Below are 288,358 nucleotides of genomic sequence, written 5' to 3' on the forward strand. Positions count from 1 at the left end.
ATTAATAAAGCCAAGTTTCTCCTATGCAAGTATTCCCTATGTCAGAGAGAGAAACACAAATTATAAAATGATGTGAGGGGCATATATACAATGTGTGGGATACAAAGAAGAATTTGATTTTGCCTGAAGGGGAGAGGGAATCTATAAAAGCTAAAGAAAAAAAAAGGATTGCCACAGTTTGATCTGGTGCATGCACCAAAAATAGAAGCAGAATCTCTCTTTATTCACCTGTTACCACTGGCCTGACATAAAGGGATCAATGAGAAGCCAAAAACCCTACTGGATTTAAGTATTTTCCAAAACTCTTTTTCAATTGTGTATACGGTTATCTTGTCTTCTATGGAAAATAAGCACCATGGATCAAGGATGATCTATCTTTAAGAAATGATGACCAGGTTATGTAGAAAGCTACATCCATTCAGAATTCTGAGTTGGCATGACAATAGAAATAGATTTTAGAGACCAAATTTTGTGCAATTGAAACATACATCTAATGAAAGATCAAAGCATCCGAATTAGTTTCTCCTGTATATCCTAAAGCTTTTGTTAAATTTGGTTAGAAATTCTCAGTTGTTAAACTCCTTTTCAGGACACCTTGGAGGTAGGCTACAACCAGGCTCCACATAAAAGGAAGACGTTCCTATGCTGTTTGTGGATTTAGTTTCCTAAACAATCTCACTTTGCCTGTTGCAAACCTTAATCTCCATGTCCTTCTTCCACTACCCTCGTTATTAACCTTGGTGTTTGTACTTTCTGCTCAGTTTAGGTTCCCATCCCCTTCAGGTGACCTCTTAGCTATATTTTTTTCTCAGATCCCAATATCCAGATTCCTGGGACCTTCTGCCTATTTGCTGTCCACATAGGTAGCCCCCAGCTAGTCTATACCAGCCTTGCCAAAAGGACTTCAGCAATTTGAGATTATAACAGGCTTCTTCTCTTTTCACTATTTCATCTGGCTCAGGTATTCCAACAAGATATAACAATGAAAAAGGAGTATATGAAACAGTAAGCCCAGGATACCTGCACTGCTCCAAAATACAAAGGTTCTCTCGTGTTTTAGAACTGATAGCCTAATATCACTATCATCTACGAAGAAAGAGTTTCTCCACTTTAGGAGAGCCTCAGTGGTGCAGTTGGTTAAGCTTTGGACTCTTGGTTTCTGTTCAGGTCGTGATCTCTGGTGGTGAGATGGAGCCCCACACTCAGCAGGGAGTCTGCTTCAGATTCTCTCTCCTCTCCTTCTGCCCCTCCCCCCCACTTATGCTCTCTCCCTAAAATAAATAAATCAATCTCTAAAATAATAAATAAATAAACAGTTTCTCCACTTTAAAGTCCTATATAACCCATATGAAGTCCAAGCCACTTTGTGGCCCTGTCTTAGCACACTGTCATTTTAAGGAAACATCAGTCTAGCAGCCAAAATAATTGAAAAGCAATTTAAAGTTTTAGTGAAGCACTCAAAAAATATCTTCTTTAGGAAGTAAGGAATTATATATAGTAAAATTTTGTTAAAGTTTTTTTCTCTTTTCTCTCTCTCTCATGTGTATTTGTGTTTATTTACATACACACACATGCGCGCGCACACACACACACAAGGCCTAGGTGATAACTGCCTGAAAAGATACCGACTCTTGGGCGTCTGGGTGGCTCAGATGGTTAAGTGTCTGCCTTCAGCTCAGGTCATGATCCTAGGGTCCTGGGATCGAGTTCTGCATCAGGCTCCCTGCTCCTTGGGAGCCTGCTTCTCCCTCTGCTTCTCTCTCTCTCTATATATATATCTCATGAATAAATAAATAAAATCTTAAAAAAAAAAAGATACAGACTCTTTTCTCTTAAGAAAATGTGGGAATTGAAGAGGCTATAAAAATGCATCATTGTTAGTATTGCCTCTCCTTCATGAATTTTCCAGTTTGGCATCTGGTACTTTTCCCATGCAATCATGTCAGTAAAATATACTCCATGGAGGGCGCCTGGGTGGCTCAGTTGGTTAAGCGACTGCCTTCGGCTCGGGTCGTGATCCTGGAGTCCCTGGATCGAGTCCCGCATCGGGCTCCCTGCTCGGCAGGGAGTCTGCTTCTCCCTCTGACCCTCCCCCCGTCTCATGTGCTCTCTCTCTCTCTCTCAAATAAATAAATAAAATCTTAAAAAAAAAAAAAAAAAAAATATACTCCATGGACATCTTAAAAGCTAAACCACCCATGAGAGAAGAAATCATAAAGAAGTAAACATGAAGAAGTAATTTAACAGGACACCATGTCCCTGATGAGTTAAACTGTTGCAACACCAGTAACCAGATTCTTAGTAAACTTTAGTCTGAGATTAACTAGGCCACTCTTTCACCTCTAAATCCAAAGTAGTCAACCCCTCCTTGATGATCCCAGATCCACCTGTTGATTTCAGATCATAACCGGATCTCTCCAGCTATCTAAATTCAAACTCAGTACTGGATTCTCTGGGATTCTGCCTATCACCCAGTATCAGTTCTTCTTTGACCAAGATCCTCCCTGAACTTTCCTGAGCTACTCTTTGTCTTCTGCTCTCTGGCTTTTAAGTCTTTACACCAGTCGATTTGCCTGTGGAGAATTACTGTTGGTTGCCCAGCTGCACTATAACCTCTTCCATTTCATGCTTGCAGGTTCCACTTCCCTTTTTCCTATATTTTGCTCCCATTTCCCTAAACTATTTCTAAATGTCATGCTGTTCTCCACTTTCCCCACTTTTTTTTTAAGATTTTATTTATTTATCTGACAGAGAAAGAGAGAGCACAAGTAGGCAGAGTGGCAGGCAGAAGGAGAGGGAGAAGCAGACTCCCCGCCAAGCAGGGAGCCCAACATAGGGCTTGATCTCAGGACCCTGGGATCATAACCTGAGCTGAAGGCAGATGCTTAACTGACTGAGCCACCCAGGCACCCCACTTTCCCCACTCTTTGTGGCTTTTTGTCTACCAATACTCCTAAGAGCTCCCGATTGATCTATCCCAAATAGCTACGTGGCTAAAGCTCCATTCGAACCAGGATGGCTCCTCTCTCATGCAGTCAAGAGAATGCTAAAAACCACAGATATTTAAGGAAATTAGTTTTCACCAGAGTATATTGAAAAAGAAACTAAAGCTGTACAAGGACTTTATGATGGATATCAACTCACCATTGATAAGTTGAAGGGAGTCAGGATCTGGATTCAAAGAGGAGTTCCCCAACAAAAAATTCTGATGCAGTATCTCCGCAATATAATCTCTGAAGTTACTAATTGCATAAACAGCAGTGGGTTTATCATCCAGTTCCACAAGACCATGGTTTTCCACCTTGTTGGAATGAAGGCTAATTAGGTCCCAGGTGGTATTGCTGATGGCCTCACCATTGAAGGTAACTGCATAATGAACATCTATGCCACTATGGATGAAAACAGAGAACAAATTAGACCCTGCTAAGGAAACACAAAGAAAGGAGCTTTGAACCCATGGAGCACAAACACTACACCTGGGGGAGGGGGGTAAAGATGGGGGGTCTCAAAAAGCATGGATTCCACCACCATTCTCTGCTGACTCTGGACAACCTTTTGCCATCCCCTCCTGCTTCCTAGAGAACAGAGGTTCATAGCTCTAAGAACATGGAAAACGTTCTAAGGAGGCCAGAGAGGCAACTCTGCAGAATATGTGAGCACGCTCTTCCCCACCATTCTCACCCCTTCTTTCCTCCATCAGAGCCAACAGCTCCTCTCCACTATCTGCCAGCTTCCTTCTTTCCCTATTAGCATTTCTCCTCCCTGATTTTAAAAAAAAAAAAAAAAAACAAAACCTTCTAACTCCACCCAACAGTGGGTAATTCTCTCATCTCTCTTTCTTACTGTTATTGGACAGATTATGTACTCCACAATGGAAGGGGGGTAGTGAAGCAATAAAGAAGCTTAATTACTATGAACTAAAGCATAGTTATTGGGAACGGAAAATATGAAATACTTGAAAATAAAGCAAATTGATGACTTGTGTTTTTTTTAATATCATGCTAGAATATTTTCTGATATGACAGTTATCTAAGTCTCTCAGGAAATGTAATTTTGTTTGATAGTCCAGACAATTTACAGTCCTATAAAGTTTGAAACTAAACTGTAATAAAACTATTAAAATGTGATCAGGGTTTTTTTTTTTTTGGCCTGGTAGCAATGATGACTCCAAAGTTTATGATTTTACTACCCTAAACCTTTCCCAAATTGACTATATAAATTTCTGTTTTTCAAATGCTCTACAAACTAGCTTTCATTTTTGAACTGGCTCCTTCATTAATGAGTTGAATAAAACCTTAATGAGCTAACAAAGAACTGTCTGAGATTGGGCTTTTTTACTATCTACCTTTCCATAAGCAAACAAAGAGAAGATTTCTTAGAATAAAGGGTAGAGTAAAAATACATAAATAGTAGTTGACATGTCATTTGATATTTTCTTAAATAATCATTTTGGAGAAATAACACCAGATTATAAAATTTTGAAGCCAATAAAAATACCCCTTCTAGACTCTAACTCATATTTCTCTAACAACTAAAAGCTAACATTTTAAAAGTGCTTATGATGTGACAGTTATTTCATATGCTTTATCTCATATAATTTTCATAATAACCCCGTGAAGGTTTTATTATCTTCAGATTATTATTGAAGAAACTGAGCTTTAAAGAAGTTAGAAGACTTGCCTACAATTTTGAAACATGTACGTGGTAGAGTCAAGATTCAAACACAGATCTGCTTGACTCCAGCATCTGAATTCTGAACTACTATGCTATACTCTCAGTAGCTTTAATTAAACTACTACCCAAAAAAGTCATTATGAGACAGCTTTGCTCTCGTCATCACTCTGGCTTCCCCCAGTCTAGGAGACACAGCCATCAGAAGCAGGACCCAGCAAGTCACACCAAGATCCTTCCAGAGGAAAGGAGAACGCTATCTTCCCAAAGATAAAACACTCAAGAGAGACAGGCAATGGAAACAATTTGCCTCCTTCTGACATTCTGTAGGACCAAAATGACTCCCAAATCAAAGCATACAAATAATTTAAGCACTTCCCCCTCTGAACTTACTTATATATCATTATATATTCTTTGATTACAGCTTTTGTGGTTTTGTAAAAAGATTTTGTTTAAAGTGACTGCCTTTCAGTCTCTCCTTGAGTTTCTATCCCCAGTGTTCAGCATGGTCCCTGGCACTGAGGGCCCCCCAGTGCCTACTAAATAAATAGAAATCTAAACTTGTCTGAATATAAAAAAAAAAAACAAACTACAGTCTAATCAAGGTATTCACATATCTAAACAAAAAGTATCAACATAATGAGAATGATCTCATGGAGTCTAGAAAAAGGGATTAGTCAACTAATTTATTTCACTATTGTGGCTTCCTTGTAAAAATAGATCCCTAAATTGGAGACAGCCACAACATAGCTAGCATGGCTTGATGATACTGGTCATTAAAATCACCCAACTTTCAGGTGCCTGGGTGACTTAGTTAAGCGGTTAAGCTTCTGCCTTCAGCTCAGGTCATGATCCCAGGGATCCTGGGATCGAGCCCCTGCTCAGTGGGGAGCCTGCTTCTCTCTCAAAAATGGGTAAATAAAATCTTTAAAAAAAAAAAAAAAAAGTCATCCAGCTTCCTTTCTCTTCTTTCAAGCTTGCAAAGGGATCTTTTGATTACAACTCCCTACAGATTTTCCTATGGGGAAAGAATGCATGAGCCAGACAATGCAATAATTGGTCAGTTGGCAGATCTCTTGCTTTAAATAAATCAATTGGCATCCTAGACAATGCATCATATCTTATGATTTAGTAAGCATGAATTGGTCTTAAGAGACCTGTCCTTCCTGGTAGTACAGGCAGTTCTGGACCTGTCCTGAGCCTGCTTCCCACAGATTCATACCCTGAACTATAGGGGACACCATGAAAGTGACATCCCTCACCTGCCATACAAGTTGCCAGGCCTCTTTGATGTTTTTGTTCTAATCTGAGTAACTTCCATAAGGTTTTTGTCCCAGATCTGATAAGCTTCCACTTCTAATGGGGTGGTTTAGGGTGTTTTAATTAGTAACTGAGTATTTTGACATCCTGATGCTCTACAAAATGGTAAGGCATCAGCTTGTTGTCTAGAACTTCTTTCAGTCTCTTTTTTTTTCATGTCAGACTATATTGATTCATGGGTAATTCCTGATATTCTTTTGTAAAGAAATAAATTCAGTAAAATATGCTAAAATAACCAAATGATGGCCCTGAGGTAGAATAAAACAGTAAGAGGGACACCTACTGGTCAGAACTCACCACACCGTATGTGTCCCAGGGATTTAGCACAATGCTTGGCTCATAGTAGTTCAATAAATACTTTTGAAAATAATAAAAGAGCAAATGGTCAATTTTATTGACTAATGCAGGCATATAAGACAACTAAATTTGTGTTACTTAAATGACAGAATGATACTCCCTATTTAATCTGAAGAATTTTGTCTCTAAATATGAAAGTCTCTAAAGTTTTCACCCTAAAATTATCTTCATACATTTGTGTCTTCTGAGCAATCATTTTTAAAAATACTTTATTTATTTATTTATTTGAGAGAGGGAGAGAGAGAATGAGCAGAGGGAGGGACAAAGGGAGAGGGAGAAGAAGACTCCCTCCTAAGTAGGGAGCCTGGTCGGGGGGCTGGATCCCAGGACCTGAGATCATGACTTGAGCCAAAGGAAGTTGCTTAACCAACTGAGTCACTCTGGCGCCCCATGAGTAATCATTTTAGAGATATTACTTCACCTCCACAACCCAACCCTGAGGAAATGCATGCTCTTTCCAAACTCAATGGGATAGACCATGACTACATCTCCTGAAAGGTGAGCTTCTTTGGGTCTTTGCACAACCTATTTCATATTAAGACAGAAAGCAGTGATAATGAAAAATGGAGGAAAAAAGACTGTACCTATTAGCACTTGAGTTCATTCCTATGCTATGCAGAAAATCAGACAAGAAGAATCAAAGCTTCACTGAGAGTCTACCATGTGCCTTGCATGACTTTTAAATATCATAGAGAGATGATCAAGAGAAATGTTCCTGGATCAAGAAATTTGTGCAAATCAAGCAGTCTGGGGCAGATTACTGGCCTTATTCTTTGTTGACAAAATATAATTTGTCTCCCAACATTTCCCTTGGACATATAAAAATAACACTTCTATTAAAGTCTACCTTGTCTAGCGAGGATAAATTCATTAAAGAAGATAAAATGCCTCAGAGATATGCTGCAATTCATTACCATGTTTTTGTCCTGGAAAGAGAACTCAAAGAAATGCTTAAGGTATCAGGAAACCATCTATTCTCGGAGCCAAGAATGTCACTATGACCCAAAACAGACTGAGTTCTGGCATGGTAAATGTAGCAGAGAGACGTCTCAGGATGAGGGACAGAATAAAAGAAAGCCAAGAGGCCAAGGAAGTACATAAGCAGCAGAACGCACACTGGAAGACAAAACATGATCTGATTGAAGAAAGCTGTGCTGGCTCTCCGCACTTAGCACCTCCGAGTTAACCAGCCACCCCTGTATTACCATCTTTCATCTTCTAAGCTAGACTAATACAGCTGCTATATAAAGGAAAGTTTCTCTTTCTGACAGCTATTTCCAGAAACATCAATCATGTGGAGGTGAAATTTATCCTTTCTTATTCTCTTACTTCAAATGCCCTGATTGGCTGTTTGACATGTGCAGATTTTCAACATAAGAAATAATAGTATCATTTCTCATTAAGATCAACCAAAATAAAGATATTTCAGAGAAATTCAGACATCCTGTAAAATTTCTTCCATTAGAAAGAAGGCACACACTTATGAAGCCTGGAGCTGAAGTTTTGAAGTATACCAGGCAGATATATTATTGACTCACTTCAAGTGGGTAATCTACTAACTTAAAACAATGTGTGTACCTGGACAGATACAAAGCAAATAGAAAATTTCATATGGATATAAATGTTTATGGAGAGAGACAAAGAAAGAGAATGGTTATATATTATATAAACAGACTATTTCTGTGCCACACATTTATTCATCCATGGTTCAGAATACAAGTATACCAAAAAGTTATGAATCAATTCCATCAACGGGCTAATACCTGACAATACTGAACAATTTTGGAAATTGTACCTAGGTTAACAATTCTATCATAAAATCTAATGGCTTCATATTGGTTTCTGTGTCCATATAGAGGACTTAGCACTCAGTAACTGGATATCATTCTTTTGGTCATAGGGTTAACATGGTAACATTAGAATTTGGGTTGTTTTAATATTTTAATCATGCCAAGAGGGCAACAACTAAACAATCAGGCCTTTTGGTTGAGAACTGATCATCAAAACATATACCTGTAATATATACACACAGGACTGTTCACATCTACTTAGAGTACAGAAACCAAAATTCTGATTACCTTGGTCAAAATATCTGATACCTCCTACTTATATAACTTACAGCAAATCAGTTTGTCTGTCTCAGGCAAAATATCCTCACTTCCAGAAGGAGAATGAATGTTAATCCTCATTTTCACTATCTCAAAGGAATATTAAGAAAATAAAATGAAAAAATAAAAAAGAACCAGTAATTTGACATATCTCTAAAAGCACTTTTCATTAGATTGTGTGTTCCTAAAAGAAATAAACCAAGAGTTATTAATTTTTGTAGGCACAGGGTTTGTCCAATTAGTAGGCACTTAGTAAACACCTGCTTAAATAATATAAATGAAAATGGAGTCAGAAAGCTCTTTTCAAATATAAAATATTACAAGAAAGTAGTATTACTGTATGTCTAAACATCCATAATTAACACATGAATTTGCTTCATAAATTCTATTTATACTTATCAATCTTGCAAGAGAAAATGAATTTTAAATAAATTTGAATCCAAAAGCAAAAAATGACAAGCAACCTCCACAAAGGGTATTGACTATGTTTTTATATTATGCTTCTTCTAAGAAATTCCAAAGAGCAGCTCTTTTTGCAAATGAACTATTATAGAGATTGGCTTTCTCCTCTTCATTTACAACTTAAAGTGACACTTGATTATATTACTGAATGACATAGTATACTTGAAACTGTTTACATTAATGGCGGGTTTTATTCTCATTTTAAATGAAGTGTAACTCAACATTTAAAAGTACTTGACAGTCAACAGTCTATGACAGGGGTCTGTAAAGCTAAATCCAGCTCAGTATCTATGAGTTAATAGATTTTACATTTTTAAGTAGTTGAAAAAAATCAAAACAAGAACAATATTTTGTGACATGTGAAAATCACATGAATTTCAGATTTCAGTTTCCATAAATTAAGTTTTATTAGAATATAGCCATGCTTATTCATTTTCAGTGTATTATCTATATCTACATTCATCTGATGGCTGAGTTAAGTAGTTGCAACAGAGAAAGTACAGCCTGAAAAGCTTAAAATATTTACTAACTGACCCTTAGGTAAAAAAGTTTGCCAATCCCCAATCTGTAAGGAGATGGACACTAATATTAGAAGTTATAAAAGAATTGAGCCATGCTACCTTGGACCTAGGGCTACCAAATTTTCTAAACTACCTTTTCAATCAGTGGACTGTATAAAAAGTGCCAAAAAGTACTCTACCTGCCATTTTCCTTGGGGGACCTGAAAATAAAAATTGAAAGTGTTAAGTAGAGTTTAAGACAGTTATAATTGTCACATCATTCATTAAAGTTGCAAGTTCTTAATATATTTCCTCTAAAATATTTCCTTAAATCAAAATGTTTGCATAGTATTAGATGTGGACAAACTCATGTAGATTGAAGGAAGCAAACAAAGGGTGAGAAAAGATTCTGTTTTAAAACTGACAATATTGGGGCACCTGGGTGGCTCAGTCGTTAAGCGTCTGCCTTCGGCTCAGGTTATGATCCCAGAGTCCTGGGATCAATTCCCGCATCGGGCTCCCTGCTCAGCCAGGAGCCTGCTTCTCCCTCTCCCACTCCCCCTGCTTGTGATCCCTCTCTCACTGTGTCTCTCTCTGTCAAATAAATAAAATCTTTAAAAAAAAAAAACTGACAATATTTACTATCTTTAGACTGTATTTAAAATACTTTTTAAACCATTCATATAAGGTTTTCTCTTTATAAATAAGCTTTTTTCAGTATATCAGCAGAGGACTCCAGTTGCTGGCATTTAGCAAAATTGGGAAACATTTTTTTGGTACACAACGTGTTATGTAATTTAAAATAAATGAAAAGAAAATCGGATGTTATACAGAAAGATGCTAAGGGATTGGGAAAGGTCAGGATGGACCCACAGGATATTGCATGGCCTTTAATATTTATTTATTTTATGTAACAGACACTTAATAGATAGTCCCATGTGCCAGAAAACTGTGCTGAGTGTTTTACAAAAATCAATTCATTTAATCCTCATTAAGATGATTAAGGACTATTAGAATCCCCATTTTACAGGTAAAGAAACTGAGGAACAAGGAAGCTACATAATTTACCCAAAGTATTTCAAAAGTATTTTTAATAAAGCAGAATTAATAGTAAATTCTCTTTTTTATACAAATAGGACATTAAAACTGGATAATTTATCTAAAATCAGCCAGCCAGAAGTGCCAAACGCAGATTTGAACCCAGGGAAGTTGGTTCCAAAGGCCATGTTGCTTTTTGTGTGCTGCCAAATGAGAGAGGTCTTCAAAGGCCTCACATTCCTAGGTTCTCATATGAGCTTTAGTCACAGCTGGAGGCGGTATTCTATGAGAAGTGCTAAGGTTGAACTGGGGAGACTGGTTATGGTGTGAGAGTAGGTGGTGGGTCAATTTACCATGCTTGCCCTCTCCCCTGCACAGATAACTAGCTGAGTGTCTTTGGGTAAATTATTGAAATTCCCTGTGCCTTATCAGAAAGGTGTCCTTATTAGAAAAAAAAAAAATGAGGAAATTAACTATCTCATAGCATGGCTGTTGGGAATAAATGAGTTATATAGATATGAAGCCTGGCACACTGTAAATGCTATGTAAATGCTTGCTATTATTTCTGGTAAACCCAGAAGTTGTGATAAGAGAATATGCCAAAGTTAAGATGCTGGTCCTATTGATTATGTTGTGAAGTTACATATACCCCTACTCATGCTCCCCTGCATCAAACAGCTGGGCCACAACTATCGTCCAAATGCTCCAAACCTTCAGAAAGTACTAAGTCTAGCATGGGATTTAAGTGTAAGAGCTGTAAAGTCAGCCACCCGGTTTCAAAATCCCTCTTCCACTGCTAATTTACAAGCTCTCTGACTTTGGGCTAATACTTCATCCTTCTAAACCTGTTTGCTCTCTGCAAAATGAGTATTAATAATATTTATTCTGATTAAGTTAGCTCAGGAAAATCAAGTCCCCAATATAAAGTATTCACTCAGTAAATACTCTTTTTTTTTTTTTTTGACAGAGAGAGACACAGCGAGAGAGGGAACATAAGCAGGGGGGAGTGGGAGAGGGAGAAGCAGGCCTCCCGCAGAGCAGGGAGCCCGATGTGGGACTCTATCCCAGGACCCTGGGATTATGACCTGAGCCGAAAGCAGCCGCTTAATTGACTGAGCCACCCAGGCGCCCCCAGTAAATATTCTTTTTAAGAAGAAATGTTTTAAAAAGAGGTCAGTGATTTACTTAGAACTGTTATGTTTGAAATGAAGACAAATGCATCCCCTCCAGAATGGCCTTACAGTAAGATGTCAAAGTCACCTTGGTAGAACATTGACAAGATTTAGTGGGAAGCCAAGATCATATCTAATGTGACTTCAGGCTCCCCTCAGTGCCAAGTAAAAGCAGTGCAACTTATCAGCAGCAAGCTGGGGACATGAATTCCTAAGTTCTTATCTGCCTAACTACAGATCTAGTATGTCTCCTTGAATATATTCTTTTGCCTTTTTCTAACTCAGTCTCCTCTCCTGAAAAACTATCATTAAGAATACATATTTACCAGAAGTAGTACTGAATTACAGCACTCAAATCATTTGTTTTTAGAGCATACATAATAAACACAAAAAGATATTACACTGAAATAAAGAGTGCTACTGAACATGTACATTTTTAGAGTCTATTTACCTAAAATCAAGTACACGAATGTCCTTATAGCCTGGTAACCCAGTAAATGCATTCTCAACCTGTCAAAAATAAAAATAAAATTTATAGCTATGTAGAAATGTGAAAAAGTACATAGAAAATACTGCTTTTAAGAGTTGAATATAAAGTGCAATGTTTATAACTAGTAGAAGCTTATACATGTATACAGATACATAGTGGTCAGAAAGTTACATAAGAAAATTATAATAGTTAATAATGTTAGAAAATAGTTTTAACACAACGCTGTCACATTTTTCTTTTTAAATTTTGTCTTTTTAGGTTTTAATATATTTTAATATTAATTTTTTTCCAAATTATGAAAAGCAACTTCTTACTGACAAAGCACTGTTTTTTCCCCTTATAGGATAAAATGTAGAAAAAAGCATTAGTTTCAAAAAATAAAGCTATAATAACATTTTTAAGTGTAATTATTTGGATTAGAAATCTGGCTGCAGCATACACACTGACAAACAGTCAAGCATTCGTTTTCTGTAAGTGTGTAGTGTCTGATGGCATGTTTCCTGTTCCTACGATACAAGGGAACTGTGAACAAAGTCAACATTAGAAACTAGTCACAAGCTGAAGCTCAGCCCCCTGGAGACAGGCCCTTTTGACCGGGTGTCATGAAGGGGGTTATGAAGCAGTGACCAGGTAACTTAACTGGTCTAAAGATCAATTTATGAAACATCTACAATCTTTAAAATCCAGCCATGTAAATCAAGATGAGTTTAGTGACTAGAGGGAGGGAAAGAATGCTAACTGGACTAAAAATCTAAAAATAGTCAGGTGATGTATAAATACATATTTTAACATTGAACATTTAACCCACATTTCAGAAGGTACCAGTCTCAGTAGATAAGTCACTATGGAGCCAACACCAGAATAAGCCAACACCAGAATAAGCCAACACCAGAATTGTTAGTGGACTTTGGAGACATCTCTGGGAATCTACTTTTAAAACTAAGTCTTAGTACAATCAAGAGAGTAGAATTTTTAAAAAATCATGGTTCATGAAGATCTCAATGCCTTAAGGATAAAGAATCCAAACCCAAGTAACTCTATACCAATGATAATTTGCCTTGTTTTATTCTCTTAGCGAAAAGACAGAAATGCCATAATTCTTGTAGGATAAAAGTGGAGATGGAATCTTGCAGGATAGGAATCCAAAAATGAGTTCATCTCAGCTGTTTCTGCTGGCAAAGTAACTGTATACAAGCCTTATTTTATAGAACTCATACTGCCCTGCCCATCAACCATATTGGCTTTCATAAGATTAAAATGAATGTACCTAAAAGTATTCCATTAATTGCAAAATGTTATACAACTGTATGTAATTGCTATTGCTAGACCCATCTCATTTTGAGTTTTGTCATCTCTTGAGTCTAACCACGTACAAGTATTCTAATTCATCACATCTAGTTAGCTACTGTACAGGTTTGAAAGAATCATTCCACTTTATTAACATCAAGATTAATAATAGGTGTAATTTATTGAAAGAATCATTCCACTTTATTAACATCGAGATTAATAATAGGTGTAATTTATTGAATGACTTCTATGTGCCTGATGCTTTACAATATTACTTCTAATCTTTGCAACAATGTCAAGAGTTACATATTTTCCCGATTTTATATATTGGAAAATTGAGATATCAACTAACTTACCCAGGGTCATGCATTTGGTAAGTGACTAAATTAGAATTTATTTAACCTTAAATCTTTCCAATACCAAAGCCCATATTCTTCCCAATGAATTACATGCCTTTTCTTCCCCCCTGCCTCATGGTAAAAATGTTATAGAATTGAGACCAGGACTGGGAAAACTGTGAAGCTCACTTTAACTTTTCATCTGAACTAAAATTAAGGTGATTCTATATGGTATAAAGGAAGGAACACTTTGAAGGGAAGGAGGAGACTTGATTTTCCCTTCTACCCCTAAAAGCTGAAATGACTATGAACAATTTACTTGGCCGCCTGGGCCTCAGCTGTAAAATAGCGATGCTTATCCACTTGGTTGCTGTGAACTAACAGACTTAAAGCAGCCTGCAGAACATAAGGCACTGTGCAAGGACAGTGTTGATACTGTAGCTATCTTCAGGTATCGATGCTCCCAATGCTATTATGCTTACCTTTCTCTCTCTGATACTTGATGTTGTCCCAAGCTTATCTTACTCTTCTCATAAAAAAAAGAATTCCTCCTGAACCTCAATCCTCTCCAATCAGGCTTTCTTTTTCCTTAAATATCTTCCCATATTATTACCTAGGAAATAATATCAAAGGAACAATCCCTGCGACTGTGCCCTGAAGGGAGAGAGCTAGAGGGGCCCCCTTCAATGTGCATTAAACACAGTGACAGAACCTTTCAGAGACACAACCTCTAACTCTGCTGCTTCACACAAGGAAGTGGCTGTTGGTAGACATTTCAGTGCAGGTAAGGGGACGGGACTGAAGAGATCTTCCAGAGAATAAACCATTTCATGGTAGGTCCAGACCCTTCCTCACCCCCAAATCACCTCAAGCCAAGAGCCATCTACCCATAATGTTGGAGATGTTTTTCAGAATGTTTATTAGACTTCTAGACTTTCTAAATATGCAATCATTTAGTGCAATTGTTTATCTAAACACTCAGGCCTACCAAGTTTCCTCACTCCAAGAGCAGAGAGAACCAGACAGCTGATCCAAGACACTATCTGATGCCAGGTGGCCACTGGCCTGGCTGACATTTCTTCTACATACCATACAGCCTTGCAACTTGGCCACACAGATAGGAAAAATAATTGTCTGGCTTACACTCCCCACGTCGGATGGCTACAATGATGCTGTTTGGCTGAGAGATGCACATTTCTTTTTCTCCTCTACACATAGTGTCTAGGGAAGGAAATGAGTCCAACATAATGGAATTGAAAAACTTGGGCAAGGAGAACCCCATCAAGAGGGATGGAAAAGAAATAAACAGGAAGGAATGATGTGCCCTGACACTGGACAGGAAGGGGAGATGGGCACTCACTGCCTTACCACACAAGAGGAAAGGCACACAAGAAGGGGGCCACCTATGGATCATTTTTGACTGAAAGAATCTTGAGTTCAAGTCCTATATAGAATTCTTCTGCAAATTAAAGTTGCAGGAGAGTCTAATGCATGATTCTTTAAAAAAAAAAAGAAAGAAAGAAAGAAAAACCACCTTTTAAAAAATACCTCCAACCAAGGAACAGAGATAGGAGGGAAATTTACTTTTCACTGGACACCCTTTTGTCCTTTTGAACTTGGTACTGTGTACTACTTATATGTTAACTACCCCAAATTTTTCAGTTTAGAAAAAGAATATTAAATAGGAAATTAAAAGAAATTAAGTTTAATGTTCCTCCAAGAAAAACAATACACTGTATGTAGTTTCTTAAAGATACTCATTTCTCCAAATACTGTCAAGTTAAAACCATTCCATTGAATACATTCTTCTTTGGCTGTGCAGCAAAAGTTTGGAAATAGTATTTATTTGTTAGCAGATGGTAAAGGTGTGTCAGATTTTGCTTCAATTAAATAAACTCATCTTTCTGTGATCTTTTTACAGAGTTTTCTGAAGAAGTGGCTAAGTCACAGCCCTCTGAACCAAAGAGAAGAAGAGCCTGATTCCTTAACCTACCTCTAACCAGTTTTGTGAATATGGGAAATTTACAACCCAAGGAAAATGTCTTGTTAGTTAAAAAAGAAAGAAAGAAAGAAAGAGAGAGAGAGAGAGAAGGAAGGAAGGAAGGAAGGAAGAAAAAAGAAAGAAAGAAAGAAAGAGGAAGAGGAAGGGAAAGGGAAAGAAAAGAAAGATGAAAAACAAACCAAAAAATCACCCACCTCTGAAATAAACTCTTCTACAAGGTGCTGGTGGTGGAAGTTGGAGGGATCCTGTAGTTCTTCCCTATATTGTTCTCCCAAAAGGTGGATACTGAATTCTGCAATCTGCTCAGTTGCTGGTTTTGTGGATTCTTCTATCACATTCTCAATTTCATTGCTAATCTGGATTTTTAGAGAAAAAAACAATAAATGTCAATGTTTACTCATACAACCAACAAGTATCTCCTGATTGGTACATATCAGACACTATGTCAAAAGAAACTTCTAATGATGACCTTTTATACAGTATCTGACTTTGGAACTAATTGGGTGGACTTTAAGACACAGGCTAACATTAAAATTACTATGCATTTGTACATTCCTTTGAGCACACAATGACTGCTTCAGGGAAAGACAGAAAATTTTCCACAGATAACCATCAAAGTTGACCATCTTCTATCACATCATCCGTGAGTTTAAAAAGAGTTGACTATGCTAATAGTATCATCTAAAAATAGCCTAGAAGTGTTGTTCTCAAACTTTTTGGTTTTAGGGCCCATTTAAACTCTTAAAAATCATTGGGCACCTGGGTGGCTCAGTTGGTTAAGCGACTGCCTTCAGCTCAGGTCATGATCCTGGAGTCCCGGGATCAAGTCCCACATCGGGCTCCCTGCTCAGCAGGGAGTCTGCTTCTCCCTCCAACCCTCCTCCCTCTCGTGCTCCCTCTCATTCTCTCTCTCGCAAAAAAAAAAAAAAAAAAAAAATCATTAAGAAACACAAAGAAATTTGGTTTTTATGGGTTGTATCTATAGATATTTACCAGACAAAAAATTAAAGGGGAAATTTTTAAGAATATTTCCTAATTCATTTAAAAATAATAAACTCTTTATGCTGTAAAAAGGAATAACATTTTGCAAAATAAAAAATGAATGAAAAGAGTAACATTGTTTATATTTTTATAAATTCTTTAATTTGGTTGGCTTCAGACGAAGATAGTGGATTCTCATATCTGTTTCTGCATTCAATCAGTAATATGTTGCTTTAGTTGAAATATATGAATAAAAGTATTAGGGAAGGGAGAATTATATTAACAGCCTTTTCAGATAATTGTGGAGATTCTTTTTGTATACTATAACAAACTCAACAAGGGGTAGTTTCTTGAAGATTAGTGACTACATGGAATCTGAAACTGTATCAATGAACTTTTTGTACTCTGTAACAGTAAAATCCAGGTCTTCCAGTCCAAAGCTGCAACAATTTGAAAAACAAAATAAATAATGGATTATAATCCAAAGAATAAAATAAATATCCATGAGTCCATATTGATGGAAATAAATGATTTAATAAATAAATGAGAAGTGACAATAGTGTCTTACAGAAGAATTCCAATAGTAAATGTAGAATGAGGGAAAGAAAGTATCACTACTACAATGCTACGGTAAAAAGTGCTACACGGAAGATACCCTTGAGCTCATCCATCTAAGTCCCTCCATTGTGATACACAAGAGAAGGGGTTGGAATAGAAGAATGGCTAGCCTAAGGGCTCCCAGCAAGCCAATGGCAGAGTCAGGAAGAGACTACAGAGGCTTTCCTTCAGTGTACCATTTTTCATCCGTGATAGATCACATAATCAGAGACCTTCAAAATCTCAGAATAGGAAAGTACCTCAAAGATCCCACTATCCCTTTGGATGCCTGAATTCTCTCTACAATATCCCTGACAAATGGTTGCTCATCCTCAGTTTAAATGGCCTGATGAGAAAGAGTCATGATTTTCAAAGGCAGACCATTACATTTCAAAAAAAAAAAATGCTCTCGGGGCACCTGGGTGGCTCAGCCGGTTAAGCATCTGCGTTGGCTCAGGTCATGGTCCTGGGGTCCTGGGATGGAGCCCCACATCAGACTCCCTGCTCAGTGGGAATTCTGTTTCTCCCTCTCCCTCTGCCTCTGTCACCTCCTTGTGCTCTCTCTCTCTCTCTCAAATAAATAAATAAATAAATCTTAAAAAAAAAAAAAAGCTCTCATGTTTGGGAAGTTCTTTAATTTTTTTTTCTTTCTTCTTTGCCCTCCACAACTTGGTTCCTGCTTCGCTTTTCCAGCCCCATCTCCCTTTCCCCCACCTTTCACTATCCACTCCAGCCATGCTAAATTCCTATTTGCAGACCTAGGAATATGCTAATTCTCTCTGGCCTAAGCAGTGCTACTCCCTTTGTTTTGAGACCTCAGGCCAAGACCTTTCCCCTGTCTCTTCTTCTGGTAACTTATATTCATCCTCAATTCAGACCTCACCCCCACCAGAAAATTTCTCAGAACTGCCCCTCAAAACTGACCCAATGCTCCTAATGCTCTCCTATTTCATTCTGCATTTACCCTATCATAGCACATACCACAAGGTAATTACACTGTATGTTTACTTCTCAGTATGCCTCCTGAAACAGTAACTGGCACATATCAGGCGCTCATATTTTTTGGCATTTTTTATTAAGGTATAATAGACATAAAACACATATTAGTTTCAGGTGTACAATGTAATGATTCCATATTTGTATGTATTGCAAGATGATCATCACAGTAAGTCCAGTTAACATCCATCACCATACACAGTTACAAATTTCTTTTTCTTGTGATGAGAACTTTCAAGATCCACTCTCCTAAATACTTTCAAATATGCAACACAGTACTATTAACTATAGTCACCATCATGTACATTACATTCCCATGACTTACTCATTTCTTAACTAGAAATTTATACCTTTTGACTCTCTTTACCCGTTTCATCCACTTCTACCCAAAGCTCTTAATATTAAGCCCAAATATATTTCCCTGTAAGCTCCACCACTGATCTCAGTTCTGTAATCCAGGACATATATAAAAACTGTAGTCACCAGAGAGCCCTTCAAATGAGTACAAACAGCTATCATGACACCCCTGACTTCCCTAGATTTTCTCCTCCAGACATTTCTCAGGCTCTTAATACCTTCCTTAGAGTATGGTATACACAAATCAGATCTGATCAATTAAAATATGATAGGATACCACCACCTCTCTTATAATAGATTCTGTATTTCTACAAATACAACCTAAAATTACACTAGCTTTTACTAGTTTCACCCCAGTAACTGCATCATACTACTGATTCATACAGAGACTAACATCAACAAAAACTCTTAGTCTTAAGGAATTTTATATAAAACTTTGCATTTTTGATATTAAATCTTATCTTGCTAAATTTGGACAGAGACTTCCATTTCCAGTACTATTATAAAAGAAATATCCTTAGTAATCTTGCTGCTACAGAATGCCTTAAGTGATGAATAAATATTTTTAAAAGTTTTAATGCATAGCTGGTTTGCAAGAAAGTAAAGAAAATGCCAAGGGGTCAGGAAAAACAGGTTAAAAAAATCCAGAGAGGTGAATCAGTGTTGTGTGAGTACATGGTTATATCCTCTGATACTTTGTAACCTAGGCTTGAGTTTTAAATACCACAAAGGGATAGGATAAAAAGTAAAAAGGTGTGTACATGTTGAAAGGTCAGATCAAAGACTCCCATACACTAGTAAAGATGATAGCTGCACTTGTAGTGAGGATAGTATAAGGACATTCTTGTCAAATCACTATGCCATACACCTGAAGCTAATGTGACATTGTGTGTCAACTATACTTCAATTAAAAAAAAAAAAAAAGACTGCCACATAAAGCAAGGATTCTAAAAACTCAACAGACAATTTGAACAACCAATTAAACTAAGCTGAAGGAAGAATTAGTAAACTGGAACACATACCTAATTCTAACCCAGAGAGACAAAGAAATGGAAATTATTAAAGAGTGGTTAACAAACATGAAGGATAAAAGGAGGAGGTCAGAGGTTCAGTCACACAAGATAATAGCTGAGAATTTCTCCTATATCCATATTTGTTAAACTGCAGAATGCCAAATACCATATAGTATACTACTATATGTATTTATAGTATATATATATATATATATATATATATACTTACAGTATATATACTATAGTATACTTATGTATATAAAAGTGTATATATATATATATATATGTGTGTGTGTATATAGTAGTATACTATATAGTATTTCACAAAAAATGGGTATAGGAGTATATTTATTTATTTTGCTTTGGATTTGTTGTACTTCCTTAATGTAAAGCCTTATCGATATCATGAATTCTGAGAAATTTTCAGCTGTTATGTCTTATGATTAGATGTGTATGGATAGATAGAGATATATAGAGAGGAGACAGAGATATATCTTAAAAGTAGACAAAGAAAACAGCCAGAGGAATACAACTGAACTGATACACAAGTGAAAAACAACTGAACTGACAGTTCTCAGTATTAACAACAAAAGTTAGAATATAGTGAAATAAAACCTTGACCAGAAAAAAAAAAAAAAACCCTCAGTCTAGAATTTAGTACAGATTTAAATTTTTTCTATAATAAGGAGATAATAAAGAAATTTTCAGATGATCAAAAACTCGAACAAATGAGAGACTCTTACTAAAGTAATATCAGGAGCATATATTTCAAAAAGAAAATTATCCTAGAAGAGAGATCTAAAATGCAATAAAGAATTTTAAGAAAATAAAATAATAAACTTCCAGGTAGATGTAAAACAAACTTTATCAAAAACAAATATAATACAGTCTAAAAAAAAAGAAGAACAAATATAGGGGTGCCGGGTGGCTCAGTTGGTTGAGCATCCGACTCTTGATTTCGGTTCAGGTCATGACGTCAGGGTCTTGGGATCTGTCCCCATGTTGGGCTCTGGGCTCAGTGAAGAGTCTGCTTGTCCCTCTCCCTCTGTTCCTCTCCCCCTTCTCTCTCTCTCTCAAATAAATAAAATATTTTTTTAAATTTCTTAAAAAAGAACAAATATAATACAGTCTAATTTGTGGGATTGAAAAGAGAGAACTAAAAGAGAGAAAGAAAAAACAAAAATATCAAAAAATAGAATATAAATCAGTAGGGTGATTATTTGAATTACAATGTTCTAATATTCCTGCATTGCTTAAGACAAGGATCAAGATTCTGAAAAACTTAAATTTTGCTAGATTATACATTATAACTTAGGAGGTAACTTATAGGGTTTATATATTTTATACATATAATATAAATATTATAAATGCTAAACATAATAATATATATTATGTAACTTATAGGAAAACTACTGACAAAACAGAAATAAAGTATACAATTTCTATAACAGTAGATGGAAAATGTATTAGGAAAAAAATTGAACTGTAAAAGTGAAACTTCAGGCTTCATTTTGAACTAGAAGTACAAGCAATCTAATTCTTATTAGGTATGTCTATACTGCTTTGTTTTCTTACTCTATAAATTGGCTTCAAATAGTCTTTTTTTTTTGGATATTAATGTTCCAATTGATTATACATAAATCCTTCATTTCTTAATTATAGAGAATTCTATCTCATTCTATGAATGTTTCTAGACCTAAACCCACAACTATTCTGCTTCAAGTTCAGAACCACAGTATCACTTTTTATTCATTCATTCACAAATATTTATTTAATGACAATATTTCCCAGCACCACCTACTCTGGACAAAGTTGTACGGAGGGTGAATGTATTGATTCCAGCTTCCACTCACGGATCCCACATTACTACCAGCCTTGTTCAGTGACAGGGAAAGTGGTGGGGCAGAGTAGGGTGACTTAACCTGATTTCATATAAATTAAAATGTCCAAGCTGGGAAGAAAAGGTACAAGGTAACTAAATTACACCTTTCTAGTGAATATGTTCAGTCAGAGTTTACACTATATTAAGTAATCTAGGATTTATGAACCCTCAAATTTTAAAAATTCATATTTAACAAAATTTCTAACAAAATATTTCTATCTTCCTGGGCAGTCTATGTACTTTTTTTTTTAACCTGAATGTTATTGAAAGTAAACTTAATATTGTTTGGTGGACAGGTTACTGTTAATAATGATGCATTTAAAAACCACAGTATTTCTTGATTTTTTAACTACGTAAAATCTACATCCTTTACCTCTGAAGAAGAGAAGACTAAGTCCTGATCTATTATGAGATAGAATTACATAGGCAAAACCCCCACAGTAAATTATTTCACATAGCCCACAAGAGACCATGAGTTTACCATGATGACAATTACCCAGGCTCCAAGTCATTTCATTTACAACTTGAAGCTCTCTCTTGCAAAAGCAGATTGACTCAGCTCTCCAAGGAATCTTAGATTCTTTTTAATACACTGGTTTTAAAATCCACAATACCTCCATAAAGGAAACCACATGAAGTCTTGTGTAGTTTGGCAATGGAATATAAGTCTCTCTTAACCCCTGTTCTACATGTTAGAAACTAAATAACAAAACACAGCATCACTCACACTCTCCTCAGGCCTCTCCTTGATGTTCTCTGAGGTACCTTCATAGGAGGTCACCCCTGGATATGGAACACTGAGAATAGCACCTAAGTAGAAAAACAAAATCATGTATGTGAATTCAGAATCATATCAGGAAATAACAAACTGACTTCAAAACAATTCCTGTAAGTCATTTGTTTTTCCATCCTGGAAATTCAGTATATTCTAACCTTAAGACACATTTGCTTAGATCTTCCTAGAACAGAAAGTAATTATAACTCATTCATTCATTCATTCAACAGCATTTAATGAGCATCTACTTATGCCAGCCACTATGCAAGATGCTAAGGATACAGACAAAATTTTTATCCTTAAGGAGCTATCTAGTAAAGAGGACAGATACTGAGAAAAGTAATACCACCAGACAGGAAAAGTGGGTGAAGGTTGGAGACTGGCTATGAACTGATCATTGTTGAAGCTGGGCCTCATTGTGCAATTCTTATTTTTTGTATATGTTTGAAATTTCCAATAAACAAAAGCTTTTTTAAAAAAATTAAAAATAAATAAAGCAACACCAATTCATAGGAGACACAGAGATCAAAGGAACATCTTAAAGTATACCACAAGGCAATCAGAAAATCCTTACTCTGAGAAACTCTTGCAAGGCAAATGACAAATGGTGGAACTAGAAAGGTTCTACCTGTTGACATAAGTAGTGGTTACAGAGTGTTTGCCTTAAAGTAATTCTTTAGGTTGTACTTTTTTTTAAGTAGCTTTCTGATTTTTATTAGACTTAATAATTAAAGATCTTTAAGTACCCACAACATAATGCCATACAATTAATGAAAACACAATCACTTCTTCTTGAGACTCTTGAACAACACATAAGGAAAGAGAAACCTGATATTTTTTAAATGTGAGCTGAAATGTGTGCTTGCTCACAAGATCATCTTAAGGCATAAATAATTTAAAAAGAAAAGTGAGTAAGTGCACAAGAGCATACCTCCTGATGTTGAGGTATCACCAACAGGAAACGGAGATGACAATTCAGGGCTAAGGTTAAAAAAGATGTTTAAAGTTAATAAAGGTGATAGAAATATGTGCATATATTTTGAGGTTTGTTTTCCAAAAAGGAATTCACTAGATCTTCAAACAGGGCTCCCAAACCCAAGGAAGTACTGATTTAACAAAGTTTAAAAAATAATAGTCTTCATAATTCATTTTACATTTGTTAGTTTTTGCTCAAGTAGAATCACACTAAAGTACTCCTCTACTTACTATTCCATCAGGCTGTGTTGATTTCTTCTCAGTTTTATTAGTATGTGAAATTATTTGTTGATTTATTTATCTCCTTCTTTATCTCTGTCTCCAATCTCTTAATCCTCTAGAATGGCATTGTCATGGTAGTCACTGGATATATGTGCTAATTTAAATTAACTAAAATTAAATAAAGTTTAAAATTCTGATCCTCATTCACACTAGCCACATTTCAAAAGCTCCATAGTCACATGTGCCTAATGGCTACCATATTGGACAGCACAGTAAAGAACATTTCCATCATCACAGAAAGTTTTATTGAACAGGACTGCCATAACAATATAAATTCTATGAGATTAGGAACCTTGCCTGCCATATTCTTACTCTATCTCCAGCCTAAAATAGTACCTGCCATTTAGTAGGCACTAAATAGTTATTTTTAGAATAAAAGAATAAACAAATATTATTAGCCAGGGAGTGAACAAGACATCTGGCATATAGCTGTGGATAAACACACATGATCTATTACAGTTACAGTCTTACAGAAAATAGATGGCAAATAAATGATTACAAATGTAACATGTAGTACAGGTAGGAGAATACTTGCTGCTAAGGAAAAAAATATAAGCACAGATCTCATCTCATTGGACAGATCATAGAAATCATAAAATTTTTTTATATAAAGAAAGTCAAGCTTAGAGAAATGACTTGCTGTAGGCCACACTGCTAACAGGCTGCAAGTCACCCAGCTATCCTTTAACCATGCCACTTTGCAACGAGAGAAGATCAAAAGGTAATCTGAGTGGCACCTGGGTGGTTCAGTCAGTTAAGTGTCTGCCTTTGGCTCAGGTCATGATCCCAGAGTACTGGGGTCAAATCCTGGGATGGAGTCCCAAGTCAGGCTCCCTGCTCAGTGGGGAGTCTGCTTCTCCCCCCCCCCTGCCCCTCCCCCTCAAATAAATAAATAAATATAAAATCTTTATTAAAAAAAGATAGTCTGAGAAGTCCCTCCTCTAAAGGAAAGAAAGTGGGTTTCTGCAAGTCCAAGTTTCCACATACCCCAAAAATATAAAATTTAAAGTACTACTATACTTTTAGAAAGTCTCATTTATTTGTTTTAAAGTTTTATTTATTTAAGTAATCTCTGCACTCAATGTGGGGCTCAAACTCATGACCCCAAGATCAAGAGTCACATGCTCTTCTGACTAAGCCAGGCAGGCACCCCTTAGGAAGTTTTAGAACTTTAAAGTTTGTATATGGATATGTCCTAAGGGAAAAGGGATGTTACGTTAACCTTTTACAAAGGAGTTCAAAGGTGATTACACCTGTTGGATGGTGATTACATTACTGTTAAGGGTTGAAAACTGTGTTCAACTTTATACAAGTGAGCTTCCTAAGGTGATTCAATTATAGTCAAAAATGTCTCCCTCACAGACTTGCCAATGTGCCAGTGAGTCTCATCTTCAGACAACTCCTTTAGATTGCCCTATTGCTCTAAATTAGGTCATGGTGGTGGGACAGGGGGTTACTCAAAGCCAACAGATAAACATGGCAGACATCTTGAACCATCAATATTACTTGAAGCATAGGCAGGTGGGGAACTAAGTAAGAATTGATGTGTAATTCAAAATATTTTAATATTAAAACAAATATGGCTACATTGTGAAATTGAATATAAAGTTAAAATTAAAATTAAGATATTAAATATGATAATTCAAAGATATTTCATGACTGGAACTCCAGTGGGGGAGTCAACTAGGGCCATGTTCCCTAAACTCCCAGGCTTTGGTAGAAAATTTGAGAAACTGGGGCACCCGGCTGGCTCAGTTGGTGGAGCATGCAACTCTTGATCTCAGGGCTGTAAGTTCAAGCCACACAGTGGGTATAGAGATTACTTAAAAAATTAAAACATCTTTAAAAAAAAAAAGAAAGAAAATTTGAGAAACTGAGTTTTTAAAAATCTCATAAAGATTTTTCTGCTTTTTAAAAATACCATCTAGAAAGAATAACATTTTAAACCATTACACCAAACCCATCACTTTTGGTTATTTAGAAGCATTTGCAGGAAATTGCTTCTCAGTGAGCTGTCTGTCATCTAGAAGAACCTAAAGAATACAACATCTGGATAAGTCATTATGATGAATGATGAGTGGAGAAAGGGCCTAGGTGATGAGAAAGCATCAAGAGGCTTCTCGGGTTGCAGGGAGTAGAGCTAAAACAAATAAGATTCAAATGATTTGGGGACAGATATTAACATAATCAGGCTTGAATAGGGTCTATCAGTTGTCCACAAGGCAGAACACCATGCCAATACCTTCATTTTATAGAGGAAAAAACGAAGTCCAAATGAATAAAGCAATTTTTCCTGGGTGACACAATGACTTACATGGCCCAAGGTCATACCTAAAATTCCTAACCATATCTAGTTCCCTTTTCAATAATAACAGCAAGAATGAGTACCACTAAGTTTATCATGTGTCAAGTACTGTGTTAAGTGTTTCATCTTGCTTAACTCATTTAATTCTGGCAACAGTCTTAAAAGGAAGATACTATTATCCCCATTTATACATATGAGGAGACTAATACTAGAGGAGGTTAAGAATTTGCTCAGAGTCACACAGCTAGACAATGGAGGAACTCTGATGTAAAACAGGCCCACCTGATTCCAGAAACCTCTCTCTCACTCATCTTAATTCCTCACAACATGGCCTTTCTGCGAGCCATATTGACTAGAAGGGCAACCAAGATGGTTTCACTTGGTTGTAATAATGGCCTACATAAATTTAACAACCTAAAAGTCAAGGTGTATAAGGTCCCATAAAAAGGAAGGGAAACCCAATCAAAGTTGGAGAGCTATGGAGAGCAACCAGGCATGAAGAACAAAGAGGTCAAAGTAAGACAGAGGGGGCCAAAGCACAACACAAGTAACTAGAACAGGAAGTTGGAATGACATGGCAAAGTAACCAGACCTCACCTGGTTTCAGTCAAATTATCCCCCACATCAAGATCCCCCACATTTGATAAATAAGTCACAGGGATAAAGATGATTAATAGGAAATATAGTCAATAATATAACAATAACTTTGTATGGTAACAGATGGTAATTACACTTATAGTGGTAAGCATTTTGTAATGTATATAGTTGTTGAATAACTATGTTGCTCACCTGAAACTAACATAATATTGTATGTCAACTATACTTCAATTAAAAATAAAATTTTTTTTAAATTTAAAAAGAGAAGTATTGGAACTAAAAAATAAGTAAATAAATTAAATCTAATCTAATTCTCTAGGGAAGTATTCACAACAGAGAAGTTTGTTTACTTCAGTAGAACTAGATTTCACTTACTGAATTCAAAATAACATTTTAAAGATGGTAAGTAGGCAATGCTCAGTAATTCAAATCTCTTGTCCAACAGTCCAAAGTTTAATCCCTCATTTTCCCACTCTCCTTTCAAAAAAGAGGAAAAAAAACCACTTAACAACAAGAATCCTTTCAACATGTTCTCATTAGGTATGCCTCCTGCAGGGATCCCCTAAAATGTCACAACAGAATAGAACACAGAGTTGTATTGAGTTTGGAGACAGAAATACTACTTTCATTTCTAGGCCAAACCACAAATGTGAAATCGTTCAGCTAAGACCTTTAGCTTAATACCAGCAGTGAACAACCTCCTACTTTCTCATTTCCTCAGCTCATCCAGCACATAATTTATTACTCACCTCTACTGCCTCATCCTATCAGAATTCAGGTGAGATTGTACCAAAAGATATCAGAGACACATGGAGTATAAGTTTAAAAACAAGCCAAGCATAATTTCCTATCTAGATTACTACTCCCCTCGACAATTTTCTATACTTTGCTTTGCTCTTGAATCTGTTAACTATGATCAGCACAGGACAACAAAAGAACTCAAGGCACAGGGCCAGGAATCCTGGGTGCTAGTCCCAGAAGTATCATTAACTTTGTTATGCCTTAGAGAAATATCTCAGTTGCTCTGAGCCACAAGAACTTAATCTCCAAAACAGGAATACCTCCTTCTACTATCTATTTCCCAAAGGTATAATAAAAGCTAAATAAGATATTATATATGCAGAAGCATTATAAAAATAGGAGATGCTTAACAAATATAAAACAGAGGGTAATGGAAGAGGGACACGTGTCCCAAACAGAATAAAATATTTGCTAAAAAAAAATGTGTATTTGTCTTTGTGATCTATGATAGGCATACTCAATGACAAATATAAGTTAATTGAGGTACAAAAAAAAAAAAATGCCAAAGAACAGTCCTTACACCAAGAATATTACCAGAGACCTGATAATAAACTTGAGTAATTGAGCAGAAACTCAGTTATTCATTTAACAACTATTTGGTGAGCACATATTCCAGGTGGGGTTTTGTACTGGTTATTGAGACTTCACAGTAAGTCCAGAAGGCAGGTGGTTAAGCATTGAGTGGAGCTAAGTGGAGATGCTTTCAAGATACCCAGCTATAATGGGTATAAAGGGCTGGAGGAAGGCCTTTTGGTAACATGGGAGAGATTTGAGTATGTTCAAATGCTAATAAGGAGTTAGTAATGGGAGAAGCTGAAGACTCAGGAGAGACAAAGAAACAATGGTAGGGGGCGCCTGGGTGGCTCAGTTGGTTAAGCGACTGCCTTCGGCTCAGGTCATGATCCTGGGGTTCCGGGATCGAGTCCCACATCGGGCTCCCTGCTCAGCAGGGAGTCTGCTTCTCCCTCTGACCCTCCTCCCTCTCCTGCTCTCTGTCTCTCATTCTCTCTCTCTCAAATAAATAAATAAAATCTTTAAAAAAAAAAAAAAAAGAAAGAAACAATGGTAGGAAGATGTGTGTAAGAGTTAAGATGGGATGTGAGATCCTAAGTAAAGCAGAAAAAAATTTTTTTAAAGACACAGAGCAAATGATTGTAGGGGAAGCTTAAAGTGATACAGAACAGAGTATTTGGTGCAAGTCATATGTCAGCACGTTAGGTTTGAGTTCACATAGAAGCAGCAATTTAAGTCACAGAAAAGAAGTTTGATAAGTAGAATAGTGGCCCCTCAAAGTCATCCACATCCTACTCCCCTGAATCTGTGAATATGTTAAGTTACATACAAAGGGGAATTAAGGTTGCTAATCAGCTGGCCTTAAAATAGGGAGTATAACCAGGTTCATCCAGGTGGATCCAGCATAATCATTAGGATCCTTAAATGTGGAAGAAGGAGGCAGAAGAGTGTCAGAGTGATAAAATGTGAGAAAGGCTTGACCGGCCATGACTAGCTTTGAAGATGGAAGGGGGTCATGAGCCAAGCAATCTGGGTAGTTTCTAGAAGCTGGAAAAGGTAAGAAAACAGTTTCTCCCTTAGATCTTCCAGAAAGGAATGTAAACCTGGCAACACCTTAAGACCCATGTCAGATTTCTGAATGACATAACTGTAGGACAAATTTGTGTTGTTTTAAACTACCAAAGTTTGTGGTAATTTGCTACAGCAGCAATAAAACCTAACACAAGAATCTCAACACAGAGAATACAAGACTAACCTCAAAAAAAAATCATAAAAATAAATTTGAATATAGAAAAATGGTGGGCAAATTAAGGGTTTCAGTGGGTCACTATAGTACTCAAGTGGGAGAAAGATGGCTTAGAGAATTCTTAGGCCCCTCCCAGGGTTTCGCTCCCAGGTTACCTAACCCCAGGTCACCACTTTCAGCAACTACCACAGTTGGCGTTCTCACCCCACCCCAACCTGGTCTGTCCAGTTATATGGGAAAGAAGCTTTAAACTTTAAAATTCTCAAAATTCACTTATATTTTCATATGTGTTTTTATTTTTATACATACATTATTTTCTAAGAATGGTAAATAATATTTTGAGTCCCTTATTATACCTACTACAGACAGTGCCTTAGCAATAAAAATATATAATCCAGTCAGTCCTGCTATGATGCTTATTTGTGAATTTGTTCCAATGTGACTAATACAGTAGGAGACAACTGACCACAGTGCAAAATTTCTTCTTTACTTATACATAATCTCATTCTAAGAAATGCTAGGTAGCTGTGGAAAACTGCACCCAGTTGAAGTGAGTCCCACAGAAAGACTTAAAACATACACACACTACACCTTAAACATCTTCCAGCTACCTACTGTGTGATGAGCCACAACCAGCCTCATATGGTGTTACAACTGTCCATCCTACTTCAGATAACCCTCCTTCCACCACTTTATAATAACCCACAAGCTATACACTTGCTTACGTCCACTTCCCAAGTAAACTTCAGAGCTTCTTCCAGGTTAAATGCCATGAGTACGGTATTTACAAGCTTCTTAACCATATAAGATGTGGAAAAGGTGCTATCGTTTTCATTAGGTACAACCATGAACATTACTAGGACTGGTGGGACTTAGCAGAGTATTTAGTTCACTGCCTGTGTGTTGAATAGCAATCACAAGGAACTTCCAAGCTCTGTTCTAGGTGGTGAAGAGCCCACACCCAAGAAACCACGTGGCCCAACATTTAAATGGGTGCTCAATCCCAGTCCCAAGCAGAGACTCAGTGGTAACATTAGCTGTATGAGTAAGTGAGACCACACAAAGTCCCCTTCCCTCCTGTTTACTCATGTTTGATTTGAAACCTACACATACCCCACTAGCACTCACATGTGTACTCCAACTCTGCTTTTGCCTGGACTCTGCTGCCCAGTTTGGATCTCTAGACACTGACTCACTTAACTGGTTTTTCAGCCTGTCTTTTTTTCTAATTTGAAGCAAAACTCTGGACTCTGACCTGGATTTTATGCCCTAATGGTGTTTTTCTATATAATTACCCACATACTGGCATAATCTAGATACTCTGAGTATGGACAGAATTGAAATCTTTAATCCTTACACACTCAAAATCCCTCACCTTCCATGAGCAGCTTTGTACTGCTATTGCTCAGGAGCCAGAAATGACCTTAATCCTAAGACTAAAGGCCAGTAGAGCCAAGAATCCTAATATTGGAGGATTCATCAAGGTTGTGTTATTCCTATATTTCAAGCTCATAATCATCTCAGTAAAGTGATCCATACCACCAACCATCATTTAATAAACTGCCACTAAGATGTACCATTTCATAACATTTTTACTCTTAGCCCATAAGCCTCAACAAAAGTAGATCATTCCATATTCCATTTCCAGAAATCTATTTTCTCACCCAAGAGAAAGGAACAAGTCTGCCTCCTGGCAAGGTTAGAAAGTAAACAAGCGGGGCGCCTGGGTGGCTCAGTTGGTTAAGCGACTGCCTTCGGCTCAGGTCATGATCCTGGAATCCCGGGATCGAGTCCCGCATCGGGCTCCCTGCTCAGCGGGGGGTCTGCTTCTCCCTCTGACCCTCTTCCCTCTCGTGCTCTCTGTCTCTCATTCTCTCTCTCTCAAATAAATAAAATCTTTAAAAAAAAAAAAAAAAAGTAAACAAGCACAGTGGCTGGGATGGTAGTCTTGAAAGGGAAGTGGCCTCAACAGGAGGAAAAGCATTTGGGACCAACCCACAGCCCTGGTCATTGCCGGAACCAGCAAGAAAATAGAAAGGGATCATTAAATTTGGTGTGAGTCTTGGAATAGGTATTACACGTCTCTGTTGCCAAAATAAAATTAGGGGGGAAAAAGACACTCACCTGCTTACAGTTTCCTTTGTATATGTCAGTTTCTAAGGAAAACAAAGATAAAAATGACTCTGTGAGTTAATTACAGTTATTAAGCAGTAAATGAAATTTATTGCATAGAAAACACTAATGCCCTAACATTATATTGTTCTTTTATAAATCTATGCTGTTATTTTCTATGGTTAGACAAATAGTTAAAGCAAGGTACTAACAATGCCAAGTTTGTTTGGGGACCGTGGGAATGTCCTGGCACTCAGTCTCTGTTTATGTTTCCAAAAGTTCTTGAGCTTTTTTTTAATGGGCACAGATTAACAGACTTTACTTGTTAATGATTTCAAAAAGATCTACAAATTGGAGATTGGTAGAGTTCTACTTTAACCTTCCATGGACTGAGAATCAAAGTTTTTTGTGATCTAACATATTTATAGAAACTCTTATACTAGAATAATATAAACATGTGGATAAAATAAATGCTAAATCCATTTCTCCAGAATTCAGGCAAAAAAGATACACTGTACCAATAATTGGATTATTCCTCTGGGGCATTCCAAAGCAAATTGTTCCTAAGTTTCCTCTAAATTAGTGGTTTTATTTTGAGACCAATATAATAAAAAGAACACTAACTTAGAAGACCTAGTTTCAAGTCCTATTTTCTCTTGCTTGGTAATGGAGGCAAAACCCAAAATCCTTCACTTTCTCATCTGTAAAACGGAGAAACTATTATTCTGAATAACTCTCATGATATTTATAAATAACTCACTGCTCTTACAAACTCTCCTAGAATAATCTCAGCCACTCTAAATGCTTTCAATTACTACCTCAAGCCTGGTGACTCCTACAAGCTATACTTATAACTCAGACCACTCTCCTTGGATTCATACCTAAATTCCAGGCAATTCACATTTCACAGGTGGCTCAAAACACATTCAAAAGTGAACTCAATCTCCCGCCGACATATACAAAACTGCTTCTCTGCCTGAGTTCTTGTTCTTAGTCATCCAAACTAGAAACAGGGAGGTTTCCCAGGCCATTTCCTCAACCTCTCACGCTCCCATTCAACCTATCACAGAGTCCTGCTAATCTTTTTCCCTACTTGTATCCCTCGTGCTTCCTTTCTGTATCTCATGTCTAGTTAGGACCCTCAGTTCCTCAGGCATGGAGTAGTAGCCAGTCTCCCTGATCCCTCTAATCCACCCCATAGTGTATAGAAGCCATAATGACCCTTTTAAAATTCAAAACTGTCCCATCAGTCTGTGACTCACCTACTTACAACCCCTCGATGATTTCCTATCATCCACAGAGTTATCTACTCTTACAGTCTGATCTCCTGTCACTTCTAATCTACCCTTCTGGTATGTTGGCCCAAGTCACTCCCTACAAACATTTGGCTTATGCTGTCCCCTCTGCCTGGACTGTTCCTCCCAAACTCCTCCTCATTCAGCTAACTTGTACTTGTTATTTAAGACTCAACCCAGGTGACATATTACCCCCTTTGTCTGCATGTTGTACTAATATGTCACTGAAAGTATACTTCCAATGCCTTCTAATCTTACCTTCCTAAAATTTCTGCTTGTGAAAAATACCGTCCAATGTAACATCACAAGAAACTGCTGTATATCCGGGAACGCTACATCAAAAACTAATGATGTACTGTATGGTGACTTAACATAATAAAAAAAAAAAGAAGCTGTTGTATGGTAATACTAACTCTATATCATGTGTATTTGTTGCTCTGTCAGCTAATCCTTTATTATGGACACAATTGAGATGGACAACACTGATATAAATGTAAATGTGTGTGTGTGTAGATAAGTGTATGTGTATTTTTTTTCACTGAATAGCTATTCCATATTAGCCAATTTAGCAGTTTGCAAAGGTGGCAATGACTGAGAAGGGAGGCCCAATGGTAAACGGGAAAAAACATCTTTTTTCCTCTTTTAAAAAAGAGAAGTGGGTTTGAATTTAAGCTCCAGCCCATCTGGTTTTGTAATCCAGAATAAGGAATAACTCTGATGCTTAAGGTCCTTATCTATAAATTGGGGATATTAGTACCTCCTTGTAGGTTTGTTGTTTATTAAATATAATGTTTTAATGGGCTTACTATGTGGCCTGGTACATGGAATATACTAAATAACTGGTAGCTATTCTCATAATTATTAATATTGAACAGTTAAAAATGTGACAGAAGACTCTCAAATAAATAAATAAAAATCTTTAAAAAAATGTGACAGAATTGGGGCATCTGGGTGGCTCAGTCATTAAGCGTCTGCCTTCAGCTCAGGTCATAATCCCACGGTCCTGGGATTGAGCCCTGCATCGGACTCCCTGTTCAGCGGGAAGCCTGCTTTTCCCTCTCCCACTCCCCCTGCTTGTGTTCCCTTGCTCACTGTCTCTGTCAAATAAATAAAATCTTAAAAAACATTAAATAAATTTTAAAAATTTTAAATGTGACGAAAAGAAGAAAAAAATGTAACACTTTGGCTTAAAATGTGAGTTACTATGATTAAAAGTTGAGTACATTTTAAAACACACAAAAACCGAAATAAGTCAGTCAGAGAAAGACATGTATCATATGATCTCACTGATATGAGGAATTCTTAATCTCAGGAAACAAACTGAGCATTGCTGGAATGGTGGGGAGTGGGAGGGATGGGGTGGCTGGGTGATAGACATTGGGGAGGGTATGTGCCATGGTGAGTGCTGTGAATTGTGTAAGACTGTTGAATCACAGACCTGTACCTCTGAAACAAATAATACATTATATGTTAAAAAAAAAAAAAAAGAAGAAGATAGTAGGAAGGGAAAAATGAAGGGGGGGAAATCAAAGGGGAAGACGAACCATGAGAGACTATGGACTCTGAGAAACAAACTGAGGGTTCTAAAGGGGAGGGGGGTGGGGGGGTGGGTTAGCCTGGTGATGGGTATTAAAGAGGGTACGTACTGAATGGAGCACTGGGTGTTATACACAAACTATGAATCATGGAACACTACATCAAAAACTAACGATTTAATGTATGGTGATTAACATAATAAAAATTTTTAAAAAACAAAAACCTGCACAACTTCAAAATGTTTATAACCCTGCAAAATTTGTCTTGGGTCCACCCATATTTATCAGACCATATTTCTCTCCCCAGTTTGCCTCTAGTTAATAAGATCATCCCAATGTAGGGCCCAATGTTGAAAGAAATTAATAGCATGCCTCTACTAGAAATAAAATTTTCAAAGTAGAAAGAATCGGATGATATACTGTATTACTTTAAGATGTACTAATCTAATTCTATTAGACTCAAAATAAAAGCTCAGAGTTATTCAGTCAATAATTCTTCCCTTAGTCTCTCTAGGGTATATAATACTTAAAACAAGTATTTAAGATAATATTTGTAAAAGTTTCTACATTGCAGCAAATAGGAAAAAGACATTGCAATTATTGCTTATATACTTTATTTCAACAAATATCTATTACATATTTACTTTATCACAGGAAGGCAAAATGACAAATCATGACATAATCCTTGCTCTTCAGCTCATAGTCTAGTAGAAGAAGTCACACACACAACTAATAATAATAAAATGCAAGTGGTACAACATTAAAGAATTATGGGAGCTCTAAGAATTATGGGAGTTAAATCTGTGAGACTGGGGGTTGATTCCTCATAAGGAAGGTTACATCTGAGCTGAAGACATTTAGGACTCAAACGGACGGACAAGGATATATACAGGGCATATCAGACAGCACGAGCAATTTGCCACATGTATCTAAACAGCTTCATTTTCTTATCATGAATACGTGCATGCTACATGAATACATATGTACTGCATGAAAAGGGGAAGGTCCTGGGTGGCTTAGTCAGTTAAGTGCCTGACTCTTGATTTTGGCTCAGGTCATAATCTCGGGATCGTGGGATCCAGCCCAAGTGGGGCTCCGGGCTCAGTGAGGAGTCTGTTTGGAATTCCCTCCCTCCCCTTCTCCCACCGCCCCTCCTCCCACTTGTGCGCTCTCTCTCTCTCTCTCTCTCTAAAATAAATAAATAAATCTTAAAAAAAAAAAAAGGAGAAGGTAGGTAGGCAGGTAATTTGTCTATATGCATGCTTATTTATCCTTTGCTAAGAACAAACTAAGTCTAAAAGAAGGAGAACAAGTAAGCAAATTCACTAATTAGAATTATATTTATACTTTACTAAACATTTATTCAATGAACTACAATTTCTATCCTAACTAGTGTCATTGGTAGCTACTCTGAATTGATAATATGCAAAATTTTGGCAAGAATGCTCAAATCTCAAAGATTAGCCTAAACCATTGCTGAGTATTATTTCCAAATATTTACATTTATAAACATAAGCCTGACGCTCTTACTGGGTTAACAATGTTTATTATAATAGCCAGAGCTAGGGATATAAAGACTAGGCTATGCCCTATGGCAGCTCACTCAAATAGCCTAATTCAACAACAAAAAGTAATGTAGGGATTTGGCATTTGTTCTTTCTACCTTCAGGCTTTAACTGTCTATAGGTGCTCCTACAATAGTCTAGCAATTCTTCCCTTGTTAGTACCCTTACCTTCATAATTAAACTTCTATGTTCCACAGACTGACTAAAATTTGTGCCCATGTCAAATATAGTTGTGATTCCATCCTCACACAAATTCATCCAGTAACGATACTCCTCACGCCCAGGAAGTCGATCCCAAAATGTCCTGAAGGCTTCCCAGACAGCTTCCTGGCACACTGGAAAAGAGACAGAGAAGTATTTTATGGAAAGTTAATGCACTTTGAGGTTCTCACAATGATCATGAACCTATTTATTCAGATTCCCAAGACACTTTTGCCCTTAGTGTCCTTTCTGGAGGATCATGGGAATGATTCTCAGTCAAAGCTCTTCTGTTGATGTATGTCCAGTTTAAACTTTTCAGATATGAAGAGAATTTGTACTCCCCACTCCTTGCCCTTACAGAGGGAATTCATTCACTTCCTAGTAGGCAGGGTATTTTTCCCATCTCTCAAAAAACAAACAAACAAAAAACAATCCATGTTTATGCTTTATAAAAGTGGAGTAGATGTCGAGAATACTTCAATAGGTGAAAGAATAAACAAGCTATGATACATCCATGTGATGGAATATTATTCAGTGATAAAAAGAAATGAGGTTTCAAGCTATGAAAAGACACAGTGAAGACTTAAAAGCATATTGCTAAGTAAAGGAAGCCAATCTGAAAAAGCTACACACTATATGATTCCTATGATATGACATTCTGGAAAAGGCAAAACTATGAAAATTGTAAAAAGATCAGTGGTTCCCAGGGGTCGTAGGGAGGGAGAGATGAAGAGATGGAGCACAGTGGTTTTCTTAGGACGAAGAAGCCATTCTGTAGGACACTGTAATAGTGGATACATGCCATTATTCATTTCTCAAAACCTATAGATTATACAACACAATGACTGAGCATAAACTCCACATAAACTATGAGATTCAGTTAAGAATGATGTGTCCACGGTTGGTGGGAATGCAAGCTGGTGCAGCCACTCTGGAAAACAGTATGGAGGTTCCTCAAAAAGTTGAAAACAGTTATCCTATGACCCAGCAATTGCACTACTGGGTATTTACCCCAAAGATATAAATGTAGTGATCTGAAGGGGCATGAGCACCCCAATGTTTATAGCAGCAATGTCCACAATGGCCAAACTATGGAAAGAGCCTAGATGTCCATCAATAGATGAATGGATAAAGAAGATGTGGTTTATACATATACAATGGAATATTATACAGCCATCAAAAAAATGATATCTTGCCATCTGCAATGACATGGATGGAACTAGAGGGTATTACGCTAAGCGAAATAAGTCAATCAGAGAAAGACAAGTATCATATGATCTTACTGATATGAGGAATTTGAGAAACAAGCCAGAGGATCAGAGGGGATGGGAAGGCAAAATGAAACAAGATGAAACCAGAGAGGGAGACAAACCATAAGAGACTCTTAATCTCAGGAAACAAACTGAGGGCTGCTGGAGTGGAGGGGGTGGGAGGGGTGGGGTGGCTGGGTGATGGACACTGGGGAGGCTGTGTGTTGTGTAAGACTGATGAATCACAGACCTGTACCCCTGAAACAAATAATACATTATATGTTAAAAAAAAAAAAAAAAAGAATGATGTGTCAAGGTCCTCCTGGTGGCTCAGTCAGTTAAGTGTCTTCCTCTGGCTCAGGTCATGATCCTAGGGTCCTGGGATAGAGCCCCGAGTTGGGCTCCCTACTTTTCCCTCTCCTCCCTGCTTGTGCTCTCTATTGCTATCTCTGTCTCTCTCTCTCAAATAAATAAATAAAATCTTAAAAAAAAAGAATGATGTGTCAATATTGGCTCATCAATTGTAACAAATGTACTACACTAACACAAAATGCTAATGAGAGGGTAAAATGTGTGTGTAGAAGAGTGACAGTATAGGTAACTCTCTGGACTTTCTGCTCAATTTTTCTGTAAACCTGAAACTTCTCTAAAAATTAAAATCTATTAACTAAAAAAAAAAAAAAAAAAGACAAGAGTAGAGAATAAACTGGTGGTTGCCAGAGCGGTAGGTGGTAAGGGGATGAACAAAATGGGTGAAGGGGAGTGAGAGATACAGGGTTCCAGCTATGGGATGAATAAGTCACAGGAATAAAAGGAACAGTATAAGGAACACAGCCAATGGTATTATAATAGTATTGTATGGTAACAGATGGTAGCTACACTTCTGGTGAGCACAGCATAATGTAGAATCTTGTGGAATCACTATGTCGTACACCTGAAACTAATGTAACATTGTGTGTCAATTACATTTAAAAGAAATTTTTTTAAAGATAGGAGAACTAAAAAACAAAACAAAACAAAAAACCGTGATATTCCAGAGAAATGTACTGCTATATCAAAATAAAAACTAATTCAATCTATCTGCTAAATTATTCCACAGGATCAAATCTGAAAGGATGCTAAGCAGGCTGTCTGCACATTTTGTATGGCACTAAGTGTGTTGCTATCCTGCAACCATTTCATTGGCCATTTGCCAGACACTGTGGACAATAGATAGACTGAGATGGAAGGGAAGGGGAACAGAGTGCTGAGGGAGAAAGATGGATGCAAATGCACAGAAATCAAGACCATTATTTTTCATCTCAAGAAAACTGAGTGCTTATCCAGTAGCATATTGAGGTGCAGCCCCTGAACTCACAGAGTCGGAAGACCTAACTAAATTCTAGCCCTAGCCTTACCATGTACTAGCTTCATAACCACAGGTAACTTACCTAGCCATTCAATGCTTCAATGTACTCATCTCTCTTATTTAACTGGATGAATCATTACCGACTTACCAACTACCTGTGAGAGTATTTTATAAACTCCTTAGTGCTACATGAATATCAATGTCATCATCATGATGGATTCTGGTTGTCTCACAGTTGTTTGATGGAAGAAGACAGTCTAAGCCAAAAAACAAGCCTTAAGCTTTAACAGAGAGGAAAATATATGAATATTTGAAGTTTCTCTATCAACTGATTTTTCAGGGTTAAAATGAACCTTTGGTTGCAAATTTAGTTTTCTCTTTCAGTGAACTAACTGCATCCTTATCATTGCTCTTCAGAACTTCTGATCCTACAGCATACAGAAGAATCCAGCCAAGGCTGACTGCGGCAGAGTTGACCACCTATAGATTCAGAATTCTTCCTTGCTTCTTTTTTTTTTTTTTTAAGATTTTATTTATTTATTTATTTGACAGAGAGAGAGACAGCGAGAGAGGGAACACAAGCAGGGGGAGTAGGAGAGGGAGAAGCAGGCTTCCCGCCGAGCAGGGAGCCCGATGTGGGGCTCGATCCCAGGACCCTGGGATCATGACCTGAGCCAAAGGCAGACACTTAACGACTGAGCCACCCAGACACCCCTCTTCCTTGCTTCTTAAAACTTCTCCATGAATATTTAGTGCCCACCAGAAGACAATGCAAAGGTGAAAATTGGAGTTGGTAAAAACAAACAAAAAATGAATCTCTAAGGTCTAGTTATGAAAAAGGTGATTCAAAGAAATTATAAAAAATATTATAAGACTGAATAACTATATATCTATAAAGAAAGAAAAATAAATCTCAATAACTTATTTACAATATATACAAAAAGTAATTTGAAATATGTAAGCTAATATTATAGAGGTTCTAAAAGAAAACACAGAAGAATATCTATATAACTTGAGCACAGGCAAAGATTTCACAGACAGAACATAGAAAGCAACAACTACAAAAGAAAAAAAATTAGAATTTATCAAAACTAACAACTACTCATGAAAGATACTATTAATAAAAAATGGATAGGAAAGCCACACTTCTGGCAGAAAATATTCAAAATACATATAACTGGTATTTAGGATAAAAAATTTCTACAACTCTCTAGTGAAAAGGAAAACAATCCAATTTTTAAAACATATAAAAGACTGGAACAAACACTTTACAAAGGAAGTTTATGTATATGTGAAAAAGTGCTATCATTCACCTTCAGACAAATGCAAATTAAAGCATCCGCACATGAATCATTAACATTGTTAAAATGGTAGTATCTCCAAATTGATCTACAGATCCAATGCAATCCTATCTGAACACTGGTTGACTTCTTTATAGAAATTGACAAGCTAATTCTAAAATTCATATGGAATTACAATGAACCTAGAATAACCAAAACAATTTTGAAAAAGAACAAATAGATAAGCTGGACTTTATCAAAATCAAAAACTTTAGTGCATGGAAGACACCATCAAGAAAGTGAAAAGACAACCCACAGAATGAGAAAAAATACTTTCAAATCATTTTCTGTTAAGAAACTTGTATCTAGAATATATAAAGAACTGTTACAACTCAGTAATAAAAAAAAATGATAAATAGGGAAGGATCTAAAGATATTCTTGGAAAGAAGATATTCAAATGACCAAAAAGCAAATAAAAAGATGTTCAGTGTTACTAATCATTAAAGAAACGTAAATCAAAACCAGGGGATATGATTTCACACCTACTAGGATGGTTGTGATTTTTGTTTTTAAAGGAAAGTCATAGTTCTAGCAAAGATGTAAAGAAATCAGAATCTCACATACTGCTGTTAGGGATTTAAGATGGTACAGCTACTTTAGAAAGTAGTATCTGGCAGTTCCTCATATGGTTAAACATAGTTACCATATAACCCAGAAATTCTACTCCTAGGTATATACCCAAATAATTGAAAACATCCCAAATGTCCAACAACTGACAAATGGATAAACGAAATGTGTATCCATATAAGAAAATATTATTATTTGGCCATAAAAAAATAAACTACTGATGCATACTACAACATCAATGAATGTTGAAAACATTATGCAAAGTGAAAGAAGCCAGTCACAAAAGACCACGTATTATATCATCTCATTTATCTGACATATCCATAATAGATAACTCTATAGAAATAAAAAGTAGATTCGTGGTTGCTTAGGCCTGGGGAGAGGCATAGAGGAAATAGAGGGATAAGAGAGTGATGACTAAAGGGTGTGAGGTTTCTTTTTGAGGTGATGAAATGTTCTTAAACTCAGTGTGATAATGGTTGCACATTTCTGTGAATATACTAGAAAACCACTGAATTCTATACATTAAATGGATGAATTGTATGGTATGTGAATTATGTCTCAATAAAATTGAAAAAGTAATTCTGTCCAGAAAGGTAATACATCCTTATTCAACCAATGGCTTTCCAGATGGGAGCTATCTGACAAGAACCTCCAATTAACTAACGTGGAATACAGAATTCAGAACACATACATTTTAATACAGGAGGAGAATTGGTGGGGCTGGCGGGGGAGCCTGGAGCCCTCATGCAGCTCAGAGAGGGAAAACCTAGATAGGACACTGCAGCCAGTAGAGAAGAGAGTAAAATCAGCACGATCCCAATGAAAGAGGTACTAGGAACGGCAAAACTCCACCAGAGACAATTGCCACATACTTCACTATGGCCTAGAAGTAGACCTGTTCTGAAATCCCAACCTTGTCAAACAATTTTTATATAGCCTTTAGTGACCGTTGAAGATTTTTGAGACGATAGGTGATCTACGAATGCCTCTCTGTGGCAGAGAAAACCTGCCCTGCCAACTGCTGGAGGAAGGCAAGATGTGATGACAATATTCTGAAGAAAGCAATGCCTGTATTTAATCTGTCTTTAATCCTGTTCCTAAGGCTCAGGCTGTGCGTATTATCCAGTACATTAAAATCCAGTATGGAACAAAGTCTTTTTTTAGGGTATTTTCCTCTCAAAATCATGGTGCGCAAAGCATATGGAACAATTTGGTGCAATAAGGCAAGAAATAAAAGGCATAAAATTTGGAAGATGAGAAGTAAAATTATCTTTATTTGCAAATAAAATAATCACCTATGCAGAAAACCTTAAGGAATACACAAAAAAGCTACTAGAACTAATAAGTGAATTTAGCATGTTACAGAATAAAAGGTCAATATACAAAAAGCAGTTGTATGCCTATATACTAGGAAGGAATAATTAGAAATTGAAATAACATTAACAATGGCATGAAAAAAAGTAAAATAGATAAATCTGATTTAAAAAAAGACATGTAAGACCTATACACTGAAAATTAAAAAATGCTGCCAAGAGAAGTTGAAGACCTAAATAAATGGAGGGATATATCACGTTCATAGATTAGAACACTCAATATTGTTAAAATGACAATTCTTCCCAAACTGACCAACAGATTCAACACAATTCCAATCAAAATTCCCAGCAGCCCTTTTTGTAGAAGATGGCAAGCTGATTCTAATATTGATATGAAAAACAATGGACCTAGCATAACCAAGCAAATCTGAAAAAAAGAAGAACAAAGTTGAAGAACTTTCCCTATTAAAGATGTATGGTAATCAAGACAGTATGGTATTGGCATAAAAATAGACAAAGAGATCAGTGGAAGAGAATGAAGAGTGAAGAAGCAGACCCACCACATACAGAAGACTGGTTTCCAACAAACATGCAAAGGCAAGAAAGGATCTTCTTTTTAAGATTTTTTTATTTATTTAGAGAGAGAGCACACGAGCAGGGGAATGGGCAGAGGGAGAGACAGAATTTCAAGCAGACTCCATGCCCAGCACGGAGCCGGAGTGGGGCTCAATTCCACAACCCCGAGATCATGACCTGAACTTAAATCAAGAGTCAGATGCCTAACTGACTGAGCCACCCAGATGCCCCAAGGATAATCTTTTTTAATAAGTGGTGCTGGAACAATTGGCTAAGCATATGCAAAAATTTAACTTTGATCCATATACACCATATATAAAAACTAACTCAAAGTAGATCATAGACCTAAATGTAAAACCTAAAAATTATAAAATTTCTACAGGAAAAGATAGGTGAAAATACTTGTCACTTTGGGTTAGGCAAACTTAGATATCGAAGGCAAGCGTGATCCCCCCCCCAAAAAAGATAAGTTGGATTTCATCAAAATTTAAAATTTTTGTTCCTCAAAAGACATTATTAAGAAAATAAAAAGGCACACATTGGCTGAAATTGTATGCAAAACATATATCTGATGAAGAACTTGTATTTAGAATACATTAAGAACTCTTACAATTCTGTAAGACAAATGACTCAATTATTTTTTTAATGCACAAAATATTTGAACTTGTCTCCAAAAAAGATATACAAATGGTGAATGAGCACATGAAAAAAGTGCTCAACATCATTAGCCATTAGCCATTAAGAAAATGCATATTAAAATCACAATAAGATATCACTTAATATTCACTAGAATGGTTACAGTTTAAAAAGACTGACTATACTGAATATTGCAAGAATGTGGAAAAACTGGAACCTAATACATTGCACGTGGTACAGCCACATTGGAAAACAGTTTAGCGGGGCGCCTGGGTGGCTCAGTCGTTGCGCGTCTGCCTTCGGCTCAGGTCGTGATCCCAGGGTCCTGGGATCGAGCCCCACATCGGGCTCCCTGCACCGCGGGGAAGCCTGCTTCTCCCTCTCCTACTCCCCCTGCTTGTGTTCCCTCTCTCGCTATGTCTCTGTCAAATAAATAAATAAAATCTTAAAAAAAAAACAGTTTAGCAACTTCACAAAAAGTTAAACATACACCTATAATGAGGCCCAGCCATTCCACTCCTATTAACCAACAGAAAGAAAGCGTATGTTCACAGAAAAACTTAAACACAAATGTTCATAACAGCTTTCTTTATAATCACCAACTGAAAACAAACCAAATATCCCAAAATGTGCTATATCCCTAAAATAGACTACTCAACAATAAAAGGTAACAAACTACTGATACACAAAAAAATCATAGATGAGTCTCAAAATAATTACACTGAGCAAGAGAAGCCAGATTAAAAAGTATATATATATATATACATATATATATAGTGATTACATTTATATATAAAAGTATAGAAAATGCAAACAATTCATAGTGATAAAAACCAGATTAGTGGTTGCCTCAGTACCAGGATAAAGAGAAGTGCTAAGGGAGGGAGAGATTACAAAGGCAAATGAGAAAATGTTTGGAGGTGACTAATAAATTCATTATCTTAAATGCATGATGATTTTAAGAGTAAATACATTTATTAAAACTAATCAAAAAGTATAATTTAAATATGCAGCTCATAATCCATCAAAGTATACATTAGTAAAGCTCTATTTTAAAAGCCCAACTACAAATGTAATTTTTTAAGTGGGAGGATACTACTAACTGCATTCAATTCCAAGTACCCTAAATATGTTTAATTTTACAAATCATTAGGTTAAATGCAGTTGCTTCTTACTTAAACGAAGATATTTTTCAAATTTGTTATTTTTCAAATCTGGCAACTGAAGCCAGATCCTCTATGAAGGAAAAATTGGGCAAACCATTAAATTGAATCAGCTTGGTAAGAAGAACTAAGATCCTTGGTTGGACATTGAATAAATCTCTCCCTCTAATTTCCAAACATTTGGGTCCAAGGGCATAATCCAATTATGTCTACAAAATCTCTTCATAACCTATGCTGAAATATTCATGATCTTTCCTAATTTTCAAAAACACATTTACTCTTTATAACTGACAGTAATAGCTGTATCAACACTGTTACCATCTCGATGTGCTTGTGCCAACCCTTTTAGCTCTGTGAGGTCCCTTTCCAATGATCTCATTCATAGCATCTGTATTTTAAAATCAATTATTTAGGAATGCTTTTCTTTTTGTTGGCTTCTTTTTCAATAGGATCTCTTGAATTTATAAAGACAAGAGCAAAGAAATTTAAAAATATAACTTTTTTTTGCTGATCTGTTCCTATTTTTTTATTTTATTTAAATTCAATTAACATACAGTATATTACTAGTTTCAGAAGTAGAGTTCAGTGATTCATCAGTCGCATATAACGCTCAGTGCTCATTACATCAATGCCCTCCTTAATGCCCGTCACCCATTTACACCATCCCCCCACCCTCCCCTCCTGCAACCCTTAGTTTGTTTCCTATTGTTAAGAGTCTCTTATGGTTTCCCCCCCCCCTCTGATTTCATCTTATTTTATTTTTCTCTCCCTTCCCCTATGGTCCTCTGTTTTGTTTCTTAAATCCCACATATGACTGAAATCATATGATAATTGTCTTCCTCTGACTTATTTCACTCAGCATAATACCCTCTAGTTTCATCTACATTGTTGCAAATGGTAAGATTTCATTTTTTGATGGCTGAGTAATATTCCATTGTGTGTATGTATGTGTATGTGTGTTTGTGTGTGTGTGTGTATATATATATATATATATATATATACCATCACATCTTCTTTATCTGTTCATCTGTCCATGGACATCTGGGCTCTTTCCATAGTTTGGCTATTGTGGACATTGCTGCTATAAACATTGGGATGCAGGTGCCCCTTTGGATCACTATGTTTGTATCTTTTGGGTAAATACCCAGTAGTGCAAATGCTGGGTCCTAGGGTAGCTCTATTTTTAACTTTTTGAGGAACCTTCATACTCTTTTCCAGAGTGGCTGTACCAGCTTGCATTCCCACCAGCCTCTTTCTCCACATCCTCGCCAACATTTGTTGTTTCCTGACTTGATATAACCACATTTTTTTTAAAGATTTTATTTATTTGTCAGAGAGACAGACAGCAAAGAGAGAGCACAAAAGCACTAGCAGGGGGGAGCAGCAGGCAGAGGGAGAAGCAGACTCCCCACTGAGCAAAAAGCCTGATGTGGGACTCGATCCCAGGACCCCAGGATCATGACCTGAGTGGAAGCAGACGCTCAACCGACTGAGCCACCCAGGCATCCCTATAACCACATTTCTTAAATGGTTATTTCCTTTTCACTATTTAACCAACAGATATCTAGATATTCTGATCTATCTATTTTGAAAGTAAAAATCCAGGTAGTAGAAATCATATTTTGATAAGTTATAAACTGTCATTCTCATTCATCTTTAGTCCTTTATTCTCTTCCCCTCTCTAGAATTTGCCACTTCTACCACGTGCCCCATACACAAAAGTCACAGTCAATGGATTTCCATTAAAAAAGTAAAAGGAAAGCTTATTGCTTAGTAATGTCTGATAGTCCCAAAATAAAATCAAGCGATATAAATACCCGCTTTAAAAAAGGTGCGAAGAGAGTGCCACTTTAATAAACAAAAAATCAAATATATAAATATATGTAATATCTAGTATATTTTTTTATTTTAAAGATTTTATTTATTTATTTGAGAGAGAGAATAAGAGAGAGAGAGAGAGCACGAGGGGGGGGAAGGGTCAGAGGGAGAAGCAGACTCCCCGCTAAGCAGGGAGCCCGATGCGGGATTTGATCCCAGGACTCTAGGATCATGACCTGAGCTGAAGGCAGTCGCTTAACCAACTGAGCCATCCAGGCGCCCTATTTTTTTTTATTTTAAAAACACTTGCTTAGAGAGTATTATGCTGAGCGAAATAAGTCAGTCAAACCAATACCATATGATTTCACTCATATGTGGAATTTAAGAAACAAAACAAATGAGCAAAGGTTAAAAAAGAGAGAGGCCAACCAAGAAACACTCTTAACTAGAGAGACTAAACTGAGGGTTGCTGGAGGGGACGTGGGGGGTAATGGGTTAAATAGATGATGGGGATTAAGGAGTGCCCTTGTTCTGATGAGCACCAGGTGCTGCATATAAGTGTTGAATCACTTAAATCGTACACTTGAAACTAATATTGCACTGTATGTTGACTAACTGGAATTTAAATAAAAACTTAAAAAAACTTGCTTTGAAAAAATAAAAATAAAAACACTCGTTTTGGTGAGGGAGGAGGAGAAGGACAAGAGGGAGGAAGGTAAAAAAGGAGAAGATAAAGTAGCAGCTTAGACTAAAGATCCATATAGCCCAGGGCATGGAAAATTTAACTGTCCAATAAACATTTGTTGAATAAATACACAAATGAGCAAGTCTGATTTCACTACCATCTAATCATCTAATCTAAGTAGAGATAGCTCTACTCTAGTTTACTAGATCTTATGGCTTTTTAATGTCTCTTGAGCAGCAAAAAGCGAAGTTTGAGATTCCTTCAAATCTAAGGGACATATTATGGTCAATTAAGCAATTTTGGTTAGTAAATTTAAGAAATAGAAAATGAATTCACATAATAAAAGGGATTCGATCAAGGATAATTGTTTAGTTAAAAATAAAATCCTGGGGGCACCTGGGTGGTGCAGTCAGTTAAGCATCCCACAGACTCTGGATGGTTTTGGCTCAGGTTGTGATGGCAGGGTCATGAGATCGAGCCCTGCACTGGGCTCCGGCTCAGTGTGGAGTCTGCTTGAGACTTTCTCCCCCTCTCCCTCTGCCTGTCCTCCCCCCAACCCCTACCCCCCCACCCCTGCATGCTCATGCGCTCTCTCTCTAAAATAAATAAAATCTTAAAAAACTAACTAAATAAATAAATAAAATCCTAGTTCTGTTGTTCTTGGTCTGTTGTGAGAAGGGCGATCATTTTAGACATAATAAGGTTTGTGTGTACCAACCAGAGACTAGTCATCATGAATCTGCAGAATGTTCGAACTATAAAATATAGAAATTTATTATATTTTCATGTATGTAAAGTAACTAATTACCCAAATAGGTAAGTATACCATGTAAAATATATTTCGTGGGTATATTTAGCCAAATTACTTAATGATGAAGTAAAAAATAATTAAATTTTCCAGTAACATAAACTGGTATTTTTGACGTGCTTAAAAGATTTAAGCCGTTTCCACTCTTAAACTTGCCTCTGAAGCTACATAAATACTATGCTTTTAGCAAGTCCTTTTCCCATAGCTAATACAAAGAAAATATTTGGCTCAGTGTCTGTCTAAATTATCACAAACTTTGAATTTTCACAAGATACAACACACGTTAGAACTATGTTTGAATTGCATCATGAAGCCCCAAGGTTTGGATGTTCACTTACCTCGTACTTTAAAATATTTTACATGGTTTGCCACAGCCTCTGTCACACTTTCACCCGGACAGGTTTTCACACCATTAGGAAGCAAAATAGATCGTCTTCTTCTCAGCAACCACTGTTTCTCAGTTTCTCTGTGGTCCAGAGGTAGTTTCTTTTCAGTAGAAAGAGAAGTATCTGTGGATTCTGAGTCAGTCAGGAAAAAAGGAACTGCACTCTTGGGTTCTTGGATATCTTCTAAAGACATGTAGGTTTTTGCTAAAGAGTGAAAGCATAGACAAGTCTTTGGATAATGAACGAAGATACAGTAAGAAAGGTAACAAAGAAAAACTGACTTTTGTGCCACATTTTGATTTTAAAGTCATTGCTCAGATTATAGACAGGCATGCCTAGAGGGGTAGGAGTGAGCAGTCAATTTTTCCTCCATCTACTCCTTTATTTCAAGATTCTTAGTTATTGAAAAAACTGTATCTCCAATTGCAACACAAGAAATGAGAGGAAGTAAGTCTGAAGTAGAAATTACTAAAGAAGAAAACCAAAATTATTGAAGAGATTTTAAAAGTTTAAATGAAGCAATACCAAAGACTAATAGAATAGCATTTGATTCAACTTCTTACAACAGTCATAACAAATAATGTTATTTTTAAAGAAAATATACTACAAATATAAGGAAAAATAAAAATATAGATTTTTAAATACCTGTTAATGATGTAAGGTTTCCTTCTATCATGACAAATATCAAAATACCCAGAGAAATCTTCCCAAAATGAGGAAACATAATCATTTGGGCCAAAATCAAAGGAATGAGGAGAAGCCAAAATCCTTAACTTGAGCACCCGAAAAGACTTGAAACTTCCAGTAACGAATTATTATAGGAAAGGTCTAACATTTAAGAGTTTATGTTTGAGAACTGATATTCTAAAACCATTATAAATTAGCTTAAATAAAAATGGTGTCCTTTCAAAATACCTCTCACTTCTTTTCTGAAATAACCAGCACAGCTATGAAAGCAGAAGAGATAAGCTAATTAGAACAGATGGGGAGAGACAATTTCTTTATTCTAATCTAGCCAGCTAAGCTCTTTACGGACGCTTTCTTTGCCTTTAACAAGCAGTCCACTTAAAAACAATGTTTCACATATAATTCACAGAGTTTTACAATTTTTCTGAATCTATTAGTTGAACCTGATAGATTCACAAGTTCTCTGGGTTCTTCTAGGGCCTATGATTTTTTTTTTTTTTAAGATTTATTTATTTATTTTGGGGGGGGCGGTGGCAGACGGAGAGAGAGTCTTAAGCAGACTCCATGCTGAGTGCAGAGCCCAACGCAGGGCTCAATCTCACAACCCTGAGATCACGACCTGAGCCAAAACTACGAGTCAGGAGCTCAACCGACTATGACACTCAGGTGCCCCTAGGGCCTATGATTTGTAAGCATAAGATTTATAAGCCCAGACTGTACCTATCTACTTCAGAAATACAGAGCTAGGTACAAAACTAGCTCTAGCTAGTTTTCCTGGAGCTATTTCTTTTTGGCATATTTACTGTCATGTAAATTTCTCTCCTTGATAAAAAACTTGAAAATCAGGGACGTCTGGGTGGCCCAGTCGGTTAAGCATCTGCCTTTGGCCCAGGTCATGATCCCAGGGTCCTGGGATTGAGTCCCGCATCAGCCTCCCTGCTCAGCAGGAAGCCTGCTTCCCCCTCTCTCTCTCCCTCTGCCTGCCGCTCCCCCTGCTTGTGCTCTCTCTGACAAATAAATAAAATCTATAAAAAAAATAAATTTGAACATCTTTGGTTATAACCACTTAATGTCTTCTTCCTTATATATAAAATGGGATAGGAATAGTAAAGCTAACTCATGATAGAGCTGTTGTGAGGACTGAATTAGTTAATACACAGAAAATGCTTAGAATAGTGCCTGGTACATACTAAGCATACAATAAAAATGATAGCCACATGATAACTATGTTGCTTAATTAGCTATTAAACATGAGGTCTGGTGTGTTTATGTACATCAGGAACTCTTAACCAAGAAAGTGTATCTTTTACCACAATGGGACCAGATAAAATTCTTTGTATTAGGACAGCTGTTTTTAATCAAATAAACCTAGAATAAAGCAATTAAATTAGTCAAAGTTTCTGGGAAAGCTAGGATTTACTATCAAATAGCACTGGATTTACATCTTATGTCATGTACCTCTAGTGAAGTTCTCTGGAAAAAAAAAAAAAGTTTTGTGAAGATCTATAAAGCACATTTCTCTTGAGGATCCTAAAATAGTCCCGACCCCAATTTCTTCAGCCCCCAAAAGGGATGCACTCAGTTGTAAGAGAAGAGACTAGCTGGGTGGGTGTAGACCATACCAGCATAAGGAAGCCTTATACCCACAAAAGCTTGTCTTTTAATGGCCTCTGAGCAAAGTTTCCAAATTTCCACAAGGACAAGTTCAGTTAAAAGAGACTCTACAGAAGGAAGGAAAAGCCTATGTTTTCCAATAAAGTTTTATATAGTTCTGGTCAAGCAGGCCTTCAGAGTATGCATGTCTACTCACAGTTCTCCCAGACCATAGTTCAACAATTAGAGACCATTTTCACAATTAAAAAAAATACTGAATACAAATGACATTCCACATTTATTTTAGCTCAGTACATTTCCAAAGAAACATTATTGAAAGAAAGAAAACCCTAGATAATTTGCTATGAAGGAAAGGCTTAAGCTTGGTGTTAAGCCAAAAGCAATTACAGCATAAATGAACAATTTTATATGATTAAAAAGTAGGTGACACTGGAAAGATGAGGACAGCACATAGATTGGAACCAGATTAGAAAGGGCTCTGTATGACAAGAGCCCTATTTTTTCCCATAACATAAAAGGAAAACAAGCCGATTATAAGAGGCATTAAACTTTTTCTAAGTCCTACTTAAGTGATTGGATAGGAGTCAAAAAAAAAAAACTTACTACTTTTTTTATCCCAAGAGTTGTAAATTAAAAATAGTATTATCTTCTCTGGGAAGACTTTCCCTGTCCAGTGACAACTCTCTTACTACCTTTTTACCACCTCTCACTCACACATACACACACAGCTAGGATGAACTCCCTCCTGAGCTCCCAAGAAACTCTATTACAGTTTTTACTAGGAATATTAAAACTATTCATATGTCCATTTCTCCCACTAGGCTAAAAATGACTCAAGAATAAAAGCTGCAGTTCATTTTTTTGTACCTAGCAAACTGCTTATTAATAGATGCTCCAAAAATGTTTCCTGAATGAACAAATTAACTATATGCCTGTTAAAGTAAAAAGAAAAATTAATCTAAGCATCAGTTATGAGATATGAACTGGAAATCATAAATTTGAAAATTTATTTCTAAGAATGGCTCATGTTTCTTAAGAAAATTACACCTCAATTTAATGAATTGGAAATGTGTTTAATATAAAATGTTGATATTCAACACATTATTTCCACATGAATTTAGGAAAATGAATTTTAAACAATCTTCAAAACATGATAAAGGACAGTGGTACCTTTGAAAAACATACAAACAAAAAAGTTAAGAAGTCACAAGAAGATGTATTACATACTTGCTTTCCCAAAATTAGATGTACAAAATAATTAATAGTCATTTTAAAAAGTCCCCTCCCATATACACACAAATTGGGAATGAAAACATGTAATTATAACCATCTTTATAAGAAATCTCCAAAAGACAAATATCTTTAACAATATAAAGATGGTGACAAGATTAACAAAAACTCAAAAACACTGAGGCTTAACTGACAACCTCAAATTCACATGATTTTGAAATAAAATGTGCCAATTTTTACCTTTATCTTAAATTGCCTTTGCCTCACTGCTTTATATACAGTTAACAATATAAATCCAAGAGATGCTTAAAACAGAAGATCAAAATAATACTCTTAGAAAACATGTTTCTTATCTGAGAAAATACAGTATCATTGTCCCCTCAAAATTTTCCTGATAACATTAAAAGGTTGTGAAGTCCTTAATCATATAATACCACCATTATCACATGAATTCAAAACTGTTACCTGAACATTTAATAAAAACTTATGCTCCATAGGGATCATAGGTCTCTAAAAACTACCATCTAAAAATATAAAAGCAATTCTAGCAATCTGGCTTTTCAGATGAATACCGGGTAAACAGAAGTAGCTATAAAATTATATATTTAGTTCTAACAATTAATAAATAAGATTTTGGGGGTGTTTTTTAATTAAAGTTATGAGGACACCAATTTTATCTTATGTACTTACAGAAACTGTGTATATACATTCTAAGATATCAGAGTAGGATAGAAGTCAATATTGATAAAGCTATACCTCAAACTAAGTTGAGCTACATATGTAATTTTTAAAAACCTATTTTGGACAGTTAACATTTTTTTGTTCCAAATTTCATTCTGAATGAATGAACTAAATCTTCAGATTCCCACATATGACATCAAAAGAAAAAGAGAACATATAACAATTACAGCAGAGTAACAGTTCCATTTAGCAACTGAGAAAAATAAGCTGCGCTTTGAAAGAGTCAGTTTTTATCATCTCCTAACATCATGTCCTCTTTTACACTATACAGAAGGGATGCCGTAAATGGCATTTTCTGAAGCCTTAATACTAAATTCTTCTTTAAAAAAATACACAGTATTCATACTGCATGCTTGAGCTGCAAAGAATAGAATTACAATATAATGTGACTTGTCAACAAACTTGACAAGCACTGGGGCTGGCACCAGGGAGGACCAAACTCCCCTCAACTCCCATTTATATGGAAGTACAGATCACATAGTTTTATTATCTACAAAAACATTCCCACATTTACATATGCTATTGCATAATCAGAAGCATATTTAATCAGAAAAATATCAAATATTTATGAAATTTTAATTTCTATCTAATAAGTTTATATCACCCCCATTTTCCACTGCATCTATGAGATCTCAACAATCTAATAATATCTTATATATTTTAGATACTGTTCAATGACTTATAAAACTACCACAAGTTATTTTCTTCTCTGTGAGCTAGCACAAATGCTGTAAGCGGCTTTCCAGTAATCTTATAGAACATCTGTGTCATGTTTGTACAGATTAACTAACTACTGCTGCCCTTCTGTTGCTGTAAATGAAGTTTCAAAATGAGCTCTCGAATATCCTCCCGCTTGGTCTTTATTACATGACGAGGAAACCATTTCTCCAAATGAATTGGAAGTTCAAAATTAACAATAGGATCCTAATGAAAGAAAAGAAAGAATGCAATCACTTTAGCAGTACAATTCAAATGTTTTAATTTCATTTTTTTTTAAGATTTTATTTATTTGACAGAGAGACACAGCGAGAGAGGGAACACAAGCAGGGGGAGTGGGAGAGGGAGAAGCAGGCCTCCCACAGAGCAGGGAGCCCGATGCGGGGCTCGATCCCAGGACCCTGGGATCATGACCTGAGCTGAAGGCAGACACTTAACAACTGAGCCACCCAGGCGCCCTTGTTTTAATTTCATCTTACAAGAAATGAGAAACTGCTAACTTTTTAAAATAACAGCTTTACTGAGATATAATTCATATACTATATAATTCACCTAAAACTATGTATTACCATTCCTTCCCAATTATACCATAAGTTCTAACTGTATACTATAACCCTTATATGCTAAAAGTACCTTTGGTACTAGTCAAAAAAACCCTACTCCTATACCATTTTCATAACACCACACCAAAAAATGGGGCTGGTTGCCAAGACAACCAGCAATTCAATTAGAGGGTTGGAACTTTCAGTCTCACCCACCCCTGACCTCCAGAGAGGGGAGAGGGGCTTCACAAATAATGTTGGTAATGACTGAAGTAATGAGTGGACAGTTTAAAAAGCAAAGAGTGATTCCTTGCTTTTAAAATTTCTTCCGGGGCACCTGGGTGGCTCAGTCATTAAGCGTCTGCCTTCGGCTCACATAATGATCCCACGGTCTTGGGATCAAGCCCCGCATCAGGCTCCCTGCTCGGCGGGAAGCCTTCTTCTCCCTCTCCACTCCCCCTGCTTGTGTTCCCTCTCTAGCTGTCTCTCTCTCTCTCTGTGTCACATAAATAGAGAAATCTCTAATAAAATAAAATAAAATTTCTTCCTTAATACTGCTACCTATAGTATCACTGATGAGCTAGAAAGTAACACTCATGCTTATTATTGTATTTATCTAGCTTATGGTTTTCTGAGCCTCTTGAATATATGTCTTTTTTTTTTAAGATTTTATTTATTTGAGAGAGAGAGAGAATGAGTGCTCACACAGAAGGAGAGTGAGAGGGAGAAGCAGACTCCCTGCTGAGCAAGGAGCCCAACATGGGACTCGATCCCTGGACCCTGAAATCATGACATGAACCAAAGGCAGATACTCAACCGACTGAGCCACCCAGTCTTTTAGTTTTGAAATTTTTTCTTCAAATTTTTGTCTGCCTTTCTCTTTCTCCCAACCTAATCCTTCTGGAACTCTAATTACATGCAAATTACACTTTTTGACTTGTATCACACTTGTCTCCTATATTCTGTTCTTTCTTTATGTTCTTTTTTTCTCTTTAAAATATAGTGGAATTCCTTCTATTGCCCTTTTTCTTTTTCCAAGTTCTAATCCTGTCTTGTGCTGAATCCAAGTCTGCTATTAAACCCAACCAATAAGTTTATTTTTCTTTTTCTTCTAAGTTTTTATTTATATTCCACTTAGTTAACATACAGTATAATATTAGTTTCAGGTGTAGGATTTAGGGATTCATCACACATATACAACACCCAATGCTCATCACAACAAACGTCATTAAGTTCTTAATTTCAGATACATTATGCATTTTCAGCTCTAGAAAGTCCACTTGATTTTTTTTAGTAGATTCCATCTCTATCCATTTTGTTCATCTTTGACTATTTTTCTCTAACATATTATTCAAATAATTTTAAAGTTCTTATCTGTTAAATAACTCCAATATCTGGATTATATGTGGTTTTATTTTTTTTTCTTTCTTGATTACCTGTAATATTTCCTTGCTTCTTTGCTCACCCAGTAATTTGTGATTATATGCTGGTAATTGTGAATAAAAAATTTATTTTCATCTTTACATACCTTAAAGAAGCTCTCCACATATTGCAGTAAATATACTCCACAATCACTGCTGTTATCTTGTTTAGGAACTTTAGGACATAGGTCCACCATGTTTGTTTTGCTGAATTCACGATGAGTTTTTCGTTTAACTTCCCACTCTACCTCTAAATACCTTGAATCATCAAAAAGTAGAATGATTCTACTATTATTCAACACAAAGATGGAAAAACATTTGCTGCCAGATGTGTTGCCTCAAGCCAAATTTAACAGTACAAATTATAGTATGTGAGGCCTCAAGGGTTACTACTTAAAAGAAAATCATCTGAGTTTTAAACTAAAATCTAGACTTTTTTCAACAACTCAACTTCATAATTCACACAAACTCATTTATATCATGAAGTAAACTGATAAATTATTTTAAAACTTTAGTTGCTAGCTATTTCCAGATACTAAATTACAAAATTACACACACACACAATAAAAATGTGAAAAACTTCTTACTTTTTCTAAAATGATACTTCTGATAACCAATAATATCTGCAATGCTCCTTTGTAAAATTATACTTATTATTCAGTTATGAATACAAATTCTGAATTTGCTTTCAATATATACAAGTTAATATTTGAGAAATATTAATACTTGAGTATTAACATATAATAGGGGATATTAATTATTGATTAGATTTGTAGACCTCATCTAAATACATAATAAAATATAATTCCTGATATAGTCTTTTCAGTAATTCTTATAGTAGCTTCAAAATTATTGAGATTTTAGATAACAGAGTGAGGGTAAAATTGTCATTACTTACTCTCGTAAATTCTGAACTGTGTTTTGTATAGAAGCAGCTTTCAAGGAATCTAGTATGAGAATGCATGGTCTATGAAAAGCAAAAAAGAAATCAAGGTGTACATATCTCCATAGAGAATAAATTTAAATATCTGAAAAAACTATTATAACAGCATGTACCTACCTTTTACACATTTTCTTTGGTATTGATGTATTCGTCTCAGTACTCTGAAATAACAGGAATTTTTATGACTTTGCAATTAAAACCAATTTGAATAAATTAATATGCAGTTACTCTTTAAAATGTTTGAAATACTCTGAAATTAAAATTTCAAGTAAGAGCTCTTTTCATCATCTAAAGTGAGCCAACATCATTTTTTCAGAAATTCACTGATTTATTTTCTTATACTGACCTTACACACTTTTACATGTGGCCTCAAGAAGTTATGACACTTTAACATAGCCTAAAAACAGCCTAGAATTTTAATTACTTCTATTCAGAGTTACCATCTTAAGCAAAGATAAACAAGTTAATTTAACCTACCCTTACATACATTTTCTAACTCAACATATGATGTTGGTGGAGACAAATTTGAGAAACAACAGATCAAATTTAAGCAGATTTCTTTTGTGAAAAACTTCTCAATACCTTTATTATTCTAATGTAACAGTGAATTTTTAAGAGAGAATAAGACACAGGGCTTACCCAACTTAACTGACCTTACAATCCTTTTATCATAATCTGCACCTTAGAACAAGTGTTCCAAGGAACCTAATCTGGAAGCCTGTTTCTTTTTTTTTTTTTTAAGATTTTATTTATTTATTTGACAGAGAGAGAGAGAGACTGTGAAGTGTGAGGTGGAAGGCAGAGGGAGAAGGAAAAGCAGGCTCCCTGCTGAGCAAGGAGCCTGACACAGGGCTCCATCCCAGGATGCTGGGATTGTGACCCGAGCCGAAGGTAGACGCTTAACCAACTAAGCCACCCAGGAACCCCTGGGAAGCCTGTTTCTATAAGCAAGAAGAAACTCCCCTATTGTGTCACTGTTAGAGCAGAAAAGGAAACTTCCTTCCTTCTGCCCACCCTATACCAGTAACAGTAAAGAAATAAGCCTATGCCAGGATAGGAAGGCTGCTGCTCTCTGTACCTACAAAAAAAAAAAAAAAAAAAATCACTAGGTGGCTACCTTAGTCAATTAAGACACCAAATCTAGACCATGCATACCAGCTTGGAGGTCCATAAAAGAAAAGTTCATGAAACACAAAAATGTGAAGGCTAAACAACATACTACTAAATAACTGGGTCAACAAAGAACTCAAAGAGGAAATAAAAAAAATACATGGAGACAAATGAAAACACAATAGTCAAAAATCTTTGGGAGGCTATTAGTTTATAGCAATATATGTCTACCTCAAAAAACAAGAAAAATCTCAAATAAACAATCTAACTTTACACCTAAAGAAACTAGAAAAGAAAGCTCCAACAAAGCCCAAACCTAGAAGGAAATAATAAAGCTCAGGTTGAAAATAAATGAAACAAAAACTAAAAAGAAAAACAATAGAAAAGATTAATGAAACCAAGAGCTGGGTCTTTGAAAATATAAACAAAATGATAAACCTATACCCAGATTCATCAAGACAAAAGACAGAGGACTCAAATAAAACCAGAAATGAAAGATGAGAAATAACAACACCCAAGAAATGCAAGGGATTATAAAAACTACTAGGAAAACTTAAATGCCAAAAAACTGGACAACCTAGAAGAAATGAATAAATTCCTAGAAACACACAATCTTCCAAAAATGAATCAGAAAGAAATAGAAAATCTAAACAGACCAATTACTAATAATGAAACTGAATCAGTAATCAAAAAACAAGCAAAAAGTTGATGACCAGATAGATTCATAGATGATTCTACAGAACATTTAAAGAAGAGTTAGGGGGTGCCTGGGTGGTTCAGTCAGTTAAACGACCAGCTCTTGGTTTTGGCTCAGGTCATGATCTCAGGATCATGAGATCGAGCCCCACATTGGGCTCTGCACTCAGTGTGGAGTCTGTTTGTCCCTCTCCCTCTACTCCCTCTCTCTCTCTCAAAAATAAATATTTTTTAAAAAAAATAAAGAAGAGTTAGTATCTATTCTCCTCAAACTATTCCAAAAAAATAGAAGGGAAGCTTCCAAACTCATTCTATGAGGCCAGCATTACTCTGATACTGAAACCAGACAAAAACACTAAAAAAAAAAAAGAAAACTGTAAGCCAATATCTCTGATGAACACAGATGCAAAAATCATCAACAAAATATTAACAAATTGAATTCAACACTACATTAAAAGAATCATTCACCTCAATTAAGTGGAATTTATTCCAGGTATGCAAGGATGGTTCGGTATCCACAAATCAACCAATGTGACACATCGCATTAACAAATTAAAGGATAAAAACTATATGATCATCTTAATAGATGCAGAAAAAGCACTGGACAAAATTCAACATCCATTCATGATGAACACTTTCAACATAGAGGGAACATAGCTCAACAACATCATAAAGTTCATGTATGACAGCCCATAGCTAACATCATACTTATGGGGAAAGCTAAAAGCTTTTCCTCTAAGACCAGGAACAAAGATGTCCACTCTCACCACTTTTATTCAACATAGTATTGGAAGTCCAGCAATCAGACAAGACAAGAAATAAAAAGCAACCAAACTGGGGCGCCTGGGTGGCTCAGTCGTTAAGCGTCTGCCTTGGGCTCAGGTCATGATCCCAGATTCCTGGGATCGAGCCCCGCATCGGGCTCCCTGCTCCACGGGAAGCCTGCTTCTCCCTCTCCCTCTCCCCCTGCTTGTGTTCCCTCTCTCGCTGTGTCTCTCTCTGTCAAATAAATAAATAAAATCTTTAAAAAAAAAAAAAAAGCAACCAAACTGGTAAGGTAAAAGTAAAACTGTCACTATATGCAGATGACACACTATATATAGAAAACCCTAAAGACTGCACCAAAAACTATTATAATTGATAAATGAAATCAGTAAAGTTGCAAGACACAAAATTAATATACAGAAATCTGCTGCATTTCTATACATTAATAACAAAATAGCAGAAATAGAAACTAAGAAAACAATCCCATTTACAATTATACCAAAACAACAACAACAACAACAACAAAACCTAGGAATAAACAATCTAGGAGGTGAAAGATCTGTCCTGGGAAAATGTAAAATACTGATGAAAGAAATTGAAGACAAATAAACAAATGGAAAGATATACCATGTTCATGGATTTGTTAAAATGTCCATACCACACAAAGTAATCTACAGATTCAATGCAATCCCTATCAAAATACCAATAGTATTTTTCACAGAACTAGTAAAAATAATCCTAAAATTTGTATGGAGCCACAAAAGAACCCAAATAGCCAAAGCAATCTTGAGAAAGAAGAACAAAGCTGGAGGTATCTCAACCTCAGATTTTAAGCTATACTACAAAGCTAGAGTAATCAAAACAGTATGGTTCTGCCACAAAAAGAGACACACAGATCAATGGAACAGGATAGAGAGCACAGGAATAAACCCACACCTACATGGTCAATTAATCTACAACAAAGGAGGCAAGAATATAAAATGGGGAAAAGACCATCTCTTCAATTAAACGGTTCAGGAAAACTGGACCGCAAAAGAATGAAACTGGACCACTTTCTTACACCATACACAAAATTCAACTTAAAGACCTAAATGTGAGACCTGAAACCATAAACCTACTTCAAGAAAACATGGGCAGTACTCTTGGACATCAGCCTTAGCAACATTTTTTGAGATTTATCTCCTTAGGCAAGGGAAACAAAAACAAAAATAAACTATTGGGACTACATCAAAATAAAAAGCTTTTGCACAGCAAAAGAAACAATCAACAAAATGAAAAGGCAATCTAGTGAATGGGAGAAGATATTTGCCAAAGATACATCTCATAAGGGTTAATATCCAAAATACATAAAGAGCTTATACAATTCAACACACACACAAAAATCCAATTAAAGATGGGCAGAGGATCTGAATAGATATAAGAAGACCTACAGATGGCCAACAAACACATGAAAAAATGTTCAACATCACTAATCATCAGGGAAATGCAAATCAAAACCACAACGAAATACCACCTTACACCTGCCAGAAATCAAAAAAGACAAAAAATAACAAGTGTTGGTGAGAATGTGAAGAAAAAGGAATCCTCATAAACTATTGGTGAGAATGTAAATTGGTTTTCTACAACCACTGTGGAAAACAATATGGAGTTTCCTCAAAAAATTAAAAAGAGAAATACCATACGATCCAATAATTCCACCACTCAGTATTTACCCAAAGAAAGTGAAAACACTAATTTGAAAAGATATGTGCACCATTATGTTTACTGCAGCATTATTTACAATGGCCAAGATATGGAAGCAGTCCAAGTGCCCATCAATAGACGAATGGATAAAGAAGATGTGCTGTGTGTGTGTACACACACACACAAACACACACACACACACACACACGGAGAGGACTATTACTCAGCCATAAAAACGAATGAAATCTTGTCATTTGCAATGACATGGATGGAGCTAGAGGGTACTATGCTAAGTGAAATAACTCAGGCTGAGAAAGACAAATACTGTAAGATTTTACTCATATGTGAAATCTAAAAAAACAAATGAATAAACAAAAAAAGCAGAATCAGACCTATAAATACAGAGAACAAACTGATGGTTGCCAGAGGGGAGGAGGGTCAGGGGATGGGCAAAATGGGTGAAGGGGAGTGGGAGATACAAGCTTCTAGTTATGGAATAAATAAACCACAGAAATAAAAGTCACAGCATAAGGAATATGGTCAATGATACTCTAATAGCATTATATGGTGACAGATGGTGGCTACGTCTGTGGTAAGCATAGCATAACATTTAAACTTGTCAAATCACTATGTTGTACACCTGAAACTAATGTTAACAGTGTATGTCAACTAATTTTTAAATATATATTAAATATTTTTATATTTATATTAATTATTTTATATTAATTATATTGTTTTATAATATATGGATTATATTAATATAAATATATTAAATATTTTATATGTATATATGGTTGTTTAGGTTACTAATTACACTAGCTAAAAAGAAATGCTGACATATGAAGAATAAAAGTACATCTGAAAAGGAACCAACCAAAATGACCAAATAAATTACTAAATAAACAAATGAAAAAAGTTAAAGTAAGCTAAACAAATGCAAGAAGAATGATAATTTCTCTTCTTCTCTTTCCTATCCCCATAAAATACATCAAAGAACCATAAAACAGCACAATTTATTATGGTCCAACATCCATCCTCACTATGCCCTATTTTACAGATAAAATTACATTCAAGAGTTTTCCTTCTAAAAGAACATACTTACTTGGGAATCCTCTGTGCCCAAAGACAGTGTTGAAGTAGTATGTAGATCACTATCTAGTTAGAAATAATAAAGCCGTTATGAGTGTTTATTTTATGTTTAATGCAAAGTATTTAGATGTGGTTTGGGCCAGTATTAATGATAATGGCTATTAATAATTCTGCTTACTGTTTAGACTACAGCTATAAAACACATAATTTTCACTTTTTTTCCCCAAAAAAGTAGGCTTATTTGCTTACTTAATTAAGATTTGGGCTGTAACATAAGAAAAATCATGGAAGAATTTTAAGAGATCTGCTATTACCTACCCAATTTACTAGTGTCAACAAGAACTGTGTTCATTTATGTTAAGAAAAAAATGCGAGATTTCACCACCAAAAAACTCTTAAAATAAATGAATTCAGTAAAGTTGCAGGACACAAAATTAATATACAGAAATTTGTTGCAGTTCTATACATTAATAACAAGTAGCAGAAAGAGAAATTAAGAAAACAATTCCATTTACAATTGCACCAAAAAGAATAAAATACCCAAGAATAAATTTAACCAAGGAGGCAAAAGACCTGAACTTGTCTATGCCTGCAGATCCATAACATGAATTCTTAGTCATGTTACCAAGATTATAAAAAGTGCTACAATAAAACTTGACATAACAGTATAACTTAAGAATTACATCTGGCTATACTCGAGTTTGGGCGTCTTATCATGAAAATTTCAGATTTCTTATTCTTTCTTCTAATAAATTTCATAATAAAAACTATACTACCTTTTAACTTCATATTGTTCACTATAATCATTTTACTGTTGTCATCATTATTAAAAACACTATCTACATTAAGTTTATCACCTATTGTTTTGTTGTCATGTTGAGACTGCTGGACTTGGGAGTGCTGGGACAGAGTTTGTGGAAAATCTTCATATATAGCTTCTTCTAACCATGGAAAACAAATGACTGCAAGGTACCAGTGAGAGCTGTTGAAAAGAAATAGAATCTTAATAACAAAATCTAAACAATGCAGAGGAATGTGTTCTAGACCTACAGCTGAGAAAGTGAGTATGACAAACTTCATATCAATTTTGAAGAAGCACATTGTAATATCTGACACAATATGGAATACACATTCCAAAAGTAATTAAATAAGCAGTAAGACTACTTAGGGTAAAATCTGAGTTATTTCAAATTTATTTACTTTCACCCAATCAGTGCTTCCTATTGAGGAACTGCTTTAATAAACAGACTCACAGCATCACCTTTTTTTCTATTTGTGCTTAAAGAGCTTGTTCTCTTAAATATTTTAAGATTCATCCTAAAATCTTTTGATCTTTTATTCAAAAAATCTTTTGAGTCCAAGAAAGAAAAACTCAATGTCTCAGTCATTATAGTCTTGTGGGTATTTGTCATTTTATTTTTTCACTATATTTACAATACAACCACTGTCAAACCAAAATCTAAGATACGTAACTCATAGTTTTAGCCATTTCTTTGGAAAAAATTAAAAATGATACCTGGAATTTACATACCCATACTTTTTACTGATTATTAATCTAAAAACACACAAAATATTTTTTTCTGTACTTTCCAATTTTGTGTTTAAATAATCTAAAATACTCACGACTCATTTACAGGCACAAAAATGTAATCTTTGTTAAAGATGTTTATGTGACGAGTCCATGTTCTTACTCTTTTATGTCTTCTCTGTGCCATTCTGAGAATATGAAAGATATTTTACATATATAAAATTTTAAATTTAAGATACAGATATCAAGAGTCATTTTTATACACTGAAAAATGCTAGGTTCAGTTTACTTAACCATCCTCTCTAAGATATGTAATATTTAACACACATTAAGATATATATTATTCACCTCTTAACTCCTGGTTTGTTCTTAAACCTAATCACTATTTATAAACAATAATGTCATAGAATAAAAGCAATTTATAAAATGTTTTACAGATTCCAAAAGTGGTTCAGCAACTAAATATAAACAGTTATTCTATTTACTCAGTTTAGCTCCATGTGGACATATAAAAACCTTAAGAGAATCATCTAAATGTTTTATCTGTGATGAGGGAGGTGTTAAAACTTAACGGAAGAGGAGGAATGAGGCATATATTCTTAGATTTTTTTAAAGATGACATTCATCTCCTTTCATTTCATATATCAGGAAATTATAAGATAATGAGTTAAATATACCCACCATTCACCCACCTTTCATTTTATTTCTTCAACAAATGTTAGGTTCCTATGAACAATTAATAAAAATCACCCACACCACCTTTAAGGAATTTACAAAATAATCAGGGCAGAAAACAACTACAACAAGTAACTAAAATATAAGTGTCACAAGGAATATAAAGGAATTATGTTACAGCATTTAAAAAAGCTACCTAGAAAAGAATTGGGACGCAGAAATAATTACCTTTTCTTTACTTAATCAGGAAAACTAAGGAAGGAAGATATCAAACCAAGTCTGAATATCAAAAAAAGTTTTAGGAGAGGGGTGGTATTTAACAGTGACATAAAAGAGATGGTATGTGACTTCTGGCTCAGTCCCTTTAAGAACCTCTTTTTTATGCACAGAATGAAACAAATCATTAAGTTCTTTTATATTTATTTTTTTAAGTTCCAAGTAATATAGGAAACAGACATCTCTGCCCCATCCCTGTTCATCTGAATATCTAATCAAACTCACAGGGATAAATATTAGGAAGAAAATGGAATCTAGAATGAGCTGAAAAAAAGTGGTAGAAATTAGACACGATGTAGATTAACTTTATAAAATAATCAGAAGTCCTATGTTTACTGAATTTTATTTCAGAATGACCCAACCATTTCAGTGATTATAAACAATTATTTTCAACTAGTGCATAGCCTATTAATTTGTTTTTCCATCTGAAAATCTTAAAGATAGGGGCGCCTGGGTGGCTCAGTCAGTTAAGCATCTGACTTCAGCTCAGGTCATGATCTCAGGGCTCTGGGATTGAGTCCCACTTCACGTCCAGCTCCTCACTCAGCAGGCAGTCTGCTTGTCCCTCTGCCCCTCCCTCTGCTCGTGCTCTTTCTCTCTCTAATAAATTAATAAAATCTTAAAAAAAAAACACACAAAGAAAATCTTAAACACCTGGTTTTCTTTTGTTATGTTGGTGCTTGATTTCCTGATTATGCTAACCTTATTTGATTGGTAACATATGAGACACTGGATGGGGCAAGAAGAACAGGAGAGAATATGGGGAACACAATATAATCTCTTATTCTCAATTCCTAACTCTTTGGAAAATCTTCAATTAAATGTCTAACAGTTCTCTCCCCATTCAGTAAGATACATGATTAGTCTCTTGAGTTCCTAGTATGTTCCAAGCACTGAGCAAAAGGCACTGGGGACAGAGTAGAAAATAAGACAGATGAAGTTCATGACCTCATGAAGCTTAACTTTAGGACAAGCAAACAAACAAATAAATGATTAGAGATCATGTTATGAAACAAAAAAGTGCCAGGAGAAGAAATTTCATCAGAAAATAGGAAAGAGCTTCGCATATTTGCAAACTGAAAGGAGGTAGGTTGAGCTGAATGAAGTAGGATAAGTGAGGGGAAAGAATGTCATGAGATGTGTTGAGGGAGATGAACAGAAGCCAGATCTGTCAGCATCTCATAATCCATAGTAATGAGTTTGTGAATCATTTAGTCTGCAATTTCCTAACACTGGTAGTCTGAGTCTCTTTATCAGGGATTTATTTACCATTAAGGTTTATATCCCTTACCACTTTGATTCTGGGCTTTTTTATTTTTTTTAACTGATTTATAGAAATTCTTCGTGTGAATACTAATTACATATATCTCAGGCCAAGCATTAGGATGAGTTTTTGTCTGTGAGAGACACACACACACAAACACAGAGTTGACCCTTGAACAATGAGAGGGTTAGTGGCACTGACCCCCCCCAATGGAGTTGAAAACCCACGTATATAACTTTTGACTCCCCAAAACCTTAACCACTAATGGCCTCCTGTTGGTCAGAAGCCTTACTGATAACATAAAATCAATTAACATATATTTTGTATGTTATATGTATTATATCATGTATTATATAATGTATTATAAAAATTATACAGTAAGCTAAAATAATAAATAATAATAATAAACAAGTAAATAGATGGTATACAAAAAGTTATTAAGAAAATCATAAGGAAAATACACATTTACAGTATTTACAGTAAATACGTGTACTGTATTTATTTAAAAAAATCTGCATGTAAGTGCACCCCCATGTTTCAAACCCATGTTGTTCCAGGGTCAAGTGTGTGTGTGTGTGTGTATAACATACTAAGTACAGTATCTAAGCATAGTATCATATATATGTATTACCCTGGAATATGCCACTTATGTATCTTTGTTTTATATTACCTTTATATATGATCAAACATATAATATTAAATTTTAATTTTAAAAATCATTTTAAAATTTAGAACTACAGCAGATTCGGGGCACTTGGGTGGCTCAGATGGTTAAGCATCTGCCTTCGGCTCAGGTCATGATCCCAGGGTCCTAAGATCGAGCTCCACATCGGGCTCCTGGCTCAGCGGGAAGCCTGCTTCTCCCTCTTCCTCTGCCTCCCTCCCTGCTCATGCTCTCTCTCTCTCTCTGTATCTCTGTGTCTCAAATGAATAAATAAAATCTTTAAAAAAAATAAATAAATAAAAATAAAAATAAAACTACAGCAGATTCTATCTGCTTTCATTTTGTCAGTTTCTAGGTGGTTATGCCAAGCACTGACTAGTAATCTTAAAACAAAATGTAAGATTAAATGCAAGGTACTAACCATCAATTTCCATATATATAAAATAGAACAGGAAGGCATCAAAAAAATTAAATATCTGATTTATTTAATAAATCTTCCCCTTCCATATATCCCTCCCCATTAATTCTGATTATAAGCTAAATTATGTGAACATAGTATTTTGTATAATTTACAGTAGTTTAACTAAAAAGTAGTATTTTGGTGACAGTCTGACAAGAAAATCAAAAGACACCCTATATTTTAAGACAGATAAAATGTAATGCAGAGAATTGGCTACAGTGATGATAGAGAAAGTGCAAAGCCAAAAAAGGGAGCAGAGAGGTAACCAGAGATTAGCACAGGAGGAAACCGCTACACCCCTACACTAAAGGGCAAAGGGGAAGAAGCAGTAATACCTCTAGATAGGAGCTGGCACTCTTACAGATCTGTCCAGTGAAAGATACAACCCACAGAGGAAAAAAAGCCACTGCCAAAATCACTGCCTAAGGCAAAGGGGATAACCTGACTTTTTCCTTCCTTGCCCTCCAACCTCCAGTGTCCCCCACAGAACATGCACTTGGAAATACAGCCTGCAAGAATCAACCTCCTGTGATAGGGAACAGAACAGTGGAAGGGTGAGAAGTAGATCTTAGAGCAAAAAAGCCTGCAAAGTGGTAATACTGCTCACTCCAGGAAATACTGTAAGAAGTTTTTTCACTTAGAAACATCAAAATAGCATATTTTCCTCTTAAAACTTATGTACATTGAAAGAATGACTTACGAAAGATTTGGATTATCTTCTGTTAAATTATTTTCCTTTCTTGTCAAGCATTTATAGAAAAAGCTACTAAAAATGTGACTTCGTTCAACAAGTTCATCTGATACCTTCTCCAATATAAGATACCTGTAAAACAGCAACACCACAAAAGTAAGTTATTTTTAGATTTTACCTGGTCTTCTCCCAGTTATCTTATGTATTCTGGAAATCTTTGTTTTTATGGCCTATTAGATTCAAAGCAATCTTGCAATTTGCTCTGATTTCAGTTTTTTTGGGTCTTTATTTACCTCACCCTCCATCAAGACTATTTAAAACAGAAATTGCCCGCTTATTCTTTCACTTACTTAATAAGTATTTATCAAATTCCTAACATGCCACCAGGCACCATTTTTACACTAAGATACAAAATAAGAGGGAGGAAAAGAGTACCTGCCACCATATAGCTTACAATCCAGAGGAGTGAGTATAGAAGGAAAGATTAATCAAATACGGAAACCATGACACTCCTACAATAAATTTAGAAAAATTTTAATTACTATGAGATATGCCTAACCTATAAATCCTTAGTCCATTTCTACTAAAACAATTCTTCAACATAAGCTTATAACTCAATGATTTAGTACTTAATCCCTTCATAATTAGAGAACTCTGCTATTCTTAATAGTTTATGCAGGTTCAAAAATGACCTTGTAATTGCTTTTAAAAAAAAAAGCATAAAAAACAAACACAACTTGAAATTTTTTTAATGTGGTTATGGGGAGGCTTTGCTACGTGGAAGGAGACAAAAAGGATGCTTCTGGTGTGCTGGAAATGGTACCTTGATCTGAATGATGATTATATGAGTGCATATATATGAGAACATTCATTGGCTGTACACTTACAATTTATGTACTTTATTACTTGAAAGTTATTCATTAATTTAATAAATAGAAAGTAATTAAAAAAAATAAAGTTAGAATCCCCTCTGAAAAGAAGTCAATGAGACAGAGAGACAGGCAATTCAGTGAAAAGGTAGTACAGAAAAGTACTACTGGAAATAAATTATGAATAAAATTGTATTAGTGAATTCCAATAAAACATACAAAAACTAACAATATGATCCAGTTCATCTCACCAAATATAAATTTGACACTATTATAGGAATACAAAAATAAGATATAAGATGCGTAACCTTTAGAAGGAGAATGATCATAATACCACCAACTAACTTTAAAATCAGGCAAAATATTATAAGTACTATAAAAGAGATGCAATGAAGTATTATGGGAGTTAATAGTATCTGTTTAGAAGATCAGGAAAAGTTTCAAGAAGGTACCACTTCAGAGAAACCTTGAAAGAGGAATAAAACTTCAACAGATTGAGATAAAGAGGAAAGTCTTCCGGAATCAAGACAAACAGGGCATTAAGGGAGAAGAGTGAATAAGAATGGGCTTTGTTTAGTAAATTATTTATAATTCAATTTTGCTGGACTTTGTAATACATACAGGGTTATTAGTAGATGGCTGAAAAGATAGTGTCAAATTATCAAGACTCTCAAATGTCAGAGTGTCTGAACTCATTTGACAGGTAATAAAAGATTAATGGAAGTTTCTAATGGGAATTGCATTCATAGAGTAGTTTAAGAAGAATAGTGGTGGTCGTAATATACTTAATGGATAGGAAAATAGAGATAAAGGATACAAGGAGACTCGTTAGAAGGACAGAATAACAAGTCAGATAAGAAGTACTAGAAAATCATGATGACAGAAGAAAAAGAATAAATGAATTTGAGAGACAGAATCTACTAAAATTGGCAACTGAAATGAAACAAGACGAAACCAGAGAGGGAGACAAACCATAAGAGACTCTTAATCTCAGGAATCAAACAGAGTTGCTGGAGTGGAGGGGGGTGGGAGGGATGGGGTGGCTGGGTGACGAACACTGGGGAGGGTATGTGTTGTGGTGAGGGCTATGTATTGTATAAGACTGAAGAATCACAGATGTGTACCCCTGAAACAAATGATATATGTTAATAATAAAAAAGAAGAATAAGAAAAAATTGGCAACTGACTACGTAGAGAGGGAAGGGAGGGTAAAGAGTCAATGATAATGGAGACTTCTGCTTCCAGCCAAGATGGAATAACAGAGGCCAGATTTATCCTCCTGGATGAAAGAAGCAAAAGATCAGACAAAATATATATGAATCACTAGTTTTCAAAACACTGGACATCAGGCAACAAAGAACAGTGATCCTTGAGAAATGGGAAATAAACAAGGTGAGCTCCCCTAATGCCCCAGCTTAGTGTGTTGCTAGTTTCCAGGCTGCAGCATGGGATGGAGTAACCCAGGTGGCAGACTACAAGTTGAGGAGACACTGAAAGTCAGTAGAGACCAAGACAGCTAGAATTTGCATATCAGAATACTGAAACGGGAAGAGCTGTAGATAAAGAAAACTCCAGACACCTGCAGAGAATGCTCCTTAAGTATTCAGAAGAATTTTGATCACCACATGCATGTGAGGAAAAGGCTGGGGAGAGAACTACTTGAAAAGATGAGAGGGAATGGTAGCCAGCAGCAAGAATAGTGCCTGTTCTTACCGGACAGACTGGAAAACCTCATAATTCATGAGGCCCCAGGTAAAAGATATTTAAAAAGACCCAAATCAATTCTAGAAATCAAATGTAAAGTATTGAGATGAAGAGTAAATGCTAAAGAGAGATTTAGAGCCTGCGTGACTGGAATAAGGCTAGTATTATTAGTTAAACAAGAAGGTTCAGGTAAGATGAGGACTAGAAACTTTGCATGAAAGTTTATAAAACTTTCCTATCTATTCCTTCAGCTTGGCTATACAAAAAGTTGAAAATTATTTTTTAATGGAATCGTGGTATGGGTTTTTTAGCTTTTTATAAGGTAACTCTTATAGTGCTTAAAGACACAAGAGATAACTACAGAGTTGCTTCTTTTCCTTTCCCCAAGTGATCTGTAATTTAAGTACTTCCTTCACCACAGTAATATAAACAGTCAAGAACGATAAATCAAAAGTAAACAAACAGAAACTAAAATAAAAAACAGTAACTCTTCTAAAGTATATAGCATCTATAGGAGGTAAAGGAATGAAACTGAAGTCAACTACAGAAAACCCTGGTAGGCAAAAATCTTTGAATTCTTGGCAGATTACTTTTAGCTAGAGTTAACAAAACTTCAGTGATAGACATGCAATTTAAGATTCACATTAAAACTGATAAATGAGAAGATCATTTATCATTGTACTTACTTAAGATAGAAATCAATGATTACATCATTAAGAAACTCTCCTTCTTCTAAGCATTCCAGATCTTCATTAGTTACTCCTAATCCCCCTTTTGTAGGTGGTGGAGGATATACAATCAACCTTAAAAAGTAAAACTAAAGTTAAAACATATTGGTAGGGAAAATTCTAGTATCAAAGAGATTTGTTATATAGAACACTAATAGGGCAATATATTCAATAACTAAAATGTACAGAGTAAAAGTACTTAACAGGATATAAACAATTATATTTTCCTTTATTTTCACAAGGTACTAACAGTACTCTCATTATCTTTTCATTTCCAACCCCATGTGGGTTAGTATCATATTTGTCTAATCAATACCTTATATCTCACAATCAGTTATAATACCATCAAAGATATCTCTCTTCTGTACAATTTTTAACTTTCAACAAACTGATGGAATAAACCATAAAAGATTTTCCTATGCTCCACTTTCCAAATCTAAGTTTGAATCCCCAAGACTAGTTCCTTTCCATTTAGAAGAGCCAACAGTCAAAAACTATGTTCTCCTACTGGTGGTAGTCCACAGCAACAGCTGAGCAATAAAGAACATGGGATGAGAGAAGGCAAGTTTCCTATAACAAAGTGCATGTAATGTAAATCTTAAGAGAATATAAAGAAAACAAGTGATTATAACACAAGCAGAAAGAAGTAGAAAGCAGATAACCATTAATTAGGCATCTTTTTTCTGGCACCTTCTCTAAAATCTCAGAAGTAAGGGCAGTTCTGAGTTTCTAGCTATAATCTTGGAATACACATGACGGTCCTCATTGCATGAATATAGTCAATAATAAAGGTATAATAATATGTACTTCTTAAACCAGAAAGATTCAAGAAGATGAAGTCATCTGCAATTGATTTAATTGTGGCAAACAAAGCACCTAAATCAAATCAAAATATGTGAAATTTTAAATGCTAATATGATAGTTACTATTTTATGGGCTATTTTCTATCCTGTTTTTTCATTTGTTTTTTTGTTTGTTTGTTTGTTTGTTTGTTTTAACAGAAACATACAGAGGAAGAGAAATCACTCTCAAATGCACAGACTCCCTATTCTGCCTGGCCACCATGAGGAGACAAAATATGAATAAAGTAGCAACTTCTGAAAAAGAAGTTCTAATAAACCCCAAAGTACCTTAAATTGAGGCACACTTCAGTTAAGTAACCCCACTTTTCCTACCATATATCCAGATATGGAATTATATAATCATAAAAACCATACACTGCTACTCGGGTATTTTCAACAAATACTTCAATCTTACTCAGTTTGACATTTTGGTTACCATTTATGTCTTACTGACATAAAACTAAGTAAAATGGTACCAACTGTTTTCTTAATAAATTTTTTTAACTTTCTAAAAAATAAAAAAATTATTATTTCTATTACTAACCATCAGTGTAAGAGCAAAACTCAAAACATTTAAAAAGGTAAACTATTGTCAAATCACTATGTTGTATACCTGCAACTAATGTAATATTTATTGTGTGTCAATTACACCTCAGTTAAAAAGAAAAAGGTAAACTACTTAAAATCAGCAATATGAATGAAAACTACTAATATGTCCACCTATTACAAACAGGATATGACACAGTACATACTTCTGAACAGGTCCAGTGTGCCTGACTTCTCGCCATTCTTCATCTGGATTAGATGTAATAGAAAGTGAGTAGCAACCACTACTTTGCTTCTGCAGGAAGGTGTAAGTAGGCTTGGCTGTATCTATATTTGAAGGCTGACAGAAAATGGCAAAGAAAAAAGTTTCCTTATAGATACATAAATACACATTAACTCTCAAAAGGATAAAGTCAAAACCTAGACTTTCAAGAGAAAATGTGACTAAAAGAAATCAGTATCAGTGAGTTATATCTATACATTTAGAATTTCTCCAAAGATATTGTGAAATCAAAATAATACTTTTGATCAAAAGATACTATACATACGGGGGACACCTGGGCGGCTCAGTCGGTTAAGCGTCCGACTCTTGATTTCAACTCAGGTCATGATCTCAGGGTCATGAGAGCGAGCCCCTTGTCAATGAGCTCCACGCTCAGCAGGGAGTCTGCTTGAGATTCTTTCTCTCCCTCTGCCCCTCCCCATACTTACATGCACTCTCTCTCTCAAATAAATAAATAAATCTTAAAAAAAAAGATTGTACATACAGTGGTCAAAGCTTAACTTGATACTTACAGATATGGGCTTTATAATTAAAGAAAAACGTGAAAACTTGTCAGTTCAAAATGAACAAAAGATATAACAGCTAGGACAAAATAAAATTTAAAAGACCAAAAGTTTTTATTTGCCATAGACAAACTGAAAATCTTTTCTTTCTAGATGTATTTGACAGAGATATACAAGCCTCTCCCAGATTCCCCCAATATTAACGTCTTGTATAACCACAGTTACAACTATCAAAACTAAGAAATTAACATTGGTATATTATAAACTATAGACTTTATTCTGATATCACTAGTGTTTCCACCAATAACTTTTTTCTGTATGAGGATCCTACAATTCCTGTCTTTCCTTGTCTTTCATGACCTTGATATTTTCAAGAGTATTAGTCAGTTATTTTGTAACTGGGTTTGTCTAATTCTTCTCATAATTAGATTGAGGTTACACAATATTGGGAAGAATACCAGAGAAGTCATGTACCCTTCTCAGTGCATGATGTGACTGTCTCTTACTCCTGGTGATGTCTGCCACATTTCTCCACTGTAAAGTTATTACTTTTCTTTTTATAATTAATAAATATTTTGGCTGAGAGACTTTGAGATTATGCACATTTCCTGCTTCTCCAAGTTCGCACCTATTGGTGGACCTTGCCTGTAACAACCATTAACTATGGTGGCTTTGTATTTCTTATTCCTTTTACATTTATTAATTGAAATACTTTTCTAAGAAAGAACTGTCAATTATCCACCATCAGTATTTCTTTTTCATTCATTAATTCAGGTATTTATTTGTATTAATATAGATTTATGGGTATTTATTTTATTCTTTGGTAATAATCACATGTTATCATTACTGATTTTATTGATCCAACTGTTCTAGCTTTGGGGCGCTTGGCTGGCTCAGTTGGTGGAGCATGCAACTCTTGATCTCAGCGTTGAGAGCGAACCCCATATTGGGTGTCAAGTTTACTTTAAAATAAAATAAAATAAAAATAAAACTGTTCTAGTTTTGGTATTGGGAGTTCTTTCAGGTTGGCTCCTGTACCGTTCTGACAAAACATAGCATTTTTCACATCACTCTATTTTCAGTGAACAAATTTTTACAAAACCTCGCCAATTATATTAATCATACACTAACCTGAGATACTGATTTCATCTTCATTTCTTCAGCAGCAACAGCAGGAAAAGAACAAGTTGAAGCACAATAATAATGAATAAAAGAACTTTCTTTTGAAGAGAGGTTCTGAAATAAAGGAAGTGCCTGAACCCAAGATAATGGATAAGAAAGCTCTAATTCTCCATTGGTTGTACTTATTTCTGTCATAATATCTTTCAATTTCAATTCTTCTCTTTGTGAAATAGGACTGTGTAGCTCAAGGAAAATGAATTCACTGGATTTTGCTATAAAAGAAAAAAGAAACCAATTTTTATTAATAGTGAAAAATATTTCAAGGGGATTATAATTAAAATAATTTAATTATTAATAACAGTATTTTGTATGTTAGTTAATAACCCAGGCAAATTAAATCCCAAAATAGGCCATTAGTAACAGTGATTCAAAACTCACAAATTTTAACTCTTCCTGCATTAAAAGAGAAACTCTACAATAGTACTAGTTGCTGTATCTCTACTATCTGGCATTTAGTAGGTATTAGTAAACATTTATTAATGAATTTATGAATAAATGAATGAATGATAACTAAGCATTTATTTTTCTCTTGCCTCCTCCATTTATCAAATCTACCAATTAAAAAAGTATTCTGATCAAACACTTCCTTCAAAATCATTGTGTTTCATCAATCATTTCAATAATGGTCTCAGATGACATTCACTCCCCAATTTCCCTATTTAATCATGAATTTTCCCAATTAATTTGGAGTAGGACAGCAAAGTAACCATAGTAGTCCTCCCTTATCCATGGTTTCATTATCCACAGTTACAGTCACCCATGGTCAACCACCGCAGTCCAGGAGCAGATGGTCTTCCTTCTGGCCTATTGCCATCAGGTCAATAGTAGGCTATCACTACATCAAAATGCCTACGTCATTCACCTCATTTCATCTTCTCACATCATCATCATAAGAAAGGTAAGTACAGTATAATAAGATATTTTGAGAAAGACCACATTCACGTAACTTTTTATTACAGTGTATTGTTATAATTATTCTATTTTATTCTTAGTTATTATTGTTAATCTCTTACTGTACCTAACATATTAAATTTCATCATAGGTATGTATATATAGGGAAAAAACATAGTATATATAGAGTTCAGTACTATTTGTGGTTTCAGGCATCTGTGGGGGGGGGGCTTGGAACATATCCCTCTATGGATAAAGGGAGGGACTACTGTAATATTAAAGGTATAAAATTTAGTTTACAACTCACCATGTTTAAATGCAAAGGAGTACAGAGGGCAAGGTAGAGAGATCAAAGAGGTAAGAAAGAACCTTACTAATCTGATTTATGCAATTCTAAACTAGAGTCTTTAGGAGTTGAAAACTAAGCAAAATTGGGAGATATTGAAGATACATTTAAATAGACCAGTTTGGGGAGCATTCTCCCAAAAGTATTCAATCCAGTCTTAGAAAAATGATATATTTAAGTAAACTGAGTTTTTTTTAAAACTCAAGAATAATGTTGAAGGTAAAGACTTCTGTATTTTATTTAACACTGCCACGGATTAGCTGTCACTATTCATTATGAAACAAGGGCAAGAAACCCGTAAGAAAGATAGCCAAGGATGGCAACTGATTTAAGGATAAAGTATTCCTTTTTTTTTTTAGAAGATAATCTCTCTTGGTTGAGTAAAATTATCAGAAGAAATTATGTAGAAAAAATAATTTATCTTGCATAACATTAAGGGTTAAAATTATTTTTAATCCAATGAACTTCATTTCAACTCAATGAAATGATTACATTCTATTAAATTACTTTAGAAGAAAACTATTTACATGACTTCTCAGGTTATTCCAAAATTTAGAAGTCATTTCATACTCACATTGCTGGCTTAATATGGAGTTTTCTAGTTGGGTCTGAATCTCTTGAAGATAATTTGCAGAGACCCAGAGGAAAAGGATAGCATGACTCCTTTTACTGTGATCATCATCCTTATTTTTCCATAACCCAAACCTCTTTAAATGTGTGGTATCCACTAGCAATGAAACCTCATTCAAGGACACTAAAACCAAATAAAAAGATAACATTAAGAATACAACACTTACACACTATATGACTCTTCTTTAATACACGATGTTTTTCAAAAAGAATGATTGGCAAAATTTTACAAAAGTATTATTTCCAGTGCAAAAAAAAAGCAGAGAAGAAGAAAGAAGAAGATGACGACGATGACAACTATCTGATCTATGCAGAAAACTAAGCATAGTGTAACTTAGAAAATTATATATTTCTATTTTGTCAATACTATCAACCAAGACCCAAATGTTACCATAAGCCAATCTACTCCTATGTTTCTTCTCCCAAAATATGTGTATTCCACTATACAGACTAGCCACTATCAAAAGACTCTCAAAGATATTATGAGCTTTTGAATGGTCTAAGATAGTATTTCTTATAAAATTCTTCCAGGTTTAAAAAAAATGAATAAATAAAATTCTTCCAGGTTTTACTTCTCAAAGCCTCTAGGTAATCACTCAAAATTATGGGTCTTTCTCCTAGTAAGCTAAAAGAACCTTCTTTGAGGATTTTTTTTTAATTCATATAAACATAGAAAACTAGTGTAAAGAAGTCCTGAAGGGCATCCAGTCCAACTTTAAGAAAATAAGCATCTGAACTAGGAATACAAGTATCAGTTAAGTACAAACTCAAGAAGAATACCTATTTGAAACAAATCTCTTAGTACTCCTTCCCCCCATTATCTCCCGGCACCTTGCTACTCAAAATCTAGTTCTCAGCCTGGGATCACATCAGAGCCTGTTAGAAATGCAGAACTGTACTCTAGATGTACTGAATCAGAATTTTGGGCTTACCAAAAAAAACCCAAAACACAAAAAACTCAGGTGATTCGTATCACTCAAGCATTTTACAATAAGCATTCAAATACTTAGTCACCTTAATGTTCCCACGCTAGACATTCTATTTTTTTAACTTTTTCTTATAATCAATTGATCCATTTTAAACATCTTGTCTTTATTTCTTTCGTATCTCCTTCTTTCATTCATTCTCTCCTTTCCTTATTCCATTTCTTCATGTCTTTCTTGCTCCTTTTCTGTATTCCTATTCCTCCTCTGTGCCTGTTTGCATGCTTGCCTGCCTACTTACACTATTTCACTGCTCCTTTTAAAAACATTTTACATAACTTCCTTCTCTTTCTAACTCTGTTTCTACCTTTTATTTATTGGCATTTTCCTGGATAATCCTTTTTAAAATCACTTCTATCTAGTGATCAATCTGTATCTATCCATCTATCTATCACCTATCTATGGATCTATTTATGTTTTATATCTACTCCTCACATACCTACCTACCTTCTATCTAGCTGTCACCATTCATCAATCCTATTTTACTGTAGTATTTTAACTGAGTTCTTTTTAGATTTCTTTCCCCACTATTCCACAATTGTACTTAATTTTCTTACTACCTCCTCTTTTCAAATCCTTCTATTTCTTACTCCCACATTCTTTATTTCTTTTGTATTTACTCTTTCCTACAGACTCATCACTTTAAACTTCTCTTTCTTTCCTTCTACTTCCTATCTTGGTCCCTTCCTTTTTCTTTTCTCTTTGATAGCTTTTTTTCTCTTTTTTCAGTCCAATTCATTCACTGTCCTTTTCTTTCCCTATTCTTAACTTGCCTGTATCCTGCCTGTCTTCCTATCTTTCTTACTTCCTTTTTTTCCATCCTTCTGTCCTTCATCTCTTTATCTCTCCCTTCCTCTTTCCTTTTTCATTCCTCCTTCTCTCTCATTCGTCCTTCCATTCTTTCCTTACTTGTGTTTTTAAACATTTTTCTTTTCATCACTCTTGTTTTCTTTCTCTTTTCATCTATTTCATCCAGTCTTTCCTACTGGCTTGCCTTCTAAAGTCTGTTCTGTCTCTCCCTATCTCCATCTCTCTCTCTACCTAGCTATCCTACTTTATTTTACTGTCTTTTTTTTACACGGACTATGACTTTTCACTTTTTTCCAGCTTTATTGAGATACAATTATCATATAACACTGTGTAAGTTTAAGCTAACGTTAATTTGATACACTTACTTACTGCAAAACAATTACCATCGAAGCATTAGCTAACATCTCAACTACCATTTCATTTTCAGGTTGAGAACATGTAAGATCGACTCTCTTAGCAATTTTCAAGTATATAATACAGTATTATTAACTGTAATCACCATTCTGTACATTATTCATCTTATACCTGGAAGTCTACACTCTCTGACCAACATCTTCCCATTTCCCCCATGTCCCAGCCCCTGGTAACCACACCATGCTAGTCTCTGTTTCTGAGAGTCAACTTTTTTAGATTCCACATATAAGCATACCATGCAATATTTGTCTTTCTCTGACTTTTCTCAAATAGTATAATGCCCTCAATGTCCATCTATGTTTTCACAAATGGCAAGATTACATTCTTTCTCAAGACTAATATTCCATTGTATATATAAATCACACTTTTATCCATCCATCAACAGACACTTAGGTGGTTTCCTTATTTTGGCTACTGTGGATAATGCAGGATGCATATATCTCTTCAATACCCTGTTTTCATTTCTTTTGGATATATACCCAGAAGTGAGATTGCTGGATCATATAGCAGTTTTAATTTTAATTTACTGGGGAACCTACAGAGCGTTTTCCACAGGAACTAAAGCAGTTTACAGTATCACTGACAACGTACAAGGGTTCCCCTTTTCTCCAAATCCTTACCAACACTTGCTGATTTCTTGTCATCCTGATGACAGCCATTCTAACAGGTATGAGGGGATATCTCATTGTGGTTTTCATTTGCATTTTTGTGATGATTAGTGATGGTGAGCATCTTTTTATGTGCTTATTCGCCATTTGTATGTCTTCTTTGGACAAAATGTGTATTCACTTCCTCTGCCCAATTTTTAATCAGACTTTTGCTATTGAGTTCTCTGAGTTCTTTATATATTTTGGATACTGACCCTTTACTAGATATGTGGTTTGCAAATATTTTCTCCTATTCCACAGGATGCTTGTTCATTTTGCTGATGGTTTCCTTTGCTATGCAGAAGCTTTTCAGTTTGATGGCGCTCCACTTGTTTATTTTAGCTTCTGCTGCCTCTGCTTTTATAGTCAAATCCAAAAAAATCATTGCCAAGACTGATGGGAAAAAGCTTACCCCCTAATGTTTGGTTTTTTTTTCTAAGAGTTTTATGGTTTCAGATCTTACATTTAAGGCTTTAATCCATTTTAAGTTGACTTTTGTATATAGTAAAGATGGGAGTCCAGTTTCATTCTTTTGCTTGTGGCTGTCCAGCCTTCCCAACACCATTTATTGAGGAGACTATTCTTTCTCCACTGTATATACTTGGCTCCTCTGTTGAAAAGTAACTGACCACATATGCATGGGTTTACTTCTGGGGCTCTCAATTCTGTTCCACTGTTCTATGTATCTGTTTTTATGCCAGTACAAAATTGTTTTGATTACTATAGCTTTGTAATATAGTCTGAAACCAGGAAGTGTGATGACTCCAGCCATGTTGTCAGGACTGTTATGGCTATTCGGGGTCTTTTGTTGTTCCAGACAGATTTTAGAACTGTTTCTATTTCTATAAAAAATGTAATTGAAATTTTGATAGGTATTACAATGAATCTGCAGATCACTTTGGGTAGTATGGACATTTTAATAACATTAATTCTTCTAATCCATGGGCACTGTAACTCCCTCATTCCGAAAACTGTCAGTGAAACTAGCAGCAAAGACAAACAGACTAAATTACAAGAGTAAGAACCTTCAGAAAACTGCTCAGCATTTCTTCCTCACGCAGCTCACAGTCCCAAATAATTGATACTATTTCTGTGAAATCTAGACAATTACTACTAATCCAAATGTACCAACCATAATTTTCTTTAGAAAGACTGCTTCAAAAAGTTTCCCTTTAAAAAAAAAGGAGATTTAACACCATCATCAAGGAAAATATACCTCACTACCAAATTTTCCCCAATATTTGGTTTATTTTATTACAGGACTATGGAAGAAACTGAAAGTGGAAGTTGTCTATCATTTTTTCTAACCACTATTAGGGATCTTAGTAATAGAACCCTAATTTTATTTAGGAGGCAAGATACTTAGCTTTTAGAAACTCTATTTTCCTAGCTTCCTTTGCAAGTAGATGTGTGATCATATGACTATATTCTACCTAAGAAAATGTAAGTAGAAGAGGTTAGGTGGCATGCACATCCAAGAAGGCTCCTTAAAAAGGCAAGAGATAGGTGGTATGTATGCTTTTTACCATTTTTCCCCTTCCTCCTGCTTTCTACCTATAACACAAATGTGATGACTGAAATATAAGCAGCCAGTTGTCCATGAGACAAACTTAAGGATGAAAGACATAGGTCAGCAATGACACAGTAAAAAAACAAAAGAGACTGGGCCTCTGAAGACCAAAGAAAACCATATCAGCCCTGTTTACCCTACCTCTGGATTTCTTCTTCGTGAAGGAAAAATAAACTATTTTCTTTAAGTCACAGCCAAACATAATTAACAGCTAATATAAATATGAAAACTAATATTTCCCTCAACTACTGTAGAAAAAGAATAAGCATACGTTCCTCATCTATTAAAACCTTTCATATGCATGCCTTGTTTTTAAAAGATTTTTATGGGGTGCCTGGGTGCTCAGTCTGTTAAGTGTCTGACTTTGGCTCAGGGTCATGATCTCAGGGGTCCTGAGATGGAGCCCCGTGTTGGGCTCTGCACTCAGCAAGGAATCTGCTTGTCCCTCTCCCTCTGCCTCCTCCCCCCATTCATGCTCTGAAATAAGTCAGACAGAGAAAGACAAATACCGCATGATCACTTACATGTAAAATTAAAAAACAAACAAACCACAAGCTCATGGATAGAGAGATCAGATTACTGGTTGCCAAAAGCAGGGGATGGGTGGGCAAAATGGGTAAAGGGGACAAAAGGTACAAACTTACAGTTACAAATAAGTCATGGGGATATAATCTACAACATGGTGACTATAGCTACTAATACTGTATTACACACGTGAAAGTCACTAAGTGAGATCTTAAAAGTCATCAATCACCACAATAGGGGGAAAAAGAACCTTTTGCAACTATGTATGGGGAAAGATGTTAACTAGACATACTTTAGGGATCATCGTGCAATATATACAAATAACAAATCATTATGTTGTATACCTAAAACCAATATCATGTTACATGTCAATTATACCTCAATTAAAAAAAAAGGATATGGGAGGAGCGTTGTTACATAGGTATTTAACTATAGATTACTGTACTTTCTTTAGGAAATTATTATTTTCTTTTAAATCACAGGTCTTTGTTTCTTCTAAATGGTTCATGTTACATTATTCCATAATAACTTATTAAAATATCCTAATTAGGAATATCAATATATTTATTCTATGCCTTGCCTTATACACTCTTACTACTTATAGTAGCTTCCTAATTACTAGATTATCACAATATATAGTTGTGGATTCTGCACATGGCTATGCGGGGAGTCCAATTAAAGTTACTTTGATCACACCTTCAGTCTTAGAACAGAAGCTTCCTCTCTTCCCAAGTCAATTGTGAAGTGTTATCTGTGTCTATTTTTCTTCCTCATTCTTTTCATAATTCATTCTCTACAGAGACTATTCTCTATTGCTTCTTATTTGTCTTCTTAGTTGTCATTATTATTCTGAAAGGATTTTAGTTGGGCAGAAAGTAAGAAAATGGTCTGAGGCTCTGTATATTGCAGGTACAGTTTCCAATCTGCTTTGCTTTACTCAGATAAGAAATGGTATAAAAAAACTTCTCCTAACCTCTATATGAAACCATTTTACAAGTTTGTGGGCAACATTATAAATTTTCCTTACAGTTCCTATTTTCATACATTTCGTCATACCAAAATCTTGCTATCAAAACTTTATTTCTGCTACTTTGAGTCCCTTAATATTACTGCTTATTAAAACAATAGTTATAAAATATATTAAAATAGTCTTATAAAATATTTTAACTCCTTTTAAAGCTGCTTAAAAAAGTGTTAACTTGAAATACATTATTAATCTTAGTTTTACTTAATTTCTATACTGGAAAAAACTGTGGAAAGTTGGCTGCAGAAAGATTTCAGAGTTTTTGCTATTTTATGTTCAAAATTACAGTGAAAAGAAATCACAAGACAATGACAGCTTACCTTGAAATGGGATCTTAACATACTTTGTCGTGAACTAAAGGAAATATAAAAAAGCAAAAAATGAGTTACCACTCAATATAAGTTACTATTCAAAATTTTCAGTTCTTTTTCTTTCTCAAACCACAAGCATGTATTCAAAGTCTATACTAAAAGTTCTCAAGGGGCGCCTGGCTTGCTCAGTCCATAGAGCATGCAACTCTTGATCTTGGGGTTGTGAGTTTGAGCCCCATGTTAGGTGTAGAAATCAATTTAAATTTTATTTTAAAATAAAATCTTCAAAAAAAAGTGCTCAAGCCTTTTTATCAATAAACCAAGAAAATGTCTCACTGTAAAGACTCAGTTGGAGTTTTTTTGGTAAAGACCTAATTTTACAGAAGAACCCTGTGCATATAATTTAACTCTCAATATACTCATTTATAAAAACCAGTAAGACTTTATATTGTTTTTCAAAAATGTTTCCTGAATATTTATGGAAGAAATAAGACAAAGTCCCAAGAAAATGCCAAGCGAAACCCAAGGTGTCAGTGACTTTGGTAAATAAACCACAAAACAGGGTTTGATTCTTGGCTTTGTTGACATGCCCACCATTCATCTTTCCATGTTACAAATTCCCTTCTGACTGAAGATGCAGCAAGGTTTTTGTTCTTTCTGTTCCTTCTGTGCCAGGACACTTATTTTCTCTAGGACTGTTCTGTATACATCTGACCTTAAGTGTTGCTTTTATAACAAACTCTCAAGGTCATGGAGCACCTAAAATCTTAAATGTTCCATCTAAAATAGGCTCTTAAATTCATTTTTCCATTAATATCAAATGAATTCATGGCTATTTATTTATTCTTCAGTTAGGTTTCTCTTTTGATCAATACATTTATGAAATTGTTTACCAAATCAGAGGTATAGTCTGTGAACACAAAACAAAATTAAAAACGATGTTGGTACATGGGTACCTAAATTAACTACCAACAGAATTCCAAATAAGTAGAAAACAATGTCCACTGAAGTCACAGGTTTATTGTGACTCATTTTTCTAATTTAAAAATTATTTCATATTGTAGTTTCACAAATATAAAATTGGTATTTCAGAATCTAAATCAGCCACTAAAGCAAAATTCAGGCAAAAGGCCATATGAATTAAAAGCTGAGCTTGGGGTTCAAATCCTGTCTCTACCACTTATACAAACAGTAAGTAGGTAAATTTAGGTTACTTACTGAACCTCTGTCAGCTTTAGATAAGAGCCTTAATCAAAAGGAACTATTATCATTAGGCACTACCACTGATTAAGTATATTATCTAATTTAATTTAGTCAAATACACCTTATCATTCTGTCACTTTTACACAACTGCTTTATATATTTGGTGTATATTTTCCCTTGCCAAATTCTGACATATTTCACCAGGTCTTTAATCTCATAAAATATATCTGAGCAAATGTAAATAATTAGTTACAGAAAATGAATATAAGGATTTTGCTTTTGAGATTTTATAGACATTACTACAAAATTATCAACTAGAAGTAGTGAATCTATGTATCTTGCCTCTACTTTGGCATTATTCTCTCATTCTTCCACAATAAGCACTCTTGTCCTTTATCGAATATTTCAGCATGGCAAGGATCTGATAATCATTTATACCTTTGTATGATGACTAAGCCAACACGTAACCTCTCCCAAAAGCAAAGCCCTATTCCCAGCAAAAATTTAATCCCCAGTTGGGAAAATAAGACAGATATTTTTGTGAGAGTTAAGATAAACCCAGTTCTCTGAAATCATATCATACCTATTTTATAACTTCTTACAATAGCCAGTACAGTTCTCTAACAGAATGTGTATTTAATAAACATTTGTCCTACTATCAACAAAGCTGAGAAACAAAAAATGAAGTGTTCACATCTATTGCAACATTCTCTACATTAAAAAAATAATAGTAGTAAAGGTCCAACTATAAGAAAATGAGTTCTAATTTATGTAAATAGTTTCCCAATATAGATATTTTTCTAGTTTAGCCAAAATGTAACTATCATGAGAGTGAGAACAGTATCTCCAGTTAATCTACAACACATTAGTAGAGACTCATTAAACATCTGGAAAATGACTGAGTTTAATTCTCTTATTTACTCCCCCACAAAAAAGTTCTTTAATTTCTAAGTTACAAAGCGTTATGAACTGTGTCTGAAAAAAGAATATATAAAAAGTCTTTTGAATCCTTGAAAGTTTTAAGACTTTTACCTTTTTCTTCCCCCATTTCATGTTATTCATTATTTTTAAATTTTAAAATATGCTCTCTCCTTACTAACATACTGTTTTAATATTTACAGAATTCCTCTCAGCCTTTCTTCATATACATATATTTTACCTGTATATATTTGCTTTGATTTACTAAATCACTTCCCTTTAATTAGACAATTAAGTTTTTATTTCAATTAGAAGTGTTCCAACAAAGGTGAAACAAATTTTAAAAACCTACTTTATGATATTTATTGAATATTTGCACTCCCCTACTACTTGTAATGGCAAATACTGGGACAACCAAAATGTTCCAACAGTCAGGAATTAAGGACGACCCAAATACCCCAAAATAGATACATGAACTAACTTAGCATAATAATGGTTAAGTTATAAAAGAGCATATATGTCATATACTTTTTTTTTTTTTTTTGACAGAGAGGCAGTGAGAGAGGGAACACAAGCAGGGGGAGTGGGAGAGGGAGAAGCAGGCTTCCTGCGGAGCAGGGAGCCCGACGCGGGGCTCGATCCCAGGACCCTGAGATCATGACCTGAGCCGAAGGCAGATGCTTAACGACTGAGCCACCCAGGCGCCCCTATGTCATATACTTTTGATTTAAACATATATGTGCATCTAATATGAAAAATACGGAATGATATACACTGTAGAATTAATGTCAAATGTTTCTGGATAAGTAAGATTACAGATATTCTTTAAATTGTTTCTTAAAATAGTTTCTTTACTCATTATACTTTTTTGTTTGGTCTTATTTTTTTGCCTATAACAAATCCACCTAACTATAATACACAATTAATATATTAACTAATGAAAGCCCATTGCTGAATGTTTATGCTGGATTTTCCTCCCCTACTAAATTATTATAATATATTTATATTATCCAATTTTTTACCATTACAAACAACTCAACAGAAAAAAAATGATTAAACTCAATTTAAAATAAAAAAGTAAAATGGGAGGGGCAGGGGGGAAAGATTATAAAAAATGAATGAAATTCCTTAAAGAAAAAAATTGTAAAATCATCCCAGGCATGCCAAAATCATTAATATCTAAAAACTACTGATCAGAGAATATTAAACAAAATTGTTCTTGTGTTTTCAATCAAAGCAATTTTAACTATATCACAAGCTACCACTATTTGTAGATCCCAGATTTTGCTGGATTTATACATGAAATTAGGCCATACTCCTGCAGAGTCACCAAGTAAACATCTACTTTATGTCTTAAATCATATGCTGTCTTCTCTGTGAAGTCTTCCTGGATTCCTCCAGACATATATTCCCATATGCACCCTTCTTGTACATATTTCCATTTTGCATTTTATCATAATGTAAATTATGTGTCTGTCTTTTCCATTAGACTACAAGTTCCATGAAAGGAGAGAGTGTGTCTTACGATTTTATTTTTCCCTACCCTACCCCTAACACAGTTATTAATAAAACTTTTGGGAGAATATGTGAGTTATAATCTGACATGGCCAATGCAATTCAACTAACATTTGAAGTGCCTATTTAGGATTGAACCATTTATGGAAAGTGTGAAAGCAAATAAAAGCATGGCTCTTCACCACAAGATGCTTAAAGGCTAATGGAGAGGTTTAGGCAAAAATATAAACAATTATAAACCCACAGAATAAATCTTACAACAGATGTACAAAGTGCTATAAGTACACAGTAAAGGAAGAAGTTACTTCTGGCTAGAAAGGAGAGATCAGGAAAGGTTTCCTAGAAGAGGATATATTTCAGATAAGCCTTAAAAGATGGTTAGAATTTTAACAGGCAGAAATAGTAAGAAAATATAGAGAACTGAGTAAAATCCTGTCTAGGAACTACTCCTGGAGATCTTTAAAGAAATTTAGGTATTTGAAGAATTCAGTTTACAATCTAAACCAGCAAAATAAGATCTCTTCTTTTTGCTCTCAACTATTCCCTGAATAAAAATGGACTTTACCACCAAGTAAGTTTAAGAGCCCAAAGAATATCAGTACTACATGTGATCTTTTTTCATACATGATCTTCATTAGAATAGTCAGATCAAAGATATAATTTTAGGATATCCCCTGTGATTTTAGGATTCCCCCCCAATTAAAGACATGTCTCAAAGTAGGTATAATGACACAGTCAAAGTGTCCCATATAAAATTAATCTCAATTCTACTGTCATTTGTATTTAAAAAAAAGAATCTGTAAATGCCTTGTCCTTAATCCAAAACTGAAAAAACAAAAACACAAACAAATTAAATATACTTACTGTAACACAACCTTTAGAAGCTCCTTTTATTTTACCAATATAAACAGAAGTAAATATAAAATCCAGTTGTAGATCCATCTCATTACTAGGTATAATACAGGAAATGTTTTCCATGACAGGATTATATGGACATAATTCAGATGAAGCCTAACAAGGAATAAATTATAAAATGCATATAACCCTGAGTATTACACAAATGCTGACAATGATTTTCAAAGTCAAATATTTCTTTAAATTGCTATTAATGAATTTGTGAAGGATTTTATACTGTTCTTATTGTGAAGAAATAGTTACTAGATTTGTTTTTCTTAAAAAGCGTATGATTTACCTTGAGAAAATTACTCTTAATAGTTGAATCTTAAATTAATTACATAGGCCTAAGCTCTAGAAATATATCTTCCTCTGCATCAAAGCCATGATTTCAAATTTAATATTCCCTAATAGGTTTTATTCATTTTTAGCTCAACAGAAATAAATTAAGATTTATACAGTACCTTAGTTTAAAATGAGTTTCTAAATACATTATCTCTTTTAATCACCACAACCACCCTGTGAGGTAGTTTGGGTTTTTTTTTTTCCATTTCATAAGTAAAACCGATAGATATTTGGATTGGTTAAGTGACTTGCCGAAGGTCATGAAGTTAGTTGAAGCAAAGTTAAGTCAAATCCAGGTTTCTATCCCCAGGTCAAGGGTTATTTCAACCACATAAAATTGCTTCATAAACCAAGATGATGCTCTTAGGTAATGCGCCTGAAGGCATATAAGTGCCTAAGAACCATCTCCTCTATCAAATCTGTTTTACTCTATGTCCTATGTCTGAAAATAGCCAACTCGTTACCTAAAACCTCAAAAATCATACCACTTCCACTCAAACACTACTGAACTCATGCTTTTAAATTAAAATACACTACCAAGAAGTATTAGCAGCAGCTGTTTCCTACATCTCTTCTGAATTTTAAACTGCTTTCAAATGACTTTTTCAACTATACATTTGCCTAGCCTTTGTACATTATTCCTCTTTAACCCTAACATCACTAACAACCAAATAAATTACCACTAGAGCAACTATGCATGTGTACTCACTCTCCTTCTACCTCTAGAAAACGTGATTAATCCTCATCTGAAACATATGTAGTACTCATTATTCTTAGCCCAGTTCACAATGCCATTTATCTACTTTATAAAAAATCTTTATCATTCTCATCTTTTATTGCTCACTCTAATATTCTTCTTATCCCTTAAAGTATAAGTAACAAATCAACTACAGGGATTCTAATCAGTCAGACAAATAACTGTGTGTGTTTTAAGTGATAAAATCAGAAGATGGGATAAAAAGAATTTCTTATTGGGGCCTCATATTTTGCAAAGACTAAACTAAGTGCCTCCTAAAAATGGCCAACCCTTGTTTCTCATAACTTCATTTAAAACTGGAAACAAGGAAAGGTGTGGAGATGTTAAGGTATGCTGCCCTATAGATTTTAGTAGGTCTTCACATTATTTTCTGCTTAGGTTGTAATCATATTCCATCAGTTCTACAAAAAATGTTATCTTCTTATAATATGATCATTTCATACTGCATTAACAACTTATATGTTACCAAGGAAACTATAATTCATTGAGAAGTTTGAATTCATTATCAAATGACATGGTTTTCATTACAAATACAACTAAGCCATCAAGTAAGCTACTGGCCCAATCAAGCAAAAATGGTTACTAAGGTGCTAAGGTGATCTCTATATAGAGCACCAATGCAATAAAAACACCAGCAAAACAATAATCAGACCACCAGACTTTTTTATAGAACTGACCCAATTCTTCATCACACCTTAGAGAATAACAGCCTCTGACATTATTAAAAAATAAACCAACAATAGTTTTACCATAATTCTACACTGGTGGTTAGTAATAATCATTTCTTTATAATAGAATAATAAGAGGCTGATAATAAGAATACTGACAATAAATGATTTGAACCTCACTTTAGAACTATACTTTTTAAAGTACTATGTCAAAACACAACCGGCTGACATTAAACTGAGACACTTCCATTTATTATTTTCTGTAAGAAGGAAAAGACAAAGGACTTACCAAACTGCTAAGTTTATGACACTATTTTAAATGCTTTCATATGTTACTTCATTTAATACTCAAAATAATCTTGTGAGGTAGGTATTATCATCCTCATTTAACGTATGAGTTAACTCAGGCTTAAAGAAGTGACTTGCCCAAATGACAGAGGTCTGTAATCTCCAGAAACCATGTTCTTTTCCCTACATCATGCTGCCTTAATTGCGTGTGAGGAAAAGGAATAATTCCAAGTAGCTACACTACTAGAAGACCAGACATATAAATACCAGAAACTTTTTAATTCTAGGAAATGTTTTGATAAAGTAGTTAAATGTCCAATGAGAATCATGTTTTAAAAAAAGAAAAAAGTATTCAAGTCATAGAATATTTAGACTGAAAAAAATATAAATGACCAAAAATAAAAATAATTCTTTCACTTCAATAAAGACAATTATATTATTTCCTTCAAACTAATATGAAAATTATCTCAAAATTCAAACTAGGAACATTTGTAATTTTTATAATAATATTCTGCTTGATGAAAGAAACAGTCATTAATCAATAGCGTATATTTCACTGTTAATTATGAGAAAGCAGAAATAATTACCTGTACAGATTCACATGTAATCAATGGTAGTTCTGACAATGCTGATTCAGAAGTACTCTCATTTTCATTAGTGATGACATGGTCTTGCGTAGGTTGTAATTTAAGAATTTCTGAACTTTTATGTTCAACAGGTCCTTCTTCATCACTGGAAACAACAACTAAAAAGGAAAAATTATTTTTTAAATGTGTCACGATAATCACACATTGAAAAGAAAAAGAAAACTTTCTAATTCATGCAATATGCTTTTAATAATCCCATGAAAATTTAATCTAACTTTGTCCAACTTAGAAACTGGACTATCATTATCTGATTTATACTAGTTATATACAATATTTCCCTATCAGTGCTATTATTTATCAGTTACCTGCAACCTTACCTTCTGGAGGATGAAGACATTTAAAAATGGATAAAGTCATGAGAACTTAGGAACAAGTTCTAGCTAGAATAATAAAAATGTATTGTGCCATCACTCTAAATTGTACTTAAAAAAAATTAAGTTTAAGATTAAAATTTAAAAAAATAAATTGTAGTTGCCTCCAGGAGGAAGCAGTGGATGCCTGAGAAGATGTGGGAGACTATTCCCTGTGTATCCTTTAAAACCTTTTTTGTAGCATATGAGTGTATCAAATACTTGAACATTAATTAAGTCAAAATTAATGACAATATATAGCACTTAAAATCCACACTTCAGCGTCATCAACCAAAATGTCAATAATAATGGTCCTTCCAGAATCCTTTCAAAAACTACTGAGATGAGGGACTCCTGGGTGGCTCAGTTGGTTCAGTGCCCGACTACTGGTTTTGGCTCAGGTCATGATCTTTTGGGTCATGGTATCGAGCCCCTCAGTGGCCTCCATGCTCAGTGGGGAGTCTGCTTTAAGATTCTCTCCCTCTGCCCCTCCCCCAACGTGTGGGCACACACGCGTACAAGCATGCTCTCTCTCTCTAAAATAAATGAATCTTTAAAAAAAAAAAACTACTGGGATGAATTACAGCTCACAATTCTAAAAAAAAAACCCAAAAAACCCTGCTTTCAAGTAATCTATTGTTTACCTAAATCATTATTACAAAATTTATGAACAAAGTCCCAAAACCCCAAGTTTTCTTTTTCTAAAATTAATATATTCCACAGTGATGTCATAAACAGCTATTGCCTCAGCAAAATTTGAGAGGAGAAATAGAACAACTAAGTAAAGCAGAGAAAATTAAAAAACATCATTATCCTACTGTTACTTACTTGGTTCAACTGATATCAAAGATTGGTTCCCCTCACTGTGTTCACTTAAAGCAGGCTTTTCTATTACATTCAATTCATTCTCATCCTTTTCTAGCAGGGTAGAATTCCCCACAGTATCAGTGGAAATAGAGCTCTCAAAAGTTTCAGTGGTTGAACAGTCAGAGGTACTTTTGGGAGCAGCACTCAAAGCCAACTCCTGACTATTAAGCGAGGATAGTTTAGCAATATCACTTTCTATAGGTTCAGGTGTAATTTCCTCAAGCACTTTTGAGTCTTGATGATAGTTTTCACTTGACTTTTTAAATTCAGCAGATGCTGTTGAGTCATTTTCTTGTCTTTTCTGAACATAAATGCATACAGAAAATTAGCATTAGTTAAATTTGGCTAAAGAATTTTTTTTAAGTTTAAATTCCTAAAGAATATAAAAGTAAAAATATTGTATCATTTCTATAAATACAGGGATAGAAAACTACACAATTATACTGTATTACTCTTGCTAGGGTCTCCCAAGTAAAAAGACAGAATTTGATCTGTCCAATCAGATACCCAAATATTTTTTTAAAAGGCTGCAATATGGAAACTCCCATATTTACAAGTGGTTCAGGTGGTTTCCCACAACCTAAGTCAACTTTAGAGTATGAAAAAGTCTTTTTTTTACAGTTTTATTTTGTAAAAGTAATGAGGCCAAATGACGTCATGTGACTTTATTAACAAAGACAAAAAATTAAAAACTTAAAAGGATAACAATTTGAAAAAATATCAAATCAATCACTGACTTCACATCTCTATTACCGTTTAAATCTTAACCATATTTATAACTCAAAGCTACTGAAAAGTCCTAAAAGGCCTGTGAATTAAAGGAGTAAAAAATTCTCTTTACTTTTATTAACTGTACACTAAGTTTTGAAAATAGGTAGTATGTGCATGAAGTATGGTAATTCTTCACTTTCAACAGATTCCCTAAACCCAAGGTAGAGAGTCTTAAAGAAGTTGGTAAGTAAATTACTACTGATAAAAGAAATCTGGTAATAATTTTACACAGCATATGAAAAAGCAACTGACTGGACAATATGAATAGAGTATTAATAATATCTGGTTAAAATAAGGGAAAATAAAAGAGAACAAGTCCAATGGATATATACCAAAGTAAGGAGTGCTATCAGAGAAGGAGCATTTTTAACTTTTTTACTTGTTCATAAATTTTGAAATTTGTCCCAAAAGCTATATTACTAAAAAACATTTAAGTTATTTTTTAAAAATCAAACAGAGAATCAAAAAAATAGGCAAACAAAAGAAAGAAATCTAATGATAAAAGCAGACAGTTATAAGAACATCATTTGGCCACAGTAAATTCATTTTTATGATAGAATAAATTATTTCATATGATATCTAAATACCTCTACTTACTATCTGTCCTGCTGATTCATACAACGCAGAAGAAGAATTATGAGAATCAGGTAAATTACTTCTAAGCCTTTTCTTTCTTTTCCTGGGAGTCAGAGCAGGTTCCATTTTTGAATCAGAAAATATATCATCCTTATTTCTGCTCCCTTCTTCAAGATGATCACAAACTCTACTTCCACTACTGAGGTCTTAAAAAACAAGAGAAACATAAATATGGCCAAAAAGTACAGAAAGAATCCCTTTTAGAAGACCTCAAATAAACATCATCAAAATTGCTGTACAACTTCCAAAGCTAATCTAAAAAGAAGTTCACTGTTACATTCTCATACTGACATGGATGAATATAAAGAAATACCCTATTTTAAGTTGCATACAGAAAGTAAATGTTCATTGTACAATAAATGAGAAAATATATAAAAAGAGAGTATTCTTTAGTAACCAAAGCAATGCAATCAAACTGTTTTTCCTTTTCCTATAATTACATTTGATTGTAATACAAAAAGAACGGGGAGTGTTAATAAAATTTGGAAAATTCACATTTTAAAATGTCTTGATAATTCATTGTGATTCTAGAAATTAGTCGTCTTTTTAAAATTTAAGTGTTATATACATGTGTGTATTTTTTTAAGTGAAAAGAGACAATAATTATGAGTATTAATCACTGCTCTTTTAAAAGGAGCCAAAGGACGCCTGGGTGGCTCAATTGGTTAAGAGTCTGCCTTCGGCTCAGGTCATGTCCTGGGATTGAGTCCTGCATCAGGCTCCTTGCTCATCAGGGAGCCTGCTTCTCCCTCTGCCTGCCACTCCCCCTGCTTGTTCTCTCTTTCTCTCTTTCTCTGACAAATAAATAAATAAAAGCTTTAAATAAATAAATAAATAAATAAAGCGAGCCAAAATATTTTACCTCAGCAGCAGACTATCATATGTGATCATTCACAAAGCTATCAATTTGGTTCAGTTTGTTTCTTCTTTTTAAAAATCAAGATCTCATTTTAAGTATCCAATAAATCTACTCCTCTACAGATAAAGAAATGTTCCCTTTTTTAAATCAACAAAGCATTATTTGAAACCCATGTCAATTACTAAAAATGCTTAGTATTTCAGTTATCAAATATATGTACTATACAAAAATACCTTCCAAAAGGTTCTACCTAACTAACTGAAGGTTATCCTGAATTATATTGCTTTCTGAATCTACATAAGTACCAACTCAAAGTTTATGTAAACAAAATCCCAAAGCAGCTTCCTTGAATTCATAACTTACAATTCATGTAACACTTACTGGCCTGACCTCTTCATTCATTCAAAGTTCTTCAATACTACCCACCTTCTCTTCAAACTATTCTTGCCCTTACTGTTGCTTCATAGGCACCTAATAACTAACATTCATAATATCTCTTTGTCATTCCTTAAAAGGCAGGCATTGGGACAGGATTGAGGGCAAAATTCCAAGATGGTCAACGGTCTTCCAATTTCCAAAGAAAATACTCTTTACTCTATCCCCCAGAAAAATAAAATCTCCCCTAAAACATCAACATAGTATTTTGAACAGCACAATAGCTTTTTGTTGTTGTTGTTAACTTTGTAAACCAGAAAGATAGTCAAATACAATTTCTACATATATGTGCTATGTCAAATTACAATTTCTAAACATAAATACTATAGCAAAAAGACTGAGGAAAGGAAAGGGGCTTGAGAAAAACCCTATTATACAGGAGTTTTCCCTCAAACAGTTTATTTACTATTCACACATCAGCCAAGACTATCTCATGGAAAACTAGAATAAATTTATTAGACAGAGCTTGCTGTTATAAAAACAGGATTCTACCTACATAATATATACAATTTAATGCACAAATTTTACTAGTATATAAAATTAAAGAAGTGACAAATTCTTATAAACAAAAGAATATTAAATATTTCCAATACAGGGGGGGCGCCTGGGTGGCTCAGTCGTTAAGCGTCTGCCTTCAGCTCATGTCATGATCCCAGGGTCCTGGGATCGAGCCCCGCATTGGGCTCCCTGCTCCACGGGAAGCCTGCTTCTCCCTCTCCCACTCCCCCTGCTTGCGCTCCTGCTCTCGCTGTGTCTCTCTCTGTGTCAAATGAATAAATAAAATCTTTAAAAAAAAAAAAATCTCCAATACAGGGGTGCCTGGGTGGCTCACACAGTACAGCATACGACTCTTGATCTCGGGGTTGTGAATTTGAGCCCCACGTTGGGTACAGAAATTACTTAAAAAATCTTTAAAATATATATATATATTTCCAATATATCATTTTCATAAAAGTAAATTCCACAACACAAACTTAATGTACTACAAAAGAATGGTACACTTGGGAGTTGAATTCAGAATTCCTATTAATTTATGGGCTTATGTTAAAAAACTAGTATTGGGGGATGCCTGGGTGGCTCAGTCAGTTAAGTGTCCAACTCTTGATTTTGGCTCAGGGTCATAAGACTGAGCCCCACATCAGGCTCCACACTGGGCATGCAGCCTGCTTAAGATTCTCTCTCTTCCTCTCCCCCTACTTGCTCAAAAAAAAAAAAAAAAAATTTAGTAAAAAAAGACTCTCCCTCTCCCTCTTTGCCTCCCCACCTCTTTCCCTCTCTAAAAAAACAAAACAAAACAAAAACTGGTATTGGACACAATTATCCATAAGATGGAAACATAGTGAGTTTCAATCAAGTTTCAATAGCTACTTTTCTTAAAAACATTTTATCTCTGAAGAGAACCTTCCAGGGTACTAGGAACTATAAAGTGTTTCTTTTATCAAGCATTTTTTTCCCTGCTAAGTCTAAAATTCCACTGTGACTTTGAAGTAATACTGAAGGGTACAAATCAGAACTTTTTATTCAACTATTCCTACTCTATCCAGGAAATCAGTAGAATGTGAGGGTTTAACAGTGGTGTCTAGATAGTATGTGAATGGAGACCACTTGTAAAAATACTTTTTATTTGGTAATTAATGAGAATTATTTGTGGAAAAAGTACAATTCATAAGAAAATAAATGTCTTTTATTATGTGTAGCTAGTGCTTAGTGACCAATTGAAAGATTATGTATACAATTACACTGCTCTCTCTAGATTGCTCTAGTAAGAGTTGAAGCTGGTTATTAGTCTAGTTTCTTTTTAAGTTTTCCTCTTCTGAAAAAACGCTACTAAAAATTGTAAATAGCTGTGCTTCAAATGAAGTACAAAGAATTTTTTGCATAGTATCATTAAAGAACCATCTTTTCCGGGGCGCCTGGGTGGCTCAGTTGGGTTAAGCGACTGCCTTCGGCTCAGGTCATGATCCTGGAGTCCCGGGATCGAGTCCCGCATCGGGCTCCCTGCTCGGCAGGGAGTCTGCTTCTCCCTCTGACCCTCCTCCCTCTCATGCTCTCTGTCTCTCATTCTCTCTGTCTCAAATAAATAAAATCTTTAAAAAAAAAAAAAAAGAACCATCTTTTCCAGTGAATAATTTATAAAATCATTCAGAAAACAAAGTATCTCAACTAGTTTCAAGCAATCAGTAATCCAAGAGACCCCTGAAGATGTTAGTTCCATATCTGACTAATGTAGTAAATTGTTTTGGTGCAAATTTTTGTAAATTATTTTAAAATCTTAAAAGAAAGACAAAAAGGAGAAAAGTCAATTCATTAACCCTACATGCAAGGAGGCCTAAAAAGAATTTTCAGAAGTCTGGGATGTATTTACCTTTAAATTTGCTAATAGTGGCTTGTACTGGCATCCTCCTAGAGTTGAGAGAAATTCTAATGAATAAAGAATGTATGTCATAGGAGGATAGACAGTGGGAAGCTAAGAATAATAACTGAGTTAGCAGCAATATCAATTACCAGAAATATCCATGGAAACAACACTTATAAATAGCCAAACTAACATTCTAACTGTATAACTGTATACCCAGCCCCAACAACAACAAAAGAAATAATATTCAAATTTAAATTATAGACTTAGTAAATAAATCAAGAAATGTATACCATAGTGTACAAATAACAAATTTAGCAATTTTCTTTGTGTTGCTAAATAACCTCCCTTTACTTTCACAAATCCTTTAAAGTTTAAATAAAGTTAACCATAACTTAAAAATTATTAGAAATGCAAAAGATAAAAATTCAAATGACAACAAATTTCTAAGGTTCACAAACCTTTAGGTTGAGCATCAGATACTACAAGAGAAATGCCATCATCATCTCTTTGCTTTTCTTTAGTGTGTGAAGCCTGCTTTGCATAATTATTATCTACTGTCTTACTTGGTTGGGAAACCCTGCAAAAGAAAATAATATTATATTCAACTCTCCTATATCCAAATGAATTAAGAAGCCAGTTGATTTATATTCAAGATAAAACCCAGTTTTACAGGTTACAAATACAGTCCCATATAGCAGTGTATATGATCTGAACAGAAGAAAGAATATTGAACTAACATTTGAGAAATAAGTTCTCATCCCTATTCTACCATTAAATTCTCCCTATTTCTTCGGAGGGAAAAAAGATATGGACACCACAGGATTGGGTACAGGCAAATGAGCAAAAGAATGATACAGGTATTAAATACATCAAAGAGGGGTGCCTGGGTGGCTCAGTCGTTAAGCGTCTGCCTTCGGCTCAGGTCATGATCCCAGGGCCCTGGGATCGAGTCCCACATCGGGCTCCCTCCTCGGGGGGAAGCCTGCTTCTCCCTCTCCCACTCCCGCTGCTTGTGTTCCTGCTCTCGCTATCTCTGTCTTTGTCAAATAAATAAATAAAATCTTTAAAAAAAAAAAAAATACATCAAAGAGATTTAAAAAGTAAAAATTCCATGAACAAAAGTACATAAGCACATCTATATGTAATCAAAAAATAATAACCCAAAGTAATTGTTAATATGTTTCAGTCATGGTTCACATATTAAAAATTAAGTACAAAATAAAGTTTGGAGTGTGGTAACAAATTTTACCTACAGAAGGAATAATTTATATTATAAGGTACTCATTAAATTTATAAAATATAAGGTTGTATGAAAAACAAGTTTTGACATGATAAGCACAATATTACTATAAATGAAAACTTAATACAATATTAGTAGGGGACTTCAGCACCCCACGTTGAGCAATGGATAAATTATCCAGACCCCCCCCCCAAAAAAACAAAAAAAAATCAACAAGAAAACATTGGTCTAAAACCGTACATTAGACTAACTGGACCTAACATGCATTTATAGAACATGCCATCCAATAGCACCAAAATACACAATTCTTTTCAAGTGCATATGGAACACTCAAAATCATATGATAATCATAAATCATAATGATAGACTACAAAAAACAAGTCTTAGCAAATAAATAAGACTGAAAGCATACCAACTATCGTTAACCACAATAATATTAAACTAAAAATCAGTAACAGGAGAAAGCTAGAATATTCACAAATATATGGAGATTAAACAATATGCTCCTGAATAAGTTGTCAAAGAAGAAATCAAAAAGGAGATCAAAAAATACCTTGAAGTAAATACAAATTTAAGTACAGCATATCAAAGCTTACTAAACACTGCAAAAAACAATTCTAAGAAGGAAATTTATAGTGATAAATGCCTACATTAAGAAACAAAAACTCCAATAAACAACCTCACTTTACACCTCATGGAACTAGAAAAAGAACTAAGCCCAAAGTTAGCAGAAAGAAGGAAATAACAAAGATCAGAGCAGAAATAACAAAAACAAGAAAAATGATAGAAAAGATCAAAATGGGGTGCTTGGGTGGCTCAGCTGGTTAAGCGTCTGACTCTTGGTTTTGGCTCAGGTCATGATCTCATGGGTTGTGGGATCAAGCCCCACACTGGGCTCCATGCTCAGTGCAGAATCTGCTTGAGATTCTCTCCCTCTGCTCCTTTCCCCACTTGAGCACACTCTCTCAAAAAATAAATCTTTTTTTTTTTTTTAAAGATTTTATTTATTTGACAGAGAAAGACACAGCGAGAGAGGGAACACAAGCAGGGGGAGTGGGAGAGGGAGAAGCAGACTCCCTGCCGAGCAGGGAGCCCGATGCGGGACTCGATCCAGGGACTCCAGGATCATGACCTGAGCCGAAGGCAGTCGCTTAACCAACTGAGCCACCCAGGCGCCCCAAAAAATAAATCTTTAAAAATATATATTTAAAAAAAAAGACCAACACAAGTAAGACCCAGTTTTTTGAAAAGATAAACAAAACTGCCACACTTCCTGGTTTCAAACTATATTACAAAGCTATAGTAATTAAAATAGTATGGTATGGTATAAAAAGAGACTCCTAGGTCAAAGGAACAGAATTGAGAGCCAGAAATAAATCCACACATATATGGTCAATTAATTTATGGCACAGGAGACAAGAATATACAATACAGAAAGGAGAATCTCTTCAATTAATAGTGTTGGGAAAACTAGACAGTCACACGCAAAAGAATGAAACTGGATCCCTGCCTTACACCATACATAAAAATCATTTCAAAATGAGTTAAAAACTTAAAACATAAGACCTGAAGCCATATAACACCTAGAAGAAAACATGGTCGTAAGCTCATTAACATCAGTCTTAGCGATGAAGCACAGTGAACAAGTGAGACTACATCAAACTGAATAAGGAACAGGCAAGGTTAGGCAGGAAGAGACAGGCAGGGGGCTACATAATCAGGCTAGCAGAAATCCCAGATTTGGAGAAATGTTGTAGATGAGATATTAACCAGGGAGAAGGGATACTTCTTTGTTCTAAATAGAGACAGGATATTCTCATGATATTTACCAATCTACCATGTTGGTTCTAAACATAGACAGGATATTCTCATGATACTTACAAATCCACCATGTATTGACAAGAAATTTACCAAGTTCCCTGGTCAGTTTTCTATAAAAGACTGACCTTAAGAGCCCTCAGGGGCAACCGGTTCCAGACCCTTCTCCCTCTAGAGAGATTTTTTCTTTCCTTTCTATTCTCACCTTCACTTAATAAACCTTCACCTCACTTCACTTCACCCTTTTGTGTCCCCAAGATTCATTTTCGACTGCATGAGACAAGAACCCTGCAACCCTGCAACAAAACTAAAAAACTTCTGCACAGCAAATGAACCCATCACCAAAATGAAAAGGCAATACATGGAATGGGAGAAGATATTTACAAACCATATCTCTAATAAGGGGTTAATATCCAAAACATATAAAGAACTCATACAACTCAATAGAAAACTTTCTATTAAAAAGTGGACAGAGGGTGCCTGGGTAGCTCAGTTGGTTAAGCATCTGACTCTTGATCTCAGCTTGGGTCTTGATCTTGGGGTGGTGAGTTCAAGCCCCATGTTGGGCTCTATGCTGGGCTTGGAGCCTACTTAAAAAAAAAAAATGGGCAGAGGAACTGAATGGACAGTTTTCCAAAGAAGACCTACAAATGGCCAACTGGTACATGGAAAGGAGTGCAACATCATTAATCGTCAGGGAAATGTAAATTAAAACCACAATGAGATACTACATCATACCCATCAGAATGATTATTATCAAAACAAACAAAACACTGATACCACATGTTGTAAAAATGTAGAGAAAAGGGAACCCCTGAGCACTCTTGATGGGAATGTAAATTGGTGCAGCCACTGTGAAAAATACTATGGAGGTTTCTCAAAAAATAAAAAATAGATCTGCCATATGATCCAGCTCTTCCACTTCTGAGTATTTATGCTCAGGAAACAAAATCATTATCTCAAAAAGATATCTGCACTTTGATGTTCAGTGCAACACTATTACAAGAGTCAACACATGGAAACAACCTAAGTGTCCACTGACAGATGAATGAAGAAAATACACACACAGAAATATTATTCAACCACAAAAAAAGAGACAAATCCTGCCATTTGTAAGAACATGGATGGACCTTGAAGGCATTATGCTAAGTGAAATAAGTCAGAAAGAAAAAGACAAATACTGTATGACCTGACTTATATGTGAGATTTAAAAAACAAAAACAAAACAAACAAAAAACACCAGGGAGTGGCCAACAGCGTGCAGAGCAATATGCCTAAGTCTTACTGTAACCGGCACAACACATACCCCATCCATGACTCTCCATCTGTCAGAAAAACACAGTACAGTGGTAGGAAACACAAAGAGAATGTGAAAGACTACTATCAGAAATGGATGGAAGAGCAGGCTCAGAGCCTGATCAACAAAACAACTGCTATATTTCAATAAAACAACTGCTACATTTTCAACATTTCAACTGCTATGTTTCACGAAACCTCTTAGGCAATTCTTTGCTCCTCCTCCTGCAGGAGCAATGATCCCACTTCTCCCCAGTCTCCTGGGTCTTCCTCACCCTGGTATGATGCCAACACCCAATAGGCGGTCCCTCCCATAAAGCCAAAGATGGACCCTCCTCCTCCTTGGATGATGCCAATGGACCTGCTCCTGTAATGAGGCCACTTCTGGGAAGCCACATGCCAATCATGCCTGGGCCCCCAGTGATAAGACTTCCTACCCAGCCCACGACGGTGCCCACTTGGCCAGGAATGACTCAACCAGACAGATAAAGAGAGATGGGAACCTCTTTACATCCATTTTATACTACTTTTTCTACTTCACCAGGAGATCATGGTGCTGTGACTTTGGGTGTTTTCTAACAGCATGACAAGGAAGACTTGCTCCCCCTTCCTATCAAAGACAGAATAGTTTTTGCAGGGGAGTTCGTATGAACAACAACAACAAAAAAAGTAGTTTTCATATGTATTGTGAAATGTGAAAATAAAATTGTCCACTGTTTTAGTTCAAAAAAACAACACTTAAATACAGTCAACAGATTGGTAGTTGCAGGGGGTGGGGAGGCTGGAGAGAAGTGGGTGCAAATGGGTAAGGTGGTAAAAAGGTACAAGTTTCTAGTTTTAAGACAAGTTAAGTGCTAGGGTATAATGTACATGCAGCATGGTGACTATAGTTAATAGCGTATTGTACGTTTAAATGTTGCTAAGACAGTAGACCTTAGAAGTTCTCATTACAAGAAAAAAAGTAACTATGCATGCTGATGGATGTTAACTAGATTTACTGTGTTAATAATTTCACAATATAGACATATATCAAATCGTTATGTTGTACACCTAAAGCTAATACAGTGTTCTATCAATAATATATCAAAAAAATTAATTTTTAAAAATAAATTGATAGGGGCACCTGGGTGGCTCAGATGGTTAAGCGTCTGCCTTCAGCTCAGGTCATGATCCCAGAGTCCTGGGATCGAGTCCCACATCAGGCTCCCTGCTCCTTGGGAGCCTGCTTCTCCCTCTGCCTCTCTCTCTCTCTGTCATGAATAAATAAATAAAATCTTAAAAAAAAAAACTGATAGAAACAATTGGGAAAACAATTTAGTACTAATTAAAATAGCCAAAGAATGAATGAAATCTTTACATACAATACTCTCATTCATAATAAATTTTTTTCTTTTTTTATAATAATTTTTAATAAAACAACTCATTATGGTAGTAAAGTAGGCAAAAATTGTGAAGTAAAAAACTATAAAATTACTAACCTATATCATTCTCTCAGAACACATTATATAGTAATTACTGCATTTTCAGACCTATTTAACAATATGGAAATTTTTACACCATTTATTAGGATTAAAAAAATCAGATACCAAGAATAAATCAAGGATCCCCATACAGTAAACTATAAAACATATACAAATGACCACAGGAAGATTGTGGAGTAGGAAGTACCTACCATCTTGCCACCTAGACAACAGCACACTGGTAGAATCTGTCTGATATAACTATTTTGGAATTCTGGAGTCTACTAAAGGCCGCAACTACTAGTCAAAAAGTTCAACAATAAATTGCAGTTAATTTCAATTTGAGCTCCAAAGGTAGTAGCAGTGACCCAGTCACGTACCTCTAGGAACAAAGCAAGCAGCAAAGCCCAAGTTCCTAAAACAGTTTGCACAGCTTACAATTACCAAGGTAAGCAAGAAGGACCTTATTCTCCACAAATATTGGGAATCTGTATTCTGATCACCGATGGCTGTTTCTGCTCATGGATGAGCAGACATAGAGAAAGACAGCCACTGTTGCAACAACCACCACCAATGTCGCAACATTTTTCCCATTCAGCGAAAACGACTTCCGGGAGACTTACAGGGTTAGCATCTATTTTGTTTTATTCTCCCCCCCTTCATTTTTCCCATTTTCTCCTTTTGGGAACCAAATTTTTTTTTTAAGATTTTATTTATTTATTTGAGACAGAGAGAATGAGAGAGAGAGAGCACATAAGAGGGGGGAGGGTCAGAGGCAGAAGCAGGCTCCCTGCCGAGCAGGGAGCCCGATGCGGAACTCGATCCCGGGACTCCAGGATCATGACCTGAGCCGAAGGCAGTCGCTGAACCAACTGAGCCACCCAGGCGCCCCGGGAACCAAATATTTAAGGATTGCAGTATTAGAAAATAATCACATATACAAGGGAATTCAAAAAGTCACAAAAATTACTAGGGAAAGACATAAGCTCAGGAAAGACCTGGGAAGACCTTATGTTTACATATCAAGCTGATGTGCGGAACAGAGACAATTAAAAACAACAATTAAAAGGCAACAATTAAAAAAAAAAGGAAAGAAAGAAAAAAAAACCCAGCAAACCCTTGGGAAGGGGAAGAATCTGATTTCCAAACTTACTATAAGATTCAAGTGCTGTGTTTTCAACAACAATAACAACAACAAAAAAATCACAAGGCATACAAACAAACAGGAAATCATGGATGATTCAAAGAGAAAAAAAATAAACCAAAAGAACATGCCCCTGGGAAAAAATCCAGAAAGCAGACTCAATAGACAAAGACATTATAACAACTATCTTAAAGATTCTCAAAAAGCTAAAAAAAAAAGTCTTGGACAAAGTCAAGAAAATAATCTATGGGTAAGTGAAAATATCAAGAGATGAAATGTATTAATAAATCAAAAGGAAATTATGGAGCTAGAAAGTATAATAACTAAAATGAAATATTCACATGGGTCACCTGGCTCGGTCAGTTGGGAGAGCATGCAACTCTTGATTTTGGGGTCGTGAGTTCAAGCCCCATGTTGGGTATAGAGATTACTTAAACTTAAAAAAAAAAATTAAATTAAATTAAAAATTCATTACAGGGACTCAAAAACAGATTTGAACAGGCAAAAGAAACAGTCCATCATCAGTACTAGATTTAGGGAAGGGAAAGGGAAAAGAAATAAAGAAAGATAACTTGAAGATATGATCATAGAAATTATCAAATCTGAGAGACAAAAAAATTTGAGAAAGTCAACAGAGCCTAAGGGACCTGTGGGACACCAACAAGTGGACCAATATATGCAACATTGGTATCTCAGAAGGAGAAAAAATAAAGGAGCAGAGAAATTACTGAAATAAATAATCACCAAAAAATTTCCAAATTTGATGAAAGACATGAATATAAACATCCAAGAAGCCCAAGGGACTACAAGCAGAATAAACTCAATGAGGCCTGTACCAAGAAACAATGTCAGAAAACAAAGGCAAAGAAAATCTTGAAGGTCCCAAGGAAGAAGGAACTCTTCACATACCAACGATACTCCATGAGATTTCTCATCAGTAACCATAGTGGCCAGAAAGCATGGGGTTGGTATATTCAAAGTACTGAAGGACAAAACTGTCAACCAGAAATCCTGTACCTGGCAAAACTATCCTTCTTTTTCCAGTTAAGTTATAAAGTTAGGTTGATGATTTTAGATATTTCTTCTTTTTTAATGTAAGCATCTACAGCTATATATTTCTCCTTTAGCATTGCTTTTGCTGCATCCCATGTTTTCATTTTCATTCATTCCTAAGCATTTTTTAATTTCCTTGTGATTTCTTCTTAGACCCACTGGTTGCTTTAAGTGTGTTAATTTCCACCAATTTTTGAGTTTTCCAGTTTTCCTTCCATTAGTGATTTCTAACTTCATACCATATGGTCAGAGAAGATCAGAGAAAATATTTGAAAATCATATTTCTGATAAGATATTAATATTCAGAATATACAGAGAACTCCTAAAACTCAAAAGTAAAACACAGCATGATTCATCAAAGGGCAAAGGACTTCAACAGACATTTCTCCAAAGAAGATACATGAATGGCCAACAAGCACATGAAAAGATGTTCAGCATCACTAATCATTAGGGAAATCCGTATCAAAACCACAATGAGATATCACATCACACCCATTAGGATGGCTATTATGGAAAAAAAAAAAAGGAAAATAACAAGTTTTAACAAGGATGTGGAGAAACTGGGACCCTTATGCACTGCTAATGGCAATGCAAAATGGTATGGCTGCTATAGAGAACAGTACAGTGGTTCCTCAAAAAATTACTAATAGAATTAACGTATAATCCAGAAATTCCACTTTTGGGTAGATAGCAAAAGAACTGAAAGTAGAGATAAAGACACTTGCACACCAATGTTTGTAACAGTATTATACACAACAGCCAAAATGTGAAAGCAACCCAACCACCCAAAGATATTTATACCAGACTACAGACAGGCAAAAAACAAATCAGAACTTCATTTAGGAAAGTAATCTCTAGACAGTTGTTCTGAATCTGATATCTCATATAAATCACAAATTAAAACACCACTTAACTAACCTATTTCTATACCTGGGACCGAAGAAGTCTTTCCAAGGATAAACTAACATATTTTACAAAATAAAATTTTAAGTTTACATACTACAGAAGATACTATAAACAAAGTGAAGCTGACAAATAGGAAACTTGAAAAAATTTTTTGCAACACATATAACAAAGCGTTAATACCTTTAATAAGAGTTCTTACAGTCAATAACAGATGGAACACCCCAATACATACAAAGACTAAGAGAAAATACAAAATCCATCTTCACTAAAAATAAAAAATGACTGAAATGAAAGCAATTTCATGTAAAGTTGTATTTATTTTTGCCAACAGGTTATCAAAAATTTTTTCAATGAAAACACTTAATTCTGGTTAGAATATAAAAGAATGGCACAGAATTTATAAAAATACACAAACTTACTGTAGCAATGCTATACAAAGAAAAATGAAAAATATCCTAAATGTCCACTCATAAGCAAGCACATATTTGCAAAAGGAGATATATCTCTATGTATTGATTGGCAAACTATCAAGTTACAAGAGAAAAGCAAATTTTCTCATTTACTCTCCAGCATACCTAGGCATTATTATGTTATTTCACAGATGAGGTAAACTGAGGCATAGAGAAAGAAGTTAAACAAATAGACTGAGATAAAATTCAACCCCATACTAAATAAGTTAGTATAGGTATAGCATTTATCACAGTGTAATATCATAATGAAGACTTAATAAATATTAGTTAAGTTTTTAAAGGAGTAATAGAAAGCTTAATAAATTTCTGTATTTTCAAATAATAAGTTGCCATCTAGAAAAAACAAATATGCTACTTCAGAGAGACCATTTTAATTCAAACTCCTTTTCACCCTTGGTGTTTTCTTACGATTCCTGTATTTTTGGTATAAAATACAGTATTTTTTTCCTGCATAAATTCTATTCGAGTTGTCATTATAGTAATAATAACAGTTCTGAACACTAAAGATAGGCTAAGGCTAAAATAAGACTTTTAGCCTTTATAAAACATTTTTCCATAGGTTTTATCAAGGGCATAAGTGCTAGATTTTCAGAGAAAACTTCCTCATTTTCAGTCATAACCCCCATTCTCCTACCCACCAATTTTCAGTTGTTAATTGACATTATAACTTTGTAACAAAGAGTTGGCATATTTACCACATTCTTCGCAATAACGACAATAACAATAATGTCAGAATATCACGTCTTCTCACAAGATCTAAATAATTTCTATTTACTCTTCCTGATTTTAAGATAGGCAGGCTGGGAGGAGGCTGGTTACAGCAAGAATCCCATCCTTGAGCCTACCCTGTGTTCATGCTATATTCAGTTTTAATCAGGCACATCTACTGAAGTCATGGTATGGCCATACCTGCAATTTATTTCCATGAGGCACTCTGGATTCTCCTCAAAACGAATTCATTTTAAGGGAAGAGAGAATCAAACTAATACTAGTATGGCTGTGACAATTGCCTTGGCAATACTGGTAATAGTAACGGGTAGCAGTGATCTCAGGATCAGATACTGGCATCCTCACCATAGAGACTTCAGGAGCATCAACTACAGCACCAGTAATAGTACTTTTGATGGCAGCATCAATAAGAGAAACACAAAAATAATGACTAACATTTATTAATCACTTACTAAGTTTCTGACATTATATTAAGAACTTCACAGAGTTATCTCCTTAAATATGCACAATAATCTTACAAGATGTGTGTTACTACCTCTGTTTTAAAGATAAAATAAGTAACTTGCCCAAGGTAAATCAGCACATTTGCAATACTGCTAAGATCTGAATCCAGATGTCTGACTCCAAAGTCCATGCCTATTCTAAATATAACAGTCAAAAAAATTACCACCAAGAGAATGAATTTTCAGAGCCCACATCAAATACCACCTGGAAATTTCATAACCATTTAGAAAGGACTTGAGGAAAGCTAGCATTCTCACTGAACAGATTTTAAGAACACCCAGAAATTTTAGACCTCTTATTATTAAATCTTGGCCCCAAATTGGTATAAAGCCTGTACAGTACAGATTACAATTTGATAGTTCCATAGAATCCTCATGATAATGCTATTTTTCCTAACAGTATGAATGTGCACTGATGTCTTTTGAATTCCATGGTGACAGTACATAAGTGGCTTTTTCTATAGAAAGTATCATCAATTAACATTTTTATTTGTATGATACTTTATGTGCACAAAGAATTCTCACATGTGATATTTAATTAAAAGAGAATAAACAATTTTGTAATGTAAAAAGGTCATTTCTCTTCCTACAACTCAGAAAACCAAAACTCAAGATTAAATGACACGAACATTTACCCAAGTGCACAGAATTAAAATATATATTGAGCTAAGCACTGGTTATAAATGCAATTAAGACATGCTGTCTCTCCTTAAGGAGCTCATGGTCTAGTAGAAGAGGCAGAAATAAATACCTATAGTACAAACTGATTAAGCATGTCTAACATTTCTAATTACACATTAATTTACACATTAAATACATGAGTAACTGAATAATGCCACTGAAACTCTAGCAAATTCAGAAAAAGACCTAATAAAGTATAAAGTCAAAACTGTCAACGAGGATTCACTAGGTAGAGGTGATGTGAAACATAAAATATTCTCCAAAGGGAGAAAAATTTTGTAAAATATTTAAGTTCATATCAAATAAACAGTTTATAAAACTAAAGTGTGTTAGAAATATAAGAAATTTGTTACAGATCTTTAAAAAGGCAGCTATAATACTCTTTAACATAATTAGGCTTACAAGAGAAATACAAAACAGAAGCTACTTGTGGATGATTGAGAGCAAATTAAAAAAAATAAATAAGAATGGATCAATAATGTTTCACTCAGATCAAAACTATTTATTGTACTGGCTGAAGGCAGAAAATTAAAAAGAAAAGTTCATGGTAAATGAAAGTTAAAAGATTTAGTAGTACTTACTAACTGACTAACTTAGCTTTACCCACAATTTCTTTTTTATTTACAGTCCCTACCTGAGCATCTCCTACAGCTTAAAACAAAAGCAACTTCAGATTTCCATTTCTCTTACTGGCTCAGTAAGCTATAGTTGTTAATAGAATTCACTATCTCAAACCATTTTTGTGAGGAACACATTCAGCCATTCAATCAGAAAATAGCTCCTGAGTACTAGGTGCCAAATACAATTCTAGAATCTAGACATAAAAACAGTGAATACAACAAGATGGAGAGATAGATGAATGGATGGATAGACTGACAGATGGCCAGACAGATAAACAGGACAGAGGAGGAAGAGGAACTTAAAAATTTCAGAGGAATAGATTTCAATTATATCAAATAAACTGAAATACTGAAATAGGTAACTCAATTTTCCTTAAAAGTCTACATCTATTTTCCCAAAACACAAATACAGTGTACTTTTTGAAACTGATTATTATCCACAGACTGCTGGTTCCAACAGCCATCTCAAGCCACCGGGGGACAAAAGTCATACTAGCCATCAGAGCACATTTGCCCTCACTTTTTGCAGTAACACATCTATGGGGGAAGAATAGAGGCTCATTAGAATAAGTATAATATTTATTTTGAGTAAAGTTATCACTAAACGTACCTTTCAGTTAAAAAGGAGCTCTTGTGAGGATTTAGATTTTGACAAGATTTTAGGCTGCCATCAGATGATGAAGAAAGCTGCTCTGATTGCAAGTTGTCTGTATCACCCAAACTGGCCTCAGTTACAGATGAGGTCTTTATGTATTTTCTTCCTAACTCCGTTCCCAGGACATTCGTCAATATAACTCTGGGTATCCTGTCACACAAAATAACAAACACTGTACTGTACTGAGGTTTGCAGTAAAAAGTGTATTCTAGGAAGTTGACTTTTCAAACATTTTCATCTTTGCACAAGTAAGCTATTAGAACTATATCAGTCTAGAAATCAGCCCATAAATACGCTGTAGGAACACATTCTTTTTATGTTTCTAGAAGTACTTGTGTCTTACAAATTGGCACAGATTAGCCTGCCACAATAATGGTTTAACTGTACTAATGGATGCTACTGGGGTGCTTAAAATTTTAACCAATTTTTCTCAAAAATTCTTTTTCTTTTCCAGTATTTATTAAAAACACAGATTACTACAAACAAATTCAAGAAATCTTTATTCTTCTCATTCAACAGAAAGTTCTTGATAAATAATTACATACTTGTAACTGGCAAATGAGAAATGCTAAATCCAACAGGAAAGAAATCATTCAGAATGCACCTGTGGTAATGATAGATTCCATAAGTGAAACAGCACACATACCGGTGGTAATATATATGCTTTATATAACAGCACCAAGGAAAGAGCCAATAAATCAAATGTGTAGAAAATTAAAGTGTATTTTTAAAGCTCCAAATTTTTTTAAATTAGTGGGGTTCACATTGAATGTACTATATAAAAGCCTGATATCTTCTTAAACAGAAGAGGATAAATATAATCTTTTCTTGGTTAGCCAATTGTTATTATGAACAACTGACATACTTTGCCACACAGCAATGATGCCCTACGGCAATTATTTGGCCCTGAACTGACCAACCCAAACCAAATTATAATGTTCTTAGTTCTTGTTACTGTATTTTTTAAGTTTTCCTATCTCCTCTTCATCAGATATTCTCCTTGACTGTTATCAATGTCATTTGCAGCACTTTACTGACCATTTGTGAGAGACAACAGAAAACACTTAGAAAGAGCCTGAGTACTTCCATTTAAATGAAACCTGAGCGTCCCTGTACTTTGTTACATTTGCTGTAGTACCTAGAGGTTTTCCTTTATTTTTACTGCATAGAGGCATTATGTTCTTTTCACACTATGTTCCAGACAGAATGGGATTTCAGATCTTAGGAAAACTTTAAAATAATTTCAGTCTGCTCTTTATTTTAAACACAAAGAACTCAAAGCTCAGAAAAGTTAAATGGCTGAAGGTACAACTCTTCTAGCAGAAGAACCTGGGCCTATTATCTTTTGGTTTCTTAATTTTATTCCATTACACACATCCTTAATACTAAGTTGTCAAAGGATCCAGATAACTGAGCTTTTCTATAGATACTGAAGGAAATCTTTGAAAATATGCTTTTCCAGCACAACCTCCACAAAAAAAGTATTGCAATGATTAAGTAGTATATATGATGTAAAAGCAAAGGCTAGTCATAAATACAACTCTCTAAACTCAGAGTTTGAGTGAAGAAAGAAGGGGAAGGAAGTCTGTCATCTAGTACAACCACTGATTGTGAGGGAGGGCAGAGATATTTTTCTATTTTCTCTTAAGATTTAAATCTCTAAGGATCCTAGTTATTACAGTCTGCTTTGTGTATTTGATGCCTGAGAGAAACCTCTTTAAAATCCTTGATTTGAAGTGGGAATGGAGGCAATATAGGACCAGAAAGGAGTCTCAAGATTTCTTTTATCTGACCTCACACTAGAAATTGCTATGAAATAAATCACTAAAAAAAACTTCAACTAGGGGTACCTGGGTGGATCAGTCGTTAAGCATCTGCCTTTGGCTCAGGTCATGATCCCAGGGTCCTGGGATCGAGCCCCGCACTGGGCTCCCTGCTCGGCGGAAAGCCTGCTTCTCCCTCTCCCACTCTCCCTGCTTGTGTTCCCTCTCTCGCTGTGTCTCTCTCTGTCAAATAAGTAAGTTAATTCTTTTTTTTTTTTAAGATTTTATTTATTTATTTGAGAGAGAGAGAATGAGAGAGAGCACATGAGAGGGGGGAGGGTCAGAGGGAGAAGCAGACTCCCTGCCAAGCAGGGAGCCCGATGCGGGACTCGATCCAGGGACTCCAGGATCATGACCTGAGCCAAAGGCAGTTGCTTAACCAACTGAGCCACCCAGGCACCCCAGTAAATAAAATCTTTAAAAAAAACAAAAAACAAAAAACTTCAACTATAGTTCAATGAAAACTCATCTGTGTTTCTCAATACTTTAGGGAAAGTACAGAAATAGTAGCAGATATAATTTTATTCAGGTTAGAATTATCTCTCTTCAGATAAATACCTTAATGTAAATAAATTTTACTTACTTTTAAGATATGAGAGAATCTGAAAAATTGATAACTCATTTTAAGAATTGATAATATACTCTTTTTATGGTCCCCTATCATTACTGAATTCTAAAATGTGGTTTATAATAAAAATAATCTAAAAACTGTAGCATTTCAGTAAAGAGAAAATTTAGGGCACATAAGGAAACACATCAAAGAAATGTCAGCTCTCATTTAGTATCTGTTTAAATGCCTGACTATAATATGTTTAAGTATGTTTTAAAATGTTGAGTCCCTAAAAAAAGCTGTCTCTACAAACAGAAGAGATGGATTCCATAAAAGATTACTTCTGTACAAAGTGTTGAAGACAATAATCAACAACAACAAAAAGTACAAATATCAGCAAGCAAATGGTAAATTTTAAAGATCAGAGTTCTCTTCTCAGTAATAAATGATCACCATATTCTTGTACAGTTTATTTTGCCACTAGATTTAAAGAAAGCAAAAAGCAAAGAAGATATGAAAAAAGAATCTTGGAGGATAAATAAAACCTTTTAAGTTAAACAAACAGCTGAAAATCTGTCCTAAAAGAGAAAAATATCAAAATTGACCCAAAAGCCATGTGAAAAGATTATATACCAAACTGCAGTAGAACCTGCATCTCTAAAGCACAAGAACCCTGGAGGGCCTTTTAAGCTATCAGAAGGTCAAAGCACTATCTCAGCAGCAGTATACCTTTCAATGAGATAGCATTCTTAGAATGTGAACAAAATGCCACAAGAAAAAAATTAAAGAATAAGTAGAATATTTAAAGGTCAATAATTTAGATATCATAGAAAATATGTCATAAAGTCCAATTCCTGCTTTACTTATGAAAAAAGCTAAATTTCAGAAGAGTGAAAAGCACTGTGGTACAGGAATCAAGAACAATGACTCTAGAGTCAGACAAAAATAGGATCAGGTTCTGATTTCAGCACCTAATAATATAACTTAGTCAAGTTATTTACCATAATTTTTCCTCTTAGCATTGATCTTCTCATCTCTAAAATTAGGAGAAAATCTACCTTACAAAGTTAAAATGAAATGAGATATTAGATGTAAAGCAGTTAGTACAAGTCCTGGCACATAGTAAATACATAGTAAAAGGAAACTCGCTTTTATTTTCCTATTACTGAAGTCTTCCTCAAAGTTATAAATTATCCTTTCAAATGGTCCTTAATCATCCTAATTTATCATACTCTGCAATCTTGATGAAAACATCTTATTAGAAAAGTACATAACTCGAGGCGCCTGGGTGGCTCAGTCATTAGGCGTCTGCCTTCGGCTCAGGTCATGATCCTGGGGGTCCTGGGATTGAGCCTCGCATCAGGCTCCCTGCTCGGCGGCTCCCTGCTCGGCAGGAAGCCTGCTTCTCCCTCTCCCACTCCCCCTGCTTGTGTTCCCTCTCTCGCTGTGTCTCTCTCTGTCAAATAAATAAATAAAATCTTTAAAAAAAAAAAAGTACAAACTAAATAGTTAGCAATGCCTATAGTACACCACGGCCATATCCCAAACATCTTTCATCAACTATTTGCAACTCATGTAATTTGGGTACCTTGAAGAAACAGAGTTCTGTGTGAGAGCCTTAGAGAATACAAATCTTTATACTGATGACTAAGTTCATAATACCTAAAAGCCATCTTTTGGTATACAACTATTTAAGTTAGCATTGCCATGGAAATTTCATGGCTAGTCAGAATTTCAAAAGATTCTGAATTTTCACAAGAAATATATAAAGGTGTATATTTCATCTTTCACACTAACTCAATATGGAAGAAAGGACCAAAAAACTGTCATTTCACAGACTATCCAATTTTTTTTCCTGAGTATGTAAGTAATAACAGTAAGTAAAATAAAATGGCATTTATTTAAGTTTATTTACTAATATTATGAAATCACATTTCAAAATATAATATGCTAAACCAAAGCAGAAACAAATTTTGCAATGCAGTGAGATGAAGCAGAAAGTATACTGGCCTGAGAATTAATGCCATTTATTGATTATTTCTCTGCATGGTTATTTTCTCTGATTCTTAATTTTTTCAATTATAAATTGTGGAGTCCTTACCAGCATAAGTAGCAAGGTAAATGTAAGATTCAAATAATTTAATAAATGAGAAAAATTGGTAGGAGCTATTAATATAAACTTCATGTTAAAAGCAAATTGTTAAAGAGATGCAGCGCTTGTTGAAAGACAACATAATTGTATCTGGTAATAAAGCTACAGCAAGCAAAAAATTACAGTACTAATTTAGTTTTCATTTTGTTTTCATTTAGATGAATGCCTTTCTAAAACTGTATTATGTGACATTTTATAGGGTTCTCATAAATCCATTCTTATCTCAATGATATAATTCAAAACGTACTTTCTAAATCAGTTTAAGCTATGTAGAGAAAACAATTTTAATTGCTCAATAATTCTTAAAAGTGATTCACAGATTTTCTAAATTTGCTCTTTTCTTTTACTAAGCTAAATTTTAAGTGAATAAATTGTCACTCAACTAAAATTACACTGGCTTAAAGAAATCTTAAGGTGCCAGAAATACTATAGTATCCAAAAAGTCTTACCATCACAATAACTAAATTATGTAATTTTTTAAAACTTCAAACGTGTAAATTTAAGAGAAAAATGAATAAATATAATTAGGGATATTCCAAGAACTGGGACCTAACTCTTCTTAATGAAAGATGGGTACACTGTCTCCATATTTCTCTAATAATTTCCTGGTGCCAATTGATGAAAAGAGGAGAAAGACAGTTTATCTTCTCAAAAGCCTTGTATATGTGTCCCAGTAGGTTCTTTCTTGCCTAATGACCAAGGTTTATAAATGTCTGAAAGTTATCTCTCAGGAAAATAGATGTGAATCACATATGGATATAAAATATACACTAAAATACTGTTTACTTATTTAAACAGAAATTTGTACATTCCACATACTGGTACTTTGATATTTCTAAAACTCTTGACCCTTCTTCATTATTTGAGAAGATGGATTTGGATTGTTTTCTGTTTTTCTTCTCAATGTTACCAAGAAATTAAAAAGCTAAATTGTCCTGACATAAAAGGACCATCTAAAATGGTTTAGATCCGGGCGCCTGGGTGGCTCAGTCGTTAAGCGTCTGCCTTCGGCTCAGGTCATGATCCCAGGGTCCTGGGATCGAGTCCCACATCGGGCTCCCTGCTCAGCAGGAAGCCTGCTTCTCGCTCTCCCACTCCCCCTGCTTGTGTTCCTGCTCTCACTATCTCTCTCTCTGTCAAATAAATAAATAAAATCTTTATAAAAAATAAAATAAAATAAAATAAAATAAAATGGTTTAGATCCTAAAATGCAAATAAAATTTCTAAAAAAAAAAAAATGTCATTTTGGTGACTGAATGAGTAATTTTGGTTTACTTAATAGTTTAATTTAAGATGAAATTAAAAGCCAAAAATAAATTTTCCTCCCTTTCATCTCTCTGAAATGAGGTCCTACCTAAGTAAAAATGAAAATAAGACAAAAAGCATCATGTTAACGTTAAGCAAAGACTGAAGAAAGAATAAGTCTCCTATTCCACATAGCAAGTCCTATACAGAAAACATTACCCAAACCTATACCTTTAAACTGTTCTCCAATGTTCTTATTTGAAGCTTGTAATATCTCTTTTTCTGGTTGTCACCAAAATTACAGAACAAATAACTGGTTCTAAAGGATGAAAATACATTTCAGTCAAAGCGACAGGAGATGTAATTCTGCTGAGAAGCAACCTCTTCCTTGAATTCAGCAAAAATTGACTGGGTATTCAGTTATGCACCCAGCAATGTGCCCAGGTATTAGTATCAGAGTAAAAATAATAAAATGTAGTTGCTGCCCTTGTGAAGCTTACTATCAGGGAGGCAGAGAAACTAAATAGTGTGATAAGTGCTATGATATATGACCAGGCTGCTTAACAAGAGAAAAAACAGGATTAAACACAAATTAGGGTGTGGAATCAAGGAAACTATCCCCAAAAGATGGCATATGAATTCAATGTTGAAGACTAAAAGATGTCAGTAAAAGGGAAAAGGAGAATTGTTTCCAAAATAAGAGAACAAACAGCATGAGCTCAAAGGTATAAAACAGGACATTCACTGAGCTACCACTAGTTCCCTAGAGACTAAAGCTCAGTTATGAATGTGGAAGAGACAGACACAAAGCCAGAGATAGACAAAGGTGAGATCATTAAGGGCCTTGTATGCTAAGCTAAGGAGTTTGAGCTTTATCCTGGAGGTTATATGGAGCCACAGAAAGATAGATGTTAAACTAGAGAGCAAAAAGTAACATCTGCCTTTCAGAATGAATAACTTAGCAACAATATAGAGAAATATTCAAGGAAAAAAAAAAAAAAAAAACACCAAACACAGGAAGCCCAATACTATCATAGTAATAAAGGCGCAAAGTTATCATGGCTTGACTGGGGCAGTGGCAATAAAAATGGAGAAGAGATCATTTCAAGACAGATTTAGGAGGCAAAAATAACTACACATGAAAAATGACTGGATATAAAGGATATGAGAGAAAGAGGAGTCATATACTCAGACAGAGAGGGGATACAGAAATAGGAGTAAGTCTAAGAACAAAGACAATGCATTCACTTTGGAACAAGTTCAATTTAGGACCCCTGGAGCTGGGAGAAAAGGTCTGGACTAGCTGGTAGTTCACCCCAGGAAGTGAAAGGAAAACACACAAACACACACACACACAAACACATACACACACACACACACACACACACAGTAAAAACCAAATTAGAATCTTATTAGGACTTTTAACTTCATACTACATTTCAGTTTCATGAACATATAATCCAGCCCCGACCTGACTGACTCTAAGATTTAGGGTGCCTTAGACAGTTAAATTTATATCAGGTATGATCTAATAAGGAAATTCATTTTCTTAGCTTTTTGTTTTGGCCTTTTTTTAAAGAAGTGTCCTCCTTTAAAATTAATATACAGCTATCTACTTCTATTTTTTAAATAACTGTGTGGAAAGTTAGCAGTTTTTATCTGGACTTGGCTTAAAGCACTTATATACTACCATTTAGATTACACACCATATAACCAAAGCACTACCTAGCTAATGACAAGTTATTCTAATTGAAAGCAAAGTACTTTCCTCAAAACATATTCATTTAAGGGTTAAAACTGTAAATGACACATTAAAAATATTATGTTACAGATCACAAATTCCCAGAGCTAATTCCAAACTCCATACACAATTCCTTTAAAAAATATAAAATAAAACTGGTCTTATTTTCTAAATTAAACTGTATATTTATTATTAAAAATCTGGGGTAATATTTCAATATCAGCTCCTTTTTTTAAAAATGCATGTAAAATACAAGAAAGCTCACAAAGTCAAAAGTGGCAAGGACTTAAATAATATTTAATAGGTATGCTAAAGATGCAGAAAATAAAAATGAACTATTAATTCTGTAAACTCTGTCAAGACATAAATAGATAAGTATATATACTTTTCTTTATTTTCTCCATTCTAGCATACCTTTCATATGTTATTTAAACTGGGTCCTTACCTATCTATCTATATATGTATCTTCATTTTATATCATAAATGAATCTCTAAAAATATGTATATGTGAATCACATTATAAAGTAAGTTAAATGTACTAAGATACTTGGCTTTAAAAATAATTTTATGTCAACTTAATGAAGTGCAAAACTATCATTAACTTTGTAAATTGAGATTGTCAGCTTTAAGATTAGAGTGGGGCATACCTGTATATGCAGATTTTCTTAAAAATCATTTCCAACAATCTTAACAATTTTAAGATTATTGGACTTCTACTATTTCAATGTGGTAGGTTGAACAAAATCAATACTGAACAACATACCTTTTAGATAAATTAAGGCTTTGGTGAAGAGGTTCTAATTTTTGACATGTCTCTAGGCTGTCAACAGATGTCGAAGGCAATGAGTCTGATTGCACCTTGTTGGCATCACATAAATTAGCATCGTTTCTAGGTAGGGTCTTTCTGAATTTTCGTCCTAAATCCGTCCATAGGACATTCGTCAACACAACTTTGAGTTGCCTGTTACACACATAAATAATTAAAACATAAAGTACTAAACATTGTATAATACATGAAGTAATCACAAACTATACCAAAAGAAAACCTCCAGAAATTCTCGATTTCAGTTCTTCAATCAATTAACTAGAGTATTAAGTAAAATATTTGCTTAACCATTCTCAAATATATATTAAAAAGTAAAGTCTATTTTACTTAAACTGGAATTTTCTTCAGAATTCTGTCTGGTATACTACAACCGTGGCCACACACATGTATAGCTGCTGGGATTCATGATAACCCATCTGTGCCTATTTATACTTTCAGTGAAACAACAATACACATCTGCATAACTCACCACGGAAGGCAACCACTTTCTGCACTATAATTGTGTTTTTAGTATTTGTTGATTAGGAAAGCATTATTAAAAGTAAAGGTGAGGGGCGCCTAGGTGGCTCAGTCGGTTAAGCGTCTGACTCTTGATTTTGCCTCAGATCATGATCTCAGGGTCATGAAATCAAGCCCCGCATGGGGATCCGCACTCAGTGCAAGTCTGCTTGAGATTCTCTAGCTCTCCTTCTGTCCCTCACCCTGCTCACACGTGCTTACGCTCTCTCTCTAAAAATAAAATCTTTAAAACTAAAGGTGAAACATTATATCATCTACAGTCTCAATTAAGTCTACACAGTCTTATGTCTTCATAGTCTTAAGATATAGACTTAATTTTACCTTATTTCTACAAATAGATCAATTTAAAACATTTACTTTTACTGTACCTATACCCTTTTCAAAACTAAAACTGATAAATGCAAGCAGCTCCAGCTTTTTGCCTCACTACATTTTGGCCATTATTCATTCAATATATCTTTTGCTGATAATACTTGAAGAACTGTGTTCAGTTCTGGAACCAGAGAATAATAGTTCTTGCAGTAGTGTGCACAGGCTACCAAATGGACTCAAAACAATGTCAAATGAGAAATGTCTGAATTGGACATGTTTAATCAGAAGAGTGTCTATTCTATTGTCTGGGCCCATTTTAGCATTGTTTCTTTAACAAATATAAGAATATTAAAAAACAGGAGTGCCTGGCTGGCTCAGCTGGTGGAATATGTGACTCTTGATCTCAGGGTTATGAGTTTGAGTCCCACTGGGTGTAAAGATTACTTAAAAATCGTAAAAAAAAAAAAAAAAAAAAGAAAGAAAGAATATTAAGAAACAGAAAGCAAAGTGCTCATATATTTTAAAGATAAAACAGATCTTGGGGTGCCCGGCTGGCTCAGTTGGTAAAGCATGCAACTCCCGATTTTGGGGTCATGAGTTCAAGCCCCCCGTTGGGCCTAGAGCTTACTTAAAAAATAAATAAAAGATAAACTAAGTCTCAAAGACATCACTTGTTTGCAGCTGCCACTTTGGGCTATCTTCAGACCATCTGGAAGGAGGCAGTATAAGTCTTCAGGAAACCTCCATAGAATGCACTGAAACTCCAAATATTTTGAGTTAAAAAAATTGTTTTTTAATCTATAGATTTTAGAATTATCATTAAATAATAAAGAGATAAGTGACATGTCTATGAATAAATAATTCATCCTTCATTCAACAAATACTTACCAAATACCTTCTAGCAAAACAACTGTACTAGCAGAATCTAGAGATTCAGTAACAAACAAGATGGTTGCAGTGCCTGCCTTCATGGAGCTTACATTCCAGAGAAGAACCACCCAATTAATTACTTAATTACAATTGTGATGAGTGATATGAAGTTAAAGTACAGAGAATGCACTTCTTCTAAACTAGGTCAAGGAAGATTTTACCTAAAATATGACCTTTGAGCTGAAGCTACACACTATCCAAAAGAAACAGGTGGAAAATAAAGAGCAGTCCAAAAAGGGGGACAAAATACAAATGATCTGATATGAGTAAAGCTTGTTGAAGAAAATCAAAGGACTTACCTGGCTCAACTGCTTAGACTGAAGAGGAAATTTGTACAAGATAAGGATGGACAGTTAGGCAGGACCGATGAACTATATTAATGATTTGAGATTTTATGTCAAGAATAATAGAAATTCACTAGTTTTAACAAAAGAATGATGAGCTCACAGCTGCATTATTAAAAGATCACTTTGATGTCTTATGAAGAATGAAATGGAAGCACTAAGGTTAAGCATTATAAAAATGAATTTAGAGAGGTAACAATGACTTTATCAGGGGCAGTTTAGTGGAATGGTGGGAGCAGAAACAGAATACAGTGGGATGAGTAAATGGAAAAGGAGGAAAGGGATATAGCAAATGTAGGCAGCTGACATATGACTGAAAGGGGGATACAGAACAAGAGCTCAAGACAAACGTGAGATGCAGGAAAAGTTTTCTTAGTAATTGGTTCATTAGTTAGTTAAGACAGAAGACATCTCTGTAAGTTTAAGTGCCTAGGGAAGAGGTCAACAATAGGAGAGGCTGAAGATAAAAAGACAGAATAATTAACACAGTAAATTTCTTAAGAAATGGTAAGAGCTAATATTTTTTAACATACACTATATACCAGTTACTATGCTAACCATTTTCCAATGATTTACTTCATTTAAACCTCACAACTACTCTATGAGGTACAATGGTAATTCTTCTGCAATTAAGACCAAGATAGAACGATTAATAACTAAGCCCAAAGTAAAATGGGTGAGTAGTAAAAGTAGGATCCAAAACCATACACTCTCAACTCTACTGCCAGCACTTTTAACTTCTCCACTATGCTAATTTATGATGGAAGAAGAGGCATCCCCATTCCTTCCTCCAGGAAGTAAAAGGAACAAAGATCACCTTTTCAAAGTGATAGGAAAGGTAAAGGAACAAAGGCTTGAGAAGAGAAAGATTTCAAATCATCACTGTGGAGAGGGAGAACACAAGCAGATTAGAGAAACACAGTAGGACTATCTTGCAGTTTAGGCATCCAGTAAGATTAATAACCATGAATTTATAATGCCACAAATATACTCTGTTTTGTGATTTTTTTTCCACCACTGCTCAGCCACCTTTGTGTCAGCCCAATGCAAAAAAAAGATAATTAGGTTCACAGGTGATTATTAACTACAAAAGAGAAAGGCACCTTTATAAGAAATCTGACAGCTACCACCTTAACCAATGATCAAATGTAGAATTATCAACAGGGGGACAAGCAAACCTTATGTATCCTCTGATATGATGCAATAAGCAAATGACATCAGCTATGAAGTATTTCTGCCAAAAATTTAAGGTGAATCTATCTAATCCATGAGGACGAACCCAGATAAATCATAAAAGTCTAGAATATAGGACATTAGACAAGACAACTGGCCTAAACTCTTCAAAAAAGTCAATGTCATGATTTCTAATAAACAAGACAGACAGGGTTATTCTAAGATTAAGAGCCTAATGAGACTTAATAACCAAAATATATGATGCATACACTTCAATTTGATCCTATATTTTAAAAAGTAATAAAATAGGGGTGCCTGGGTGGCTCCGTCGGTTAAGCATCTGACTCTTGATTTCAGCTCAGGTCATGATCTGAGGGCTGTGAGACTGAGCCCTGCATTGGGATCCACATTGAGAATGGAGCCTGCTTAAGATTCTCTTTCCCTCTCCCTCTACCCTTCCTCCCACCCCTCTGTCTTCTCTCCCTCTCTAAAAAAAATAGTAATAATTTTTTTTTAAAGTAATAAAAAATATTTTGGGGACATTTAGGAAATTCTGATTAATTCTAGACTATATTAGATAACAAAATAAAATTATTATTAAATTTCTTCATAATATACTGTGGTAATATTTAAGAAAATGTCCTTGTTCAAATAAATAAATAAAATCTTAAAAAAAAAAAAAAAAAGGGTGCCTGGGTGGCTCAGTTGGTTAAGAAAATGTCCTTGTTCTTAGGAAATGCAGGTTGAAATTCTACTTTCAAATGTTTCTAGGAAAAATGTATATTATATTTTTATCTCTACATGTGTATATGTGATATGCACTTTCATGCATGTATGAAGAGACTAAAAGAAGGCAAGTGTGGATTAAAGTTAACAACTGGGGGGCACCTGGGTGGCTCAGACGGTTAAGTGTCTGCCTTTGGCTCGGGTCATGATCCCAGGGTCCTGGGATCGAGCCCCACACAGGGCTCCCTGCCGAGCAGGGAGCCTTCTTCTCCCTCTCCCTCTGCCTGCCGCTCCCCCTGCTTGTACTCTCTCCCTGTCTGATAAAAAAATTAAAAATCTTTAAAAAAAAAAAAAAAGTTAACAACTGGGGAATCTAGATGAGGGATGCATAGGAGTGTTTATTATACTCTTGACAAAATAATCCCATGTCTGGAATCCTATGTCAAGAAAAGTATGAAATACAGGGGAAAAATTTATGCACAGAGATATTCATCATGGTATAATTTATAAAAGCAGCAAACGAAAAGCAACCTTCTATGCCAAGAAACAGCAGAATGGTTAATTAAACCAAGGTAAAGCCACTTTAGCAAATGTTACTTATTAGTCTCTTAAAATCTTCTACTTTAAATTTTAAGGTAGCTAGCTATCTCAGTGTTATTTTCTTTTTTCTACTTGTCTTCATTTGGTTGTTTTTTTTTAAGATTTATTTACTTAGGGGCGCCTGGGTGGCTCAGTCGGTGAAGCATCTGCCTTCGGCTCAGGTCATGATCCCAGTGTCCTGGGATCGAGTCCCGCTCATCAGGCTCCCTGCTCAGAGGGAAGCCTGCTTCTCCCTCTCCCACTCCCCTTGCTTGTGTTTCCTCTCTTGCTGTGTCTCTCTCTGTCAAATAAAAAATATTTATTTGAGAGAAAGAGAGAGCGGGAAGGACAGAGGGAAAGGAAGAAAGAATCTCAAGCAGACTCCTGCTGAGCCCAGAGCCCAATGTGGAGCTTGATCTCACCACCCTGAGAGATCAGGACCTAAGTGAAAACCAATAGTAGGAAGCATAACAGGTTGTGCCACCCAGGCACCCCTTTATTTCTATTTTCTATACAAAGCAAGCACTATTCATATGAAAAGAAATGTTAACTAATTAACTTTCTTAAAGAATGGTCAATAGTTCAGGTTTACCTAGCGAAAAACTATCGCTTCACTAGTGAATATGTATTTTTTACATTTAGGAAATTAGACTATTCATTTAAAAGATTTTGCAACAGGGTGGAGGGATGGAGTAACTAGGTAATGGACATTAAGGAGGGCATGTGATATAATGAGCACTGGATCTTATATAAGACTAATGAATCACAGACCCGCACCTCTGAAACCAATCATACATTACATGTTAATTTAAAAAAATAAAATAAAAATAAAAGATTTTGCAAGAGGGGCGTCTGGGTGGCTCAGTCCATTAAGCGGCCGACTCTTGATTCTGGCTCAGGTCATGATCTCAGGGTGGTGAGATTGAGCCCCGCATCTGGCTCTGCACTGGGAGTAAAGCCTACTTAAGATTCTCTCTCCCTCTCCTTCTGCCCCTCCCTCCCCGCTTGTGCATGCTCTCGCTCTCTAAAAAAAAAAGTAAGTAAATAAATAAAAGGTTTTACAAGGGTACAGCTTAAAATTCTAAGTGATAAAATAAAAATATTTATAAAATCTTAAGGATATATATGGCACACTTCTGGTCTAACAGAAAAACTAGTGAAAATTAGTAATTTGCTGAATTATTTGGAAAATTATCTCAATGGTAATTTTAACAATTTTAAATATGAAAATATCCAATGCTGGAAAAAGCCATTTTTCTATTCACCCAGGCCAATTAAGAATTTATGTTGGAGTGGGACGCCTGGGTGGCTCAGTCGGTTAAGCGTCTGCCTTCGGCTCAGGTCATGATCCCAGGGTCCTGGGATCGAGTCCCGTATCGGGCTCCCTGCTCTGCGGGGAGCCTGCTTCTCCCTCTGCCTCTGTCTCTCTCTCTCTCTCATGAATAAATAAATAAAATCTTTAAAAAAACAAAGCAAAACAAAAAAAAACACAACAAAAAAAACTTAAAAAAAAAAAAAAGAAGAATTTATGTTGGAGAGGTACCAGGGTGGTTCAGTCGGTTGAGTGACCGACTCTTGGTTTCGGCTCAGGTCAGGATCTCATGGGTCGAGAAATCGAGCCCCTGTGATTCTGAACTCCTTGCTCAATGGGAGTCTGCTTGAGATTTTCTCTTCCCAATCCCTCTGCCCCTCCCTCCACTCACTCTAAAATAGATAAATAAATCTCTCTCTCAAATAAATAAATAAATCTTTTTTTAAAAAAAGAATTTATGTTGGAAAATAATAAATCATTGCTCATTTTACTGATTGTTCTAATAATGTGACTCTAAATGAAAAAGACAATTGAGATTCTCTGGGGAAAATATTTATTTCATGTTTATATATTTGGCTTTATTGTATAATTGTAATTTGGCTGACTAGTAACACCCTAAAGCACAAGTCAGAACACTTTTTTAAAAATTAAACATTTTTACGTTAATATTTTCTTTTTTCCCCAAAATATTAAGATAAAAAATGTTTAATTTCTACATTTAAATACCATAAGACTTCTATGGATACTGGAATAGAAATTAAGGGTGAAGGACAACATTCAAATCATACAAAATAAAACCTAAACTTTATATTTTGGAAACCACACTTAAGTAGAAATACTATACAAAAAAAGAGGTAAGAAATTCAGGAGACAGGTTGATTTTATTTTTTAAGATTTTATTTACTTATTTGTCACAGAGAGAGAGAGAGAGCACAAGCAGGGGAAGCGGCAGGCAGAGGGAGAAGCAGGCTCCCCGCTGAGTAAGGAGCCTGATGTGGGACTCAATCCCAGGATCCTGGGATCATGACCTGAGCTGAAGGCAGATGTTTAACTGATTGAGCCACCCAGGCATCCCAACAGGTTGATTTTAAAGGAGAGAAAAGGAGTTATAACTGCAAAGACACAAGAAAACTTCTGTGGTAGTTTTCTATTCTGTAGTGGTAGTTACCAAAGTATATTTGCCTTATATAAAATTTTAAATTATAATAAACAATTTATTGTTTTCCTTTTATTTATCTTTTTGGTAGGTGCATTACATTTTGCAGTATAAATAAAGAATAGAGAACAGCTAAACAGAGAACTCTACCTAACCCAACATTCTATATACCATTCCTGCTAAAGTACTTGCCTAGGCTTTTTAAAAGTATCCAATTATCTACTTTAGGAAATATCCCTCTCTAAGCTCTCAACCATTATACTACTATTAATTTACAGTTGACCTTTGAACAACATGGGTTTGAATTGTGCAGGTCTACTTATATAAAGACTTTTTTGGATGAATACAGTACAGTACTCTAATTGTATTTTTCCTTTCCTTATGATTTAACAACATTGTCTTTTCTCAAGCTTACTTTAAGAATACAGTATATAGGGCGCCTGGGTGGCTCAGTTGGTTAAGCGACTGCCTTCGGCTCAGGTCATGATCCTGGAGTCCCTGGATCGAGTCCCGCATCGGGCTCCCTGCTCAGCAGGGAGTCTGCTTCTCCCTCTGACCCTCCCCCCTCTCATGCTCTCTCTCTCTATCTCATTCTCTCTCTCAAATAAATAAATAAAATCTTTAAAAAAAAAAAAAAAAAAAGAATACAGTATATAATACATAGATCATACAAAATATATGTTAACTGTTTATGTTTTTGGTCAACAATTGGCTAATAGTAGTTCAGTTTTTGGAGTTGGAAGTTAAATGCAGGTTTTCTACTGAGCAAAGGGGTTGGCACCACTAAACCCCACGTTGTTCAAGGATCCAATCTAATTTCATTTACAAGGGAAATAATTACTGATCTATGCACTCAGAGTCTAAAAAATATTACTCCTAGAAATAAAAAAAAAACACTATATTTTTTCTAGAGTACTATTTTATACATTTGAAAACCTCTAATTATAGGAAAATTCAGCATAACTACAGCAGAAAAAATCAATTATTTTTGCCTATGAACAAAACACATATTCTAGGTTTTCTTAAAAAGTACAAATTTTAGGGGGGCGCCTGGGTGCCTCAGTCACTTAAGCATCTGACACCAGCTCAGGTCATGATCTCAGGGTCCTGGGATCAAGTCCCTGAGCCTCTCTCTCTCTCTCTCTGCCCCTCCTGTCCACTCCTGCTCTCTCTCTCTAATAAATAAATAAAATCTTTTTTAAAAAACTTCAAAATTTTTAATTATGATTTTTAACAAAAGCAGTTTACTCAATGAATATATAAATATGAATTAACTATATAATTTGGCTAAAAAAAAAATGAGAAATCAGAAAAAACAATCATTTCTCAAAACCTGGAGTCCTATTTTTTGGTTCTGGAAACTAGCCAGAATAAAAGCAGTGTTTTAATTTCTTTTTTCATAATTTGAGAGCATTTCTTGTCCTTCAAAACCAATGGGTGTAGGATATCAGAATATGCCACCCCAAAATGTGTCACTTTGGCACAAGGACTGTTTTGAACTGAAGACAACTGAGAAACAGCAAATGCCAAAAAAAAAAAAACTTTGTCCACGTACCACTGGCCTAAATGCTATTCATCACTAGAAATTCTTAGGAGCTCAGAGATGGAATCTACATAACAAGCCTAAACTTTATTTTCCATTAGTTTCCTCCGTATATTTACTTTCCCATAGTTCGCCATCGTTGGAAGTCTCAAAACTTTTTCCTTTGTCTTGTCACTTCTCTAGAAATCTATTATTCACTGTTAGACACTACATAAGCCCAAGTTGTATCTACCCCTTTGCGTTACTCATCACAGAATATCTACCTCATAGATGCACATTGCATGTGTTAGTAAACTCTGTTTTTGTCTAATAAATCTGTATTTTGTCAGTCTAACTTGCAGGGCCTCAACCAGAGAACTGAGAAGGGTAGAGGAAAAAGGTTTTTTCTCTACATGGACAAAATATTTGAACACTTCACAAGAAAAAGACGTATGAGGAAGGTATGTGCTATGGTGAGCGCTGTGAATTGTGTAAGACTGATGAATTACAGAGCTGTACCCCTGAAACAAATAATACATTATATGTTAATAAAAAAATAAAAAGAAGAGAAAAGAAAAAGACATATTAATGGCCAACATGCATATGAAAAGATGCTCAATATTATTTATCTTATCTTTCTGATCTTAGAAAACTGGGGAAGAGAGCAAAAAATTTCTATAGACAGTTGGAGAAGATACAAAAGGCCAATAAGTATAAGAAAATATGCTCAATATTGTTATTCACCAAGCAAAAGTGATTAAAACCACAATAAGATACCACTGCACACCTATAACAAGGGAGAGGCTGAATTTTCCTATAATTCCCACTGGTGGGAATATAAAATGGACGATCACTTTCGGAAAACAGTTGGCAGTTTCTTACAAAATTAAAAATGCACTTTCAATGACTCAGCAATCCAGCTCCTAGGTATTTACCCCAAAGAAATGAAAACATACCCACACAGGCATTTGTAAATGAATATTCACAGCAGCTTTATTCATAGTAGGAAAAAACTGGAAACAATCCAAGTGTCCACCAAGAGCTGAATGGATCTGAAAGGGCTAAAAACATGTCACCCCAAAATATGCCACATTGGCATATAATTTTGAACTGAAGCCACTTGAGAAATAGCAAGTGCAGGAAAGGCTCTTTGACCTCCCCTTTCTACCTGAAGGCAGGTCCTAAAATTTCCCATGAGAAAGGTGCCTTTTCTATACCAGGAAGACATTCTTATCACTGCAGACTGAGAGTAGACACCAAAATGGATCTGTACAAACCTACTAAAATAACCCTTATCTTCCATTAGTTTCCCCCATATACTTCTCGTCGCTTTCCCACAATTTGTGCGCCTAGAAACACAAACCCTTTTCTTTTGTCTTGTCACTTCACAAATTTATTGTTCTTTGTTAAAAAGATATATAGGATGTCAGTCCTAACCATGTCTTTAGGTCTTCATATTTCCTAAGAGCTTCCATGTGCACTTTTAAAAACTCAAATAATATTTGTATGTTCTTTTCCTGTTGATCTGTCTTACCAGCTTAATTCAAAAGCCCAGCCAAAGAACCTAAGAGGGTAATATAGACAAATCTCCAAAACATGCTCAGTGAAAAAAAACAGACATTGGGGTGCCTGGCTGGCTCAGTCAGTAGAGCATGCCACTTTTGATCTAAGGATTGTAAATTCAAGCCCCATGTTGGGTGTAGAGATTACTTAAAAATAAAATATTAAAAAAAAAAAAACTGATACAAACGAATATACATACTTTGTTTTCATATATTCCCAACTCTAGAAAGACAAACCTAATCTATAGTGACAGCAGATCAGTAACTAGGATTGGAGGTGGGTGGGCTTGGGGAGTAAGTGGGAAAGGGCACATGGAAAGTCTCTGGGGAAGTAGGTATGTTCACAGATTGTGGTGGTAGTGCTAACATGAGTATAAAAATGTGTTAAAATTCATCAAAACCAGGGCGCTCAGGTGGTGCAGTCGGTTAAGCATGACTCTTGGTTTCTGCTCAGGTCATGATCTAAGGGTTGTGAAATAGAGCCCCGAGTGGGGCTCCATGCTCAGCGCAGTCTGCTTGGGATTCTCTCTTCCTCTTCCCCTGCCCCTCCAACACCGCCCCCCCCACCACATGCATTCTCTCTAAATAAATAAATAAATCTTTTTTTTGAAATTTCATCAAAATATACACATAAGATATGTGTACTTTATTAGATAGAAAATATACATCAATAAAGGTGATCAAAAGTCATTAAGAGGGGCGCCTGGATGGCTCAGTTGGTTAAACGTCTGCCTTCAGCTGGGGTCGTGATTCTCAGGGTCCTGGGATCAAGCCCTGAATCGGACTCCCTGCTCGGCAGGTGGGGGGGGGGGTCTGCTTCTCCCTCTGAGCCCTCTGCCTCTGCCTCCTCTCCCCTGCTCATGCTCTGCCTCTGTCTCTCTCTCTCTCAAATAAATAAATAAAATCGTAAAAGAAAAAATAAGTCATTAAGAATATGCAAATTTATATTGCTTTAGAAAATGAGTCTACCTATTTCGTTTTCCTCATCAAAACCCAAATTAAATGAACTAAATAAGTAACATTTTTATTAATTTATACATGTATACTTTGCTAAAACTTGGATTGAAAAATTCATTAGAATAAGTTCAAGGGCTCTAAAAGATCATCATCACTACAGTATGCCTTGGATGCCACCTTTCCAGTATGTGAATTTGTTACCTGGCAATTGGCCAAGTGCCTTAGCAAGCATCTTTTGAATAAGAAAGGTACTTAAGCTGATTCTTTGAAATTAAAACACCAGTCCAAATGGCCAACAGACACATGAAAAAGTGCTCAACATCGCTCGGCATCAGGGAAATCCAAATCAAAACCACAGTAAGATACCACCTCACACCAGTCAGAATGGCTAAGATTAACAAGTCAGGAAACAACAGATGTTGGCGGGGATGCGGAATAAGGGGAACCCTCCTACACTGTTGGTGGGAATGCAAGCTGGTGCAGCCACTCTGGAAAACAGTATGGAGGTTCCTCAAAAAGTTGAAAATAGAGCTACCATACGATCCAGCAATTGTACTACTGGGCATTTACCCCAAAGATACAAATGTAGGGATCCGAAGGGATACGTGCACCCCAATGTTTATAGCAGCAATGTCCACAATAGCCAAACTATGGAAAGAGCCAAGATGTCCATCAACAGATGAATGGATAAAGAAGATGTGGTATATATATACAATGGAATATTATGTAGCCATCAATAGGAATGAGATCTTGCCATTTGCAACGACGTGGATAGAACTGGAGGGTATTATGCTGAGCGAAATAAGTCAAACAGAGAAAGACATGTATCATATGACCTCACTGATATGAGGAATTCTTAATCTCAGGGAACAAACTGAGGGTTGCTGGAGTGGGGGGTGGGGGGGGAGGGATGGGGTGATTGGGTGATAGACACTGGGGAGGGTATGTGCTCTGGTAAGCACTGTGAATTGTGCAAGACTGCTGAATCTCAGATCTGTACCTCTGAAACAAATAATGCAATATATGTTAAGAAAAAAAAAAAGAAGATAGCAGGAGTGGAAGAATGAAGGAGGCGAAATCGGAGGGGGAGACGAACCATGAGAGACGATGGACTCTGAAAAACAAACTGAGGGTTCTAGAGGGGTGGAGGGTGGGAGGATGGGTTAGCCTGGTGATGGGTATTAAAGAGGGCACGTTCTGCATGGAGCACTGGGTGTTATGCACAAACAATGAATCATGGAACACTACATCTAAAACTAATGATGTAATGTATGGTGATTAACATAACAATAAAAAAATTTAAAAAAAACACCAGTACTTAACACACATATAGGACTACACTGATTTGGACTTTGAGGAAACCACAGTTGACAGAATAATTTTAATCTATAATCCAGATAGTTAACACAATGAATTGCATGCCTCTGCCACATTTCCCTTTCTTACTCTTAGTCCATTCCAGGTCCTTTAACAAAAAAACCATTGACTGGGTGGCTTAACAACAAACAAGTATTTCTCACAGTTCTGGAGGCTGGGGAGTCCAAGATCAAGACACTGGCAGATTCAATTTGTGGTAAAAGCTTCCTGGTTCCCAGATGGCCACCTTTTCACCGTATCTTGGTAGAAGGGATGAGAGAACTCCTGGGGGTCTCTTTTAAAAGGGTACTAATCCTATTCGTGAGGGCTCCACCCTCATCACCCAATTACCTCCCAAAGACCTCCCATCTCCTAACACATTACATCAGAGATTAGGATTTTAACATAGATTTTGGGGGGATATAAACATTCGATCCGTAACATATACTTAATGTCAGCCATACTTTAAGTTTCTTTATCACCTACTGATGATAAATCTTTTTTCCCGAGGCTGCTCTTAGTGAACATTTCCATCTTATTTCACTCGCATCCAGCACCAGCTTCACAGACATGCAACCTGCACAGCATAGACCCCACGCTTGTTCTAAAGGTCTCCCATTGCTATCTTGAAATTCTTGATAATTTTATCTTTGAACCTGTATTTTGTAAGTGAAAGTCACAAAACAATAGTGCATGCACATGAGCAGAGAAAATATTCTTCATATGCATGTCCAACCATTCCTGGCTGCTCCATTCACATATAATATTTGAGATGTCCATGAGCAAAAAATTCTGGTGGATTCACCATATGTGGGAGTTCCATGAGATTCAAAGTGAGAAAAAGGCAAGCAGAGGCACTGAAAGTCCTGAGAGGTCACATTTTTTTCATTCAAACAAGTAAATGGCTCCAGGAGAAAAAGGAATAAAAAAAAAATAATCGCATCTAAGAAACACGAATGACTAAGGTGCCCTATTGTATCCTTTCTTACTTGTGTTACTTCCCTATATTAGCCAACCACTTATACTGAAAATGGTGTTACAGCAGGAAAATGAATGATAGGGCAACTCTTAGTTCCTTTTTTACTTTCACTCATTCTTTTTTTTAATTAATTTTTTATTGTTATGTTAATCACCATACATCATTAGTTTTAGATGTAGTGTTCCATGATTCATTGTTTGTGCATAACACCCAGTGCTCCATGCAGAACGTGCCCTCTTTAATACCCATCACCAGGCTAACCCATCCTCCCACACCCCTCCCCTCTAGAACCCTCAGTTTGTTTTTCAGAGTCCATCGTCTCTCATGGTTCGTCTCCCCCTCCGATTTCACCCCCTTCATTCTTCCCCTCCTGCTATCTTCTTCTTTTTTTTTTTTCTTAACATATATTGCATTATTTGTTTCAGAGGTACAGATCTGAGATTCAACAGTCTTGCACAATTCACAGTGCTTACCAGAGCACATACCCTCCCCAGTGTCTATCACCGTCAGTCACCCCATCCCTCCCACCCTACCCCCTACTCCAGCAACCCTCAGTTTGTTCCCTGAGATTAAGAATTCCTCATATCAGTGAGGTCATATGATACATGTCTTTCTCTGTTTGACTTATTTCGCTCAGCATAATACCCTTCAGTTCCATCCACGTCGTTGCAAATGGCAAGATCTCATTCCTTTTGATGGCTGCATAATATTCCATTATAGAAGATGTGGTATATATATACAATGGAATATTATGCAATCATTCATTCTTTATACAGCATTATGCCAAAGACAAAGTTTTGGTAGAATGTAGATGTATCAAAAAGTGATATAACAAACAATGAATCATGGAACACTTCATCTAAAACTAATGATGTAATGTATGGGGATTAACATAAGAATTAAAAAATATATATATCTACAAAAAAAAAAGTGATATAAAAGCTGCTAAGTTTAGTTTTGTGCAGCATTTCTACTCTTCTGGTAAGAACAAAATATGTATATAAATAAACTGTGAAATATAAATTGTACAATTTCAGTAATTGTGCATACTGGTTCAATGCTCATATCTGCATTTAAAAAGAATTAAACAGTATAAAGGTGAACAGTAAAATTCATCCTAATAATTTAAATTTTTTTTTTCTTTAGTTAGAACAACATATAGATATAAATAAAAGACACCATAGTAAGTTGAGAAAGAGACAACAAAAGAAAGGAAAATATTTTATAGTTTAGCACTGTGATATAACGGGAAATATACATTTGGTCTTTTTTCTCTGGTAAATACATCAAGATGCAGGGAGGGTGACACACCTAAAGAGGTCATGGAACTCCACACCCCCATCCCATACCCTGCCCTATAGACCTCTTCTTTTTGGCTGTTCTTGTTTTGTATCCTTTATAATAAACCTATAAATGTAAATAAAATGTTGTCTTGAGTTTTGTGAGCCATTCTAACACATTATCAAATCTGAAAAGGAAGTCATGGAAATGCCCAATTTATAGCCAGCCAGTCAGAAATACAGTGACAACCTGAGACTTTCAGCTGGCATATGAAATGAATGCAGTCTTGTGGGACGGAGCCCTTAAATTGTGAGATCTGATGCTAACTCACCACAGAGTGTCAGAACTGAATAGCACTACACCCAGTTGGTGCCTGGAAAGTTGGAAAATGGTATTGGAAAAGACACATGCATTTTGGTGTGAGAAGTGTTGTGAGTAAAAACAATTCGTAAGTACCTTTATTCAATAGCATTTTCTCTATTTTTTTAAACAAGGGACCCTCAATTTCATTTTGTCCAAGGTGCTAAAAGCTGTAGCTGGTCTTACTTGCATAACAATGCTGACAGAAGAAAAGAACCCAGACAGGACCATTGTTCCAGGCCCCACAGCTTTTCAGATGACATCAAAATCAAGACACCCATAGAGATAGCTCTAAAATAATTAAATAATAATTCTAATGTAAATATTATCTGTTTTATTAGGAGTTATTAGAGATCTGATTTAAATTGTCTCATTGAATCTGTTTTGCTGCTAGACCTACTGTAATACATAATAACAAACTCATAATGTTGGAGAATAGAGCAAACCTTTGGCATAAGGATTATTTTAACCAAAGACAACTGAGAAGAAGCAGATAGGAGAAAAGCTCTCTGTATTACCCTGATACCAAAATTAGACAAAGACACTACAATAAAAGAAAAATACAGGCCAATATCTCTGATGAACATAGATACAAAAATCCTCAACAAAATATTAACAAATCACATTTGACAATACATTAAAAGGATCATTCACTATTCAAGTGGGGTTTATTCCAGGGATGCAAGGAAGGTTCAATAACTGCAAACCCACCAATGTGATACATCACATTACTGTGGTATCTCTCCCAATCAGATGGGAGCCCCCAAATGTGGGGCGACTGGGTGGAAAATGGTGGCACAGCCAGTGAAGGGATTCACCTGAGGCAGAACAAAGGAGATAGAAGTTTACTGAATACAAAAAGCAAGGGAGCCACAGGCAGGACAGCAAATCAGAAACTGTCTGCAATGAGGCAGTGGGAGAGGGCTATATTTACAGGCAGAAAGCGGGGACGCCTAGGTGGCTCAGTCGTTAAGCCTCTGCCTTCGGCTCAGGTCATGATCCCATGGTCCCTGGGATCAAGCCCCTGGGATCAAACCCCACGTCGGGCTCCCTGCTCAGCAAGAAGCCTGCTTCTCCCTCTCCCACTCCCCCTGCTTGTGTTCCTTCTCTCACTATGCTTGTGTTCCTGCTCTCGCTATCTCTCTGTCAAATAAATAAAATCTTTTTTTAAAAAAATTAAATAAATAAATAAATGAAGGCTGAAAGTGACTCATCTGCCTTCTGCTCAGATCATGATCCTGGAGTCCTAGGATCAAGCCCACATCAGGAGTCCCTGCTTGGTGGGTAGTCTGCTTCTCCCTCTGCCCCCTTATCCCACTCAGGCTCTCTCTCTCTCTCTCACACTTTCTCTCAAATAAATAATCTTTTTAAAAAATAATAAATAAAAATAAAAAACAAGTAAAGGCAGAAAGTAAGGAGGTATGAGGATGTATGGAATTTTCCCTTTTTTGTTACCTGTGCCTGGTTGTAAGTAGCCCATTGGCTAGTTAGGGCCTACGGATATTTTGAGGTGGATCAAGAGATGGGCCTGTCTATATTCACCTAGGGAGCTGGGGTCACTATGGGCCCTTTTGCCTTGATCAAGTTTTCATAGCTCAAGCCTGTTATCTAAAAGTGGCCTCTACAAGTATTACAAAAGGAAAATAAAAACCATATGATCACTTCAATAGATGCAGAAAAAGCATTTGACAAATACAACACCCATTCATAATAAAAACTCTCAACAAAACTGGTATAGAAAAAACATACCTCAACAAATTAAAGACCATATATAAAAAACCACAGCTAACATCATATTCAATGGTGAAAAACCAGAAGTTTTTCCTCTAAAATTAGGAATAAGATAAGAATGCCCACTCTCACTGCTTTTATTCAACATACTACTGCAAGTCCTAGCTGCAACAATCAGAGAAGAAATAAGAGGCATCCAAATTGGTAAGGAAGAAGTTAACTTTCATTATTTGAAGCTGATATGATACTATATAGAGAAATCCCTAAAGACTCCATCAAAAAACTACTAGAACTGATAAATTCAGTCAAGTTGCAGGATACAAAATCAACACACAGGAATCTATTGTGTTTCTATACACTAATAACAAAGGAGAAAAAAGAGAAATTAAGAAAACAATCCCATTTCCAATTATACCAAAAAGAATTAAAAAGAATAAACTTAACCAAGTAGGTGAAAGACCTGTACTTTGAAAACTATAAGATACTGATTAAAGAAATTGAAGACAACACAAACAAATGGAAAGATATACCGTGCTCATGGACTGGAAGAATTAATATTGTTAAATTGTCCACACTACCCAAAGCAATCTACAAATTCAATGCATCCCTATCAAAAACCAGTAATATTTTTCACAGAACTGGAACAAATAGTCCTAAAATTTGTATAGAACTACAAAAAAACTTCTAAAAGACAAACCAACCTTGAAAAGAACACAGCTCAAGTATTACAAGCTCAGATTTCAAGATATACTACACAAAGCTACAATAATCAAAACAATATGGTTCTGGCACAAAAACAGACACATAGATCCATGAAATAGCATATAAAGCCCAGAAACAAGCCCATGCCTATATGGTCAATTAATCTATGACAAAGAAGACAAGAATACACAATGGGGGTAAAAAAGTCTTTGTACTAAATGGTGCTGGGGAAACTGGACACTTTCTTACACCACACACAAAAATAAACTCAAAATGGATTAAAGATCTTAACGTGAGACCTGAAACCATAAAACTCTTGCAAGAAAACATAGGCAGTAATATTTTGGACATCGGCCTTAGCAACCTATTTATGGATATGTCTCCTCAGGCAAGGAAAACAAAAGCAAAAATAAACAATTGGGACTGCACCAAAATAAAAAGCTTTTGCACAACAAAGAAAACCATCAACAAAACAAAAAAGCAATCTACTGAATGGGAGAAGATATTTGCATCTATCTGATAAGGAGTTAACATTCAACATATATAAGTAAGCTATACAACTCAACAACAAAAAATAATCCAATTTAAAAATGAGCAAAGGGGGGCATTTGGGTGGCTCCGTCAGTTAAGCATCCGTCAGTTCAGCTCAGGTCATGATCTCAGGGTCCTGGGATCAAGCTACGCATCAGGCTCCCCACTTGGCAGGGAGTCTGCCTGTCCCTCTCCCTCTGCCCCTCGTCCTGCTAATGTTCTTTCTCAAATAAATAAATAATTTTTTTTTTTTTAATGAGCAGATGACCTAGACAGACGCTTTTTCCTAAGAAGCCATACAGATGGCAGACACATGCAGAGATACTCAACATCACTAATCATCAAAGAAATGCAAATCAAAACCACAATGAGAGCACCTCACACCAGTCAGAATGGCTAGCAACAAAAAGACAGGTAAGTAATAAGCGTTGGTGAAGATGTAGAGAAAAGGGAACCCTCGTGCACTGTTGATAGGAACGGATATTATTGCAACCACTGTGGAAAACAGTATGGAGGGTCCTCAAAAAATTAAAAATAGAAATACCATATGATTCAGTAATTCTACCACTGGGTATTCCCCAAAGAAAATGAATTTGAAAAGATACATGCACCCCTATGTTTATTGCAGCATTATTTACAAAAGCCAAGATATGAAAGCAACCCAAGTGTCCACTGATAGATGAATGGATAAAGAAGATGTGGTGTGTGTGTGTATATATATATATATATATATATATATATATATATATATATGCAATGGACTATTACTCAGCCATAGAAAAGAATGAGAGCTTACTATTTGCGACAATATGAATGAACTTAGAGCATATTATGCTACATGAAATAAGTCCTACTGTTCTTTGTTAAAACACTATATAAACCTCAAATTCTGACCACCCCTGTGATTTACTTATTGAGTTCTTCCACATGTATGGTGTTGCATATGTTAATAAACTGTTTCCCTCCCATTTTTTTAAAAAGATTTTATTTATTCATTTGACAGAGACAGAGAGCACAAGTAGGCAGAGTGCAGGCAGAGGGAGAGGGAGAAGCAGGCTCCCCGCTAAGCAGAGAGCCTGATGCGGGGCTGGATCCCAGGATCCCGAGATCCCGAGATCATGACCCGAGCTGAAGGCAGACCTTTAACCGACTGAGCCACCCAGGCATCCTGTTTCCCTCCCATTAATCTCTCTTTTCTCAGTTTATTTGCAGGCCCAGCCACTGAATCTAAGTTGCTACAGGAATTTTTCCTCCCCTAAACTTCATACAGAATTAACTGAACTGCGTGTCTCCACTGATCTATAGGAACATAATTCTTGTTCACCAAACTATGGTTACGTTTGTCAACTTTGCCCCAGACCAATGAACTTTGACCTCCTCTCAGCCTGAACCAGCATACAACCCCTGCCTAGAATAGACTGACCTCAAGCTAAAACATTTTTTGATCTACTGTGCTATCTCAATGGTTGCTCATTCTACTTCCCCAAACCCAGTATTTCAAGCCTTGTTTACTTCTCCCTAAAAAAGAAAAGCCTTTTTCTGGCTGACTTTTGAGATACTTGAAGATCTTGGTCAGTGCGTTCTCCCTATTACAAAAGTCCCTTTCCTTCTCTTGGAATTATCCCTTTATTTTTCAATCATGTGTCATTTTGTTTCTCAGGGGAAGTTCTCTTATCTTTCACATGGTACCACAGCAATATCTGTGTAGGAAAAAAATGTCTTACATATCTTAATTACAAAAGTACATGCCTTCCCTGAATATCACATGTAAAAGAAGATCATTCAAGTCTGGCTTTCACTGCCTTGTAGTCCAGGTGCTGCTTTACTTATACCAGTAACTATTATTTTCTTTCTCCCCAAAAAGTGCTACATATATAAAATGTTGTGTAATTTAAATAGGTAATCCCAGATATATCACTGAGGAAATAAATCTCAGATTTCAATTAGCCTAAAATGCCTTCACTACGTCCCCTAAACAGAGTTTTCTAACATAACTGTTGATTTGATTTCCTTCACATGAATGACAAATTCTTATTATAGAATTCATGTTCAAACAATCCACTTCCCCATGCTTCTCTACTCCCCAATGAAGCCATTTTTTAAAATTTCTACTATTTTTCCTACTAATTACTGACACTGATCTTTTCTTTTAAACAAATCCAATAATAGAATATGAGCATTTTACAATCTTGTTCCAATATGACCCCTTCCATCCAATAAATTCCCAATATACTTACATCAGAAATTATGTTTCAATCTGCAGTGTTTAATCCTTATGTGAGTATTCTTCAAAGCTGAACCACATATCCACTGTAGTTACATTTCCTTTCCTGAACAATATTTTGTTTTTCTAGGAGTTAATTACCTAAATTTTTATTCAATTTTCCTTCTTTTCCACATAACATCACTTATGTTTCACTGATAATCATTAACAAAATATACAGAAATCCAAAACCAAAATATCAGGTAGCCTATCATCTCCAAAAGGAGAATATGGGACTGAGACTGTGGCCCACACAGCCTGAATTATTTACTACCTGGCTCTCTGCAAAAAAAATGTTTGTCCTTTTACATGCTCATTTTAGTGAAGCATATCATAAAGGAGCTTCCTAAGAAAGTATATATGGCAGGTGATTTTTTGAGAACCTCTGTGTCTAAAAACGTATTGAATCTACTCTTACCCTTGATGAGTTGAGTACAGAACAAAAGACTGGAAATAATTTTCTCTTTGAATTTTGAAGACATTGCTTCATAATTTTCTACCATCCAGAGCAGCTAAGAATTTCAATGCCATTATAATTCCTGATCCTTGTAGGTGACTTTTTTTTTTTTGGTCTCTAAAAGCTATTAAGATTTCTTCTTTACCTCTGATATTCTGAAATCTCATTACGTGCCTTAGTGAAGGTTTCTCTTTTTCCTTTTCCCCCCCCCTCGACACAGTGCTAACATTCATTAAGGCTTTTAAAACTGGAAGCTTATTTTTCAGATGTTGGAGATGTCTTTTAATTTTTTCTTGATAATTCTTCTCTCTACTTTCTCTATTTGATATTCCTAGTACTTAGATGTTTTACTACCCAGTTTGATTCTCTATTTTTCTTTTCTACTATCTCTATCTATTTATTCTATTTAATAGGGGAAAATTTTAGCTATATCTTCTACCAGATATTCTTTACTGCTTCAATCATATTTGTAATTTCCAAGAGCTTTTTCTTATTCTCTAAATGTCACTTTTTATAGTTGACTATCTATTCTTCATGAATGTGATGTCAGTCTGTGAAGACAAAAACAAACAAGATAGTAGGTCTCCAGTTTTCCCCTTGCTTTTCGCTTTTGCCCTTTTCTTTTTTTGTACCTACCTCTACCACCCAGAGAATAGCTGATCTACAAGGTTTACAAAGACAATCCTGAAAAATATTATAGTGATGGGTATCTGGACCCTAAGTAAGGGCACAAAAATAGGAATGACCTATAGGAATAGTAAAGAAAACAAAGATAAATCTACATATTCAATCACTATATCTAACTGGAAGTGGTTAGATTCCTTTGTTATTTGGCTGTGTCTTGAATTTCCCATCCCACTTTCCTTACATAACAGGCAAAAGAAAAACAGTATGAATTTTTTATTTTTTTTTATTTTTTTTTTTAAAGATTTTATTTATTTATTTGACAGAGAGAGGCACAGCGAGAGAGGGAACACAGGGGGAGTGGGAGAGGGAGAAGCAGGCCTCCCGCCGAGCAGGGAGCCTGATGCGGGGCTCGATCCCAGGACCCTGGAATCATGACCTGAGCCGAAGGCAGACGCTTAACGACTGAGCCACCCAGGCGCCCCAGTAAAAATTTTTTAAAGAATTATCAATCTTTAAGAAAAATAAGACAACATGCAGAAAAAAAATGCTCCAACCTTTCACTGTTCCTTTACTCCTGTTCTCCTTCACAGTTATTGCCTTATTTTGTCTCTAAATTGCACTAAGTCTTGTGTTGTTTTTTTTGACTCCTCCATTTTAATATAGTTTTTCCCTGGTTGGCAAATTTTACTTCTAAGTTTTTACTGATGGTAGAAAAAAGACAGAGTTTGGAAAAGAAGACAAAGAAATAAACACAAATTGTTGAAATTTAATATGAACGCCATACATTTACAATAAATATTCAAAAGAATACTCCTTTCCTCACATCTTAAAAAGCAATACAAAGAGGATTCTGATTCTGGGAAGATGGTGGAGTAGGACCCAGCAAGAATCACTCTCCCAACCTACAGAACAACTACACTAGCAAAATCTGTCTGATAGAACTATTTTGGAAATCTGGAGTTTACTGAAGAGTAACTTCAGAGAAAGGCTTAGGCAGTAAAATGTCATTAATTTTGGTCAATTTTAGTTCTTTTAGTTCTTAGCTACCCACCCCAAACCTCCAGCCCCTTGGTAACAGCTGGGCACATGTTACAGGAACAGCTTGCACTCAGCACTGTCCAAACCAGAGTGGAAAAAAAGGATCCTATCTTCCAAATATTACAGATTTGTGCTCTAATCACTGATTACTGCTTATAATGTCAGAGGTGCAGAAAAAGAGGCCAAAAGTCATTGTGGTTGTACCTCCCCCCCACTATTACAAGCCCCATCCTATCTAGGAAAAGTGACTTCCGGGGAACTTAAAAGGCTAATGCTCCTTTTTTCCTCTCTTCATTTTTCCCTTTTTCCCTGCTTGGGAGCCAGACATTAAAGACTAGGCCATTCAAAAGTAAATGCATTAAAGGATGAAATTAGAAAGTTACCACATATACATAGGGAAAGGCACAGGCTCAAGTAAAACCTGAAAAAAAACTTAAATTTATAGCTCACAATGAACTTTGTCAAAGAGACAGCACACAACAATAAATAAATAAATAAATAAATAAATAAAAACAGCAAACCCTGGGAAAGGGAGAGAATCTGATTTCCAAACTTATCACATTATTAAATTCAAATGTCCAGTTTTCAACAACAAAAATCATAATGCATAGAAAGAAACAGGAAAGTAGGACCCATTCAAAGGAAAAAAAATTAATCAATAAAGCTGTCCCTGAATGAGACCTGATGGCGATGTACTAAACAAAGTCTTTTAAAACAAATGTCTTGGGGCGCCTGCGTGGCTCAGTTGTTAAGCATCTGCCTTCGGCTTAGGTCATGATTCCAGGTCCTAGGATCGAACCCCGCATCAGGCTCCTTGCTCGGCAGGAAGACTGCTTCTCCCTCTCCCACTCCCCTTGCTTGTGTTCCCTCTCTCACTGTCGCTCTCTCTGTGTCAAATAAATAAAATCTTTAAAAAAAAAAACAAATGTCTTGAAGATGATCAAAGAATTTTTTTTAAATGTGAGAAATGTCAAGAAAGTGATTTATGGACAAAAATGGAAATATCAACAAAGAGACTGAACACCTAAAAGTAAGCCAAAAAAATTCTGGAACTGAAAGTACAATAATTAAAATGAAATATTTACTAGAGGGATTCAAAAGTAGATTTTAGCAGACAGAACAATCAGCAAACTTGGAAGGATGCCTTATGACTGTCCTTCTAATTTCATATATAAGCAACTAAGGCTTAGAGGTTGTATCACTTGCCCTTGAAAAACAATATCTACACCATGGGATGGCTGAGAATATTATCTCTGCCTGGCACTGTATTAGTGAGGGACATACAAAAAAGTCAAAAAGCATATTCAATTTAAAATAATTCAATGAAGATTTTATTTACAAATAAATAAAATTTTTATTATTTTTTTATTTTTAATTTACTTTATTGTCTATTGTTTTATTGTTTGCCACTCTGAGATACAGTATAATCAAATTCTTGAAAGACAGAGACTCTTGAAAGCAGCAAGAAAAAAGTGATTTGTCACATACAAGAAATGTTCAAAAAGATAATAACATTTCTCATCAAAAATTTTGATGGCTAGAAGGCTGTGGACTGATATATTCAAAGTTCTAAAAGAAAAAAAATCCATCAGCCAAAATCCTATATTCAGTAAAACTGTGCTTCAAGAGTAGAGAAAAATTAAGACATGCCCAAACAAACAAAAGCTGCTAGTTTGCTACCATAAGGCCTGCCCTGCAAGAAATGCTCAAGAGAATCCTGTAAGGAGAAACAAAAAAACTACACAGTAACTCAATACCATATGAGGAAATAAAGATCTCAATAAAAGTAAATACATGAGGAACTGCGTAACTTTGGTTTGAAACTCCACTTTTTGTTTTATATATGATTTAACAGACTAATATATTTTTTTTAAAAATTAGTCTAAAAGCTACTATTATTCCAAATTTGGTTTATAACTGCAAATTTTGTTTTCTACATAATATAAAGGAAAATGCATTTAAAATAATTATTAGTTTATGTTTTTGAGCATAAAATATATAAAGATATCATTTTTTGAAATCAAGAATTAAAAGAGATGGAGATAAAACTGTAAAGAAACAGAGTTTTTACATGTTATTCAAGTTAAACAGGTAGATTCATACTAGAATACTATAACTTTATAATGTTAAATGTAACCCCTGTGGTAACCACAAAGAAAATAGCTATACAAGAGGAATTGAAAAGGGAATTTAAGCATCTCACTATTAAAAAAAAAACAACAACAACAACAAAAGAGAAAAATGCTGGGAAGTTGGGACAAAACAAAAGCTATAGACATGGAAAACAAATAGCAAAATGACAAATAAGTCACTCCTTATCAACACTTACTTTAAATGTAAATGGATTAAACTCCCCAATCCAAAGATAGAGTGGCAGAATGAATTAAAAAAAAAAAAATGATTCAACTTTTACTGTTTACACCAGAGTCACATTAGATCCAAAGACATAAATAGGTTAAAAGTGAAAGGATGGAAAAAGATATTCCATGCAAATACTACCAAAAGAGAGCATGACTATTTTAATATCAGACAAAATATACTTTAAATCAAAAAAGATTACAAATATACTTTAAATCAAAAAAGATTACAAGAGACAAGAAAGTAATTATGTATTAATACAAGGTATAATACAGCTAGAAGATATAACCATTATAAGCATTTACACACCTAATAATAAATCATCAAAATATATAAAGCATAAATTAACAGAAGACAAAAATAGACAGTTCTACAATAATAGTTGGGAGACTTCGATGCCCCACTCTCAATACTGGATAGAACAATCTGACAGAAGATAACAAATTAGAGCACTTAAAAGACACAATAAACCTACTGGATCTAACAGACATACACAAAACAATCCACCTAATAACAGAGAATACACATTCTTCTCAAATGTACATAGAACATTCTTCAAGATAGACTATATTCTGGGGAACAAATTAAGTCTCAACAGATTTAGAAAGATAGCTATCACACAAAGTATCTTCTCTGACCAAAATGGAATGAAGTTAGAATACTAAAAGAAGGTAAACTGGAAAACTCAACAAATTTGTGGAAATTAAACAACACACTCTTAAATAACCAATGGTTCAAAGGAGAAATCACAACAGAAATTAGAAAATACTTAAGAAATGAATGAAAGCAAAAACAACATACAAAAATTTGCAAACCAGGGGCGCCTGGGTGGCTCAGTTGTTTAAGCATCTGCCTTTGGCTCAGGTCATGATCCCAGGGCCCTGGGATCAAGCCCCACATCTGGCTCCCTGCTCAGCGGGGAGCCTGCCTCTCCTTCTGCCACTCCCCCTGCTTCTGCTCTCTCACTCCCTCTCTGTGTCAAATAAATAAATAAAATCTTTTTTAAAAATTGCAAAATACAACAAAAGCACTTAGTTCTAAGAGGTATTTTTTAGCTATAAATGCTTACCTTATAAAAAATAAAGACCTCAAATCAACAACTTAACTTTACAATTGTAGAAACTAGAAGAAAAAATTAAAATCAAAGCTAACAGAAAAAGAAATAATAAAAAGCCAAGCAAATGACATATAGAATAGAAAAATAGAGAAGATTAATGAAACCAGAAGTTGGTTCTTTAAAAAAAAAATTAGTAAACATGGCAAATTTTAGTTAGATAAGTGAAGGAAAAAAGAGAGAAGATGCAAATTTATCAAAATCAAAAATTAAAGTGGGGACATTACTAATGATGCCACAAAAATAAAAAGGATTATTATTGAGTACTATGAACTGTATGTCAACCAACTGGATCATCTAGATGAAACAGACAAATTCCTAAAAATAAAAAACCTAGACTGACTCACAAAGAAACAGAAAATCTGACTTGACCTAAAATTAGTAAGAGGATTGAATCAGTAATCAAAAACCTCCCAACAAAGAAAAGTCCTGGTCCTGATGGTTTCACTGGTGAATTCCAAAATTTTATGAATAACAGCAATCATTCTCAAACTTTTCCAAAAATGGAAGCAAAAAGAACAATTTCTAACTTATTCTATGAGGCCAGCATTACCCTGATACTGAAGCCAGACAAAGACACCACAAGGAAAGAAAACTAAAGACCATTATCCTTTAGAACATTGATTTTAAAACCCTCAACAAAATATTAACAAACCAAATTCGGTAGCAAATTAAAAACATTATACATCATGACCAAGTGGGATTTATTCCTGTAATGCAAGAATGGTTCAACATACAAAAATCGGTCAATATAAAGACCACAGTAACAGAATGAATAGAAAAAAGATAAGTGATTATCCCAACTGACACAAAAAAATTTTGGCAAAGCTCAATATCTTTTTATGAGATATCTTATATCAATATCTTTTTTATGACAAAAACACTCAACCAGGGATGGAAAGAAACTACTTCAACATCATAAAAGCTATACATGAAAAACCCAAGCAAACATCATACTTACTGGTAAAAGACTAAAATCTTTTCCTGTAAGATCAGGAACAAGAAAAGGATGCCCATTTTTGCCATTTCTCCTCAACACAGTACATAGCCAATGAGACCAAAAAAAGAAAGAAAAAAGGCATCAAAACTGAAAAAGAATAAGTAAAAAGACCTCTATTCAGAAACGGTATCATCTTATACATAGAAAACCCTAAGGATTCCACAAAAAGACTGTTACACAAATGAACTGAACAAGGTGGCGGGATACAAACTCAACACAAAAATCAGCTGCATATACATTTAACAATGAAAAATCTGAAAGGAAATTATGAAAACAATTCTATTTATAATAGCATCAAAAAGAAGAAAACACTTAAGGAATTAACTTAACCAAAGAGGCAAAAGACACATAAAATGAAAACTACAAAACACGGCTAGAAGAAATTAAAGACATGAATAATGTAATCACATCCCATGTTCATGAATTGGAAGGCTAAATGTTAAGATGTCAATACTACTCAAAGCAATCTATAGATTTAATGCAACTGTATCAAAATCATGTTTTTTCCAAAAATAAAAAAACCTATCCCAAAACTCATATGGAACTTTAGGGACTCTCAATGGCCAAAACAATCTTGAAAAAGAAGAACAAAACTGGAGGACTCACACTTCTTTATTTCAAAACTCACTATAGAGTTACAGTAATCAAAACAGTGTGGTATTGGCATATGAAACACACAGATCAACAGAACAGAACAGAGAAAGTAAATTCTTACATAGTAAATTATTTTAATCTTTTTTTTAAGTAGGCTCCACACGCAGCATGGAGCCCAATGTGGGGCCTGAACTCACAACCCTGAGATCAAGACCTGAGATGAGATCAAGACTCAGATGCTTAACTGACTGAGCCATACAGGCACCCCTATATAGTAAATGTTTTTTAGCAAGAGTGCCAAGACCATTCAATGGGGGAAAGGACAGCATTTTCAAGAATGGTGCTGGGAAAACTGGATAACCACATGCCAAAGAATGAAATTGGACTTCGACTCAACATATACAAACATTAACTCAAAATGGATCAAAGAACTAAATGCAAGAGCTAAAATTATAAACTTTTTTTTTTCCCAAAGATTTTTATTTATTTATTTGACAGAGAGAGAGATAGCGAGAGCAGGAACACAAGCAGGGGGAGTGGGAGAGGGAGAAACAGGCTTCCCGCGGAGCAGGGAGCCCGATGTGGGACTCGATCCCAGGACCCCGGGACCACGACCTGAGCCGAAGGCAGACGCTTAACGACTGAGCCACCCAGGCGCCCCTAAAATTATAAACTTTATATAAGAAAACATACGGGAAAATCTTCATGACCTCATGACCATGACACTGAACTTGGCATTGATTTCTTGGATATAACATCAAAAGCACAGGAAACAACTAAACAAACTACTTTACGAAGATTAAAGGATTTAAACATCTCAAGATACTAATAACAGAGTAGAAAGGCAATCCACAAAATGGGATAAAATATTTGCAAGTCATGTATCTGATAAGGGATTAATATTCTGAATATATAGACAACTAAAACTCAACAACAACAAAAAACCTGCCCAATTCAAAAGTGGGCAAAAGGGGTGGCTGGGTGGCTCAGTAGTTAAGAGTCTGCCTTCGGCTCAGGTCATGATCCCAGGGTCCTGCAATCGAACCCCACATCGGGCTCCCTGCTCGCAGGAAGCCTGCTTCTCCCTCTTCCACTCCCCATGCTTGTGTTCCCACTCTCGCTGTGTCTCTCTCTGTCAAATAAATAAATAAGAGGGGCGCCTGGGTGGCTCAGTTGTTAAGCGTCTGCCTTTGGCTCAGGTCATGATCCCAGGGTCCTGGGATTGAGCCCCGCGTCAGGCTCCCTGCTCTGTGGGGAGCCTGCTTCTCCCTCTCCCACTGCCCCCGCTTGTGTTCCCTCTCTCGCTGTGTCTCTCTCTGTCAAATAAATAAATAAATAAATAAATAAATAAATAAATAAATAAGATCTTTAAAAAAAAAAGTGAGCAAAAAACTGGAATAAACAGGGGCGCCTGGGTGGCTCAGTCGTTAAGTGTCTGCCTTCGGCTCAGGTCATGATCCCAGGGTCCTGGAATTGAGCCCCACATCGGGCTCCCTGCTCTGCGGGAAAGCCTGCTTCTCCCTCTCCTACTCCCCTTGCTTGTGTTCCCTCTCTCGCTGTGTCTCTCTCTGTTAAATAAATAAATAAAATCTTAAAAAAAAAAAAAACTGCAATAAACATTTTTCCAAAGAAGATATACAAATGGCCAATAAGCACATTAAAAGGTATTTAACATCACTAATTATTAGGGAAACACAAATCAAAAACAAAACCACCTATTACTTCACACCCCTTAGGATGGCTATTATGAAAAAAAAAAGTGTTGATGAAAATGCAGAGAAAGTGGAACCCTTACATACTACTAGTGGCAATGTAAAACGGTGCAGCTGCTATAAAAAAAAAGTATAGTGATCCTCAAAAATAAAAAACAGAATTACCATATTGCAGCTCAGTTGGGTAAGCATCTGCCTTCGGCTCAGGTCACAATCCCAGGGTCCTGGGATTGAGTTCCATGTGAAGCTCCCTGCTCAGCATGGAGTCTGCTTCTCACTCTGCCCCTCCCCCTGCTCATACTCTCTCTCTCTCCCTTTCTCTCTTACTCAAATAAATAAATAAAATCTTTTCTAAAAAATTTACAAGAAAGGAAATCATACAAAATGTTGTCAGACCACAGTGAAATTCAATTAAAAATTAACAACAGATAACTCAGTCATGGGAACTACTATACAGCACGGTGACTATAGTTAATAACACCATACTGCGTATTTGAAAATGGCTAAGAGAGTGAGAGTAAATCTTAAAAGTTCTCATCACAAGAAAAAAAAATGTGTAACTATGCATAGTGATGGACCAACCAGACTTACTGTGGTGATCATTTCTCAATATATACAAATACTAAATCATTACATTCTATACCTGAAAATGATATAATGTTATGTCAATTATATCTCAATAAAAAATTAATAGAAGAAAATCTTTGAAATTTAAAAATATGCAGAAATTAAATTATACACACTTTCATAACGAATGGGTCAAAAAAATCTTACCAATCAGAAAATATTTTTGAGATTAATGAAAAGAATATCACAATATACCAAAATTATGAGATGTAGCTAATATAGCTCAGGGGAAATTTAAAACTATAAATGTTTATGGTAGAAAACAAGACAGATCTCAAATCAATAACCTTACTATACACCTTAAGATTTAGAAAAAGAAGCACAAACTATTTCCAAAACAAGAACAAGGAAGAAAAGATTATAGTGGAAATAAATGAAATAAATAGAAAACCAATAGGGAGAACTGATGAAATCAAAAGTTGGTTCTTTGAAAAGATCAACAAAATTAACAAATCTTTAGGGAGACTGAACAGAAAAAGAGAGAGAAGATGCAAATTAGTAAATCAGGAATGAAAAAGAGATCACTAACAATATTACAGTAATTAAAAAGATTATGAGAGAATATTTTGAACAAACATATGCAAACAAATTAGATAACTTATAAAATGAACAAATTCCTAGAAAGGCAAAAGCTAGCAAAACTGACTCATAAAAAAAATAGGAAATCTGAACAGAGCTATAACAAATAAAAATTTACATTTGTAATATGAAAACTTCAGACCCACACACACATGCAAAATGCTAATGACCAGATGGCTTACTGGTGCATTTCATCAAACATTCAAAGAAAAACTAGGGCACCTGGCTGGCTCAGACAGTAGAGCATGTGACTACTGATCTCAGGGCTGTGAGTTCAAGTCCCATGTTGGGTGCAGAGAATACATAAAAATACAATCTTAGGGATGCCTGGATGGCTCAGTCAGTTGAGCATATGCCTTCAGCTCAGGTCATCATCCTGGGATCCTGGAATTGAGTCCCCCATCAGGCACCTTGCTCGGCAGGGAGCCTGCTTCTCCCTCTGCCTGCCACTCTGCCTGCTTGTGCGTGCTCTCTCTCTCTCTCTCTCTCTCTGACAAATAAATATTTTTTAAAATTTAAATTAAAAAAAAATCTTAAAAACAAAAATATTTAAAGAAAAATTAATATTGACCTTCCAAAAATTCTTCCCGAAAAACAAAGGAAGAGAGAACATTTTTCAACTTATTCTTCAAGGCCAATATTAACCTGACTCCAAAGCCAGACGAAGACAACCTAAGAAAACAGCAGACGAATTTCTCTTCTTAATGCAAATGTAAATATACTCAACAAAATCCTAGCAAACTGAATCCAGCAACATATAAATGGGATCATAAATCAGGATCAAGTGGGATTTATCCCAGGAATCAAAGTTGGTTTAAGATTTAAAAATCAAGTTATGTAATATATTATATTAATAAAGGATACAAATTACATAATATGAATGCAGAAAAGGGATTTGACAAAATCCAACACAGATTCATGATAAAAAACCTCCAACAAATTAGGAATAGAAAGGAACTTCCTGTGGCACCTGGGTGGCTCAGTCCTTAAGCATCCTGCCTTCGGCTCAGGTCATGATCCCAGAGTCCTGGGATCGAGCCCCGCATCGGGTTCTCTGCTCAGTGGGAAGCCTGCTTCTCACTCTCCCACTCCCCCTGTTTGTGTTCCCTCTCTTGCTGTCTCTCTCTGTCAAATAAATAAATAAAATCTTAAAAAAAAAAAAAAAGGAACTTCCTTATCATGAAAAAGGATATGTCTTAGTCTATCTGAGTTACTATAACAAAATACCATAAAATGGGTGGCTTACAAACAACATTCATTTCTCATGGTTCTGGAGACTGCTAAGTCTAAGATCAGGGTAAGAGCCAGCATGTCAGGCTCTGGTGAAGGCCCTCTTCTAGATTGCAGACTGCCAACTTCTCATTGTGTCCACACAGGGTGGAAGAAACTAAGAAGCTCCGTGAGGTCTCTTATTTAAGCAATAATCCCATTCGTGAGGGCTCCGCCCTCATGACTTAAACAACCTCCTAAGGGAACCCACCTCCAAATGCCATCACACTGGGCATTAGAATTTCAACATAAACATTTTGAGGGGACACAAACATTCAAACCATAGCAAAGCATCTATGAAAAACCTAGCTAACATGATACTTAATGGTAAAATACTGACTGCTTTCCCTCTGAGAGTGGGGAAAAAACAAATATGTCCATTCTCACTTCTATTCCACATTGTACTAGATGTTCTAGACAGGACAATAAAGCAAAGAGAGAAAATTAAAGGCATCCAGTTGGAAAGAAAGAAGTAAAACTGTCTTTGTGAACAAAACTCCAAGAAATCTACTAAAAACTTCTATAACTAGTAAGACTTAAACAAGGTCACAGCATATTATGTCAACATATATAAATCAGTTCCCATACACTAACAATGAACAGTCTGAAAATAAAATTAAGAAAACAATTCCAGTCACAGTAGCATCAAAAAGAAGAAAATAAATTACCAAACACTGCTGAAAGAAATTAAAAAGGATCTAAATAAATGGAAAGATATCTCATGCCCATGAATCAGAGGACTTTTAAATATTAAGATGGCCAAAATCCCCAAATTAGTCTATAGATTCAACACATCCTCTGTCAAAATCCTTGTTGGCTTTTTTTATTAAAATTGACAAACTGATTCTAAAATTCAACTGAAAATGCAAGGAACCCAGAACAACCAAAATAATCTCAAAAAAATAATAAAGTTGGAAGACTCTCACTGCCCAATTTCAAAACTTAATGCCAAGCTGTAGTAATCAAGACACAGTGGTACTAGCGTAAGGACAGACATATAGCTCAATGAAATATAATTCCAAATCCAGCAATAAACCTTTATATTTATAGTCAATTGATTTTCAACAAAAGTACCCAAAAAAATTGATACCTTTTCAACCAATGGTGCTGGGACAACTGCATATTCACAAAAATATAAATTTGGATGCCTATCTCATATCATATCCAAAAATTAACTCTAAATGGATAAAAGACCTAAATCTAATAGTTAGAATCTTAAAACTCTTAGAAGAAAACTCAAGATAAATCACTGTAATGTCAGATTAGGCAACAGTTTCTTAGGACAACAAAAGCACAGCAACAAAAGAAAAATAGATAAATCGTACTTCATCAAAATGAAAAAACTTCTGTGCTTCAAAAGACAACAACAACATCAAGAAAGTGAAACGATGAATGGGAGAAAATATTTGCAAATCACATATCTGATATAGACTTGTATATAGAATATAAAAAGAATTCTTACAACTCAACAAAAACAGAACCAACACAATTTTAAAATGGCAAAGGATCTAAATAGACTATTCTCCAAAGAAGATATAAAAATGACCAACAACCACATAAAAAGATAATGTTATTAGAAAATGCTATCAAAACCACAATGAGGCACCATTTCACACCCACAGGGACATCTATGGAAGGAAGGAAGGGAGAGAGGGAGGGAGAGAACTAAATATTGGTAATGATATGGAATCATCAGTATGTTTTTCATTTCCTACAGACAATTTACTTGAAAAGGGAGAATAAGACTAAGTACCTTATAAAGTGCTCTGGCATAAATTTAAGAACTCCAATTAGTCTTCTAATTCATGTGATCTCCCAGTAACCGTAATTTTTACTTTGTTACTCATTTTTTCATTCATTCACTATTCAAAAAAAGAAAATTCAATGCCCTTTTGTACAATAACAACTTTTTAGTCATTTATGGATGTCCAATCCTGAAATGCTCTAAATTTTTTCCGATAATTGTAATTTCAATCCTCCATATATTTAATTCTAGTATAACCATAATTCACTAATATTATGACTAGGCCCACAGTTGCTAAATTGAGCATCCTTCTTACTGCAGACCACAAATGATGAATCAAGCATTATAATCAGTCTATATGTAACTCTTGTTTTACCAGCTAAAGATTATCAAGATGTTTCAAATGCATAAAAAAGGGGGGGGGGGAGTTAAAATGACTTAGAATCACAAAAAGTTCAAGCTTGGAAGGAACCTTAGAATTGAATCTTGAATTCAGTCTTTGTATTTCAAAAGTATGGTAACTAAGACCCAAAGAGGCTAGATGAATCACCCATGATCACACTATTTATAAATAGTATAAGCCCATCCTATGTCACACACACATATATCTTACCTTTCTGGTGATGTTTTAGAAGTGACAGGACGTCCACGGATACTTTTCCTACTTTTATGGTCTAGAGAGAGGACCTTATTTCTCAGGCTTCTTTTCCACTGGGGGGGGGGAAAAATGGAATTTAATACTAAATATAACAATATGACAATTAAAAGGCACTTAAATTTGTTTTTATTTAGAAATTCAAGATAAACAGCCAAATTCATAGGTCACAGAAGAAAAAAAGTGCAACTACAAAACCACCTCGCTCTTTTGCTAGTGCAGAAATATAAGCCCACCAAAAAAACAGAAGGAAGATATTTTAAAATGTCGAGGTAACTTTAGTTAGGAAATCAACAGTTTGAGACTCCAAAGCTTACATAGTCATACAATTTTTGTAAGACTAAAGGAAAAAAAAATCATTATATACCACGTTAAACAGGGTCTGTGATTTTGAAGTAACTGCATTTATAACAATTGGAAGGGATTACAACTTGTCCCTATGAATTGCTACATGGAAAATTTTAGGAAAGTCAGACATCTTACTAACAGGGTTTAGATTTAATCTGACTAAACACAAAAGTTAAAATTATTTAACACAAAACAGTATGAATCTAGACAAGTAAATTATTATCTTCTCTGCATTAGTTTCCTTATCATTAAAATGGACATAATAGTAGCTCTCTCACAAGGATGTAAGATGACTATATATGTAATAAGTTTAAAACACTGTTTTCCTTAAAGAGATCTGTATACCTGTGTTTATAGCAGCATGTTCACAAAAGCTAAAAGGTAGAAGTAATTCCAGTGTCCCATCAATAAAAGAAAATAAACAAAATGTGGTATATACAATGAAATATCATTCAGTCTTAAAAAGTTAATTTTGACATATGCCACAACATGGATGATCCCTGATGACTGTGGGAGAACAAAAAATATATATCTTGGTCTCTGCCCCCAGTTCCTGGCACAGAGCTCCTAAAACCCTTGTAATTTCCTGGATTGATAAGAGCATCTTTTGTTACAATATTTGATCTTTGATCCCCATTCCTAACAAAGGGCTCCTGAAACCCTTGTCATTTCCTGGGTGATGGGAGTGTCTTTTGTACTAATGAGGTGACTCTGGATGGGCTCCTGGAAGGCTCCTGGATGAGCACTGGTCACCAGAAAGACTAAGCCATAATTAGAAGCTTGGAATTTTTAGTCCCACCCTCCATTCTCTAGAGAGGGGGAAAAGAGCTGAAAACAGACTGAATAAGTTATACCTACATGTGGAAACTTCCATAAAAATCCCAACAGTATGGGGTTCAGAGAGCTCTCGGGGTGGTGAACACATCTACATACTACACATGGGAACTCCACAAGGACAGAGGCTCCTGCACTGGAGACCCTCCCAGACCTCGCCCTATGTATCTCTTCATCTAGCTGTTCAGTGGTATCCTTTATCGTATCCTTCAATAAACTGATAAATTTAAGTATTTTCCTGAGTTCTCTTAGCAGCTCTAGCATAAATTAATTAATCGAACCTGATGGGGTAGCTCTGGGAACCTCAGATTTATAGCCACTCGATCACAAGCACAGGTGACAGCGGGACTTGTGACTGGCATCTGAAGTGGGATGGGAGGACTCGTACAGGACTGAGCCCTTCACTTGTGGGGTCTGACACTATTTCCAAGTAGTGTCAGAATTGAATTAAATTGTAGACTACACAGCTGGTGTCACAGAGCACTGCTTGGTAGGGGAAAACCCATACACATCTGGTGTCAAAAGTACTGTAAATATGATAGTAGTGTGAGAGTAAATGAGAAACAAAGGAGGAAGACTCGGTTCTTCCCAACACAATGACATTATGCTAAGTGACTTATCAGTAACAAAAAGACAAATACTATATGATTCAAGTTATACGAAGTATCTAAAGTAGTCAAATTCATAAAGATAGAAAGTAGAATGGTGGTTGCCTGGGGCTGGGAGAGGGGGAAATGGAGAAGTATTGTTTAATGGGTAGAGTGTTTCAGGTTTTCAAGATATAAAGAGTTCTGGAGATAGATGGTGGTAATGGTTGCACAACAATGTGAATGTACTTCATGCCAGTGAATTGCACCCTTAAAATGGGTTAAAATGATAAATTTTATGTTATGTATATTTAACCACAATTTAAAATAAAATTTTAAAAGATAAAAAAAATTTAAGTAATGAAAAACAAGAACATGACAGCCCTCGATAAACATCCTTTTTAATTCTCTAGAAATTATGTTATCTCATTATCACCAAAGCCCTGCCTGGTATAAAACACATTTTATCAGAGGAAAGTGAAGTTTGACCAATGAACCCAAGCCTATCTCCCATAAAAGCCTATGTTCCTTCCAATGCTTTAATTCTAAATTATACAAATTCTCAGAAATCCCCCCATCAAGACATCAACTTTAAACACATTTGTCACTCCCATTTCACTACAAAATGTACATCTATCAAAATAACAAGATTAAAACTACATCTTCTCTCCATTTTCACTATCTCTGTCTTACCTCTTCTTACCACTGTCTGCCTCTTCTTACTTCTGACCTGGACTCTTACAATGTTATCCTAATGGGAGTCCCTGCCAATGGTCTCTAACCCCTCTAATCTAGCATCTGCTCCATCATGAAAGTTAAATCTTTCAAAAATGCAAATCTGATGTCACTCTCCTGCTTAAATTTTTTTTTGTTTTTTTATTTTTTTAAAGATTTTATTTATTCATTTGACATAGAGAGACACAGCAAGAGAGGGAACACAAGCAGGGGGAGTGGGAGAGGGAGAAGCAGGCTTCCCGCGGAGCAGGAAGCCTGATGCGGGGCTCGATCCCAGGACCCTGAGATCATGACCTGAGCCAAAGGCAGACACTTAACGACTGAGCCACCCAGGCGCCCCTCTCCTGCTTAAATTCTTAAGTGTTTCTGACTACCTAAAGGAGGAAAAAAAAAATAATAATAATAATTGTGTTTTCATTTCTCACGTCAGTTTCCCATGCATCTTGTATTCTGACCATACTAAACTATCTGTAATTCCCTGAAAGTGCTATGCAGTTTCATCCTTCAACATGTTTCCTTACTAGAATATGCTTTACCCTGCCTAGTTCTCTTTGTCCAGTAAGCTTTAATCTAGTACCACCAAGAAACCTTCCTCACCCTCTAGCAGACTAAATCAATCTCTTCTACAATACCATTATAAGTTTTGCATATCTCTATTATTGATAACAATTCTCACAATGAATTATATTATCTATTTACATCCAACTGCAACCAGGACTGGAAATGATTTGGCTTAAGGGTTGAACTCTCAGAACTACTGGCCAACTAGTTCCCTGTAATCGTTCCACTAATCTCACAGTAAATGCAACCTTCGCATTTTATGTAATTGAATTTTTTGTATCCCACTAATCATTCTGTAATCTGGTTTGCCTATATGTGCAAAATGATGAAAGTACTAGTCTTTGAGCCTCAGATTCTATACAGAGAAAACAACATTATTCCCACCAAAGAGGGGGCAAAAAAGAATGAGAGCTTTTTGGGGTTTTAAGATTTTATTTATTTACTTGAGAGAGAAAGAGCAAGAGAGAGAGAGCATGAGCAGGGGAAGGAGCAGAGGGAGAGGGAGAGGGAGAAGCAGACTCCCTGCCGAGAAGGAAGCCCCGATACAGGGCTCCCATCGATCCCAGGACCCTGGGATCATGACCCCAGCCAAAGGCAGACGCTTAACTGACTGAGTGACCCAGGCACCCAAAAGAATGAGAGTTTTAAACTATTACAAAAATAAGATGAACTCATGGAGACAAACTGGAGATAACTTTAATAGGAGGGAGATTGATTAAAATGGCATTAACTCTAAATTCTTGAATCCTACCATATCCAAGGGTAACCTGAAGTATATCCAGAGATGTTATCAAATTAAAATAAAATTCACTTAGACTTTGATCACTTGTTTCTTATAGTTAATATCACATTAAAATATTTACATATTTTCTCTTTAAAAATTAGTTAAGAATTGTAGGCTGGGTTAATAATTTGTATTTTTCACAGTTATGATTTGTTTTTCTTTTAGTCTATGAACCTATTATATGCTATCTCTGAAAAATAAAAATCAGGTAACAAAGAATTCTCCTATAAACTGATTAGGAATGGGAATTTATCCACATACATAATCTGAAAGCTACCTGACCACAAATAGGAAAGTTAAGTTTGAATGTTAGTAGAAAGTTAACCCTTAAGCCAAATCATTTCCAGTCCTGGTTGCAGTTGGATGTAAATAGATAATATAATTCATTGTGAGAATTGTTATCAATAATAGAGATATGCAAAACTTATAATGGTATTGTAGAAGAGATTGATTTAGTTAGCATGTAGCTAGTTAGTTAGCAAGTAGAAAGCATGTAGCTAGTTAGTTAGCAAGTAGAAAGTTAGCATGAATAATTTTATCTTAAATATGAAAAAGGCTTTTAAGAAGAAAAAAAGACTGGGCGCCTGGGTGGCTCAGTTGGTTAAGCGACTGCCTTCGGCTCAGGTCATGATCCTGGAGTCCCTGGATCGAGTCCCACGTCGGGCTCCCTGCTTGGCGGGGAGCCTGCTTCTGCCTCTGCCCCTCCCCCCTCTCATGTGCTCTCTCTCTCTCTCTCTCATTCTCTCAGTCTCAAATAGATAAATAAAATCTTTAAAAAAAAAAAAAGAAGAAGAAAAAAAGACTTTGTTTACAGACAGGATTAAAGCATTCAGTTACATCATTTTATCCCTCTCATTCTGGCAAGGACAAAATAAATACTATGCTAATTAAAATAAAACAGTCCACAGTAACTACTAAAATTTTTCTTGGACAAAATCAACTCTACATGCATTCTAAGTGGTGTGGGGTTCACAATCTCAACTGAGTGCTTCCTTAGATACTAAAAAGGAACCAAAGCTGTATCTTGAGGAAAATGCTGACTTTGTTCACAACTACTCACCCCTGTCACAGCTTACTGTAATAAAAATGCATGATGACTTTCCAACCAATTGAGATTATTGGTCTGCATTTAACTTTGTATCAGAATTTCAACTCTATTGGTTCTTCATCCAGTTTCCAAAGTAAGTAACATGTAATGCCAACAATGAAAACACTTACCAAAAACATAAGCTGAAATTATTTGCTAGCCAGTATCTATTGAGCCACTAGATGAATTATGGGGGAAGGTCTGGGGAATCCTGCATACTCTTCAACCACTTTTCCCCAATGTTTTCCTCAAACACCCTACATGACTACAGAAAAATATATAACCAGGTAATTAACAATGAGACAATTCATGACCTTATTAAGATTTCACCTGTTTTATATGCACACATTTGGTATGAGTGCATTTTTAGTTTAGTGCTATTTTATCATATGTGCACATCTGTGTGACCACAACCAAAGTCAAGATATAGAACAGCTGGGTCACACAAATCCTTTCTGCTCCCTTTTATAAACACTGCTGCCACCCTCCCTTCCACTAACTCCTAGCCTCTAAAGGCCCTGAGAGTTTTCCTAGCAAATCAGACATTTAAGAAAATGAATTCTATACTCTCTATTCCATTAACTAGAATTCCCATCCTATAATGTAAGCGTTGCACTGAAACTGAACCCATATAATGGCAGTAAAAGAAGAAAAAAACCTAACGACCAACATCTCTGGTAAGCATAGACAAAAACACTCAACAAAAAAATTAGCAGATCGGGGGTGCCTGGGTGGCTCAGTTGGTTAAGCACCTGCCTTCAGTTCAGGTCATGATCTCAGGGTCCTGGGATCGAGCCCCACATCGGCCTCCCTGCTCAGCGGGGAGCCTGCTTCTCCCCCTCCTCCCCACTTGTGCTCTCTGTCTCTCTCTCTGTCCAATAAATAAATAAAATCTTTAAAAAAAATTAGATCAAAACAAGTAATATGTGAAAAGAATAATACAATACAGGAAATTAGGGTTTATTCCAGGGCAGAAAGGTGGTTCAATATTCAAAGATCAAACCAAAAAAAAAGACCCAACTATACACTGAACACAATATGAAAAGTCAAGGGATAAAGATATGCCATTCTAACACAGATCAAAAGAAAGTTAGAATAGCTATACTGATTTCAGACTCAACAAACTTCAGAAAAAGAAAAATTACCAATTTGGAGGGATATAGGGATAAAGAAAAATACTACATAATGATAAAGGGATCAATTCTCCAAGAAGACATAAGAATCTTTAATATTTATGTGTTCAACAATAAAGCACCAAAATACATAAGGCAAAAATTGATAAAAATACAAGGACAAATAGAATCAATAATTATAGTTGAAGACTTCAAAACTGCTCCATCAGAAACAGACAGATCCAGCAGGCAGAAAATCAGTAACGACAGACTTAAACTGAGCAACCATCAATCAACTGTATCCAAGTAACACTTATAGAATACTTCATCTAAAAACAGAAGAATACACATACTCAAGCTCATACGCTAAGTGGGGAATTCATCGCATTGGAGGTAGCTATTTAAAAAAAGGGACAATTCAGGCAGCCTGGATGGCTCACTGGGTTAAGCAGCTGCCTTCAGCTCAGGACATGCTCCCAGGGTCCTGGGATTGAGTCCCACATCGGGCTCCCTACTCAGCAGGGAGTCTGCTTCTCCCTCTGCCCCTCCCCCTACTTATGCATGCATGCTCTCTCTCTCTCTCTCAAATAAATAAAATAAAATCTTAAAAAAATAAAATAAATTTTAAAAAGAGACAATTCTAAAATCAATAATCTAAACTTCTTGCTTTGGAAACTAAAAAACAAAGAGCAAAATTATTCCAAAGTAGCAGATAAAAAGAAAAATAGAGCAGAAATCAATGAAATTGAAAATAAGAAATCAATAGAGAAAAATCGACAAAACCAAAAACTGCTTCTTTAAAAAGAACAATAAAATTGACAAACCTCAACCCAGGTTAACTAAGAAAAAAAGAAAAAACACTAATTACCAATATGAGAAATGAAAGACAGGTAATCACTACTAATCCCATGGACACTATATAAAAATAATAAAGAAATGCTATAAACAACTCTACACTCACATATTTGATAACCTAGATGAAATGAGCTAATACCTTGAAAGACACAATCTACCAAAACTTGCACAATGAGAAATACATAATCTGAATAGGCTCATATCTATTAAAGAAATTGAATCAATATTTAATACCTTCCAAAACAGAAAGCACTGGGCCCAGATTGGTTCACTGATGAATTCTACCAAACATTTAAGCAAACCACTTATACCAATTCTCAACAATTTCTTCCAGAAAACAGAAGCAGAGGAACACTTCCAAACTCATTCTATGAGGACAGCATTACCTTAACATCAAAACCAGAAAAATATATTATAAGATAGTGAAACTACACAATCTCTCTTAGAAACATAGATGCAAAAATCTCAAAAGAATCAAATCCAACAATGTACAAAAAGAATTATACAGGGGCGCCTGTCTGGCTCAGTCGTTAAGCGTGTGCCTTCGGCTCAGGTCATGATCCCAGGCTCCTGGGATCGAGCCCAGCATTGGGCTCCCTGCTCGGTGGGAAGCCTGCTTCTCCCTCTCCCGCTCCCGCTGCTTGTGTTCCCTCTCTCGCTGTATCTCTCTGTCAAATAAATAAAAAAATCTTTAAAAAAAAAAAAAAGAATTATACATCATGAACAAGTGAGATTTATTTCAAATATGCAGTGCTGGATAATGGATTGGAAAATCCATTAAGGACAACAAGCCAAATAAGAAAAATCCAATGATCATATCAATAGATGCAGAAAAAAAGCATCTGACAAACTCTAAAAGCCATTTATGATTTTTTTTTTAAAGAAAATTCTCAGCAAAGTAGCAATAAAGGGGAATGTTCTCAATCTAATAAAGAACATCTACAGTAAACCTACAGAAAATATACTTAATAGTGAGAAATCAAATGCTTCCACACTAAGATAAAAAACAAAGCAAGGATGCACCCTTTCATCACTCCTATTCAGCCTCATACTAAAGTCCTAGATAATGTTGTAAGATAAGAAAAGGAAATAAAAAGTATACAGATTGGGGGGAAAAAAATAAAATTTTATTTAAGGTGACATAATTGTCTATGTAGAAAATCCCAAAGAATCAATTAAAAAAAAAACAAAAACACTCCTTCAACAAATAAGCCATTATAGCAATGGTGCAGGAAACAATATATTTATACAAAAGTCAATTACTTTCTTCTTTAAAACTAATTTACAATGAGGGGCGCCTGGGTGGCTCAGTTGGTTAAGCGTCTGCCTTCGGCTCAGGTCATGGTCCCAGAGTCCTGGGACCAAATCCCGCATCAGGTTCCCTGCTCTGTGGGAAGCCTGCTTCTCCCTCTCCCTCTGCCTGCCTCTCTGCCTACTTGTGCTCTCTCTCTCTGTGTCAAGTAAATAAATAAATAAATAATTTTTAAAAGTAATTTACATTGGAATTTGAAAAACAGTACTATCTACATTAGCACAAAAAAATATTTATGGACAAATCAAATAAAATACATATAAAATCTATATGACAAAAACCACAAAACTGTGTTAAAAGGTAATCAAAGTTCTAAATAGATATTTCACATACATGGATAGGAAGACTCAATATTCCAACGATGTCTTCCCAACGTGATTTATAGTCAACACAATTAAATATCCCAGAAAGTTAGTTTGTGGATGTTGACAAAGTGATTCTAAATTTTAAATAGAAAGCCAAAGACCCAGAATAGCCAATACAATATTGAAGAAAAACTAATGTCAAGACTTACTAGTCTTATTAGTTACTGTAGACTTAAAGCTACAGTAACCAAGATAGCTTGGCATGGACAAAAGAACAAACAAATAGACCAATGGAACAGAATAAATAGCTGAGAAAATAGATCGATCCACATAATGTAATCAACTGATCTACGACATGGGAACAATGGCAATTCAATTCTGTAGGCTAGTATTTTCAACAAATGGTGCTGATATCCCTGTAGAAAGATACAGAGACATAAGTCTTACATCTTTCAAAAAACTAATGCAAAATGGGCCACAGATCTAAATATAAAATGCAAAACTATAAAATTCCTAAAAGGTTTTCTCATCAGAGAAAACCTAGGTGACCTTGGGTTAGGCAGTTACTTCTTAGATATAATACCTAAAGCACTATCCATGAAGAAAAAAAATGATAATTTGGGCTTCACTGAAATTAAAACTTCTGCTTTGTGAAAGACCATTAAGGAAATGAAAAGATAACACAAAGACTAGGGGCAAAAAACTTTGCAAAACACATATCTGATAAAAAGACTGGTATCCAAATGTACAATGGACTCTTAAAACTCAAAAATAAGAAAACAATCCAATTTTAAAAAGAGCCAAAGATCTGAAGGCACACTTCACCAAAGCAGATACACAGCTGGCAAATATACATATGAAAAGAAACTCAAGAAAATATGTCATCAGAGAACTGCAAGTTAAAACAAGATACCACTGTACGGCCTATTAGAATGGCTGAAACACAAAACATTGACAATACCAAATGTCAACTAGAATGTGGAGCATCAGGAAATCCCATTAGATGCTGGTGGGAATGCAATATGGTACAACCATTTTGGAAGACAGTTTAGCAGTTCCCAGCAAAACTAAACCTACCCTTAACATACAACCCAACAACTGCAATCCTTCGTATTTAGTGAAATAAGTCAGAAACATGTCCACACAAAAACATGCACATGAATGTTTACTGTAGCTTTATTCATAACTGCCAAAACTTGGAAGCAACCAAGATGTCTTTCAACAGGTGATAGATAAACAAACTGTGCGACATCCATTTAACAGAATATTATTCAGCAATAAAAACAAATAAATAGTGGGGGAGGCTGTGCGTGTGTGGAGGCAGGGGACACATGGAAACTACTTTCTGCCCAATTTTGCTGCAAACCTAAAGCTGCTCTAAAAAATAGTCTCGTAAAAATTCTTTGTTTTTTAAATATTTATTTATTTTAGAGAGAGAGATGGAGAGCATGCATGAGTGGGCAGAAAGGCAGAGGGGAAAGCAGCAAAGAAGCAGACTCCCTGCTGAATGGAGAGCCTGATGCAGGGCTTGATCTCAGGACCCTGAGATCATGACCTGAGCCAAAAAAAAAAATTGGATGCTTAACTGACTGAGCCACTCAGACGCCCCCCAAATATTCTTTTTTTTTTTTTTTAAAGAAATGAGCTATCAAGCCCAAAAAAGACATGAATGTAAAAGCATACTGCTACACGGAAGAAGACAATCTGAAAAAGCTGCATGATTCCATGTGACATTATTGAAAAAGTAAAACTGGAGATACTAAAAAGATCAGTGGAGCACAAAGATTTTTTTAACAGTGAAATTATTCTGTATCACATTGTAATGGTAGATACATGCCATTATACACTTGTCAAAACAAAGAATATACCAGACAAAACATGAACCCTAATGTAAACTATGGACTTCAACTAACAATAATCTACTAGGGATAGTTCCAGTTCAAGATGACAATGTAGTAGGCTTCTGAAATTGCTTCCTCCCACAGACATACCAAATCTACAGTTACATATAGAACAATTCCCTCTGAAAAAATCCAGAAACTAGCTGAAAAACTCCTCTAAATATCACAGGAATGAGAAAAAAAAAAAAACATTGAAACATGTAGGAGAAGCTGAGATAATCTTGCCATAAACACACTCCCAGCAAAATGGAACACAACCAGGAGGAAACGGACAACTCCCAGCTTCTGCCTAAGGTACAAAGGATTTGGACCCCACATCTGGCACCCTGACCTTTATGATTATCACCAAGAGACAGGCTACTAAAACATCTAGCTTTGAAAGCCAATGGGGCTTGCATCCATGAGACTCACAAGGCTATAGCAAACCAAGAGACAGTTCTTAAAAGGCTCACATGGACTCACCATGGCTAACACTCCAGGACCCAACATAGACATAGCAGACTAAAACACACCCAGAAAGAGGTCTGTTTATCTTAGAAGCTGCAGCCTGAGGACAGGCTTCTAATTTAACATGCATTTAGAGGCCAACTACAATTCTCTCCAGAGACTATGGAGGCAAGCAGATGCCATCTCTATGTCTCCCTCTGCTTCACTCCAGAATGCCACTATCTCCTGAAAAGGAGCTTATGCCCAAGTCTGACATGCTGGTTTTTGCAGCTGCTATCTACGGGATGCCCCTTGATCACATGGCTGTGGTGGCCAGTGGGGAATATGCTCATGGATTCCACAGGACTGAAACAAACAGAGAAACAGTTCTTAACACCAGCTATCCCCCAGGGCACACAGCACAGAGGGAGCAGACTCATCTACCAGTCTTCCCCTGGCAGAGGTATCTTTGCATACTTTTAAAGCTGTTGCCTGAGGATCCAGCTTCCAATCAGCCTGACTAAGATCACCCCTTAGAGACACTGACAGGTCTTGGCACACCCTAAACTATCGGGAGCCACTAAAGAACAAAGAAGTCAGCTTGGACAGTCCCAAAGGTTTGAGAGACAAGAGCTAAGATAGAGTTCAACTCCTATACAAGATCATACCTTCAAGACTAGGAAGTGGCTGTTTCACATACCGCACAGAAACCAACTAGAGTGGAGGAAAATGAAGCAAAGGAATATGTTCCAAACAAAAGAACAATATAAAATCTCAAAAAAAGACCTTAATGAAATGGAGAAAGTGACTTAACCTGATAAATAGTTCAAAATAACTGTTATAAAGATGCTCACCAACATCAGGAGAACAATGCATAGACAAAGTGAAAATGTCAACAAAGAGAATATATTAAGTACCAAACAGAAATCACAGAGCTCAAGATTACAATAACAGAACTGAAAACTTCAATTAGAGAGATTCAACAGTAGACTAAATGAAGTAGAAAAAAGGACCAGCAAACTCAAAGACAGGGCACTAGAATTCACCCATTCAGAAGACCAAAAAGGAAAAGAAATTTTAACAAGAGTGAAGATATATTAAGGGATTTATGGAACATCAGGTAGAATAATATTCACATTATAGGGGTCCCAGAAGAAGAGAGAGAGAAAGTGCCAGAAAATTATCTGAAGAAATAATGGGGAGGAAACAGACATTCAAATCCAGGAAGCCCAGAAAGTTCCAAAATAGATGTTCCAAATTAGATCTCCAAAGAGATTCACACCAAGACACATTATAGTTAAATTGCAAAAAATTAAACACAAGGAGAATATAAAAAGCAACAAGAGAAAAACAACTTGTTATTCACAAGGAAACCCCCTCCCAAAAGATTATTAGCAGATTTTTCAGCAGAAACTTTGCAGGCCAGAAAAAAGTGCCATTATGTATTAAAAGTGATGAAACAGGGGCACCTGGCTGACTGTTGGTAGAGCATGCAACACTTGATCTCAGGGGGTCATGAATTTGAGCCCCACAATGGGGATAGAGATCACTTAAAAATAAATAAACTTTAAAAAAAAAAAAAAAAGGTACTCAAACAACCAACCGAAAACAAGAATAAAATCACCAAGGTGTCTTTCAGAATTGAAGGAGAGATAGAGTTTTCCAGACAAGCAGAAGGTAAAGGACCTTATCACCACTAGACTAGCTTTATAAGAAATGTTGTAGGGACTTCCTTAACCGAAAACAAAAGGATGCTAATTAGTAAGAAGAAAACATGAAGGTATGAATCTCACTAGTAAAGGCAAATATATAAATTCAGAATAATCTAATATAATTGTGGTGGGCTAACCAGTTCTAAGTATAATATGAAGGCTAAAAGAAAAATGTAAAAAAAAAACATAACTCTAACTACAATAATTCATTAATGGATACACAAAATACAAATTGTGACATCAAAAACAAAATGGGCGGTGGATAAAAATGTAGAGCTTTAGAATGAATTCAAGTTTAAGTGGTTACCAACTTAAAATATACTGCTATAAAAATGTATGTAAGCCTCATGGTAAACACAAGCAAAAATCTCCAGTAGATACACAAAAGATAAAGGGAAAGGTACCAAACAATATCACTACAGAAGATCCTCAAATCACAAAGGAATAGAGCAAGAGAAAGGAAAGAAATAAGGGAATTACAAAACAGTCAAAAACCAATTAACAAAATGGCAGTAAGTCCATACCTATCAATAATTCTTTAAATGTAAATGGAATAAATTCTCTAATCAAAAGACAGAATGATTAAATGGATTAAAAAAAAAAACAACTATATACTGTCTACAAGAGACTCACCTCACCTTTAAAAACACACATAAGTTAAAAAAGAAGGGATGGGAAAAGATATTCCTTACAAAGGGAAACCAAAAAAAGTTGGGGTAAGTATGCTTAATGAGACAAAATACACTTTAAAACAGAAACTGCAATAATTGACAAAGTAGGTCATGATATAATGATAAAGGGGTCAATCCAACAAGAGTATATAACATTTATAAGTATTTATGAACCCAATATAGGAACATCTAAATATGTAAAGCAAATACTAAGAAATCTAAAGGGAGAAATAAACAATACAATAATAGTAAGAGATTCAATACCCCACTTTCACCAATGGATAGATCATCCAGACAGAAAATCAGTAAGGAAGGATTGGACTTAAACAGCACAGTAGACCAGATGGACTTAAAAGACATTTATAGAACATTCTTCTCAAGCATACATGGAACATTCTCTGGGACAGATCATACATTAGGCCACAAAACAAGTCTTAATAAAATTAAGAAGATTGGTGGGGGGTGCCTGGGTAGTTCAGTGAGTTAAGCATCTGACTCTTGATTTCAGTTCAGGTCATGATCTCAGGGTCGTGAAATCAAGCCCAGCATTGGGCTCAACACTGGGCATGGAGACTGCTCAAGATTCTCTCTCTCCCTCTCCCCCTCCCCCCCAAAAAAAAGATTGGTGGGGACAATGGGGGTGGGTGGGTGGTGATGGTAAAAAATAAAAAAAAATTTTAACTTGGGATGCCTGGGTGGCTCAGTCGGTTAAGCGGCTGCCTTCGGCCCGGGTCATGATCCCAGGCTCCTGGGATCGAGTCCCACATTGGGCTCCTTGCTCAGCGGCGAGCCTGCTTCTCCCTCTCTCTCCCTCTGCTTGTGCTCTGTCAAATAAATAAAATCTTTAAAAAAAAAAAATTTTAACTTAAAAATGTTTTAAATAAATAAATATAAGAAGATTGATATCATACCAAGCATCTTTTTCAAACACAATGGTATGAAACTACACATCAATCACAAGAAGAACACTGAAAAACTCACAAATATGTGAAGATTAAACAATATGCTCCTGAACAACCAATTGGTCAAAGAAGAAATCAAAAGAAAAATAAAAAATATCTTGAGACATATGAAAATGGCAATATATAAAAACTTATGGGATGCAGCAAAAGCAGTACTAAGAGAAAAGTTCATAGCAATAAACATCTACATTAAGAAACAAAAAGATCTGAAATGTGACTTTACACTTCAAGGGATTAGAAAAAGTACAAACTAAGCCCCTAAGTTACTGGAATGAAGGAAATAACAAAGATCAGAGTGGAAACTGAGACTAAAGAGACAACAGAAAAGATTAATGAAACTAAGAGCTAGTATTTTGAAAAGATAAACAAAACTGACAAATCTTTAGCTAGACTCGCCAAGAAAAAGAGAGAGAATTCAATAAGTAAAAACTGAAATGAAAGAGGAGACATTATCAATGATACCACCAAACTACAAAAAATCGTAAGAGGCTACTATGAAAAATTAATTAAACAACACCACTCAGGACAACCTAGAAGAAATAGGTAAATTCCTAGAAACATGACCTACCAAGAATGAATCATGAAGAAACAGAAAATCTGAACAGCCTGATTACTAGTAAGGAGATTGAATCAGTAATCAAAAACCACCCAACAAATAAAAGTACAGGACAGAGAGTATCCCTGGTGAAGTGTACCCAACATTTAAATAAGAATCATTACCAATTTTTCTCAAACTCCTCCAAAACATAGAAGAGGAATCACTCCCAAACTTATTTTACAGGTCTTCAATACTCTAATACCAAAATCAGACAAGGACACTCAAGAAAATTATAGACCAGAGGCGCGCCTGGGTGGCTCAGTCGGTTACGAGTCTGCCTTCAGCTCAGGTCATGATCTCGGGGCCCCGGGATCGAGCCCTGTGTCGGACTCCCTGCTCAGTGGGGAGTTTGCTTCTCCCTTTCCCACTGCCCCTCCCCACCACTCATGCTCTGTCTCTCACACACACTCTCTCTTTCAAATAAATAAAATCTTTAAAAAAGAAAAAAATTACAGACCAATATCACTGATGAAAATAGCTACAAAAATCCTCAATAAAATATTAGCAAATCCAATTCAACAATACAAAAGAATCATACACCAGGATCAAATAGGATTCATTCCAAGGGCGCCTGGGTGGCTCAGTCGTTAAGCATCTGCCTTTGGCTCAGGTCATGATCCCAGGGTCCTGGGATCGAGCCCCACATTGGGCTCCCTGCTCGGCGGGGAGCCTGCTTCTCCCTCTCCCACTCCCCTCCTCGTGTTCCCTCTCTCGCTGTGTCTCTCTCTGTCACATAAATAAATAAAATCTTCCAAAAAAAAAAAATAGGATTTATTCCAGGGATGCAAGTAAGGTTCAGCATCCACCAATCAATCAATGTGAAAGAATAAAAGTAAAACATATCATCATCTCAACAGATGCAAAAAAGCATCTGATAAAATTCAACATCCATTCATAATAAAAACTCTCAACAAAGTAAATATATATGGAATGTACCTAAATATAATAAAGATCATATATCACAGCCCACAGTGCCTATCATACTCAATCATGAAAAGCTGAAAGTTTTTCCTCTAAAATCAGGAAGAAGACAAGGTTTCCAACTCTCCCCACTTTTATTTAACAGAATACTAGAAGTCCAAAGAAATCTCACAATTAGGCAAAAAATAAATAAATAAAAGACAACCAAATCAAAAAGAAGTAAAACTGTCTCTATTTACAGATGACATGATATTATATATAGAAAAGCTTAAAGATGCCACCAGAAACTTAGAACTAATCAACAATTTCAGTAAAGTTGCAGGATACAAAAATCAATGTCATTTCCATATACTAACAACAAACTATCAGAGATATTAAGAAAACAATCCCATATAAAGCAAAAAAAAAAAAAAAACCACAAAACAAAACAAAAAAACCATGTAAGAATAAATTCAAACAAGAAGATGAAAGTCTGGTACATTGAAAACTATAAAACACTGACAAAAGAAACTGAAAAAGATATAAATAAATGAAAAAATATTCTGTGCTCATGGATTAGAAGAATATTGATAAAATGTCCACACTACTCAAAGTAAACTACAAATTCAATGCAATCCCTATCAACATTCCAACAGCACTTTTCACAGAAATAGAACAAATAATCCTAAAATTTTTATGCAACAACAAAAGAGCCTGAATAGTCAAAGCAATCTTAAGAAGAAAAAGTTAGAGGCATCATACTCCCTCATTTGAAACTACATTACAAAGCTATAGTAATCAAAACAGTATGGCATTGGCATAAATACAGACCTAAGATCAATGGAAAAAAAAAAAAGAGAGATCAATGGAACAGAACAGAGCCCAGAAATAAACCCATGCATATATATTCAATTAATAAATAAAAGGAACAAAAAACATACAATGGGGAAAGAATACTCTCTTCAATAAATGGTGCTGGGAAACTGGACAGCCTTATATGAAATAGTGAAATTGGACCACTATCTTACACCACATAAAAAAGTCAACTTAAAATGGATTAAAAACTTGAACATAAGACCTGAAACCATAAAGCTCCTAGAAGATGGCAAGTTCCTTGATGTTGGTCTTAGCAATGATTTTTTGAATCTGACACATAAGCAAAGGCAACAAAGACAGAAATAAATAAGTGGGACTATATCAAACTAAAAAGCTTCTGTACAGCAAAAAGGCAACCTGCAGAATGTAAGAAATTATTTGCAAATCATATATCTAATAAGAGGTTAATATCCAAAATATATAAAAAACTCATACAACTCAATAGCATTAAAAAAAATCCAATTTAAAAACGGGTAGAAAGGGGTGCTTGGGTGGCTCAGTCAGTTAAGCATCTGCCTAGGGCTCAGGTCATGATCCCAGGGTCCTGGGATCCAGCCCCACACTAGGCTCCCTGCTCAGCAGGGAGTCTGCTTCTCCCTCTGCCTTCTCCCCCTGCTTGTGCTCACTCGCTCTCTCTCTCTGTGTCAAATAAATAAAATTTTAAAAATTAAAAAATTAATTAAAAAAAAAATAAAAATGGGCAGAGGGTCAGGGCACTTGGGTGGCTTAGTTGGTTAAGCATCTACATTTGGCTCAGGTCATGATCCAGGGTCCTGGGATCAAGCCCCCCATCAGGAGCCTGCTTCTCCCTCTCCCTCTGCCTCTCCCTCTCCCTCTGTCCCCTCCCCCTGCTGATGCTTTCTCTCTCTCTCTCTCTCTCACACTCTCTAATAAAATCTTGAAAAAAAATAAAATGGGCAGAGGATCTGAATAGATATTTTTCCAAAGAAGACATACAAATGGGCAATACCTACATGAAAAGGTGCTCAACATCACTAATCATCAGAGAAATGCAAATCAAAACCACAGTGACCTATCACCTCATACCTGTTGGAACAGACATTATCATAAAGACAGACGTAACAAGTGTTGCTGAGGATGTGGAGAAAAGGGAATCTTTGTGCACTGTTGGTGGGAATGTAAATTGGTACAACCAATATGGAAAACAGTATGAAGCTTCCTCAAAAAATTAAAAATAGAGGGGCGCCTGGGTGGCTCAGTCGTTGTGCGTCTGCCTTTGGCTCAGGTCATGATCCCAGGGTCCTGGGATCGAGCCCCGCATCGGCCCCCTGCTCCTCAGGAAGCCTGCTTCTCCCTCTCCCACTCCCCCTGCTTGTGTTCCCTCTTTCACTGTGTCTCTCTGTCAAATAAATAAATAAAATCTTAAAAAAAAAAAAAATTAAAAATAGAACTACCATATAACCCAGCAATTCCACTTCCACTTCTGGGTATTTGTCCTTAGGAAATGAAATCACCATTTCAAAAAGATATCTGCAACCCCATATTCATTGCAGCATTATTTACAATAACCAAGAGATGGAAACAATGTGTCTGTCAATAGATGAATGGAAAAAGAAAATGTGGTATACAAACACAATGGAAAATTATTCAACGATAAAAAAAAATCTTGCCATTTGCACAACATGGATGGGCCCTGAGGGCCTAATGCTAACTGAAATAAGTCAGAAAAAGAAACAAATACTGTATGATCTCACTTATAGGAGGAATCTAAGGAAAAAAAAAGAAAATCTGAACTCATAAAAAGAACAAATTTGTAGTTACCAGAGGTGGGAAGTGGGCAAAGTGGGTGAAGGGGGTCAAACGGTATAAACTTTTAGTTACAAGATAAATAAGTCCTGGGAATGTGATATACAGCATGGTGATTTACTTAACGATACTGATTATTTATCTGAAGTTGTTAAGAAAGTAGATCTTAAAAGTCTCATCATAAGAAAACTATTACTATGTGTGCTAATGGATGTTAACTAAACTACTGGGCTGGGGCGCCTGGGTGGCTCAGATGGTGAAGCGTCTGCCTTCAGCTCAGGTCATGATCCCAGGGTCCTGGGATCGAGCCCCACATCGGGCTCCTGGCTCAGCGGGGAGCCTGCTTCTCCCTCTCCGTCTGCCTCTCCCCCTGCTCATGCTCTCTCTTTCTGTCTCTATCTCTGTGTCTCAAATGAATAAATAAATCTGTAAAAAAATAAACTACTGTGCTAATCATTCTGCAATATATAAATATATCAAAATATTATGCTGTACACCTAAAACTAATACAATGTTATATGTCAGTTATATCCAATAAATAATAATAATAATTTATCAGTATTGGCTTATCAACTGTAACAAATGTACCACACTGATACAAAGATATTAATAAAGGAAATTGTGTGGGGGTAACAAGGAGGGGGAACTGAGGGGTATATGGGTACTGCCAGTACCATCCCTTCAATCTTTCTGTAAACCTAATATTACTCTAAAAAATAAAATCCGTTAATTAAAAAAACAAACAAACTGGCAATATCAAGTGCTAAGAAAGATACAAAGCACCCAGAACTCTCCAAATATTGCTGCTGGAATGCAAAAATGGTACAACCACTCTGGAAATCAGTTTGGCAGTTAATATACACTTATCATATGACCCAGGAATCCCACTCCTAAATATTTACCCTAGAGAAATTAAAATTTATGCTCACAAAAAACCATGTATGCAAATATTTATAGCAACTTTATTCTTAATGGCCAAAACCAGGAAACAACCCATATGTCCTTCAATGGGGAGAACAGGAAAACTACTGATACACACAAAAACATGAATGAATTTCAATGGCATTATGCTGAGTAAAAAGTCATTCTCAAAACATTACACACTCTATGATTCCATTTATGTGACATTCTGGAAAATGTAGAGGTATAGCTACAGAAAACAATGTTACCAGGGGTTAAAAGTGGGGACAAAGTATAATTACAAAGGGGACAGCACCAGGGAATTTTTTGGAGTAATGGAACAGTACAATATTTTCATTGTCATGATACTTATATGAGTCTATACAGATCTTGTAACTCAGAACTGTACACTGAGAAAAAAAACTACAAATACACACACACACACACACACACACACACCTCTATTATGGTGGTGGTTGCAAAAGCATATACATTTGTCGAAGTCAGAGAAGAATTAAAATGGATTAATTTAACTGTATATAAATTAATTCTCAATAAAACTTTTTAAAAGGGCAAAAAAATTGAATACACACTTCACAAAAAAAGATATACAATAGCCAATCAACATATGAAAATGTCTTAACACCAATAGTCATCAGAAAAATGCAAATTAAAACCAAGTCAAAAACTCCATCAACAGAAGAATTAAATAAACAAAATGTGTTATAGCCACAAAATGGAATATTACTTAGCAATAAAAAGGAACAAACCACTGATAGATGCAAAACAGAGACGAATTTCAACATTTTACTGACTAAAGGAAGCAAAACATAAAAGAGTACTGTATGAACAGGCAAAACTACCCTACAGAAATAGAAATCAGAAAAGTGGTTCCAGTAATGGGGTGGGGGTTGGGACAGCAGGCAAAGCTAAGATACAATGGAAAAGGAGACAAGGGAACTTTCAAGGCTCATGACAATGCTCTATTCCTTTGGAAACAATGGGACAGTGAACACTTTTCATATTATAGGGAACCATTTTTTTTTTAAAGGTTTTATTTATTTGACAGAGAGAAAGACAGCCAGAGAGGGAACACAAGCAGGGGGAGTGGGAGAGGGAGAAGCAGGCTCCCCGCAGAGCAGGGAGCCCAATGTGGGACTCGATCCCAGGGCCCTGGGATCATGACCTGAGCCGAAGGCAGACACTTAACAACTGAGCCACCCAGGTGCCCCTAAAGGGAACCATTTTTGAGTGGGATTGGTTACATATGTCACATTAGTCCATACTCATCCAGTTATATACCTAAGACCTGTGGAACCTATTTCATGAAATTATATCTCAATAAAAACCACAAATAAGTAAACAAATGAGTTAAAATTCTGCTAAAGACTATGCAAAGTTATTTTTGTCATTCACAGAAACCCACTAAAAACAATTTAAAAAGGGTGTGTGGGGAGTGCCTGGCTGGCTCAGTCAGTAAAGCATGGGACTTTTGATCTCAGGGTTGTAAATTCAAGTCCCACAATTGGTGTAGAGATTACTTTAAAAAAAAAATAAATCTTAAAAAAAAGGTATGTGAGAGAAACAACTAAGCAAGATACTGGTACAGCCTCAAACTCTACAAACTGAAGCATACTTAGCAAAATCTGTGAAGTCTAAAGAAACAAAAGAGCATAGCAATGCTGACACATGCATCACTTTAATCTCAAACGGGATACAGATTTCCAAAACCTTAAGTATCACTATCTTCAGGAAGACATCCAACGGGTGGGAAACTAGGCCTGGGAAAAGAAAATATGTCTCGGGGCACCTGGGTGGCTCCGTCGTTAAGCGTCTGCCTTCGGCTCAGGTCATGGTCCCAGAGTCCTGGGATCGAGCCCCGCATCGGGCTCCCTGCTCTGTGGGAGGCCTGCTTCTCCCTCTCCCACTCCCTCTGCTTGTGTTCCCTCTCTCCCTGTCTCTCTCTGTCAAATAAATAAATAAAATCTTTTAAAAAAAAAAAAAAAAAGAAAGAAAATATGTCTCTGAAGACACCCTGTTTTATTCAGTGGGTTAGAGGGAACTAAAGAAGAAAGTAAATGGTTAGCTTCTCAGGAAAAGGAGACTGCTGAAATAGAGAGTTAAGGAAAAAGAGAAGACAGAAGATTATAACACAATGACTTAATACTTAAAGAGCTCTCAGGTAATCCACATCTGCCTCTTGAAGGCCAAAAACTAAAAGATATGTATGACCCAAGAGTAAAGGAAAAAACACATTTAGTGAGATACCGCTTAAGAAAATTAAGCCTATGTCTACTTCCAAGAGACTGTGTGTGTGTGTGTGTGTTTAAAATTATTTAGGGACACCTGGGTGGCTCAGTTGGCTAAGCGTCTGCCTTCGGTTCAGGTCATGATCCCGGGGTCCTGGGATCGAGCCCCACATCGGGCTCCCTGCTGAGCAGGGAAGTCTGCTTCTCCCTCTGCCTCTCCCCTGACTCGTGTGCGCTCTCTCTCTCAAATAAAAAATAAAATCTTAAAAAAAGTAAAATTATATATATTGTACATATAATGTTTGTTCCACAATAAATTCAATATCCTAAGACAGAATACATAAATGCAAAGAGATCAAATTTTCTTAAAATAATGTTTTCTTCTTCCTATTAAATTGGCAACAATTTTACTATATGATAATATCCAGTGCCAGTAAGTTTCTAGAAAAATGGGAGCTCTCATTGGTGACAATACAAATTGTGCACATTTTCTGAGAGACAATTTTGTAATGTTCATTAAAATTTCATATATAAATTCCCTTCAACCTAGTAATTCTGCTCAAAAATGGTTTTCTACATATGAAAAACGATGTTTAAAAAAAAAGGAGAAAACTTGTTCACTGCAGCATTGTTTCTATTCACAAAACTCTAGAAACAACTAATACCAGTGAACTAAGTGGATTATGTATATGGTGACAGATGATAGCTACACTTGTGAGCATAGCATAACATAAAGAGAAGCTGAATCACCATGTTGTATACCTGAAACTAATGTAATATTGTGTCAATTTTACTAAAAAAAAATTTTTTTTAATTATGGTATATTGTAAATTTTTACAGTACTACAAAGCCAACAAAAATAAATAAAAGAAGTAGATCTAAATGTATTAAAATAGGGAAACCTGGATGGCTCAGTCAGTAGAGCATGTGATTCTTGATCTCAGGGTTGTGAGTTCAAGCCCCACGTTAAGTGCAGAGATTACTTAAATAAATAAATCTTTATTTATTTATTTTAGGTTTTATTTACATATTTGAGAGAGAGGGCGAGAAAGTGAGAGAGAACACAAGTGGGGGGGAGGGATAAAGGGGAGAGGGAGAAGCAGACTCCCTGCTAAGCAAGGAGCCTGATTCAGGACCCCCAGGACCCTGGGATCATGACCTGAGCCAAAGGTAGATGCTTAACCAACTGAGCCACCCAGGCACCCAATAAATAATCTTTAAAAATAAAAAAAATGTGTTAAAATAGAAAAAAAAAATTTTAGCATCTATTAAATGAAAACAAAGCACAGAACAGTATATATTTCATGATCTCTGCTCTATAACAATTAAAAAATAATACAAATTATTATTTATGTAGGCATATGTATTTTTTTTCTTGAAAGGAATGAAAAAAAACTATTAATGGTGGTTGCCTTTAGGAAAAAGGAACAGAGAAAGATTATTTATTTCACCTGTACCTTTCTTTACATCCCAAATTTTCTAACCTTACGCAAATTTTTTTTATGTCAGCAGAAGTCATCTTGTCTCATTTATTATTTCCCTTTTTTGTACCTTGTATATAAAACAAACAAATGTATTATTTGATAGTTAAACTTTTAAATAATGTTAAAGCAACTAATATTAATGACAAATCTTTCCTCTGAGAACAAGTTATAATAAATGGTTAACTTTTCTTGTCTGTAACATAAAAACATTCAACATGACTTAAAATTTGTTATCCTAAAATGCTAATCTTATGAACTGAAGTGCTTCCCCCTGCCAATTTCATATGTTAAAGTCCTCACCATCAATATGACCATATGGGGAGATGGGGCGTTTACAAAGATAATTAAGTTTAAATGAGGTCATAAGGGTAGGGACCTAATCCAACAGGGCTAGCGTCCTTATAAGAGGAGAAGCACCAGGGATGTGGGTACACAGAAAAAAAGGTCACAGGAAGAAATAGCAAGAAGATGGCCATCTATAAGCCAAGGAGAAAGGCCTTAGAAAAACCAACCCTACATGCACCTTGATCTTGGACTTCAGCCTCCAGAACTGTTAGAAAAGAAATTTCTGTTGTTTAAGCCACCCAATCTGTGGTATTTTGTTATGTTAGGCTAGCAGACTAATACAGGCTCAAATGGATAAACTGGAAAATCTGAGAAAAATTCTATTTTTAAAAATTGACTGTGAGTTATACCAGGCATGAGGAAAAAAATAATACTTAAAATGTGTCATCTTGGGGTGCCTGGGTGGCTCAGTTGGTTAAGTGTCTGCCTTTGACTTAGGTCATAATCCCAGGGTCCTGGGATCGAGACCCACGTTGACCTCCTGACTCAGCGGGAAGCCTGCTCCTCCCTCTCCTGCTCCCCCTGCCTGTGCACTCTCTCCCTCTCCCTCCCTCTCTCTCTAATAAATAAATAAAATCTTTAAAAAAAAAAAAAAGTGCCATCTTAAGCCCTATTCATGAAAGCTCCATAATATATCATATACCTTTTAAAGTACAGTTGTGTCACATTTTAAGATATACCCTCTTAAATTTACAAAACAAGAGCAAAAGAGCAAATGATTCTAATAAGCTTAATATGCTCATAAATTTAAAATATCTTTTATAATAATGAGATTTAAATTTCAAGAAAACAATCACACAAAATAAGGTATACTTAAACTAAAGGAGACCCCAACCTCAAAGCATCACTTCAACAAATACCAGAAATAAACTAATTAAAAACCTGCATATAGGGGCGCCTGGGTGGTTCAGTCGGTTAAGCAGCTGCCTTCGGCTCAGGTCATGATCCTGGGGTCCTGGGATCGAGCCCCACGTCCAGCACCCTGCTCAGCAGAGAGCCTGCTTCTCCCTCTCCCTCTGCCTGCCACTCTGCCTACTTGTGCTCTCTATCTCTCTGTCAAATAAATAAATAAAATCTTTTAAAAAAATAAAAAATAAATAAAAATAAAAACCTGCATATAACACAAAAAAACCCAAGCAAGGATATATAAGAAAATGAAAATTCAGTTTTATTTAAATATTTTAAACACACCAAACAACACTATGAACTTAAAAGAAATTAGTTTTTATTTACCCCCTGCAAAGGGAGATCCCAGTGTTCTGAGCTTCTGAGTTTGGACAGTGGGGACTCAACACGAACATCTTCCGGTTTTGCATTTAACATTTTTGTTATCTGAAATCAGAATGAGAAAATAATCAGTTTAACTGAAATATAAATAAGAACTGAATCATATTAACCGAACTAACAGAACCATTATATTAACCTGCCTTAATACTTTGCTATTAGTTTTTTGGGTTTTTTGATTTTTTAAAATAAGCTTTACACCTAACATGAGGCTTGAACTCATGACCCCCAGATCAAGAGTCACATGCTCTACTGACTGAGCCAACCATGCGCCCCATTTTGCAATTAGTTTTAAAGAGTTTTAAATTCAGTGACTAGGGGCCCCTGGGTGGCTTAGTCATTTAAGCATCTGCCTTCGGCTCAAGTCATGATCCCATGGTCCTGGGATCCAGCCCCGCATGGGGTTCCCTGCTCAGCGGGGAGCCTGCTTCTCCTTCTCCCTGCTGCTCTGCCTGCTTGTGTGCTCTCTCTCTCTCTCTCTGCCAAATAAATAAAATCTTTAAAAAAGTAAATAAATTCAGTGCTTAATTTACAGGCAGTTAAATATAATTTATTTAAAAAACCTCCCATTCAGTATTAAGATAGATAAATTAAGTATCACAATAGCCTCCTAACTATTCTCTTACCCGCAGTCTCTACCTCTTCTAATCTTTCAAACACTATCCCCATAGTTCTCTAATACACAAACCTAATGATCGCTACAACATTTAACATACAACGGCACCCACTACTCAAAGATAAAACTCTTAACAATCTGGGTTCCTTAACATCAGCCACATATCACTGACTCTACACCCCAACCGCACCATTTACTCAACTTCCTTCAAACACGTATTATTATTTTATATCTCTAGACCTTTGTATGTACTGTTCCCTTTGTATGTATGTATGAATGCCCTTCCCTCTACTTTTCCCTTGTGAAATACTTCAGATTCTGCTCAAAATTATTCTCCTATCCACACAACTGTCACTCCCGCAACCAAGGCATTCTTTTCTCTCGGTATTAGTACTTGGCACATTTTTATTATGTTATTTATATTACATGTATCAAACTGTATTATAAATATTTGTCTACATGTCTGTCTTCTCCAGGCTATGGAGGTCTTTAAAGAGAGTGCCCTGTGTGCCTGGGTGGCTCAGTCAGTTAAGTGTCTGCCTTCAGCTCGGGTTGTGATCCCACAGTCCTGGAATCAAGTCCAGCATCTGGCTCCCTGCTCAGTGGGGAGTCTGCTTCTCCCTCTGCCTCTGTCCGCTCCTCCCCCCCCCGCCCCCCCGCTGCTCATCCTCTCTCTCTCACTCACTCTCTCTCAAATAAATAAAATCTTTTTAAAAAATTAAAAAATAAAATAAAGAGAGTACCCTGACTTAGTCGCCTTTATATATCCGAAGTATATGGCTCATGATGTGCTGAATAAACAAATGAATGTATGGATTGTAACCACAAGTTTGAAATCACTTGTTTGCAACTTAAAATACCTTAAATTTCACATTAAGAGAAAGTTATAAACAATAATTAAGCATCAAATTCAGGCTATAAAATATAACATACAATAAGTACTATATCAACTACAACTAGCAACAATCCATAAAATGATTTCAGTGAGAGTAGAGCAAAAGTCAGGAGGATAGAATAAATTTGAAGAAAGGATTCCTCAACTCTTATATCACTAGCACCTCTGAGTTGATCCTCTTAGGTACTAATAACTTCTTAATTATTTATATCTAATCTGTATTAAAAGGTATCTCTTCATAATTCTTCATCTGCAAAAGACAATTTTATCTCTAAATCATTTCCTTTGGGGGCGCCAGTGTGGCTCAGTCGGTTAAGCGTCTGCCTTCAGCTCAGGTCATGATCCCAGGGTCCTGGGATTGAGCCCTGCATCGGGCTACCTGCTCAGCAGGGAGCCTGCTTCTCCCTCTCCCTCTGCCTGTCGTTCCCCTTGCTTGCGCTCTCTCTGTCAAATAAAGAAATAAAATCTTTAAAAATAATAATAATAAAATAAATCATTTCCTTTATATTCTTAATTAGGGAACAACAATTGCTTCCTCAAAGGGTAAAGGTAAGGGCTTCAGGCTGTTCACACCCATGGATCCTCTGTGAGCAGGTTATTTAGCCTACACTGGATTTTGTGGTATACTATATTTTCCAAAAATGGCCACAATATTCCACATCCCACATGCTCTTCTTACGATGTGACACTGACAGTCCTCCAACACCAGGTGCACTCTACATTCCTTCCCCTTGAATCTGGGCAGGACTGTGACTTCCAAGGCTAAATCATTAAAGGCATTATTTATATTGCTTCAGCCTGCCTCTCACATTCCTGTGTGTCCTCTCTCCCTTTTTTTTTTTTCCCCCTTCTCTTTCTCTCAGTATACATTCCTCAGGAGACCTGAACCACTAAGTAAAAAATCTTGGACACCATTAAGCAGCTATACTGGAAGATACTGACTCTCCTCAGCACAGATATCAAGATAAGTGAGTGAGCAACCTTTACAGGCCCTAGCCTCCAAGCCAACCTAGCTAACTCCCACATAAAACAAAGAAAAGTTATCTTCAGTTGAACCCTGCCCAGACTGCAGATTCCTGAGCAAAGTAAGTTCAAGCCACTAAGTTTGGGGGTAATTTGTTACATGGCCCTAGTAATAATCTAAAAAGTTACTCAGTTCAAACTTGAAGGACAGGGGTGCCTGGGAGGCTCAGTCAGTTAAGTGTCTGACTTCAACTCAGGTCATGATCTCAGGGTCCTCGGATGGAGAACCATGTGGGACTCCCCACTCTGCAGGAAATCTGCTTCTTCCTCTCCCGCTGGCTCTGCCCCTCTTCCCACTCATGCGCATTCACACGCTCTCTCTCTCAAAAAAAAATAAAATCTTTAAAAAAAAATCTAAAAAAAACTTGAAGGACAGCAACTAAGATGTGGAAAAAGTAAGAGTTGGTTATGCATGTTGAGTATATTGTAAAATTAGCTTCTTATAAAATACTGCTGATGTCTTCCGTGGAAGATTTTGTATTCCTTTTTCACAGTAATTAGTTTTCAATCACTTTACCTATGAATGGTTTAGACTCAGTATTAATGAATTATTTACACTAATAAATATTCATGCATACTTCCATTAGGATGGACACAAATCGTAATCTATCCTATTTTCAAAAAGGGCAGTTCTCTATTCCTCCAAAGTATAGACACATGAAATCTGGATGTTTATTAAATCTCTATCCATTAGCATCAAAAGCTTTAAAAATCGAAGTATATATAAATATTTATGAACGGGGATATAGACTCCATATTACTTTTAATATAGAAAAACTAGGGCGCCTGGGTGGCTCAGATGGTTAAGCGTCTGCCTTCGGCTCAGGTCATGATCTCAGGGTCCTGGGATCGAGTCCCGCATCGGGCTCCCTGCTCCTTGAGAGCCTGCTTCTCCCTCTGCCTTTCTCTCTCGCTCTGTCTCTCATGAATAAAAAAAAAAAAAAAGAAAGAAAAACTAGAAACAATAATAAAAGAACAATTAAACAGAATTATGGCAAAACTAAACCAAATGAGATACTATTCGGTTGTTATTAAATAACATGTTCCAGAAGATTAATGATATTAAGAAATTATTTTGGGAGCTCAGTCAGAAGAGCATGCAACTCTTGATCTCAGGGTCATGAGTCTGAGCCCCATACTGGGTGTAGAGATTACTAAAAAATATAAATAAACTTAAATTTTAAAAAAGAAATTATTTTGAATATAAGTATAAAAGAAAAAATATAGAATCTTTTTTTTTAAAAAAAAAGATTTTATTTATTAATTTGAAAGAGAGAGACACAGCAAGAGAGGGAACACAAGCAGGGGGAGTGGGAGAGGGAGAAGCAGGCTCCCTGTGGAGCAGGGAGCCCAATGCGGAGCTCGATCCCAAGACCCCGGGATCATGACCTGAGCCGAAGGCAGACGCTTAATGACTGAGCCACCCGGGCGCCCCGTTTTATTTATTTTTTAATAGGAATACAATGCAATTATAAAAGGAAAGGGAAAAAAATATTAACATTTAAAGCTCCAGAAAAACCTCTCCTGTAGCTTCCTGATTAATAACTTATAGATTTAAATCTCTCACTCTAATATTGTATATGAATATAGGACAAGCAGATTTCAGGTACAACTAACTACTCTACTGTCAATTTTTTCTACACTAACTTCATGTGCATATTATGGTTGAACAAATAAGTAAATATATGGTACATAATGATAGAAAAAAAGTTAAAAATAAAAAAAAGGGAAAAGGCTAGGATAAGCTCTGTGGTGTTGGACTGGAATCAGAAGTATCAGTATTGGGGCACCTGGGTGGCTCAGTTGGTTAAGCATCTGCCTTCAGCTCAGGTCATGATCCCAGCGTCCTGGGATCGAGCCCCGCATCGGGCTCCCTGCTCAGCCAGGAGTCTGCTTCTCCCTCTCCCTCTGCCTGCTGCTCTGCCTACTTGTGCTCTCTCTCTCTGAAATATAGAGATGTGTGTATGTGTATGGGTTAGCATAGAAAAATTTTTCTAGGGGCGCCTGGGTGGCTCAGTCGTTAAGCGTCTGCCTTCAGCTCAGGTCATGATCCCAGGCTCCTGGGATCGAGCCCCACATCGGGCTCCCTGCTCGGCGGGAAGCCTGCTTCTCCCTCTCCCACTCCCCCTGCTTGTGTTCCCTCTCTCGCTGTCGCTCTCTCTGTGTCAAATAAATAAAATCTTTAAAAAAAAAAATTTTTTTCTAGTCTTCTCTAGTGAGAGCCTAGAAACAATGACACCCCAAGAGCAATGAGCACACCTAGGTGCACCCAGACCTAGATTTCTAAATACAACTCTTCAATAAAAGAACCAGGGCTCCTTAAAAAGTATCTTGGAGTACCAGAAATAAGTGCTAAAAAAAGGAGCATGTTAAAAAGGCATAGGATCCAAACTGAAAGATCTTCTAATACCTAAGCTAAACATTTCATTTCAATCAAAAAAGCCAACAATGCTGTAATAAATTATAACCCATAGAATACTCTTGAGTCCATATTAATAAAAATAAGTAATTGAATAAATAAATAAGGAGAAAAGAGGGGTAGCTCTCCCTTACAGAAGAACTTCAATTAATAAATGTAGAGGGAATGAGGGAAAAAGAAAATCACCAATAGAATATCATATACACAAATGCTGCAGACCAGATCCACTGCTAGATGGTAAAACAGTGGGTGAAAGTTTAAGAAACAGTATATTTGCATAGATTCAAAGTATCTCTCCCACGATATCTACTTACTACAAAGTGAAGGAGTAACTTTACAATGGAATAACCAGGTAGAAGCCATCTTAAGCAGGTAGTCAAGACTGACATCACCAGTAATAAGACATATCATTATTGTGTATTGTGTACTCCTGACAGGATACACTAAGAAGGGCATATCATGTGATATTCTTCCCAAAAAGCCATAACTTTAATCTACTCATAAAAAACCTGAGACAGGGGCACCTGGCTGGCTCAGTCGGAAGAGCATGCAACTCCTGATCTCACGGTTGTGAGTTCAAGCCCCACGTTGGGTGTAGAGATTACTTAAAAATAAAATCTTTTAAAAAAGAAAAGAAACCTGAGACAAACTGAAACTGAGGAATTCAACAAAATACTGACAAAATCATAGTACTCTAAAAATGTCATGATCATGAAAGAACAAAGACTGAAGAACTGTCACAGAATCAAGGAAATCAAGGAGACATGACACCTAAATGCAACGTGGGATCCTGGAATGGAAAAACAACATTATTTTTAAAAAAAGCTGAAGATATCCAAGTAATGTCTATAGCTTAAAGTACTGTCCAAAGTGAATTTTTAAATTTTGGTCATTGTACTGTGGTTATATAAGATATTAACACTAGGGGAAGCTGAATGAAGGGTAGATGAGAACTCTGTAGTATTTCTGTAAATTTTCTGTAAATCTAAAGTTACTTGAAAATAAAAAGTTAAATACTGCCGTACATCTAAAAATAAGAAAGAGAAATGCATTTACTCAATATTAGGAATTTCTCCACTGATACATCAGAAAGAGAGAGTTCAACTGAAATATCATCTAATGGTAGACTTTCAACTGCATGAAGCAGCAACCGAAAACAAAGCATTTCACTTCACTGGAGGTATTAAACACAAAAGAAATAGTAGTCAATACAGATGTATTTAAAGCTGGGTATGGCAGTGTAAGAATTTATTTTTAACCCCCTCATTTACGCCATGTAAGCCAAATCCAAAATTTTAAAAGAAATCATACCCACAAATGTAAAGTAAGCTAAGGTGGAAGAGTATCTAAAGCCATGCTATTTGGTCTTGTCTGTGTACTCTTGATTCCCTCTCAGAGCCCTGGTTATGATTCCTTCTCCAGCTTTGTTCCATGAAATGTACCAAATTAAAGTTCTCTGTGCCAAATTAAAAGTCCTCTGTGCATAATTTGGAATGCTTCAGAAAAAAGTATCTAATAAATTATATGTATATCAGGGTACTACTGTGTTTAAGTCACAAAAATCTAGAGGAAAAAAAGATTATCTTTCTAAAAAGAAATTAAATTTTTGAAACACTTCCTACATACGTAGAAACTTCATTTTGCTTCTTTTGCTACTCTTGGCTTACACAGAAGAAATAAAATAAAATAAAGTAAAATAAATAAATAAATTTTAATAGGAAATATTTCAAATAGTAATTTTCAGCACATGACTTGAGCACAACCTTTCTATATCTACAGTATTACAATTAATGAATGCGAGGTATGCTAATATATTCAGTTATCAAAGAAATGCTGGGTTATGTTTCATATAAAAACTAAAATAAGGCCTAGAAAGTATACTGATACAGCTTACAATGATTTAAACAAGGCAGATCCCAGAAAGTGTTTCTTTCTTGGTTAACCTTTGAATTAATTAGGATATACCATTCCCTGCAAAACAGTAATTAGTTATGGTTTTATAATATTTTCTTTAAATTTTTATTAAAAAGAAATATAGCAAAATACTTTCAATACTGGTAACTCTAAAGATAATGAATAGATTAAAAGCAAAACTAATGCATACCTTATGTAACTCAGAAGATGAAGACTTTTTCCTTTTTCCTTCTGTGATAATTTCTACAAAGACATGGTAAAAATTATCATTTAACATCTAAATGAAATAAACAATGTGATAAAACAAATCCTTTCACAGCCATCCTTTGTTTTAAATTAACTTGCTAGGGTCAGAATTTGTACTGATACATTTTACAAAACCTAACAGACTAAACATAAAGGTCAAAAAATAATCAGAAGAATAGCAAATTCTCACAAAATGCTTTCATTAAATAACATGTATGATGACAGCAGAAAAAAGAAGAAAACTTGGCTCTAAGAACTAAATAAGATATTCCCTGGCAAAAGTCCAACAGGTATTCAATAAATGCTGGTTGAACCATATGACCAGATAAACGCTGATAATAGGGGAAGCTGGAGGGAGGGGGGGTGAAGCAAAAGGTGAGAGGTATGTTTGGAATATTCTACAAAAACACTTCCAGTTCTACTACATATTTAAGCATCTCTGCAACTAGGAACAGTTTAACTGTCTCCTCACCAACATTTTTCAGACTTCCTGTGGATTTTTCCTTTATGATTCTTTCATTCAATCAGCAAATTTACTGAATGTCTATCATGTGCCTGGCATGTTAGGCAGTGGGGATAGTGTAGTAAGCAAATTAAACACAGTCTAAGCTTTTCAGGAACTTACAATTTACTGGAATATATCAAAGATTTCATAATAAAAAGTAATAGTAGAAATCCACACATATGTGGTCACTTATTTATAAAAAGATATCACTACAATTAGGTAAGAAAGAGATGATCTTTACACTAATGCTGAAGCAATCTGATAACCAAAAGGGAAAATAAATAAACCTTGACCTCTACCTCACGCTATAAACATAAGTTAATTGGATCATAGATTTAAATGTCAAAACTAAAACAAAAAAGATTCTAGAATAAAAAGGAGGGGAATAACTTCATGACCTCAGGGTAGGCAAAAATTTCTCAACCAAGACACAATTAGTACTAACCATAAAGGAAAAGATTAATAAACTCAACTTCATTAAAATTCATCAAACTTCATCATTAAGAGAGTAAGAAGGCAAGCCACAGACTGGAAGATTATTATTTATCTTTATTATTTATAATACATTTATCTATGTACAGTATGGTGACAGTTAATAATACTGTATAATACATACATCTGTCAAAGGACTCAGACCAGAATATATAAAGAACTCCTACAAAGCAAGACAACCCAATCTTCAAATGGGCAAAAGCCTTGAATTAGGAGTATCTAAGGAGAGAAGGAATACTGACTAGAACAGGATACAAGTAAGCCTTCTGAGATGCTGGAAGTGTTTTATATCTTGATTTAGCTGATTGTTACACAAGTGTATTTTTATACAAGTACAAAAAGTTATCAAACTATACTAAAGATATGCATACCATGCTGTAATACTTCAACTTAAAAACAAAACAAAAAAAGCTTTAAAAACAACAATTATAACAAACGGACTATACCTTATTCAAAAATCTATATAGCTGAAATAATTTCTCTAAGTTCATAATACATAGCAGTAATTTCACTACAGGTATACATCGGAGATACCATAATAAAGTAAATACCACAATAAAGTGAGTAGTTTCCTATTCCATATAAAAGTTATGTTTACACTCCACTGAAGTCTATTAAGTTTGCAACAGCACTATGTCTAAAATAACCATATACATATCTTAATTAAAAATATCTAATTGCTAAAAAATGCTAACCATCATCTGACCTTTCAGCATGTTTTAGGGAATAGGGAGGCCCAAGGAGAAGAAGAGAGACAGGGAACAGCCAGTCAGTAGAGGAATCAGAACACACACATTTATTAAGTTTGCTGTCTTATACAGGTGTGGTTTGTGGCACCCTAAAACAATTTACAAAAGTAACATCAAAGATCACTGATCACCAATCACCACAACAAATATAATAATGAAAGTTTGAAATATTGCAAGAATTTCCAAAATGTGACACAGAGACATGAAGCAAGCAAATGCTATTGGAAAAATTGTGCCACGAACTTTCAATTTGTAAAAAACACATTATCTGCAAAGCACAATAAAACAAGACATGCCCGTATATGCATTTATACCTCTATACTTAAGCTTTTGATAAATTCAAACAATTTTCAATAAAGTAGCATTCCTTAGACTACCAAAAATAAAAATTTTTAAATAAATGGTAAGAAAGCCCTTACCTTATATTCACTTTTATGTGTATTTTAAATTTAATAAAATGTTTTAAAAAGTATCAGTTGCCCAAATTGTAATTTATAGGTTAATATTCCCAAACTGACTCATGAGTTAAAAATGCACCTATCCTGTTTTACAGCATGTTTCCCTATTTCCTTTAAAATTAATATTCTTGTGACTTCCCAAAATTTTAGGGGTTTTTATAATTGAGCTATTCCATTTTATACTACATTGGCTTTGGGTCATTTAAATAAACATATGATGTGCCTCTTCTTGTGATTATCTGGTATATTGTGGTGCTCAAAAGTTAATGATTTTAAAGCTCGACAACCTAAATTTCTATCCTGGCTTACTTGTGACTTCTGAAACTAAGACAAGAGAGAATATCCAGCTTTTCAATTAAGATTAAAATGAGATAGCCTATATTATTTAGCATTATGTCTGGCATATAGTTAGTGCAAAATAAATGGTAACTATTATTTTAATAGTTTATATTGAAATATTACTCTTCAAGAGACCTCAGTATATTAGTATTAGCACACAGGAAAATCTAATTATTCTCATTCTAAATACATGAGTCAAACAATTGAAAGACATGACTTTTTCCCAAGTAGCTTGTGGAATCACTCACTCACTTATTTACTCCATAAACATTTATTTAAGATGATGATTACCACTGCCAGCCACTAGGCTAAGTACAGAAATTATTTTTATTTAGTCTTTACAAAAGCCTTATGAGATCAGTAACAGTATTATCACCATTTTACAGATGAAGAATTTAGATTTGAGGAATCCAAATAACTTTCCCGAAGTCACCATGTTGATTCATCACTGGTCTAAGTGATGAATCAGTACACTCCAGGCATGCTATGGGATATAAGATTAATAAGATAGTCCCTGTGTCAATGTCAATAGTATAACAGAAGAGATTAAACAATTTAGGAAGCTAGAATTTATGATGGAATCTGATATAAATATCATGTAAGAAGTGCTAAGACCCATGGAAGTTCAGAAATAGATATGATCTGTTTTAAGTTGGAGTTAATTAGGAGATAGTTCTTGGAAAGACACAACTGAACTGAGCTTTGAAGTTTTAGATAATGAGCAAATTTTAGATAGGCAGAAATGGATGAAAGGACAGTTCAGTGCCAGGTGCACTCACGAGGTGAGTTATCATTATAAGTATATGCAAAGTAGGATAAAGCAGCCCATATTTGCCAGCCTTCTAAATTATTAAAGACTCCTATTAGAGTTTATCCACCTAGAAAGCAGTTTTGAGACAGCACCATAATAACAACCTTCTGATCTGGATCTTTGAAGCTACTCAATCCTATCCATAACCCATTCCCTGTTTTACCATTCTCTCTAATCTACTTTCCAATTCTCTGTCTTCCATCATCAGACCTGGGAATCACATTCACCACCCTAGATGCCAATCCCCACAGCCTATTATCCTGCTAGTCTCTCACGTTTTATGTAATTCGACTCTACCCCTTCATCCACATTCTTCTCCATCTCTTCCCTAGCCCACTAAATTCCTTTCCAGAGTCAGTACAATGTTCTTAAATTCTGAATCTTTTCCTGGAACATTTCCTCCACCTTAGTTTAACTGAATCCTAGCTTTTTATTGACTACATTATTTTTTTAAGGTTCTCTCAAGATTCTTCTCTCACTTATAAAATCAGGAGTAGGGATTAACAATCTCCTCCTCCCACTACCACTTCCAATTAATATTTTATTTTTATTGCATAATCCCTTCTTTAAAATTCCCATAAGTTGGATATATTACTTCACCATATTTGTGATTGCCATGCACTGACCCAATACCCTCTCCAACATTCCTAGAATTCTCTGATACTTGATTCATAGTTTTCTTCTCTATCTCTAAAATTTACCATCATTGTGAAGCTCTAAAACTTCTGTAAGTCAACTCACTCAAAACAGCGGACTCACTCCAACACACTTCTACACATCCCCATTTCAGCAACATACATTTGTCAATGGATTTAAGGAATACTGTTGCACTTCTCAAGTTCTCAAAAGTGAACTTTTCATTCTACAACCCACAGTTCTTTGACCCTTTCATTTCTTCATTCACACTGAACCCATTTTTTGCCTCCATATCTTGTCCTACCCTTTAGCCTTAAGTAAAACTAAATTCATTTTTTTCCAAATTCTTGCTGCTAGACTGCTTAGCACTGCTGAACAAAGTCACATAATAGTAACTGCAACAACTACGACTACTACTACTACAAAACTCGCACTTGTTTTAATGACTTTTAAAATTACTTAACAATTCTTTTATTCGTGCCTAATTGACCACCTAGTCCATTTTGAGCTACCAATACCACTTGGAAGTCCTTTTACCAAAAATGATCTTCCCTTACTTCGTGTAGAAGCTATGACTGCAATATCCTTACCTTCTCAAAATTTATCTATATCTTTATTCATCTTCCCTCCTTTCTGCACATCTCAAGAAACTATCTTTTGATTCCAATCTCCCCCGTTTCTTCTGAAACCTCACCCCATCAATTATCTCCTACTTAGTATCTTTCTCTCTCCACTCACTTTGCCACTCCCTACCCACACCTGATTTAAGTCTCAAAGTCTAATGAAAAAAAAATTCCTTACTACTTTATTTACTTCTCCAACTTGTTTCAGAAATCTTTTTTACATCTCATTTTCTTTGTTTCATTCAGCCTCTTGAAATCTGGCTTTTGGGACGCCTGGGTGGCTCAGGTGGTTAAGCGTCCACCTTCGGCTCAGGTCATGATCCCAGGGTCCTGGGATCGAGTTCAACATCAGGCTCCCTGCTCAGCAGGGAGTCTGATTCTCCCTCTGCCTGCCTCTCCCCCTGCTTGTTCTTGCTCTCTCTGGAAAATAAATAAATAAAATCTTTAAAAAAAAAAAAAAAGAAAGAAAGAAAGAAAGAAAGAATGAGGGCGCCTGGGTGGCTCAGTGGTTAAGTGACTGCCTTCGGCTCAGGTCATGGTCCCGGAGTCCCGGGATCAAGACCCACATCAGGCTCCCTTCTCGGCAGTGAGTCTGCTTTTCCCTCTGACCCTCTCCCCTCTCATGCTCTCTCTCACTCTCTCTCTCTCAAATAAAATAAAAATCTTAAAAAAAAAAAAAAGATTTAAAAAAAAGAAAGAAAGAACAAAATCTGGCTTTTGTCCCTACTAAAACCAGTGGTAAAAGTGACCTCCTAATTGCCAAATTCAGCACCCTCATACTATTTTAATTCTAATCTACATTGCTTATCACTCTCCTCCCTTGCTTCCCAAACCTTTCTTTCCTAATTTGCCTATCTGCCTACCAATGTTTCTTCCTTCCTACTTTGAAATTAAATGTGATTCATGACTTTTCTCACTCTATACCTTCTGTGGGTGATTCCATTCATTCCAATGGCTTCAGCTAACGTCTACGCAAATAATGTAGTTTTATCATGATTAATTGCAGATTCTGATTTTGAACTTCAATCATGGTTCATTACACTTACAATGCAAAATATGCAGACATCACCTGAGCCTACTGAAAAAATAAAGTTGTATCATCATGGGACACTAGAGCCTCAAGACAAAAACTAGGGGGAGGGAAGAGTTTCAAAATCAAGCAAGTGTGAATAACACTGCATGCTCAGCTACTCTCCTGAAGAGGCACAATGTACAATAGCAAAAGGCTCTAAAACTCCTGCAATAAATAAAATTTTCTTATAATTACAGTTCTCATACTTATTTGTCCATTAGAAACTTATTTTTCCCTAGTAAGACTCACTAATGTCCTGTGACAGTAAAAGAAGTTTAAATTATGTATTTTGTAATCAGAAAGACCAGATTTTGAATCCTAGCTATTTCTTACTTGCTACTGCTAAAGTTGCTTACCCTCCCTAAATCCCAGTTTCCTCATCTGTAGATCAGAAATAATAACTACCTCATAGGGCTTTTGAAAGAATTAAAGTCTGTAAAATTTTTAGTACACTGCTTAGTACTGAAGTTCTCAAAAAAAAACATGTATTCTTAACTTAAATGAGAGTGAACACAAATTTCCAAGGATGCCTGAAGCAATCAGTTGAAAACCTGAAATTCACTTGAACTATCCTGTTTAATTCAAAGATTCATTTGAAAATTGTTATCAAGGACTTTATCTGTTATACTTTTGTTGTTGTTAAACATTTCTAATGCTCATTCTCCCTTGAATGACCCATGCATTTAATTATTATTTCATTCAACTGTTAGTGGGCCGGTCTCTGGTGCCAGATGTTTTTTAATCTGTGTCCCATTTAATTTACTGCTTTTGATATGCAGTTAACTTGGAAGTAAGGAATTCATGCTCATTGGGGTTACAAATAATTTTAAAATATAGATTCAATATACTCTAAAGAAAAGCCTGAGAAGCTTCTCACGAGTGAACTTTAACATACAGACTGTGTAATTTCTCCTCTCACTGCTCAGAGGTATTTTTTGCTTAATTCCTGATTCATGGCCACATTCCAGAAAAGTAAGGTAATCAGAGCTTTTGTGATTTTTTTTTTTTAAGATTTCATTTACTTATTTGACAGAGACACAGCGAGAGAGGGAACATAGCTTTACTTATGAAATTTTTCCTTTAATTTTAAAATATTTAACAATTCATTTAAAAACAATAAACTCATTGCATGTTAACATGGCTAAAGTACTTTATGAAAAATAACTATTTTTTAAAAAATACTAAGAAGAGGGGTGCCTGGGTGGCTCAGTCGTTAAGCGTCTGCCTTTGGCTCAGGTCATGATCTCAGGGTCCTGGGATCGAGCCCCACATCGGGCTCTCTGCTAGGTGGGAAGCCTGCTTCTCCCTCTCCTACTCCCCCTGCTTGTGTTCCCTCTCTCGCTGTGCCTCTCTCTGTCAAATAAATAAATAAAATCTTTTAAAAAAAAATACTAAGAAGAATGGCAATATTTTACCTATTTGCAAATCTCTTTAATGTCTGGCTTAATAAAAGACAACTGTTTTGGGACACCTGGGTGGCTCAGTGGGTTAAGCAACCGCCTTCAGCTCAGGTCATGATCCCAGGGTCTTGGGCTCCTTGCTCTGTCTGCCTCTCCCCTCATCCCACTCTTACAGTTATCAGTTACATAAGTCCATAAATTCTTGTTTTGTGTGTAGCTTAAACCGGTTGGAACTGGGTTTCTGCTACTCGCAACTAAAAGAGTTCTGAGCAATACACTATACAACCCTTCACAGTTCTTCCTTATTTAGAACATTTAGGGAAACCTAATGCAGTCTCACAGAGGAAACTTCAAAACTTCATGTTTTTTCTTTCTACTGCTATCCACATTCTACTTCTAACTTAGAAATCTTCCTGTTTTATTAATCAAATTCCCCTCTTTGGGTATTATGAAATCCTGATGACCATAAATGTCACTTCCAGTCATGAGTTCAAGTTAGCAACCACTCCTAATGAAATGACAAATATATGCACATAAATGTCACACAGAACCCAGAATCCCTTCAAACCAACTGATTAGTTTTATTTGATAATTTATGTGAAAATTAAATATACACTATTCAGAATCATTCTTAGAAACTAATATTCATCTCTTTATTTATTTGAGTGAGAGAGCACGAACAGGAGGGAGGGCAGAGGCAGAGGGAGAAGCAGACTCCCCGCGGAGCAGAGAGCCCGATGTGGGACTCAATCCCAGGACTCTGGGATCATGACCTGAGCCAAAGGCAGACACCCAACCGACTGAGCCACCCAGGCGCCCTAATATTCATCTCGTAAAACCAGATGAATACAGGAGAACAGCTAGGTAATATTAGATTTGAGAATGGGTTTTATACAATAACAATTACTTTTGAGAAAGGACAGCTCCAAAAGGAATGTCTTCGGGGGTAAAAAAAAAAAATCTTCTCCAGAGGGATAGCTAATATAAATATCAATGTCTTTTAAGAAATAACAGCTTCATTATCAAATTTTACTTCCCACAACCACGTGCATCAAATTAAATGTAATAAATAACTCTAAGTGTAACAAGGGAAAGAAGAGGCGATTTGCTGAAGGACGGTGTTAATATCTTGCTGCCCCCCCCCAAAAATGTATTAAGCCAAGATGAAATGCACTTATTGAAAAAAAGGCTGTGCATCTTAAACTGAGGAATAACTCCTAAAGGTCTATTAGAAAGCACAGAAAAGACACCATATAAACAATGTGCATTTTCTTAACGTGTAAATTTTACATTAAGGTCTTAGAGGAGAAAAAAAAGTATGTTAAAACAAACATTGATAGGGCGCCTGGGTGGCTCAGTCAGTTGGGCATCTGCCTTTGGCTGGGGTCACGATCCCAGCATCCTGGACTGGGATCGAGCCCCAAGTCGGGCTCCCTGCTCAGTGGGGAGCCTGCTTCTCCCTCCCCATCTGCCTCTCCCCGAGCTTGTGCTCTCTCTCTCTCACTCTCGCTCTCTCAAATAAATAAAATCTTTAAAAAAAAAAAAAAAACACTGATCTATTGGAGGCCTATATTTATATATGTACCACATGTACTTTCAAAGGCAAAGAGTATCCCTAGGATACACACACACACACACACACACACACACACACACACACGGTAACAATAGTTGCTTATGAAAAGGGAGTCAGGTTTTTAACTGCTTCGAGCAATGTCCCATAAATCCTGTCCACTTCTCCTTTGCAAAGAAGGCAGAAAAATGCTTGAGATGCACTGCCACAAGGGACTCCTAATAAATTTGGAATTGTTAAGACTGTCTCTGCAAATGATACGGTAAGAAGGGAGAAAATGAAACGAAATAATTGATTCATTGGGTGTTAGTTTGTGTACTAGACTGTAAGCTTATTAGAGTCCTCCCCCTCTCCGCCTCTGGTTCGTCCACAGGACTTAACACGAGGAATTGAGGTACTCTTAGTGGATGAGATCTTTGACAAAAACTTGTTACTGGGAGGAGCTCTACCTCATGTCTTATAACTCCACTTTTATGTTTCCAAGATGTAGTACCCCAAACTGAAGATAGTCATTTAAACCGTAAAGCAATTTCAAAAATAAAAATATGCTGAGATTAAAAACACAATGGAAGCCCGGCTTCAAATCCTTTGTTCGACTTTTTAATCACTTCTGGAAGAAGCAGCAAGAGGCTGGAACAGAAAAAGGTTATCAAGAGGGTCTGTTCAGAAGAACGAAACCCCGTTACAGCAATTATCAGAGGGACGAAGTATCAATTAGCAAGCCCCGCCTTTCCCTCTTTGCAGCCGCTTCTCCCTGCCCCGAGATGAGGGGGTGAGAAAGAGGCTAAGTGGAGAATCAAAGGAAAAGAGAAAAAGTGGGGTCAGGCGAGGGAAGTGAAACTGGTACATTGGTGGAATTAAAGGAAGGCGTGGCAGGACTCCGGCAAGCCAACCGGCAAGATCCATGGGCCGATGAGACTCAAGCAGGGTGTTTGCGGGAAGAGGGGAAAACTGGAAGGGGTGCTGGGGTGGAAAGCGGCCAAGGCTTCGATGACAGCTTGGACTTAGTCTACGACTCGCAGGGGTGGGGGCGACCCGGGAGTCTTCCATTGTGCGCGCCCCTCCGCTCCTGCCTTCCCCTCCCCTCCCTGCACGAGCCGGAGTCGGAGCTCGAGCCCGAGCCCGAGCGGGAGCCCGAGCCCTCACAGCTCTGGGCCGTAGCACCCGTCGCCGCCTGTGCCTCCCATTTGCCCAAGGTAGAAGAGAATAGGCTCAGCCCTCCTCTGACCCTTTCTCACCGGATGAAGATCGACGTCGCCCGGTCTTCCCCTTGTCCATCTTCTCCTCCTCCTGCTGGAGTCGCAGTTGCAGTCGCTGTCACCTCAAGACCCCTCAGGCTGGGGGAGGGAGGGGAAGGGGAAAGGGAAAAAAAAAAAAAAAAGCCAGGAAAGTGCGAACAGCGCTTGCGCAAGAGCCGTCGCCTGCCCTCAGACCGGAAATCAGCCGCCCCTCCCACCTCACCCGGAAATCACTTCCTGGGACTTGTTTTCTCTGCTGCTTGGCACCTTGAGTGCTTATTTAGTGGAGCCATTCTTATTATTTGTGCACCTATGGGAAAGTGAGGTTGCATGTGTGGTTTTAGCCCGAGATCGTCAGAGGCTTTGTTTACTTTGAAGACTGGGTAGACCGAAAATTGAAAGAGGGGAAACTAGGAATTCCTGTAGTTTAGTGGCTCTCGCGAGGTGACCCAGAAAAATGAGAATAAAACGTTACTTCTAAAATTAAGTTAAATTAAAATGTTACCCTTTCTGCAGTATGACTTTACTCACGATCTCTCATATACTTGTCCTCAAGGAGCGTCCCCAAACTCAGTAAAGTCACCTGTTAGCCTAGCTATCGGTTTAGCATTCGGAGTGGAAATGTATTTGGCCCGCTGAGGAAAAGATGTCATAGTTACACAGGATCTTTTTTTAAAATTCAAATTCGTCATTTTTAAAGGCCCAGAAAAAGAGAAAAACTAGACCTCAATTTTTTAAAACAAAATGCTGAGGTGATAGAAAGTAGATGGCTGTAAATTGAAATTCGTTCAACTAACATTTACTACAGTACTTCAGGAGCAAGACCAGTCCTCAATGAACGCAGTCTAGTATTTTTAGACCGATTTTTTTTTTAGGTCTTTCAAAGGGCCCATCAGTTTAGAAAATTGTCCTATTTGTCGGCCATGATGTACATATTTGAGTAATTTTTTAAATGTGTAAGCTGTAATCACAAGAAGTTAAAAAAAAAATTCAGCAGAGCGGTTTAATCAAAGGCAAAGTGGTATTGGAATGTTCCAAGCCAGAAGGGATCCTGGAGCTTAACATCCGATCCCCTCCCCCCATTTTACCAAGGCCAAAAAAGGGACTTGCCCAACTCACCACTAGAGCCCAGTCTCGTGCTTCTTGAGTCAAATTTGGCCTCTTAATTACTATGTGGTCTGTGCTGAGGTATAGGTAAGCCTCCAGGTGCAAAAGCCTATTTGGGCTCAGAGAAGTGTTTACAGGGAAAGAATGGTTGAAAAGCAGGAATATTTCAGGGCTTGATGAGATTGACATTCACTACAACGGTTTCATTTGGAGACCCTACTTTATTTCTGTTTAACAAATCAAAACAGTGCTTACAGAAAAATATCTCAATTTTAAGTTTCTTTACAAATCAACTTTTTTTTTAAAGATTTTTCTTATTTTTATTTTTAAGTAATCTCTATACCCAACGTGGGGCTGGAATTTACAACCCTGAGATCAAGAGTCCTATGCTCTACTGACTGAGCCAGCCAGGTGCCCCATAAATCAACTTTTTTAATTGAGCAATTTAACTCCGGAATCAAACCAGCTTAATTCATTTGCCAATATTGTAGGAAACAAATTAACTGCACAAGATGGAAATAGAGCTGAGACATGGGAACATAATAAAGGAAAGTGTAAGTAGGCCTTATCCATTTCCACCCAAATTAGCAGCTTCCCTATAAGTAAGTGGTTTTAAAGTTTAGCAGTAAGAAGTTAACTTATAAGAAATGAAATTATAAGACGTTAATCAACTTATTCACCTTGCAAATATATTGTTTAAACTTGTTGAACCAAATATACCATTTCTGCTAATGAAAACTTAGAAAGCCAGTTTGTTTCTTTGAATTAGAACTTGTTTTGAATAACAAGTGAAGATAGATGAACTTGAAGCTCAAGAATTTCAGATTTGCTTTTTAACCAGTATTTTTATTGTTATAGTATTCATCTCTGCCTTATAGTTAACTACATTGCAAACAACTAAAGGACTAAAAGTTTACTTTGTACTTTTTAGCGAGTCATTTAACAACTTCATTTTGTTTTTTATGAAAGACTGATTAAGTGATCTTTTATAGTGTTTTATTATGCTCGGGTGAAAGTTTCCTCATTTTAAAAATGTAAAAGACGCCTCCTCCCAAAAAAAAAATGGTTGTCTTAGTATGTTTGGGAATAATGTCATTTCTCTTTTGTACATCGAGCTCACACTGTATAGAGCCTTTCAAATTAAAATCATTTAAGATTAGAAATTCATCAGCCCAGTATTTTATAAGAGAGAATGGACAGGTTTTATCTCAATGGGTATGGTTCTTTATTAAGTGTTAAAAGTGCATATAAAGTTATTAAATTAGGTATTCATTGTATTTTTGTTCTAAGCAGTGGGTATAGTGGGTATTGTTTTAATAGTTTCAAGACAAAGTGGCAGTGTGAAATTGATCAACCCTTTATTTTACCCCTTGATAAACAATTTCTTGGAAGAGAACTTAATAAAATTTGCAAAAGGCCCTTTCTCATCACAAGTGAATTAACTTTAAGTACAATATGAATGTAAAGAGGTTTATTTTTTTCAAGATTTTTTATTTATTTGAGAGAGAGAGAGAGACCGAGTGGGGGGCGGGGTGGAGGAAAAGGAGAAGCAGACTCCCCACTGAGCAGAGAGCCCAACTTGGGGCTCAATCCTAACCTGAGCTGAAGACAGACACTCAACTGGCTGAGCCACCCAGGCACCCCTGTGAAGAAGTTTAGATGGGCACTGTGAACATCTTGATTTCCTGTTTTAAAAACTAAAATAAACAATCTGGAACTTCTTACCATGGGCACCAGGAAAGCCTAGATTTTGCAAAGATATATGGAGCACTGTATTATGTTGCTATTCACTTCATTTTCATTGGTAATTGATTCTTTTCTTTAAAATGCTGAGAATTCTGTGAAGGAAGTTTTTATTCCACATATAAATGAAGTTACCTGTGAATCATGAAAAGACACATATAGGTTGTTTAGTTTTAAAGACATCTTCCTTTTTAAGATAATCAGTTGTAACTGCCTTGCAGTGGAATAGCCTGTTTCCAGAAGTTATGAAAACCTGCAGTAATTCTAGGTATTCAAGCAGCAGATGGATAATCTTTTGTCCAAAAAGCTATAGAAGGAATGTATGCACAAACCTTTAACTGAAGATCCCTAAATTGTCATGCCCTGGGGCTGAACCCAAGGTATCTTGTACATATACCACTAATTTCTTTGAAGTGTTCTTTTTTTTTTTAAAGATTTTATTTATTAATTTGACAGAGAGAGACACAGCAAGAGAGGGAACACAAGCAGGGGGAGTGGGAGAGGGAGAAGTAGGCTTCCCGTGGAGCAGGGAGCCGGATGCAGGGCTCGATCCCAGGCCCCTGGGACCATGACCTGAGCCGAAGGCAGACGCTTAACGACTGAGCCACCCAGGCACCCCTGGAGTGTTCTATCTTAAAATGAAATGTTTAGTCAGCATTTCTGTGCCTTAATACATTTGGTTAGTTTCAAGGGAAAAATTTCATTTTATGTTACTATTTAGTAAAATTGAGGCTTTAGGTAGTCTCGTCTTCTTTAGCCTTTAACAGTTTGGTACCCACTTACCTCTGAATAATCCAAATCAAAAAACATAGTGTCTAGGATTGGACAAAGTCCATAAATCCAAAAATCTAGTTTTCAAAATTACTTGGGAGCATCTTTTCTTACACTACTTCTAGGCCCCACCTCAAACCTTTTAAATCAGAATCTCCTGGAAGTGGAACCTAATAACCTGTATGTTTAAAATTTTTCCCAGGAAGACGTATCAAGTATTTTTTTAAGTACAAAACTGAACTACTAAACAATAATTTCCAGGGCTGTACACTTAGGAGATAAAACCATAAAGAAATGCAAAGCAGTGATTTCTATAAAAGTCCAGAGTGGTTACTTTTGGAGAGAGGGAAAAGCGTTTGAAGGGATGTAAGGAATGGCTGGCATGGCCCATGGTGGTTAGAGGATGTTTCTCTTTATAATTGTTCACTAAACTTTTTTTTTAACTTTCCTAGAAAATTCTGTTGCATACTCAAATTTGGGAAACCCAGGATTTGGTGACATCTGATATATATTTTTTTTCTTTCTACCTCTAAAATCCTGTTTTCTCTGTCTTTGCCTCAGGTAGATTAAATTCAGCTATTTTAGTCTTTGCTGGGGAGAGATAGGTAGGGAGAAGGAATGCTAAGAGGAAGGGATTTAGTTTGCTTTTTTTGAACCTTCTACATAATGTCATTTCATAAGCTTTATCATTTTCTATTTTCTATAATTTACTAAATGGAGTTGTATACAGAAATAATTTTAGTAAAAAACTTCATAATTGCATTCTGTGTTGAGAAAATAATGTTGCTTTTGTACCAAATAGTCATTCTTTTCTTAAAATATGTTTTAAAGGATTCTTTGTTTTATTTTCTAGAAAAACAAATAAAATAATGTTCATTGTAAAAAAAAGTATTTAGATACTTTTAGCATCCTTCATTCTGTGCTTCTTAATGGCATAGGATATACAAAAGGAACTCTTAAGTATACCAAAGGACTATAATTACTATAATAAGGTATTATTGTGTAATCAGGAGTTAGGCCCTGACTTCTCAGATTTAAATTTATATTTTCTTTCCTCTCTCTCTCTTTTTTTTTTTTGATGTTGAAACCCAGGAACAAAGTAAAATTATGTTTTCATAAAAGCTTACTATTCACCTGTGAAGAATGTAAAATATTGTTAAGTATACTTTATGATCCTAAAAAGGAAAGGAGTTCCTTAAAATCAAGCTAATTAAAATTATTTGCATCTGTGATTCTGTTGCCCCACCTACTCTCTTGTCAAGTTCATAGAAAGTAGAACGGTGCTGGGGCAAAGGGGAAATGAGGAGTTATCCCTTAATGGTTACCAAGTTAGAGTTTTGTAAGATGAAAAATGTTCTGTGGGTGGATAACAGTAATGGTTGCACAACAATGTGAATGTACTTAATGCCACTGAACTATACAACTAAAAATGGTTAAAATGGTAAATTTTAGTATATTATACCACAATTTTTTAAATAAATAAAAACAATAGCCATCCCTAGAACAAAAAATAGCAGCTGTGTCAACCACTTATTCCAAGTCTCTAGAAAGACCTAATTTAAAATTCTCACAATGACTATATACTATTCTCTATTATTCCATTTAATGTAAAATGACTAGGCTATGGGATATAAGACACTAAGTGTCTAACAAATGCCTTCACTAAATTTTTGGTGGATGAATGAAATAAACAGTTAAATATTATGCATTTATAAGATCACTGGTAAAAATGAATCTTCTCTCAGGTTCCTAGAACTGCCTGAGTCACTTTGAGCATGTCATTTTACCTTTGAAAGCCTCATTTCTCTATAAAATAAACATACTAAGAATATCAGTAACGTGCTTTGCAGCTCTAACAATCTTATTCCTAAAACTAAGCTATCTTATTCCAGTCCATTCTTTCAGAAACTAAAAAGTTTGATTTCTCTCCTTTATTTTAATGGACCATCTTGATTTGTAAAAGAGAAAACATATAGATGCATAGGATATTCTCTAAAAATGATTATTAAATTGACATTTATTAACTTTAAAATTATACAAGAAGCCTCTATAATTTTTAAAAAGCTTTGTATGCATCTTTCTTCTGTATATACAGCTAGAGGACTTTTGTTCTTTACTTCGTTATGCCCTTAGCAAAATCATAAAATCCTAACAACAATATTTAAGCCTAGAATTCAGGCATTTTCCAAGAACTAGAGATAGAGTAGTGAACAAAACAAAGCCTTTGTCCCTGCTTCATGGAACTTCTATTCTAATGCAAGAAGGGGGGAGGACAGACAATAAGTATATGTCAGCTGGTAGGTAGTAAGTGCTTAAGAGAGAGAGAGAGGCAGCAGAGAGAAGAAAAGAAAGAACGAAAGAAAAAGAGAAAGGGAGGGAAAGAAAGAGAGAGAGAAAAAAAGAAGAATCATAGGGAATGAGGAAGAATTGGAGAGGATTGCCCTTTCAGATAGAATGCTCAGATCTCTGATCAGATAACAAGTGGGCAGAAACTTGAAGGAAATAAAGCCCTACAGATATGTAGGGGAAGAGTGTTCCAAGCTGTAGGCATAGCAAGGGGGAATGCCCTTAAACAGGAGCTTGCTTCATAGGTTGGAGGCAAAAAGGCCAGGTGTGGCTAGGGTGAAGTAAGCAAGAGCGTGGTGGGAAATACACCTGAGAAAGAGCTAAGAGCCAGATCATGAAGCTAGATGAGTAAGCAAGTAAGAAAATGGAAGGAAATGACATTGAAGAGCTAAGGGCCATGTGGGACCTTGTAGGTGACGATAAGGACCTAGGCTTTTTTTTTTTTTTAAGATTTTATTTACTTATTTGTCAGGAAGAGAGAGAGAGAGCACAAGCGGGGAGCTGCAGGCAGAGGGAGAAGCAGGCTCCCCACTGAGCAAGGATATGGGGCTCGATCCCAGGATCCTGGGATCATGACCTGAGCTGAAGGCAGATGCTTAACTGACTGAGCCACCCAAGCGTCCCAGGACCTAGGCTTTTATTCTGAGAGGGGAAACCATTGAGAATTTTGAACAAGGGTGTGAAATCCAATTTAGAGATTTTGAAAAGATCATTCTAGCTGCTGTGTGGAAAACAGACTGCAGGGTGATAAGAGTTTATGCCAAGAGATTGCACAGGAGACTTGATAATGAAGGGGAGAGTTGTTGGTGACTTGGACTAGGGTGGTAGAGGTGGAGGGATGATAAGTGATTCAATGACAGATATATTTCAAATAACAGAACCTAAAGATTTGCTGATTGATTGGGTTGAGTGTAAAAGAAGGAAAGTTTGCAACATGAGTAACTGAAAGAATAAAGTTGCCATTTACTAAGGTAGTAAAGAGTAGAGAGAGAGTAGATTGAAGGAAGGGTTTTGGACATGTTAAGCTTGAGATGGCTATTTGACATCTAAGTAAGTATGTCGAATAGACAGCTGGATATGAATTCAGGGGAGAGTTACAGGTTGGAGTATATTAACCAAGCAAAATGTGCTAAAATAAATTCTAAAGAATTGTCTCGCTTTTTGTTCTGTAAGATAACTGTCTATTTTGCTCTTGGTCACTCCATCTCCATCTGTCCTTTTTATATCTGTGTGCCATTTGGTTATTCTAGTTTGCAAACTCTCATTCATTACCCCTGAGAATTGCCTCTCAAACAACTAAGTACACACTTAACAAAAGTGGAAAAGAATAATTAAATGTTGTACTATATGCTATTAGAAAATACCGATTTTGTTTATTTTACTCTGTGATTAAAAGAAAAGTTAAATCACTAGCTAACAAGATTCTTGGTTCAGTTCACTGAGTTTTAAATATACTGGATCTTTCTCTTTATTTCAGTACAGAAAAAGGCAGTTTTCAGCCCAGCACCTGAATAAACAGGATATTTTTTTAAAAGTTTAAGTAATCTACCCCCAACATGGGGCTTCAACTCATGAAGCTGAGATCAAGAGTTGCATGCTCTTACGACTGAACCAGCCAGGCACCCCTAAATACTATATTAGATCTAACAGACTACTGCTTTTCTATGCAAACCATGCCAAATTATAAAATAGACCTTCCTTTTTAGAGAGCAATCTGGCAATCAATATCTGGTAAAGTGGAAGATGCTGATACAATCTAGAAATTCCACTTTCAAGTATATTGCCTAGGGAAATTCTTGATACGTGTACAAAAATATAGCTATAAAAATGTTCATTGCAACTTTGTTTATAATAGTGGAAAAAGAGTAACCTAAATGTTCTTCAACAAGAAAATAGTTAAACTATGGCATATTCAAAGGCATATTCAAACAATGGAACACCATAAACAGACAAATGAACAACCTAGGACTACATTTATCAATATGGATAAATATCACAATGTTAAAGTGAAAAAGGAAGACAGGACAGATATATATATATATATGGTTTTTTATTTCACATCTCAAAACGGAGTATCATCCTGTCTAATTTCACAGAACCTTTCATGTGTGAGACACTGTGTAAGATGGTTTTTACCTACATTACTTAATTTTTCACAACAGCCTTGTGAAACAAATAATGTTATACCTATTTTACATTTATTTATTCAAAAAATATTAATGTAATATGTGCCAAAGGGCATACTAAGTATCGAAGATATAGTAGTTAAATGAAATTTCATGGGGTGCCTGGGTGGCTCAGTCGGTTAAGCATTTGCCTTCAGCTCAGGTCATGTTCCTAGGGTCCTGGGATGGAGCCCCACATCAGACTCCCTGATCAGCAGGGAGACTGCTTCTTCCTCTCCCTCTGTCTGCCGCTCCCCCTGCTTGTGCTCTCTCACTCTCTCTTCTGTCAAATAAATAAATAAAATCTTTAAAAACAAAATTTCTGTTCTGCTAGAGCTTTTTCCAGTGAAGGAAGACATATAATTTAAAAATATGCGAGCAAGGGGTGCCTGGGTGGCTCAGTCAGTTTAGTGCCCAATTCTTGATTTCGGCTCAGGTCATGATCTCAGGGTCATGAGATCAGGCTTTGTGCTGGGCCTGGAGCCTGCTTAAGATTCTCTCTCTCTCAGTTATTAGTTAAGTCCTGGCTGTTTAGTGCCCGTTGTAGCAGAGGTTATTGTTTAGCTTCCTGGATTGTCACTAGAGGTAGTGGTCTGACTTCCTACAACTCTGACTTATAGCAGGCTGGCTTTCTGGGTTGTTTATTGAGGTTGGCTTCCTGGACAAGATACTTTGGGTTCTGTCATTATATATGGTCTAGCCATTGTCCCTTACTTCACTGTGCCTTACTACTTTGCATCATTCACAATTATTTTGAGTTAAAGTCTTTAGCATAAAAGGGTAATGTCTTAGTGAAGTGCTTAATTTTAGCATGATTTCCCACAGGAATAATTTAACAAGCTGAAAATTTTATTTTTTCTACCATTGACATACTATTGCTTTTTACTTTCAGTGGTTACCAGTGACTCCGGAGCTGAGCTTCCAGAAATTTATTGAACAATCTGACTTACTAGAAGAACTTAAATATGACTTCAATGAAAAAGCTGAATTGAGACACACTGAGACACAAAGGCCTTTTGTCTTTAACTATTATAAAAATGTCCTTGAGAGGAATAGCAAGCGCTACCAGGCCCTTGGCCATTTGCTTGCACAATACATTTATGAGCTTTTGGAGAAAGTATGCAAATTACAAAAAGTGTATATCCCACCAGAGGCTGATAAGGAACCAAGAAGCTTCTTTTTCATGAGTGAGAGAGCATTAACAAGTCATCATTCTGTTCTTCTTGTCCTTCTTCAAGACCATGGGGTCTTTAGAGCTGGTCAGTGGAGTCAGCAAGCAATAATACATCACGGTCTCCAACATGGAAGTCAGATACCGTGTATTCAAATGGCATTGCAAGCACATTATGATGTAATTGTGCTAAACCCCAATGACAATTTTGTGGACCTAAAGATGGAAAAAGAGTGGAAAGACCTTTTAACACAAAATATTGGGTCCTCTTCCCTAAAAATGGTTCAGGCAGAGAATTTTTTCTCTCTCCAGCAACCTCTCCAGTGCATCCCTAAAAGATGCAGCAACACCCCTGAAGAACACATGGCTTACATTTGGGATTACTTCATTTCAAAGACTGAAGGCAAAGATGTTGCTTTCGTTGTACATGGTTATGGAGGTTTGGTTTTTATGGACTTACTTGTTCGTAGAAAGTGGGAAGTGATGAACAAAGTATATGCTGTTGCACTTATTGACTCTGAACATCATGTAGGACACCAGCTGGGAAGTGATGTGCAGTTATTAGCCTGGATAAAGCACCACTGCCGTGAATGGGTGACAAGTCCTAAGCCTTTGGATAAACCTGCAGCTACTGTTTTAAAAAAGGAGTTTCCTATTGTTTCTGCTGGTACAGAAAAACACAACTTAGCCCCTTCCTCTAGCCTTCAGTCAATTTTTAAATACTTTAAAAGAGCTTTGAAAGCCAAAACAACTATTAATTTCTCTCGAGTGCCAATAGTAACGAGAAGCTCCACAAAAAGAAAGCAAAGTGCTTAAGTTGCTTTTTTGTCATCTAAGATTTTTTTTTTTGTCTCACTGAAATGTTGCTAATGTAGATGCTAGAAGAAAAAGAATACTTTGCAGTATTATATTATGAAAAGAATATACACAGTGTTATATTCTGGCTTGAGGTTTGATTTGTTACTTTCTTTGAAAAGTGAATATGTTCTCTTTTGTAGCCCTATTGATGAACAGTCAATACCATCATTAATATTTTACAGTATTATTCAAGTTAGAGGATCTTTTGAAAAGCTCTCTTATGATTTAAAAGAAGTAGCTGATACAGATTAAATCCTAAGTCTTTGGTTTCTATGTTGTTAATGCCATATTAAAACTATAAGTGAACATAAAAATTATCATAAACTCTATTTTTATATGTTTGTGTTCTTTTGCTTTAATTTATTAGTCTTCTGTTCAAATGTATTGAAGGTATCTATTCACACCTTCAGCTAATATTTGAGTGTCTACTATGTACCAGTCAATTGTAGCTTTTGAGGATACCAGCAAACAAGGCCAACATTGCCTTTATCCTTGTGGAGTTCACAATGAACAACAAATTGCTAGTGTGAAGAGTGTTCAGAAATATAAGGTGCCATGGAACATCTAGTATGAGATCTAACAGCCTTGGGGGCCAGGGAATGCCTCCCTGAGAAAATGATGCTTAGTTTAAAGGATAATAGCAATTAGGTGGGAAAACAAATTCATAGGCAAAGGAATAGCATATGCAAAAGTCTTGACATGGGAGAAAGAAGTCCAGTTCAACTGAAGCTAAAAAATTATGGGTGAGTAATGTCAAAGAAAAAATTATTCATGACATTTGTTAAAGACATAAGGAAGACTTTATTTAGGAAGGATTACTGCAATGGGGTTTTGCAGTAAGGGAGAGAGATCAGACTCAACTTCTGACTCAACAGGGACAATCGAGGGGGGGGGGGAATGTTATAGCCAAAGTGTAGGATGAGGGTCAGTGAACGGAAAACTAACCAAGAGGAAACATCAGGCATAAGAGAGATTCTTAATAGGCTGACTCAATATAATTCTTACTGGAGGCAGGCCAGGATGAGGAGGCCTGGAGGATGAGGAATTTTATCAGATCTTGAGGATGATCAGATGCCAAAATGGGAGATTTTCACTAACTGACAGCAGAATTCTTGCTAAGACTGGATTAAGTGACAACAACAACAACAACAAAAACTGGACTAAGTGGACCAAGGATGGAGTCCAACGCTGGAGCCTAGTTGAGAAGAGGGCTCATAGGAGCCGGGCTCAGATTTGGTCAAGGAGAGAGGTTTTGTCAGTAGTTGGAAAGTTAAGTTAGAGATAATCAGAGGCAGTTTGCTCAAGGCTGCAATGCCCATGGTTATGATTTTTGACTTTATTCTCATAACAGTGAGAAACGTTGGATGGTTTTAGACCGGAGAATATTCTCAGCTTTACATATTATAAAGAATATCCTGATTGCAGTTCGGGGAATAGATTAGAGGAAGGACAAGCTTGGAGGCTGAGAGACCAAATTAATTTTGGTAGTAGTGTGAGAAATACTTAATACTAATACTTAACTACTAATACTAATATAGTTAACACTAATACTTAAATACTAATATTTAATTATGTAATACTTGTGCTATATGCTAATACTTTTGTTTCTGTGAACAAAATTTTGTGATTGGAGGTCAGGAATAAAGAGAACGAAATAGTAAGGATTACTCCCAGATTTCTGGCTTGAGCAACTATATGTATAGAAATGCCATTTGCTGAAATAGGGACTACTGGTGAAAAATTTATTTTGGCTGTTCCAGAAGTTCTAAAAAGAGAAAAAGGAGGTGGTTACAAATTATCTTTAGCTCTGCCCATAGATGAGTAAAAGAGGAACCCATAGTAGACATTGCATTTGAAAAATTAACTCTGGGAGCTCCTGGGTGGCTCAGTTGGTTAAGCGACTGCCTTCAGCTCAGGTCATGATCCCAGGATCCTAGCATCGAGCCCCATGTCAGGTCCCTGCTCTGTGGGGGAGCCTGCTTCTCCCTCTCCCTCTGCCTACTGCTCCCCCTGCTTGTGCTCTCTCTGTCAAATAAATAAAATTGTTAAAAAAAAAAAAGAAAAGAAAAAGAAAAATTAACTCTGCCACAGGGTGCCTGGGTGGTTCAGCCACTTGTTTCCAGCTCTTGATTTCGGCTAAGGTCATGATCTTGGGGTCATGGAATCAAGCCCTGCATGGGGCTCTGCACACTGGGTGTGGAGCCTGCTTGAGGTTCTCTCTCTCCCTCTCTCTCCGCCCCTCCCTCCCACCCCACCCCCACTTGTGTGTGCGTGAATGCACGAGTGCATACTCTCTCTCTCAAAAAAAAGGAAAAATTAACTCTGCTATATCTAATAGAACATATAGATTTGAAAGGTGATTTGATCATGAGGGTGGATCCTCATGAATGGGATTAGTGTTCCTATGAAGGATACCTCAGAGAACTCCCTTCTACCATGTGAGGACACAGCAAGAAGACATTCATCTGTGAATCAGGAAGCAGCCCTTTACCAGACACTGAATCTGCCAGTGCCTTGCTCTTGGACGACCCAGCCTCTAGAAATGTAAGAAATAAACATTTGTTTAAGCCTCCCAGTTTGTGATACTCTGTTATAGCAGACCAGACAGACTAGGACAAATCTTTATCATTAAAGACATATTTCCAATTTCTCTTCTTTCTGTACCATGTCTTAAGTGGCATAATGAAAAAAAAAAAACAAAAACAAAAACCACTGAACGGTAAATTGGGATATGCAGGTTTTAAATGAAACTCAGCCTTGGATAAACCAGTTATTCTCTCCTAGCCTTTACTTTCCAATTTGTAATTGAAGTGAGCTTTGAAGTCCCTTTCGATATAGTCTATGTAGAATGTATTTAATGCACTTAATGTGAAAAGCACCAAAAAAAGTTTTTAAGAAGTTGCCATAAAAGCTCTTCTGTCAGGGCGCCTGGGTGGCTCAGTCGTTAAGCGTCTGCCTTCAGCTCAGGTCATGATCCCAGGGTCCTGGGATCAAGCCCCACATCGGGGTCCCTGCTCGGCGGGAAGCCTGCTTCTCCCTCTCCCACTCCCCCTGCTTGTGTTCCTGCTCTCGCTGTCTCTCTGTCAAATAAATAAATAAAATCTTAAAAAAAACAACAAAAAAAACCACTCTTCTGTCTTGCACTTAACTAACTTGAAGTTGATATTTCTCATAACTCCCGATTTGCTATTTAATCTGGTAGTCAGGTATATTAGTTATCTATAGCTGCATAACAGATTACCCCCAAAACTTGGTGGCTTAGAACAAATATTTATTATTTCACAGTTTCTGTTGTTCAGAAATTCAGGAGCAGTTTAACTGGGTAATTTTGGCTCAGATCTCTCTGGAGAGTACAGTCAAGATTGTCTGGGGTTGCAGTGATCTTTAAAGCTTGACTGGCTGTTTGGCAGAAGGCCTTGATTCCTCACCATGTGGACTTCTTCCATATGCTGTTTCTGTTAAAGAAGTTATTCTGGCACTTGTTAAAATGGTAAGGAAGACTTAATTCAAAACTGTTGTAATTAGGGATATTGCAATAGGGCAGGGAGATTGAACTCAACTCTGAATACAGCAAAGATAGGGTGTCAGTGATGGAAAACTACTAAGAGGAGGCATCAGGGTAGGGAGATTATTGTTAAAGGCAAGCCAGGGCCTTAGACAACAAGAGTGGGAAATGAGGAACTTGATCAGCTATCAAGAGTTGATTTAGCAGGATTCTTGCTAAGACTAAGCTCTGCATCCTCACAGAAGGCCAAGGTTGAGGACTAGTCCAGAAGAGGGCTCAGAGGAGCCTAAGTAAAGTTTAGTGAAGAAGAGAGCCTTTGTCATTTGTATGTCTTCAGGACATGGCAGCTCTCCCAGGGTGAATCATCCAGGTGAAGGAGCACAAGCAGGAAAGGCACTGCCTTTTTATGACCTATTCTCTGAGTTGCATACTGGTCCACTTTTTTTTTTTATTTGTTAGAAATGAGTCACTAAGTCCAAGGGAAGAGGAATTGGGCTCCACCTCTAAAAGAGAGAGTCAAAGAATTGGGGGACATATTTTAAACCACTGCATGCGAAATGATGCCAAATGAAATTAATGGTATAGTAACTCAACTCAGTTATTGGTTATAATATTATCTCCGCTCTAGGAGCATGTTTATCTCATCTTTCAAATTTTTTCTTGTTTGTTTATTTATTTATCTATTTGTAGAAAGGGCGTGTGCATGTGAAAGCCTGGAGGGGGGGATCATAGCAGGTTCCATGCCCAATGTGGCGCCTGATGCAGGGCTCGATAACACGATCCTGAGATCAGGACCTGAGCCGAAATCAAGAGTTGGTCACCAACGAAGCCACCCAGGTGCCCCTTTTTCTTGTTTTAATAAACAGCTCTGTGTATTTAGAAGCTGGTTTCTCTTTTTCAGCAAAACAGCATTTTTGCCATAGACAAATGCTTGTTTTGAAAATAAAGTTTATTTTAAGCTTTCTCTTCCAGGGGTCACCCTAATCTGTTCCTGTACTCTTTTGATGTTGATCTATTTTTGCACCTTGAAGTTAAAAAAAAAAAAAAACCATCCAGTTTCTTGGCTGTAAACTGCAGACCAGAGATGTGTCCTGATAGGGAAAAGACTGTTAGGAGAGGCCTTCAGGAAAATCCTAAGTTCTTGTGACATCACCATATGATTTCTTTTCCTTGTGGAAAATAGTTAGAGGTAATGGGCTATTATCATTGTTTGTAAGCAAAGTGCATCAAGATTTGTGTGTCACTTTCCAGTACCAGACTAAACATATCTTAACAAAAAGGACAACACATTGTTTGCTAAGGGAAGTCTCTTTTTTAAAAAGAAAACAAGAAACTCCTCACTTGCTTTTCAAAGTTTCTTCAAACACAGTGGTTCTCTAACGTCAGAGTGCATTAGGATAACCTGGAGATCTTGTTAAGACAAAGACTGATGGGCCTCACTGCCAAAGTTTCTGATTCAGTAGAGGTAGGTGGGGCATGAAATTTTGCCTTTCTAACTAGTCTCCAAGTGATGCTGATGCTGTTCCTGCTGCTCTAGGGACCATACTTTGTGAACCACTGTTAGAAAGACTAGGTAGGGGTGCCTGGGTGGCTCAGTCGATTAAGCGTCTGCCTTCTGCTCAGGTCATGATCCCAGGTTTCTGCGATCGAGCCCCACGTCGGGCTTCCTGCTTAGTGCGGAGTCTGCTTCTGCCTCTCCCCTCCGCTCATGTTCTCTCTCTGGCTCTCTCTCTCAAATAAATAAATAAATAAAACTTAAAAAAAAGAAAGACTAGGTAATGAATGTTAATAAAGTTAAATTTACCTCATGTGAGGTGAAAGTTATGATGGATTATCATCTGGCCTAGTTTCCTACCCTGAGGAAAGCAACAAAAGGGGTTTGTTCATTGAGCCCATGTTTATGATCCATGTGAACTGACACATTTACCTTTCCCTCCTGTAGTAAGGGAAGGGTTGCATCTCACTCTTCAAGACCAGTCCTGGGGCGCCTGGGTGGCTCAGTCGTTAAGCGTCTGCCTTCGGCTCAGGTCATAATCCCAGGACCCTGGGATCGAGCCCCGCATCGGGCTCTCTGCTCGTCGGGAAGCCTCCTTCTCCCTCTCCCACTCCCCCTGCTTGTGTTCCCTCTCTCGCTGTGTCCCTCTCTGTCAAATAAATAAAATCTTTAAAAAAAAAAAAAAGACCAGTCCTTCCAGTTGTCTTTCACATAATATAAAAACAAATACAAATTAAAAATAAGAGATTTAAGTCCATTTCCAGAAATGGAAACTCAAAGTAAGCTGCCATATCTACAAATTGGCTTCTATTCCCACCTGTCTCTTCCTTTCTTCCTGTTACAAAGGAATAGAATTTCCTCCTATCCAAGACCAATTCCCTCCAATTGTCCTCTGAATACCATCTCTTCCAATCTTCTCAGGAAGTTCACTCTTCTCACTATCTTTTATTTTCCTCACTCCCTTGCTAAAAATCCTATCAGTTGGTCAAGTCTCTCCCAACATAACAGTAATAATAAAATTTAACAAAGTAACAAAATTTCCTGGATGCCACACCTAGGAACTGAACCCATTGTATATTGCCCCTGCCAAATTTCATTAAAACATTTACACTTGGGCGCCTGGGTGGCTCAGTTGGTTGAGCGACTGCCTTCGGCTCAGGTCATGATCCTGGAGACCCGGGATCGAGTCCCGCATCGGGCTCCCTGCTCGGCAGGGAGCCTGCTTCTCCCTCTGACCCTCCCCCCTCTCATGTGCTCTCTGTCTCTCTCATTCTCTCTGTCTCAAATAAATAAATAAAAATCTTAAAAAAAAAAAAACATTTACACTTGCTGACTCCATTTTCTCATAATCCACTAATTCCTTAACCACTCTCATCTGACTTCAGCCTCCAAACCTCACAATATGGTCCCAACGCAACGGATGCCTCTCAGTCTGTGTTACGTGATATATAGGCAGCATTTGACCTAGTTGACCCATTTGAACCTTACTGGGTCACTCTTCCTTGAAACGCTCTTCCCTTGGCTTCTGTCATATTCTGATTATTTCCCCCCTATATCTCTAGCTGCTCATTTTCAGTCTCCTTTGCTTACTCCTCCTCTTTACCCAGACACTGGGTAATCTATTCTACACACATGGTTTCACAGACACTGGTTTCAAAGCCTCTTTCATAGCTCTCAAATCTCTAGCTTTGGTTCATTCCCTTTCTCCTTAACTCTAGCCCCATGCAGCCAACTGCCATATATTGTAAAGGAGACATCATCTGACTTTGAAGGGAGCTCAGTCATTATGTCTAAAATTGCTCTCACCAACTCTGCCCTCACCCCATCTACTCCTTTCCCCCTTCCCTGCACAACTAATCACTGTCTGTCCCAATGCTCAAAGTATAATATTGACTTCTCCTTCTACCCCCAAATCCCAATCACCAAATTCTATCATTTTTACTTCTTAAATATCTTCCAAATCTGTTACTCTGTCAATAGTGTCCTTTGATGTACGAAAGTTTTTAATTTTGTATAAAATGTCTGCTTTCTCGTTGCTTGTGCTTTTGAGGTCATATACAAGAAATTATTGCCAAATCCAATGTCATGAAGTTTTCCCCCATGTTTCCTTCTAAGAGTTTTATAGTTTTGACTTTTATGTTGAAGTCTTTGATCCATTTTGAGTTAATTTTGTATGGTTTTAGGTTAAGGGTCCAACTTTTTTCAGCACCATTCCTTGAAAAAGACTGTCCTTTCCCCAGTGAATGATGCTGTGCCTAATGCTTTAATAGTGACAACTAAATTAAAACACTTTAAAATGTGCTGGCTAAACAAAGCACCTGCAGACTGGATTTTGACCCACAGGCCACTAATTTGCAGTGTGTGACTTAATTTTTCACATTAAATTTAACAAATTAGCTAAGGGGAGTGAGAGATATTTTGTGTTGCCTGTCATGTTCCAAGCAATGTACCAGGTGCTGGTGATAAACTGGTCACAAAGGTTCATTGTTAAAGTCCTAGCATCAAGCTGTTTAAAGTTGAGTGAGACTTGTGAAAACATCATTTTATTTTAGCACTATGTGAGTAAATGCTGATAAATACGTGCACCAAGCAGAGAAGAGGTTAAGAGAAGAGGAAAAGAAATATTTTAAATAGTGGTGTAACAAAATAAAACCAGCTACAAGCACACACCGGTTGAGAGGATCCCTGGCATGGCCCCAAAGCCAGCAACCAGCATCCTCCAGGACAGTACTGGTTTTCAGGCAGAAATGATTTCCTCTAATGGCAGGACGTCATAAGGAAGCGCCGGGGAGAGTGGGCGGGATTTCCGGCCGCGGCTGACCCGTAAGGTACGGAAACTAAACCGACTAGCGTAGTTGCGTGAGGTGCGGATTCGTGCGCAACCTTTCCACGCCTGAATACCGCGTCCGTTCCGGGTCTCTGCGTTTGGCACCAGTGGGAGTCACTGTCTCTGCACTCCTGGTATGGGCATGTTTCTTGTCTTCTTAATTGTGTGTTGAGTGAGAGGACACGGGAAACCGTTCTAAGATACACTTAGTGGAGCATGTGCGCCAAGAAGGCCCACAGATAAGTGGAAGCCCAGTGATTTTTAAATCCCTGGAACAAGAGCAATGTTTACCAAAATGATATCCTTGTTTGTTTTAAAATTTGGGTTTCAGGGGCGCCTGGTGGCTCAGTCGTTGAGCGTCTGTCTTCCGCTCAGGTCATGATCCCAGGGTCCTAGGATCGAGCCCCGCATCGGGCTCCCTGCTCAGCGGGAAGCCTGCTTCTCCCTCTCCCACTCCCCCTGCTTGTGTTCCCTCTCTCGCTGTGTCTCTCTCTGTCAAGTAAATAAATAAAATCTTAAAAAAAAATAAAATAAAATTTGGGTTTCATTTCTATGATATCCTAAAAAACCTTTACCGGTTACAAAGACAAAAGTCTAAAGACTTTGTTTCTGAAATCATGTTTCCCATATTGGGGCTGAGGACTCCCCGTTAAGTATTTCAGGGAGTCTAAATGGTTTTTTCTTTAAAAGGTGACTGAACATAGGGCGCCTGGCTAGGTCAGTTGAAGAGCATGCGACTCTTGATATTGGGGGCCTGAGTTCCAGCCCACGTTGGGTGTAGAGATTACTTAAAAAGCAAAACAACAACAACAAAAACTTAATTTTTTTTTTTTTAAGTAAGCTGTATACCCAACCTGGGGCTTGAACTCAGGGCACCCCCCCCATCAAGAGTCACATGCTCTACCAACTGAGCCAGCCAGCTGCCCCCCCAAAATAAACTTTTTTTTTTTTAAGGTGTCTGAACATGTTTTAAATGCGAAAAGCATTGGTCCATGATATTTATTCAAAAAATACTTGAATGATTCCTGGGAGCCATAAACTGCCAAGCACTGGGTTCAATGTTAATATAAATAGTCCATGGGGTGCCTGGGTGGCTCAGATGGTTGAACATCTGCCTTCAGCTGGGGTCATGATCCTGGAGTCCTGGAATCGAGCCCACATTGGGCTCCTTGCTCAGCGGGGAGCCTGCTTCTCCCTCTCCCTCTGCCTGCCAGTCCCCCTGCTTGTGCGCTCTCTCTCTCAAATGAATAAATAAAATCTTTAAAAAATAAAAATAAAAAAATAAATAGTCCTTGTCCTGATAGAGTTTACTGTCTAGTCAGGCAAATAAGTAACCTGGCAATTACAAAACAGTGTTACAAATATGATAGAGAGGTAGAGGGTGCTATAAGAACTAGTAGGAGGAATACTTGATCTAAAGCTTGAGGTGAAGAATAGCTAGCTGAAGAGGTAAGCAAAAGGTAATTTTGTGGAAAACTTTAAAAGTCATGTTTATAAGTTTGGAATTTAACCTGACAGCTATGGGTTTAAAAATACACCGTGGGGACCATACGAGTGTATTGATCAGATTTGCACTGAGGCAGGCAGAGCAAATCTGGAGGCTAGGGGATGCAATTAAGATAATGGGATTCAAAAGAAGTTAATGGATTCAAGATGTATTTAGAAAGTAAAGTGAATGTAATTCAAATAGATTATAGATATGGTGGGTGTGAGAGAGGACGGTAATAAAATGACCCCCAGTTTCTGGCTTCAGCACATAGGTGAATAGCAGTGTCTCTCCCTGAAACCATGTGGAAGGTAAAGCAGATTGGAAAGGGAAGGGAGAGAGATTATTTTAATATGTTGCATTTGAAGTGTTTCTTCTGATGCGTGGTGGTTGAAGCCACAGAGGTAGATCAGACCTCACATGGAAAATTTTATATTGGGGGGGGGAAAAGAGGAGGAGGGCTAAAGACAGAATTCAGAGGCACATCTGCTATTAAAGGAGGGGAAGACATTTGAGCATCAGGGCACAGCTTAGAGAGCCACTCTCAGAAGCATGCAGAGTCATTAAATGAAGCAGAGGGAAGAAGGAATTTTTCAAGTATTTCAGTTGCATTTTGTAAAATGTTGATTTCCTTTTTTTTTTTCTTCAAATCCTGCACGAGTTTCACATTTTTAAGCATCTTCATTGTTTTGTGGATATCCAGAACTTTAGGAAAAATTGTGGAGCTTATATAAATTTGCCCTAATTTTGGACATTTTGTTTGGCAATAACATTATTTGCTGCAAAATAAACTCTGAACTGGAGAAAAGAGGTTTATTTTGTTCTTGTTTTTAAAGATTTTATTTATTTGGGAGAGAGCGTGAGTGGGGGTGGGGAGGCAGAGGGGGAAACCAGACTCTCGGCTGAGCAGGGAACTCGATATGGGGCTCAATCTCAGGACCCATGAGATCATGACCCAAGCTGAAGGCATCAGCTTAACCAACTAAGGCACCCAGGCGCCCCTATTTTGTTTTGTTTTTAAATCAGTAGGTCTTTCTATATTTCTGTTTTGAAAACATGAAAGCATTGATACAGCAGCTCCTAAGTGCTTTTTACTAGTTGCCATCCTCTATAATTTTTCTGCCCTTTGTCTTACTGTCTTCATGTGTTGCTTATGTTAAGGAGCTTGTGTTTGGATCTGTATCCGGACTTAGTATAGAATGGAGAAGAATATAGCATCATGATCTCACCCATATCAGCAGAACATTACTTTCTTATCCAGTAATACTGATATTCTGGGCCCCTAGATACAAATCTAAAAAGGATCTTTCTTTTCCTCAAAGCAATAGTGAAATTTATGTCTAAAATAAGAACCCAAATAAGTTTTAAACTTTTTGCCTGATGAATGATCACAGGCTCTATGCCACAGGAGTCTAGGAAAAATTAATGGTACAACAAAGTTGTGCTCACTTTGTGTTTCAAAAATCAGTTGCTTTTTTGGTGTCTCAAATTTATACTTGCACAATTAGTTGACAGGTTTTAAAAATCTTTATCTAACTTTTCATTACATTTTGCTTCTTTTGTAGGGGTCTTACATGTCTGTTTTCCTCAAAATGAGTGGTAGTATCACCTTAAGATCTTGTGCCAGATTTTTGGTGCCACTTACCATTCCTGGGAAGAGAAGGCTTTTATGTTCAACAGCTCTGCAGAGATACATGTCTTCCAAAATACCAGCTGTGTCCTATCCTAAAAAGGAGAGTACATCACCTCTTGAACAGCTGGGATTGGATGGGTGGAAAATTACAATGAAATCCACTGTGGAAGAAGATGATGTTTCAACAGTCTCGAGTAGCAAGGATGAAGATCCCCTAGCTGCCATCAGGGAGTTAATTGAGATGTGGAGATTGCTTGGCAAAGAAGTACCAGAAGACATGAGTGAAGAAGAACTTAAAACTGCTATGGAATGTGTTTCTAAATCATCAAAAAAAAAATACTTAAAATATTTATATATTAAGGAAAAAAAGAAAAAAGCTAAGCAAATAAAAAAGGAAATGAAAGCAGCAACAAAGGAAAAAGCAATAAAAGAACACTTGCTAGAAACCACTAAGGAAGATAAACAGCAAAACTTTCTATTTCTGCGACTTTGGGATAGGAATATGGACATTGCCATGGGCTGGAAAGGTGCTCAGGCCATGCAGTTTGGACAACCTTTGGTTTTTGACATGGATTATGATAATTATATGAAACCAAGAGAACTCCAGAATACTGTTTCCCAACTTCTAGAAAGTGAAGGATGGAACAGAAGAGATGTTGATCCTTTCCATCTTTATTTCTGCAACTTTAAAATAGATGGTGCTTATCATAAAGAGTTAGTTAAACGTTATGGAGAAAAATGGGACAAGTTGCTTTTAACAGCAACAGAAAAGTCTCATGCAGATTTATTCCCAAAGGATAGTATTATATATTTAACTGCAGATTCTCCCAATGTTATGACTACTTTCAAGCATGATAAAATCTATATAGTGGGATCTTTTGTTGATAAGACTATGCAGACAGGCACATCCCTAGCCAAGGCAAAACGGCTGAAGCTGGCAACAGAATGCCTTCCATTAGATAGATATTTACAGTGGGACACTGGTACCAAAAATCTTACCTTAGATCAAATGATGCGTATATTGTTATGTCTGAAAAACACTGGTAGTTGGGAAGAGGCTCTGAAGTTTGTTCCTAGGAGAAAACATACTGGTTATCTGGAGATTCCTCAGCATTCTCAAGAGTTTATCAACAGATTGAAGAAGTCAAAGACCTTTAATTCGTTTCCAAAAGGCTCTCTAAATAGACACACACAGAAATGGTGGCTTAAATGAGAAAATTTGGTAACTTAAAAAAATAAATGGTCGCAATATATGTAAATCAAACCATGATGCTGTATGCCTAAGCTTATACTGTAATGAATGTCAGTTATTAATAAAACTGGAAGAAAAAATGGAGTGGGAATACAATTCTACTGGTCTTTTTCTTCCTGAATGGAATTCACTTATTCTTTCTTTTAAAAGTTGTCTTTCCAAACTAACTGAAGTGTTTTTTCCCCAGTTAAATTTCTGCAAAACTTTGGAAATATATTTTGTTTACTATAAAAATAAACTTAATAATCTTAGTAAAAAGAATTGTCCAAGTTTGTTGAACCCAGTAAAACAATTTTACCATTGCTGTGGCTTTTTTGTGAATATTTTTGAGTCTCAGACTCCATTTTCTTTTTCTTTTTTAGATTTTTTTATTAGAGAGGGGGAGAGAGTGTGCATGAGTGGGGGCGGGGGGGTAGAGAGAGGGACAAGCAGACTCCTTGCTCAGCAGGGAGCCCGATGAGGGACTCCCATCCCAGGACCCCAGGATTATGACCTGAGCCAAAGGCAGGTGCTTCACCAATTGAAACACCCAGGTGCCCCTCCTTTTTTTTTTTTTTTTTAATTTATTTATTTAGAGAAGGGGGAGAGGGAAAGAATCCTCAAGCAGATTCCCCGCTGGGGGCAGAGGCCCCTGATCTGAGGCTCAATCCCAGGACCCTGAGATCATGACCTGAGCTGAAATCAAGAGTCACTGGCTTAACTGACAGCCACCCAGGAACCCCTCCATTTTCCTTTTTTTTTTTTTTAGAGATTTTATTTATTTGTCAGCACAAGCAGGGGGGAGTGGCAGGCAGAGGGAGAGGGAGAAGCAGGCTCCCCGCTGAGCAGGGAGCCTGACTCGATCCTAGGACCCTGGGATCATGATCTGAGACGAAGTCAGTAGCTTAACCGACCAAGCCACCCAGGCGCCCTCCATTTTCCTTCTTAAATGTTCTTTTAGCAATGTCAACAACTACCCTTTTATCAGAAATTGTTTTTTTTCTCTTAATTATTACTTTTATTATTATGTTATGTTAATCACCATACATTACATCATTAGTTTTTGATGTAGTATTCATCATTCATTATGTTTTGTGTTTTTTTTTAAGATTTTGTTTACAGAAAAGACTTTAAACTTCAGGTTGTGGTTCACTTATTGAAGTAACATTTGGTACAGTGCTGGACATGTCATAGGCACTGAAGTTTATTGTTTAACTGAATTTTGGTTAAAAGGTTAAGACATCCCTTGGCATGTCATGGGATTTGCCTATATTATGAAAAACGGGTTTGGGGGGATGAAATTTATTTTGTGTCCTCTTAGGAAGAAAAAGGGGGGTTTACTTGATGACTGTAGGAAGAAAAGGGGGGGTTTACTTGACTGTTACATACAGCACTTACCTATTGTATAGAGAGCTTTCCTTTTTTTTGAGACAAAGAGCATGAGCTGGGGGAGGGGCAGAGGCAGAGGGACAAGCTGACTCCCTGCTGAGCAGGAAGCTGGATCAGGGGCTCCATCCCAGGACCCTGGATCATGACCAGAGCTGAAGTCAGCTGCTTAACTGAGCCACCTAGGTGCCCCAGCTTTCCTTTTCTAGGAAAAACTTTTCTCCAGCCATGTGACTTGAGTGGAAGCTGCCATATTTTTACAGACCTTGTCCTGGCCACAGCTGATTATCCCCAAGGAAACACCTCATTCAAACTTAGAGATAGGCTAGTCAGAACCCTTTTCTAGGATTTTTGGATGTGAGAACTAAACCTGTGTCACTATCTGATGGCGGACTTGACAGGAAGCCCTGGAATTGATGGTGGCCTTCCTTTTTACGAAGGAAGACAGGCTATATAGTAGGGAGTGAAGCTTACATATAAAAATAAGACCAATTTTTGGAGCTGTTTAAATCCCTGCTTCCAATTATCCCTGAGGTACAGCTATAGATTTGCCTTTAGCATTCATTGGTTGTTTGAACCTCATGTAATACCCCGGTAATTTCTCTAATAAATTCCCCTTTTTTGCCTAAGCCAGTTTGAGTTGGGTTTCTGCCACTTGCTACCTAATAAGTCCTACTATACTTGAGAAAATGTGTACTTGTTTCCTAAGAAAAGAACTTTAGGAAATGTTCATTGTAGACTACCGCACTCTTAAATTTTTTGAAAACATAGGAAATAGAGATGGATAGCCAACTACTTCTACCTAATTTTGGAACTGGAAATTAACATGAGATGCAGTCCAATACATTTCTTAAAGCAGGATTTAATCTTTTACCAAATACTACTAAGTACTCTGCCAAGCAATATGCAGTTTACATGAATTAAACAATTATACTATTATTATATATATTATACTAAACTACAATTATAGTACCTATAACTTAGTTGCTTAATAGTACCTTTTTTACAGATAAGGAAAATTTACTCAAAATTCAGCCTTTAAGTGTAGTCTCAGAATTCAAAAGATCTGTCTGACTTTAAAGTCCCGGCTTTCAACCTATAAATTATACACTCTATAATAAGTCGAGTATGAAGTGCAATGGAAAAAACAATGGATGCCTAACCTAAACTCATGAGTGGGATTAGGAAGGGCCTTGAGAAAGTGATGTGTAAACTTAGAATTGATGATAAATGTGATATGAATGAATTTCAACCTTTGACCCAGCTAAGTGGCAAGGTGCTACTATTTGAGCCATTTGAGATACAGTGAAGATAAAACAGTATAGTACTTAAGAACAGGGTTTAGGATTTCCTGGCAGGACTGGCACCTAGAGCGAGGCAAACAAGGCTTCTAGGGCACCTTACTGATCTCCCAAGTCCTAGCCCTACTCCCTGGGTTCCAGCTACACTATAGGCTCTGACGCCTAAATTGCTTAATCTCTTGAAATTTCAGTTTTCCTCCTCTATAAAAAGGAGATTAGAAATAGTTTTTGACTCATATAAAACATTTAATATTGAGTCTGGCCCATAAATGCTAAGTAAATATTAACTAGTTATGTAATTTAGGCTATGTTCAAAATATATGGAATTTTTTTTTAAGATTTTATTTGTTTATTTGACAGAGATGGCGAGAGAGAGCATGGGGGGGAGGAAGGGGGGGCAAGCAGAGGGAGAAGCAGGCTCCCCACTGAGCAAGGAGCCCAAAGTGGGACTCGATCCCAGGACCATGGGATCATGACCTGAGCTGAAGGCAGATGCCTAATCAATTGAGCCACCCAGGCACCCTAAAATGTATGGAATTTCTAATCTAGTATATGCAAGTTGTCTTTTTGAGGAGTATATTCTTATTTCTTTGTTGCAATGGTATGCTAAGGTATTTCATTGAGGTAACACTAGAATTTAAAATTTTAATTAAAAAAAGACCATTTTGTTTCCAAATGGCTAAGCAGTAACTGATTTCTTTCTTTTTTTTTTTAAGATTTTGAGAGAGAGAGAGAGAAAGCATAAGCATGGGGAGGGGGAGGGGCTGAGGGAGAAAGCAGACTCCCCATTGAGCAGGAAGATCTATACGAGGCTCAATCCTTGGATTCTAGGATCATGACCCGATCCAAAGGTGGACATAACCGATCCAGCCACCCAGGTGCCCCCGATTTCTAAGACTCTTACACAGATAAATTACAATGGCAAATTCATCCACAGTTTAAACTCATACAAATTTAATTTTCCAAATGTTTTGGAATTTGGAATTTAACAGACCTAGATACTTCCCAGTCACTAAGTAGGAAGTAGTGGCTCTTCTATCTCAAACACTCAATAATTTATAGTATTCTTCCACTCTGAGAGTCATTTTTTGTTGCCTACGTTCTAATTATCTTCTTACCTAGTAGGCAGATGTTTTCATGTAATACCATTTCTAGCTCTCTCCTTTTGCTCTTTTCAAATATGCTACCAACTTCCCAAACTTTAATTATTAAAACAATTTTAAAAGGAAGAAGTCTTTACTTGTTAACTATTATCCCTACTATATTACCCATTTTTAAGTTCTTAATATCTAAGCCAGTCTTCAAGCAAGTATTAAGAACTTACTGTTTCCATTTCCTCCCCACACTGCTATTCAATAGCATATATGCTTTAAAATTCCCAGTAGCCATATTAAAAATAAGTAAGCAGATGAAACTAATATATTTTATTTAACCCATATGCCCACAGGATTATCACTTCAATGTGTAATCTGTATAAAAACTAATGAGATTTTACATTCGTATTTTTTTATATGCTAAGCCTTCAAAATTTGGTATGTGTTTTAATGGTTACAGCATATCTTAATTTGAATGCCATTTGATCCCCATGACCACCCTTAGAGGAGGTACAATTATTTTTTTATATATTTTTTTAAGATTTTATTTATTTATTTGTCAGAGAGAGAGAGAGGGTGCACAAGCAGGGGAAGTGGCAGACAGGGAGAAGCAGGCTCCCCGCTGAGCAAGGAGCCTGATGCGGGGTTGGATCCCAGGAACCTGAAATCATGACCTGGGCTGAAGGTAGATGTTCAACTGACTGAACCACCCAGGTGCCCCTTCTTAAGACTAATTTCTGTTAACACTTTTAATATAGGGCAAACCCAGAAACTCCAGGTCCCTAGGCAAGGAATTGACCCCATATGGCAAGAGGGTAGTATAAATATAGGGAGACAAGGAAGATGAGTCTAGAAAGTTAGGCTAGGGCCCAATGTAACACTTGGACCTCATTCTGCAAACCCTAGGGATTCAGTAAAGTTTTATTTTTTTTAAAGATTTTATTTATTTATTTGACAAAGACACAGCAAGAGAGGGAACACAAGCAGGAGGAGCCCAAGAGGGAGAAGCAGGATCTCCGCGCAGCAGGGAGCCCGATGTGGGACTTGATCCCAGGACCCTGGGACCATGACCTGAGGGGAAGGCAGATGCTTAACGACTGAGCCACCCAGGTGCCCTCACTAAAGTTTTCTAAGTAAGGTTGAAATGACTGCAATCTTAACTGAATGAGGTAACTTCTTTTTAAAAAGATTTTGTCAGAGAGAGAGCACACAAGCAGGGGAAGCAGCAGACAGAGGGAGAAGCAGGTTCCCCGCTGAGCAAGGAGCTGAATGTGGGACTTGATCCCAAGACCCTGGGGTCATGACTGAGCCAAAGACAGACGCTTAACTGACTGAGCCACCCAGGCCACCGAGGTAACTTAAGTTGATATGACAATTACGACCTACAGAAAAAGTAGTTTTACCATTTGGCTACGTGACATTAGACAAATTACTGTTTGGCCTCAATTCTCATAGCTAATTAAAAAGAGAGTAATTCTGCATTGGACTGTTGTAGGGATTAAACAAGATAGTGTCTGACACAAGAGGGCGCCCCATAAATATTATGTTTTGTTTTTAAGACTTTTTTTTTAAGTTTTATATATGCAAATAATCTCTACACCCAACATGGGGCTGGAACTCAGGAGCCCGAGAGCAGCCCCACGCTCTTCTGAGCCAGCCAGGAGACCCCACTGCCCTTTTTTTTTTTTTTAAGAAAGCACAGGTGATCCAGAAAGACCAGAATGAATAGAGCAGGCTCGCTTCAGGGGTAGTCACACCCTGGTCTGCAGAAACCTTACATGATTCCACCAACGTTTGCAGAGTGATGCTCCCAAAACTCCCCCACTTCTCCGGACCAGAAAAACCTAAGCAAGCTCCAGTCAAGTCCCTAACCAGACACGCAGCCCAACCTTCCCCGCCCTTCGTTGAGAGGCGACTCGCAGATGATGTCACATTCACTTCCGTTTCCAAAACGGCCTCTTTTCACTTTCCAGGGCCGCTCTAGGCTGCTGCCTCGCCAGCTAGCTCCGAAACTCAATGGTTGTTGGGCGGGGCCGTGACGTCCTTGGCGTGGCTGCAGGGGAGGCCGCGGCGGGGAAAATGGCGGACGGAAAGGCGGGAGAGGAGAAGCCCGAGAAACCGCAGCGAGCTGGAGCCGCCGGAGGTGAACACTACCCCAGCGTCGCGGGCTGCGTGGGGTGCTCTGGGCCTTTCTTTGAGGTCCCCGGGGTTGGGGGAGTAGGATGGGAGCGAGAATGGACGGATCTGGCGCTCACCCGGCCAGGTGCTGGGCCCAGACGAGACCCGGGCACGCCCGGCGCGGCCCGCTGGGATCCGGGCCCACATCGCTTCCTTGCCGGGGGAGAGCCGGCCACTGTCCGTCACCTGCTGGCCCCACCGGAGGCCCTGCTTCCGAGGAGAGGGGAGATGGGTACCAGAAAGGGGACCGAACTCGGGGTGGGACCAGGAGCGGCAGTGCAGGAGCCGCTACCGCCACACCGGAGACGCACATCACAAAACACACGCGCACACACACAGTGGGAGTCACCGAGCAGTGGCTGCAGGAACTGGCCGCAGGCCGAGTTTCCGACGGTGTTGGCCTCTAAGTTACACCTAGGAGTTAGTTTGCTTCTCCCTTTTCGCCGAGGAGGTCGACGATCCCGGCCTTTTCTCTTATTTTCAAGCCGAAAATCGACCCTGTAACGGGATGCGTCGAGGTGGAGGGAAAGAATACCTTTGCCTGCCCGCTGGTTTAAGCTGCGGGGTCTAGGGTTAGGGTTTGATTGCCTTTGAAGTGTCTGCTTTTTCTTAGGCTGTTGCCAGCTAACTGCATGACAGATATTTAGGTGGCTTAATAGGCTAGTGTGACTTTTCCTGTATTTTGTTATGATGCTAACTCAGGTTACAGCTATCTCCATTCTGTATCTTCCACCCCTGTAAATTTGGGCCTTGTGCATGAAGGTAAAGGAACATCTCTCCAAGCCCCCACCCCCCTTTGTCGCAACAAGGCAAGTAACTTAACACGTGCGAGGTGATCATAATATCTTTAGAACGTTTTAAGTATTACTCTCTATTCTGATTCCCTCAAATCTTATCCCTGAAAATACTTAGTTTGAGAAAATACCGAGGATTAAGAGCATATGAAGGCAATTATTGGGACCTTACTAACATGACGTTTAATATGAATTGCCTTGGGAACAAAAACTGAGAAAAGCGTAATAATCAGTTAAACAGCAATTTAGACCATATAGTACTATCTCATTAGGGATGTTTTTTCCCCTCAAAAATCGTTTTGGAAATTATTGAGTAAAATAACATAAAAAATTAGTAGTTTGAGAAAAAACAAAGATCTGCAACCTGAAGAATCTTAACTGGCTTTTAGTTTATCTTTTAACTTTGTAGAATAGCTTTTTAAGTGTCTTGAGAGTATTAAAGATGTGTTTAATGTGTTGCCAAAATGTACCTTAAGTGTCAGCATAACCAGACTGTGTAATTTATCCACCACCCTTTCAGTTAGGGATAATTAACTCTGTAGTATGAATGTTGAAGTTTCTATTGTAGCATGTTTTTGTATGTGGAGTGGTAGTATAAAATTAACTTGGATGATTGATATCAAAAGTTATGGTACCCTTGTTGGTGATTTAGACTAAGTACTATCCCTTAATAACTTTGCCATAATTTGCCTTGGATGTGCCTGCCTTAACAAGAAGATAGTACTGTTGCATAGAAATCATTTTTGAATGTCAGATATTTTTAATTTGCACAGAGAAATCATAGCTAAAACATTTAATACTGTGGATTGGCTGAATTGCTAATTTTGTGGCAAGTTGGCACTATTTTGAAACACTCTCAAGTTTGTCTTAGGAGCTTACCTAGCTGATTTTTAGCTCCTATGGAAGAGTCCAGTAGTTGGAAGTGTAATTTTTTCTAAGTAGCTATGAATGAATTCATGTCAGTAAGAGAAGCTACTTACTTGAACTTGCTCTCACCTTAAAGAGGAGGAGAATGCAAAGGATAAGGCTTTGGGCAGATTTTTATTCTCCCTTCGGCAAAATTTTTGTGGCTCCTTGAAACTGAAATCTTAGAAAAAAGCTGTCCATATCATGATCATGGCCATCTTGTGCTGTTTTAAGCTATCTAATAACTATTTTAATGAAATTGACATTTCTTCTGCCAGCCACTAGGAGGGTCTTGAATATGTTCTCATTTAAGCTGCACACCAGTCCTTTTGGAGAGGCAGCTATGTGCCCTTTTTTCAGATGAAGCTACCAGAATACAAATGGGTCATGAAGGATATACCCTTATGGACTTAAACTTTATTAGGTACTTCTTTTTCATAGTAAGGTAACCTTGTCCTCCAAGACCTACCTTTCCTCTCCAGCTACTCAATAGAAAAGAAAAAAAAAATGCCAGTACCACGTGTAATTTGATTTCACATTAACTACACACTTGTTAGCTCAGAATGAATGCAAACTAGATAAAAATCCCTTTTATTAAAATATTCCTTGATAAAGAATCTAGTACTTTTATATAATTATATTAATGTTTTGCTATCAATTGTGATTTTATTTTTAGAAAACTGATCACATATTTACTCATTCTTTAAAATACAAATTATGTTAAAAAATAAAAATAAATAAAATATAAATTATGTTGCTAAAAATTTTCACATTGCTAATCCATGGTCATCTAAAATTTTTGTTTTCCGTGGCCCAAAATACAAAGATCCTATTAAATAAATAGAAAACAGGAGTTCTTGATTAAAAGCCCTCAAATGCTAAAGTGTAGTACATGTTGTATTTAAAGAAAAACACCTTAATGGACATAGAAATTAATGTTTATATTTAATGATATATTTCAAAGTTCACATTCGGTTGAAATAATTTTCTCTTCTAATGAACTATATATATAGACTTGTACAGTCACATTGATAATAATATAGATTTGGCTGTCACACTTTTCCATTTTCATTGCTTATTCCATTTGCTTTATTTCCTAAATGTTTTGTATATTTTACTACATAATTATTAGAGGAGGATTACCTAAAAAAATAAAAGCTGCAATCTATGTGACACATTGAGCCATTTAAGGCTAAGTAATGAGTACTAATAGTACACCCATCTTTTTTTCACTCCTTTTCCCCCATCTTTTCACTGAAGAGTGGATATTTTCTAAAGCTGTTGAGTATCTATAAATGCTTTAAAAAGAAAAGAAAAGAAAACAACAAACTTAAGAGTTGAGCACAGCCAGACAGTTATTTACTATGTCCAAAAATAATTTGCTGGATTTGGAATCAGTCATGTTTGTTTTTTTATTATTTTTTTTTAAGATTTTATTTATTTGTCAGAGAGGGACAGAGCACAAGCAGGGGGAGGGGGCAGGCAGAGGGGGAAGCAGGCTCCCCATTGAGCAAGGAGCCCAATGTGGGACTGGATCCCAGGACGCTGGGATCATGACCTGAGCTGAAGGCAGACGCTTAACCGACTGAGCCACCCAGGCATCCCTGGAATCAGTCATGTTTAGAAATGACCTGCTAGACATAATACGTTCCATCTCCATTGTGGACCTGAGATGTGGGTGGTCTTAATAGATTGCCTCTTAAGGTGACAAGAAAGCATATGTGAATAAAATTGAATTTTGATTTCACATTAATTAGTTGATTACTTAATTAGTGGTAGTTTTCCCAACTCCCCTGTTCATGCTACCTTTTCTACAGTAGTGTCCATAGGTATTTTCCCTATAGCATCATGGGATTGGACAGATAGTATTGTGTTCCATATATTATCACGTACTAGTTCAGCCAGCTGTCACACTTAATGGTATTAATATTATAGTAAGATTTATGTTTTTCACTTTGTTTTATACTTATGCTTTAGCTTTTCTAGATTCTTTTTTTTTTTTTTTTAAGATTTTATTTTTATTTGTTTGACACAGAGCAAGCACAAGTAGGAGGAGCCCCAGGGCAGAGGGAGAAGGAAAAGCAGACTCCCCACGGAGCAGGGAGCCCGATGCAGGGCTCGATCCCAGGACCCTGGGATCATGAGCTGAGCCTCAGGCAGACACTTAACTGACTGAGCCACCCAGGCACCCTGTAGTTTTTCTAGATTCTTTGTTCCAGAATTATTTTCTGGGTAAAAGGAGACCTAGAATTAAGAAAAGATAGGGTTTTTTTAAAGAACTGGAAATCTTGACTAATTATGTATAGCTCTTGGGTCACAGTTCAAAGAGCAGAGAATACTGCAGTCAAGATTAAATGTTCTTTATGCTATTTGTTTTGATGTTTTTCGGAGTTTATGTTTGCACAAAACTTGTGCCTTAGTGTATAGATTGTTTCTTTATGTAAACCCAGTGCATTTTCTATATGTTTCTATATGTTCCCATATATAGAGACTGTGTTTTCAATTTTAGTCAGTCACAAAGAAATAGTTATCATTGTTTAGGTTCTACAGTAAAACTCATACTTGATTAAAGCTATAAATAGAATGCAGAATAAAATTTAGGAGGTACCTGGGTGGCTCCATCGTTAAGTGTCTGCCTTTGGCTCAGGTCCTGGTCCCAGAGTCCTGGGATCGAGCCCCGCATTGGGCTCCCTGGTCGGCCGGAAGCCTGCTTCTCCCTCTCCCACTCCCCCTGTTTGTGTTCTCTCTCTGTCAGATAAATAAATAAAATCTTTAAATAAAATTTAGAGTAATGCTTTTAGTTCTAAACTTAGGCTTTGAAAAAACTAATGTTGGCATAATACTGTTTTTTTTTTTTTAAGAAATTCTAAATTTTTTAAAGATTTTGTTTATTTGAGAGAGAGAGGATAGGGGGTTGGGGGGCTGAGGGAGAGGGAGAAGCAGACTCCCCGCTGAACGGGGAGGCCAATGTGGGACTCTATCCCAGGATCCTGAGATCATGACCTGAGCTGAAGGCAAACGCTTAACCGACTGAGCCACCCAGGTGCCCCTAGAAATTCTAAATTGATTTCTGTATTTCAGCTATTAAATACTGATCTTACATTCTTTAGGTGCTTTTGTAATTTCATATCTAAATAAGTAAATGACACCTCCAGCAACCATTCCAGTGCTATCTTTGTCTCCTGAGGAAATACCAAAGCCTAGTCCTGCTTAATTCCCCTACATTGTTATTACAACTTTCACTCCTTGTCCAAAGGGAATAAAGAGTTCCTGTTATCTTTCCTCTAAACAAAATCAAATGTTTTGTTCAAAGTGCTTATTAATCTAGAGACCTCATCCTTCCAAAATTATATAGATTGAGAGCTATAGCCTCTGGATTTTTTAATCTGTTACTTGTCCATCTATTTGTGTTTGATTTTCCACTTTTCCCCCATTCTAGTTGTTTGTCCTGTTAACTTGTTGTCAGGGCTATTGCTTAGAGCCCATCTTCTCTTCATAAATAAACTGTTTAGGGTAGCAGAAAACATTCTATAGGGTGAATTGGGGAAAGAAAATAAAATTTTTAATCAACCAGACTTCTTCTTTCTTACCATTCAGTATGCTCTTAAATAGCCTTCTCCTCTAAAGGACCAAAGATACTCAAGATGCAAACTTATTTTGTCATGGATTAATACAAATACAAGCAAAATTACTGAAAGCCATCTTACATTCCAAATCTACATACGTATGGCTTCTATTTGAAATTATAATTAGCTTGTCTTTCTTTCATGAGAAAAAGTAGTATGTAAACCTAAGTATGATTGTTAAAATAGGTGATAATCAAGCTTTCAGAGTAGAATTAAATTACATAAGAGGGAATGACTTGATGTCTTCCTTCAGTTTCCATTTCAACTCTAAAAATTGTGTGAGAGGTACATGAGGAATACATCACTCAAGAAACTTACTCCAGGCTGTATTAATGTTGTAGTTCTGGTAATAATAGGCCATTCATAACTAGGTACTTTTTGTATAACTAGTACTACATAATTGAAGAATGTCAGAATTTATTAATCAAATGTATTGTTCTGTGATGTGACCAATTGCTCACACACTAGTTTGTGTAGAAGAATTTATAGACCTTAATTTCTAAAAAGCAAAATCCCACAAATGACTAGATTATTATATAACTTTTATAATAGTGTTTAGTTGAAGGGTCTTAGATTTTGTGAACTCTATGTTTATAATTTTAAATTGCTCTGTATTTTATGCTAGTTAATTCATGGGAGCCTCTTCTACTGCCACACAATCTCAGTTCCTGCTGTATACTCTAACAAACAGTGGAGGAGACTGTTGGGTCAGTAGGTGACAACTGCAGAGGTATCTTCCTTATAACGATGCTTTTTGAGGTTGCTGCTCCCATCAATCTGCTCAGTAAAAATAGCTCATCTTGGTAAGTTGTTTCGACTTCACCAGGACCTGAAGAAGAAGCAGAAAAACCTGTGAAAACTAAGACTGTTTCTTCCAGTAATGGAGGGGAAAGTTCCAGTCGCAGCGCTGAGAAGCGATCAGCTGAAGAAGAAGCTGCAGACCTCCCAACAAAGCCTACAAAGATCTCCAAGTTTGGATTTGCCATAGGTAGTCAGACGACAAAGAAAGCCTCAGCCATATCCATCAAACTTGGATCAAGTGTGAGTTGTTATTTTACCTGTATGATGTTCATAATGGGACTTAAGAATTTTTGTTTCAGGAACCTGCTATTAGGGGGTTATGGTAAATTCAGTCTAAAAAGGTACATTAGTGCGTGAACTTACACGTAAGTATTTAAGACGTTACCAGCTCTGCATTCAGGAATGGTGTGGAAAAATTATAACTCAAGAAAACTTTTTTAAAAGGTTTGGAATATGAGAAGGAGCAACTATTATAAGGAATATATATGATTTATAAAGTAACAGCTTAGAATTTTTTCCAAGTTGAGCAAAAACCTCTGAAAAATATTTTCAGGAAGAATTTTGGTTTATTTTTCTTACCTTTTAATTCCAGTAATATTAAAAATAATATCTCTAGAAATCAGTACTAGTAAGGTATTACTTGATAACTGCTTCCTGATTACTTCGGAGCTATATATGGACATTGAGCCCTGTATATCCTATGACAGATCAACTTTTGAGCCCTTGTTGTAAATATAAACCTTGAATTAATTTAATTATTAACCATGGAGTATCTGGAAAGTTTTAAAATATTAGATTGAAACATATGAAGTTCCTAGATTTGACTATTTCTGACCTACAAAAGTGATAATTTCATATGTTTCATATGTTTCAACCACATAGATCTTTAAGAAAAAAAAGGTAGTGTATTACTCTTAGCTTTAGAAAATAGTTACATTCTTGTGTAAGGAGAATAATCCTAGAATTATTAGGATTATTGCCTAAGTTGTTTATTCATATCTGTTCTGTGAAAATTAATGCTCATTTGCCAGATGCATAGAGCTTTATTTTTGCATTAGATGTTCATTCAAAGATCTCAAAAATATGATATGAATCAGGTTCCCATTAGAGTCGGTGTGTTTGAGTTACACTCTAGTTTTAAAAGAGCTACGATTTCTCAGAACCCCTACTCCTACCCTAATGTTGTTTTGCCTTTTTCTTTCTTTCTTTAAAAAATTCATTCTGGACAAAAGACATTCAGCTTGTAACTTCATTACTTCATGACTTTTCTTCCTATTTGAGCTGATTCTTTCTGTTCAATCCTTTTTTTAAATAAAGTTGCATAGACCAACTGCATAAATATTTGTGGGATTTTTTTGATAGTCATTAAACATGTATTCTCATGTACACTTCCATATAGATGTTATTCTTGATAATAGATTTTACTGGAGTCAGCACACTCCTAAACTAGATATCTAAATCCCTATTTTTTCTAAATCATTAACATGATTTAGTAATTGCTGATCATTTTAGATGGGAGGGTTTTGTTTGAAAATGCCTAGTCAATAAAACTTTTAATCTTTGGAAAACAAAAACCTGTTTTTATAAAGTAAACTTTAGTATAAACACAGTCATCTTGGGGAAGTGAGTTTTAAGATAACAAAAAATAGTTGAAACTATTGCTTTTGATTATATGATTGAAAAAGTAGTTGATCAACAGGCACTTGCTTGTGTCATATGCTGTATGTACAACATCAGACACCTGACATCTTTAAAAGAGTAAAGGATATTTCTAGAGTCTCTATGCATAATCTCCAAATTAACATTTTTTATTCCTTCAAAAGCAAACATTTATAAAAAGTGTTTGTGTTATAGAAGAAAGGGTGGTTCCTTTTGTTTCAGTAGATCAGAGAAGATTTCACTGATGAGGTGATGTTTGAGTTGGCCTTAAATGTAGACAGGAGGCAAAGGGCATCTCAGATAAAAAGAATTTTATGCAAAAGCAGTTTAGATGTAAAGCCATTCAAGAAATTGTTTGTAGTTGGAAAGTGGTATGCAAATGTAGGGATAGAAAGCCCCCCAGATGAGACCATAGAACGGAATCATAAAGGACTTACATAATATAGTTTGGTTTTATTCTTTAGGTTCTAGCAGAGCTATGGAACTGTTGTATGGAAACTTTTAAACAGATTTGTATTTTAGACATATCACTCTGGTTCCGTTATAGGGGATTAGAGGGAATAAACACTGAAAGGTGGGGGGATGGTATTTCTAACAGTAGCTGAGGCAAGTAATGCTAAGGGGCCTTAGGTGTCAGTAGTTGATGGGAATGCAGAGGGAGATGTAGGTCTATTAGATAGAGATTTAAGCAACAAGACTTTACAATAGAATGCAAGTTGAGGAAAAGGTTTTCTGGCTTGGGTACTTAGAACACTGTGAATTAAAGTACCCATTGGGTCTCTGAGTGGAGCTAACTAGTCGGCATATGAAATCCTGTTTGGGGCAGCCATTGGATTTGGTAGTTAAAACTATGGGAGTGAATGGAGTTGACTGGGGAAGTACAGAGAAGGAAAGGAAAGATCCCTAAAGATAGATTCTTGGGTGTCTGTCATTTGGCGGGGGAAACGGGGAAACGGAACAAAAGATCAGAGAATTAGAATAGCATCTAAAAAGCATTGTCAGAGAAGTCCAGGTAGGAGTCTTTCAAAAAATAGCTGGTGATTAGAGTCAAAGGCGGCACACTGGTCATTGGTGACCCTATAGAACCAAGGTTACCCGATTCTAGGTGAGTGAGGAGCCATGGGGGAATGAGGGAGGAAGCCAGATTGCAGTGGGTGATCGACAAAATGGATGGTGAGAGTATGAAGATAGTGAGGACAACTGACCTCAGAAACTTAGATTAGATAGAAGAGAAGCATGTTTACAGGCTACAGGTCAGAAAGCTACCCACTGGTATTGAGGAGGGCACATTCTGCATGGAGCACTGGGTGTTATGCACAAACAATGAATCATGGAACACTTCATCTAAAACTAATGATGTGATGTATGGGGATTAACATAAGAATAAAATAAATAAATAAATAAATAAATAATTAAAAAAAAAAAAGAAAGCTACCCACTAGAGAGATGAGTCTTAGTGTCTTTTATGTTCTTTCTCAAGGCACACTGCACTTCATTTTTTGTTACTGTGGGAAAGTAGTACTAATCATTTTCTTTTACCTTTTCCAGATACCTGTTAGCTACATGATACTGTATATCCTGACTAGAAAATGTTTTACAGGATGAAAACAAATGGACATATAATTAATAAAGTTAAAGCTACCCGTTGATAACCACATTTTTAAAAAGAAAAAATGGATTTTTTTAAAGTTTGTTCTGAGTTCCTTACTATATGTTTCTATGAAAACATAAAATCAAGTCTTTGAAGATGTTATTTGTATCATTAAACAAGCCTGTATAAACATTATGTGATACTTTTAACATTATGTGATACTTTTTAATGTGTTTCTTCTTCAGAAGCCTAAAGAAACTGTTCCAACGCTTGCTCCAAAAACCCTTTCAGTAGCAGCAGCTTTTAATGAAGATGAAGATGTAAGTCAACACCTAGTTTTGTTTATTTTACTTTAACCAGTTAGTTCTTAAAGGAAGATGTTAGTGGCAGATTGTAGGTTGTACTAATGGTACTAGAGAATTTTTGTAATTCTGAATAGTTTTTTGTGTGTGTGTGATGCCTGCAAAATCTGGATATTTCTATTTATTTTATTTGGTTGTAGGATTATTTAAAATATTGCCTTTGGGAGCAATGAACTTAAGAATCAAATCAACAGGGGCTTCTGGGTGGCTCAGTTGGTTAAGTGACTCTTGATCTTGGCTCAGGTCTTGATCTCACAGTCATGAGTTTGAGCCCCATACTGGGCATGGAGCCTACTTAAAAAAAAAAAGGATCAAATAAACAGATGCTTATTATGAACAGTAATAATACACATATGTGCTAGGAAATATGTAGGGTCCAAAAAAAGAAAAATTTAATGCTGCCGTCTAATAATTTTATAGTTGGAGTCTTCAGTGATGAGACATCATGCATGCATGCAACTTCAAAAAGGCAGCTGTAATGCTTTCTTCTGGTATCCCCATGAAGAATAGCAAATAGTGCAGGTGATTCTGCCAGAAGTCTATTCAGTAAGCACGTGTTCCAGAGTGAGCATTACTTATCTGCTGTTCTCTTAGTTTCCTTATGCCTTAGGCATAAGGCAGTCTTAGTATCCTCATGCCTCTCACAGTGCCCCTCTCTTATGCTTATGAATAACATATGATATGGAATTTTAAGCATTATTTTGACTGATTTTTTTCTTTGGTCTCTGACTTTAGAAATTAACCCCCACTTAAAATGTGACCCCCATTGTATAATAAGTATTAACAGGGTACATGAGTAATTGCTCCCAAAACAGTATGGTTAAGAATTATACATTCAGAGGAGCATACTGTGGGCTGAAGTGATTGGGAAGAATATATAGAGAAGAAATAGGAGTTGGATACTGAAACATTAGGCAGTGTTTTGACAAACCGAGGAATACTTTTATAAGCTAAGAGTTATAAGAGTAGTAAATACTTAGGAGCTGCATTTGACTGGACTGGAGATTTTTGTAGAGAAGTTTGAGCAAGGATGAATATGGAATATTTGGAGCCCAAATCAATAGGTAAAGAATTACTGTGGTTATCACTGTATTCTTTGGACTTACTCATCGTACACATTGGGGTGATTTCTACATGCTAGGCACAGTGAGATTACAAAGATAAATCAGACATGTTCCTCTAGGAATTCAGCCTAGCAGGGCATAAAATAGTACAAAATAAGAAAAGTATCTGAAGACATAAAGTGGTGTGGAAATTCAGGGAAGGAAGAGAGGCCAAGTAACTAGATGCAGCAGCATGGAAAGACCACGACCACTGGACTGGCAATGGGAAGACCTGGATTCTTTTCCTTTCTTGTCTAGTTACTAACCAGTAGAAAGCCTGTGAATAAGTCACTTTACCTTTTTGGAGCCTTAGTTTTTCAGCTGTAAAATTAAGGCTTAGTTTAAATCATATATTTTTAAACTACTTCTCAGAGTTCTGGGATTCTGTGGAAATGTCTCAGGAGTTACTGTGGTGTTAGGTGATCCCTAACAAGCAGGGCTCTGGTTTCCTGCCCCCTTTTCATTTGTAGCTGTTCTTTAATTTGTTTGATACTTAGGGACCCAAATAAGATTTTTTTGAGGAAAAAAGTATTTCACCCCCTCAAAAAAAGTTTGAAAAGTACTAATTTAATAATATTTAATGTTTTGTCATGATTCTTATGAGTTTAGGTAGCTTTTTTTTTTTTTTTAAGATTTTATTTATTTATTTGATAGAGAGATAGCAAGAGCAGGAACACAGCAGGGGGAGTGGGAGAGGGAGAAGCAGGCTTCCCGTTGAGCAGGGAGCCCGATGCTGGGCTCGATCCCAGGACTCTGGGATCATGACCTGAGCCGAAGGCAGATGCTTAACAACTGAGCCACCCAGGCGCCCCTTTAGGTAGCTTTTTGGTATGTACAGAATGTATGAGGGAAGGACAGTATAGGAAGAAGGGAACATGTGCAAAAGTAGAGAGGCTGGAAATGGTAAGCTACGTGATAGTACTGGCTTACTTTGAATGCCTAACAGTTTGGATATCTTTTCACATAACTTTATGTTATCCTTCATATATTCCTCTGAATCATGTGATGTAGTTATTCCTGTTTTGCGAATGGAGAAATTAGCAAGTTGATGGTAAAGGATATAAACTTTAATTTGTCTCTTAGATAAAAGAATGTGTGCATCTAAAATCTTCATCTGGTTTTTCTTTTTTCTGCAGAACATAGTTAAGTAACCTTGGATATATATCTGAGCCTAAAGCATGTTGGACAATGAGGGCATCCATTTAATTAATTTTGAAATTTAAAAATATATTTTATATATTTTCAAAAAAATATATTTGAAAACTAAAAATATATTTATATCTATATAAATTATCTATATAAATTTATATCTATATATATTAATATAGATAGAGTATCTATATTATAGAGATAGTGTTATGTCTATATTAATATAGATATAGTATCTAATATATAATATCTAATTATATCTATTAAATCTATATAAATTTATATTTATAAAGATATATTAATATATCTATATTAAAAATATAGATCTCCTTAGTCTCCTTTAATTTGGACAATTCTTGGTTCTTTCTGTTTTATGGCATTAACATTTTTGAAGAGTTCAGGCCAGTTATTTTGTAAAATATTCCTTAGATTGAATTTGTGTGATGTTTCCTCATGATTAGATTCGTATTAACTTATTTTGGCAGGAATACCACAGAGGTGATGCCAGGTTCTTAATGTTATCATATCAGGGAGCACATGTTGTCAGTATGTCCCGTTACTGACAGTGTTAACCTTGATCATTTGGTTAAAGTGATGTCTGCCAGATTTCTGTACTTTTCAAATTACTGTTTTACCTTTTGTAATTAAAATTTATTTTTGGGGATATGCTTTAAGAATACATGGGGGCGCCTGGCTGGCTCAGTCAGTAGAGCACGTGACTCTTGATCTCAGGATTGTGAGTTCAAGCTCCGTGTTGGGTGTGGAGCCTACTTAAAATAAAAAAAAATAAGACGAACCATGAGAGACTATGGACTCTGAGAAACAAACTGAGGTTTCTAGAGGGGGAGGGGGGTGGGGGGATGGGTTAGCCTGGTGATGGGTATTAAAGAGGGCACGTTCTGCATGGAGCACTGGGTGATATACACAAACAATGAATCATGGAACACTACATCAAAAACTAATGATGTGATGTATGGTGATTAACATAACAATAAAATAAAAATATAAATCTTAATAGAATAAAAAATTTTTTTTTAATAAAATTAAAAAAATTAAAATTTATGGGGTGTCTCGCTGGCTCAGTCAGTAGAACATGGGACTCTTGATCCCGGGATCATAAGTTTGAGCTCCAAGTTGGGTATAGAGGTTACTTAAAAATAAAATCTTTAATTAAAAAAAAGAATACATGAAAATATATAATTTTTTAAACACTCCCATGAGTGTCAGCCTCCATTGATGATTCCTGCCAGAATCAATTTTTATAAATGTTTGCCAAGTGGTGATTTTTCTCATTGTTTTATCTCTTTTATATTTATTGTCTCTTCCTGTAAGGAAGAGCTTTCCCTTATTTATATAAGTGTAAGCTCATGGATTCTTTTTTTTTTTTTTTAAGATTTTACTTATTTATTTGACAGAGACACAGCGAGAGAGGGAACACAAGCAGGGGGGGTGGAAAAGGGAGAAGCAGGATTCCCACTGAGCAGGGAGCCCAATGTGGGACTGGAGCCGGATGTGGGACTCGATACCAGGACCTGAGCCCAAGGCAGACGCCTAATGACTGAGCCACCCAGGAGCACCTCATGGATTCTTTATTCAGTAGGCAATATCTCAGATTTGACCAGGAGAAACTCCTTTAGTCTAGATCTTAAGGACACTCTTTTAAAAAAGAATATTTAGGGGCTCCTGGCTGCCTCAGTTGGTAGACCATGCATGTGATTCTTGGTCTCTTGGTCATGAGTTAAAGCCCCATGTCAGTCGTGGAGCCTACTTAAAAATAAAAAAAATATTTCACCAGCAACATTCATACATAAAAACAGATCTAAAAAGAATTTAACTTATCACATATCTTTTCAACATCTTTAGAAGTATAGAAAGAATGAACTTTAAAGATACCTTTTTAGGGCGCCTGGGTGGCTCAGTTGGTTAAGCGACTGCCTTCGGCTCAGGTCATGATCCTGGAGTCCCGGGATCGAGTCCCACGTCGGGCTCCCTGCTCAGCAGGGAGTCTGCCTCTCTCTCTCTGACCCTCCCCCCTCTCATGCTCTCTATCTCATTCTCTCTCTCAAATAAATAAATAAAATCTTTTAAAAAAAAAAAAAGATACCTTTTTAGTAAAGGAGACATTTTTAGAAGGAGCAATACCATAAAGTTGTTAAGAATCTTTGCTTTGGCATCTAGCTGTTTTGCTGTTTATTAGCTTTTTAACTTTAGACAAATTAACCTTATTTACCTCACCTTTAAAATGCAAATGATGATAATTATACCTACCTAGCAGGATTGTTAGGGTTTTTTTGTTTTTCTTTTAAAGATTTATTTATTTGAGAGAGAGTCGGGGAAGGGGCAGAGGAAGAGAATCCCAAGCCAACTCCCCCCTCTCCCCCCCCCCCCCCCCCCGCATGGAACCCAGCTCAGGGCTTGATTCCACCACCCTGAGATCATACCCAAACTGAAACCAAGAGTCAGATGGATGCTCAACCAACTGAGCCACCCAGGTGCCCTGAGGATTGTTAGGATTTTAAAAGAGAGTGCATATTAAAGCATTTAGCACAGTGTGTACTACATAGTAAACAAATGGTTTGGGTTTTAGAATGTCAGGTTTTTATCAGATTTTTTTCTTTATGCAAAGTCAGCACACTTGAAGATCTATGTGTTTCTTTTTTAAAATGTAGTTAAGATAAATACTTTTCTCCTTTTACCAAGACTTATAGTATTGAAAGTGCTAGAAGACTTAGATACAAAATTTAGTATTATTAGTAATCAAGTGAATTTAATAAACATGTAACACATCTCTGTTTGCTTTTTTTTTTTCCTTCAGAGTGAGCCAGAGGAAATGCCTCCAGAAGCAAAGATGAGGATGAAGAATATTGGAAGGTATATATTTTTTTATAAAGATTGTAGAGACTGATCTTTTAAAATGATCTTTATTGTTTGGGCTTTTCTTGCATATTTGGGCAAAACAATTTTGTTTTGTGAGCTATCAGTGATCTTATTTTCTCTCCTGGTAAGAGAAATTGAGTATCTTATGAAAAAATAATAATTTTAAGGATATTTCTTTTCAGATACATGTAATCTGTATTTTCTTCAGATAGCTATGAGAAATGTTTCTGATTTAAAATTTAAGTTTTTTCAGTATAAAAAAGAAAAGGCTTTCTTTCACTCATTCACCTGTCATATTATTCTCACCATTTAATCTTGATTGTACATGTCATTTTTTCCTAATTAAGATGCCAAATACCAAAATTGGAAAAGTACTTTAATTTTCCTCCATGTTTCTGTTGTCATGGAAATAACATATCAAGTTAACGTAATGCACATTTTCTTGTATTTAAGATAGCTTAGAGGCTAGTAAGGAAGTTCGGATTTAAATCAACCTATAGTTTGTCCCCATTTCTACCAAATTATAAACTCCCAGAGAACTAAGTCCATATGCAAGCATCTATATCAGACTTGGAGTCTAGGGTTCAAATAGGAACAGTCCCGGTGACTGCCTGCCCGCTTTCCTTACATACTGGGACCTAAAGTAGGAAACACATCTGATCTTATAACCTTGTCTAAACACCCAGTTTGTTTGTTGTTTATATGTTTAAAAACGTAAAAGATGTAAAACTGAAACAAATCCACAATGACACTGAACCTTTCTGTGTGTAATATATCTTCATGTTTTTCTTCTATTTCATTTTTTATAGATGCTGATGGCAAGCCATCAGTTGATTTCATGACCCTGTTAAAGCGTTTCAAGCAACAGTTCTAAACACAGTTGTGGTTGCCACCCTTAGCTATATGTCAGAATCACCTTAGGTGTTTGTTAAACATGCTGGTCTCTCCTCAGACCTACTGAATCTGGAATTTTAGGACTGGGTCTTATAGAAAGGGTATTTTTTAAAAACTCTCTAGGGGCTTGTGATACTTAGCCCTTGTCCATAATAGGTACTAAACAAATATGTTTTGAATGAGTTAAAAACATGGCCCGAAACGCTTTATGTAACTTTTAAATAAATTTCCTGTCTTTTAACACAGGGATACACCAACATCAGCAGGACCAAACTCCTTCAATAAAGGAAAGCATGGTTTTTCTGATAACCAGAAGCTATGGGAGCGAAATATAAAATCTCATCTTGGAAATGTCCATGACCAAGACAATTAAATGATGTGTTTTGAAATTGGGGTGTGGGGTGGGTGTAAAGTTAAAAGGAACAGTTTCCTTTTTTAAAGAATGGTATAAGACTATCTTTGGAGCCGCCTTTTTTTTTTTTTTTTTTTTTTAAGATTGAGTGGTACACTAATAAATGAGAGTTTGAAATTAGAGGTAATTTATGTTTTATATACAGATTTCAAGACATTTGCTAATTTTGTAGTTTCATGTGATTAGTTTCCAAAGGTTACAGATAATAAAAAATCAGAAATGGTACCTTTCTAAGAATTGCATATTTTTTTAGACACAACTATTAGCACATTAAGAGGAACGCAAAAAGTTATTGTCTATTAAACTGCAAGCAGTTACTCTTAACTCCCTTATTAACCTAAAGTGTCAGGCTCCCAGGAACAGCCTTATAGAAGAGGGAGTATTGTATTGAGAGGAAAATGTTACTGGACTATTGACTGAAAGTACGTTAGATAAAATTAAAATACAGCTTTTTTTTTTTTTCCCTAATGGGCATTTGTTTTGTTTCAGGTCATCATAAACTAGATATTATTGCATTGCTCTCAGTTGGTACAGATGCTTAGCTCTTTAAAAATTTTTTTTTTAATTTTATGTAAATTGTTGAGTATTTGAAATAGCCCACTTCACTTTAACGGGTCTTGTCTACCTTCATTAGTCTTCAAAGACCATTTGCTACCAAAGTAAATCAGTATTTTGAATGTGCTTCTCTTGGTTTTTGTTATTAGCTAGTTCCTGTAAGCATTTCCACCAGATCTTGAGGCAAATCATAAGGAAGCTGTTTCTTTTAAAATACAAACCACCACCAAAAATTTAAATGTACATAATACTTAAATATTTGGCTGTTTTTATTTTTAAAAGGTAGAAACACCAAAAAAGCAACATTGTATGAAGATGAAAATGAGAAAGATGCACTTTCTGTAACTTTGTTAAAGCTTAATTTAAGTTACTAACTTGTGAAAGCGAGTTTCATTTGAACTTAATACAAGAATTCTTATTTTAGTACAGTAATATGGTTTATTTGAAGTGTATACATATTAACCAATGGCCTCTCAAAAGCACATTTTAGGTACTGAAGATAAAAAGAAAGAAAATGCATCTTTAAACATATTTTATGGATTCTTTGACCACATATATGTTGTTAGATCTGTGTATTGTAGGGTTTTTTTAAAATTTTTGTATATGAATTATTTTTTAATGTGACAGTTATAAACACATCTTTACAAGCGTAGTCACAGATAAAAGAAACACTGTATAATGATTTCTTTGAATACTCCTGCAATGTTTAATTTGGAGGCAGCTTCAGACTATTTTATTGGTGGTAACTACTTGCTGAGCTCTTTTAATAGGTAATAACTCCAGAGAAGCAGCCTGTATATATTCCTAACATTTTGTTCATTTGCATTTAAGTTTAGAGTAAGCCCCAAGTAAAACAATGGAAATGTATATAGAACTATTAGTCCTTACATGATTTAATTATATCAAGATACATGAATTTAACTTGCTTTAATGTAGGCAGACTTTCCACTTTTGTCCATTTTACTGTTTATGTTAAAATAACATCCCTCTCCTACATATTCTTTTCTTGACTCAAATGAAATACTAACCTAAGGTCAAGATGGGAGAGAAACGACTGAGATGAATGTCTTTACTAAAATACCAATAAATTTGTCAAACTCAATAGTGTTCTTATTTTCTATTCTACATAATTGTTGCTGGGGTTTTTGTTTCGTTTTTTTATTTTTTTAACAAAAAAGACGAGCCAGATGTTATGATTGTTGCTCTTGCCCAGATTGTTGGCCAAAGTAATGGGAAATTTAAAATTAGTATTTATTGGAGTCTACCTAACTTAGCACATAGTTCTATAGCATTACAGTATCTGGGGTTGGAAAAGACTTAATCCAAATCCTCCCTCTCCTTCACTGCCAAAGTGTTTTCTGTCCTGTGCTGTACAAAATCCTGCCAAGGCATATCTTTGGAAATCCCTAAGTGTTAGAAGGTATACATAGTGTCTGCCATCCATTGGCTCCATGTCATGTGTTTGAAATGTTTATACGGCTGCTGCCCAGAAGGTCAGGTCCTAGTAAATAAAAAATTGAGCTACATTTTAGAATTAAGATTCATTCCAGTTTGAATAATTACAAATGAAGGCTGTTTGTTTTCAAATGTTTTTCCTTCGCTCTAGTAATCCAGATTATCTTGATTTAGCGTGGAGGAAAGTTACTTTCCTGGTCACATGAAGATACTTTTTTGAATTTTAAACTTCATTTTGAAAAAAATTTCAGACTTAACAAAACATTGTGAAAATATTACAGGGTATTTCCATGTTCTCCAAATGTTAACATCTTAAATAACTACAGGACAATTGTCAAAATCAGGGAATTAACATTATTATAAAGTTTAATATTAATTACCTTGTATTGTTGTTCTACAGACTTTTTTCACATTTCACCATTTGCTCCACTAATCTTTCTAGTCAAAGATCCACTTCATTATCCCACATGGTGTAGTTGTCCTCTTTCTTTAATCCTTTAGTCTGGGACACTTCATTGTTTGTTCATGACCTTAGACTTTTTAAAAAGAACAGGGCAGTTATTTGTAAAAGATCCTCAGTTGGGGGTTTGCCTACTATTTCCTCATGGTTAAATTGAGTTTATGAATTTTTGGCAAGAATAACAGAACTGACGTGTCCTCAGTGTAGCAGCAAGTGCATGATGATAATTTGTCCTGTTGCTTACACTGTTAATATTGATCACTTGCTGAAGGTGGTGTCTGCGAGATTTCTCCACTGTCAAATTACTATCTTGTAATTTGTATCTTGTGGGGAAATTCTAGGGACTATGTAAGTACCCTATTTCTCATACTGTTGCCCACTAAGAGGGCAGGCATTCATGGTTCTTTTTTTTTTAATAATGTCTTCTTTTTTTTTTTTTTTTTTTAAGATTTTATTTATTTGACAGAGAGAGACACTGCGAGAGCGGGAACACAAGCTGGGGGAGGGGGAGAGGGAGAAGCAGGCCCCCCGCCGAGCAGGGAACCCGATGCGGGGCTCTATCCCAGGACCCTGGGATCATGACCCGAGCCTAAGGCAGACGCTTAATGACTGAGCCACCCAGGCGCCCCTGCATTCATGGTTTTTTCTTCCCCCGTGGTTCTTTCCTGAAACAATTTTTAGTGTAGAATTTGCCAAGTGATGGTTTGCTATTTCCAACATTTCTTCTGCTTTTAGTAGTTGAAATTCTGCTCTGAGGAAGTCCCCCCCCATTCATTATTTATTTATTTTATTTTATTGATAATGGGCCCATGTAACCTTACGTTATTCTTTAGGTTACGACCCATTACTACCATTATTTATTTTGTAACTCAGAATGTCCCAATTTGCCCATGCAAACTCCTTTCAGTTGACCCTCATGTCTTTTTGATGTTGCCATCCTTTTTTTTTTTAAGATTTTATTTATTTATTTGACAGAGAGAGACACAGCGAGAGAGGGAACACAAGCGGGGGAATGGGAGAGGGAGAAGCAGGCTTCCCGCTGAGCAGGGAGCCCGATGCGGGGCTCGATCCCAGGACCCTGGGATCATGACCTGAGCCGAAGGCAGACGCTTAACGACTGAGCCACCCAGGCGCCCCAGATGTTGCCATCCTTTTAATACTTAAATTCTGGCAACAAAAGATACACTGTACCCATCTTGGATTTTCTCTTCTCCAGCCCTGGAATTAGTGATTTCTCCAAGCATGGTTCCTTCCAGAGACGGTGGTCTTTAGAAATCAAAATAGTACTAGATCTCATTGGTACTGAGGTATCATTGCTTCTGGCCTGCTTAACAGAGCTAGAAAATGTGTGTAATATATACACCTATATCTATTTCTAGATTGATGTATGTGTGTGTATCTCCAATACCAGGCCAACACCAGAGTTGATTCTAGTCTTCCTATTTATCCAACAGTAAGAAATCTATCTGCAGTATGTTCACTTTTATTTGCCCAATTTATAGAATACACAGAAAATACTTTCAGAATTATTAACCACGTATCTACCAGTGAAAAAACAGCTTACCAGCCTGTGCAGTATTTGTGTATAGTTGCTTTTTTTTTTTAGTCTTACAGTGCGTAATCAAAATACTGTTTTACAAAGTAATGTGGGTTCTTTTCTCAGTTACCCCTTTCAGTATGGTTATGCTACTCTTTTGTAATGAAATTAGTTAACTTGTTTTTGTTTGTATTTCACAATGAATGCTGCCCATTCTTTGTTAATTTTGGGGGGGTTTTTTTGTATGTAAAATATTAGCATAGTTCTAAAAGTTAGAACTATACAAAAGGTGTCACTCCTTCCTATCCTTTCTAGCTCTTTCTCTTTTTCCTAGCCTTTCTATCCCTTTTGCACCTATCCCCTGTAGGTAATCTATTTCTGGTTTCTGTTTTATCCTTCCTGTCTCTTTTGAATAAATAGATGAGTGGTTATTATTTCCCTTTTTTTCTTACATGATATGTAGCATGTTATAGTTAACTTTTATATTTTGGTGGTTTTTTCCTACTTTACAGTATACCCTGGAAACTATACCAGTTCATGGAGATCTTACTCCAGAAACATTTTTAACAGTTATATAGTGTGAATATACTATAGTTTATGCAGTTACTCTTCTATGTATGAGCATTTAGGTCATTTCCAATATTTTGCCATTACAGTGCTATAATTGAGTAACCTTGTGCATGTGTATTTTCATATTGTTGCGATGTATCTTCCTTCAGGTAAATTCCCAAACATAGGATTGCTGAGTCAAAATATAAGTGTATATGTACTTTTGTTAGATTTTGCCAAATTCTCATCCAAAAGGGTTGTACCAAGTTTGTTTTCCCACCAGGAATGTATAAGAGTTCATGCCTCTTTTCACAGCCTTGCCAACGGGATGTTTAGGTCATGCTTTTTAATTTTTGCCAAATCAGATAGGTAAAAGATAGTATTTCAGATTAGTTTTGATTTGCATCTCTAGCTACGAATGAAGTAAGGTATCCTCTGTATTTAAGGGCCATCTGAATATCTTTATGAATAGTCTGTTCGTGTCATTCCCATTTTACTATGGGTTTTTGGTCCTTTCTCAAATTTTAAGAATTCCTTATGTACTAACTCTTTATCTTTGATGTGTTATAGTTTTCCCAATTAATTGTCCTTTGGCTTTGATTTTGGTGCTTTTTTTGGGGTTTTTTTTTTTTTTTTTTGCAATGCAGAAAGCTTTCATTTTTTCTGTAGTAAACTCTGTTAATTTTTTATTGCCTCTCAATTTAATGTTAATATTTAAAAAGCCTTTCTCTATACTGATATTAGAGATGAATTTACCCGTGTTTTTCTTGTGCTTTTGTATTGTTTCATTTTTTTAATTTAAGGAGATTCCTACTAATTTGGAGCATATTCTTGTGCATTTGTGAGATCAGGATCTAATTTTAGTTAACTGATATCTATGATAATAAGCCATCATAATCAAGAGCACTTTGCTTTTGTGTCTTTCAGGGGTGTTTTAAATTTTTTCTCCTGTAGGTTTTGCATATTTCTTGTAAGCTTAGTCCTAAGTATTTAATCTTTATTGTTATTGAAATGAGGTTTCCTCTACCATTGTGTGCTGATCGTTTTAGGATATGAAGGCAATTTCTGTATGTTAATTCTGTGTCTTGCTATCTTACTGAATTCTCATATTGAGTTTTATCATTTCTCTAGGATTTTTCAGGTATATCATCATATCACCTGCAAATAGAGTTGGTTTTAATTCTTTACCAGTTTCTGTGCCTCTAACTCATTTTTCTTGTCTAACTGTATTGCTTAAAAACACTAGTACAGTATTGAATAAGAGAAATAACGGGCACCCTTCCCTTATTCTTGTTCTCAGTAGAAATGTTTCCAATGTTTAACCATTAAATAAGATGCTGGCTTTAGGACTAAACATATTTTATCATGTTAAAAATATCCGTCAATTCCTATTTTTTTAAGTGCTTTTTATCAGAGATGGGTGTTGAATTTTGTCAAAGGCTTTTTGAAGATTATATCAAGGGAAAACTAATATGGACAGTCCCCACCTTACCAATGGTTTGACTTATGATTTTTCAACTTCATGATGCTGCACAGTGATAACACGTCTGGCAAAAAGATACACGTTCAGTAGAAACCATACTTAGAATTTTGAATTTTTATCTTTTCCTGGGCTGGCAGTATGCAGCTAGCTACCAGTCAGCCATTCAATCACAAGGGTAAACAACCGATACACTTAAAACTATTCAGTACACGGGGCGCCTGGGTGGCTCAGTCAGTTAAGCGGCTGCCTTTGGCTCAGGTCATGATCCCAGATTCCTGGGATCGAGCCCCACATCGGGCTCCCTGCTCCGCGGGAAACCTGCTTCTCCCTCTCCCACTCCCCCTGCTTGTGTTCCCTCTCTCGCTGTGTCTCTCTGTCAAATAAATAAAATCTTAAAAAAAAAAAAAAAACTATTCAGTACACATACAGCCATTCTGTTTTTTGCATTGAGTGCAGTATTCAATAAATTACATGAGATATTAGACACTTTTTTATACAGTAGACTTTGTGTTAGATGGTTTTCCCAACTGTAGGCTAATAATGTAGGTGTTGGAGCACCTTTAAGTTAGGCCAAGCTAAGCTGTGGTGTTTAGTAGGTTAGGTGTATTAAATGCGTTTTTGACTTAACATTATTTCCAACTCCAGTGGGTTTATGGGGCTGTAACACCATCTTAAGTCAAGGAGGATCTGCATAAAGATTCTAAGTGTGAGAACTCTCAGGTGTAGCAGAAGTAGCAACTGCTGGGACAGTCTACCACCTTAGGGCTCAGGGAGTAAGTGAACAAGGGAAAGATTTAACATCTTAGAGGAGAGACCAAGAGGCCAAATTTCAAATCTTTGAGGAGAGAGTGTGTTCCCTGCAGGGAAGAACAGCATACTGAGGGGGGCCCACCATCAACAGTGAAGACAAATTTTGGGAATCCCTGATTCCACTGCATGACAAATCCCTGGTTATATGTACCCTTCCACTCCTATGGGAATCATTGTTGGCTAGCAATGATTATTGCTTTTTGTTTTTATTTTTTGCTTCTTTTCATTGTCCTATACTTTGCAAATTTCCTACATCGATCCTACATTACTTGGATCATTGGAGAAATGAGTGAGAATAGAGGTATCCCTAAATAAGGTGAATTAGGTTAGCTGTCATTCTAGCATGTCTGAATTAGATATGAGAACTTTTTTTTAAAGATTGATTTGAGTGATTGATTTACTTATTTATTTGTCAGGGGAAGCAGCAGGCAGCTAGAGAAGCAGGCTCCCCACTGAGCAGGGAGCCCGATGTGGGGCTTGATCCCAGGACCCTGGGATCATGACCTGAGCCGAAGGCAGATGCTTAACTGGCTGAGCCACCCAGGCACCCCTGTGTGAGAACTTTCTTAAACCAAAGGCTTTGACTCACATCACAGTAGATATCCACTTAACTAATGCACATGGACACAGAACTAATTGACAGCTGTGTACATTTTTTTATGTAGTCCAAAAGTGCTGTTATCATAAATCTTTTTTCTTTCCTGAGAGTAAATCCTCCCTGGGAGCACTTTATCTGCAGTGTCCATTGAATTCACATTGCTTAATATTTAGAAAAAATACAAACTGTTGTGTACTATGTAAAATATCAAGGATAACCACTATAACTTTACTGCAGGAACAGGTACCTGAACTCTTGAGTCTCTCGCTGATTAGTATGTCATCCAAATGCACCACAAAATGCATTTCACTCGGAGTCTAGCATTGTCCTGATTTCATGCTGGTCATACACCTTGAGTTGCTTGTTTTATTTCTGCTTCTTGCTTTCAGAACTCCATAACTAAATCATAGGTGCTGTAAGATTTGGATAGATCAATAGAACTGTGAATTTACCCACATAACCATGGCTCAAAATAAAACAAAGTTCCTATATAATTTATATACCTTGACTATAAGAAAAAAGATCAAAACAAGCAGAACACTTGAAATCCAGTAATGCAAGCAAAGTAACATTAAAAGAATATAAGTACTAATTAGATGTTGAAACATTGGCAAATGACTAAAGCAAATCTAACTGAAGATGCAATTTTTTTTTTTTTTTTTTGAGAGGCAGAGGTGAGGGAAAAGGCAGAGGGAGAGAGAATCTTAAGCAGGTTCCACACCCAATGTGGAGACCAATACAGGGCTCAGTATCACAACCCTGAGATCATGACCTGAGCCAAAATGAAGAGGCAGACGCTTAACTGACTGAGCCACCCAGGCACCCCTGAAGATGCAAATTTTTTTTATTTAAAGATTTTGTTTTTAATCAGTACACCCAGCATGGGGCTCCAACTTACAACCCCCAAATCAAGAGTTGTATGCTCTACTGATGGAGCCAGCCAGGAGTTCCAGTGAAGATGCAAATTGAGAATGATAAGGTGTATCTGTGGGGACAGAATAGATGGGAACACTACTTTTCTGCTCAATTTTGCTATGAACCTAAAACTGCTCTTTAAAAAAAGTTTATTAAAAAAAAAATCAAGGTGTGAGTAGTGGTTTAACTCAGTCACAAGGTGCCTCTCCACCATAAATATAATACTCAGTTGGATATAAAACCCTCAAAATATTCTAACAACACTGTTGCCATGCTGTGTGTGGATATCAACTTTGTGTATGAACATTCATACATATTTACCATACAAGCAGATTTCTCAAAACAGGATTTAAGTGTAGTTATACTCTCAGAGGATCACTTTGAGAAAAAAAATGTCACTTTCCCAGCTTTTAAACATGTTTCTTCTCTGGGTGCCTGGGTGGCTCAGTCAGTTAAGTGTCTGCCTTCGGCTCAAGTCATGATCTTGGGGTCCTGGGATCAAGCTCCACGTCAGGCTCCCTGCTCAGTGGGGCATCTGCTTCCTCTCCCTCTTCCACTCCCCCGTTTGTGCGCTCTCTCTCTGTCAAATAAATAAAATCTTTTTGAAAAAGCACTATTTAAAAAAAAAAAAAAAACCAGGGGCAGCTGGGTGGCTCAGTTGGTTAAGCGACTGCCTTCAGCTCAGGTCATGATCCTGGAGTCCTGGGATCGAGTCCCGCATGGGCCTCCCTGCTCAGTGGGGAGTCTGCTGCTCCCTCTGACACTCCCCCGTCTCATGCTCCCTCTCTGTCTCATTCTTTCTCTCTCAAATAAATAAGATCTTTAAAAAAAAAAAAAAAAACAAGGGGCGCCTGGGTGGCTCAGTCGTTAAGAATCTGCCTTCGGCTCAGGTCATGATCCCAGGGTCCTGGGATCGAGCCCTGCATCGGGCTCCCTGCTCGTCGGGAAGCCTGCTTCTCCATCTCCCACTCCCCCACTTGTGTTCCTTCTCTTGCTGTGTCTCTCTCTGTCAAATAAATAAATAAGATCTTAAAAACAAAACAAAACAAAAAACACCATATTCTCATTCTATCCCTTTTTTTTTTAAAGATTTTATTTATTTGAGACAGAGAGAATGAGAGCACATGAGAGGGGGGAGGGTCAGAGGCAGAAGCAGGCTCCCTGCCGAGCAGGGAGCCCGATGCGGGACTCGATCCAGGGACTCCAGGATCATGACCTGAGCCGAAGGCAGTCGCTTAACCAACTGAGCCACCCAGGCACCCTCTATCCCATTTAAGTACTATGGCAGGCATTGGCTATGTGATGGCCTAAGGAAGAAAATAGGGAATCATCACTTTTACCAGAGACCTGGCTTTCTATGATAGGAGTAACTTAAGACAAAGCAGCTGCTATTTGGTGCCAACTTTTATTTTTAATTTTTTCTTCCAATTTTTTATAAATTCCAATTTAACATATGGCCTTTCCAACTTCTAATAAAGTATGCTGGTGCAGTGCCACCATGTTGAAATGGAGAATTATAACAGCAGTCTCTTGTCCCATACAGAGTTACTTGCATTCCTGTTGTGGTTTCTTTGTTAAGAGACAGGGAGCCATTAGAAAACGGGGGAGCTTCAAGATGAAGGGCAGTTTTAAATAATTGAAGTAATGGGTATAACACAAAAAGGGTAATAGGGCAAACATGGGAGCTAGGAAAGCAAGGTATTGGTAGCATGCTACATGAATGAGTTTATAAAAGCTCAGAATGATATGTTAACATTAATTAGCAGTAATGAGATAGAAGTAACGTCAGAGACTTTGCTAAGGAATGTAGTGGTTGAATCAATGATGGGAGATGGAAGCATCCCAGGAGACTAAGGGTTTGGACCTACTAGCTGGGAGAATGGTAGATGCTGCAGAGGGGGGAAAATTGACAAATATATACAGGGTAACTTTTAAGTTTTTAAGAAAAATCGCCAGCCAGAATTTATTTATTTATTTATTTATTTTTTTTTGCCAGCCAGAATTTAGGCAAGTAGCAGATGATGACAGAAAATCCATAGATGGTTTTCTTTTTCCTTTTTTTTAAATTTAAATTTAATTAGTTAACATATAATGTGTTACTAGTTTCAGAGGTAGAGGTCAGTGATTCATCAGTCTTATACCCAGTGCTCATTACGTCACGTGCCCTCCTTAATGTCCGTTACCCAGTTGCTCTATCCTCCCACCCCCATCCCCTCCAGCAACCTTCATTTTGTTTCCTATGATTAAGAGCCTCTTACGGTGGGGTGCCTGGGTGGCTCAGTCAGTTAAGTGTCTACCTTTGGCTCAGGTCATGATTCGAGGGTCCTGGGATTGAGCCCCATGTTGGGCTCCCTGCTCAGTGGGAAGCCCGCTTCTCCCTCTCCCTTTGCCTGCCGCTCTGCCTACTTGTGCTCTCTTCTCTCTCTTGTCAAATAAATAAAATATGAAAAAAAAAAAAGTCTCTTATGATTTGTTTCCCTCTCTGATTTCATCTTGTTTTATTTTTTCCTCTCTTCCTCTGTGATCCTCTGTTTTGTTTTGTTTTTTCTATTTTGTTTTAAAATTCCACATGAGTGAGATCATATGATAATTGTTTTTCTCTGATTGACCTATTTTGCTTAGCATAATACCCTCTAGTTCCATCCACGTCATTGCAAATGGCAAGATTTCATTTTTTGATGGCTGAGTAATATTCCATTGTATATGTATACATCTTCTTTACCATTCATCTGTCCATGGACATCTGGGCTTTTTCCATAGTCTGGCTATTGTGGACATTGCTGCTATAAACATTGGGGTGCGTGTGCCCCTTCGGATCACTACATTTGTATCTTTGAGGTAAATACCCAGTAGTGCAATTGCTGGGTCATAGGGTAGGTCTATTTTCAACTCTTTGAGGAACCTCCATACCGTTTTCCAGAGTGGCTGCACCAGCTTGCATTCCCACCAACAGTGTAGGAGGGTTCCCCTTTCTCTGCATCCTCACCAACATCTCTTGTTTCCTGACTTGTTAATTTTAGCCATTCTGACAGGTGTAAGGTGGTATATCTCATTGTGGTTTTGATTTGTATTTCCCTGATGCTGAGTGATGCAGAGCATTTTTTCATGTGTCTATTGGCCATTTGGATGTCTTCTTTGGAGAAATGTCTGTTCACATCTTCTTCCCATTTCTTGATTGGATTATTTGTCTTTTGGGTGTTGAGTTTGATAAGCCATAGAGGGTTTTCAAAGGGTACTAGACTATTTGAGGGAATGTGGTCAACATTAAGCCTGATTGTATAGTGGTAAGTACCATTGGTATGGGAGTTATTAGACTATTTCTCTTTTGTCTGTTTCTACATCTCTTGAATGGGATTATATGTGTCTGAATGTACAAGTTCTACAGCTCATGAAGTGGATGCCCATGAAGTAGAAGACACTGCCAAGAACTTTAACATCATGTCCAGGCAAACTACTGAATAATAGTTAAAACAATATACAAATAACAAGCTAATGGGAGGAGGGGACTGGGATCTTTTTTTTTTTAGGCTTATGTATGTATGTAGAGCGAGCAGGGGGAGGGGCAAAGAAAAGGGAGAGAAAATATCCAGCAGACTCTGTGCTGAGTGTGGAGCCAGACGCAGGGCTGGATCTCACAACCCTGAGATCATGACCTGAGCCGAAACTGAGCATCGGATGCTTAACTGAACCACCTAGGTACCCTGGAATCTTTGAAAGAGGCAGAAAAGTAAAAGGACTGTGGAACAGGTAGGGCAAAAAAAGCAAAATGGCATATTTGTATGCAAATGTGTTGGTAATTATGCCTTTTTTTTTTTTAAGATTTATTTATTTGAGAGAGCGAGAATGAGAGAGAGTACATGAGAGGGGGGAGGGTTAGAGGGAGAAGCAGGCTCCTCGCCATCAGGGAGCCCGATGCGGGACTCGATCCAGGGACTCCAGGACCATGACCTGAGCCGAAGGCAGTCGCTTAACCAACTGAGCCACCCAGGCGCCCAATTATGCCTTACTTTTTAATTGGACTAAATATTCCTATGGAAAGATAAAGACTGGCAGCTGGATTAAAAAAAAAAAAAGGACAGCTATATACTATGTATAAGAGACATACCTTAAATATAAGAACATGGACAGATTGAAAGCATGATGGTGAAATATACCACATGAATACCAAAAAAGCTAATGTAGCTCTTTTAATTTCAGCCAAAGTAGACTTGAAGCCAGGAGTATTACAAGGGACACCTCATTTTATCTTTTCATAATGATAAAAGGTTCATGGGACACCTGGGTGGCTCAGTCGTTAAGCGGCTGCCTTCGGCTCAGGTCATGATCCCAGGGTCCTGGGATCCCTGCATCGAGCTCCCTGCTCGGCGGGAAGCCTGCTTCTCCCTCTCCCAGTCCCCCTGCTTGTGTTCCCTCTCTCACTGTGTCTCTGTCAAATAAATAAAATCTTTGGGCGCCTGGGTGGCTCAGATGGTTAAGCGTCTGCCTTCGGCTCAGGTCATGATCCCAGGGTCCTGGGATCGAGTCCCACATCGGGCTCCTGGCTCAGCAGGGAGCCTGCTTCTCCCTCTGACCCTCTCCCCTCTCATGCTGTTTCTCTCTCACTCGCTCTCTAAAAAATAAATAAAATCTTTAAAAAATAAAAATTAAAAAAATCTTTAAAAATAAATAAATAATAAAAGTTCAACTAACCAGGAAGTTAGAATTCTATATTTTATGCACCTAATAACACTTCAAGATATATAAAGCAAAAATTGTGAAAATTAAAAGAGGCAAATCCACATTCATACAAGAATATTTTAACATGCTATTCTTAGTAACTGATAGGACAAACCAAAAAAAATCAGTATGGGTATAGAATATTTGAACAAAAGTAATAATTTGACCTAATTTACACATTAAAACAATGCCCAAAATACAGAATATTTTTACATTCTCATAAAACGTTTGCAAAAATTGACGATGTGCTTGTTCATAAAACAGCCCTCAGCATATTTCAATGAATAGAAAATATACAGAATGTGTATCTGAGTACAGAATTCTTAGAAATCAATAACAAGATTTAAACGTCCATGTTTTGAGGTGCCTGGGTGGCTCAGTCTTAAGCGTCTGCCTTTGGCTCAGGTCATGATCCCAGGGTCCTGGGATCGAGCCCCGCATTGGGCTCCCTGCTCAGCGGGAAGCCTGCTTCTCCCTCTCCCTCTGCCCCTGCTTGTGTTCCTTCTCTCACTGTGTCTCTGTCAAATAAATAAAATCTTTAAAAAAATAAAATAAATAAAAGTCCTTGTTTAGAAATAGAGTATATTCCTCCAAATAACATGTCAAGGAATTATGAAAATTTTAAAATATTTTGAATCTTCAATAATAGTGAAAGAATACCATATCCAGATATGTAGGATGCTGCTAAAGCTGAGCTTAGAGAAAGCTTGGAACATAGATTAGATGGCAGTAATGTATTATAATTTCCTGACTGTATTGCAGTTATTCAAAAGAATACTTCTTTATAAGAAATACATAATAATTCAGATGTGATGGGGCATCAGGTTGACAAGTTACTCTAAAAAGTCTCAGGAGGGGCACCTGGGTGGCTCAGTTGGTTAAGCAGCTGACTCATTATCTCAGCTCAGGTCATGATCTCTTGGGTCATGGGATAGAGCCCCATGTAGGGCTCTGTGCTCAGTGGGAAGTCTGCTTGAGATTCTCTCCCTCTGCCCTTTCCCACACTGGAGCTCTCTCTATCTCTCTAAAATAAATAAATCTTTAAAAATAAAATGTCTCGGGCGCCTGGGTGGCTCAGTCGTTAAGCGTCTGCCTTCGGCTCAGGTCATGATCCCAGGGTCCTGGGATCGAGTCCCGCATCGGGCTCCCTGCTCAGTGGGGAGCCTGCTTCTCCCTCTCCCACTCACCCTGCTTGTGTGCTCTCTCTCTCTCTGTCAAATAAATAAATACAATCTTAAAAATAAAATAAAATAAAATGTCTCAAAAAATTAATTTTTCTGTGAGTTTGATTATTCAAAACTATATATATATATTTCGTTTGTTTTAGAGTGTGTGTGGGTGCACACACACATGCTTGCCGGTCAGTGTTTGGGGCAGTGAGGGGCAGAGAGAGAGAGAGAATCTTAAGCAGTTTCCATACCCAGTACGAGCGCAATCCCACGACCTTGAGATCATGACCTCAGCCAAAATCAAGGGTGGGATGCTTAACCCACTGAGCCACCCAGGTGCCCCCCAAATAATGTATTTTTAATACTATTTTCCTTGTGCTGTACTTTTCATCTCCAAGACTTATTTATTTTAGAACTGGAAGTTTGTACCTATTAATCACCCTCACCTATTTTACCCATCACTTGACTCCTCCCTTCTGGGGAGGAATTACTGGATCATATGGTATTTCTATGTTTAAGTTTTTGAGGAACCTCCATACTGTTTTCCATAGTGGCTGCACCAATTTACATTCTCAGCAACAGTGCACAAGTGTTCTTTTTCCCCACATCCTTGCCAACATTTATTTCTTGTGTTTTTTATTATAGCCATTCTGACTGGTGTGAGTTGATAACTCATTGTGGCTTTAATTTGCATTTCCCTGGTGATTGGTGATGTTGGACATGTTTTCATTTGCCTGTTGGCCATCTCTATGTCTTCTTTGGAAATAGGTCTATTCAGGTCCTCTGCCTATTTTTTGATTGGATTGTTTTTTAGTGTATAATGTCCTTATATATTTTGGATAGTGACCCCTTATTGAATATACCATTTGCAAATATCTTCTCCCATTCACTAGGTTGCCTTTTTGTTTTGTTGATGGTTTCCGTTGGTTTCCAAAAGCTTTTTATTTTGGTGTAGTCCCAAATAGTTTATTTTTGCTTTTGTTTCCCTTGCCTGAGGAGATACATCCATAAATATATTATTAAGGCCTGCGTCCAAGAGATTAATGCCTATACTTTCTTGATGGAGTTTTATGGTTTCAGGTCACATTTAGATCGCTAATCTATTTTAGTTTGTGTGTGGTATGAGAAAGTGGCCAGTTTTATTCTTTTGCATGTAGCTATCCTGTTTTGCCCACACCATTTATTAAAGAGACCGTCTTTCCCATTGTATATTCTTGCCTCCTTTGTCATTGATTAATTGACCATATAGGCATGAGTTTATTTCCAGGCTCTCTATCCTGTTATATTGATCTATGTATCTATCTTTGTGCCAGTACCATACTGTTTTGATTACTACGGCTTTGTTGTATATCTTGAAATCTGGGATTGTGATTCCTCTACCTTTGTTCTTTCTCAAGATTGGTTTAGCTTTTCGGGAGCTACAAATTTTAGGATTATTTGTTCTAGTTCGATGAAAAATCCTATTGGTATTTTGTTAGGGATTGCATTGAATGAGTAGATTGCTTTGGGTGGTATGGATATTTTAACAATATTAATTTTTCCTATTTATGAGCATGGCATATCCCCCTATTTGTGACATCCTTAATTTCTTTCACCAATGTCTAATAGTTTTCAGAGTATAGGTCTTTTCCCTCCATGGTTAAATTCATTCCTAGGTATTTTATTATTTTTGGTGCAATTGTAAATGGGGTTATTTTCTTAATTTCTCTTTCTGCTACTTCACTATTGGTGTATAGAAATACAAATGATTTCTGCATATTAATTTTGTATCCTGCAACTTTACTGAATTCATTTATTCTAATAGTTTTCTGGTAGAATCTTTAGGGTTTTCTGTATATATTATCATGCCATCTTCAAATGATGACTACTGTACTTCCTTGACAACTTGGATGCCTTTTATTTTTCATGTCTGATTGCTGTGGCTAGGATTTCCAGTACTATATTGAAATGAATGTGGTGAGCGTGGACATCCTTGTCTTGTTCCTTACCTTAGAGGAAATGCTTTCAGTTTTTCACCATTGATATGATGTTATCTGTTGGCTTTTCATATATGGACCTTATTATTTTGAGATATGTTCCTTCAAAGAACCCACTTTGTTGAGTTTTTATCATGAACAGATGTTGTATTTTGTCAGATGCTTTTTCTGCACCTATTGAAATGATCATACAACTTTTTTTCTTTCTCTTGTTAATGTGGTGTATCACATTTATTGATTTGCAATATAAACCACCTTCACATACCTGGAATAATTCCTGTTTGATTGTGGTGAATGATCTTTTTTTTTTTAGGTAAACTCTACCCCCAATAGGGGGCTCAAACTCATGACCCCAAGATCAAGAGTCACATGCTCTATCAACTGAGCCAGCTAGGTGCCCTGGTGAATGATCTTTTTGAATTCTGTTTGCTAGTATTTGTTCATGGTTTTTTTGCATCTGGTTCATCAGGAATATTGGCCTATAGTTGTTGGGGTTTTTTTTGTTTTTTTTTTAAATTTTTGTAGCATCTTTGCCTAGTTTTGGTATCAAGGTAATGCTGGCCTCGTAGAATGAATTTGGAAGTTTTCTTTCAGTTTCTTGGAATAGTTTGAGAAGGATAGGTATTAGCTTTTTTTTTTTTTTTTTTAAAGATTTTATGATTTGACAAAGATAGTGAGAAAGAACACAAGCAGGGAGGAGAGGGAGAAGCAGGCTCCCCAGTGAGCAGGGAGTCAGCATGGGGCTCAGTCCCACGACCCTGAGATCATGACCTGAGCCAAAGGCAGATGCTTAACGGACTGAGCCACCCAGATGCCCCGGTATTAGCTCTTCTCTAAGTGTTTGGTAGAATTTACCAGTGAAGGCATCTGGTCCTGGATTTTTTTTCTTTTTAAGACTTTTTATTTATTTGACACAGAGAGAGAGATAGTGAGAGAGAGCGCACAAGCAGGGGGAGCGGCAGGCAGAGGGAGAAGCAGGTTCCCCGCTGAGCAGGGAGCCCGATGCGGGACTCGATCCCACGACCCTGGGATCATGACCTGAGCCGAAGGCAGACGCTTAACTGACTGAGCCACGCAGGTGCCCCTGGTCCTGGATTTTTGTTGGGAGTTGATTACCAGTTCAAGTTCATTACTAGTAATTGGTCTGCTCAAATTTTCTATTTCTTCATGATTCACTTTTGGATGAATATATGTTTCTAGGAATTTGTCCATTTCTTCTAGCTTGTCCAGTTTGTTGGCATATTATTTTTCTTAGTATTCTCTCATAATCCTTTGTATTCCTGTGGTGTCAGTAGTTATTGCTCCTTTTTTTTTTTTTTTGAGTTTTAATTTTTTTTTTTTATTCTTATGTTAATCCCCATACATTACATCATTAGTTTTAGATGAAGTGTTCCATGATTCATTGTTTGTGCATAACACCCAGTGCTCCATGCAGAATGTGCCCTCCTCAATACCCACCACCAGGCTAACCCATCCTCCCACCCCCCTCCCCTCTAGAACCCTCAGTTTGTTTTTCAGAGTCCATCGTCTCTCATGGTTCGTCTACCCCTCCGATTTCCCCCGCTTCATTCTTCCCCTCCCGCTACCTTCTTCTTCTTCTTTTTTTTTTTTCCTTAACATATATTGCATTATTTGTTTCAGAGGTACAGATCTGAGATTCAACAGTCTTGCACAATTCACAGCACTTACCAGAGCACATACCCTCCCCAGTGTCTATCACCGTCAGTCACCCCATCCCTCCCACCCCACCCCCCACTCCAGCAACCCTCAGTTTGTTTCCTGCAATTAAGAATTCCTCATATCGGGCGCCTGGGTGGCTCAGTTGGTTAAGCGACTGCTTTCGGCTCAGGTCATGATCCTGGAGTCCCGGGATCGAGTCCCGCATCGGGCTCCCTGCTCGGCGGAGAGCCTGCTTCTCCCTCCGACCCTCCCCCCTCTCATGTGCTCTCTCTCTCTCTCTCTCTCTCTCTCATTCTCTCTGGCTCAAATAAATAAATAAAATCTTTAAAAAAAAAAAAAAAAGAAAAAGGTGTAAAAAAAGAATTCCTCATATCAGTGAGATCATATGATACATGTCTTTCTCTGTTTGACTTATTTCACTCAACATAATACCCTCCAGTTCCATCCACGTCGTTGCAAATGGCAAGATCTCATTCCTTTTGATGGCTGCATAATATTCCATTGTATATATATACCACATCTTCTTTATCCATTCATCTGTTGATGGACATCTTGGCTCTTTCCACAGTTTGGCTATTGTGGACATTGCTGCTATAAACATCGGGGTGCACGTACCCCTTCGGATCCCTACTTTTGTATCTTTGGGGTAAATACCCAGTAGTGCAATTGCTGGATCATATGGTAGTTCTATTTTCAACTTTTTGAGGAACCTCCATACTGTTTTCCAGAGTGGCTGCACCAGCTTGCATTCCCACCAACAGTGTAGGAGGGTTCCCCTTTCTCCGCATCCCCGCCAACATCTGTCGTTTCCTGACTTGTTAATTTTAGCCATTCTGACTGGTGTGAGGTGGTATCTCATTGAGGTTTTGATTTGGATTTCCCTGATGCCGAGCGATATTGAGCACTTTTTCATGTGTCTGTTGGCCATTTGGATGTCTTCTTTGGAAAAATGTCTGTTCATGTCTTCTGCCCATTTCTTGATTGGATTCTTTGTTCTTTGGGTGTTGAGTTTGATGAGTTCTTTATAGATTTTGGATACTAGCCCTTTATCTGATATGTCATTTGCAAATATCTTCTCCCATTCTGTTGGTTGTCTTTTGGTTTTGTTGACTGTTTCCTTTGCTTTGCAAAAGCTTTTTATCTTGATGAAGTCCCAATAGTTCATTTTTGCCCTTGCTTCCCTTGCCTTTGGCGATGTTTCTAGGAAGAAGTTGCTTCGGCTGAGGTCGAAGAGGTTGCTGCCCGTGTTCTCCTTTAGGATTTTGATGGACTCCTGTCTCACATTGAGGTCTTTCAACCATTTGGAGTCTATACCGACTGCCAGGGACCTACTCAATATGGACATTAGTACAATGTCAGATCTAGAGTTCAGAATCATCACTTTAAAGATACTAGATGGGCTTGAAAAAAATATGGAAGTTATTAGAGAAACCCTTTCTGGAGAAGTAAAAGAACTAAAATCCAACCAAGTAGAAATCAAAAAGGCTATTAATGAGGTGCAATCAAAAATGGGGGCGCTAACTGCTAGAATAAATGAGGCAGAAGAGAGAATCAGTAATATAGAAGATGAAATGATGGAAAATAAAGAAGCTGAGAAAAAGAGAGATAAACAACTACTGGATCACGAGGGCAGAATTCGAGAGATAAGCGATACCATGAGACGAAACAACATTAGAATAATTGGGATCCCAGAAGAAGAAGAAAGAGAGAGAGGGGCAGAAGGTATAATGGAGCAAATTATAGCAGAGAACTTCCCTAATTTGGGAAAGGAAACAGGCATGAAAATCCAGGAAGCACAGAGAACCCCTCTCAAAATCAATAAAAATAGGTCAACACCCCGACATCTAATAGTAAAACTTACGAGTCTCATAGACAAAGAGAAAATCCTGAAAGCAGCTCGGGAGAAGAGATATGTAACCTACAAGGGTAGAAACATTAGATTGGCAACAGACCTATCCACAGAGACCTGGCAGGCCAGAAAGGACTGGCAGGATATATTCAGAGCACTAAATGAGAAAAATATGCAGCCAAGAATACTCTATCCAGCTAGGCTGTCATTGAAAATTGAAGGAGAGATAAAAAGCTTCCAGGACAAACAAAAACTAAAGGAATTTGCAAACACAAAACCAGCCCTACAGGAAATCTTGAAAGGGGTCCTCTAAGCAAAGAGAGAGCCTAAAAGCAATATAGACCAGAAAGGAACACAGACAACATACAGTAACAGTCACCTTACAGGCAATACAATGGCACTAAATTCCTATCTTTCAATAGTTACCCTGAATGTAAATGGGCTAAATGCCCCAATCAAAAGACACAGGCTATCAGATTGGATTAAAAAACAAGACCCATCGATATGCTGTCTGCAAGAGACTCATTTTAGAACCAAAGACACCCCCAGATTGAAAGTGAGGGGGTGGAAAACCATTTACCATGCTAATGGACACCAAAAGAAAGCTGGGGTGGCAATCCTTATATCAGACAAATTAGATTTTAAACCAAAGACTGTAATAAGAGATGAGGAAGGACACTATATCCTACTTAAAGGATCTATCCAACAAGAAGATCTAACAATTGTAAATATCTATGCCCCTAACATGGGAGCAGCCAATTATATAAGGCAATTAATAACAAAAGCAAAGAAACACATCGACAGCAATACAATAATAGTGGGGGACTTTAACACCCCCCTCACTGAAATGGACAGATCGTCTAAGCAAAAGATCAACAAGGAAATAAAGACTTTAAATGACACACTGGACCAAATGGACTTTACAGACATATTCAGAACATTCCACCCCAAAGCAACGGAATACACATTCTTCTCTAGTGCCCATGGAACATTCTCCAGAATAGATCACATCCTAGGTCATAAATCAGGTCTCAACCGGTACCAAAAGATTGGAATCATTCCCTGCCTATTTTCAGACCACAATGCTTTTTTTTTTTTTTTAAGATTTTATTTATTTATTTGTCAGAGAGAGAGAGAGCACAAGCAGGGGGAGTGGCAGGCAGAGGGAGAAGCAGGCTTCCCACTGAGCAGGGAGCCCGATGTGGGACTCGATCCCAGGACCCTGGGATCGTGGCCTGAGCCGAAGGCAATCACTTAACTGACTGAGCCACCCAGGTGCCCACATTTATTTCTTCTCTAATCTTTATTATTTCCTTCTACTAACTTTGGGTTTTGTTTTTCTAGTTCCTTTCGTTGTAAGGTTAGATTGTTTGAGATTTTTCTTATTTCTTGAGGGTAGGTCTGTATTGCTATAAACTTCCCTGTTAGAACTGCTTTTGCTGTATCCCCAAAATTTTTGGAATGTTTTATTTCCATTTTCATTTTTCTCCATTTTTTCTTTTTGACGTCCACTTGGATTTCTTTGTTGTCCCATTGGTTGTTTAGTAACATTGTTTAGCCTCCATGTGTTTGTTTTTTTTAGTTTTTTTCTTATAATTTCTAGTTTCATACAGTTGTGTCAGAAAATTACTTGATACTATTTCAGTCTTAAATTTATTGAGTCTTGTTTTGTGGCCTAACATGTGATCTGTTCTGAAGAATATCCCATGTGCACCTGAAAAGAATACTGCAATACTGAAGATGATTTGGAGGAGGATCAACTTCTTGTATGACAGATGAGTTGTGCTGACTTGCTTCCCAATGAAAACGGTGAAAATTGTAAAAACAAAAATAAAAGCAACCATTTAAAGTCTCTGGAAATGGCCCAACAGCAAATGAAAGACATGTATTCAAGAAAAATCTATGAAGGTTTGTTAAGAAAGGCAACCACCACCTCATGAACAGAGACAACAGTGGTCAGAGCCTCAATATCTTCAGCTCAGTTTGCCCAAGGTAGAACCTCTGTTTCACAAGCGGTGGCTGGATGGAAGAGAGGAACCACCACCTCTCAGCCACACGCACCCGGGCCTTATCTCAGCAGCAGAAAGCTGGGGGCAGGATGAGGAAGACTGATGTCCTGATCCTCCCAGGTAGAGAGCCCTCCAACTGGGAGCTAGTGGGAGAAGGGGTCCTGTGATCTTGGATGCAGCACTCTGGGGTGGTGTCGCCACCTCACTGAGCTGAGATGGTTGGGGAAGGAGTGGTCTTGGTTCAAATACCACAGACTTTTACATACAATTCATTTATGACACTATGCAGAGTTAGCACAGACCCCCCAAGTTAGGGGCTCAGTCCCACAAGACTACTGCAGCCACTTCAGATGCCAACTGCAAGTCTTGGATATCCCCAAGGCACTCACTCTTCTGCCTGGCTGACTATAAATTTGAGGGCTTCTATGGAGCTCCTCTTCTGGTAATTCAGTAGAACAAATCACAGAACTCACTAAAAGTGCTTTACTTAAAATTACAGTTTTATTATAAAGTATACAAGTCAGAAAAAGCCATGTGGAAGAGACCTATAGGGCAAGGTCTGGAAGGCAGAAGCACAGGACCTTCTGTCCCTGTGACACCCACCGAGCACATCCATATGTTCAGCAACCAGGAACTCTCTGAGTCTCTAAGTTTTGTTGAGGCTACATTACATGGGCATGGTTAATTAATGAATTAATAGCTGGAGCCCCTCTCCCCTCTGGAGATTGCAGGGTGGTGCTAAAATTCTCTCTAATCACATGGTTGGTTTTTCTGGCAATAAGCCCCCATTCTTAAGCTATCTGCCTCACCATGTTAATTTCAGATTTTTATTCTGAGATGGAAAAAAAGAAAGGATGCCAACTATCACACCTACTTAACGTTGTACTGGAGGTCCTATAGAAAGCAGTAAGGCAAGCTAGAATTGGAATAGGAGAAATAAAACTTACTTCCAAATAACATAATTGGGTATGGAGACAGTCAAAACTAAATTAATAAGGGATTTTAAAAATGTTGTTGGATAAAAGGTCTTATTTCCTATGTCAGAAAATTTTAAACATTTCACCTTTTAGAATGTTTTGCTGTAGCTTTTTGTAGACAGCTTTTATCAGATGAAAGTTCCCTTGATATACAAAAGTGTTTTGTATTTTTACATACCAACAAACTGAAAAATAAAAAATGACATTCACAATTGCATAAAAATATATATTAATAGGTTTACACAAACTAAAACATTTTGAGAGATATTAAAGATGACTTACATAAGTGAAGAAGTATGTTCATGGAATGAAAATTCAGTTATTAGATATCAATTCTCTCCAAATTGATCTAGAAGTTCAATACAATTCCAGCGAAAATCCCAACAGGATTTTATTATAGAAATTGATAAGTTCATTATAGAATATACAAGTAATCTGAAATAAGAACAAAGTGGGAGGATTTACTCTATCAGATATCAGAATTATTATAAACCTACAGTATTAAGACAGTGTGGTCCTAAGTACTGTAAGGATTTAGTATTGTTGGAATTTGGTATTGCAAGGAATTGGTGCAAGAGTACAGAAATAAAAGCAAAAAAGCAGAATAGTTTCCAGAAAGAAATCTACATAGCATGTACCCTTGATTTATACAATGGCATTGCTGAACAATGGAAAAAAAAAATCAGTGTATTCAGAAAATTATGTGCCCAATTGGAAATCTATACTATAAAAAAAGCTTGAGGGGCACCTGAGTAGCTCAGTTGGTTAAGTGTCTGCCTTCGGCTCAGGTCAGAATCCCAGGGTCCTAGGATCAAGTCCACGTTGGGCTCTCTTCTCACCAGGGAGTATGTTTCTCTCTCTCCCTCTGCCTCTCCCCCTGCTTGTGCTCACTCTCTGTCAAATAAATAAAATCTTAAAAAAAAAAAAGATGTCTAGACCCCTCTATTTCAGATAGATTATAGATCTAAATATAAAAGACAAAGGTATAAAGCTTTTAAAAGATAAAATAGGGAAATATAATGATCTTTGGGCAGGAAAAGATTGTAAAAGGGCACAAATTTATTACCTGGACTACATTAAAATTAGAGACATTCATCAAAAGATACCATTAATAGAATGAAAAGACAAGCTGTAAAATAGGAGATGACAATTGTAAAACAGCTTGTTTTCAGAAAGAAAAAAGACAAAAAATGGGTACGATATTCAATTGCCTCACAAAAAGGATATCTGAATTGTCAACAAATAAATGAAAAGGCGTTCAGCTTTATTAGTCATCTGGGAAGTGTAAATTAAAACGACATGGGATACTAAGCACATACATCTCAGAATGGCTAAAGTAAGTAATAAGTAAGCATGCAGAGCAAACACCACTGGTGAGAGTAAATTGGTATAACCTCTTTGGGAAATATTTTGGTTCAGAAATCCAATTATCTCAAATTCTACTCTAAGTTATGTATCCAACAAAAATGCATGCCCATGTATATACCAAGAGGATAAAAATGGTCCTACAACATGCCTCAGGATGTTGAAATAACTGAAAATAACCCCAAATATCCATCAATGGTAGAATGGTGAAGTTGTGGTATATACACGTAATTTTTTTGCAGAGCACAGACCAGACACAGTAAGAGTTTAAATGAACAGAATAGGGCGCCTGGGTGGCTCAGTTGGTTAAGCGACTGCCTTCGGCTCAGGTCATGATCCTGGAGTCCCAGGATCGAGTCCCACATCGGGCTCCCTGCTCGGCGGGGAGCCTGCTTCTCTCTCTAACCCTCCCCCCTCTCATGTGCTCTCTGCCTCTCTCATTCTCTCTGTCTCAGATAAGTAAATAAAATCTTTAAAAAAAATAATAAAATAAAAAAAATAATAAAATGAACAGAATACATCCAACCAGCAAGATAAGAAAGGATCAATCAAAAAGGGAAGCAGGAATAAGCACCTATAAAGAACCAATTGGAAATACTAAGATAAGAAATATCATTTTTAAAATGAAGAATAGATAATTAAGAACAGTTACAGATCAGGTTGAGGAACTCCAAGAAGGTTATCAGGAAGCAAGAAAAAGATGGGGAGGGGTACCTGGGTGGCTCAGTCGTTAGGTGTCTGCCTTGGGCTTGGGTCGTGATCCCAGGCTCCTGGGATCGAGCCCACATCCGGCTCCCTGCTCGGCGGGTAGCTTGCTTCTCCCTCTCCCACTACCCCTGAGTTCCTGCTCTCGCTCTCTCTGTCAAACACATAAATAAAATCTTAAAAAAGAGAAAAAGATGGGGAGAGTGAAGAGGTATTGAGGGTAGAAATAAAACGTTTGGAAACCAAAAGTAACCAGAAGGGGAAATATTTAAAGAAACACTATTTGGTTTCCAGAGTTAAACTCAAAATACATGAAACTCTCCACTTGATAAAATGTAACAAACTCCTTTGAAATTCACAATACTAAGTTTGGAAGAAAGGCAATGTCCTAGAGTCGCTAGATAAGAGGAAACGGAGTTGAACTTGTAGTAACCTTGTGGTAGACGGGATTGGCAGTTTCAGAGGGGGGGCTTTTGACAGATAAAAGGCAATGAGATCAGGATTTAGGCTTACAGAAATTGGAAAAAAAAATTAAACACAACACAGGGACCACCCGAGCGCCTGGCTGGCTCAGTTAGTAGAGCACTCGACTCAGAGCACGGACTCTTGATCTCCGGGTCTTGAGTTCAAGCCCCAAGTTGGGCAGGGAGCGTACTTAAAAAAGAAACAAAACACTGAGACCACTGAAGAGCTCCATCTTCAGTGAAAGAACAGGCAAGAAATCAACTCAGTTCACCAGTGCAGGCAGATAAGGATACTTGTCTGTCCCAGGCTGGGCTGTCAGTGGGCAAAAGCCTCCCTTGAAGATTTAGAATGGCGAGCTTGCTCTCAAACTAGTCTGAAGTTCAAAATTTACAGGTGCTGCTGCTCCGGGAAACCATAGTCTGAGAATTAATATAAAAATAGTACCTAACCATGAACACTCTTGGAGCAACCTAGCAGAAGCAAACACAAAACCTCAACCTACGTGGGTAGCACAGGCTTCCCAAAATGAGGCCCTATTGGAGATGAGTTCATACTCCAGTATCTGTAAGACTCTTGAGGAAAAGTTCAATAAACAGCAGTATTTAAACTTCAAAACATCAATAGGCTATAAGCATGGTATATTTAAACTGATTAAGTTACTTACACATCTTTGCTCCATAAGCTTCTACAAACTCTAATTGATCAATATATAGATCAAGAGGAAGCAAAGGCTTTTATTATTTATGTTCCAAACATTAGATGTAAAAGTGTTTATGAACGTCCAAGAGATTACAGGTTTGACAAGAACAATCCCGAGCAGGAAACATCATGCATGCACAGTTTACACCAATGCATTAAAAAAATGACAAAACACTGAAGGTTTGGATTAGCTCTAAGTCCAGCAGTTTAGGCAACCCTGTGAAATTCTGAATACAGCCACTTTTAATAAAACAAATTAAAACCCATGTCAGAATTAATTCATTGCTATCAATTCATACATTTCAATGACTAACAGCAATGACTCAAACTGCTTAGCAGGAACAGTAATAAGTACATTTAACCAGGGGTACCCACACAATTAGAGGAGAGTCACCTGACAACAACAAAGCAATGCGTGATTCTAAAAAGGAATTGTAAATTAAATATAGAAGTTTCCCCCATGGCAATATAAAACTGAATTTTTGGAATCTTAACACTTGTTTCTACATGGAATTATGTAATTCTACACATTTTTTAAAAAGTCATGCCGAACATGGGGCTTGAACTCACGACCTTAAGACCAAGAGTCACATGCTCTACCAACTGAGCCAGCCAGGTGCCCTATAACTCTACACATTTAAATTACCCAAAGTAGGGGTGCCTGGGTGGCTCAGTCGTTAAGCGTCTGCCTTCGGCTCAGGTCACAGTCCCAGGGTTCTGGGATCGAGCCCTGCATCGGGCTCCCTGCTTCGGGCTCCCTGCATCGGGCTCCCTGCATCGGGCTCCCTGCTCGGCGGGAAGCCTGCTTCTCCCTCTCCCACTCCCCCTGCTTGTGTTCCCTTTCTCACTGTCTCTCTCTGTCAAATAAATTAAAAAAAAAAAAATTCAAAATTCAAAAAAAAAATTACCCAAGTAGGCAGTAAATCACACTACTTCCAATTTTGTGGCAAAATTATGTTTATGAGTAAGATGTTTTAATATTATTACGTTTTCACCCAATGGTTATTTTTTTATTATATTAATCACCATACATTACATCATTAGTTTTTGATGTAGTGTTCCATGATTCATTGTATTTTAATGTATTCTATTCCCCTTCCCTTTAAACATGGATTGACTTTAATAACACATCAAATAACAGCAACTGATTTATGAATAGAAAAGTGACAAGCTAAACTCCAAAGCTTATGCTTTTAAACAAGATTCAACATCTTTTATTTACAATTTTTGACATACATTAATGGTCTTATACAATTAACTAAATCTAATAACAATGGTGAAGATGGAACATAAAAGACACAATTCCAGATTTTAGTCAGGTTGAAATACATTTTCACTAACTGAAAAGTATGATAAACAAGCAGCCATTATAAAGTTACAGACTGTATGTCAATTCACTTAAAATTGAAAGTCAGCCACACAGCTATAGGAACAATGGGAAATTTGCAAATGCAAACATTACATATGCAGACAATGCATGCATGGCATCACATTTAATCTTTATCTTTTAAGCCATTTTTTAAAGTAAACTGGAATAAGTATCTTAATAATATATGTACATCAAGGCACATTCTTTTCTTGTGCTTTAGGAATGATTTACATATGATTTGCTTATATCTTCATTTTATACCTTATATTAGCTTCCAATACTTAAAAAGTTTAATTTTAACAATTATAGTTTGAGTGGTAGTTTCCCCACAGGAGAGAAATGTGGCATCTCCCCACAGTTATTTTGAAAATCAGAAAACTGGATAGCTTCTAGAAGTGGGAATTTAAAAATCAAACACATAAATTAATATAATTCTTAGGTAACTTTTAAAAATAATTTACTTTCAACAATTTGGTGGACCATAATCAATTAACTTCTTTAAATAGTATACTGAGGGCTGAACTGAAGACTTTTCAATATTCTGAAGTTACTTGACAATTATATGGTATCCACAGGACCGCTGTAGAGGTCTATATTGCTATCCTATTTCTAAATTGCAGTTTTTCAACAAAATTGAACAATTAAACATGATACAAAAGCTGCAAACATACCAAATCTAGTTTTAATTTGTTCATTCTTCAGCAAAAGAATGAGATTTTTTTTCATTCATTGTCTCATGTTATCAAGGAGAAATTTCCCATCAACAGTGTTTAACAACAGTGTTCTTTGCTCATGGTCAATTTACTTGCCTTGAAGAGATAGTATATAGTAAGGCTTTAATAGGCATTTCATGCATTTTAATGGCATTTAAAAAATCAGCTATTTATTTAAGGGTTCCCCATATAGATAAGTATACTGTGCAAACTTGATTACAACATGTAACTCATTAAGTGCTTTAAAATAGAATAAATCCCTGACTTATAAGGGGTTAAAATAAATAGTAAGTCAATCACAGATTTGAAGCATTTTAAAAATGTAATACACGTATACATCCTACTAAAATGCTTTATATTAGAATTTTTTTAAACCTATAAACAGGGCAAATGAAATCACAGAACCTATTTTTAGAATAAAAGAGAAGATCTGACTAGCGCAGCCTTTTAAACTCAAAGTATATAATAATGTCAAAATGCAAGTGAAACTATACAGTTTTTAATTTAGTCCAGTTCTTTATAAACATTAATTCATAAAAAGTACACCATGATAAACCAATGCCATCAAGTGAATTTGTTTTCAATTTCTTTGCCGTATATGGACTTTTCCACAGAACCCATTAGCCAGAAAACCATTCAGAAATGTTCAAACATCACCGAACAGCCCAGAGCCTTGACCTGCGAACACCAGGCAGATAGTGACGTCGTCCTGTAAACAGATGTTCTGAGTTCAGTGTACATGGGATGTCACTTCTTTGACCCCCACTGCTACCGTCACTCTGCTTCTGAAATGTGTGCCACCTCTACCTCTACAGTCTGAATAGCTTCTGCCACTTCCGAGAGTTTTTGTCCTTGCTGTTGTGCCAACACATAATTAACCACTTGCATAATGCTCTGGTCAGAGAGCGTAGAGACCGATGGACACTCTTCCGTAGCCGCAACAGCTTCAAGCGCTTCCATGGTCTCTCCCGTCACCACCACCGTCTCCAGTTCCTGAGGACCACTGCTTTCTTGTTCCTGCATGTCTGCTGTTAAGATACTAACAGCATGCTCCACTTGAGTTCCTTGGTTATGAAACTGAAGGGTATCTTTTTCCAGCATAATTTTGCAAGGCACATAATCTCTGTGGAATTTAGTCATATGTTTACGCAGTGTTCTAGCATCTATGTAGGCTTCGCTACATACGGGGCAGACATAGGGCCGCTCGCCAGTATGTGTTCTGACATGGCGTTTTAGAGATCGGGCATCAGCCCAAGCTACTCCACAGGTTAAGCATTCAAATGGCTTAACTCCTATGAAAAAAGAGAGAGAGACAGAGAGAGAGAGGTGTGTGTGTAAGGTACAAGTAACAAAATATATTAAAGTTCCCTGATAAATAATGCTTTTCTTTAAGGAGAGTAACCCAGGGACGCCTGGGTGGCTCATTCGGTTGAGTATCTGCCTTCAGCTCGGGTCATGGTCCCAGGGTCCTGGGATCAAGTCCCGCATCGTGCTCCCTGATCGGCGGGGAGCCTGCTTCTCCCTCTACCTCTGTTCCTTCTCCCTGCTCATGCCCTCTCTCTCTCTGACAAGTAATTAAATAAAATATTAAAAAAAATAAGAAGTACAGTAACCCATTACCCTTTCTATATGGACTATGGCCATCTTTTATCCAGGACCTAACGGTATACCTTAGAATAAACTAGATTCTGCAATATAATCTCTCTACAGGTGTTCCCAGATAGAAGTTACTGAGACAGTTTTGAGTTTCCATGCATAGTTTCATTTAACCTTCCCTGCAATCCTATAATCTTAGGATAAGGTAACAGAAGCTTCCAATAGTCCAGGTTCAGCATAAAAATGTTGACCTAGAATATTAAGCTCACTAAGAAACGAACCTATCTACATACACAATAACTAGGTACCCAGGTTCAGGATCACCTCAATCACGTGAATAAATATTACGTATTATGGGATTCAACTCTTATCAAAGGAAGATGAGGTTAACAGGCAAGAGGGCTGGTAAAGGGAGACTCACTATTGGACTTTTTATTCTACTTAAATATATGCATAATATTTGGTACTGTTACCTTCATGGTTGTTCATGTGTCTCCTATACTCTCTTAGCTGAGTGAATTTTCTTCCACATTGTTCACACACCCGTTCTAAGTTCTGCTTTGCTCTTCCTTTTTTTCCATGGGTAGCTTTCTTTACATGCCTTCTGAACAATGCTTTCTCATAAAATTCTTTGCCACATATATTACACCTATAACGGGGGTACAAAAAAACCCTAAATTATTTTTTCCAAAGCACCAGCATCCAAAAGAATTAATCCAAGCACATATACATCTCAATTAAGTTCAGATCCTGCTCAAATTTATCTACCTGTAAGGCTCAGTGACAGAATGAGACTTCACATGGGAATACCAATCTTTCTTCCAACTATAGCACTTATCACAAAATTGGCACTGGAATGGCTTCACACCAAGATGTTTGTTCATGTGCTGACGAAGATCTCTAGCTTCAAAGAAACTTTTTTCACATCTGCAATAATAAAGTTAAACCAATCAGATCACTTTATTATTCTTTTAAAACAAATTTCCAAGACTCAGTAATACTCATGGCTTTCTAGAACTCTAAAAAATGATCCCAATTTAAAACAAAAGAATTTAGCCACCTGGGTGGCTCAGTCGGTTAAGTGTCTGCCTTCGGCTCAGTCATGATCCCAGGGTCCTGGGATAGACCCCACATCAAGCTCCCTGCTCGCTGGGGAGCCTCCTTCTCCCTCTCCCTCTGCCACTCCCTCTGCTTGCGCTTGCTCTCTCTCTCTGTCAAATAAATAAAATCTTTAAATAAATACATAATTTGTTTATAAATTAAAAAAACACAAGAATTTGCTACTATTCCAATCTTGCAATACGGCTTCAGGGTTTTAAGTTCTTTTAGCTCAAGGAGTACTGGAAACATTTTACGTTTTTATTTAAATTCCAGTTAGTTAACATACAATTCAGGTGTACAATATAGTGATGCAGCACTTCCATACAACACCCGGTGCTCACCACAAGTGCCCTCCTTAATCCCCATCACCTATTTACCCCATCCCCCCACCCACCTCCCCTCTGTTAACCATCAGTTTGTTCTCTATAGTTCAGTCTGTTTCTTGGTTTGCCTCCCTCTTTTTTCCCTTTGCTTGTCTGTTTTGTTTCTAGTACTAGAAACATTTTAGAAAGAACCATGCAGAGCTCTCAAAGGCTATTACGTGAGACATTGGTTTTCTTTCTCCCCCTAAACCCCATCTGATCCCCCCCTTTTACCCTCTCCCTTTCTCTGTCCATGTGCTCGGAGTAGGCCTCACTGTTGACCACAGGATGGAGCAACTGCCTCCGGCCTAAGTCAATCAGAGTACAGCGTTCCCTTGGCTGTAATTACTGATCATAATCAAATGACTTAACCAGATCCAATCTCAGATCTCAGAACCCATACAGGAATTACCAGAAAAGCAGCTTGATGATTTGGGAGTTGAGAGGATGTGAGGCTAAAACCATTGCTACTGCCTTGTCCAGAGAGCCTTGGAGACACCAAGTGCTAATGAATGTGAATCTAGTTTATGTTAAATCATTCAGACTCCTAGACTTTACCTTTCATTCAAGCCAGTTTAGGTTGGGTTTTCTTTCACTTGCAACTAAAAATCTAATGATAATAAAATATCTTTGTTTTAATAGTAAGACTGATTAAAGTGACATCAGCAAATATGGCAGTCAGGAAATCCATAAGCCTGTTGCTCTAGACAAAACTGGCCTAAACTATGAGAATCAATTTTACTCAAAGTCTGGAAACTGATTAAAAGTGTACAGTGAACAGGCAAACATATAATAATTTTAAAATTCATTAAATGTTGGTAAAGAGAGCTTTGTAGCATTTGAACTTACCTTGATCCCATTCCCTGCTTCTCAGCTCAGCAGCAGCCATGAAGACTGCATTCCCACCATGGGTTCCCAATGCCCGAGGGGATTTATTCTCAAAGAACTGTGGTTGTCTCTTTCAACCCACCTGGTGACTCCTTGAAGGATCCCCTCAAAGAGTCTGCATTTAGTTTGCCCAACTCTATTAGGGCTGAGGATTGGGGGGCGGGGGGAGGGGAGAGGAGAAGTCTTTTGAAAACATTTAAAGGCAAATGTATTCACCTCCGCCGCATGGGGCAAGAAATGATAGTTTGGTTCAAACAATATACAAACCAAGAGCTTGGGAGAAAAAGCTGAGGAATGAAATGGTGGTGGATTAGGGGCTTTGAAAAACTCTCACATACTCCCAGGAATTGAGAAGTCCACGCACTTGCCCAGGGCAATACATACTTAGAAAAGACCTGAGAAGGCCCTAAGCTCTCATCTCTAGCCGACTCTGCACAAACAGGAAGAGAAGGCCAAGATAGAGTTGTACCAGCTGAAGGCATTCTGGAATTGGGTAGTGGTGATGTCTAATTGCACAATGTACTAAATGTACTAAAAGTCAGTGAACTGTACACTTTAAAATGATGAATTTTACATTAAGTGAGTTTTATCTCAATTATAAAAGAAAAATTTTTTTTTTTTAAAGATTTTATTTATTTATTTGACAGAGAGAGACACAGCAAGAGAGGAAACACAAGCAGGGGGAGTGGGAGAGGGAGAAGCAGGCTTCCCGCCGAGCAGGGAGCCTGATGCGGGGCTCGATCCCCGGACCCTGGGATCACGACCTGAGCCAAAGGCAGACACTTAATGACTGAGCTACCCAGGCGCCCCTAAAAGAGAAATTTCAGGAGGCTTTGGAAAATAAAAAGAGGGAGAAAATAAACAGAGTCTGAAGAGAGGAAAAACTAGCAGACAACCCAGCACCTTAGACGAGCTGCCTAGAAAAAAAAATCTCTGGCTTGCACTGGGGACCCTTCCTTCCTACAGTCTCCACCCCCAGGTAATACATTTGAAGAATGTCTTTAAGTTATTTCAAGTGAGTGAGTTATGTGTTATGTAATACCTAAATAAAACTAAAAAATCATAAATAGCAATATCTAGGCAAAAAAAAAAAAGACTGATTAAAATCAAGAATATAAAAAAATATATATATAAAATAAAATCAAGAATAAATAACAATTCAATATTATCTTCAAACATTTCCTTGGGTTTTTTTTTTTGTTTTATTGAGATATAACTGACAAAATTTTACGATATTTAAAATGTACATCATAATGGTTTGATATATGTATCCATTGTGAAAGGATTCTTCCCATCGAGTTAATTCACGTGTCCATCACATCGGATATATATAGAAGTAAGTTCTACTCCCTTAGCTAATTTCATTTATATAATATTGTTATCGACTAGAGTTACCTCAGATATTTTCTTGTGAAAACAACTTTCAAATAAACCTACTAGGAACACAAGAAAATTGAACAGTTTATGTATTAAATACTTACTGAGTACAGTGATAGCCCCGAACTTCAGGCTTTGGCTGGTGTTTCTTTAGATGTTTGCTGAGTCCAGAGCCCCTGTGAAAAGACTTTCCACAAACTGAGCAAAGGTACTTGGACTCACCTATAAAAAATAAAAAACACATCACAAATCCAACAGTCAGGTGCTCTTCCAAAAGAATACTTTATGTCCTACTTCAGAAGTTATTTTATCAAGGGGACACAGAAGCTATTACATTTGGCAGTCATCTTCTCAGAAGAACAACAAACTAGGTCAAAATTTCTATTTCCTCTCAACTACAGTACTAGCAAGATTACCACTACCCAAAGAACGTCCTGCACTTGTATAATCATCTGGATTGTAACAGTACAGAGTTGAATACAAGTTCTAGAGCTGCTATCTACCCTTCACCAGCCATTTCCACATAACTGCTTTAGGCACTGGAAAATAATTACCTATAGACTAAAAATTCTAATAAAATTATAAGCCCTACACCATGTTGACAGTTATATCTGGCTATTAATTTATTTTTTTAAGATTTTTTATTTATTTGAGAGAGAATGAGGTGGGGTGGTGGAGAGGGAGAAGCAAGCTCCTCACTAAGCAGGGAGCCTGATGTGGGACTCGATCCCAGGACCCTGGGATCATGACCTGAGCTGAAGGCAGACGCTTAACCGAATGAGCCACCCAGGTGCCCCATTAACTTTTTTTTTTTTTTAAGATTTTATTTATTTATTTGACAGAGAGAGACACAGTGAGAGAGGAACACAAGCAGGGGGACTCGGAGAGGGAGAAGCAGGCTTCCTGCAGAGCAGGGAGCCCGATGTGGAACGCGGTCCCAGGGTCCTGAGCCAAAGGAGACGCTTAACGACTGAGCCACCCAGGCGCCCCGTTTTGTTTTTTAAAATTTTATTTATTTATTTGACAGAGAGATAGAGAGCACAAGTAGGCAGAGAGGCAGGCAGAGTGAGAGGGAGAAGCAGGCTTTCCGCGGAGCAGGGAGCCTGATGTGGGACTCAATCCCAGGACCCTGGATCATGACCTGAGCCGAAGGCAGACGCTTAACGACTGAGCCACCCAGGCGACCCCATTAACTTTTTAAAAGCATGACCATTTCTTTAAGTGCCTGGATCTAAATATTGCATAATTTAATACTCAGTATGCTTTTTTCTACACTGAGGTAAACAATGACTATTTTTACACCAATAAATAGCTCTAAAATTAGATTTAAGAACACTTTTTAGCCTTACTTTCATTAATAAAAAACTGCACACAGTATATCAATATAATTTCTAAAATAATTATAGCATAATCAATATAACAGTAACTTAAGAGTATATAATGTGTAACTATGTCAATACCAATTTCTCATTACCTGTGTGAATACTCATATGTTCTTGAAGACTCCGTTTGGTAACAAATGACTTAACACATAGTTCACACTGGAACTGCTTTTGAGATTGATGGAGACTCTGGTGTAATTTTAGGCCATGCTTATAGATGAAAGTCTTTCCACAGACCTGCGACAGCACAGGTGTTTCAACCGGTAAAAGAGAAAAGAGAAATCAGGGCTGTTTCTGAAGAACGAGGACAGAAAAAGTGTATGCCATTTTATTTATTTTTTTATTTTTATTTTTTTTAAAGATTTTATTTATTTATTTGACAGAGAGAGACACAGTGAGAGAGGGAACACAAGCAGGGGGAGTGGGAGAGGGAGCCCGATGTGGGGCTCGATCCCAGGACCCCGGGATCATGACCTGAGCTGAAGGCAGTCGCTTAACCAACTGAGCCACCCAGGCGCCCGTGTATGCCATTTTAAAGAAAAATATCTACAAACAAAATGACAAACTGAAAGCTGAAACAAGTGTCAAGGATGTTAACTGGTTGGTCATCTTCTGACTCAGTACTTAACAAATACTACTCCTTTTCTTAGATCCAGGTGATCACTGAAGGAGCTCAAAGCAGTACAACAGACCCTCACACTGTCCTTGTGAGACACGTGTACCTTCTATATTAAAAGAGACATGAGAGCTTAATCACAAGAAAATATACTAATTTCTTGCTACACCAACTAGAACAGTGCTTCTCAAACTCTGATGAAGAACCAGGGTTTCGTTTTTTTTTCTTTCCCCAATCCATTTTTTGTTAAATATGATAACAATGTCACAACAATGTCAACTGCCATGACAGTTTCTAAATGTATACTCTCAATTTCTGTACTTATCTTCCATGGACCACACACATTTTGAGTAGTGCTACATGAAAAGACCAGAGGCCCAGTTAATACTTATCTTTAAAATTTAAGAATAAAATAATGCTTAGGACTTGGCTTCAAAAGAAATGAGGGGACGGGGGAGTAGGACAGTGAGTGACAGTAAACATAAAACACAGCTGACCATGTGTTGATAACTACTGAAGCTGGATAAAGGGTATATGAGGTTCTATTCTATTCTCTCATAATAAAAAGCAAAAAAAAAAAAAAAAAGAGAGAGAGAGAATCATTAAAAATCTCACTGGTGAAAAAAATGGGTCATGCTTATATGCAAGGCTACAGGGGCTACTAGAAAATTTTCACTGTTCCAAATAGCCCTAATCTGGCTCATCACAGGATTCTTCACCTAGAAGTTTTGTTTTGGCATTTAGATAGTCTCAGTCCTCAGCTCTAGAAAACACACAGCACAGGCAGGACTTTTGTTAAGGAGATTTGTTTAAACCATGGGTTCCTTTCCAGTCCAGATTGGTTCTGCTGAAGGTTAAAGGGATGAATGGGATAATGAACTGGTTATTCTCACCCAGTACATCCTCTGAAACCTAGTAAGTTTCATGAACATCCTAACAGATTCATTTCAAATTACAACAAATTAAATAGCAAATGAAAGAACACAATTGGGAATCACCCTTTAATCCAGGCAACAAACTGAAAAAGTCCTAGAATTCTCTGTGACATTTTATAGGAGTGAGGGTGACTCCAGAATCAACCAGTTTCATCACTAGTTAAGTACAAATCTTCTTTATATAATAAAATAAACTTCATGGCTTTACCTGGCACGCATGTGGCTTTACACCTGTATGCTTTAACATGTGTATTCGGAGAGAATATAATTTAGGTAATGTCCTTCCACATATGGAACATATAAATTCTCGTTTGGTTCTCCCCTTCTCAGATGATGTTCCCGATGTCTCATTAGATGTAGAATTGGAAGAGGATGAAGTGGGTGCATCTTTTCTGGTATGTCGAATAAGATGTGCTCGCAAGGAGGCACTGTACTGAAACTGTTTTTTACACAACTACAAAAAAAGTAAATACAATTCTGTCTAAATGTAATTCCATAACAAATGTTAAATGAAACTTGACTATTTCAATTTCCCATTTCGTTACAATTATATAAATCAATAAACACATACATTATATAAAAAACAATACGCTAGATATCAGATATAAGGATGAAAGGGGTCAAGACCCAGCCCCTACTCTGGAGAGGTTGATAATCTAACCACAGAGGGAGTAATCAAAGCAATGAAGAAAGGCATCAATGAGGAGACTAGGTCTGTCTAGAAGGAATGGTAGGACACAGATACAGAAGAATGCTATCATCATATGAGTACTAATAGTTGTTAGGTGGAGCAAAACTAGGGGTTAGAGAAAGTAGAAAGATAAAACTGTGATGGTCCTTAAAATTCTTCTTTTGGTCTACTACTTCTGCCATTTTTTTTTTTTTTTTACTCTCTCATGATGCTTATCTTGGTAACTCTAAGTAACATGAATAATGGATGAGGATTCTCTTCCTTCACCCCTCCGCTCCCTCCACATATGCAGACCCTTCCTGTTACGTTACTTTCTCAATATAGCTATGTCCCAGTTTTGACCAATTTCTGTGTTCACATTTTTCCAATGATATAGTTATTATTACAGCTGGGTCATATAGTACACTCTGATTCTCTTTCCTTCCTTTTTCTGTTTTATTTCTCTTTATACTTAGTGCTAATTCAATAGCAAACCCTTCCTTCAATTGTCTACTGAGAGGAGACTGAAAGACATCACCTTAAAGGGATCTCTGTCAAAGAATTTTGTCCTGTTCCAACCTGGACTGGTTGTTTCCTACGCTTGGACTCTGTAGAATTGGACCCCATGTTTCCCAGGTCTTGCTCATTTTTTTTTTTTTAAGATTTTATTTATTTATTTGAGAGCGAGAGAATGAGAGACAGAGAGCATGAGAGGGAGGAGGGTCAGAGGGAGAAGCAGGCTCCCTGCCGAGCAGGGAGCCCGATGCAGGACTCGATCCCGGGACTCCAGGATCATGACCTGAGCCGAAGGCAGTCGCTTAACCAACTGAGCCACCCAGGCGCCCAGGTCTTGCTCATTTTAGTGGAACACCTCTGCCAATAAGCTTCCTGAGAAAGGGAGTTTGGGAGATAAAACTTTTAGACCTTGCATGTCTAAAAGTATTTATTCTACCATCACAAATAACTGATAGTTTGGCTACAGATTTTAAGGTGGAAATCACTTCCCTTTAGAATTTTAAAGACCTGTGCCTTTCCTTCTTTTCTAGTTTCCACTGTTGCTGCTGAAAAGCCTGAAGCCATTCTGACCTTTATCCTTTCTATGAGTCCATCTTTTTTCTCTATCGTTATTCATAAGATTTTTTTCTTTGTCCCTTGATTTAAAGATTTCATAATTTATCTTGATATACATTTACTTACGGATGACGTGGTTGTGGGCATTCAACGTGTCCCTTTTCACAAGGAAACTTAAGTTCTAATATTTTTCCTTATTGCACAAATGATTTCTTTCTCCTCATGTTCCCTTTGGTGTTATTTGGATATTAGACATCCTATACCAATTCTCTAAATTTCTTTACTCTCATTTTCTAACTTGTCTTTTGCATTATTTTCTGAGACATTTAGTCTATTTCCCAATTTTTCTGAGATTTTTATATTTGTGGATCCTCAAAGTTGCTTTTTTCTTGAAATACTGATCCTGAGTCTGATCATCCCTGACATCTACACATATTTCAGTATGGTACAAAACTGACTGGAGTTTCTGTATAAGTGGGGTGGGTGCAGGGGAAGCTGTCAACCACAGGCTTTTGTCAGCACTGTCTCCAAGTCCTTTGTTATTGGGCTTCAGATTTCTCATCTCTGAGAAACCTTTCTGCTTTTGGGTTAAGAGTCTGGCTGCTAATATTCTGGGACTGGAGTAGGTAAAGAGAACTTGAAAGGTTTCAACATTCAGTATGAAAGGTTTTATTTTCCCTTTTTTTTTTTGGGTATAGTACATTCACCCTCACTGTACACAGTGTTCCCCAGAGTTTTATGCTTTCAGAAAGTAGAAGAGAAGGTGGTGGTGATTTAACTGCTTAAAAACTTTCTAACAATGAGACTCACTTCTTCTTTCAAAGTAGCAAGTAACACTAATTCCTGAGGCATTTGGTACTTCTGCAATACAATGTGGACAGATTCTTAGCTTTCCCCACTGAAAGCCTGGGAATGAGCCCTTTCAAATCTGCTAAATCAGTTATTCCCTCTATTTATCAGGGGCCAGAATGTAGTTGCTAAGGTTTCCTCCCCATTCTCTTTACCCTTCTATGAGCTTATATTTTTCAATTTTTAAAGTTTATTTATTTTTAAGTAATCTCTACCCTCAGTGTGGGGCTCGAACTCACGACCCTCTGAGATCAAGAGTCACATGCTCTACTGACTGAGACTGCCAGGTGCCCCTGAGCTTTTATTTTTTAAATGATAATTTCAGTCTTGTCTTAATAGGGTAGTATCAGGAAGAAGCAAAGATAGATCACTGTTTTTTGTGGGGTTTTTGGGGGGAGGGGGATCAAAGAAATGACATATGCAAATCAGAAGATGACTCTTACATAGCAAAATAAGGGAGACAGAGAAACACTGAGAGAATACAAGCAGAATAACAATGAAACAGTAAACTGGATTCTGTTTATCATGAAGTTAGAACCATCTTCAATTAGCTTTCCAATTACTTACCGGACATTTGTAATCTCTAGCTCTTTCATGTTTCAGTGTGTGCATTATAAGGGCATATCGTCTCTGAAAAACCATTCCACATTCCCCACATTTATGGGATGCTGCTTCTTCAGTATTCTCTTTAGTATCCCTTTTTGGCTGTTTCATCTTTTTCCCTCTTTGAACTAATTTCTGGGCTACCTAATTAAGGGACAGAAAACACAATCTAAGTAAATATTTTAATTTTTTAAAAAAAACATTTACTTGAGAGAGAGAGAGTGCAAGCGAGAGAACACAAGCAGGGGAGAGGGGCAGAGGAAGAGGGAGAAGCATACTCCCCGCTGAGCAGGGAGCCTGATGCAGGGCTCGATCCCAGGACCCCGGGACCATGACCTGAGCCGAAGGCAGACGCTTAACCAACTGACCCACCCATGCATCCCAACTAATTTCAGTTTTTAAAGTCATGAATCATGTTATTTCAAATTAATATTATCTTAGTAATATTGGTATTTAAAACATTAAGTTGCTTTCCTGCACCTACTGCCCTTCCTCCCAAAATAATTTTCATGACAGGCATATTAAGTTTATGAACAGAATGCTTTTGACTTAAAGCTAACACCACAAAGGTCACCTCTTCATCATATACCTGCTGAACTGCTGACTTGGGAATGGCTTTCCGTTTTTGCAGCTTTTTCTCCATTCCTTTGTGCAGTCGGATATAACCCCCTTCATTAACAGAACGCTGCCGAAGCCTGCTTCTGTAAGTTTCATCATCAGGACCAAGGTCTGTCTTTGTTGTCAGTGCAACTAGATTTTCCTGATCTTTTAAAGACTGGCCAAGGTTCTGCATTTGTTCTGGAACGTCTTCAGCACAGATATCTTTAGTTGACGTGTCATTTCCCATACCACTGTTTTCTGGAGAGCTACTGATTACATTCTCTTTTGAAAGTTTGGGATGAATATTAGAAACTGTGCTATTGTCTCTGCTGTTTAAAGTTTCTAATTCTGTCTCATCGTTTTTTGTTACTAAGTCCACAGACTCCATTTCAGGATGGGAACCAGTTACACAGCCCGCAGGTGACAGAGTGGCTTGAGCCTCTGAAGAAACCTGGGGTTCAGGGTGTTGTCCTTGCTCTCCATTCTGCTCAGCTTCGGGCAATTCTCCATTCACCAACAGTACAATTTCACAATCCCCAAGTTCAGTAGATAATGTTGTTGTGGTTCCCTCGCTGCTAGCCACAGGAGGTGCGGTACCTCCATTCTGTTCTGGTAAGTCCTGGGTAGATGCAACTGTTTGGACCTCACCCTTCTTATACACTGTTAGCTGCTTTTCTTCCATTAGTTTATGTACACTTTCACAGATTTCTAAAACTTCCGACATGAAAAGATGGCGAGCCAAGATGGCTACATCAGCCATGCTGCAGAAGTCAAAACTTAGCACAGAAGTATAGGCAAATTCCAATAAAGGAAGGAAGCTTGCCTTACAAAAACCTACATGGAACAAAAAAAAAAGGGGAGGGGGGACAAAAAAGTTAAATAACTACTAAAACACCTTAGAAAAACAATTAATACATGATTATGACAATATAAAATAAAATACAAAGGCAAAAAGGCAAATATGACCATTTATTCTGCAATTAAACACTCTGGATTTGTTTTGTGTTCTGGTTGCTTAATAAGCCTTGACTAACTCACTTCTATGAGCCGAGTCTCTCAATACCTAAAATAGAAAATAATATCAGACTTACTACCTCAAAGAGTTGTTGTAAGCAGTCATTTTCAAACTGTACTCCTTAGAACCCCGGGGGTTCCTCAAATTCCCCTCAAGAAACAGCTGCTGGAGAATGGAGGGTAAAAAAAGAGAGGGAGGCAGGTAAGTAGGCAGGGTTCAACCAACCTGTCCCCTAACCTCACTTCTGTAAGTATAACTGTATATTTTAATAATAGAAGTCCATATAAAAATATGATTGTGAACAAAGGGCTTACTACTGAAAATTTAAGAACAAGATCTAACACAGGGGGACAGCAAAATTTTTCTGTAAAGAATCAGATAATAATTATTGTAGGCCATAAGGGTCTGTTTTAACTACTCAACTCTGCCACTGTAGCTGAAAAGAGGGGCCAAATACATACACAAATCAGCATGGCTGTGTTCCAATATCACTTTATTTACAAAATGGGAGGGAAGGGAGGATTGCCCCTTTGGGCTACAGTTTGCCTATTCCTGGTCTAAGGAAGAAAATAATTACTATACACAGGAGGTATTACATTCTTGTTTTATGTGAGAAAATAAAAGCAGTGTATCTGTAAGTTCTCAATACTTCATTTACAAAAGCCATTAATATTCATGATTCAAAAATCAGAAGATAAAACAGTGAGTGATAAGTCCAACTCCATCTCCACAACCAGTATGATTAAGAATCTGTACCGCTTTCAGAACTTCTTTATACAGTTAAGCAAATAATCTTATTCCCCCTTCTTATAGTAGGTAACACATTACATACACTGTCCTATGCCTTGCTTTTCTGGTATCATAATTTATCTTAGAGATCTTTTACTAAATAAAGAGTGAAAGCAACCTTTTAAAAACTCACATTTGCTCTATTTTTCAGTTTTGACTCAAGGTACATAAAATGCAGTCCTTTCATATAAGCAGATAAATGATGGACAAAGAAGGGAAGCCTTAAACTGTGAGGTATATTAACAGTCCGTTGAAAACTGAGGGCACTACACATTAACATCATCATCATGGCTAATTCAGTCATCTTAGGAAAGTTGGTAATTAAATAGGCTAAAGCCATGTTACTTCTGCTACAAATTACAAGATCAAGTTAAATAAGCTTGAGCTAAGTATTTCTTTCAAAAAACACAAACAGATTAATGTATTTTGGTCTTCTACCTAGCACCTTTTTAATTTCTAAGTTTGAAGTCATAAAAAAAATTTCCCACGAAAGAATTAACACTGTTCCAAGTAACACTTTAAAGATCTAAAACAATTTTTTCAAAGGCACAGTCATATATGTTTACTGTAAAATATAAAAATGTGCAAAAGAAAAGTTAAAAAAAAACATTCATAATTCTGCTAAGAGGTAAGAGGCAGATCATTTCAGTATTTTGTTTTTACCCCTAGCCTTTTTACATACACATATACAGACTCTGCAAAACATCTTAATCAAAATGGACAATTCTGCAAGATAAAAAAGTTCCAGAGATCCATTACACAACAATGTGAACATAGTTAATACTTAAAAGTCATTAAGAGGATAAATTTTATAACGTGTGTTTACCAAAATTAAAACTAAAAAAAGAAAAAAAAATGGGCAAAACAGTTGGTTATAGGTAGTGTTAGGGAACATCATCAAAAAGATGTGATCTCCAGCTGACCTGTGAACTGGACTCTGGGGACTCAAAGGCTCCTCATCCCCTGCCCCATCTTTGGAATGTGGGTGCCATTTGCCTTTCCTGCTCCCTGAGGCTGCTCTAAGGACATAACCGTGAGATAGTGATGTGATACTGAAAACACCTACACTGATGTGACTGCACCCAGTTAAGGCCTCTTTCTAAACTTTTAAGTTTGGTGTGGAGATCCACTCATCTTGCTGCCGCCCAAAACAAGCCTCATATATAAATGCCCTTTGCTTGTTAAAACTGCCACCTACCAACGTGAAATGGCCTGCCTGTTTCTTTGGTACAGGGACCACTTTCCGGTTGTACCAGGGAGTTCATGGGAGGGTTACGAACCAACAGAAAGAAAAATTATGACAGGGACTTCCACATCCAGCAATATGGCTAACTAAGATAGCCTAATTTGACCTACCTACTTAAAAAAAAAAAAAGAGAGAGAGAGAGAGAGAAATACTTTAAAGTATTATTTTAAATATACTTGGTACCCCAGCACTGAGTGAAAGAGGTAAGAAATCTTTCCTGATTAGTCATGACCACAAACCAACCTTAATTTGGTGGGATTTTTTGTTGAATATATAGCACTTTGGTAGTCAAAAAATCCTCAGGCTCAGAATTTAAAGCAGTCCTAGACTGCTAATGCCCTCAGCATCTTAAGAATCAAGTGTTTTCTCTGTGGAAAACACCTTCAACCCAGAACTCAAAAGATTTCCCACAAAGTTCTAAAGAATATGAATTCATTGTGCACAAATTAAAAAAAAAAATCACAAGGCACCATGAACAAAAGCTAGTGGAAACAAACAGCATGAATCAAATCAGCAAAGATTTTAAGTATTGCTATGATCAAATATAGAAAGTCAAGAGTGGCCTATCACCAGTAAAGAGCAAAACGTCATAAAAAGTAGTGTCCTAAAAGAGACTTCTGAAAAAGAAGTACATGGAAAAGAGGGGTGCCTGGCTGGCTCAGAGCATACGACTCTTGATCTCAGGTTTGTGAGTTCAAGCCCCATGTTGGGCACAGAGCTTAAATAAAATTAAAAATTAAAAAAAAAAAAATGGAAAAAAGACTGGAATAAAAAATTCAATAAATTAATTTAACAGCAAATGAAACACAGCTAAATACCGGGTCAATTAAAATTTTCCAGAATAATCTATACAGAGATAAATACAAAAGAGAAATTAAGGGTCACAGAATATAAAGTGAGAATGTCTATCTAATTGCAATTTCAAAAGGTAGAAGAGAGAAAATGAGGCAGAAACAAGTTTTGAAGGCATACTGACTGAGACTTTTTCTCAACTGATTAAGGACAACAATCTCAATTGCTGGGTTCAGGAAGTTCAACAATTTCTATGCAGGACAGTTGAAAGTCAAAGATCCTCATGCTGGATTAAGAACGAAATCCAGAAATATGATGTTTAAAGAGAAATGTAAAACATAAAGACACAAAAAGGTTGGAAATAAAAGATGGAAGATATGCTAGGCAAATAGTAATGAAAATATTGTTTACGTATCTAAAAAATATTTACTAAAGCAGCCAAAATAGAAAAATAAAAAAATATTTATAAGAGCAGCCAACATATATTTTAAGGATAAAAAGCATCAGTAAAGATAGGGTCATTACCTAATGATAAAAAGATATTTTATCATAAATCAGTAATTCTAAACTTACATGCATCTAACATGGCCTCAAGATACACAAAACAAAAACTGAAGAAACTCAGTAATAGACGAATCATACTAGTTAATATTCTAAAGCACCTCTGTCAATAACTGATAGATCAAGCACACAAAATAATCAGTAAAGAATTAACAAGCCAGAATATACTGAATATTGCTCCCAACTGAAAAAACATTCTATTCAAGCAAAATGAAGCTTATAAAAATAGACCACATGTAGGGTTAAAAACAACAAATCTGCAGTATTAAAGAGAAACTTATAGCCTTGAATGCTTAAACCAGAAAGTTAGAAAGGCCGGGAGTTATTGGGTTAAAAGCATTATACCTAATAGTAAAAAAAAGACCACGTAACAGGGGCCCCTGTCTGGCTTAGTCAGTAGAGCATGTGACTCTTGATCTCATGGTTGTAAGTCTGAGCCCCACACTGGGTGTACAGTTTACTTTAAAAAATAAAATAAAATAAAAAGATAGTAACATTCAAATACGGTAAAAGGAAGATTAAAGAAGGGAAATCAGGAAAAGAAACTAACAACTGTTTTTTTTTTAAAATAATTTTTTGTTTTTTTAAAGATTTTATTTACTTATTTTAGAGTGAGTGAGAGCACGTGCAAGCTGGTGAGGGGCACAGCGAGACGGAGAGGGACAAGCAGGATCTGCACTGATCTGCACCCCAGTGTGGGGCTTGATCTCATGACCGAGATCATTACCTGAGCCGAAATCAAGAGTCTGCTGCTCAACCAACTGAGCCATCCAGGTGACGCAACAGCTGTTCTTTGAACGGTGTGTCAAAAAAAATTAGTCAAAACTTGGTAAGAGGCAAAAAAAGATTACCAGGTGCTAAGAGCAGTGTTGAATATGCACCACTGACTGACTGCTATTGACTAGACTATTTTACAACTCTGTAAAAATTAACTTAACAGAAAAATGATAGAAAATGCAAATGAGGAGTGCCTGGGTGGCTCAGTAGGTTGAGTGTTCAACTCTTGGTTTCGGCTCAGGTCATGATCTCAGGGTCATGAGATCAAGCCCTGCGTTGGGCTCCAAGGTCAGCAGGGAGTCTGCTTGAGGTTCTCTATCTCCCTATCTGCCCCTCCCCCCGCTTGCATGTGTGTGTGCTCTCGCGCACTCTCTCAAAATAAAGAAAGAAAACTTGAATAACTCTCTAACCATTAAATGTGCTAGATTAGTAGTTAAAAAATCTTCCCCCCAACTCCACTACAAGCTCAGGCAACTTTAGCTACCATTCTACCAAACATTCAAGAAAACAATAATTCTAATCACACAGTAACTATTTTCAGGTATCTAAAAATTGGAGGGACCATACATTTTATAAGACTAGACCAACTCTGGTATCAAAACATGAAACTGAAAAAGAAAAAAGAAAAATTACTCATGAATATACATGCAAATGTTCTAGACAATATGTGCAAACCAAACAGCAATTTATACGAAAGCTGATAATAATATGACTGAACTGGATGTATTTCAAGAACGAAAACCTGGCTTACCAGAAAATCATGTAATTTCCCACATTAACAGAATGGTAAAAATACAAGGTTTCAATAAATACAGAAAAAAATATGTGATAAGTCAACACTGCTGGAGGAGGTCATCAAGAAGACTTGCCTTCCAGTTGACCCTTGAGCTGGACCCAGAAAAGTAGAGGCCCCCCACCCCTCCCCTGTTCCTGGAATGTGTGTTTCACTTGCCTTCTCGGTCCAGAAGCTGCCCCAAAAATACATCCTTGAGATAAAAACCTAGGTACATGACTGAACCCACTTAAGGCCTCCTGAGTACATGACTAAATCATAATTAAGGCCTTTATATAAACTTTTAAGATTCTGGCACTGAGACCTACTCATCTTGCAGCCACCCAAGACAATCCTCATAAGTACTGGCCCCCTGTACAGATTACACCTGGGAACCTCCTCAGAGAGTTACAAACCAGCATTCATTGTAGAGGGAATATCCTTAATGTTAAAAGGGTAAAGGATTATCTATTTAAAACATTTACCAAATGATATACTTCATGGTAAAAAAGCACTTTCTTTAGAAATGGAAATGAGATAAATGAATCCCCATCACCACTTTTATTCAACTGCTGATTTTTTTTTTGAGGTCCTGGACAGAGCTTTAAAGCAAGAAAAAAAATTTCAAAATACAAGGACTAGAAAGGTAGAAACAAAACCAACAATATTAGCAGATAATCTATTTCTTTTATACGGAAAATTTCGAAGAATCTATAAATGACTGAATGACTAAGGAAATTTAGCAATATTACTGTATATAAAATATACACCCAAAATAAATTAAAAATTATATAATTTTAAGGAAAAAATACAATAGTTTCAAAACATATAAAGTATCTTAGAGTAATTCTACAAAAGGTGTTTGAGGTTGTTATGGATAAATCTCTAAAACTATTAATTCAATGTAATCTCTTTCAAAATACACTATTTTGTGTGTGTAAGTTGACAAGCTACTTTTAGTTTTTATGGAGCAAAGGGTTATGAAACTAAGACCCACCTGAATAATAAATGTGGGAGACTTTCCTCATTATTATAACGGTAAGGTAATTAAGACCGAGTGAAGATAATATACAGAGAGACAACCAATAGACTAGAACAAAGCCTAGAATTGGTACCAAAAATGTGGAACTTTGTTTTGTTAAGAGAATTTGTATGGTCAACTGACAAGAAGAGGATGGAGTCTTCACTAAAGGGTTCTGGGACAAGTGATGATCAAAATGAGAAAAAAATGAAATCAAACACCTATTTCACACCAACAAAAATTCCAAACAGATTAAAACTTACAAATATGAAAGAAAAATTATGAAAATTTAAAAAGGTAATCCATGAACATGTCTTTATGATTTAGTACAGAAAAACTTTTTACAAGCATAAACAAATAAAGGAAAACACTGATTAATTCAACTATATTAACTAGATAATTAAAAAAGATGTACATTTTATCTTTTCATACTACACAAATATTTTATATTATTTACCTAATATTTAAACCAAACAAAAACTATCTACTTTGCCTATCGACTTACATTATACTTGCTGCACAAAATATAAAAATAAGCATGTAGGATGAAAAATAAAAGAGGTATTTTATTGGAATATTAGGATGCTGTATTGCGGTTAATTTGGGGCAGACACTTCATTTGCCAAGCTGCTGAGAAAACTGAAAAAGAACACTCATATACCTCTCTTTATGCTTCAGATGCATGAAAGATAGGAAAAAAATTCCAAAGTTAACTTAAATCAAAAGACTACATCTGTGATGAGTTTTATTATTCAGATGGCCCAGTATAAGACATATTTTCTCCTGAGTCATCAAACTCAGAAAAAAGTAAATATTGTTAATCTAAAATATAATGCAATTCTATGCTCCATGAAAATTTTTGCTCACATTGTATCCCCAAAGCCCAGGCTAGTTCCTCACACACAGCAGATGCTTAATAAATATTTTTAAATAATTAAACATAGCTACTGCAAAGAAAAAAATATATATGTTTGTCTTCCCAGAAGAAGTGATTTTAAAAAGTATAAGTTGGGGTGCCTGGCTGGCTCAGTCAGTAAAGCATGCAACCCTTTATCTTGGGGTCATGAGTTTGAGCTCCATATTGGGTGTGAAGTCTACTTTAAATATTAAAAAAAAGTATAAGGTAGAAAGGATCAGCGGTTAACTAAGTAAGTATTTATATACCTGGATGAAGTCACTTTTTTGTTTGAGAAAAGGGAAATGATATTTCACACAGTGATGTCAGTAATTCAGTAATCAAGAGTTACAGTTAAGTTAGTATTATGAAAAAATGTATAAATAAGGTTACCTATTTTAATTCTTCCTAAGTTTTCATTTGTTGACTCCTAAGCCAATATATAAGTTCTAGTGAGCCAAAAGAAAGTCAAATTATTAATTTACAATAATAAAATCAAAGAAAAAAAGCCACACCTAGAATTTTGATTATTGTATATTGTTTGATTACTCAAACTAATGAATTCTAATAATCTTTAAAAATGAAAAACAACAGACCTACAAAAGTACTCTATTATTACATGTTCCACAACATAAGATGCAGTCAATTTTTTTTTTTTTTTTTAAAGATTTTATTCATTTATTTGACAGAGAGAGACACAGTGAGAGAGGGAACACAAGCAGGGGGAGTGGGAGAGGGAGAAGCAGGCTCGATCCCAGAACCTTGGGATCATGACCTGAGCGATGATCCCACGATGATCCCATGATGATCCCACGATGTGGGACTCGATCCCAGGATCCTGGGATCATGACCTGAGCCGAAGGCAGTCGCTTAACCGACTGAGCCACCCAGGCGCCCTGCAGTCAATTTTTTTTAACAGTCATAATATGTTATTATGTTATTATGTTTTAAATAACATATTCACTTAGTGTAATATAACACTGATGCAGTTATAGATTTCTCTCAAACTGTTTTTAGCCATGTAAATCTCAGAAATTTTTCTACTGCTACATTTGTCTCACCTAAGAGGTAGTGATAGAAAATGACAGCCTTTTCCATAACCGTACCTTGGAAACTTTGCTAAAAGGAAGGACTTTTTTTTCAATTCAGCTTAGTCTACTACTATAAGTGGGCTTCTCCCACTACAGCATAAATCCTGAGTTTCTAAGACACACACACACACACGCCCTTCTTCCAGTAAGTACTTATAAACAAAAAGGAAGAATATTAGAAACTTCTTACCAGAAAGATCCACCACTGCCTCATGACTGGAAACAGCTCCTTTCTCAATAAAAAGATCTCGAAAATATTCACTATTAGCTGACAAAACAGATTTATGAGCTTTGTACTCTTCTCCCTCAATTAACAAAGTAACATCACAGAACTGGTTGGAGAGTCTCTGTTCGTTGAGCTGTTTTAAGACAGCCTGACAATGTTTTGGAGAAGAACGTTTCACCACTCCTTTGGTGTCAACCTATCAAAATAAGTTTAAGACCAAGAGTTGTATTATATATCATTTGTATTTGTACCTTTAACAGAATTTAAAACATGACACATTCATTTTTAAAGACACCACTAATTAATATGAAGAAATAGCCAGATATCATATCTATATATTTAAATAAAAATTAGGTCATTCTCACTATTTTCTGCTATGTTCATTCTACTTGACCCAATGAAAACCTGCATCTCACTTCTTGCTGCCTCTTCTTGACAGTCAGAAATATGATGATGTATGAAAGTAATGGAGATAAAAAACAAAGGCCTAGCCAGTTTGATTTTTACCTTGCTTCACGACCTAGAGACTGCTTCCAAAAATGTATTCTGTCTACCTTTACCAATATAGCATTTAAAAAGACAGCAAGAACGATTAACAACAAAACAAGTAACATTCTGAAGAGAAGAAACAACAGGAATATTTATGATTAATGAAAAAGCAGTATTAGCATACTTTTAGTGTACGTAACAACAGAGTGCATTACCTGACACACAGACTTAAATTTCCAATCTCAGTGCCAACAGTCAAGCAATCTCAGTACTTTAAGAAAAAAATTCACCAAGACTACAAATACTAATACATTAGTTATAGATGTTAAAGGTGAATGGAAAGTTCCACTTACGAATACAAGTTCATGTTTGGATACTGGCTTCTTTTTTGCAGGCTTGGAGGCTGTAGTTGGAGGTGAAGTAAAATTGCTCAGATCATCTTCTGATTCATTACTTTCTTCTCCAGATTCAAGGTCTAATCCCAATTCTTCCAGCATTTCTGAAGTATCTGATATTGGACGGGAGCGATCTAGTTTCTCCTGGCATTTGCTACACTGTTTAATGTAATCTTTCACTTGCTTTAATATACCTATAATAAAAATAAAAAGTCAAATTTAATGCTCTCATTTGAAAATTGACAATTATTTATTGTTAGTTAATCTATGTATACTGATGTATGAGTGCCCATGTCCAGACACACATGTCCCATAAAGTATGTAAAAGTGATTTCTTTAGAATGTAACATACATTTTTTTCATAGATGTAAGGTTGATGGTTTGCGTCCATGCTTATTTTTGTTTATTCCTAGTTATTCACTTCCCCACCATATAAGATGATTATGTAACAGTGCCCATTTCCATGTGATTTGCAACTCATTCATGCTATAGGAACTATATGAAAATGCCAACATGACCTTCATGAGCAGTAATATAATGTGGTTACCTCTCCACCCTATTAACATCAGGCTTGACCATGCAATTTGCTTTGGTCAATGGAATATGAATAAATGTAACGTGTGCCATGTCTCAGAAGCTTTAAGAGGCACGGTTTCCCATTAGTGCTCTGATCTTTGTCCCTTCTCTCAAATAACGGCATGTTCCAGATGGATGCCATCCTTCAGAGCCTGAATTGCAGACGAAAAAAGACAGGTGGAGTCAACTGCAACCTGAACTACAACTAAAACTTGTAATGAGTGTGAAATCAATCCCATTTTTGAAAGCTATGAGATTTTAGGGTTGTATGAAAAAACAGCATACACAATCTACAAAAGTTAGATTATACACAAGCCACTCCTAAAACCCTATTCTGAATTTCAACTTCTAGCTCAGCATGTTGGGGTAGGGGTAAGGAGCAGGGAGAAACACTACACACAACACCCCCAACACACACATCCACCCACCCACCATCATCCTTGTAAGGTAAGACCAATTAATTTCCATCCTACAAACGAGAAAATGAAGCCCTAAGACGTAAGAAACTTGTCCAAAGTTGCATCTACTAAATTGCATAACTAGGCCTCCAAAAGCCAAGTGCTTTTCAGTATATTATGCTAACTTACACAGCAATACATTTGTCCATCAGTATGACAGAAAATTCTCCCCCCACAATCCCCAAGTAAAACGTAAATGAAAGGCTCATTAATAAGCTAAAATGATATAGAGATATATAGTGAATTCCTGAAAAGAATTTCAAGATGTCAAATTATACCATGGTTCCTTGCACTTTCAACCTTCAGATAATATTCAAGCAATATTTCTCAAATTGTATTATGTCCCGGGGTGCCTGGGTGGCTCAGTTAAGTGGCTGCCTTTGGCTCAGGTCATGACCTCAGGGTCCTGGGATAGAGCCCCACAACAGGCTCCCCGCTCAGCAGGGAGTCTGCTTCTCCCTCTCGCTCTCCCTGCTTGTGACAGCTCAATCTGTCAAATAAATAAATAAAATCTTAAAAAAAAATTGTATTATGTCCCATACTTACTAAAAAAGTATACACTGGACTAATAAATTCAGAAAATTATACTCTCATTTTACACGCACATAATAGATATTATCATATTCAAACCTCTGAGAGTTCTAGAGTGAAGAAGCCTGTTCAACAAGAATTTGCCAAATTTATTCGTTCATAGACCCCCTTTCCCCCACCCAAAATGTAACTTAGGAAATAATGGGTTAGGGTTAAATAAAACTTCCATAAAAAATCAATTTGCATGGGCATATTTAAAGATTTTTTTTTTTTTTTTAATTTGACAGAGAGAGACACAGCGGGAGAGGGAACACAAGCAGGGGGAGTGGGAGAGGGAGAAGCACGCTTCCTGCAGAGCAGGGAGCCTCATGCGGCGCTCGATCCCAGAACCCTGGGATCATGACCTGAGCCAAAGGCAGACGCTTAACGACTGAGCCACCCAGGCGCCCCTACATGGGCATATTTAGAGGACAATATATATTCTAATGTGTGAAAATGCTAAAGTCAATAAAAAGTCTATACCAATATGAGGTATGTAGTGAGCAGATTTAAAAAAAATGATGAAAAGCCTGGAGGGATATATATATATCTTTTACATACAATTAAGAGTAAATGGAGAGGCGCCTGGCTGGCTTAGTCGGTAGAGCATGTGACTCTTATCTCAGGGTTGTGGGTTCAAGCCCCACATTGGGCATAGAACTTACTTAAAATAAAAAGAAAAAACATGTTCATTCTCTTTGTTTAAAAAAAAAAAAGAGTAAATGGATTGGGGTGATGAAAA

At 36.5% G+C, this 288,358-nt stretch overlaps 6 protein-coding genes, 1 non-coding gene and 1 pseudogene across 13 annotated transcripts in view; 4 read left to right on the forward strand and 4 right to left on the reverse strand.

The window, feature by feature from the left end:
- Positions 1 to 48,397, reverse strand: part of IMPG2 (interphotoreceptor matrix proteoglycan 2) — a 164,628-nt gene extending 116,231 nt beyond the window's left edge. Inside the window, exons 1-10 of the mRNA XM_044919217.1 lie at positions 48,313 to 48,397; positions 47,620 to 47,871; positions 35,741 to 35,907; positions 31,190 to 31,221; positions 23,278 to 23,327; positions 22,299 to 22,381; positions 15,940 to 16,101; positions 12,080 to 12,138; positions 9,619 to 9,639; positions 3,145 to 3,389 (exon numbers count right to left, since the gene is read on the reverse strand). Coding sequence (XP_044775152.1) covers positions 3,145 to 3,389; positions 9,619 to 9,639; positions 12,080 to 12,138; positions 15,940 to 16,101; positions 22,299 to 22,381; positions 23,278 to 23,327; positions 31,190 to 31,221; positions 35,741 to 35,907; positions 47,620 to 47,871; positions 48,313 to 48,397 — 1,156 coding nt within the window. The remainder of the gene's footprint in view (positions 1 to 3,144; positions 3,390 to 9,618; positions 9,640 to 12,079; positions 12,139 to 15,939; positions 16,102 to 22,298; positions 22,382 to 23,277; positions 23,328 to 31,189; positions 31,222 to 35,740; positions 35,908 to 47,619; positions 47,872 to 48,312) is intronic.
- A 2,623-nt stretch (positions 48,398 to 51,020) lies between these two features.
- SENP7 (SUMO specific peptidase 7) lies at positions 51,021 to 191,557 on the reverse strand. Its single transcript, XM_021692359.2, has 24 exons — positions 191,369 to 191,557; positions 181,417 to 181,469; positions 174,309 to 174,407; positions 149,723 to 149,820; positions 115,633 to 115,830; positions 107,314 to 107,508; positions 95,242 to 95,360; positions 91,092 to 91,276; positions 89,685 to 90,024; positions 88,447 to 88,604; positions 85,772 to 85,918; positions 81,281 to 81,314; positions 74,932 to 75,111; positions 73,070 to 73,332; positions 71,359 to 71,492; positions 69,723 to 69,839; positions 66,473 to 66,595; positions 62,529 to 62,621; positions 61,763 to 61,887; positions 60,919 to 60,971; positions 55,680 to 55,723; positions 55,518 to 55,586; positions 54,727 to 54,877; positions 51,021 to 52,863 (listed from the first exon to the last, which is right to left on the reverse strand). Exons 1-24 carry the CDS (start codon positions 191,406 to 191,408, stop codon positions 52,726 to 52,728), a joined length of 3,156 nt encoding a protein of 1,051 aa, XP_021548034.2. The 5' UTR covers positions 191,409 to 191,557; the 3' UTR covers positions 51,021 to 52,725.
- LOC110582366 lies at positions 99,112 to 99,626 on the forward strand (annotated as a pseudogene).
- LOC123327001 lies at positions 180,364 to 180,438 on the reverse strand. The gene has a single exon (XR_006541467.1). It is a non-coding gene; the product is annotated as a small nucleolar RNA SNORD26 (small nucleolar RNA).
- Positions 191,558 to 197,699: 6,142 nt separating the features above from the next.
- On the forward strand, positions 197,700 to 201,487 carry LOC110582692 (putative protein FAM172B). The gene is made up of 2 exons (XM_021692692.1): positions 197,700 to 197,744; positions 200,393 to 201,487. The coding sequence occupies exons 1-2, from the start codon at positions 197,700 to 197,702 to the stop codon at positions 201,485 to 201,487; spliced, it is 1,140 nt and encodes a 379-aa protein (XP_021548367.1).
- A 7,891-nt stretch (positions 201,488 to 209,378) lies between these two features.
- Positions 209,379 to 213,739, forward strand: TRMT10C (tRNA methyltransferase 10C, mitochondrial RNase P subunit). The gene is made up of 2 exons (XM_021692505.1): positions 209,379 to 209,490; positions 212,408 to 213,739. The coding sequence occupies exon 2, from the start codon at positions 212,417 to 212,419 to the stop codon at positions 213,686 to 213,688; it is 1,272 nt and encodes a 423-aa protein (XP_021548180.1). The 5' UTR covers positions 209,379 to 209,490; positions 212,408 to 212,416; the 3' UTR covers positions 213,689 to 213,739.
- Positions 213,740 to 219,530: 5,791 nt separating this feature from the next.
- LOC110582425 (PEST proteolytic signal containing nuclear protein) lies at positions 219,531 to 237,496 on the forward strand. 7 transcript variants are annotated; one of them, XM_021692450.1, is made up of 5 exons: positions 219,531 to 219,630; positions 225,818 to 226,032; positions 229,288 to 229,362; positions 234,472 to 234,527; positions 235,674 to 237,496. In XM_021692450.1, the coding sequence occupies exons 1-5, from the start codon at positions 219,567 to 219,569 to the stop codon at positions 235,798 to 235,800; spliced, it is 537 nt and encodes a 178-aa protein (XP_021548125.1). In that variant the 5' UTR covers positions 219,531 to 219,566; the 3' UTR covers positions 235,801 to 237,496. The 7 variants fall into 7 exon arrangements, with proteins under 7 accessions (XP_021548125.1, XP_044775575.1, XP_044775583.1 ...); XM_044919640.1 differs by having other exon boundaries at positions 219,546 to 219,630; positions 229,291 to 229,362; XM_044919648.1 differs by having other exon boundaries at positions 219,546 to 219,630; positions 225,818 to 225,979; positions 229,334 to 229,362.
- A 25,425-nt stretch (positions 237,497 to 262,921) lies between these two features.
- ZBTB11 (zinc finger and BTB domain containing 11) overlaps positions 262,922 to 288,358 on the reverse strand; it is a 31,918-nt gene continuing 6,481 nt past the window's right edge. Inside the window, exons 2-11 of the mRNA XM_021692482.2 lie at positions 285,971 to 286,206; positions 285,093 to 285,324; positions 275,933 to 276,777; positions 275,308 to 275,487; positions 272,359 to 272,604; positions 270,692 to 270,836; positions 269,322 to 269,439; positions 266,258 to 266,416; positions 265,963 to 266,138; positions 262,922 to 265,185 (exon numbers count right to left, since the gene is read on the reverse strand). Coding sequence (XP_021548157.2) covers positions 264,668 to 265,185; positions 265,963 to 266,138; positions 266,258 to 266,416; positions 269,322 to 269,439; positions 270,692 to 270,836; positions 272,359 to 272,604; positions 275,308 to 275,487; positions 275,933 to 276,777; positions 285,093 to 285,324; positions 285,971 to 286,206 — 2,855 coding nt within the window. The 3' untranslated portion in view covers positions 262,922 to 264,667. The remainder of the gene's footprint in view (positions 265,186 to 265,962; positions 266,139 to 266,257; positions 266,417 to 269,321; positions 269,440 to 270,691; positions 270,837 to 272,358; positions 272,605 to 275,307; positions 275,488 to 275,932; positions 276,778 to 285,092; positions 285,325 to 285,970; positions 286,207 to 288,358) is intronic.

This window comes from Neomonachus schauinslandi, chromosome 1, assembly GCF_002201575.2.
Source record: "Neomonachus schauinslandi chromosome 1, ASM220157v2, whole genome shotgun sequence".
Lineage (NCBI taxonomy): Eukaryota > Metazoa > Chordata > Mammalia > Carnivora > Phocidae > Neomonachus > Neomonachus schauinslandi.

What these genes read in the sequence shown, in the direction of transcription:
- SENP7 (XM_021692359.2), bottom strand. Translation starts at nt 191,408, where the DNA reads ATGGACAAGGGGAAGACCGGGCGACGTCGATCTTCATCCG. An exon ending in ATCTGATGCTCAACCTAAAG is followed by an intron (nt 91,277 to 95,241) that starts GTTTGTGAACCT and finishes TTGTTTTTTAAG; the next exon opens with ACCTCAGTAGTGGAAGTAGA. An exon ending in TTACATGTGAATCTGTACAG is followed by an intron (nt 85,919 to 88,446) that starts GTAATTATTTCT and finishes ATTCCTTGTTAG; the next exon opens with GCTTCATCTGAATTATGTCC.
- LOC110582692 (XM_021692692.1), top strand. Translation starts at nt 197,700, where the DNA reads ATGGAAGGAAATGACATTGAAGAGCTAAGGGCCATGTGGGACCTT. An exon ending in TAAGGGCCATGTGGGACCTT is followed by an intron (nt 197,745 to 200,392) that starts GTAGGTGACGAT and finishes TTTTACTTTCAG; the next exon opens with TGGTTACCAGTGACTCCGGA.
- TRMT10C (XM_021692505.1), top strand. Translation starts at nt 212,417, where the DNA reads ATGTCTGTTTTCCTCAAAATGAGTGGTAGTATCACCTTAAGATCTTGT.
- LOC110582425 (XM_021692450.1), top strand. Translation starts at nt 219,567, where the DNA reads ATGGCGGACGGAAAGGCGGGAGAGGAGAAGCCCGAGAAACCGCAGCGA. An exon ending in CCATCAAACTTGGATCAAGT is followed by an intron (nt 226,033 to 229,287) that starts GTGAGTTGTTAT and finishes TTTCTTCTTCAG; the next exon opens with AAGCCTAAAGAAACTGTTCC. An exon ending in CTTTTAATGAAGATGAAGAT is followed by an intron (nt 229,363 to 234,471) that starts GTAAGTCAACAC and finishes TTTTTCCTTCAG; the next exon opens with AGTGAGCCAGAGGAAATGCC.